We start from the raw sequence: 221,258 nt of genomic DNA, 5'->3' as shown, positions 1-221,258 counted from the left end.
CCCCCCCATTTCTACAAAATGCTTAGAAATTCAATCAGCCGATGAAATATTTAATTTTTTTTTAATTATTATTTTTATAAATTTTGTATACGCTTTAATATATTGTTTGAGCTACGAGCAGTTTGTCATTAACGAAAAACCTGACAGCAAAACTGATGACAATACAATTCCCATAATAAAGTAAACTTCGGGTGGACTAAATATGGACGTTCTCTGGACGTCCGAACTCGGACGTTTTCTGGACATTTACCAATTATGGGATCAAATAGCAAATATTTCAATGGAATAAAAAATTATTTACATTAATAAAATAATTAAAAGCAAAAAGGTTAAATCATGATTAATAAAAAATTGTATAATTGAAGTGTAAAAGTTACAATTGTTTTATTATTCTGGTTACCATGAAATGGCACCGTTTAATCAAGTTAATCAATAATATTATTAATGCATAAAAGAAATAAAAAAATTCTATTTAAGTAGTACACAGTGGAAAATGGTGTGTGTTTAAATTCAAATATGGTTGTGTGAACTAATCAAAACATTTGTCCTCCCTGTATTCCTACGGTCTCTTAATAGTACCGCTGAGGCTCGGAGATACATAAGACGTAACCCGGCAAGTGAACCCATGCACGCATATTGAATTGGTTTTTGTTATATGACTAGTCTATATAGTCTATAATAACTGCACTCAACAAGTAAGTGTTCTACTATAAGGCGTTGAGAATCACAATGTTCACAAGCAGGTGGGTTTTCGGAAGTCATCAGGTATCCGTGAGTGAAGCAAGTGTGTCCTATTCGGAGTCTTCAAATGATGAGTTTGTCCCTCCTAGTCATTGTAGGTATCTTAAATGAGCATACAGTGGGATTGATTATGTACAGTTTTTTGCTTTGTCCATTCCAATGATTTTGCCATGTTTTACGAGTGTTTTGTTTTATGGTTACCGCTAGATCTTGATGAAGTTGAATTTTTTCTAGGTTTAGGTCAGAACAACTTGCTTTTCTTGGTGCGATATCTGCAGACTCATTTCCAGTAATCCCCACATGAGATGGGATCCAAAGAATGGTTATTGATGGTCCTTTGCTGTGGTTTTGATGACAGATGTGTTGGATTTTTTTTTGGATCAATGGACTGAATTGAAGAAAGAGAATCAGTGCATAAAGCTAGAGATTTCGTATTAGGAGAAGTCATTTTAAGAGCTTGAAGGATACCACATAATTCTGCAGTGTGAATTTTCTTTTTAATTTCCTTAATGCTTCCTTTACTTCTTCCTCCTCAATATTTATTTCTTCGTTAGTTGTCACCTTTGGTGTTGGTGGTTCATTATCATTAACTTAAGCAAATATATATAGAAAGTAGTCTGTCAATATTTTCTTCTGAATGTGGTTCGATTTTATTAGTTGGTTTATTTCTTTTCTTTATCGTGTTCCATCTATTTTAAAAAGTTCTGTCAGTGTTCCCAGTGGCGGATCCAGAAATTTTAGTCAGAGGGGTCATGGGTCTTGAGGGTGATTTTGATACAGGATTTAACTTTTTGCATCTTTCGTTGGCTGATCCCCAGCTAGTATTAAAACCCAAATACCCTACGGATATTTGGGTGAAAAAAAGAAGGATACAAAATTAAGGGGTCTTAAACCTAAACCAGAAAAAAAATAATTAAACCCACATACTCTATGACAGTAAAATCAAGTGTACAAGACTATTAAACCAAAGGAAAGTTATTAAAATATAAATACTGAAAAGTCAAGGACTGTCAATTTAAACTAGTTATTTTAAAGACAATTAATTTAAACCCACCTATCCTATAGCTACAAAATCAAGAACAAACCAAGGATAAATAAGTGTAAACTAAAGTTAAGTAATTTAAATGCAATAACCCAATGTAAGTGTAAACATTAATGAATGTATTTAACATTCCTAATAAAATCTATCTTATCATTGGATATCCGATATCAATTTGTAAAAACATTCATTTATTCCTTATTGCTATACAGAGTGCATGGTATGTGTGTTTTTCGAAGAATGCTGAAGATTTCGTGGACAGAGCACGTGACTAATAACGAAGTGCTGAGAAGAATGAGGACTGAGAGAGAACTTCTAAATATTATAAACAACAGAAAAACGAGTTATCTAGTACATATTTACAGAGAAGAAAAATATAACTTTCTACAACTCATAATGGAAGGGAAAGTAGAAGGAAAAAGAGGTCCAGGAAGAAAAAAATGCTCCTGGCTGAAGAATATAAGAGACTGGACAGGCATTGACACACATTCGATACTAAGAACAGCTCAAGATAGAGAGAAATTTACTGTAATTATAGTCACCCTCCCGTAATGAATAAAAAACCTTAAGAATAAGTGTAAACAGCATTTTATTTAAATTGATTTATTTAACAAAAAACATAATATAATTAAGGAATAGTTATTTCTATAAGTAGGCTATAAGTGAGTGAAATATTTTTTACTCGGTATTAAAATTTTTCTCACGAATTGTCAGCAACAGCCGGCAACGAGTGGTAAATAAAAGTTCAGTCATTAAAAATACTATAAGAATAAGATAAGTAAATATTATATAATTTTATAAAAATGTATTCTTTTCGCCTATCCGATTTAGCAAATCGCTCTATGATTGCATCAACATCTATAGAAATTTCAGGATGCACATTGATGAGTGCTAAACCAGTTAACCTTACCGCAGAAGTTCTATTTCTAAGCCAAGTCTTTAGACGCTTACGCGTAGAACGCTCTGTTGTTGCAGCACTGACTGGCAGTGTAATTAATATTTGCAGAAATATTCTGGTATTTGGATACATATGAATATCGCAGTTTTCTAATACTTCTAAAATACAATCAGGAAGTTTTCCATTATTTTGCACGACTCTTTTCTACTTTTGAATCCACAGTGAAACCTCTTGTTCTACTGTAGAATATGCAGTAAGTAGTTGGTCCAATAATATCCTGGAAGGTGTCAACAATTTTTTTAATGCAACTTTATCTTCTGGTATGTTATCAGTTTTAGGTAAAACAACTCGAAGAATAAATAGATTCATAACTTTCGATGAAAGTCGTTCTTCTAAATCATTTAAGATATTGTCTAAAAGGGATAAATAAATAGATCTTCGGAAATATTCTTCGCAAGAGTTAGCAGATTGGTTTTGACGACAGGTTTGACGAGAAACTATACGAGGCATCTTCAATTTAATGTCTAGTTGTTCAGCTATTTGTTTACTTCTTAGTAAAGTTTGCTAAAAGCAGATTTAGCATTTGATCTTTTATTTTAAAGAATGCATTTTGTGGCCTCTGTAGTATCAGTAGCCTACTTAAACTCTAATTTTGGTGACTAAAGAAGACGACTAAGTGATACAGTTGTACCTAAAACATCACTAAGACAAACTACTGTTTTACAGTTTCACAAATACCTTGGACAGCAGCCCCCAGTTCCTTTATTTGTATTCACTAACGTATCAGATTATCATTAACAACAATATTCACTTTGATATTTATTATAGATGAATTATAAAATGTATCACATAGTCTCAACAATTATAATACATATTCAAATTACAAACAACCAATTCGTAGACAAAAGTTATTTATTATAGATGAATTATAAAATGTAGCACACAGTCTCAACAATTATAATACATATTCAAATTACAAAGAACCAATTCGTAGACAAAACTAAAGATAAGAAATACCTAATCGAAAATAAAAATGTGCGGATTTCGTGCGAAAAGTCATGTCATGTATATTGAATGAGCAATAATGTGTGGACGGTAATTCTATTTCACATCGATAATGGAACGATTCTTTGGTACTCAAATGACGAATTGACAAAATTTGAAAATTGCGCAACTCAGAATTCGTGGAAGTCTTAGTCGAGGTGTTACTGTATTTAGAATTATTGATTTTTTAAAGAGCAATTTAAAAAGGCTTCCGTATAATTCTACACTTACCCCTACAATAAATGAGTTTGAATCATTTCAACTCTGGACTTCCTGCTTATAGGGTTGATTGGTTTTACATTATTTTTTTTAGGATTATTTGATTGATATTTAATTTTGTTTTGGGGGTAGTCATGACCCCCGTGACCCCCCCCCTTGGATCCGCCACTGAGTGTTCCCCTTTTATTTGTCTAACTAAAGTATTCGTTGCATTTCTTATTCGTTGATAGTGGTTATATGCCTGTTGTGCTTTTTTGGCTTTTTTCTATTGTAAAAAGGCTTTATTCTTTTTGTCACATTTTGTCTTCATTTCCTCTTTAAACCATGGTGTTTTCTTTTTTGATATATTAGTGTTCGTTACTTTCCCCTCTCCAAGTGATTCTGTTGCTGCGTTATGTTTTTTTATTTTATTTTTCAGCGATTCCGTTATTAGTCCTTAGACTTTGGTTTTTATTTGTGTTGATGCCGCTCCCTTGAGTGTGAAGTATTTCAGGATGATTCTTATTTTACCGAATACAGAGGGTGAAAAGAGAAAATACCAATTGATTGACATTCTAATCGGGGTCTAGCCAAGTGGTTGCTGAAGACAACCAATCAGAGAAGTAGGTACGGTGCCGCAAATAGTACTCACAGAAAAAAATTTCTATTAGTCCAAAAACAATGAAAATCAGATACCACAAATCAAGCGATGCAAAAGCGGATGTGGTTGCACAAACCAAGCGCTGCAAACGAGAACATTGAAAGGAAGAAAGAAGACCAAAATATATTTTGACATTATATAATACTTCTTGACTTTAATGAAGTGTTTTTGTTGACTTGGTTAGGCTGCTTCGGTTAGGTGCAAGAGTATTTTGAGGTAGGTTTTGAGCCTAAACCCCTTTAGTTTTTTGATAAATATTTAAGTAAAAAGAAACATCATCAAAACTTAAAAGAAAATTTATTAATAAATAAAAATGGTACTAGGATAGACAAATATTATATGTCCTTAACTTCGTAGATGTTACTTTAATACATTTTTTCTTAATAGTCGGCCTAACGTTTGTAGTGTCATTTAACATATTCGGATTGCATAATTTTAAACACTCGGCTCTTGAATTAAACCTATTGGAATTGCCAAGACAACCACCGTACACATATTGTACACATGTATGTTTGGGGTGGTCGTAAAACCATTGCCGTAATCCTTTGTTACACGTGCCTAAAGAAATTGGGAGCTTACATCTCTCTAGAATTAAAACATATAAATAAAAAAAAACTTGGGTTAAAAATTATACAGTGTTTTACCTGAACCCGTTGGATTCACGCAAGTTTCGTCACATGCTTGCTTACTTTCAAATCTATTATCGGTTCCGCCACAACCCCCATATTGAAACTGTTCACATTGATGTTTAAGTGTACTATAAAACCAGTTAACGGTAAAACTGCCGCAATTTCTACTATCCTGAGGCAGCGAGCAAATTCCTGAAAATACGTATTTATATTTAAAAATGTATTTACAATTTTTTGTAATTTGTAATGTCCTGTCTATTTTATGGTGGAATAGGATTCATTATACATAGAACGTACACACAAAATATATTTGAAATTATCAGCATAAGCCCCAGGATTTTATACATCATCTTCAAACTAAATGCAAGATTAAGGTAATCCAGACATATGCTCCAACGACTACCCAGTCGGATGAAAAAATTAAAGAATTTTATGAAGACCTAGAAACAGCGTTACATGCCACACCAGTTATTACACAATAATTATGGACCACTTTAATGCGAAAATGTGGTTTAAACATGATGATGATTTATTTATCATTATTTTTCGATAAAAAGCAACAGCGTAAATAGACATGGATCAGCCCAGATGGCAGTGTTAAAAATGAAGTAGATTATATCATAACAAACAGAAAAGAAATAAACAAAGACATCAAAGAATTTCACAAATTTTCAATAGGAAGCGACCACAGATTATTCCAAGCTAAGATAATATTAAATGTCAGATTGTAAAGAACAAAGATGATCCTAAAAATAAGAAAAAAAAAAGTTGGATTCCCCAGAAAACAACGACCTGTATAAAGATACACTTACCAGACATATATAAGACTCGCAAGATGCAATAGAAGAGGTAGATCAAGCAAATACCTAAAAAATCTAAATCTAAAAATCTAAAAAAACGGAAAGGGAGCGTTGCCCGACCGTTCTGACCCATAAAGAAAAACTAAGTAGAAATTAAATAAAGATATCTACCGGTCAATCTGAAAAGACGTAAGAGAAAACAATACAAGAGAAATAACTAAAATAATTCAAGAAAACAAAAGTTTAAGTTTTGAGGTAAAATACGAACAACATAGGCAACTAAAATATGTGTACAAAATAAAAAAAACAAAGATGGAAACATTACTACTGATACAACCAAAATACTTGGGGTTGTCAAATCCTTTTATCGCGAAATGTATGAGAGCACCCACGAAAGGCAAGATCAGCCCCTGCCCAAAATCACAGATCAGAATCAATAACAGAAATAACTCCATACGAAATCAAAACGGCACTTTTAGAAATGAAAAATAACAAATCCTAGATACTAGATACTATGAAAAGGAAGAAGTGAAAATATCGCACATTCTGTTCAAAACAACTGTTCTGTAACAACTCAAATTGTTTTATCTTTATGCCTATTTCGACAACAAAATGATTTGTGTCGTGTCACCTTTTTTCCCAGGCGACTGCAATATCGCATTATTAAAAATAGTTCACTAGATGGAACCAAAAAATATCATCATCAGTGGCACCACAGCTCGCTATGAGCCAAAGCCTTCTTTAAAACAATCTTCCATTCACCCCTGTCTCTGCTAACTCTTCTCCATGCTCTTAACTCCAGTAGATTTTAAATCGTCTTCTAAATTATCTTAATAACTAATAACTAAGTCTCGTTCTTTCTCTGACTTGTTCTATCGGCCTTCTTCTGTCAAAATCTTTTCTGACTATTGCACCTTCCTCTGACTTGATTACATGCCCTATTCATCTAAGGACATAAATAAAAAAAAAATCAAAAAATTGTAATTTTTAGTTAGTTATGTTGGACCAATATTAAGTAATGAAATATTTAGTAAAAATTGTTAATACCTTAATGATCACTTTATTGGCTAAATACGTACTTGTTATATTTTTGCACATTGGTAATTCACTGGGTTTTTTTGGAAATATCCCACTATAAGCATCTTCAATATCCACGGTTTCATTAGGCGTACCTGATTTAACAACAACCAAAGAAGTAAAATCGGTTACCAAGGAATGGTTCATAGCTATTTCTAATCCAATTTTGGCAAGAGTGCTGTTTCTTGTTGTATAATATTGATCGGCCAATTGTTTTACTGTTAAATACGCCCAAATTCGTTCTAATCTTGCTAAAGGAACACCTACCTGTGGTTCAAAGTTCTTGAGGCCTTTTTTTGAGTTTGCTGAAACTGTTACTGACGAGGTTTTGTTGTTTTCAACCCCTAAAGAAAATAACACAATATTTATTTATACATTTTTTAAAAATGCAAAGATACGGTAGGTAAGGTACGCAAAGAATCATAGCGGGAAAAATGTCAAAGGTGAGAAAAGAAGTATAGCTTAAAGTGATATAAATGTAATGTTTTGCTCTAGTTCGGTAAGGTATCTTTTGAACTATAAATAAAAACAATAAGCCAATTGGCTGCACTATGGTTAGTCTTCCAAAACAAAAAAGGTAATAAATAGGTACCAATAATTTAATATATTTTTAAATAAAATGTCTTACCTTTTCCAGCAATCACTAACTCCGATCCGTTAAAAAAAATTGGAAAATTTATTTTAGTGATTTGAGCAGATGGTGGTAAATTATTGACAGCGACGTTGCTTAACAAAGGTACAGAAATAGTTTCGTAGAATTTTTGAATATATTGCGATGAATCCAAGTCAACAAATACCTTATGCTCCTCCCCAAAATTATGGCCACTTAGGCTTATCAGGAAGTTTCTGTATTGAATTGGTACATCACCGAAGGATAACGAATATATTGGAGTTTTATAACTAGCTTGGTTCAATTTTGTTATCTACAACAGTACACTTATACAATAAATGACCAAATGCTACCCGCAAATATTTTTTTAATTATAACAAATAATTTATTCTGTGTTGCCGCTTATGGAACTCTAATAATCTGGTAGATTTTATGAAAAATTCTGAAATAGGTTAATTTATTTGTTCAGTTTCTTATATTCTGGTCGAATTTATTTGATTTTTTATTAATTGCTCTCAGAAATATGACGTCATCGACAATTTTCTTCTTGTTTCAGTCTTCGGCACTCAGAGACTTAGCTGTTCAAAGTCTCCTGTTATTCACCAAGGAACCCAGAGTATAAACCCACCCAACTGCTCCATGCGTCTAATCTCTTAATAGACCTTTCTCTACTTCAGGTGGTTTGGCTGGATAAACGCTGAACCTACCTTTGATATGCCAGTGCTCGAATCTTACACAAGACAGAAGGGTTCGACGACATCTTAGGCTGTTTTTAGACCAAGTATATATAGGTGCCGTCTGAGCATGCTGACCTCCAATAAGCACTTCCCACGGTTAAGTAGGAGTTGAGAGACTTCTAGACGACCCCGCTACATAAAGTCTATCATCATCATTAACAAAAAAATCATGGAATCTTCTTGAAAGAAGTTCCTTGAGAGTACTTCGGCTAGTACTTAAATGCACTCCAATTACAGGTTCGGGTACCAGAGGCCATGCACAAATCCCATTTTGCAAGTATATCGGGGTGTTTTTACATTCTAAACAACCTTGGAAATAACTCTGGATGTTTCCATAGTCTTTAGGGCTATCTGATGGCCAGCGTAAATAAAAATAATCCTGCCAAAGTAAGCTCCATTAACTGTCTCCATTACTGGTTTTTGTTTTACTTACTCGTCACGATAAAAAAAAATAAACCTAGCAGGAGGTTCTTAAAATGTGACACTGATCAGTCCAACCGGTCTCTGTCAACCAATGCACGGATCAATTTAGCCGATATGCAGCCATTATAGCTTCCTATTCTACATATATGTAGCTTCTAATAAAATGTAGAGGTGGTAGTAGCTTAAAGACTTTATTGCTGCTGAGAATCTTAGACTGAGGTACCAGTGCATGTAAGCCGCTGGAGGTAAGCGAACTACGCTTGATCGAAATCACTCTAAGCAGGAATCACCAGACGACATTAAAATGTCCAGCAATATCATGGACAGAAGAATCCTATATGGGAAAAATCCTTTTTACATAAAGTTGCTGCGGCTCTGCATCGGTTTGATCGGTCAATTATTGGCAAATGAAAGACGTCAACTACTTCAATGGTTTACTAGAATACGTTTGGATTTTATTATTTTTTAAAAGCATCCTTACTTCTCTACAAAAAGTAATGATATTAAAGTATAAGTACAAAACAAATAGGATTCATACTTACAAAACAATTTGTAGGTTTTTATGATGTTAAGAAAACTCTACGATAACTTGTTAAAACTTAGCAAACTAAAGGAGGAAAAAAAAACACAAGAAAAACTGTATGCGAGTACTATTGTTCAATTATTTAATTTTTAGGTTTTTTTTTATTTTGACTCCTGACTTCATTTGGACGTTTTGTTAAAGCACTTTCAAAGGTCAAACCACATTAGTATACTTTCATGGTATAGTTGTTTGCTCCTTCTAGTCAATCTTTTCTACTTCGTAAGGATGTAGTGGCGTCATGTAATTTGTTTGACTATTTCTATCCAATTATCTCTCTCCTGTGCGTATTGTTTTGCTTCGGAGAATGATTAACCAGTCATTTCCTTTACCTGGTTCGACCATCATACTGGAGATCTTCATCTGGATCTTTTACCCGCTACGTTACGTTCAACTATCATTCGCTCCATGCTTTCTCTTTTTCCAGTTATATGTGCAAAATATCTCAGTATATTTTGGTTGATAGTTGTGATGAGTCTAGTTTTTATGTTAAGTTCTGCTAGAATTGAGTTATTTGTGTGAGCGGTCCATTCTACTGTAGACCCACATTTCAAATGCCATTATACGTTTTGAATCGGCTTTTTTTATTGTCCAAGTTTCTGAAGCTGAGGTGGCAATAGGAATTGTTAATGCTCGAACAAGGCGTAATTTTGTGTCTTACTGTGATGTCAGTGTTCTTCCAAATTTTTTGTGAGTTTGGCTGTTGCCGATCTGGCCATTGTGATGCACCGACGGATCTCGTCTTCGCCTGCTCCACTATTAGTAATAACGGAGCCTAAGAAATTAAATAGCCTGATCACTTCGTAACTTGCCATGATTCTTATCTCTGCCTGGTTGTTTCTGATTCTATCGATGATCATCACTTTGGTTTTCTGCATATTTATTTTCAAACCGTCTTCCGTACTCACCGTGCCTAGCCTATTCATAATTTGTTCAAGTTCTTCTGGTGATGACACCAATATACCAGTGTCATCAGCATAACGTAGGCTTTTGATTTTTCTTCCTCCTATCATTACCCCACCTTGCCATTCCTCAAAAACGTTACGCGTAATATGTTCACTATATATATATATATATATATATATATATATATATATATATATATATATATATATATATATATATATATATATGTATATATTGAATAGAATAGGGGATATTATGCATCCCTGTCGAACTTTTGATTTTAATTTGAAGATTTTCGAAACCACATTATTAACTCTTAGATTAGCAATATTATATACATATAGTTTTTGTAATAAATAGATTATATATTCTGGTGTATCCATTTTTCTAAGTTTATGCCACATTTTATTTGTTTTTACGACATCGAAGATCTTGGAGCTGTTGAAGTTGTTTGCTGTCCGTTGTTAAATGTCATAGTTCCACATGTAGCTTGCTTTCGTACATGTGTTTATTTGGAATGCAGTGAAGTACGATTATCGAGGGAATTGATAAAAGAAAAAATAACCCGGGTATCTGATAGAAATCATTAGTTTGTTCTAAAGGGGCCAATAAAGTTTTTGTCTTCGAAAATAACTTTCCTACGGTTCTGGTGTTTTTAAGGCTATTTTAACAATGAAGTTTTTAAAAAGTTTGGTAAGCTTGTTTATTATTTGTGGGAAGAACGGGAGAGAAGCATATTTTGTGGTTTGTTCAGGGGCGAATGGGGAATTATTCATCTGTATTTTATTAGAAATGGACGCTAATGTTAGTCCGTTGGGTGTTTCAGTAATGGACTGCCCGTAGCTTTTAAAATATAGAAATTTATTGATGATGTATGCGGGATAGAAGTTATCTATGAGAATGGACTTCAGTAGATTGAAAGATTCTTCTTTGTATAGCGGGTGTGTCAACGTGTGTACTCTAAGACTGAGGGCTTGTACAAGGTTAAGTTTATATTTGATTGGGTGTGTCGAATGGTAATTTAAGAAACGGTTACTAGATATCTCTTTTCCGTACCAGGTAGTGACTAATCTGTTAGCATGTGCACGAATAATTTGCATATCTAAAAACGGGATACTGTTATTAACCTCAAATTCACGCATACATTTCAGGTGAGGATCAAAGCTGCTAAGAGCTGATAAGGTGCGGTGTCCCAAGATACCGAACTGTGGGGTGCGATTTGATTCTAATGGTAGCGGAGAGAAGTTAATACACTGAAAAGTGGAAGATTTGTGAACGAGGAACTACGTCAAATCTTACTAATACAAAGCCTCTGGGTAATTGATAATTATTAATAAATTCACTGAACTGAAAAGAATCTGTTATGTTGAAGTCATTATTATAATTTGTGTGCTTGTGAAAGAATGTTCGTTAGAAATTGAGCTATATTCGTATTCGGAGCATTTATTGACGAGAATATGGGTCGCATACTCAGTTGTGGCTTGTGAATTTTGGGCAGGCAGTAAAATCTAGGAGCATAGCCATTGTAATTATGGAGGTGTTAAATGTTTAATGGACTGTTAAAATAGCCTTAAAAACACCAGAACCAGAACAAGCGACATTAGGATTTCTAACAAAAGCGACATTAGGATTTCTAAACCATCTTGTGCCCTGGCACAACATGCAATTTTAACTAAAGACAATATAAATTTCACGAATACCAAAATACCGTGCAAACAACAAAATTATCACAAGCAATCCATTCTTGAAATGTGCCAAATTCTAAAATATCCAGCATGCCTAAATAAAAACACCGACATTGATGAGCCAGATATATTTTACTTTCTCATCATGCAGAACAAATAAAACACCCCATACAGCACAAATAAGATCTTTATATCTCTTTCCTTCTTTTTTTTTTAACTAATAATCTAAATTGGTCCATCCTCCATGGGATATATTATAAAAAAAAATTTAAATCCTTTTCAAAAAAACTTCGGGTTTTTTTCTTTGAGCAAGCCACATTTGAAACTATGCCATTTAACAACGAATAGCAAACAACTGAACGATACTAGTGTGGTTTGACCCAATAGAGCTTTAACAAAATCCAAATGAAGCCATCGGTCAAACTAAAAATTAAAGAAATGAATAATAGTGCTCGCATACAGTTTTTCTTGTATTTTTTTTTTCTCGTTTAGTATATATATATATATATATATATATATATATATATATATATATATATATATATATGTATATATATATATATATGTGTATATATTTATATACATACATATATATCCTATTTTATTTTTTTTAATAAATTGTAATAAAATTATAGAAATATAATTACCACTTCGTCGATATAAGTTATATTATCTGCAACATTAGACCGGGTATCTGGCTTTCCGTCACTAAGACAGACGATAATGGGTAGATATTTATTCGGGAATTTTTTTTGGGCCGATGATACAGCCATTAATCCAACTTCTAACGCTGCTAAAACGTTCGTACCACCTACAGCATTTAAGTTGTCAATGACCGATTTCATTGTTTCAATATTTTCCTTGGAGGCTTCTATAATTGAGGGAGTATACGACTGTAACATAAAAGCGGTTAAGCATATCCATTTTTGCATTCTACATTTTGTTAAGCATATAAATTTGTTATTTAACCAGTTATCAAGAGAGATTACTGCCCAAGAAATAGAGAGATTGCTGGCACCAAACGAAAACGACTTAGACTAGTCTATTTATGAAAAAATCATTGATTTCACGTAAAAATCTTATACAGATATTAGAAGGTTCTAAATAGCTGATAAAAATTCGCGAAGACGTACAGCTAATTTTGCTTTGGGTTTTTAACAATCTTAAATGATGAAGAAAACATTTTTTGACTATAAAAAAAAGGGCTGACATTTTAGCTTATAGACATTTATATCTTTAATATTTTATATGCCATACGCTTGTACGTAGTCTTAATGAAAAGCTGGTCAAAACACACACTTTACGACAAAAACAGAACCTTCTGTAAATAATAGAAACCAAGATTTTTTTCTTAAAATCAAATTTTCACTGTTTATTAATGGTAATATTTTTAATCTCTTTTCTTCTTCTAATTAATGATAATAATTGAACGGATTCTAAACAAAGATGTAAATTTTATGATCCAACTTATAGATGGTGAAGGAGTAAAAAGTTATAAGCCGTTAAAGTGATAGTACTCGTAAAATACCGCCACATAATAGTCGAGGGGAGCACTGTCCTAGCTCCGTTTTTTTTTAGAATGGAACTTCAAAGTGTGTTGGTAAAATTTGAAATATCTCGTTGTCTATGGTACGTAAAACCTTAATTTTTTTAAACTGGGGTTAAATAATAAGAATTGTGCTATTTTCACATGCCGCAAAAATCGGAAAATCCCGGAAAAAAAAATTAATTAAATTTTTCCATAAACAAGTTATTGAATTTTCCTATTATTTCGTAAGATATGTTTACATTTTATTGATAAGTGTATATTATTTATATAAATGTATAACAACAAAAATTAATACAAAACATTTAAATCTTTTATTAATTTCTTTTTCAAAAAAATAGTTTATTCTTTTACAATAGCATTTAATGAAGCTATTAAAATTTCTAAGGGTAAGTAGCTAATAAAAAAGAAATAATAATATTTTTGTACTTTTTAACATTCCGTGTATAATTTTACTAAACTAAACTAAACTAAACTTTAAATTTGAGTTCTTACATCCAGTTAAAAAAAAATAAGGTCCTACGTGCCATAGAACCGGACAATTCATCCCCCCACTTTTCCGTAGCGGCATTTTACGGGTACCATCAATTTAACGGTTTATAAATTTTTACTTCTTTACTGTATTAGGGACAGATACACGAGGGGGGAGGAATAAGGAAATTCCCTCCCCCCAAGAAAGTCCAATATTAAAGAAAATGTATTATGTATATTTTTTGTGTAGTGTGGGTTTATCTTTTTTATGTCTTTTTTGGAAATAGAAGAACTACAACAAAGGCACGATTTTTTTAATTTACATAAAAAGGTAAAAGAGTTTACATCGACTACCAAGAGAACGAATTTTCACACCATGCTGAACACGGATGGCAAACTGCTAGAATCAACGGAAGATAAACTGAAAGAATGGGAAAACTATATTAAAATTCTTTTTCACAACATACGAGAAGAACCAAGATTGGAAAATAACAACAAAGGGCCAACAATTCTGAAATCTGAAATAATAAATGCAATTAATCATCTTAAAACAAATAAAAGCCCAGGTCCAGACGGAATATACCCAGAAACGTTAAAATTAATCAGCGAAGAAAATATCGAAATATTTGTCCTTTTATTCAATCGCATTTATGATACAGGTAAAATACCCCAAGATTGGCTGGAGTCAATATTCATCCCACTACCAAAAAAGCCAAACCCACAACACTGCAATGAGTTCCGTCTGATAAGCCTTATGAGTCATGCAGTAAAAGTCCTACTAAAAATCGTACATAATCGTATCTATAGAAGGTGCGAAACAATCATCGGAGACGATCAGTTTGGATTCAGAGCCGGCATGGGAACGAGAGAAGCCCTGTTCAGTTTACTAGTTCTCGCCCAAAAAGGCTACGACCAACAGAAAGATATATTTATATGCTTTATAGACTTCGAAAAAGCATTTGATAGAGTAAGACACGACCTACTATTAGAACGTTTGCAAGAAGTCGGTTTAGATGAAAAAGACATCAAATTCTTAAAAAAACTTGTACTGGAACCAAAACGCCAGAGTTAGGATCGAAGGTTCCACATCCGCAGAAGTAGAAATTAGGAGGGGAGTTAGACAAGGATGTGTTCTGTCGCCTCTGCTGTTTAATCTTTACTCCGAGTTTCTATTTAAAGAAGCATTGGAGGATTCCAAGGATGGAGTCAATGTGAATGGCGTAAATATCAACAGTATCAGATACGCCGATGATACAGTGTTAATTACGGATTCCGACTTAGGTCTACAACGTCTCATCGACAAGACCAACTCGACCTGTGAGCAATTTGGTATGAAAATAAACATTAAAAAAACCAAAGTGATGTCAATCCGAAAAAACCAAAACGTACCTCAACCTTGCACAATAAATGGGCACATTTTAGAACAGGTCAATAGATTTAAGTACCTGGGATGTTGGATCGATGGCAGCCTAAATCCTGATCTAGAAATAAGATCGAGAATAGAACAGGCCAGAAAATCTTTCGAAAAAATAAAAAAAACTGCTTTGTGATTCTCGAATAAAACTCGAAATTCGACTACGTTTATTATGCTACGTCTGGTCGACTCTTCTATATGCAGTTGAAACGTGGACCCTTAAAACATCAACCGTAAATAAATTGGAGGCCTTTGAAATGTGGATCTACCGGAGAATACTCAAAATTTCATGGACATCGCATACCTCAAACGAAGAAGTGCTGCATAGAATAGGCAAGGAAAGAGAACTGTTTAACACAGTAAAAGTTAGAAAAACATCATACCTAGGCCACATACTGAGAAATAATAAGTACCAAAATGCCCAACTTATAGTGAAAGGAAAAATCGAGGGAAAGAGAGGCCTAGGAAGGAAAAGACTATTGTGGCTCAGAAACATCCGACAATGGACAGGGCTAAATTTTGAACAGCTAATAAGAACAGCTGAAGATAGAGAAAAGTTTAAAATTGTAGTAGCCAACCTCCATTGAGGAGAGGGCACTTTAAGAAGAAGATGTCTTTTTGATGATGTTTCATTGGAAGTTCCCCCTCAAGTTGGAAGGTAAACTCCTAAGGCAAATGTCTAGATCCGCCACTATACTGTATATGCCATCTATAAGCTCTTCTTCTTCTTCCTTCTTGTATATAGTCTTTAAAGTTTGTTTTTAAATTATTGCACCATCTTTTTCTTGGTCTGCCAATACTTCTTTGTCCATTTGGTGACTTATCTCATGCTACTACTAACCTATCCTCTGCCATTCTACTAATGTGTTCGTTCCACTCCTGTTTTCGTTTTGTCACCCATCCATTTATGTCTTCTATATTGCATGCTCTTCTTATGTTTTAGCTTCTCTCCCTAAACAACAGACTTTTAACTGATATTCGTCGAAGTATTTTCATCTCTGTTGTTTCTATTAGTCGTCTCGTTTTAGATGTGCCAGATCTTGTCTTCGCTGTGTATGTTAATATAGGTCTAATTGCTGCGTCCTTGGTTCTTGTCTTAGGTGTTTGTTCTTCCAGATTGTGTCATTACGAGATCTTGCCGCTTTACTGACTTTTAAGATTTGTTGTCGTACTTCTTCTTCAATATCTCCGTAACTAGTTATATCTATTCCCATATATCTAAACCTTGCTTCCTGCTTTATTATTTTCCCATCAATTTCAATTTTACATCGTAGTGAGTATTTAGATGTTGTCATACATTTGGTTTTTTCTGCCGATATTATCATATTGTATTTCTTGGCTGTTGTATTAAAGATGTTTGTTAATCTTCGGAGCTCGTCTTCTGTCTCGGCGATTAATGCGGCGTCGTCTGCATAACATAATATTTGGATTTCTTTGTTCCCCATTCTATAACCAGTACCTTTACGTATTGCTTGTATTAGTTCGGCTATTATTGTATTAAAGAGAAGTGGATAAGTCACACTGTCTGATTCCGCGTTGTACTGGTATACACTGTGTTAGTTTTCAATTAATCTTTGCCTGTATTCGATTGTGGAAGTAGATGTTTTAGATGGTTTGTATAATATTGATTGGTATGATTCTTTTATATAGTAAGTGTTAGACGTCTTCAACTTAGATGCGATCGAAAGCCTTTGTCTGGTCTACAAAACATAGATATGCACATATGTACAAATACGGCGTCTACGCAGGATCTTTCGGATCTGTATCCTTGTTGTTCATCTGATAAAGTTGTTAGTTTATTGATTTTGTTTGTTAGGACTTTTGTGGTAAGCTAAAGTGCGGTGTTCAGTAGATTTATACCTGTATAATTGTTGGGGTCTTCTTTTACCTATAAGTTAATTCGTCTATAAATTGATTCATAAAATTTAGATCTTCATTTAGAATCCGTTTAATTTTCCGCTCTTAATGGTAATAAACAATGAAAATTTGATTTTCAGAAAAATACTGCCTTGTTTCCTATTGGTCATAAAAGGTTCTGTTTTTTTTTGTAAAGTACATAAACTGTATTTTTTTCACCAACTTTTCACTAAGCCTACATAAAAGCGTGTAGCATAAAAAATGTCAAAGTTATAAATGATTTTAATGATTTTTTTAATAAACCTTAAAAATTAAGCCTCAAAAAATCATTTGTGATTTAAAAAATATGCCTGGAGTTACTGTTTAAGCCAATACAACAATTGTTTAAATAATCGTTCTGAGGAATAAACAAATTTAATAACTTATAAACTGTCGAGTCGATCTGGTTAAAATTTAGCATACTCTAATATTTCCTTATCTGCCATAATTTTTAAGATGTATTAAATCGATACATTTTTGGCAAAGTAGCGTGACATTTTTGGCGAAAATCATGTTTTTCCATTAACCTAATGCTATTATTGTTAAGAAGGTACTGCCAAAGTGTAGTTGTACCGAAATATTTTGCCTACCACATGGGGTATAATTATAGGGGTTGGAAAATTGGGACAGAAGTTACTGGGGAGGAGATAGGGCAAGCAAAATAAACGATACTGCGCGAACGGCACTCAGGGCTTATTTGGAGACCTGTGCCGTGGATAAGTGAATGGCAATGGGGTTGGATAGGGGCAACTACAAACAAAATTAAACAAATTGATACTTACATAAATCTCCTGGACAAAAGGGCAAATAAAAACAACAAGAAAGACCTCTAGCTATTTGAAAAAGGACGCTACTTCGAAGAATCCTTATTTTGCTGGATAAAGGAAAAAAGGCTCTTCTTTCCTTAGTTTTCACAAAAAACAATGTACTAGCACTTCTGGGGTTAAACTCTCTGCCATACGAACCAAAGAACTGCTTCTATGGTCTAGAACGATGACCACGGACATATAAAGTAAGGTTGAAATGGACGGCACTGGATACAGACTTCAGACTGGGACAATGGAACATGTTGTTATCCTTCTATTTTGTTGTACTCGCCGTATTACAAATATCTCATATGAGAGACGACTTACAAACAAATAAAACAGTGATTAATATTACTATACTACTGACAGCGACCTACGCGAGAGTGATCTAATAATCTTTTAAATTCATTCGCTTAACTTAGCATAAACAAAACATAAACTGGAATATTTATTTGAAACGCAGAATATCCTAAAAGCGGTTTCGATCAAAGAAAATACCAAGGAAATATAAACAACTCTAAAAATGGTTTATTTTACTCGGCGACGTAAAAAGAAAGAAATACTATTTGGGTTTTAACTAGAGAGGTTTTCAATTTAATAGATATACGAGGGGATTTCAAAATATATATCAACGACAATGAAAATGCTACATAGTAAGCCTAGAATTACTTTAAACCTTACTTTTTTATCTATTTTAAAAACGTATGTTCAGAATAATTGTTTAGATCCTAACCGCAAAAGAAACGCAACTTTAGCACTATTTCTGTTAGAAAATGGGAATACATTTGAACTAACTGAAAAAAGTGACGAATTGAGAAAGCAAAATAAAATAAAGTAATAATTGGAAAAGGCATGGCAAATAAATTCAGTTCCGAAAATTCATTTTATAATGACCCCGATTACTATTCGTCATCCAATTGGGACACAGATACAAGCCACCATAATGAAGCTCTCTCTTTAGCTGGAAAATCAGGAATGAGGAAAAAGAAAAAGTCCAACAAAAAAAAAACTAAAAAATGCGAGTACAATTTTGGCAAAGTTAGATCAGTAAAAGAAAATTCCTGTAAAAAAACTCTGCTAAAATAACTTAGAGTACGTAGCATGACATCCACGATTTTTATTGGAGGCTTGGTAATTACGAAAAGCAGAGAAATTGGTCAATATCATGTGTCAAAAAGGTAGACATATTGCGAAGAAAAACAGAAGCAGAGTATTAGCAGATGACAAAATTCATATAAGTACTTTATCAGTTGGGACGATAAAATACTTGAAGTGTGCCAGCAGTTTTTATGACAGACCCAAGATATTTCGCAAACGGTTATGCGATATGCAATAAAACATGCTGTATAAAATACATTTAAAAGTGATCAGAGAGGCAAGCACGAACTTGTTAACATAACAAGTTCAGACATGATCAATAACATACACGATTTTATTAAGCAATTGCCAGCTGTACCATCCTACTATTGTCGAAATCGAAGTATCAGAAAATACTTACCATAAGAATTGCGAAATGTTTATTTCTTATACAGAATTTTTATTAAACATAAGGAGGTAAATGGGAGAAGCAAGAAAGATTGTGTTTAACTCAAGTTTTTAGGAACGTTTTTAACAAAGATTTCCACAGAAAACACTACGTCGAAACGGGCATACGACATACATTTAAAAGAAAAGGAAGAAAGTAAAGAACTTTTTTAGAAGATCAAAAGAAAGTTAAGTCTCAGATTCAGCATGTTCAAGTTTTGATTTACAGCAAGTATTGAATACTCCCAATGAGGATAACATGTTATTGTACTAGTCTAAAAAATATTCATTTTATAACGAAAACATATACGAAACACCATCGCAAGATGGATACTAGTTTTTGTAGTGTGAATCCGATGGCAATCATGGGTGCAACGAAATATGCACCATCTTTTACACTTTATAGAAGAGAGAGATATTAGACATATTATTATTTTGCACTACTTTCTTTAGTATATTTTTTTGTATTATTTTGGTGGTGGAAGCCGTTTTTGCAGTTTTTTGGAAGGATGTCCTGAAATAAAAATCTTAAAGTGTTGTGAATGTCTACGTTAATAGAGTTACAAAATTATGAGCTGATTTTACATATTCGCCAGTATCTCTTGTTTTGATGCGTATGTTAGTATAGGCAGTATAATGCTACTTATCAGTCTTATTTTTGTTTTTATTCGTAGTTTAATTTTTCTGTCTGTAAGTCCTCTTATTGACGCTTGGGCCATGTTTGCTTTTTGTAATGTTGTATCTACATGTTTTTTGAAGTTTAAGCCTTAATCCATTATGACTCCCAGGTATTTAGCATCACTTTTTCGATAGGATTGTTTTGCACCGTTAGTTGTTCCTCTGGGTTTTGCCTTCTCTAAAGTGTTGCTTGCATTTTTTGGAGTTTATGGCGATTTTCCATTGTATGCTTCATTCTTTTATGTTGTCTAACGCTGTTTGTAGGTAATTTACCGCAATGTCGATGTGTCTGTGCTTGGCGGCAATCGCTGTGTCGTTTGCATAAAGGCTGAGTAGTGTTTTAGGTATTCTTATAACGTCGGCGGTGTATATTATATACAGTAATGGTAACAGAACCGGTCCCTGAAGTACTACTGCCTATTTAGTTTTTATGGAGGTCTTGCCCTATTCGGGCTCTGAAGCTTCGATTTTCCAAGTATGAAGATATCAGTCATGTGATGGCCCCACTATATTTATTTCCTCTTATTTTATATATATCATTCCTTTATGCCAGACTCTATCGAAGGCTTTGCTTATATCCAGGAAGGCTGCTCCTGTGTATTGCATATCACTAAATCCGACTGCTATGTACTTTGTTAGTCTGAATACTTGTCGCTCACTTTAGTGGTCTGCTCTGAAGCCGAACTGTGCTTCTGGAATTAGTCTTAGCTGGTCTGTTTCCACTTGGAGTCTGCTGAGAATGACTATTTCCATAATCTTGCTGACTGCTGGAAGTAAGCTTATCGGCCTGTAGTTTTCCGTGAGTTTAAACAAACCTTTTGGGCCTTATAACTTTCTTTCTGGTTATTTTAAAATAAAATGACAATAAATCGACCTTAACCTCAGTTTTTTTGTTATACATTTTTTTATTTATTATTTTGTTAACGTTCCTATGGTCTCTCTCCCTCTCCCTCTCTTCAATTTCACCCCTCGGAGGAAGTGTAGTTCATCGTGATTCCTAGGTAGAGGAATTTTTTGAACAAATTTTCTTTTCAGCCTTATAACTTTTTTTTTTTGTCGTTTTGCAATAAAAGACATCAGAGCACTATTATAGGGTTTTTAACGAATAAGTTTTACTACAAATGTGTTTAATTCCATTAATTTCTTTCGGTTTTAAAGCACTCCGTTATATATTTTTTTATTCATATCTTTCTAAATCAATTTATCACTTTCTTAACATTTCTATGTTATTATTAACTGATTATCGACCCTTTTTGTCAACAGAAAACTTTCTCCGCCTCGTGCGTTTGTACCAAAAACCAAACAATTCTGTTTCTTACATGTAGGTTCTCTATTATTTTATGATATCCAGTGATATTACCTGTTGGACAGATGTGTATCGCATCCGATAGTCTCACTCTGCCAAAGGACTTTTCTAATCGTTTTCTTCAGATTATTTGATATTATTTTGTTTAATAATTTCAAAATAGTACTTAGCAAATCCTTTGTAAGTATTTGGGTCGCATTGTACACCTGTTGTAAAAAGAGAAATCATAACACTCGTTTTCCACTTCTCATGTATTCGTGATGACCCTTTATTAAATATTATGGTTAACTGTTATGGTTAACTGTATAAGCCATATTTTATTAGTTCCTTTTCTCTTTTTCAACTTTGTGATGACTTCTTTGATCTCATGTTTCTATCATTTGCGTTAATTCATTTGATGTTATTTCTGGAGTTTCAAGAGCATGTTCAGTTTCTGTTGTTCGGTTTATTTGTCTAATATTATGTTGTCTATTCTTTTTTATTGATGTGAATAACTTATATTAATTCCTTAATTTCTACTGTTTGTCCCTCTTATGAACTTTCACATGTTTTATTGTTTTCTTCGGCCTGATTAGCTTGTTACGAACTCTCTTATATTCATTCTTCAGATATATTTCTATACTTTGGGTAAGCATTATAGTGTACGTTTTCGAGTTTATTTTTATTCCTCCGAGAGCCTTGTTTGTTTTATGTTGTTTTAATTATTTTACCAACTAACTTAGTTATCTTGATCCCACGTTATGCTTTGTTGTTAAATTTTTTGATCTAGCCTACTTTGATATGCTTCTTCGTCAAATTAAGATAAATTTTTCCCAAAACTAAATTGTGGCCAGTCCCTACGTTAGCTGAGATCAGGCTCCGTACCTCTAATACTTGTTCGTATTGTTTATTTCTATTTGTAAGATTATGGTATATTATTGATTTGCGTCCAGTTGTGTTAAATATTTTTAAAAAAGTATTACATTGACCTAAATTAACCAAAATTATTATATGTCTTTCAATAGATATCAGGTTAAAATTTTTAGAAATTATAGTCATTTATAAGTGTCTGTTTAAAATATAGATTACATAAATATTATACTTTTGCCGTTTTTAAGATCATAAATATATTTTGAGGTATTCATTAATTGAGAAATAACTTAGTTGGCTTAAACAGGAAATGAAGAGGGGAAACCCCGAATTATTGAAATACGCAGTAAGCGAATTGACAACACTCTATAAGTCTATGTCGTGTATATGAGGTCGCAATACCACAATAAGGATAAAAATTGTACTGGTGAGGCTGTAAAATCGGAAATCGTAACGAGGTGGTAATGATAGGAGAACCGAAGGGGAAAGTATATAATGAATTTCATCTTATCCAAATAGAAACTTGGCAATTAAGAATGTTTTGTGACCTGTTTCGATATACACAATGACTTAAATGTTATATAAACCTGTAAATAGGAGAAGCTATAAGGTTGCGCTATGGTTTGAATCCATAATACTTCTACTTACCTTAAAGTTCTCAGCCAAATGCCCATACGGAATAGGCATATAATCGATATCCAAGTTATTAAACACGCCATTTTTATTCTTATTAATATTCCAATCATAAACATATAACTCAAATTGAATGATAGTAAAGATATCATTTTCGTTTAACTGAGGCAAAATCTGTGACATTGCATCTTTAAGCTGGGTAATTTTAAAACCTTTCATGCTTCCACTAGTGTCAAGTATAAAAACCATATGCTTAGGGATGGGATCTAAGGCTTGTGGTGCGAAGGAAATGAAGAAGAAATTATCTTGATAAAATACCTGAAAATGATGCAGCCAAAATAAATAGGTGAAATTAACTTAATACTATAAAAATATACAGGACTATTCATCTAAAACAGATGCTGTGACGTTATTGCTTAAAGGTAGTTGACTTTGTACATTTTTTCTAGTATTAGAAACGTTGAAATTAAAATTCAAAATCTACCTCTCCAAAGAACTTTTTCACAAATAGTCTATTTGCTTCTTCTTCTTCAAGTTCCATCTTCTATAGAAGGTTGAAAATCATCATTTTTATGCGAACCCTCTTGACCTCTACTCTAAATAATTCTGCACTACTATATTTAAACTATTCCCTAAGTTCTTTAAGCCAGGATATGCTTCGTCTTCTCAAATCTCGCTCTCCACGAATTTTGTCTTGCATAATAAGTTGTAATAAGTATTTTTGCCCTCTGATGCCATGTCGTAAGTTCTTAAGTTTATATCATTTGGTAATTAATATTATTTCCTCTTCATGTTATATCCTTCTATAGTGTATTTTTATGTATGAGAGAGTAATAAAACAATAAATTATGTATGCAAATCCCTAAACTGTTGATACGGGTGACCCAATGAAAAACAGATATTTGTCAACAAGTTTACAGAAGTATATAGGAAAACAATTTTAAATTGAGTATGACCACCAGGTATAAAGGTTGGAGCAGAATAGAATACAATAGTTGTGAGGATTACTAATCCCTAAATAAGGTTGCCAGTGTCGGAGTGATGGAGGTTAACAGGTACTAATGAATTTGCAAGAAATGTAAGATGTTTATTTTATTGGTTATATATAACCAATAAAAGTTTAATAAGTACCTACCTATTTGCAAAATAAAGTTTAATTCTTTAGATAAAATAAAACGTTTTATTTTATCTATTTGCAAAATAAAGTTTAATTCTTTGCCTATTTGCAAAATAAAGTTTAATTCTTTAGATAAAATAAAACGTTTTATTTTATCTGAAATGAGTGCATTCCACGAAGTAAGGGTTTCAACAATCAAACATTTAATTCTTTAATTCCAGGAATCTACGACAGTAATTGACTAGATAATTACCTTCTAAACTTATTCCACAGAAAATGTGATAGGGGTTAGTGATGTGGGTTTTTCCATTTTGTATATAGGAAGGTCCAAGTGGCGTATTCAAAATTCTTAACAGTTCACTAAAAGTAGGTACTTCAGTTGCAAGGTGCAGTTTATTGTGTATACTAGTGTTATGGAAAATTTGGAAGTGCCGTGTAAACGCCGAAAACTTGGTCCTCTAACAGTTAATGAAAAAACATTAATATTTAATTGTTTTAAATCATTTACAGACAAACGTTTATGTAAAAGTGTTGATGAGACCGTTGAGTTAGTTAGCAGTACACTTGGTGTTGGGAAATCTACAATTTACAGAGTTATTAAAGAAGAGAAATGTGGTAGTTTTCAAATGTTACGTAATGCTCCAGGGAAACCAAAATTTCAAATAGAATATCATTTTAAAGAAGGACTTCGACGGAAAGTGCATGAATTCTTCTTTAGACAAGAATTTCCAACATTGGATAAAGTTCTTGTCTCAGTTCGAGATGATAAGGATTACCCAGAAATGAGTCGAAGTACGTTATGGAAACTTTTAAAAGAAATAGGCTTCCGCTGGAAAAAGAATCCCAGAAAGTCTATTTTATTAGAAAGAAGCGATATTGTCATATGGAGAAGACATTTTCTAAGAACCATAAAGGAAATGAGAAACCAAAAAAGAAAAATATTTTATCTTGATGAAACATGGATCAACGAGGGTCATACACCAAATAAATTTTGGCAGGATGAAACTGTTACAAGTCAAAGGCACGCTTTTGTAAATAACTTATCTACTGGTTTAAACCCACCATCAGGAAAGGGACGCAGGCTAATAATAATACACATTGGCAGTTCAGACGGTTTTGTTGAAGGTGGTTTATTAACTTTTGAATCAACTTGTACCGGTGACTACCATGAAGACATGAACGCTGATGTCTTTCAAGAATGGTTCGAACAAATGATAGATCTTCTTCCTAAGAACTGTGTAATAGTAATGGATAATGCAAGTTATCACTCCAGACTTATAGAAGGACTGCCCACAACCAAGTGGTTAAAAAAAGACTTGCAGAATTGGCTGAGTTCAAAAAATATTACGTACCATCCCGGATCTATAAGAAAGGAACTTTATTCGTTGTGTGCCCTTCATAAAGAAAAATTTAAAAAATACGAAATTGATGAAATTGCCAAAAATCGTGGAATGACAGTACTTAGATCCCCACCATATCATTGTGAATTAAACCTGATTGAACTGGTATGGGCACAGATAAAGAGTGAAGTTTCAAGAAAAAATACCACTTTTAAAATTCATGATGTTAAACAGTTGTTTTTGGAGGCCGTAAATAATGTAAAACCTGAAAACTGGGAAAAGGCAGTAAATCACACTATTAAAGAAGAGGAAAAAATGTGGAAGCTGGACAATATTACTGATAAAATGATCGAGCCAGTTATTATAAATCTTGGTTCTGAAAGTTCATCTTCTGAATCTGATTTGGATTTGTAACAAGTAGCTGTAAGTTTTATATTAATATTTATGATCTTCCTTATTGTTGTTGGGTTTGATTTTGGACAGGAAAGATCTCAGTGTGTTGGTTGTTTTGAATATTGTGATGTGATATACTTCTTAATGTGACATTATGAAGATCGGAGGACACAACTGGAAGCAAGTGGCGCAAAATAGACAACACTGGATTGATTTGCGGGAGGCCTATGTCCAAAGTTGGATTACTTAAGGCTGAAGAAGAAGAAGAAGTGATATACTTATTTCCTATCCTTTTTAATTTTCCTGAAAAGCTCTTTACATAAGGTATTGTTATCATCTTTGTATCCATTCTTTAGTGTTTCTAGATTGCTTGTTGTGTTTTGTTGTTTCCTTTCTTCAATCTTGTAAAATTCCTTGGTTATAAATATGGATTAGTCGTTTTTTGTCAAAAACCTTTGCTTTTTTCTCCTGAAATGCATTTCTATTAGAGCAAATGCTTCAGGCTCTATTATATAATGATTTGATAATTACTTTTTTGATGTTTAATTTGGTTGGAGCGGTAATTTAATTAATCTGTTAGTGTGGATTGGTTTTCTGTAAACTTTGGTTGTATATCCTATGTATTGTGATAAGCACATCCAGGAATGACAGCGAATTGTTGTTTTTTTGTTTCATTATAAATTTAATTGATTCTTCTGTATTGTTAGTGTTTATCAGAAATTTATTCAGTGCTTCTGTTCCGTGAGGCCAAATGGAGAACACATCATCTATACTGTGGGTTATGTGTCTTGTTTGTGTACAATGTACCTGCATGAATATATTTGCGAATAATGGAGATAAGAATATACGCTAACCGCTGCAGTGGTAAAGTAAAGATTAAGGAGACATTTGTTAGACTTTCCGAGTTTGAATTTGTATCAGCCCGAGTGTCTGAGGAAGTAAGGATACTGAAATGACGTCATAATAATCTATTAAAACCGATCCAAGCACGGAAAATTTAACAAATTTGTCCTCCTAGGCCATATATGTGGCTATACAATTCAATAAAAATTTAATCTTTTGTCTATATATATATATATATATATATATGTATGTATTATATGTATCTTACGTCTCCCCCTTCATTTGTTCTATTAACATCATAATTAACAATAAACTGTCCAGCAAATCCATTATACTCTGTATTTCCAAGTCCGCTACATGCAAATTCCATTTGTCTTTCAACATTAGGTTCAAATATTATCACAGCTGAACTATTGTCTATACTGACACGTGCATTAGGATCTATTGTCATTTGTCCCAGATCCATCGATCCACTACCTGCCTGAAGGTAAGGTGTTTTCAAGTTTATCAAAGGTTGATTTTCTTTTATGGTTACCTGAAAAGATAAAATAATTTAATTAAATTCAAAGAAAACAAACCTTACAACTATCACTGAATGTCTCTGAGAAATTTTTGTGGCACCACTGATGTGTCTTAAATCAATAAAAAATCATTGCACCAGTAATTAATTTAGATACTTTAGAAATTATTTCTTTTTATGGGATATGTGTTCAGAATGACAGTGGAAGAAGCAAATTTGACTGTAGTCGAATCAATACGTTTAGGCGTCCCATGTTCGTCACCCGCGTCCTTGAAACTAAGGAAGTAATAACCAGGACATACCTAGGGAAAACCAAAACTAAACCTTTAAATGAAAGAGTGATTATGAAAAAAATCGGAAGAGAGGGGAGGAAGGACAAATCCTACTGTTCTGTCCCTCCACACTTATTTTTAACTAAATTGAGTGTATGTCTTTACGTTACTTAACTGATACGATCATGTAGACACCACCCCAATTTTCCCCATTTTTGTAAAAGATGCATATAAAGAATCTCTTCTGCTTGTGCACAGGCTCAGCCAATATTCGTTTAGTAATTGTGAGAGTGACACACAATATACCTATAATCATCCACCTCAGTATAATTCGGCGGGTTGAAACTCGAGATTGTACAGTCCAGAAAGCGCTGGATGGAGAAAATATACAGACATCATCAGATAGCTTAAAATCATAATTTTACATATATGAACTATTCAAATAATTATTAAATTTGTATTTTAACTTATTTGGTTATAAAATATAAAACCAGCACAGTAAAAAAAATATTTGACTTATGTAAATCTTATTGTTGATTAATTACATTTGTACAGCAAGTTTTTAAAATCAATGAGGTCTCCTACAATATATTGAGGACTGCTAATTTTAAAAAGTATTGCAGACTGCTGCCATTGAATAATTTATATTTTAGGGATTTAACAGCGGTAACGATGATTATCACAGAGAGGAAATGGCACAAGGGAGATAATCTTCTAATTAGTATACCTTCCATATGATGATCCCAAGTAATCCCAACCAAGGGAGACGGAACAGCTAGAGAGCGATTGAAGGATAAATGGATTGCAACTGATCATCTGTTGGTTATGATACGAAAGCGCATTATCCTACCCGACGCAGTACTAACACCATTGAAAGAGGTGAGTCACTACAGCTTGTTATTAAACATAAGACATACTAAATATAGAAAGCAAATCAACTTTTGTAACTAACTATACAACGCAAGGTGATATAGCTACGACTCACGTGGTTAGAACTATTCAATATGGTATGTGTCAAATAATGTGTTCTGTTCAGACCACTGACACATTTGTTTTGAAATAACAAGCAATAAATCTATCAAGAAAACTTACTGTAGTCCTTGTAAAATTGACTGGGAAACATGTCAAGCCGAATTATTATTTAGGCAGCATTAAATGGACGATAAGGCATACAATGAACGTAGGCTAGACTGCCGAATAGTTTCAGGTCGGTTTTCAAAGACTTTATTCGAAAATACCCTACTAAAGGAATAACAACATTGCAAATCCAAGGATAAAAGTCTGAAGAAAATTTAATTTTGCCAAAAGATCAGGTAAGCGGAATTATCCAAAGTTCTTACTGAATACAATACAGATCTGATAGATCTGATAAAGGCAAAAAAATCGTAAAGAAGGCATTGCGAGGAGAGAGATAAAATAACAGCAGAAATGTCAAAGCTCAATAAAGTTTTCTCTAAGGACTTTTAGATAAGTATACCCTCACTCTAAAAGGTGCCAGATGAAGAGAACCTGAAAAAACTTTTCAGGGAGTAATTTTATGATTCCGAAACAAAACTCATACCACTAGATACATACGGCATACTGCACTAGCGATCATAACTAATGGTTCTAGTGAAAATCACAGAGTTTATAGTGAAATTCATACTGAGAGTGCAATACGGCTAAGTTGGGGAAATGCTTTTCTTAAGGAAAATAAACGCGCGGGGTTGTCGGCCTTCGCCAGCTATTGATTGCTCACTTGAGAGCATCGCACAGGATCGACTTGGATAAAATACATCTTACGGCAATACGAGTATAATATTTTATATTATGTACACAGTAGAATAAAAAATTAGTGTAAAAGTTGTAATTATTAAATTTTCCACTCAATCGTATGCGATGCATCATCATCATAAACAGAGAGATTCCCCAACAACTCTCTGAATAAAGCTGCAATTAAGGAATTTTCTGTCTTACTGTATGGCTGTGAAAGTTGGACAATGGACTCTAAAATAGAAAAAAGAATAAATGCCTTTGAGATGTATATATACAGACGAATGTTGAGGATTCCATGGGTACAAAGAGTTACTAATGTTGAGGTACTTCGTCGCATGTGTAAACAAAAAGAATTACTAAGAATAATCAAAGAGAGGAAAATGCAATACTTGGGTCATGTGCTGAGAGGCGAAAGATATGAATTACTTCAAGTTATACTGGAAGGAAAAGTACAGGGCAAAAGATCAGTAGAAAGACGCCAGAACTCGTGGCTGAAATACCTGAGGAGATGGTTCGACCGCTCATCCGCAGAGATCTTTCGCGCAGCAGTTTCCAAAACTACAATTGCCATTTGGATCGCCAACCTTCGAAAGGAGACGGCGCAATGAGAAGAAGAAGGAATTGCTAGTGGAACGAGACATTGTTTTTTTGAGAAGTGCTATTTGAAATGTTTGCTATTAGAAGCAGCACATGCTTTTAAAAATCAATTACGTTCAAAACCCATAATACCACTGTTAAAAACGAAGAAAATGCTCCAGTTGATCGACGACGGTTTCGCATGCGTAACAAAACAAAATTGGCACAATTATATCACTCATGTCGATGAGAAAAACAAATTTGGACCGCAGAAAACCTGTAAGATGATGTAGAGCAGTTGATTATACACGCGAACATAGGAAAGAGTAGCGAAAACAATTTCGACATCTCAAAAGGGAGTGCGACATTAGTATAATTAAGTATCTACTTAATGATCTGATTAATGAGTATTCTTAATGATTTTATTAGCACTGAAATGCATTTATCAGTCCAATCAAAGTACGAGCTTTTCAGTTATTGGGCTGGGGGCACAGAAATCGGGTATTTTGTGTATTTTGCAGTTGAAAATATTTTGAGAGCTTATGAAAAGTTGGAATAGAAATGAGTAAACCATTTGGATGTCAAAACTGTCCAAAATGTTAAAATGGCCAGTTTTCAAATGTCAATGACTAAAAATAATTGAACTTAGATATAGATTATATTCCACGAAATCTAATCTATTGAAATTTTAGTAACCATAGTTTTTTAATAATTGATCCATATAGGGTCCCACCCTGTATAGCTATCAAAAAATTTAATTTAAAATATATTTGTTCGTTTATTAATGTATACAATATTTAAATAAAGTTCTCGCTAAAAACTAGTAATGTATTTAAAAAACTTTTTTTTATGTCTCTTATTTGACTACTTGAAAACAATTATTTGTAAATATGTATATACTAATTGCCTAAAAAAATGGAACACTTGGAAGCACAAATATTTTTTTATATATTTATTTATGGAAGTATACATTAAAATATTTTATTATTTGACAACATTATAACCAAATTTGCAACGTCGTTTTCGTCAAAAAATTAATAATAAGTGGCTTCTCCTTGATATTCTATATACTTAATTACACTATAGGGCATTGATGAAATTAAGAAGTGTACATCATATTGAGGAATACTCATCAAGATTTTTCTTATGGCACACCACGGGTCGATTAAGTTTGCTGAAATACGTGGCAAGGTTTTAGGATTCTACCTACCATATCTCTCACATGTTCGATGGATGATAAGTTAGCTGATCTTAAAGGCCACTCCAAAGTCTCTCTACCAGATTTTTGTATGAACTCCATAGTTGCTTGGATAACATGAGGTCTTGTGTTATCCTGTTGAAAGATCGCATTTGTAATGGTTTGTAGGTAGTGATGTAAAATCGGTTGCAGTATATAACGTTATAAACATCACATCTTTATTAATTTATATTTAAATCGTTATTTTATTTTAATTTCTTAATTAATTTATTAATTCCTTTGCCTTCAGTTTCTTCTCTATTTTTTCTTCAAAAAGTAGTTGGCGCCCTCTCTCTCTCTCTCTCTCTTTCTGTACCGTAGAATAAACATTCGCCCTCTCTATTTCTGTCCGGTAGACTAAATATTCTGTTCTATGTTGACAGAAGAGCTAATTCCATCATAGGCATACGTCCTATGGCATCTGTGCTTAACTTTATTGTCATTGCAGTCCATTCCTACTTTCTGTCAATCGCCTTTCGTGGTGGGATATCCTTTTTTATCTGTAATTGAAATTTATAAAAGAAGGTAGGAATTATTAGAAGCTTCACTTTATATAATATATTTATGAAATAATATGGAATAACTGCAGCTGTCAGTAGGGCCTACCCACATGCTCTGGATGACCTAACCACATGCTATGGAGGACCTAATCACATAATCTGAAGACCCCATACATTTAGAAGCAAGCAGCCCATCGACGCCGAAAGTATTAGTTACAAATTTATTTAATGTAAAGCATTAGGCAGGGTTGTTTTTGCTACTTAAATATTATTTTTTATGTTAAATAAATATGATTAGTTAAATCATTGTTTTATTTGTTACCAGCTAAATGTTCATTGTTTAATTCATAGTTTAAGACAATACGGATTCACACTTGAGGGACTGAGCTAGGCGAAGCATAGACGATAAGACAAGTTGATTGAGGTATTATTCTATAATAGTAGTTTAATTCTCTTTGGTAGTCTTGCGTGGTTGTCTTTCTGTATGACGTTTAACAGAAAAGTCTATATTTCTTCGCTCACCCCGAAAACGTCTTACCCTTATGCGCCCATAAGAGCCACGCAAACAAAACCGGGATTCATTACTAAAGGAGATCAAATTTCATTGGTCATTCCAGTTTTATCGAGCTCTGCACCATTCTAAGCGTCGAGCCTTATGCTGTGATCTCAAAGGTAGCACCAAAAGCGGACGGTAAGCTCTTAGCCCCATTCTAAGTAATCTTTGATAAACTATTCTTCTTAAGACTACCCTTGCTGTAGCAAGGGTAGTCTTAAGTACCTGCAACTAAATCATCTCTGACTTAATGTAAACCTTCCCATTTAGTTCTGAGAGCAAGAAGTCTAAGATGGCGTCAATCACATTCTTACCTTGCAATATTACAGGACGTTCAGACCCTCCTTGACGCCGATTAGTCTTATCATAGGACCACCTCCTTCAAACTCAACACAATACTTCTACTAAAGCTACTAAAACCTAAATTAGGACTGGTGTATATACCGAAAGGATAAGGGTAAATTTTATAGCTAAACCTAGAGACTCTAGAGACCTAGAGAAAAACTGCTCGATACGCACAATTTGGGTGTTATATTGCTTGAAAGTCCGATACATTAGGGACAATAGGCGTGTAGAGTAGGATTATCTACGAAAACGTCACTACATCTTATTGTACAGAGAGTGAAGCACGTTTGAAAAAACAAAGATGCTATTGACGTTAGGAGTACCTCATACGAATTAATCACAAAGCCGATTTTGCTGAAAGAAACAGACAAAACAAGCTAAAGGTAGATAGAACTGCATGCTGAGGAGCCGTGTGATGTACGAAACGTTACAGAAAGATACAGTATTGACAACATTATAAGAGTTAAATAAAACATGTACACAAATTAGTCAAAACTACAGAGGTGCGTATCTGCTCAATGTAGTATATCAGATACTCACAGGAAAGATAAGGAACTAGGTCAGAAAGAAAGTACAAAATAAAATCGGTAATTATGACTTTAGAAAAGAATGTACCACAATGTGCAGCAAGTATTTCTATTTTTATCAAGAAAGAAGATACCGAAAACTAAATGGAAAAAGGATTTGCATATAAACTGAAAATTAAAACTGGAAGAAATAAAATGACGCATAAAAAGAAAAACGACAAAATAGTGAAGCAAGCTAGCAGCTTGTTAGTCTCACAAATTTGAGTTATTATTGTTGTACTGAAAAAGAAGATGTAAACATGCCGGATGTTTTAAGTAAGTTTGAGGTAAACGTAAGTATATGGATTCTACGTGATTAAAAAACCGTAAGTCAAATTTTTTCCGGTTTCTTTCATAATGTTTTGTACAATCTTAAAATGTAATTACTGGAGACTATTAATTTTTCTCTTTGATTTAAAACTATCGAATTTTCTGCCACGCTATCCACTAACTCATTATCTTTGAGCAAACCTTATTTAGAATATGCGTGAATATGTAAATCTGAAATAGTTTTTTAAATATTCTCTTGCACGTCATCAATAAATAATCGTCTCATTATTCCATAAGTTATTAAAATGTAAACACTTACCGTGACCTTCAATTTTTTAACAATTTGACCAGGTTGAATGTTGGTGATAATTTTGTACTGTCCATTCTCTCTTTGTAATAGTTCTTCATATTCTAATTTAAAGAGTACCTTGCTTCGTGGTTCTATGTTGACCGTTATAGTGAATCTGTTAGAATTTTTCGTGCTCACAGCAACATGTCCAGCAGTTTGTCCTATTTCTGCAGCCTAAAAACAAATGAGTAGAAAATTTTTTGTAGAGTATTAAAAATAATGAAATAGTTAAAAAATCATACGTTACTCACCACCATCGGATACACCCATGGTGGTGATAGTGGTGTGTGAGTGTGGAAGAAGATGACTAGAAGTACACCCAGAGTAGGGGTACAAAGGGACAACCAAAGAAGCTTCAATATTGAGCTTAAATTTCAAAATAGTTTTAGAATATTAAAAAAATAACAATATTTGATTAAACGGAATTCAAAAAGTTTATTTTATTCCAAAAACCAAAAGACAAAACCACTGAAATTATTATCAAAGTATCGTTAAATATAATCCATTCTTTATTTCATTCCAAGCCTATCATATCATATGGTCACTATTATTCTAGCGTTAATCCGCATCCATGCATCTTGGGCTAAGAGCTAATAGATATCTTTTAAAAATTCTAAATCTCAACATGTCAAGTGATTGTAATTTGTGGGAATAATACAGAGAAAAAGAATTCTGCTGTTAGTACAGATAAGTGTGAAGAATCGTTGTCTAAAATCTACAGAACAGATGATTCTTTGTTGGGCCTAACATGCCTCATAAAATCCTGCATAAATATAAAAACTTGTCATTAGTAATCCAACCACAAGAATATCTAGCTTTAGCACAAATGCAATCAATAGGAGCATCCTGAATAAAATGATCTTTATGAAAGTTCTTACGACGGAAGCTGAAAATAGATGGAATCGTAACACGTAGCTGAAAGTGATACTAATAGGGTTATATTTGTTTCACTTTTATCTGATATTGTTATTGAACCAACATTTCTATTTGCTTTAGCAGCAAATATTGTTGATGATTTGGTGACAGTTGATACGCCAGTTTTCCATATGGTAGAAACTGTAAATCTAAATCGGTATATAGTAAAAACACAAAATATAGTATTTATGATTTAATTGTTTCATTTGTAAGTAAAATAATAAATAAAACGTAAACGGAACTGATAATTAAATAATAAACTGGAAACTAATATCATCCAGCATATCATACCTTATTAAAGATAGTTCTAGCTAAATCCTTTTCTTTCACAAATGCCTTATATTGTTTTCCATCGATTTCCATGTAAAAACCTGAAATAAAAGCTCTCTCTGGCAGAACTACGGAAAAGGTCGTTTGCTTAGCAAAATGATCTGGGTTTTCCACTACGTTTGTAACACTAGTTTCTGCAAAATGGTTAGATACATGTGTGTTTACAAGAAATTCTTTAATTTCCGGAAGATCCGATTTGGTGTCCTAGAAGTAAAATTATTACCACTATAAAAACAGTTAAAATAAAATATTTAAATTATGCATTTAATGATAGTTAAATAAGAATAAAAATATTTTAGGTCGATGTCTCTGTCCCAGCTCCCGAACTCCCTGACTCAGATTTTAGCATTAAAAATATCAATACTGTGGTGATGAAGGTTATTTATCTGTCGGTGGTTGTAGAATCAAAACTTGCTTTCTTCAAACTTTTTGTTTGTCATAAAAAGCTAAAAACATGTTAAATCCGTGTGATAACTGTTATGGTTTGTTTTTAAGTTTTATATTATAGAATTTGACTATAGAAATTAATGTTTTACAATGAGTGAAATTTAACTATCGTCCATAATTAAATAATTGGCTTTTTTGTTTGGATAAAGGGAGTTTTGAAGCCAACTTTTGGAGAAAAGAGGTTTTGAAACAAACTCGTTTGGAGAAAGCCAGTTTTGAAACAATTCCTTTTTTGGAGATGAAATTTTACAAATTTTGGTAGTGGTAGAACAGATCTTATAGGTTGCAATGTCGGTATAGTTCTTGAAAGATCATACCTATAATCCCGAATTAGAAATAGCATGGTACAGAACTTGCATAGAATATTTTTTTTACTTTAAGAGGTTAGTCTTTGTATGTGGGTATATTTTATTTTATAAAAACCCTTAAAAGGGCAACATTACAAGCACGAACGTTTTCGGAACAACTGTTCCATCATCAGGTTAAAATACAGGTTACCATGCCTGAGCCACCAAAATATTTGGGTAAAAACCCTTTAAAATGTAATGTGTTACCAAAGATTGTACATGTTGTTGATAATATTATATGATGTTTAATATTTTAATTAGATTTTACTTCAGGTAACATACAGCCATGCTTAAGTGAGTTCCAGTGTCCGGAGAGTAAACCTCTTCAAACGGACTACGGCTGGCAACCTACAGCTGGCGACCTACGGCTGGTTGCCGTACTTCAGAAAGAACCTGGTAACCAATATTTTTTTCCATGGTTACTTTAAATTTCAAAAAAAATTTCCTTTCCAATAGTACTTTTAACGTTTTGACACAATGACTCAAATTCTTTTATTAAAACTGTACTCTGTAACAATGATAATTTGGAGGATTCTAACCTTCTTAATGTCTTGAAATAGTCTTCCTGTTACTCCTATCTCCATGCTTGACATTGTTCGTTCAATAATCTTTTCTAAGAAAATTGAAAAATTGTCCAACACAGACTTTACTTCATCGTACAGGTAGGTCTTTGCCGGTTGTAGTCCGTTGCATTGACACAATTATTCAGTAATAATAAATTTGGTGTTAATATATATATATATATATATATATATATATATATATATATATATATATATATATATATATATATATATATATATTGTTATGATATGTGAATCCGATGCAAGAAAACTACAAGTTGCTCTTATTTACCGACTAGCTTTATGAAGACAAAAATAAATTTTTTTAAGTTGATTAATTTGTAATATTGTTAAATTTAGAAATGCTTTTAATAAAAATTATTGAACGCCTGAAAATAAAAAAAATTTGACAAACATTTATTCTACTCACCTTGTATTCTCTAAATCTGTATTTTGAATTTAAATTTTTTTTACTTATTTGTCTTAGAACATGCAGACTCTTAACTCAAGCGAGTTCTGTGACCTGTACTGCTTGATAAAGCTATATAAAATTATATAAAGCAAAAATCACCACACAAGAAGTTTTATTTTTAATGTACTGTGCAATTATTCACAAGTGATCAATTAAATATTACACAACGATATCTTGTATAATATATAAAAAAAATTATTTAAGATTCTTCCAATAAATAAGCCAATACTTAACCGTTTAATAATAATATGAATGGATTTAGATTTATGACGTAATACAATATTGAAGTAAGTATATGAAATTAGTGTTTTGTGAAGTTGCAACAAGAAATACTTGATCTAAGATCTAATACGTGTTTGTTTGTCAAAGTATTTATAACCTCACTTACTATCTTTTTAGAGCGAAAACAAAGGTTTATAATCCTTCAATTTTTTAGTTTAACTGTTTTGTTTAATGATTTTAGTAAGCAAAAGAAACGGTGAATTATATTTGGTTAATATTACAAAAGCGATAATAAAATTTTTGTGAACTTGACTTCAAATTATTTTGTTTTTTAACACAAAGATGATTTAGAATGATATAGGCTGTTAAAAAAAAAAGGTAAGATTATTTCTAAAGAAATTTCAAAACTTGCGTTTAACTTTATTAAAGTTCACTTTCGTCTTTCAGATAATCCCTTCTCTAAAAATTTTATGGAAATCTTCAATAACAAAGATTGCATCTTTCAGTGACGTCTTCTAATGGATTAGGGCCGCAAAACTATCAGAATTATCTCTCCAATGGTTGAGAAATATTTATAAGTACCCAAAATGAATTTTAAATGATCTTCAGTCAAAAATAAACACCAAACGGTCTCTTAATTCAGCGAGAATTCAAATGAGTGGAAAAACTCACCTTTCTGGTAGCTGTGGACCTCTTTATGATGACTGCTAACAATTCCCTTATCGGAAAATATACTGTTAATCTGCAGGCTTTGCTAACATTTAATCAGAAACGATGGTTTCTTATCGGCAAGGTAATTTGAATATACTTTGTTATAATTCAGGACTTTTTTAAGGTTTTTTAAAATACTTTTGAAAAATTGTGACTGCTGAAAAAAATCAAAAATTTTCTGCCCCCTTCGTAACTATTGATTTTCTATCTTTTATTTTTCATTGCTTACCAGATCTCCAAGCATTTTGACAATGTTTTTTAAGATCTGACAGGATTTTTGTATATTTTTGACATTTATGATTAAAATAAAAAATATTTTAAATTTTCATAAATTGTTAAATCTTGAGAACTATATTGACTTTTGAAATGAATTGAAACAAATACTAGAGAATTTAAGCATTCTTTTGACATATAATTTCTACAACAAATGATAATTTAAATATTAAAATTTTTACTAACAAATTTGACATACACCAATTTTAACATGAATTAGTTGCTTTTATTTTGCTTTTATTTAATTTTAAAGCTATCTGAAAGCATTTTTGATATTGAATCACTGAGAATTGTCTTCAGATTACCTGTCCATTAAAGATTATATCATTCTGAACTCTTATTTATGAGATATATCCTATTTCACCTCCTAACACGTTTTATTTTCCGAGCTCTATCCATGTTAACTGTATGTTTACTAACAAATTGAAACTTCTTACTTTGTGAATAAATGACTTAAATATTTTATCTGTTTTAGGACTGTTGAAGATTCTATTGACTTGTATATATTAGAATTTGGATTATAATAAAAATTGTAATTAATTAATAAATACAAACTTATGGTTTTTATTTCCACTCGATCCGAAGTGGTTTGATATTTGCTTTTTGTATCTTTATGTTGTGGCTATATTGGCTTATTCTGTAAGTATCTCTTACATAAATAATATAATATATATATAACGAACAATAACTTAAGTTTAAATCATAATCAATTTCATGATCAACAATTGTTTTTGGTTTAATTTTTTTTTATATATTTTTTTTTTATTGAAAAGTGTTTATCAACCAACTATAACTCAGTGGCTATAATAACTCACGTATTAAAAGAATCTTATTTCTATTATGCTAAATTTGTTTATAATAAACCAACTGGTTTTAATTATAATAATAATAAAATTATTTTGAAAACATTAATTAAATCTGGTGATACAATATAGTCCTTATTGGTTTGTTACATGTCTGTGAATTCTGCTTATTTTTGCTTTTAGTTTCTTTCTTATTGTTGAATCTAGTTTCAACTATTAAATTAACAACAATAATACAATTGTTTGAGTTAAATATATATGTGGTATATTCAATATTGTCATTTTGTTTTATGTTCATACTATTCATAAAAAAAAACTGTTTAGGAGCTTTAATTTCATAACAATATATATATATATATATATATATATATATATATATATATATATATATATATATATATATATATATACACTTGAGTGCAAAACAATCGACTCAAAAGCGATATTTGAGATTACACCTTCTGTTTTAATGTAAGAAGTATGAAAATAACAAGATGTAATGTGCAAACAGTAACTTTATTATTGAACTTACAAAAACCGCTATTTCATTATTTGGAAGACACATTATAAAAACAATATGCTATACGAACAGAGTTTCTCAAATATTCATCATTGGAACTATCCCAAGAAAGACGTAATGAACAGAGAAATCATCAATTACGTAATTAATTTTTTTATTTTTCAATATCTGATATTACCACCCCTATTCCTAATACCACTTTCCAGTCGATTTCGCATGGATCGGATGACTTTTCTAATAAATTCTTGAGACATTGCTTCCCATTCATCATTAAGCGCAGCCCTCAATTCCATTATGCTCCTTGGTGCATGATTTCTGTTTCGAACCCTTCGTTTAAGCTCATCCAAAACATACTCTATTGGATTTATGTCCGGGCTCAACGCAGGCCAATTTATTGTAGGTATACCGATCTCAGTCAGATAGGTGATGGTTACTCATGCGGTATGACATCGTGCATTATCATGCAATAAAATAAAGGCGTCACCAATAAATCCAACGTATGGAACCACATTTCCTCCAAAATATCTCTTATGTAACGATCCGCCGTTAAACCTCCACCACGTCCTCCACCAGGCATGAAAACCAACTCGGTTTTCCCATCCATGGAAATGCCTGCCCAAAATATACAAGAACCGCCTCCATATGACACAATTTCTCGTATACACCATTGAGCAAATCATTCTCCTGGCCTTCTATAGACTCCACTCCTCTTTTCGTTGCCATGTAGACAGATCCTACTTTCGTCGGAGAATAATACCTGACTCCATTGATAGTCGTCCCAACCCAGATGTTCGCGAGCAAATTCTAGTCGTCTTTACTTCTGGGCTGCAGTTAGCTTTGGACTCGTAGCTGCCCTTTTTGGTGTCAGATTGGCTGCTTTAAGTCTCCTTCTGACTGTCCAAACGCTAGTAACCACACCTCGGACCTCTCTAAGCTCTTCTTTGAGATTAGCACCAGTCAAATGTCGATTTCTCAGATATTTAGATACAAGAAATCAATCATCTCTCTTTGTTGTTTTCCATTTAGGGCTTCCTCCTTGTCGGCGGACATAATCACCAGTATCTTGGTACCGACGATATACTCGGGACACAGCAGATTGGCTTAAATTTAGTCGATTTGTCACGGCCCTCTGGCTCAGGTCTTCTCTCAATAATGCTACTGCTTGAGCTGCTTTGACAGATGTGGTATCCATTCGTTATGCAGTTGCGAACTTAATTGAATAATGTTTTAGTGCATCGCTATGGAAATTGATGCCTACGATGTTAACCGAACGCGTTAAGTCGGTGCGTGTCGATTTCAATGAATCAAATTCTGACCCCCTCTCTACGTGTTGCATTATTTATTTGTAATACGTCACCCGATTTACCAAAAACAAAACTTTTTTCAAACTCAATAATGAGGATAATAATTGTACAATAAATATTATTAAATTTACTCCTTTTAGTTTGAAACAGGAGATAGACTTTCGCAAAATAAGTTTGAGTCGATTTTTTTTATTTTAGGCGTGACGCCCTTCCGGTAGGGATCTATGGAGGAGTATCATCGAGCCGCAAGCCCTTATCTCTTGCCGTACTGCTCCACCATAGGCCGATCAGACACCAGCATATTTTAGTCTAATAATTTGGTGTTAATACCAAGTAAAAATATAGCCAGTTGGGATGTATCGCTAATATCGCGACTCTCATTAAGTGCCAAGGAACAGTATTCGAATTTTGCAATGCGTTTACGAAGCTTATGTGTCTTTATTTTATGTTCGGTTGTATTTGTATTTCTTAATAAATGACTATTTAAATGTGAATAAGCCACAATTAAAGGTGAAAATACGTTTATTGACGTTTCATATTTCATAATAATATATTGATCTGAAAAAGTCGATATAATAATTTCAATAATTTTGGAAATGCTTGGCAGTTTGCACAAACATGTTTGAAGGGCCGCGAGCGGCACTCGGGCAGCATGTTACTCATCGCTGTTCTAAGAAATGCTAAGGCATAAAAATGTTACATTTTAATGGACTAAATAAAGAGCTGGGTATTATAAAGGCAGTTGAAAACGTCCATCAAAATAATAATATGGAAGTCAGAATAGATGGACAAATTACGGAACCTATAGATACAGACTATATAGGGGGGATTTACTAAGCGCTATGCTATTTAATTTAATTAATGATGAAGTCATAAAGATACAAAGAAATTAAAATTCTGTGTTACGCAGACGATGCAATATTGATAGCAAAATGAAGATGGAACAATCAGATCAATAAGATGTAAACGGAATGTCTATGGAATTATTATTGAAACAAGTAACGGAAACATCCATTTTTTGGTAGATTTAGCCATATGGCATGGGGCTCTGTCCTGCTGAAATATAAAATCCCCGTATGGATATAACTTTTCCACACTTGGTAGAAACGAATGGTCAAGAATATCTTGATATTTGGCTGCGTTTACTATGCCTTTCTTCTTCTTAAAGTGCCTATCCGTTCCGGACGTTGGCGATCATCACGGCTATCTTCACTTTGCTTATTGCAGCGCGGAACAGTTCATTGGTAGTCGTGTTATACCACTTTCGCAAATTTTGAAGCCAGGAAATGCGTCTTCTTCCCGGTCCTCTCTTACCATTTACTTTCCCTTGACGAATCAGCTGGAGAAGGCCGTAACGTTCTTGATTTCTCATTACATGACCTAGATATTCCAACTTTTTAGTTTTGACGGTCATGAGAATTTCACATTCTTTCCCCATTCTACGCAGGACCTCCACATTAGTAACTCTGTCAACCCAGGATATACGTAAGATGCGCCTATAACACCACATTTCGAAAGCTTCGAACCGATTCATAGATGCAACAGTCAGTGTCCATGCTTCCATTCCGTAGAGCAGAACTGTGAATATGTAGCAGTTCAATAGACGGCATTTTGTTTTTAATGATATGTCTCGACTGTTGAAAATAGTTCTCATTCTAACGAATGCTGCTTTTGCTTTTATTATTCGCTGTTTAATTTCTGTTGAGTGGTCCCATTGGCTATTTAAATTGGTGCCTAGATATGTATATTGCTCGACTCTTTCGATATTCTGTTGGTTGATTGTAAGTTGAGCGTTTAGTATTGGTTTTTTACTAATTGTCATAAATTTGGTTTTCTTTATGTTAAGAGCTAGTCCGTATCTGTTGCTGACTTCTGTTATGCGATTTGTTAATATCTGTAAGTCATTCAGATTATCGGCAAAAACTATAGTGTCATCTGCATATCTAATGTTATTCAACCATTCACCGTTTATTTGTATTCCTTTCGCACAACCGTCTAAAGCTTCCTTAAATACCCATTCAGAATAAATATTGAACAACAATGGAGACAAAATACAGCCCTGTCGTACTCCACGTTCTATTGCAATTTTATCAGTTAACTGGTCTTCTATTTTGATTTTGGCCGTTTGATTGTAGTAAATGTTTCTGATAATTCTAAGATCTTTGTTGTCAATTCCAATTTCTTACATTAGAGTCATTAATTTGTCATGTTTTACTCTGTCAAATGCCTTCTGGTAATCTATAAAGCATACGTATATATCACAATTCACATCCCTGCATCTCTGAAATAGCACCTGTACAGCAAAAAGGGCCTCCCGTGTTCCCAGAGCATCACGAAATCCGAATTGTGTTCTTGTTAGTTGTTCCTCACATTTTGTATATATTCTTTTGTGGATGACCTTTAGAAATGTTTTAAGTAAATGGCTCATAAGGCTTATAATTCTATAGTCTTCGCACTTTCTCGCATTGGGTTTTTTTGGAAGATTTATAAAAGTTGACACTAACCACTCTTGGGGAACCACGCCCGTATCATATATACTGTTAAATATATTTGTCAACCATTTTATGCCATCATAGTCCATAAGTTTTAAGAATTCTGAGTGAAAATTATCAGGGCCTACTGCTTTACCATCTTTGGTGCTTTTGATGGCATATTTTACTTCTTCGACTGTAAATGGTGGTCCAGATTCGCAATTGGTGTTTGTTGTAATACCAGTGTTACTTCGTATATCTTCAAAAGTTTTTTCCACGTATTTGATCCAAATATCTCTTTTATGCTCTATTTCCAGTACTATGTTTCCCTGATTATCTGTCAGGAATCCAGTGTTCTTGTGTTTATATAAGCCTGCCGCTTCTTTAATCTTTTTATGGAGGTTAAATGAATCATGTTTTTGTTGTAATGACTCTATCTCTGTACACTTCGAGCTAAACCAATTTTCTTTTGCTATTTTAATAGCCCTTTTTATTTCGTTATTTATGTTGTTGTAGTAATTCTTATTATCTTTAGCGGTTCTTCTGTCTTCCATCATACATAGAATCTCCTCCGTCATCCATTCCTTTTTATTTGTTCTTTCAGGTTTTAAGTATTTTTCTGTTATTTCTTGACTTACTTTGTGCAAATTTTCTAGTTCTACATCTGTGTTATCTGTTTCTGTACGGGCCCATGGTTTTTCTGTACGAGCCCACGTTTTTTCTTTTAGGCGTTTTTGTACCTTTTCCTTTACTGTTTTATTTTTCAGTTGGTTAATATCGTACTTCATAATTTTTGGTCTTTGAACTTTCTTTAAACTAAGTTTCATTTTGGCGATAAGTGGATTGTGGTCCGAATTTATGTCGGATCCCGGGTACGCTTTAACAGATGTTATAGAGTTTCTAAATCGTTTGTTAATAAGAATATAGTCTATTTGATTTCGTACACAGATTTCGAACACAACTCCCATAAAAACAAACATTATTCAAGTATACGCTCCTACAGCGGACGCCCCAGAAGAAATCATAGAAGAATTTTACAATGACCTTACTAATATTGTCAAAAGGATTCGGAAAAACGAAATAATATTAATAATGGGAGACTTTAATGCCAAAGTTGGCAAAGGAAAAAGTGGAAATTTAGTGGGATCCTTTGGTCTAGGGGAACGTAATGAACGCGGAGACCGTTTGATTGAATTTGCAACTGAAGAACAGCTCGTAGTGACAAACACCTTTTATGATCTTCCTCCAAGACGACTATATACGTGGAAATCTCCCCAGGATACTCCAGATCACACAGTACGAAATCAAATAGACTATGCCTTTAATAAAATGTAAAGTTCTCACCCCTTTGGCCAGCCTACAACCCCACATCATGACACCCTATGGAAACTTTACAGTTCTTTTGACACGATCCTTATGGAATGCTTCTGTTTTTTCCCGAATCACATGCTTTCGGTAATCTCCCACACAGACATCAAATTTGTTTTCGTGGCTATAGATAACTTTTTCACAGTTATGTTTGGTCCACAAAAGTTTTGATTTAGCCCAAATGAACGATTCCTTTTTTGAGTTTCTGTCAACAATGGTTTTTCTTTGGCATACTCGAAAAAGAAACCAAAAAATAAAAAAAAATATATCGTAAAGAAGAACCTATGAAACATACATCATAAAAACTAACACCGCTTTTGTAGATATATTTACGACAGCATTCTCTGGAAACATCCCAGTTTCTCTTTTCGGCCTAGCACTTCTCGTAGTGTAACTTTCTTTTTTCCGACTTACATATTTTAATTAATACACTCATTTGAGAATCTGCTTTTGGGCAAGCTTAGCTTTTGCTGCGAACATCAATACTGGTAGTTCCACCATATTTCTTAATTATATTAAACACAGTAGTTGTTGCAACTACTTTTGCAACAGACCGACACTAGGACGACGTCAGATGATATCATTAATGAAACACGAAAATGAAATCACAACTAGAGAAAACATACTGACACGAATAGAAGAATTTTACACAGAACTTTACAGAACACATCAATAAGATGATGAGATCAGACCAGCACGGAAATTAATAAAAAATGTTGGATCAGAAATAATGCCAAAAGTAACAATTTCAGAGGTAACTACAGCATTAAAAAACATGAAGAGAAATAAAGCTGCAAGAGACTTTGTATTACCACAGATATGATATTAGAAGGAGGTAAGGAACTAATTGCAATTGTAACTAAGCTTGTGGACAGTTGTTTACATCAGGGCAAAGTCCCTAAGAGCTGGAACAACTCTAAAGTAATCTTATTACACAAGAAAGGTGATAGTCGAAAATTGGAAAACTACAGACCCATCAGCCTACTATCACACCTGTTTAAAATACTCACCAAAGTCATAACTACTCTACTAACAAGGAAATTAGACGAATACCAACCATATGAACAGGCAGGTTTTAGAAAAGGCTATTCAACTTCCGATCACCTGTTAACCACAAAAATATTAATAGAAAAATGTAACGAATACAAGTTTCCAGTTTTTCTAGCATTTGTAGACTACGAAAAAGCTTTCGATACCATAGAACACAAGGCCGTAATAAACGCAATGCAAAATTGTAGAATAGACAGCAGATATATTAACTTAATAAAAGAATCTATGAACCAAGCTACAGCTACATACTACCTAAATGAAAATGAACACACGAACCCTGTACCATTAAACAGGGGAGTTAAACATGGAGATACTTTATCACCCAAACTGTTCACCTTAGTTTTGGAGGACGTTTTTAACAACCTAAATTGGAAATATAAGGGAATAAACATCAATGGCCGCTACCTCAGTAATCTACGATTTGCAGATGACATAATCCTGATAGCTACTGACCTACAAGAAATGCAAACCATGCTTTTAGAACTACATACCGAATCTTTTAAAATAGGACTGAAAATGAATTTAAACAAAACAAAAGTCATGCACTCCGAAGACACCGTGACAATAATAAACGATAAAGTTATAGAAAAAGTTGAAGAATATATATACTTAGGACAAAAAATAATACTAAATAGGGAAATTCAAACTGAAGAAATAAAAAGAAGAAAAAAGTTAGCTTGGGCTGCATTCGGTAAACTGAACTATATACTCAGAAATCAACAAATTCAATTACATCTTAGATCTAAAGTTTTTGATGCATGCATTATTCCGATATTAACTTATGCAGCACAAACATGGACAATCACAAAAAAGAATATACTTAGAGTCACTCAACACGCGATGGAAAGAGCAATGCTAGGTATATCACTTAAGGACAAGAAAACAAACACATGGATAAGACAGAAAACCAAAGTCACCGATGTGGTGCAAAAATCATTAAAGTTGAAATGGGAATACGTTGGACATGTAGCTAGGAGAGATCTAAACAAATGGCACAGATTAATTTTAACCTGGAGACCATACCAACACAAAAGACCCAGAGGCAGACCTCCTATGAAATGGACAGATGATCTGAAAAGGACTGCCGGGAAAAATTGGCTACAAGTAGCGTACAATAAAAAACAATGGAAAGGAAGACTTGAAGAGGCTTATGTTCAGATGTGGACGTGAATGGCTAGACGAAGAAGAAGAAGTTCTTGCAACAGTCAATTCGCTGGAAATTTAACGTATTGTTTTCCTTTATGGTACTGATGAATAATAATTTCTCGAACTTTTGGTCCAGTAGATTTTCCACGTGCCATTATTATATTTTACTTACAATGAAACTGACGGTTGTTAATTATTCATATTCAAATGACGTGTGACAATTATTGTTGACAACGCATTACCTAGTCGTATATTTCAAAGCCTTCTTTAAATATAATGAATATAATTAAGGCGCAAAAATAATTCCATACATCATAAAAATGTTGTTAATTTCATATTTACAATTAAAAAAAAATTAAATAAAAGATTTCGACAAATTGGCATTATATTCGCAAAATAACGGCTTGTTCCAACATATCGTTTTTATGGCTCGTAAAAGAAGTAAAGGAACAAGTACAAAGAGTAGGATTAGCAGAATATATAGAATAACACTATATATTCGCAATATAGTGTTATTACTTCATAACACTATATTGCGAAACCGACACATAAATTGTGAGATGAAATCAAGAATCTTTAAGGTCAGTATAAGACCAATAAGGACATACGCATCAGAAACAAGACCCGAAACAGCTTAAACACAGATAATGCTGGAAACGGCAGAAATGAGAATGCTCAGAATAGAATGTAATGTAAAAGGTATAAATGAGTGGACGCTAAATAGAAAAAAAAGAATAAAACAATCACATCAGTAGAATGGTGGATACAAGAGTTGTTAAAATAGCAACGGATCAATCGTCAAGTTGTAGAAGAAGTATCGCCCGACTGCACAGGAAATGGAATGACAATAGAAAAAAGGCAAATACAAAATAGAAGCACTTTAACAGATGTAAGGATGATATACACATCAGGACAGGATTCGAGGAGAATCGATGTCAATTTGTCAAAGGCTGGTAAGGGACAGAAACATACTATGGAAGATCGAGGTGCAAGTAAAGCTGTAGTATCACTGATGATTATGGTAATGATGAAAAGAAATAACTTACCCTTTTAACAATTGAAGGTTTAAAAACTGGGGCAGTTTTAAATACAACATACTCAAAAGCATAAGCTTGTCCCGTAAATAATATTAAACACACTACAACACAAAAATTACTTTTCTGCAACATTGACATTATTGCTATATTGTTTTATCAAAACGCATCACTGAATTCATAACTATTACTATTTAAAGATTTAAGTTTGACTTTTAAAGATTCAATTATATCTATTTATGGAATATAAAGTCAAAGTGTATCAATTGATCTAAATAAAAGTTCCCGTGCATTATTTAATATTTATATTGTGGAATTTCCTATCTTTAAGTAATTTAGTGAATAATGTCCGAAAAAATCAAAAATGGAATATCCTAAGTTAATATTGCGTAAATGCAATCATTTTTAGATATATCCTGGACATTTGATAAAGTCTGGCATACTAGTCTCCTACATACAATTATAAAATTCTTTTTATTAACTGCATTAGAGTCGTATTATTAACCTACAAAATTGACATTTTTGTGACTAAGCACGAAGAATACTTAAGTGGAGCGGGTACCAAAATGTGGGTCGCAACATACCTTGGGATCGCATTAAAGAGCACGGGGAGGGTCGCGAAAAGACAAACTTTTTTTACAAGGATGTTTATAACACCCTAATTATCATCATATTAATAGGGGTTAGTTAGGAACATAAACTTGACTCATAAAACATAAATAAACATATATCCATACATATACATAAACATATATAAATAAATCATAAATAACAATTAAATACCTTACACTTTACATAAAATACATTATAAAGTAAAAAAATATATATTAATACCACATGTGTCCGTGTTTTTCGGAAACTAGTCAAACCTGGGCTCTGTATTCGTTATGCAAACAATGATCAAATTTAAAAGTATAAAAAATAGCAGAAAAGGGAGTTATTAAATTTAAGGAATAAATGTGAATAAAACCTTCCTGAAGTAGCCAACTTCAGTACATTTTAAGACTTTTAGTGATAAACATATGAAAATAAGTCCCTGTAAAACAACGGTACTCTAAAATATTGAAGAAAACATATCAATCACGTGTAATATTTGACGATTTTATTATAGCTAATATTTGGTTAAAATTAATTACTTGCTTATATCAGTAGTTGTACTGAATTTTCTGAAAAATGTTGCCTATATTTTAATATTGCTTTTTAGTGCAAAAATTGCAAATAAAGTTTACAATAAAGTCCTAGGGAGGTAAGACACTGATTCGGACTTCGGATTATCCTGGATGACAACACACTGTACTTTGCAAAATTCGGCCTCTCAAACGCTCCTGCTTAAAACCATGAGGTCCTTGTCAAATTGTTGTAACGCTGATTTACCAAACTCCTTACACAGCAAATAGGACACAGCACAACAAATCGCTGATTAACTCAACAAAGACTGCCATTTAGCATCTTGAGCTCAAATTCACCTCTCCACAAAAAAATTGCCGGCTTTGAGGAACTACACGTCGCATTTCTTTAGAATCAAAATCCTAACCTTCACTTAAACTCTACACTGTTACTATACTACTCATTTTCTCATAACAAAAACCAACAACGAACAGCGAACAAACAATAACGAATTTGAAGAAAATCCGGAGTAAACAATGAAACCAATCGCTTTTACGTCCAATCCTGGACGTAAATGGTACGAACTATTTTTAAAAAGACATCCCGAACTGTTTACAAGAATTTTCCAAAACCTAACTTGTGCTAGAAACACTATAACAGAAAATCGAATTCCTCAATGGTTCACTGAAGTAGGGACCTTCTTAGAAAGTACAAACAATCGCAACATAACTTTTGATCCTAGTCGTGTATTGAATTGTGATGAATCGTCTTTTTTCCTGACTCCTAAGGGAGATAAAGTGTTGGTTAGAAAGGGGGATAGAACAGTTTATTCGTTTGTTAGCAACGACGAGAAGGAATGTCTGACAACTTTGGTTACCTGTAGTGCCTCCGGTCAAATTTTACCACCCAAGATCGTTTTTAAATATGCAAGAATTTCCAAATCAGTTATCGAGAAAATACCGGCTCACTGGGGGATAGGAAAGTCTGAAAATGGGTGGATGACTGGCGAAAACTTTTTTGAGTACATCGCTAATATTTTCCACCCTTGGTTAGTTGCTCAAAAAGTGCAGTTTCCGGTCATACTGTTTTTGGACGGACACAGATCACACTTAACGATGGGAAGTGAATTTTGTTGTAATAATAATATTACTAATAGCTCTGTGTCCGAACGCAACACATATTTTACAGCCTCTAGATGTTGCAGTCTTTCGACTATTAAACGTGAATGGAAAAAGAGCGTGGATCGGTTGAGAATGGAAATCCAAGGTAAAAAGATAACCAGAGATTCATTTGCACCTATTTTGAAAAGAACTCTTCAAAAAATGGTAAATATTCCCGATATAGTTAAGAGTGGTTTCAAGGGTTGCGGACTTGTGCCCTTTAATGTTGAAAATATTAAATTTTTTAAATACTTTGAAGAAGACGTGGGAACACAAAACTGTCAAAAGATATAAGAACAACGACAACCTAGAGAATTTTAAGTCGCCCGAAGAGTTGTAGAAAAATGCATCTCAATTGATATGCTGCATTTGTTTGAGCTTTCTGGGTCAATTTGAGAAGGACCAGTAGAGCACACCAGCTTATTTTCATTATGGAAGGAAATGAAAGTCAAAGCCATGAACAAGCCTTCCAATGAACTTCCAGTCGACTTTGTTACCAATGACTCATTTACAGAAGTGGAAATTCATAATGAAATGGGGGATCAAGAAACAACTATAAATAACGAATTCAATGATAACTTAGAAAATGAGAACAATACATTTGCTAAGAAAGCAAATGACGATGAGGTTGATGTTACAGAATTGATTGACTGTACAAATTTATTTCTCCCGGTAGGCGTCGCTGAAAATATTCTTATCATGATTTCTAATCCATTCTCCTCCGGCCAATCCTCGTCACAGCAGCTTTCTGCACCTTTGGAACAAAACCTTCAACAAATAAAATTTCATAATCCATTCTCCTCCGGTCAATCCTCGTTACAGCAGCTTTCGCCACCTTTGGAACAAAACCTTCAACAAATGGAGTTTCATAATCAATTTTCCTCTGGTCAATCCTCGTCACAACAGCGTTCTCCACATTTGGAACAAAATCTTCAACAAATGGAATTTCATAATCCATTCTCCTCCGGTAAATCCTCGTCACAGCAGCTTTCTCCACCTTTGGAACAAAACCTTCAACAAATGGAAACTTCCCAAGTTACACCGCCATCCATGAATCATTCAGGTTCTAATACTGAGACAAGTTCGATTTTAGACAAAAATTTTATGGATAAATCTATTCCAACTCCGTCCAAAAAAAATTTATTTTGGCCTACACCTAAGGAAAATATTGCTAAGCATAAAGTGATAAAGCATAAGGTACCTGTCGTAGCAACTTCATCTCAGTGGCAATAATATTACAAGAAAAAAGAAGAAAAGAAAAAACAAGAAGAGCAGCTAAAAATGCAGAGGAAAGAAAAGGGCATCCAAAAGAAAGAATTGGAAAACGAAAAGAAAAAAAAAGTTGCTCTTTCACAAACTTTGAATAAAAGAATTTCTAATCGCAGGACAAAAACTAAATTGAAGAATGTCACGAAGGATCTATTTTCCTCACAAGAAATGCAAGAAAATAAAAGCATGTTAATTTGCGAACCTACAACATCTAAACCTTTACAGTAATCTTGGTATTGTTCATTGTGTGACACTTACGATCAGCTGGACATGCGCCTTTGTGGTTCTTGCTTGAAATACTATCATGAGGCTTGTCTTGGTCTAACTGAAGATGACAGAGAAGAACTGAAATGCCGCTTGTGTCAATGACTACTAAAATAATGTGTGTATTTTAATTCAATTTTCATAGATACATTAAAGATTTTATATTTATCTTTTGAAAAATACGTTATTTTATTTGAATTTTCAATTTAGTGTATTTAAATACCTAAAATAATTTATTTACTTATATATATTTAACTCAATATTTAGGTACCCTATATAATTATTCAAATCTTGGATATCTAACGCATGCCGAAAAAAGGATCTTTGATGTACCGAAAATTAGAGCATGCATTTAATTTAGAATGCCGATAATGGGGACTTGGGACACTTTTCATTTTATTAATATTTTAAATAATATAAGTTTGTTTTAGGATAAAATAAATATTTTATGTGTAATTGTAACAGATTTTATTAGCCCAAACCATATTCTAAATACACGTTGTTCAGGTAATTTGGATACAACGGTATCAAAATGAAGCTCGGTTGTGCTTAACGTGCTAAAGGTGCTGATAATAGGTACATTTACCTTAGTTAAAATTATGTTAAGTTAATAAAAAGTTAATAAATAGTTGTATTTGGTTAGTCTGTGCTTTATTAAATACACATGTTGCAGAGTCAGCATAGACAATTCACACTGCCATCAAGGTCCACCTTTAACCACCTTCAAAAAGCTTTTAATAAACTTCGTAGATGTTTTATGCAATACATATATTTTATTAAAACAATACGCCTTGTGTTTATAAAGCTATTTACCTTATTTCGTAATACAGTCGTAAAAAGACTTATCTATAATTTTCTGTATTTACAATGAAACAACAGCTACCATTTAACTCCTCCTCCAACTATCCACTTTCCACACAATGTTATAATTTATTCACAATCTTTTTTATAATATATGGAAACGAAATGACAAACTGTAGATACATCTTTATTATTTAAGCTTGAGAAATCACATCAACTCTATAGTCAAATCAATGATCTAAAGAACCGACAACGGTATCAAAAATAGTCTCTATGACATGAAAATGTAAAGTACAAATATGAATACCGCTTTATGTGAAAGGTTCATTTATTATTAACGCTTCCGTGAGACCCTTAACTTCACCGTATTATTAGTTCCATATTTCAAATCAGTAAAATTATAACAAAAGTCAGTCAACAATACACTTTTGAAATATGCGGTGGTTATTCGTAATGATTTTTATTGTCCACGCAAGAACTGAAAACGCTTCCAACGTCAAAATCAGTAAGTCAATTAATCATTGGACTAACACAAATTTTTCTATCACAAGACAAAATTACATTATTATTTATTGTCTAGTTGTTTACCGAACTAGCTACCGACATATTTTTAATCTGTAAAATAATTGCTTTATATACGATGTATATTTTATTAAACATTTTATTAGAATAATATCATTGTGAACATTAATTTTTTATTCGTAAAACAAACAAAGAAATTATGTAGACAATAATTAATGTCTGCTAGTAAGGCAATCATTATATGTTCAAAAAGAGAATTATCCTATTTAGTGAGATCCTAATTATTTAACAATTACATACTACATTTTATTGATATCGAGAGAGAGAGAGAGATAGAGAGAGAGAGATAGAGAGAGAGATAGAGAGAGAGAGAGAGAGAGAGAGAGAGAGAGAGAGGGAGTATATGTATGGACAATACATTAATACATTACATTATTAGTTTACATTAATAGTCTCTAAAGTTTCTAAGATCCTAAAATTCTTTAATATCTAGAATATGACTCTTCTCGCTTTCTTTAGTTTCCTTCCTTACCTTGTAAAAGGTCTGAATGCAATAGAAATAGTTTTCGATATTTATTTTTATTGGAAAACATAGTGATATGTGTCTTAAGTACGTATGAAATTATAAGATATCGATTACCAGCAAAAATACTTTGCAATTTATTTAGTTCTTTTTATTTTCCATTTTTTTTTATTTATTCAGAGTGAGTTTTAAGTATGAAACACCTGAATTATCCCAGAAACGGCTTGTATGATTTATATACGGAAGTTTGGATTTGTTCTTCTTCTTCTAGTGCTGTCTCCACTAATGAAGGTTGGCTATAACCATTGCAAATTGGACTGTATCTTCTGCTTTTCTTAAGAGCGTATATGTGTTTAACCCGGTCCAGTCGCGAATGTTTTTCAGCCAGGATATTTGTCGATAACCAGGACTCCTTTTTCCTTCGATTTTACCCTTCATAATCAGCTGCAACAACTCGTACTTATATTGTCTAAGTATGTGCCCCAAATATGCTGTCTTTCGCCTTTTAATGGTGGTCAAAAGTTCTCTGTCTTTTCCCATTCTGTGCAAGACCATTTCGTTCGTAATATGATCAGTCCATGGTATCTTCAAAATTCTCCTAAAAAGCCACATCTTTAAAGCTTCCAGTTTTCTCATAAAGTCAACATTAACAGTCCAGGCTTCGACACCATAAAGAAGAATAGAGTGGATATAACACTTTACTCATCATGTCATTTTTGTCGAGTCGTTTTCTCTTTAGACATTCCGTGAGAATATTATGTTTAACTTTAGCTTTCTGTTAGCTGTTTCATAGTCTATAAACGCAACGAAAATATCTTTTTGTTGGTGTCGACATTTTTGGGCAAGAGTTGTAAAACTATACAGAGCTTTCATTGTTCCGAAGCCGTTACGAAAGCCAAACTGTCTATTACTCATATCCGCTTCGCACTTTCTGAATATTTTTGCATGCATAATCTTTAAAAATGTTTTTAATAAGTGTGATATTAAACTGATTAACCTGATTAACAATCACAGGTGATCCGAAATCAATTCAATAAGGAAAACACTCGTACAAAACGGCTACCACAAAACCCAAATCAATAGAAGCATTCAAAAACATCTAAACCCCATTCCTTCAAAAACGAAACCTTGCCGCCGGATCAACCCAAAGTCTTTCTACCTTATATTAAAGGTGTCACTGACAAGATCAGTAGAACTCTTATCCCTCTAAACATCAAAACCATCTTCACTACTTACTCCAAGTTCTCCAATCTCGTCAGATCCGTAAAAGACCAAATCTCCAATGAAGACAATGGTGTCTACGAAATACCTTGTTCCATTTGCCCACGTTCATACATAGGACAGACAAACCAACGAATCCATAACCGTATTTAAGAACATTCTCTATCAGTCAAACATTCCGATACTACTTCAGCCCTAGCCCAACGTCATATTCAGACAGGCTACAAAACAGATTTCGAAAAAGCAAAAACAATCGCTCCCATTCGCTCCTTAAAATCGAGAATCATTCGTGAAGCTATCGAAATTGAAGAAAACGTCCTAACAGCTTAAATACGCGCGATGACGCTAAACTACTGCCGGACACATGGCGAACGTTACTTCAGCGACCCCCCCCACCCCAACCCACTGATACTATAAAAGCAGCCACACAGAGTAAGACCGGTCGTCACTCGACACTGAGGAGTAGGCAGATTAAGATCTCAGTGCCATTTGATGGTTCTTGTATTTATTCAGAACACGATACGTCACGAGTGAGGGGAGTAGGCAGATTGAGACTCGAACGGAACCGTATCCATCTTGAAAATGACTCCAAAATGGGTGCCGAAACGTTGAGCATTAAATTCTTAACGCGGTTCTTCCCGAGATCTTAGTGATTTTTCTGTATATATATATATATATATATATATATATATATATATATATATATATATATATATATATATATATATATATATATGTAAATACTTTTTTCTTTTTGGGTGTGGTAGTCAATAAAAAATAGAGCTTTGCTAAGGCGTACTATTTATTCTGAATCCAAGCTTTCGGTGGTTTTTTGCCACCTTTATCAAGGTCTACAAAGAAAATTACTATGTTGTAACAATTTGAATGGTGCAAAAAAAGCTATAAAAAACTATAAGAAACTTACCCGAATGTAAGATTCGTGACATAAACAACAACGTTAAATAACATGATAATACTGTAATTACAACTAAACTTAAAAATGTTACTGTTAAAAAGACACTTTAAAAATTAATAATACGTTAAAAATACGTTAAAAGTTAAAAACAAAATGAAGGACGACATGTTGAAACAGTTGTCGTTGCAAGCTTGATTTCAGTCACATTTCACGAGCAGAAAGAGAAAGTGGGTGGACAATTATTGTTTAAATAGTTTGAAGAAAATACAAAAAACAACTTTGAAACTAACGTCTCACAAAATACTATTTATGAATTTTGAGTACTACCAACTGTATTACCAACTTGAAAATAAGCGGAAAATTAAAAATGTTATTAATAACATAAGCAATCGAAAGAAAATAGTATTTAGTAAATAGGTTTAGAAAAAATAACTCAAACAAAACAAAACTGAATTAGTAACTGAAGTTTGATCAACAACATTCAATCAATAATGAAATTTTAAAAAAGAGAAAAGAAAAAAAGAAAACTCTGAGATGCAAAATAGCTCAGTCAAAAGTCAATATAAAATTGTAAATTTTGCTAAGATTCTGGATCTCAGATCTTTTATTCAGATTATTATTATCACTCTTGCTGATATCTCTAAGAAAGTTCTTTTAAACTTATTTTTCTCTCTGGCTAATATTTTTACATTGTTGAAATCTATCTTATGGTCTAGATCGATAGTATGCTCTGCCAAAGCACAAGTAGGTTTGTTTAATCTACAATCACTCTTATGAGAAATGATACGGCTAGACAGATTCCTTCCAGTTTCACCAATGTACGTGGATGGACATTCAGTACATTGAATGCAATAAACAACATCTGTAGTCTCTAGAGTGGTTAGGGATTGTTTTATTTTGCTATACAGCTGACGTATGGTTTTGATGTTCTTGTTAGCTATTTTGATATTCTTAAAATCTTTAAAAATCTTAGTGAGTTCAACGGTTAGTTTTGGAATATATGGAAGGGCATAAAAATACACACTTGTTGGAGCAGAATAACTTTGTGCTGAGGGCACTGATTGTGACATAGTAAGAATGTTATTTCTATTAACAAAAGGAACATTAAAAATTAATTTATTAATTAGTCATAGAGGATATGAATTTTCAACAAAAATATTACGTAAGAGGTTGAGATCATGTTGGAGATAATCCGGATGAGATAACCTTTTGACACGTTCTTTCATCGCTAGGACTAAATTAGTTTTCGTCCTAGGAGGATGGTAAGAATGGTAGCTTATGAATCTATTGCTACATATGGGTTTTCTATACCATTGTGTTTTCACAACATTATCCTCACATCTATGCAATCTGATGTCAAGGAAAGGCAAAAATCCCTCCCGCTCCTCCTCGCACGTGAATTGCACGTGTGGGTTTCGTTGGTTGAACACATTTAACGTAGAATGTATAGAGTCTGCAGGTAGTGCCAAGATTAAGTCATCCACGTATCTCTTTATGAACGGTATTTCAAAATTGATTTGTTGCAAACAGTCTTCAATCAAGTCGTCTAAGACACAATTGCACAGTATTGGTGAAATAGTGGAACCCATTGGAGTACCAAAGACTTGTTTGTAGTAACAATCATTAAAAATAAAAACATTAGACTCAAAAACAAAAGAAATGAGTTTTTTGATATTAGCTAAGTTAAGGGTTGTGTGCATTATTATGTCATCCCAGTGTTTCTCAATGCTAACCAATATTGTGTGTAATGGTAAATTAGTGAACAAAGACACTACTTAGAAGTGATTATTTTGACCAAAAAATAATTTATAAATACGTTCGAATTATCTATATATATATATATATATATATATATATATATATATATATATATATATATATATATATATATATATATATATATATATATATATATATTAGAAGTGATTATTTTGACCAAAAAATAATTTATAAATACGTTCGAATTATCGGGTAAAGTGGTCTGTAATGAAAATCTTTCTTTTTTCTGAGATACTCAATATTTCGCTATTTATTTAATAGCTTCCTCAGGAGTAAACTAAAATGTTGGCTATTTTGAATATTTATAAATTTTGTTCAATATATTACAATATATGTTACTTAATTGTCCAGTGTCCGTTTTATAATTTAATTTAATTTTATAATAAAAATACTTTAAATTATCTAAGTTTATTAAATTATTAACTATCTATAAGTCCATCTCAAGCCCATATGGACTTATGAGATTCAGCTATGGGGCACTGCTAGCGTCTCCAATACAAACATCTTACAGAGATTTCAAAACAAGGTGCTGCATGCCATAATCAATGCGCCATACTATGTATCCCACGAGGTGATTCAACATGACATCCCCCTAGAATCCGTGAAAGAAGCCATACAACGTTTTAGTGATTAATACTGTGAACGAGTGCTAGTGCATCCTAATGCGTTTGCTCGACAACTAAATGTGAGGAACTTCTTTGAAGTGCGTAGACTAAAACGGCAATTGCCGTCAGACTTGTCTAACTGAACATAATAAGTGTATTCAAACTAATACAATTTTAATTTTAGAATTGTAAAGAGGTTGCTCACTGGAGTAACTCTCTGCATGTCTGCATTTTTTACCATACTAAATACTTAATGCCCAATGAGCAGATTGTTGTACCCAATGGAGTTATGAGAAAAAAAAATGTTTTTGTTGTTTTCGCTTTAAACTACTGTAACCAATTATAACCATAGGCGCAACATTGGGGTACTCTTAAAACTTAAATTATTAGGTTACTGCAAGTCTTTTGTCGATAAGGTCTGATCAACTCTGTTGAATGCCTTTTCTAAATGCCTAATCACATGTAGGCTAATCTGTTAAATTCTATATAATTTTTAACTATTTGTACAAAGTCTTCCGTTTCTGAATCCTTATTGTTCACCTAATACATTAAGTATTTTTTGTGACTTACCCGTTAGCACTTTCGTTAATGAGTTTCAAAAAGACCTTAACCTTGTGATGTCAAGTTTACTTCAAGTGGTTGCACCTTTTTAAAAAAATCAAATTAGTCCTCTAGTGATTAGTTAAAAACAATTTGCAATTAACCATAACCATTGATTATAAACCACACATTATAAACGGGTATGGTTTATAATCAATGCCATAACATAAGTTTTATCAATTTAACGAGGTAATAAACTGATACCATGCGCCGTGGACTACAAATGGCACTAGGCGACTAATAATGTAGACTTAATTTATGGCAATAAATTGAAGGTTTTAAATTTTCCGCTTTCACATGTTGTCATGTTTAGAAAATAGATTTAATTTTATGACTTATTGATGTTGTGTGCAGTATGAAATTAGGCAGATAGCATTCATTCGGTTTGCGATTCGTTAGTTAAAACGGTTTCTACGAACAAAAATATTAGAAGTGTAGATTGTGAGCCAAAAGCAAGGCGCAGTCAACGAAATATAATTCCAATGACTTAACAGCAACCTATTTTAAATCGTGACTATGAATGTAATAGTAAACTAAGGTCTTATCTACTAGTAGTTGGTAAAAAAAATGAAGAAAAGGTGGTATATGTGTCCCATATTACAAAAAGTGTAGTAGGGTAATTTGCATAGTTTACTAAGAATACCAAAAAAACCTGTATTGAAATTGGTATGAAATGAATAAAAGACAGTATAAATCGACACCTGATATGAATAACATTGTAACTCAACTTACAATGATTTTCAACTAAAGCTTAAATTATATCTATAAAGGATAACCTTCATTTTGGTCTAACAACTTTTATCCTATCTTATGTAAATATAAAGTTATGTAACAAAATAACCTCATTGTAAGTGCTAGCTTTGAATCACGTGGCGAAAAAACGTTGTTACCATTATTACAGTATTGAAAATTGATGATTTTATTATTAATAAATATTTTTTATAAAAACATTGTAACATTGTATACAATGTTTTATCGAAAAATGTATTGAGTAAGTTTTTATAACTTCATTGTAAGTTGTGATATAAGAAAATAAGGTAGTGCAATATTATTATGAATAACATTGTAAGGTAATTTACAATGTTATTATGGCTAATTCCGTAGTGTTGATACAGTCGACAGGAACAGGCTTGCAAAATCCAAGATTGAAAATCTTGCGATTTTATCGAAATTGCTAGCTGGGTAATTACTGTTTAGGTCTCAGTTCCTGTATAGCTACTGGTCCGTGTATAAGTACCTATCTAAAAATTAATTTGTGCTGTTTTAAACTTCTTCTTCTTTTGGTGTCTGTTCTTTTCGAATATTGGTCATCATTTTCTCTATAATTATTTTATTAACTGATGCTTTAAACAGATTAGTTGTTGTTGTCGAGAACCTCAGGTTTTTAACCATAAATATTCTTAAAATTTTTTATTAAAATCCTTTATAAAAGGTATATAATTAAAAACCCAATCGGGCTATGTCATAAAGACAGAACGTTTTCGGAATCCATATTCCATCATCAGTGTCCTAAAAAGTATATAACAACTTTAGTTAAAAAGAACGTGAAATTTAAATTTTGACCAAGATTAATACAAAATGTGGTTAATACTTACTAGGTATACATGTTTAAAGCCACTAAATATCTGGGTAAAAACCTGTTAAAAGTTTTAGGTTAAAATTAAGTTTACATTATTCGATCTTATGTATTATATATATATATATATATATATATATATATATATATATATATATATATATATATATATATATAACGAGTTTATTACAGCTGCCGCCGTTTCTCGCAACCTAGCTTCCAACGCTTGCGATCATTCCAGTCATCTACTTGTAGACCCTTATCTTCCATTGCACCTTTTACTTCTTGTCTCCACAATCTTCTTGGTCTTCCCTTTTTCCTGCGGTTGGTGGGAATCCACTGTAACATTCTCTTTGGCCATCGTTGATCATTCATCCTTTCTACATGGCCATACCATTTCAGCCTTTTGCATTCTATAGTTTCCAGGACGTCAATGTCTATGCCCATACGCTCTCTGATTTTAGTATTCCTTACTCTATCTCTTCTAGTGAGTTGGCAACATCTTCTCCAATAATTCATTTCCATTGCTTTTATTTTGGATGCGTCATTTTTATTTATTACCCAAAGCTCTGAACCATATGTAGCAATGCTTTCTATGATACTTTTGTATATCCTAATTTTTGTGTTTCGGGTGATGTGGTTATTCCAAAGTATACTATTCAGTTGACGTATTGCTGAATTTCCTTGACCAATTCTAGTAGCTATTTCTTTTGTATTCCGACCATTGTTTGTAATGTTTACACCGAGATATTTATAGCTATCAGTATTTTGAATTTGTTAGCTTCCTAGTTCTAAGTGCTTTTCTTCACCTCCCACTACTACGTACTCCGTTTTAGATGGATTAATTGATAAGCCCCACTTAGTATATTCTTCATCTATTTTTCGTAACATGTAGTGGATATCATCTTGATCTTCTGCAAGTATTACTTGGTCATCAGCAAAATGCAAGCTGTACAGTGTATGGTCTCCAATTTTAACACCCATAGGTTCACATTTTGTTTTTCCAAATATCCAAAACCCCCTTTAAATAAATCTTAAAGAGTGTAGGTGCAATGCAGCAGCCTTGGCGAAGTCCTTTGGTCACTTTTATCTTTTTTGTCACTTTTTGTCCAATCTTTATTACACTCGTCATATCGTCGTACAACTCCCTTACAGCATTAATGTAAATCGGTGGAATATTCTTGTCTTCTAGCACCTGCCGTAGTTTGGCTAATGGGACACTGTCATACGCTTTTTGAAGATCAATAAATACCATGTGTGTCTCCAAACGCTTTTCTATTGTTTGTTTTGGGCGGAACACATTGTCTATACAAGAACGACCAGTACGAAAGCAATGAGTTAGTTACACTAAGCCCTAGGTAGTTCTTACAATCTTTTCTGTCGCCTTTATTTTTGTATAGATTGCTGATATAAGCAGTTTTCCATTCTGGGGGTAGCTCTTCTCCTCTCAAGCATAAATTAAAAGTATAAGCCAATAGCTGAAATAGTTTGTCAGGGCCATATTTAATCAGTTCAATGGGTACTCCACCCGGTCCTGGAGCCTTTCCATTTTTCATAGCGTTGGCGTGTTTTTTAATTTCTTCTGGTGTTATTTCAGTTTCTTCGCGGCAGGAAATATCATATATTTGGTAGCCAATATCTTGGAATTCTGTTCGATCTTCTGTCAGCATTTGTTCATAATATTCGACCCATAATTCTGGGGCTATTAGAGTTAACCTACTGTATTCTTTTCTATCTGTTCTACTACCTCTAGTTGTTTTCCAGGCTTCTTTACTTCTTGCTGTACCCATGAAATTTTCTACTTTATCGCAGGCTTTATTCCACATCTCATTTTTGGCTTTATTTACCTCTTTTTTTACTTCTTTGTTTAAGCTGTTGTACTGTTGTCGATAGTAAGGGTCCTTTGTTGCTAGCCATTTGTTATACATATTCTTCTTCTTCCCCACAAGATCTTCTATTTCTTTATTCCACCATTCATTTTTATTTTTTATGCTATCCACTTCTCCAATAGCTTCCATTGCAGCTTCGTCAAGAGCTTTCATAATTTCGTTGTACGTATTATTTGGCGAGGAGTAACAAACATCGTGCAATTTCAGATTCAACCTCATTCGATATAGAAACTGGGTAGACTCATTTTCAAAACCTTGTAGATTATATCTCTTTGTTGAAATGTCTTGCAGTATCATTGAACTTTCGTTTTCATTATGTCGTTGGCTTCCTTTAAATGTAAATAGTAGTGAGGCTTTAAGCAAATGGTGATCAGATCCACATTCTGCTCCTCGATGGACTCTAACGTTATTAACCTTTATTGTGGAGTTTTCTTTGCATGTACAGTAATCGATTATTGATTTCAAATTCGTCGTTGGCTGAATCCACGAGAATTTATGAATATCCTTGTGCTGATAATATCCATTCATTATCTTTAAATTCATATGATCGCAGAAACTTATTAATCTTATGTATTAACATGTTAAAGTTACCAGTGGATTTGATAACATGGCAACGTAAGACTCTACATGAAGTTGCTGGTCCTGAGACAAAGTATCTACGAGGACTTGATGATAGCAACTGATTGAAATGACAATATTGACATGTTAGGACGGAAGTCCGAACAAACGAGTCAGCGTCATCGAACCAGTGGTTTTTTCTAAATCTTTTTGTTATTGGTATGTACTTCGACGTAGCTTCCTTTATAGTGTTTGTCATTTTCAAGAACTTTTGTTGTATGTTACTCACGGTAGTACTATCTTGTTTGGCGTAGGTTTCTTGTATGTCCTTTTTGATAATCCTGCGCTACCTCAAATTTTCCCAAAATTTTTCAAAATTAAATTTACGTTGCACTTTCTTTTTCCGTTTATGCTTTTTAATTATTGCTTCTCTCATATTAATTCTAACCAAAAAATGATCTGAGTCTACTTCAGCCCCTCTGCACGTTTTCACATTTGTTATTAAATTGGCGAACTTCTCTTGTATTAAGATGTGTCTATTTGATTAGTTTCATTTGATCCCGGAATTTTCTGTTATTAATTTTCATATTTTCAAGAATTGTTTACTTTTAACCTAGCTTACAAATAGTTCAAATTTTTAATCTGGCTTATCTACAATTTTAAAGGAAGTAAAGAGTTGAGCGAAGAAAACAAAATTATTGATTTTAGTATTTATTTCAATGATTTTAACAGTTATGCATATATAGATTTTAATTGATTATGTTTTTACATTAAATACACATTTTGATTGTATAATAGATTGCTAGAGAAAAATACCAGGAAAATGTTCAGAAATTTACTAAATAACAAAAGTTTTAAAAAAATTAAATAATATGAATGTACAGTTAATTTACATAATTATTTTATACAGCTAGTTTAATAATAAGTAATAATATATTATCACAGAATAAACCATTACATATAAACATAAAAATAACTACAGTAATGGTTACCTTTTCGTGTATCGTCCAAAAACGATTATTACGTACATGAATTTTAGCTCTGAAATGATCTAATTAAATACCTATATTCGAAGAAGCTATTTTATCTAACTAGGTCATAGTAATATGTTTTAACGTTCTGTAAATTAATATAAACTTTTAGAATACTGACAAAATACCGTTATTAATAAGTAGATATAAACTTTCTAATTATAAGTCAGGACAGGAAATTCGTTCCGAAGGATTAGGAACAAAATTTGAACAAGATACGAAAGAAGAACAATTTGGCTTGCGACAATGACTCAAGAACTCAGGAAAAGCACTATTAGAACGATGTTATACATCCTTACACTAAACGCCATTCTTTGAAATTTATGGTAGTGAAATAAACCATAAGCCAAACCTGAAATATAACATGTTATATTTCGCATAACTAAACCAAGTCAAAAATCATTAGATAATATCGCATTATAAGTTTAATTTTGTTATCCAAAATAACAAGCACTAAATGTCAAAAAGAAGAATGGTTGCAGAGGAAGTGAAGAGGCAAATATTTATTGCCAATAAATGTTATAATGGCTTAATTAGGTAACTAAGATCTAACGTCACAAGAAAAACAAAGTGTCAAATATACATAAAGACCGCATACTCACATATGGTTCAAAACTCTGGACATTCTCTAAAAATGATTAAAGATTATTAGCCACCTTTAAAAGAAAAATCTTGCGACACATATATAAAGTCACAAAATAAAATTTAATTCAGCGAAAAAGATACAACATTAAACTATATAAAATATATCAGGATTCAGATATCTTAACATTGATTAAAATTGGACGGCTGCGTTGGATGAGATACGTGTAAAGAATGGAAGAAGGCGAAATACCAAACAAAATAAGCAAACTAGTGCCAGTAGGAAAAAGAACGAGAACAAAAGACTAGCTGAGATTTAGAACAAGTAGAAAATGAAAAACAACTTAAAAAATTAAAAAATGGAGAAAAAAAGCACGAAACAAATCAGAATGGAGAAAAATCCTGGAACAAGCCAAGACCCAAAAAGGATTGTGATTATGATAACCATATTACTATGACGCTGTTAAAAAATATGTCATCAGGAAGAGCGGATACAGTGTGAGTCCATAGAAAGACAGAAGAACGCGAAGATCTTTGCATGAGAATGTTAGAGATCATTTCCACACCACAAGGTTGATAGTAATTTAGTGGTTTACTGAACTCAAACCTCAAACTTTCTTTGAGGGACTTAGATCTCTTCTTTTCTCATACCTTCTTTGGTGGTGAAAAGATCTGATCTCACATTTTTATGTAAAATACTATCCATTTATAAAAGCTATATGTTTAGTGTAAGTTTATATCAGATTTTATATAAGTGTATAATCAATGGAAAAGAAAAGGGGTAGCGAATAAGTTAAGATAGAAAAAACACACATCGCGGCAATGCCAAAAGGGTATTATATCATATATCCGTTGTTATTGGTCCGATTGGAGCGTGTGATGTGTTAAATGAAAGGTAAGGAAATAACGAATATATTAAGATAGAAAAAACAAATAAGACAGCTACCAAAAGGGCAGTATATAGTATTTTCAATATTAATGAACTTATAGAGGCATAGGAGATATCACAGGACACTATGAATAAAAATGTATTTACTGTAAGACAAATTTTGATTTATTGTCTTAAAGAAAGCCTCTGGCTGAGTACAAAATGAACAACTGACCGAATCCTAACATGCGACATAGCAAATGAAGGGGGAGGATATAATTAATATATTAGGATAGAAAAAAAACAAACAAAGCGACTACCAAAAGGTGGTTACACATCATTTCGTTATTTATGAACGTATAGCGGTATACGAGATATCACATGACACTATGGATGATAATAGACACACTATAAGGTAAAATTTGCTTTATTGACCTGAAGAAGGCCTCTGGCTGAGTATAAAATAAACAACTAGCCGAATCCTAGCATATGACTCATCAAATACAACGACATGAGACAGGTAGTAGATATAATGTATAAAGCGTGTCATCAAAAAGTATATATATACAGGATATAGTAGAAAAATTATCAGAAGAGTCAGAAGAGTACCAGATCATACTTTATATTTACTTGGTTTAGATGAAAGAAGTTTATTGTTTTAAAATGTAACGAGTGATTGCAGATTGCCATTGATTGAACCTTCTGTCGCATGCAACGGATAGAATTACTAGTATTAGGTAAAGTCTTATCAACAAATTTCAAGTATGTGTATCTTTCGTTTCACCTGTGTTTTGTACTATGGTACAGTACACAGAACCGTCAGTCTTTTGGTATTGTTTCTTATTATGTAAATAATAAACAAAAAGAAAATTGTCACACTGATGTGGCTTCCCGCTCATCGAGGAATAGAAAGTATTGCGAAAGAGGATCATGCACAAAATACTTTGGCCCAGAACCAGCCGTAGCAGTGCTAAAAAGACCGTATACGATGGTAAAAAGCCTGTCTTTAACATACACCATATTGTCAATGGGAAAATATATCCATTAAAATACATCATCATCATTCTGTCTTTATAATCCTACGTGGGTCCTAGCCTCCTTAATAATTTGTCTCAAGCCATATCTATCCATTGTTTTCCTCCTTCAAGACGTATTCCCATATTTCTCATGTATTTATCCATACCTATTATTAGAGAACCTTACTCTGGATCTTTCATTTGTTCTGTGACCAATGAGTCTATCAAGGATTTGTACTGATTTGTTATATAATGAGCCAGTAGTTGTGATTTGTGGCATGACATATGGGGCCGAAAATTGGATCATAAACAAGAAAAACAGCAGTAAGATAATAGCAACAGAGATGGAATGCCTGCGAAGATGCTGCAGAGTAACAAGAATGGATAGGAGAAGTAATGACGAAATAAAGCAAAGAACATCAATAGAAACAGACATACTAACATATATAGAACAAAAAAGACTAAAGTGGTATGGACATGTAAGAAGAGCTAGCGACAGCAGATGGATAAAAAGAATAACCGAATGGAGCCCCATAGGAAGGAGGAAAAGAGGACGACCCCGAAAATCCTGGAGGAACGAAGTAGACGACGCCATGAGTAAGAGAGGACTAAACGATGGAGAATGGAACAACAGAGAGAGATGGAAACGGTTGAGCGAGGGAAGGCAGTGAATACTGTAGAATCCCTAAATATATATAGTATTACTTTTTTCAAAACCAGATTAAGCAGTATATAGGAAAGAGGGTCTCCCTAGCGCAGCTCGTTATTTGTTTAACCCGGTATTTTCCTACTATTCGTTCTGCATATGGTGCTGGACGGTGGCATAGTATTGTGGAAAATATTTTATATGCTCCATTTAAATGCATAGTCCGTCTCATCATCATCATCCAGCCTCAAGAGTCCACTGCTGAACATAGGCCTCTTCCTCATGTTTCCAACCCCGTCTATCTTGCGCCGCTCTCATCCAGTTTTTATTGAGTTTTCTTAAATCGTCAGTCCATCTTGTAGGTGGTCGACCGACGCTTCTATTGTCTTCCCTTGGCCTCCATTCCAATAACCTCTTTGTCCATCGCCCATCTGTCATTCTGGCTATGTGTCCTGCCCATCTCCATTTTAGTCTGGCTATCTTCTCGATGATGTCAGTCACTCCGGTTCTTCTCCTGATGTCTTCGTTGGTTATTCTGTCTCGCAGAGTTATTCCTAACATGGACCGCTCCATTCTTCTCTGCGTGACTCTCAGTTTGGTAGCTGCTGCTTTTGTTAAGGTAAGTGTTTCTGCTCCGTACGTCAAGACTGGGAGGACGCACTGATCAAATACCTTTCTCTTTAGGCATGTGGGCAGCTCACTTTTAAAAGTTTCTCTCAGTTTTCCAAATGCTGCCCACCCAAGGCCGATTCTTCTCTTCAGTTCATGAGTCTGGTTATCCCTGCCAATCATAATTTCATGTCCCAGGTATTTATATCTATCTACGAGTTCTATTTCTTTCCCACCAATACTGATGTTCTGGTTGGGTACCAAATTGGTCATGATTTTTGTTTTCGAGATATTTATATTTAAACCTACACTTTCTGTAGCCACAACGAGTTCCTGTACCATCTCTCTTGCCATACCTAGATCTTCAGCTATTATAAGTATATCATCGGCGAAACGTAAGTTGTTTAGATATTCTCTATGGTTATAAGCTGCTGTAGTGGTAATATAATATCGTCGCCACTTTCTTTATATAGTTCAGCTAAGAGGCTATCTATTCCGAGTTTTTGTTTCTGGTTAGTTTTTTACCAGCAACTTTAACTTCAAGAATCGTTGGTGGTTCCTTATTTCTTTCGTATGTTACGCTTACCTCGTCTCTTTCATCTTTCAGGTTCTCTCCTCCTCTCTTCCTCTATTAAGTGCCTGGTTAAAGTATTCCACCCATCTATTTAATACATATTTTCTTGTAGGTATTAGTTCATCATTCTGACTTGTGCATTGGCCTGTGGTTACCTTGAATTCTTTTCTGTTAACGTTTTCTATATATTTAAGTTCATTACTTAAGTGGTTTCGTTTTTTTCTTTTGTGTATCCTCTTTTTATGTCTTCTTATTTTCTGGTAATTCTCTACAGTTTTTCTAGTTCGTCGGTCAAGGATCTTTCTGTAGGCTTTATTTCCTTCTTTTCATCGCCAAATTAATGATTTAAACAGGCACAATTTTCTGTTCCTATTTCATTTTTTGCTATTCCTTCAATATCTTTCTTTATTTTGGTTTATTAGGTGTCTATATCTTTTTGCCTTCTTCATTTACATTTTTATCCCTAGCCTGTTGATAATTTATTCTGAGTACCGCTCTACAATTGTTTTATCTCTCAGCTTTTGTACATTCCATTTATTTTCTATAATAAGCTATGCTTTTCTATAGTAAGCATTAAAAACTCAAAATTCGCTTTCGTTCTTTTCTTGCATTCATATTACCTAACACAATCTTAGTGTCAATTCTGGGACATCTTTTGTTGGCTTGCTCTAGGTCTTTAGTAAAATACATGGCAAAATGGGCAAGCGCTAATAGGGCTAAAGTACTTAGCTCAAAAGCATAATAGCTTCCTTACTGTACATGTGCCAGTCAAAGGAAACCTTAACGCCATAAGGCTATTTGATGGAGACTTAAGTTACAGAATATTCAGTAGAGAATATGAAACAGTCAACGATATCCTGTAGGATTATGAGTCACTAGATTGCAAGCGACAAACACTTTTTAGAGACTACCAAGTAACTTTAAAAACATCTTGTATCTATCTACTAGACCTGTATAAGCCAGTACTTCTACCTATAGTGCACCTATAGTGCGTTGGTGAATTATCTTAAGGCCAGACGTGTGTCTTTTGCGGCATGCAAAAGCTCTCCACTGTTATTTATACCTGACCAGTTCTTTATATTCTGTAGTCACGACATATGTTTGCGACCTACTCCTCTCTTGATAGGCTAGTACAGGGTTCCAAAATTCTGGAATGGGTATCATAAATAAATTAATGATGTAAATTAAGCTAACTGGCTGCGGTACGACCGGTTAATAACAGACGGCATTCGAAGAAAAAACATGAGGAGAATGTAGGAGACCACAGTGATAAAATAACAAGAGATAAATTACAAAAATATAGAAGAAGTATAGAAAGAACGCAGAAAAGATAGACTGACAACCTTCCTTAGATGTATGAATCCATTAATGACTGAGTAGATTTCTTAGAGAAGAAGAGCAAGAAGTATTTCAAAAAGTTCTAGATAAAGAATTGATATTAGTGATTTATATCAGACAATTTATATGGAACAGATATTTAAACATACTGGGCGAATATGAATACAGAAGAAGTAAAAGGAGATGCCCAAGATAAACCTGACAACAAAGAATGGTTAAAACAATGAGTAAAAGATATGTGAGAGAGAAATTTTGACCAGATTTGCTACGAACCTGGATAACTCTTTGTTTTCACCTACTATTTTTTTACTTCCGTCAGTCCTCCACTAACTCAAACTCATCAGCCATATAGTTCCTTCGCTTCAAGTAAATATGAACTTTGAAAGCGACAATTCCCAAAACGACCACAAGAAGAATAATAACCAGGCCCAAAGAAATGTTAAACATTACGTGAGTTTCCTTTGGACGACTCAACGCACCAGCTTCTTCATCTCTACAGAATATTCCTCCAATATTCATCTTATCTGTTATCTCGTTCTTTTGTAGAGTGTACGACACATTTTTAAACTTCAAATAGTCCACTAATTTGGATAACAGAGCACAGGATAAGTCATTAAACTTGACATCTAACAAAATCAGTGACGGTAAACTGGTCATTAGTTTGTCGTACTCAATAGCATGTAACTTATTGTATGTTACATCAAGAGTGTTCAGATTCTTTAAGTTTTTAAAAACCGGGTAGTTCAGTTCCGTTAGAGAGTTACGTGAGAGATTTAAAATTTCTAAATTTTTCTGGTCAACAAAAATGTCATTATTATGGATAACACTTAGTTCGTTTTGGGAAATGTCTAAAATCTTCAGATTTTTTAAGGTTTTAAAAACATTTTTTGGAATAGTTGCAATACTGTTGTTTCTAATTTCTAGATGAGTTAAATTTGTCAGCCCGTGGAATGATAAATCCACTAGTTTAATATGGTTGTTATTCAGATCCAAGTGTTTTAAGTAAGCGTAATAAGTGAATGTGTTAGGCGGTATGTTTGTTATATTATTTTTATATAACTTTAACGTTTTTAATACGTTTGTGGTGTTAATGCTTAAAAGATACTTTATATCAAATTCGTTGTTTCCTAAATTTAAGGATTTAAGACTGTTAAAATACTGCAAATTGAGCTGACTGACTTTATTATTGGACAAATCAAGCTTTTCTAAATAACTCTTACCATTAAACAAATCATCCTCTATACTGTTTATAGCGTTATCGTTAATTTTCAGCTCCTCTAAATAATCCAAGAAAGAGAAATGCGAACTGTTTAATTTGGTTATTTTATTCCCTTGTAGCTTTATTACCTTTAAGGATTTCAAAAAAGCAAATGAATTGCTTAAGTATTCAATATTGTTGTGACTAAAATCGATTTCGTATAGATCTGTGAATGTGACACTCGGCCTCCAGTAAGTGAAGCTAGCTCCTACAGCTCGTTTAGCACTGTTGACCGAAAACACTGGTTCAGTTACTTGATCTTCGCAAAAGAATACTTCACCCATGTGCTCTATATTGTTATCAGAAAAATTTAACGATTTTAAATATTTGTTACCACATAAAAATAAACTGCTTATATCTACTAGGTTATTCTGTGTTATTTGTAAACGTTGTAGTTTTGCAAGCTCGTTGAAAGAGTTTTTTTCTAAACTATTTAAACTATTCTGTCTTAATATTAACTTAGTTAAATTTGGTAAATCTGCCATAAAAGTTGCACCAGGTTTGAACCTCGTATTTATCACCACCAGCTCCTCCAATTGGTTGACATGTTCGAAGATGCGTTCAGTTGGAGGAAACGAGAAAGTTGAGTTGGATATACTTAAGCGTTTGATGTTATCCACGTTTTTGAAGAGATCTGAACTGACTCCTGTCAAAGTACAGTTTTCCATTGTTAGACTTATTTCGTAATTGATGTGAATGTCACTTAGGAGCGTTGTGTAATTGTTGGTAAGTCCTTGGCAAATGATGTCATAGCCTTTCTCATATACTGAATCAATGAAATTAAACTCTTTGTCACAATGGAGAGCTTCTAATGTTGAGATAAGTGACATCACTAATAGCAGTCTCATTTTCCTGTAACAAAACAATAAGATTAATAAATTTTTAATGTCGGTACCAAGTTTTGAGAAAATATAACTATCAAACTTTATTTAATATTGGGGGAGACAAAGAATCAAATCACTCTTAAGTCGCTATTCCATATGCGCACCTGTTTATAGGGTTACAATTTATTATATTAATTATTATTTCTAATATTTTTATATTTGTATAAAATAGGAAATGAGCTGCACATACTGCACAAATGTTTAAAGAATATGAAAGAGTAATAAACTGGTTAGATTAGAACATGAAAATCATTAAATAAAACACGTAAGTAAATGACATGTGTGTCTCTGTAAATAACAAACATCTAATAAGTTCTTTCTGTAGTGTACAAACGGATGCATCTCTCCGAATGATGACCCATTACACCAGAATGTTCGAGATGTGGCGACCGTAGTACACAGATAAAAGAAGTTAATATATATAATCACCACCTGGCAACATTGTTATCGTTAAAACTCAATTATCATTTCTCAAAAATTAGTGCCTAAAATTTTGGTTTTGTACTAGAGTTACTTTAAGCAGCATTAAAGATGAACTTGGCGCCAAAACAATTTGAAATTATCTCCCCGGCACAAATGCCATACAATATTATTAATATTATCACTAGATGTGTATGGTCGTATTTTAATGAAGTTGTTTATTTGATGCCTTTGTATAAAATGTGTCATTATTGTTGGAACAAATAAAAAACACGCTATAAACTGTTCGAAAGTTAATTACAAACAGAAACTAAACAATTTAAAATAGCGGCAAATTCCATTGTTATTGAGGATTTTAATTTACACGAGTTAAGGTGACCATACACTAGATAATAAGGGAAGTCAAAATAAGAAATAGTAAACATACATTTGAAAAGTCATTGTTAAAATGTCAACACTAATAACAACTAATCTAGATGGTTTGGTAAATTATATTTTAAGGCTAAGCTTCTATACTGGTGTTGTATTACTTTTTCTCTAGAGTAAAACGCTGAGTCCATTTGCCGACGAGGAGAGTCCGTTATACGTTTATCAAGTAACTAAAAGGAGAGGATAAAAATTAGAACTTGTACGCCTCAATAAATATCAGGTAGGGGATTAGAAAAAGGGATAAATATTGTCCGCAGTAAAAAAACTATTGACAAGAATCCCAGTAATAACCTTGTCAAGGACAGATATAATGGTTAAAGACAAAAGCTGTTGAAAATATGAATCTTAAAACAAACAAGAATGCACAGGGAGAAACCGGACCTAATTTCGAACCACAAAGTGTGTTTAATTTCAGCTCCGATATATTCTCAATTTTATACTATTTCACCATAGTAAATGGACCGTGGAAATGATGACGTAGATTTTATTGACATCTGACAGTTTCACTTTCCAACCAAACCTTGTTTAGTGTGGATAATTTGTATTTTTCGCTATTTTTTAATTTTTTGTACAGAATCTTTCCGCTTTTTGCAATATCTAAGTATTCTAATAGTTACTACAACAATTTTACACAGTTGTGTAAATAATAAAGCATGTTGTTTTATAAAAAAAACAATAAAATGCATATATCAATAAAGTAAGGTTAGAATGTCTTTAATTTAAACTTTTAAACTACATTTCATAGAAATAGAACACTGAATTATAATGGTATTATCGTAAAAAACACTATACTTAAAAGAAAAAGCAGCAGAGGAAGCAAAATGTTAACTTTATAGAAATTAAAAAGTCTTGAGATTGGGCATTTCAACTTTTGTTTGGAAAGTAATTGACAGTTGTGACGTCACACTTCCACTGTCCATTATTAAAAATGATATACCTGTTTAATAAAGTTAGTGTTGTACGAAGACCTAAAAACGTGAGTAGAAGAACATTAATTAGATTGAAATAATATATTTATTTTGGAAATCGATCTAAATAAAATCATCATATCAACACAACACCGAACTGGTTTTTTATCAACAACAACTAAAATCAGAGTCGTACTTGAATATGATTATAATTAAAACAAAGTGTTCAAGTAAAATTAAATGATGAATAATAGTTTATTAACAATGGAAATTCCTATCACTTCTCAAAGTAATCCAATGTACTCTACTGTCATATCTCAACAAACTAGTCCAAAATTTCCGCTAAATGAACAAGCCATCATCTTCAGTTCAATTAATGGTGCAAAATTGCAAGATTATCTATTACAACTAGGACCACTCGTTCAACCAAAAAATATTATTTATTCGTCAAGAATCTCTAATAACCGAGTCTACATTTACCTTTCCAGTAAAGCTGTAGTTGATGATTTTCTCAATAAAACAGGATCCGTTAAAATAAACAATGAAGTACTTCTAGCACGCAGACTAATCACCCCTTCAGAACGTCTTCTCTTATCTGATGTTAATCCAACAATACCACATGAAATATTGAGCAATCTTCTCCAGAACCTAGGCCTGAAATTGATATCACCAATAACATATTTGAGAATTGGAGCTACAAATCCTGAATATAGCCACATACTTAGTTTTAGGCGTCAAGTATACATAGAACCCTTATGATAGATAATGTGATAATATAACCATACCTGATTTTATCGTGGTCAATCATAATAATGTTAGCTACAAAATATTTTTATCCAGCGACCAATCGCTTTGTTTCAAATGCAAACAAAATGGCCATCTTTCCTCAGAATGTTTATCAGAAACCTTTCCCCTAATCAATTCTAATATACCAAATACTACTCCAACTGCTAATCCACCTCAAAATATCACTTCGCAGGTTTCAACAATAGACAACCACGAAAATAATTCACTAACTTCTCCTATTCCAATAAATTTGATGGAGGTGTCAAATGTGACCCTTCCAACAACGGAAATATCAACAACCTCAACCAAAAGATATCTACCTCAAACCCCATTTCCAACAGAAGAACAATCAACCAATCTATTTCACAAGGGAGGTATTAAAAGTAGTTCTACATCCAAAAAGGATTATACACCAGATTTAACATCACTAATTAAAATGCTTGTAGACACTCATGCTTATTTTACTGACTCAAAATTAAAAACCCGAATTACATGACTGCTCAAAAAGCTAGAAAAACTATTAGAACATGAAACATCTAAACCCGATAGTGATTCATGTGTTTCAACTAAATAATAAATCGCCTTCAATAGTAATTAAAATGGAATTTAAATGGGTATTATACCCATTTAACCATGCTACAGCTTCTTCTCGCAAAGCATGCACCAGATCTTATTTCTTTACAAGAAACCCACTTTAAAAATAATACAATGCACAACATCAAAGGTTACACTTGATTTTGCACCAATGGATCCAATCAGAATTATGCTAGTGGAGGAGTAGCTCTATATATAAAGTCAAATATACATGTCCAAAAAATAAGCCTCATAACTAATATCGAAGCAGTAGCCATAATAGTACTGGCCCACTAAAGGTCAATATTTGTAGCATCTATATTTCACCAGTTCAAACTCTAACTAAATCTGAATTACTTAATCTTCTCCAACAAATTCCCTCACTTCGAATAATCACGGGAGATTTTAATGGCCATAACATTACATGGGGATCAAATAAAACAACATCGAGGGGAAATATTTTAGAAAACGTTTTTAACACTATGAACCTATACTTACTCAACGACGGCTTTCCAACAAGATTCAATATGGCTCCGGGAATATTTTCCGCCATTGATCTCACCATATATGAATCTTCGTTGTTCACCCAATTCCATTGGGCAGCACTAAAAGATTTATATAGTAGTGATTACTTCCCAATCTTAATAAAACATACCGTTAATTTAAACACAAACACAATACCAACTCAAAAATGGAAACTAAAAAAGGTAAATTGGATTGAATTTGAGAAAATGATATCAGATAGAATGAATCAGATTAAAATTTCAGACTCCATTGATGACACACTCACGTGCTTCAATCAGCTTATACTTGATACTGCTAATAAATCCATAGGAAAATCTCAACTTTAAAAAAAACACAAACCAGTTCCCTGGTGAAATACACAATGTGAAGTCGCTATTAAATTAAGTAAGACAATTTGGAACCGATACAAAAAGTACAAAAGTATTGATCTATTAACAGAGTACAAAAAACGTAGAACTGAAGCCAGAAGAATCATAAAAAAAGCAAACAAGAATCATGGCATATCAAAGCAAATAAAGATAGATTACACCCAGATTCATATCGGCCTATCTCATTAACATGTTTCTCATGTAAACTTATGGAAAAAATAGTTAACAAAAGATTAATGTGGACCTTGGAACATAATGATCAACTTCTCATCGAACAAGCTAGATTTAGACCAGGCAGATCTACAAACGTCAATATTATCGATCTGGAAAACGCTATTCACGAAGATTTTAAAGATAACCAAAAATGTATGGCAATTTACTTTGACGTAACTAAAGCATTTGACACAGTATGGAAACACCGTATATTGAACATTCTAAAAAACCTGGGATATCAAGGAAATATTTTGGCCTACATGATCAATTTTTTAACTCAAAGAACATTTCAAGTCCGAGCAAACGGTGCTGTATCTTATATTAGAGAACAACAAAATGGAATCCCATAAGGATCGATTATCAGTCCTAGTCTATTTTTAATACCAATAAACGATATAATAAAAATCATTGCGAAACCTATTCAGGCAAGACTATATGCTGATGACCTGATTCTTTACATCAAAGGCAAGAACGTTAATAATAAGGCGTCAATATTACAAGAACACTTAAATAAACTAGTAAATTTGTCCCTAAGGTCTGGTTTTAGTTTTTGTTCCAATAAAACAAAATGTATACTATTTTCAAAGAAACATGTCGAGGATAAACCAAACCTCACTCTTGAGAATCAAAATCTTTCCTATACAAACGAAATAAAATTCCTAGGAACGATATTTGATTAACAGTTAAATTGTAAAAGTCATATTCAGCAGTTAGTTCTTTTATGTCGAAATGGCATTAATTCTAAGATCCCTTCATACATGTAAATAAAAGAATTCCAATAAATAACATTTTAAACATATCTATGATGAATGACTCGTCAAATTTCAATCTTCCATATTCCCGCAGAATCCATCATGCAATCAAACTACTTAACTGGAAGCAATTTCCACCCTCATATCAATACAATAATATATCCTCATGTCCATATTGTATTGTAAAAATTCCAATATTCAACTTACAATTCCAAATTATTACAATTCCAAAAAAAATAGCATTAACTCCAATCTTATCATACAACACTTCATAGATCTAATTAACTCTCATTCCGACTACACAGTATATTACACAGACGCTTCTAAAACTGAAAATGGCGTCGGTGTGGCAATAATTAACAACACAGAGATTCGCAAACATAGAATTCCAGATACTGCAACCATATTCACAGGAGAACTTTATGCAATCTACCAAGCATTACTACAGGCAAATGCGAATAAGGTGAACAAAATGTTAATCGTGACAGATTCTATGTCATCACTACACCTAATCAAGAAAATATACACCCAGCATCCATTAGCTTTACTAATAAAGGAAGAACTAAAGAAATTACATACTAAAGATATAAGTATCAAGTTTCTCTGGGTCCCATCACACGTCGGAATAGCAGGTAATGAAGCAGCCGACCGAAATGCCAAAGAAGCCATAAATATTAACAGTACCCAAATGTCTCTCCAATCTGTTAGTATGGATCTAAAAAACTACTTTATGAAACATATTTTCGAGATCTGGGACAATAAATGAAAATCCACACCACCAAAGCTTCAGGAAATAAAAAATAAAATTGGACTATGGCAACCACCCGATGTATCTAGACGAAAGCAAATGATCATTTCCCGTTTACGACTTGGACATACCCAGTTTTCCCATGAACATGTGTTTAAAAAAGAACACCCAATTTGTGATCACATCGGTTCACCTCTTACAGTAAAGCATGTGCTAGTGGAAAAGTGCGAAAAGTTTAATATCCATAGAAATAAATACCATCTACCAAACAATCTTAAAGACATTTTAAACTCAAATAACAATATTGATAAACTGCTTCTGTTTTTAAAAGATTGTAATTTAATAACTAAAGTGTAATTAATTGTTACCGTTCCGCTAATAACCTTATTAGGTTAAAGCGGGTTTTTTGTAAATAAAAAAAAAGAATGCAAAGGAAAACTGGAATAAGCTATTATATACAGTCCATCCACTGGATGTATGCACAAGTATGACAACATTCGCGAATTATTTTTTATATTACGTCTCTTTCCTACTCACAAAGATAAAATCGATGAACTTAAGTCGTCTGTCCATACACAACAGCATACATCGAATAAAGACAACCACAGAACGATGGTCGGTGATTGATTCACCTATTGGCAATTAAGTAAGTTTGATTTTGAGAGCGTTTGTAGTGTGTGTATCAATTATCGTGCCATTTAAATATTCAATAATTTTTCGTACTTTGAACATACATATTTTTTAACAAAAAGTTGTTATAACGACTAACTGTTACCTTCGTGTTCGATTTATTAGGATACCAATTTATTTATTAGCTAATGGCGAATAATATAATATTTATTCTAACCTTCAAATTGATATTTAGGTATTTTAATACGGATAAAACCAGGTCAAGAAAGTGACATAAAGTATTTTTAAGGGTTTTTGTTTTTAGAGTATGCCTGGTAAACCATTGAATTCTCAAGCACAACAACTTGTGTTAAATGAGTTTTGAATGAGAATTTTGAATTAGAAAAAATGAATGGAAGGGCTTTGGAGCCATTTTGGTGTTCAACAAGTAACATATTGAAATGTATGTACGTTTATTAAAATACATATCTATCAACAATTCGTTATTCAAGAGAGTAGCTGCTACATTAAAAATATCACGACGATTATCTTATTTTAGAGAAGCATGTTACTCTGCAAAAGTGTAAGTAATAAATTAAAGGAGAAATAATTGTATTTATTGGTAAAACATCTGTTAGCATTTTGTGAAAATAATTGAGATTTAAATACAAAACGACAATAATCGAATAGCTTTAATTAAGCTCACCGGTATTGCTCTTTAATAAGAGCAATTACCAAGAGCAAACAATTTGTTGGCAAGGCAGCAGTGTTAAAAGTGTACATAAACCAGAAGGATGTGGTGGTAGACGTTTTTTAATTGTAAAAGCTGGTTCTTCGAAAGGATTTGTTACCAAAGCAGATTTACAATTTGACTCAAAATCTAAACTGACTGATTATCATAGGGAAATGAACAATAAAATTTTCACTAAATACACAAGTGAACAATTAACTCCAACTGTATAAGACCCATTATTAATTGTGATGGATAATGCTCCATAAAACAGTGTTCCTTTATAAAAGCAACCTTCCACTGTTTCAACTAAAATGGAAATTATTACCTGATTGACAACAAACAAGATCAACTATGACCCGAAACTCGCAAAACCTGTGCTATTACAAATTGCAAAAATTAACAGAAAAGAGAATGTGTATATTATTGATGAGCTACTAAGAGAATGCGGCCATAAAGTGTTGATTATTACTGCGAATTCAATGCTATTGAATACATTTGAGGAAACTGCAAGTCATATTACAATAAGTTATTGGTAGAGATGGACATTCTGACAGTGCTATTATAAATATTTGGAAAAAGGCACTAAACCAATGTAACATATTAAATTGGGGCAAAAAGTGTGAGACATACACATCAAATTATTAAAAAGTGGTATATCCGAGAAAAACATATCTGAAACTATATGTATAACCGTTATAATTCGGATGAATTCTATATCAGACGATAAAAAAAGCATAACAGTAAGCTTTTTCGAAAAACATATAAACAAAACGGATTTCTTGTTCATAATATCTTTTCCTGTTAGACCGAAACAGCAATTATGTTGTCTTAAGTCTGTGACTTCAACTAACTTTTGGCCTTTGAATCCAAAAACAACTGCAGATTTTTCCGTCAAATTTTTATGTTAGAGGATATCCCCAAGAATTTATACAAATTGTGCAATTAAAGGAAATTAAATTAAAAAATTACTGAAATAATGAAATGAGCGCCCGTGTGAGTCCATTTCAAACTAGATAGTAGAAATATATATGACAGACTTACTCACAATCTATTTATTTAGTAGGCGACGACCGGTTTCGACCACTACAGTTTTCTGAAAAAATTAGAAAAACAATTTTCTGAAAAATTAAATAAATAGACTGTTAGTAAATTTGTCATATATTTCTACTACCTAGTTTAAAAAATTACTGTTTACAAAAGCATTATTATAGTTAAATTATTGTGTTTAAACAAATAATTGTTTAAGTAGCGAACGGTAATTACATATTATTAAAAGAAAAATTTTTGCTTATAGTTTTTTCTGGAATGTTGAATCTGAGGACATTCTCACTTTATACTGCAACAATAGACAGCCACCATATGTATATCCCATCTACCTTGTTATTGTGGCTCCATGAACTCTAATTTTTTTTAAGGAATTGTCCACCCTGCTCATCGCTGACTGCACCAAAATTTATGGGGAAATCACAAAAGTCGGCTAGGTAAACAATGCAGTTTGATGCTGATTTTGCAACCTAGCAACTTGAAATACTTCAAGAGCTTCTAGGCAATTTCAGTGTTATTATGTGTTCGTGTATTCCCAAGTCTTTAACAATTAAAGCCAACTAAGCATTCTCTTCAATTTCTGGCATTGTTCAGGTGAAATATTTATCTTTAAGAAACTGCCGAACTTTTGGACTATCAAAAACATCGGACTCTATTTTTTCAAATGACAGGCTAGGAAATGCCGAAATGACATACTTGAAATAGACTTCTTTAATTGTAAAAGCTTGAACGAATGATTTCATGAGACTCAGTTTTATATGTGCAAGTTTAAATATAATGTTCTTTTTGTTAACAAGTGATAGATGTACATAAATATTACAAACCCCAAAGAATACCCAAGGAAAGAAAAACACTGGATGACTGATGAGACACTTAACCTAGTAGAAGAACGAAGAAAAATTAGAAACAATGCTTCAAATTCAACAGAAACTGAAAATAAAATAGCAAATGTAAACAGACGCATAAAATCATCAAGTCGAAGAATAAAAAATAATCATATTAAAGAAATATGCAAACAACTACAAGAACACGCCGACCGTCATGAATCTAGAGAACTGTTTGCCAAAGTAAAATACTTAACTAAAGATTTCAAACCACAAACGCAGATAATTAAAGATAACTTGGGAACGATCATCACCAATCCAGAGGGCATAGCAGCGACATGGAAACAATATTGTGAAATATTGTTTCAAAGTGACCATGAAGACGTAACTCCAGAAGAAATAAATGACGAAAAGGAACCACATATTTTAAAAACGGAAATAGAAACCGCAATAAAAAAATTAAAAAATGGAAAATCTCATGGAGGAGACGGAATCACGGCGGAAGAAATTAAAGAAATGGGAGACATAGGAATTGAAGTAATGTTCAAACTGTGTAATGAAATCTGGAACACAGGACAATGGCCAGATGATTTGTGTAAGCTCACTTTCATACACATTTATAAGAAAGGCTCACCAACTGACTGTAATAACTACCGCACTATAGCCTTGATTTCCCACGCAAGTAAAGTTCTGCTAACTATAATTAACGAGAGATTAAAATCAATACTAAGACCCTAATAAGAGCCCCACGAGAATAAAATCTCAATCTCACACAAATTATAGAAAAATCTAGAGAATTTAATCTAGAAACATATTTGTGCTTTGTCGACTACTGAAAAAAATATACTTCGATAATGTAAAGTGGCATAAAATGTGGGGAATACTAAGATAAATGGGTACCCACGAACATCTAATATACCTACTGAAACAACTGTATATCAACAACACAGCAAACGTAAGAGTCAACAAGATATACTCCGATAATTTTAAACTAAAAGCCGGTGTTCGCCAAGGATGTATTATCTCTCCCACGTTATTCAATATAGATAGCGTACACATCATGCGCATTGTATTCGACGGATGGCAATGAAGAATATTAGACGGAGGCCGAAAAATCAGCAATCTCCGCTATTCTGACGGCACTTTAGTACTAGCATAACGTCACCACATCCTTACGAAGGATAAAGGATAGAGGAGGAGGATAGATGTACAATGTTTGCATCACCATGTTTGAGGTCAGATCTTGACACACAATTCGACTGTAGCCAATGTTTTTCCCAAGGTCTGCTTTCCCACATACATAAAAAGATGGTACAGTAGGCGGCGCAGTAGACAAGCGCGAAGCTTCATACAATGTTTCGTCTGTTGTTAAAATTCAACTAAAATTTTTAAAATAAAATGAAGGAATGATTTATTTACTATTTATATTTTAAACAAATTATATTATATTAAAATAATTTAATAAATTATTATGTTTGCTCCTAACGCCACCTGCTAACGTATTAACAAAGCATACGTTGTTTACTTCTGACAAACCTGTCAAATTTAGACGAAATATTAAATTAATAATAAACGATAAATAAATATCATACGATAGTAAATTTAATTATTATATAAACTAAATAGGATAATTAAAAATAACAATTGTATCTATATGAAATGATTTTAAAACGTAAACTGTCATTAAATATTTAAACAGATGATTCAATATTGCTATTGATTGGATGACATTTATGACTTTAAAATTTTAGTAATCGTTACGATATTCAATCTTTTATTGATATATATTCTCAAATTTTTTACTTCTCATTTAACGTCTGTATAGCTACCTTTAGCTATACATTTTAGCTTTACCTGATTAGAATAAATATATGATGACTAAAAACGAATTGATCAAGAGTGACTCGGTGTAAAGAACCGCTTTTTTGTGATGCTACCCGCGACGCCTTCTCGTGGCGCTAGTTTCGTGATGCTCGCCTCAGTATTTTACTACACAGAAAAATGTAATACAAGCCAATACAGAGGCTTCACTTCAAAAATAGGGATACTTTGTATATGTACATTGCTGTCCAAGGAGGACGCTAATCATTTTAAGGTCGATACAAATTATCCATTGGTGCATGTGTTATTGTAACAGATCAGTAACTCTCTTATATTTCCATATGTTTCACTCAAAAGAACTGAATAGCTTATCGGGACTGAACTTAATAAATTTCCATTGTGGAGTAGAACACATTTATAAACTGACATTCCCAGAACTGTCATTAAACCACGTACATTATCATCATCATCACTGGCTCGACAACCCTTTTTGGATCTTGCCCGTTCCAGAATTCTTCTCCATTCTGATCTATTTCGTGCTTTTTTTCTTCAGTTTTTGGTTTCCACGTATAATATGGCAATACACAAATCCACCATCACTTCAAAAATATTGTAAAATCAAACCTTCTCTTGATCGAAAATAAGTTACCTTAGCTCCCTTTTTAAGCAAGTTTCTCTCACGCGGTTTTGATGCTAATACATCTGAAGGTTTTGGATAGCACTAAATTTCATACTAAATTATTCAACTCTTGCTGATCAAATCCCAGCTATCAGACAAAATTAGTGTTAGCTAATAGGGGAGAAATAGTAATTCCTATAATACATTCTAGACTGTGGGGTGGAAAAAATAATTGAAGTTTTGAAACCAGCATGCCTAAATACCAGATTTTTTTTCAAAGTGTTTCCCAGTGTTAGCATAAATTTAGTAACAATAAAACACTGAAAACTTTTAGAGTTTCAATCTTTCAGGCAAGATATTAACAAAAATAGCCAAACACTTAAAAATGAAAGGAATAGTACCAGCTTTCAGACCAAACAACAACTTAAGCAAATATATTAGTTGCTCATATACAGGGATGAGTGCCTTAAGAACCGGCAAAATAATACAAAAGATAGAAAACATAATACGTTGTGAAATAAAAAGAGATGCAAGTAGTAAAGGTGAGAAATTATCGATATAAACCTATAATTTACTTTACATTACATTAGATCTATCGAAAGTTTCCCACCTTTAGACGTTAGCTTATGAGCTGGTTGACTTCGGCCATATTAATAGTTATCACGTAATGTGAGTAAAAACAGTTTAAGTATGAGTAGGTTTTTATCCAAAATTAAAGTATTGATCAATAATAAACTGTGATTTAAGACATCGCATACACTCTTCTCAATACAGAATTATCATAGCTTGTTATTCTGTATTTGTCAATACAGAATTAATTATCAAATTACTACTAATTAAACTGTTTACTTAAGCTTTGCTTTATTGTCTTCAATCAGTTTTTACTTTATGCGAAATTTAAAAAATGTTAATGTTCGACGTCATACTTGTAATATTATGACGACAACTAACTCATAAGCTAACGTCTAAAGGTGGGAAACTATCGATAGTCCTAATGTAATGTAATGTAAATTAGAGGTTTCTATCGATAATTTCCCACCTCTACTACTTTCATCTCTTTTTATTTCACAACGTATTATGTTTTCTATCTTTTGCGTTATTTTGCCGGTTCTTAATGCACTCATCACTGTATAAGCAATATATGAGCAACAAGAGTCAAACAAAAAAGCACTTACACAGTGGTGTATACAAACTTAAATGTGGCGATTGCCCACAAACATACATCGGTCAAGCTGGTAGAACTTTTAACAAACGTATAGCAGAACACAAAAGTGATTTCAATAATAGATTCTACCAATGCACTTCACCTTGACCATAATAATTCGTTAATTGACCAATTTTTAATTCTTCACATTTAAAATCAAAGACCTTAATGAAATAATTTATGAAAATTTACAAATTAAAAAATTCAAATATAATTCTGAATTACCAATTTGAGACAAACAGCTCTCCCGTACTCAACTTATTCAGTTGAAGATTATAAAGTGTAAACTCATACCAAAAATAGATCACTTGAGAAAGGCAGTCTATCGAAACAGTTGCAGTGATAATAAATTGAAATAAGTTTTGTGGAAGTGTGAAGAAAAAACAAGTAACGGTCGAATCCATCAGTTATATAAATTTCGTATTTTGAGGTTCATTTTTAGACTGTGGACCTTACGCCACATCATTTAATCTTTGACGGAGTGTTTGTAGATCCATAAGATTCCTTTTTATCGGTGCTTCTTAGAAAATTGATAATTTGCTATATAAATTATCTCTGTTTCCCTGTTTTATCGACTATGAAAAAGCGTTTGTTTGAGTAAAACATACAGAACTCATAGTAAACGTAACACAACATGGTATAGACCAGCACTGTTGGTCTTATCAAAAACATGTATTGGGATTAAACGGCGTCGATCAAACTTGATGACTGCCTGACAACAGAAATGCCAATAAAAAGAGAAGTTCGCCAAACTGTGGATTTTCTCAACTATTATTTAATATGTATTTCGAAAAGATATTTCAAAATGCCCTCGAAAGAATAAAAATTAACAGAGAATAGGTAAAAAATTTAAGATAATTTAAGATGTCCAGACGACACCGTCAATATTGCGGACAGAGCTGAAGGCTTCTGAATATCATAACCCTAGAAGGAGATATTTAGGGCTAAAAATGAACACAAATAAAATAAAAGAAATGGCTGTTACATGTACACTAAATGCCGACATTAATATTCGTATTTTTAACAAGCAAATAGAGCCCGTACAAAGATTCTAGTATATTGGTTGCTGAATAACAAACGATTTTTATCACCAGGTCAAAATATGAGCTCTTATAGAATATACTGGGTACGTTTGATAAAAAATGAACAAAAACAATATAAACTGCACCTTATGATTGCATATTTATGATACCGATTTGTAAAGACATTAATGCATTCCATAATGTTATACGGAGTGGAAAGTTGGATTCTTGAAATTATAAGTATGAGGCGGATAGTGTGGGTTGGTGGGTTTTTGGAAGAATATTAAATATCTGAGCATATAACCAATTATGAATTGCTAAGATGGGTGAGAACTCCTAAACATTTTAAAATTTGGAAAAATGAATTATATGGCACATATTTACAGAGGATAAAAATATAACTTACTATGACTCACAATAGAAGGGAAAGTGGAAGAAAAAAGAGGTCCAGGATGAAGAAAATGATCGTGACTGAAGAATGTAAGAGACTGGATAAGCTTGGATACCCATTAATTATTAATAACAGCTCAATATAGGGAGCAATTTGCTGTAATTATCGCCAACCTTCAGTAATGAGAAGGCACATTAAGAAGAACATATAAATTAAATAAAAGGGGAGCCAGTATACAGTCTCAAAAGTAATTTCCTTTACCAATATTCTTTAGATAATACGCAAACAATGTATACTTCTACGAATCTACCATTAGACAATTTGACTCTTCTAAAAATCAAGTAGCAATTTCTAAAACTAACTACAATGACTGTATAACCAATTAATAAGAATTATCAGAAGCAACATTTAAAGGTAATTCTGCTGAATTAACACAATTACATTTAATTATATTTTTTCTCAAGGATAATTGAGAAAAATAATATTTAGTTGGTGTGCATTAAATACAGGTCATTAAGAAATACATGTACACTTTCAAGCGTAATTGCGTATTAAAATTTATAATCTGTATAATCCGGGATATTGTTATGATCAACAAGTTTTAATGCATGAGGAAATAGAGATTATTTAACAAATAAATGTTTTTAATATCTCGACTGATCATAACCCAGTGTGTGTGTAACGTATGGGATAAGGGAAAAAGTTTGCTTAAAATTTCTACATTATTTTGATAAACAATCTAACTCTAATAATGTAGATAAAAAATGTTTAAATGCGAATGACACCATGTCAAAAATAGAGAAAGCTGATCAAAATTTACCTAGAGCAAAAGACTGAAGTAACATAAATCCGTGTGACTTTAGCGAGTTTACCATTCCAAACGTCTAGCCACTGATTCGAAAACTCAATTCGTCGTTCAGATGTCAAAACCTTGTGTCTCAAAATTAGTCACCTAATCACCTAAAACTTCCCATAGTAGAAAATATAACTTTTAAAGTTGTTTTTTTTTTAATGTGGGTAGTTCCACGAAATGAATTATTTGTGACAGTGATCAAATTGAAAAAAAATTTTTCGAAAAAAAAACGCGAGATACGAGTTTTTGAAATTTAAATAGTATTTAATTCCAGGTCTTACGAGGTTTTGATAGCATATTTTCAGCTCTCTTACGCCTTTTTTACACACAAAGAACAATATTACAGAAGAAAAATAAAATATTTATTCTTCGAAGAAATAAAACAACCATGTAACATAAGCATTCTGATATAAAATAAAATAAACAACTATTTTCCATATTTTGAAAACAAAAAAAAATTAGTGCTTCAACGAATCATAAAAACCATGATAATCTAGGTGAATAACGGTCCTAAAAGACAGCAGGTGCTTAAATTTGTCTTCTGTAATGGGCAAATGGTCATTATACATTTTTCTTGCGATTCCTGCATTATTCGTATTTTTGCGAAGTGGTAAAATTTTTGGTTTGTCATTTTCTTGGTCATATAACTCTTCATTTAAAAAATCAAATATACAAGATGTAAAGGAGTTGGCATCCGTTTTGCCCTCTCCCTCATGCTATACATAACAAACTAGCTTATTATTTGTTAGCCCATTCACCCAATCCTAATGTGGAGAGAAACATTTTTTTGCAAACCGGAATTACGGTATTATCTATTTTCAAATGATAAAATAAACTTAAATTACGGCGTGATTTATTTTGTGTCCTTTTTTGCGTTGTTGGATGTTTATGAATTAGTGTACACATAAATATATTTCGTTGATGCCAATCCATCTCAGACCAAAACCCATCAAAAATCTTCCTTCGTTGCTCATCAGTTATCATGGAACGTTTCCTTTTTTCTGTTGCTGCTAAACACTTTGCTGAAATACATCTTGGTTTTATTTCCCGGGAGTTTCCCTTTATGGTAACTATAGATTCATCTTTCTCCTTCTTTTTTGTTCTATATTCTTTACCACGCATTCTTACACATTTTTGTTCATTTCTTTCCCAAGTAGAAGAATCTGCTTTGCCTTTTTTGCTACGCCTTTTCTTCTCATTTTTTTTCGTTTCGGACAGCGTTTACTTCTTTAGGCGTCGCTTTAAATTTTTTGCGTCTGGTAACATTTACAGCTTCATCTTCAGAATCCGACGAAGTATTTGGATGATAACTTGACTCTGATCATTCGAAAGGTTCTTCAAATTCAATGTCGGTATTATAGTGTCGATTTTCCGCAGCTTCACTGAGATTTTCTGTATTCAAAGTTAGATCCCTACTAACATTCTCCACCTGAGTAATTTCCTTCACATCAACATCCATACCATTATCTTCTATATTAATACTAGCCAGGCATCTGCCTTGAACGTCATTTTTTTAATGAGATCCTGTTTGACTAGCAGTACTCTTTGGGTTCAAAATAATACAGGAATGTACTTGAATGTTTTGTGAACAGCCTGATGAAGAAGCAATGTGCTGGAAACTGGAGGATTCCTCTTGAAGGGTCTCGTAAACTTGTTCAAAGCCTGTAGTTGCTTTTTCCAATCTTCTCCATTATTAATTATCCGTTAGTTTTCTATTAGGGATAGAGTTGTCTTTTTCCAATCTTCTCCATTATTAATTATTCGTTAGTTTTCTATTAGGGATAGAGTTGTGTATTTGTCTGATTGGAGAATCTATTGCAACTGGCTGTATGACTAATGTCTATGCCATTAAAAAAAAAAAAATCTTCTCCATGACGGCTCTTAAGTTCTGCGACTTCCTCTTTAGAATGTGAATTTCGATTGGTAGTCTGGTCAATATCAGAATTCGCTTTTAGACTTTCTAGTGCTGATTTGATTATTCTCGAAACCCGGCTTGCCTAAAAATACAACAAAAAAACACTTAAATTATTATTGTGAATACTTGATTATATTTTGGGAAGTAACAAAACCTAGTATCACAATTTTTTCACTTAAAAATTTACTAAAATATATTATTTTGGAAATTCTTGTACCAACTGACAAGTTTTTGCTTTTCCTTAATTGATTTATATAATTTTTTTCAGTTGATCAACTGAAATATAATAATTGAGTCATCATAACATCAAATTTTTAGGAATAATCATAGTTATGTTTCTGTTTAACGTAAAACAATGCGTCTACGTATTATTAAAATAAAGTATTATGATGTTTTCACTTACTTTACTTACTTACTTATTAATAATTCTTATAAACCTATGTAACTGCACAAAAATATTCAGTATTTAACAATTTTTCAGACACGTGTTGATAAGAGGTTTCTTAATCGATGCAGCTCGATTTCCTAATATAGGCCACCCAAAAAACGCAAAACCACCGAAAATGGGATACGGAGTTTTGACATCTTAGCGACGAATTGCACTTTGATCTTGCTGCAAAAATACTCACATGTTAATTGTCAATTGGAACGTCCTATTTTAATTTATTTTAATCATAATTTATACCTATATCAGCATATATATGAGCAGAGTAATAAGTAGATGTATGTATATTACGTATGATTATTATAACCGAACGATAAGAAGTTTTCACTTCAAAAAACAAAAAATTTTCAACTCGTCATTCGTGTGCATAGGAAATTAAAGTAAATAAGCTTAACGCTCCTTTCACCCACTATTTGAACGTGTGATGGTTTGAACACACGATGACATTCCAATAGTGACTCAAGCAATAGCATAGTACCTTTCACATTACACGGCGGTTGAGACGTTCGGTGAAATCGCCGTGTTTAGGCCGTCCACTGCCACTACAAACAGAAGGCGCCGTGTCATGCTTACGACAGAGAACAACCCAACACTTACGACCCTAGTAGCAAAGAATATAGACGCTTATCTATATTCTTTGCTAGTAGTATACGTGACTTAATGCACCCTTTTACATGATACGGTCATTGAGTAGCACGAAGGTACCTTCAAAGAATATAGACGCTTAGTACCTTGCTGGGTTGTTTGGTATATTTTTTATTTACACTTTGCGGCTGTTAAGTAGGTGATGAATATGATTTTGAATGAATGAATCTGAAATTGATAGTGAAATATTAATAACATTGGTTGAAGCGAGACCTGTTCTTTGGGACAAAACAATAGAAATATATAAATAATGAAACTTAACGAGAAATGCTTGGAATGATGTGTGTAGTGCACTTTACAGTGAATTTGAAAAACTAGGTGATAATGAAATAAACTCATTTGATAAGTACAGCAAAATTATTTATATTTCTGATAACAACAACAATTAAAATTCTATATTATAATACATTTTATTTTACATAGTTGCAATTAACGTTGAATATACAGGGTGTTCCATAATATGTGTAAATATTGTGCTTAGTGTTCGAAAGTCAAACGAATATACACAAAACATTGCCTATTTATTGAGTTACAGGTTCAATGTTAAAAAATAAATACAATTCTTTTTATTCAGTCCACAACCCTTTTTTAGATATAAACCTAAATATTAACAATTACGCACAAAAGCGAAACACCCTGTAAATGCTATAGTCTATAATATGGCCGACTAAAGGTAATATTGTAGTAATATGTAGGTTTTAGATAAATTATATTTTATCCATTTGCCAAGGAAGGCTGCCAACTCTTGACATAAAATACTGGCATAGAATGTGTCATACGTTGTTAGCTGCCAGACCTCCTCGTATTGTAGGATCGGTAGGAATGTCTTCAAGTCCAACGATCGATGTAGTATCTTCAACCAAGTAACCGATGGAACCAGGCGGCGCAAACAAGTGGATGAAGTAGAGTTAAAAATTTTAAAGGCGTTGGAACCGAAAGCCCCTGAAAAACCTTACCCGAACATGGCATTTTTTCAAAGTTTGCTACCCCATTTGAGCAAGTTTAGTGGGGAAGAAATACTTGAGTGCCAGATGGCGGTTCTTCAAACCATATCAAATATAAACAACAAAAAAAGGATCACTGGCCATCCTCTACAATCCAATGTAGACACTAACTACTGGCGTTCCCATCCCAGTTACTCTTCCTATTCACAACTATTCTTTCACAACCATTCCTTTTCATAACATCAAGCCCAACAATATTTTCAACCAACAAACACTACATCATTTCTTTTTTTTATTTTATGGTTCAATTTAATAAATAAATAATTAAACAATTTTAATAATTTTTGATATAACTGTTTCATTTTCACATTAAAACCATTGAAACACCACGAATTACAATCAACTTATTTTAAAACATCTAACAGCCAACATTTCCACGGGTTGAATACAGTTTCTCATTTTTGTATTTTGACGCTGAATGACTTCTTTCAGTCGACCATGTAGTTCGTCAAATGATGAAATTGGCATACGGAAATAATTGAAAAATTTTAATTCATCTTTCCTTAAATCTTCAAATAATGTGACAAACATCCCAACATCGTATCTTTTTGCGTTAATAGGATGGATCCAATGAATTCGGTCATTCTTATTTCTCTTTTTTCGACGATAGAGTAACCACAACGCTATAATTTGATTTCGCTCCATATCTACACTGCACCATTTATTTTACGAAATTATATTTAGTGTTATAAGGTAAACGACTCGGTTAAAACTGAAGTACGGCAGCAGTGACGCCTTGTGTGAAAGCACAATCAATTCTGAACGTGCGTCAAAACTACCAAACGTCAAAACCACCGAACGTTCATATTCTTAATGTGTGAAAGGAGCGTTAGGCTATGGCTCCACGCGCTGTAGATTGTCGCTTCGTTTCGAGACTGAGACGCGGCGTCAAGGTCGTATCGAGTTCGAATAGATCCGGACCTATTTTTTAGCAGTAATTTGCAGCGCGTTTGTGGCTCCACTAGCAGTACTTTGTCGCTTGTAGCGGTAATTGCCATTTAATCGGATATTTTTGTTCTTGTTTGTTTATTTCTTTGTGTTTGTTAAGCTGTTTCTTTGTTTTTATAAATTACTTTAAAGTTTTTTCATACAATTTTGTGTCTCAAATCATAACAAAAAATTATAAGTTCTAAGAAAGAAATAAATCCAATATTTTCTTTATTGGTATTCTAGATAACAAAAATCAATAGTTTTTTTTTCAATTCCAATTAACCGTATCAAACTGTACTTTATAATAGTTGCCATTATTAAACAAGAAAAAGTTGAATAGAGAGAATAAACAGTTTTTATTGATTTCCCGAAAATCTATTTTTTGGATTTCCTTCTTCGAACTGGTGATTCATTTCTATATAAGTGGTTGTCTAATCATGTCATATAAATAAAATTTTAATAATTATTGTTTATAGTAAAATTGTATTATCCTTCAGTACTAATGTTTCGTTTTCGATAGCTTGGCGTGATTCATAAATAAAAGAATACAACAAAGCAGATTATATGTCGCATCAGAATTTTTTTAATTATTTTAACATAAAAAAGCAAGTTAGATATTGGAAAAGGATAATTCATTACATCAACCCAATATGATAAATGAATATAAAAGACATGTGGGAGCCGTCGATCTACTTGATAATTCAGTAGCTCATTACAGAATACGCAGAGGTAAGAAGTGGTGGCGGCCCCTTTTTTGTTTTAATGAAAGTTAAATAGTTAAATATTTTGTTTTTTTTATTTTTAGGTAGATACATGTATAGGATTATAAAATATGTAATTTGAAATCTTACTTTAAGGTAGGTAATTGCTAATTTTTCTTCTGGGCTTAGGCTATCACGCATTGATGTATCCTGTTTTCGTATGACATCTTGTATTTCATACAATAAAAAATTAAAAGAAGACACTGACATCCTGTAATATTCAAAAAGCTTGTCAGGATATTCTTTTAATTTGTTGTGTAAAAGAAAAATTTTTCCCTCTGTCTGTCTAGGCACTAGAACAGGGTGAATCCACCATTTCCGTTGTTTTTTAACCCTACGTCGACGGCGCAATGCCAATATTAAAGCAATTTTTTGTTGAAATGATAGATTATCCATACTATATTATTGTATTATCGGTGTGAATTTATTTTACTTATTTATTTATTTATTTTATCTGCTATATACACGGACATTATATAAACGGACAAGATACCACTGATTGTAGCTGCGTAATTTTACTGCTACTGCTAGCTACAATCTGTCACTCGTGGAGCCATAGCCTAAAGGTAGCCACGGCTTTAGTGACTTAAATTCATAAAGTATAATGTAACTGTTTTTAAAGGGGAAATAAAACTAATGATTTTACTATTTATTTTCCTTCAAATAATATTTTCTTACGATTTAAAGCTGCTACAACTTCCACAAATATATCAAAATTTCAAAAAAATGAAATGTTTTGTTAAACTGAACTACTACTGTAGTACTGGATTCGTATAAACATTTTGTATAGGACTACAATGTAACTGTTTGTATGGGAAAATAAAACTGTTTCTTTTACTTTTTTCATTAAAACTCCAACAAATTGTCTCACCTTTTAAATATTCCTTTAACTTTAACACACGTTTGAAAATCAAAATTAGAGAAATTATTCCAGTCATTCTCGAGTTATTATAAAAAAAAGGTGATACAGTAGGTTTTACTTCAGATTAGCACTAAGTCTCATACTAAATTTTCGGTATTTGTAAAATTTAAGTAATTTTTTTATTTATTTGTTTTTATTTTAAACAAATTATATACGTTAAAATAATTCAATAAATTATTATCTTTGCTCCTAACGCCACCTGCTAACGTAAAAAAAACGGGTGTGGCAGTCCAGTGGGACTGCCGGTAAAAGTTATACCTCTATACACGCGTTCGCCGTTAAAAATTTATATATGAGTCAATCTGCACAATCATTACATATGTAATGCTATAGGTAAGAGAGAGCAGACAGAGAAAAAGAATTAGTTATATAGGTATATGGTGCATCGTTTGCTGTATATAAACATTTGACCTGTAATAGGAGTATAGTAAATGAAGGATTGTATCAATATTTTAATGAAAATATATATTTTTATTTTTATATTATGTATAAAAGGAGTTGAATGCAAAAAAAATTTACACATACTCTGCAGTAAAATTCATTGTTTATTTTGTTATTAATATAAAAATTACAATACAATAAATACACTGCAACATAATTTAATATAATAATACAATATAAATTAAAATGTAATATTCATAAGTATTTAAAACTGCCAATATACATAAAACTTACTTTACGAAGATAAAAATAAAAAACCAACAACTCGGATTATGTTGTAAATTTTCATTTTATTTTAAAATGTATGTTTTTTGCGTATATTACATATATTTAATAAAATTGACGTGAGGTTTTTAAATATTTCAAAAATAAAAAAGGAAATTCATAATTGGGATTCGAACTCACAACCACCAGCATATGAACCAAACACGTAAAGGATTTGCCAATTAGACATTACACTAACGGATTTCAAAATTGACAGTTTTCGGTAAAACAGTGATTATTTTGAAATACAAAAGCCTAAAATAATTATAAACGTTTAATTTTAAATAATACAAAACATATCACATAAATAATAATATTAATACATATTATATTATATATAATATTATATATATATATATATATATATATATATATATATATATATATATATATATATATATATAATATATATAATATTAAATATATATACAAAAAGGAACATTTTTATTCTCGAGAGAGGAAGAAAGAGAAAATATATCTTCTGTCTCTCTCTTACTCATTATGTTACATATGTAATGGTTTCACAGATTCACTCTCATGCAAATTTCCAACGCCGATCGTGTGTATAGAAGTATAACTTCAAAAACTTTTACTTCTGACAGTTTACTTCCGACTTTACTTCAATTTCGTTTGTTCTACATATGTCTCTGTTTTTCCTTATGGTATGTCTTTTTATTTTTTTTTGTTCTGTGTATTTCTCTTATCTTCAAGTTTTGGTATTGGTTTTCCTAGTTAATTTTCCTAGTGTTACAGATTATTTCATATTAGCGTTAATGGCAAAAGCTAGTAAATTCAAAAGTTAACAGAATGGCTTACTCCAAGGGTCGGTTCTATCGCTGTTCTTGTTCAACATTTGCACCTCAGTTTGTAAATATTACTAACACATATCTAAAAAAATTGGTTTTAACCAAATTCTACAAATACAGAAGTTACTGCTTTGTATGCTATGTATTCTCTGCGCTTTTATATGGAGTTGAAGCCTGGACAATTACGGAGGCAACTAAAAAAAGACTTGCTAGCTTTGAGATATGGTGTTATCGAAAAATGTAGAAAATATCATGGATACAACAAATACCAAATACGTAAACATAAAGAAAGATAACAAAAGAAAAAAAATACTTAACACTATAAAGAAAAAAAATGAAATACTTGGTTCAGATACTAAGAAATGAAAAATATGAATTGATGCGATTGGTTATACAACGGAAAGTGGAAGGAAAGAAAAGGACCGGGGAGAAGACGGACGTCATGGTTGAAACATTTAAAGCAGTGGAGTGGAAAAACAACAATACAACTTTTCAGAATAGCTGCAGACAGAATAAAATGAGTCGCGATGATCGCCAATGCCCTTAAAGGATAAGGCACATAAAGAAGAACTTTCAAGCAACACTTACATAAAACTGCAGCTAAAGTAAAAACTCGTAACATCATCCATAAGCTTGCAAACACTTCTTGGGGACCCAATTCAGACACAATCAGGACAAGCGCTCCTGCATTGATTTATTGACCAGCCGAATGGTGTGCTCCAGTCTATCTTAACAGTTACCACATTAATGTTTTAGATGCACAATGAAATCAAACCATGAGATATATTACAAGGACCATAAAGAGTGCGCCAATTCTATGGCTTCTGGTTTTAAGCAACAATCCACCAACCAAAATACGACGGTTAGCTACCCTTAAAGCTCAATACCAGAAATGTCAAAAGAATCTGTTACTGATAATAAATACCCACATCGATCAGCAAACCAGGGCCAACTGCAGCTGAGATCTTGAAACCCGCCAACTAGAACAGCTAACAATCTTCTAAACAATTTCATAATCGATGAACATTGGATAGACGAATGGAACGAACAAATAAACAACGCACTCCTAATAGGAAATCCCACAGTCAAACCCAACGGTTTCTTTCGCGCCGAGAATGGTGTGATCTAAACCGAATCAGAGTAGGTCGTGGAGTATGCAATACATTATTTAACCAGTTGGGCATTGCAGATAGCCCTCTATGTGACAAATGCAATGCTGAATGTCCGCCACACGATTTCAAGGTTAGTTTAAATGAAATCCACGAGCTAACTCCTGATGCAATGTAATGGTTCCACGATAGAAATACCCGGCTTTAATGTTTTCACTTATGTTATTATAATGTATTGTAATTTTTTTGTATACTGTTAAGCAATGTGTAAAAATCATACGAATATAAGTATTACACATTATATATTATGAATATATTGAGAAGATCTTTAGAAAATTACTTAGTAGCTCAGGTGGAGCACTGCTCAATAAGACGAAATAACTTGTTGCTTGTGCTAACTACATTGATATCTCAATAAACTCAACAAACTAGAATTCTTATTTATAAGGCGGAAAAATACCTTATATACCGAAAGTAATCTGTTGTTAACTAATTGTACTGATACCCATTTCAGAATTCTAGAATCATATTGTACACTAACTGGAGAGTATATAAAAAGTGTCCTCTAGTACAATCTAGTGCTTTTCAGTTATGCAAACAATAAATAACTTTTTCAGGTTCCCTGCCACAGAGTATAAAGCTTAAGTTTCCATGAAAAAGTCTCATGCAAAAGCCTTTTATGATTTTGAGCTAATTCCTTCTTGGTTTTCGCAGTAATTTGACCTATTACCCCATATGTATCCAGTATTCATTTTGTCGTGTGCTTAAAAATATTTGTATAGTGCTTTCTGGCATTTCTACGGTCAGATTTGGATCGAAGTGTTTTGTAGCTAGTCCTCCTCTAGAAGGTTCATCAGTTCTTTCATTGCTGTGTATTTCTCGATGACATGGCACCTAAATCAGTATGATACCTTTATCCTTCACGTTAATTGTTCTTACAGATCGCAACATTACATAAGTATCTGTTGGAATACAGAGATAATATTGTACTAGTGGGATCGTGGGATTTAATGTAGTGACTCCCGTTACTACAGTAAATCTCGGCACCCGACCCTTCTGTAGTCCTAGACCTGTCAGTATACTAGATCGAATTCAACAACCTGGATTATAAGAAAATGCATGATAATGAAAAGTAATATTCGTAGCTCAACTAAGAAACAAAGAAATAAATATCTTCATAAATTTATATTTAATACTGCAAACTCTTTTTTTTTCTTTAATTATTTTTCTAATCTATGGTATAATTTCGTTTAAAATATTAAATTTTCATGAAACTCCCTGTGTAAACATGTAAATTTATGCAAAGTTTTTTTTAAATATGCAAAATTAATTCTGCGAATGGCTACCACAATAAAATATACATAAATATCAGTCAAATTTATCTAACAAATTATATAATTATTTGGAAAAAATGTAATTTAAAAAAGCGCGTTATTTTACATATGCAATTAATCATATGTTGACATTTACCTACTTATTGCAAATAGCGCTATTATATATATATATATATATATATATATATATATATATATATATATATATATATATATAGTGGAACCTCGATTATCCGTCAGGGCACCGGACCAAGGTGATGGATAGACGGCGACGGATAATCGAAAAGACGGTTAACAAAACATTAAAAAAATAAAAATTCATAGTATTTAACACTCAAATTTTATTTGTATGTTTTATTTGACAATATAATAGAGATTTTTGTTAGTACAATCAATGAATCAATTTGATTTAAAATATTCCGAAATCTTTGTTTGTTTTACTGATACTTAACATTTTGCAACGGCTGAATTTCTTAATCGACATAAAATCATCAAATCTACTTTATTTGCTCCTTATTGCCGAGAATACCACTAGATAAATTGTTGTATGTGCCATGCAGTTTCTTTAGCTTCTTTACGCAAATCTTTGTGAGTTGTAATAGCATCATCAACATCAACACAGTCAAAGAATGTGTCAGCTCCTAAATCAGTTTCGTCCGCCTCTGTTGCCATTTCAACGATTTCATTATCTGTCAGTAATCGATAGTCGTTTGCGTCTTCATCACAAATTAACCATTCGTTTGTGTCATTTTTAGGCAACGAAAACAAAACAGTTGATCTAGCCATAACTTCATTTGTTACCGCATCACGCTCGGCTGTCATGGGGGTATTTTCATGTTGAGTTGATTCAGGCCATAATTTATTCCCCGCTCTTTTCAGCGGTACTTCCGAAACATCAGCCGGTCCGAAGCATCCACAGCATTGTCGACTGCATGTTTTAAACTGTATGCTTTCCAGTATTCTGGCAAAGAACATTCCTTTGAATGTTTCAATGACCGATTGATCCATTGGCTGTATCAATGATGTATTCACAGGCAGAAAGAGCACGTGATATTTCCATCGTCACTTCGCAGCATACCGGCTTGAGGATAGGCAGGTGCATTGTCCAAAATGAGAATCGCTTTTGGTGGCAAATTTTTTGCTTGCTAGTATTGTCGAACGCCCAGTATACAAACCTAAAAAATAAGACATTAGAAAAAAAGATAAACAAATTTTGGTTTGCATTACATACCTTCTTGAACCAGTCAGCGAATATTTCCTGGGAGATCCATGCATTATTTTCTCCGTAGTAGTTAACGGAAAGCACGTTTATATTTATGCCCTTCAAACAACGTGGTTTTTTACTTTACCAATCAATAACAAAGGAAGACAATGGTCACCACTTACATTTGAACACATCATTGCTGGGATTCGTTGCTTTTGTGTTTTAAATCCGAGTGCATATTTTTCAGACAGTGCAGCGAGTGTTTTCGTTCACAATGCTTTGTAGTTTAAACCAATTTCATCCGCATTAAACACTTGATCGCGTGTCAAACCATATTCGTCGATCATGCCTTGAAACTTTCTTTTATATTCGTCAACGACTTCAATACCTGCGGCGCTCAATTTTCACCGTCGATTTTTAGTTCCCGTATAGCGTGGCGATTTTTGAACTTTTCCAACTAACCGTTGCTTCCTTTGAATAAAGGATCGTAATTTCATGTTGAAAAACAGCGCTTTTTTTCAACAGACAAAGAAACGCCTTCACTTCTTTTTTAAACGAACCACAAATACCAGCCGTGCCAAGTGATTCATTTGTGGCTTTTTTAATTGTCTTACGATGTTTCATCCGGCCATCCAACGATTCCATTTGTGAAGCATACTTTTCAATTCCTTCAGCACTTTTCTTTAAATCATTGATTATTGTTCTCGAAACATCATACTTTTTGCTCAACTCGACAGCAGAAACACTTTTATTTAGTTCTGCAATAATTTCTTTTTTTTTTTTTCAATTGACACAGCACGTTTTCTTTTTGATGCTTAAGATCTGAAACGCTCCATTTTTCAAAACATAATTGATCAAACGACTAAGTAACACAATCAATGTTCGAATTTGAATCAAACTAAATTATGGTGACACACAGATATTGACTGTAATAATTATTGTGCTAAGCGTTTTTAATTTTAGTCTTGAGATTCTAAAAATAGAACTCTAAAAGCAAGGTATCGTTTATCATTACCTATTTAAATTGAAATTTAATCCATAGCCCTGAATAAGAACAACAATTATTTACATCACAAAATGCGGTGGTGGGATAACTGCATGTGTACATTTTAACGAATTTCGTTTAGCTTATCGCAATGCTCAAACAAAATTAATTGATGCCTAAATTTTTACTTATGTAGTCAATATAACTTATGTATAGACCCTGACGGTTAACAGAGGTGACGGTTAATAGAGAGACGGATAATCGAGGTTCCACTATATATATATATATATATATATATATATATATATATATATATATATATATATATATATATATATATATATATATATATATATATATATATATATATATAAACTCAAAAATCAAATCAAACAGAAAATGGACTTAAGTAGCATCAAATGGAATCACTAAGAACGAAATTGACTTTATTCTAACCAACAAGATTGCTACAATAAAAGATATCAGTGTAATAAATAAATTTCAAACATGCAGCGATCATAGACTAATCAAAGCAAAAATTGTTCTAGATTTGAAACTAAAAAGAATAAAATTAATCACAAAACCAAGAGTAACCGATATAAATATTAACAATCTAAAAGAAAACTCAGATCACCACCAAAGGACAATTGATGGAAGATTACATGACCAAATCGACAGCTCTCAATTAATGGAAATTATCCTTGATAGTGCCAAAGAAATCGGAGTCCCGCAACAACAAAATGAACATAGTAAACTGTCTAATAAAACTAAAATAATTCTAAAACAAAGAAGGGAAATGAAAGTAAGCAGCAACATACAGAAAATAGAATACACAGAACTTTGTAAGACAATAAGGAAAAGTATTAAGCAAGACATAAGAAAGTACAATGAAAGACTGGTAGAAAATGCAAGCGAAAACAGAAAAAACTATAAGAAAACAAGAAAAGCATTAATCATTGGGAAGAAGCAAATCGTTGCTCTAACAAACGAGAACACCAAAATTACAGACAGAAATGAAATAATACAACTCGTGACTAAATTCTACAGCGAACTATACAAAACCCCTGACACACTTAAAAAAGTAATCAGTAACCAAGAAGATGTACCAGAAGTCCTTCCGGAAGAAGTAGAATCAACAATTATAAAAATGAAAAGCGGTAAAGCAGCCCACATGATGCTGGTTTGCCTTAAACTTCACCAGACGATACTTAATATTATCCCCGTATATGCACCGGATAACAGCAAAAACAAGGAAGACAAAGATGCTTTTTTATGGACAGCTCCAAGATTTACTGGACACCACAATAGCCGGTAGTAAAACAATAATTCTCGAACGCCAAAGTAGGCAACATACCTGTGGCTGAAGTTACACAAAGATTTAACGAAGAAACGCTCAACGACAACGAAGAAAGACTTCTAGAACTCTGTTTAATGAATAATCTCCGAATTAACAACACATACTTTGACTACCCAATACAACATAAGATCACCTGGTCAGATACAAGAGGACGTAACTCTATGATTGACTACATTATAACAAACAGACAAATACACCCCAAGAATATAATAGATGTGCGCACTCTATCTTCCGCCAATGTAAGATCCGACCATGGCCTGGTAGTAGGAAAAATAAATATAGCAATCACCACACAAGGCAAGCGAAATTCAATAGTAGAAAAAGATAAACATAGAAAGCTTAGAAGAAGAATGGACACAAAACTTGTATAGAAACAGACTAATAGAAAAGCTAAACAGCCATAACCTAGAGACTAAAAAGAATATAGAAGAAACCTGGAAAATTATTAAAAAATGTATCCTACAAGTAGCAGAAGAAGCTTTAGGTAAAAAAATAGTTAACAGAAATAAACGGGAATACAAAACACCATCGTACAACGAAAGGGTAAAAGCACTAGCAAATGAAAAGAAACAAGCTTTCCTAACATACAAAGGAGTGATGACACCGGAGGCACAAGAAGACTAGGTGAGAATCAGGAATAGAAAGTTTGGTATTCTCTTAGTTACTTATTTACCATTAACGGTTGATCTTTCAACATTGAGAAACCATTGGAATGGCATTTAGGCTCATACCAACTTAACGTGGTACTTATAACTTCTCTGAGATGCTGAAAATGGTGTTTGATACTAATTATTTGGTCTTATGATGAATACTACCTTCAAATTTTTGGAACTCTAATGGGGTCATCTATATCTCCTATATTAATCAATTTAGTACTTGACGATTTTATCTCTAATAGATTTTAACTGTTGGATTTTTACATTCTTTCTGTTAAGAGGTATGTAAACGACCTGTGTTCGGCCTTATCACCGAACAAAGTCCAAACTAATGAGAAGTTTTTAATTCCTATGATCCCCACTTGCAGTTCACCTATGAACTTGAAATAAATAATACTGTTCTTTTCAAATAGGTAAAAAAAAGGTACTATTCTTTTCCTATACAGGGTATCCCAAATTGGTATGTTTTGCAGGGTATACCGAAATCTAGAGGAGATAGAAAAAAAGTAGTGGAGATATCATGACATTTTTTTTATTTAAAAAGCGATTGCTTAATCAAATCATTAATAGCTATTCACATTAGCGAGATACAGGGTGATTATTGAAAAATGTCGAAAACGAAAAGGCTGAATATCTTCTTTATTAAGATAAATTTTAAAAAACTTTATAAAAACTTTTGATAGATATATTATGAAAGAGTTCAGTGGCTTACGAGAAATTTTTTAAGGGAGTCTCATTAAGGAAATATAATATCAACTTGTTTTTTTATATGGGACACCCTATATATTTTGACATTTTTGGTTTACTTTTTTAATTCTCTTTCAGCTGATATAAAATATTATATATATATATATATATATATATATATATATATATATATATATATATATATATATATATATATATATATATATATTCGTCGTTGGAGCTAATCTGCAAATACATTATTTATTTGACATCACGTTATAGAGACTTAGAAACAAAACGTTCAGTAACATATTCTAACATTTTATTATGCGGGTAATAATCCTTCACAGTTTTATTTACCAGAAATAAGATCAATCAACTTAAAAAATGGAAATAACAAATTTACCCAGAACAAAAACTACTTAATAACCAGAATTAATTTTACAAAAATATTACCATTATAATAAACATAAAAACAACAACAATAAACAACGGAATAACTAGAACTCATTTTACAAAAATTTAAGAATTATAATAAATGTTTAAAATGCCCCTCGTTTTGTTATAATAATAATTGACACCTTTTTATTATATATCCTAAACTATTAAGTATATGCATTGGCTTTTTTAAACCACGATTAAAAATTTTTAAAGACACTAACGGTGAAATTCTACATGATAAAAACTCTGTTCTAACAGATGGGCACAACATTTCAGCGAACATCTAAATATAAACGATATTGAAGGAGGTTACAACATAGAAAATCAACAAAATCTACAACGTCAATTACACAGTGAAGACCCAACAAGAGAAGAAGTGTCAAATCCGATCCTAAAACTCAAGGACAATAAAGCCCCAGGAATCGATGAAATCTGAAATCTGTACGGAAATGTATAAAAAGGTTGGTGATCAACTTTTTGCAGCAATCCATAAACTAATAGTACTTATATGGCAGAATGAATGGGTACCAGAAGAATAAATAAAATAAAATAATAATAAAAAAATAAAATAAAGAGTAAATAAAAATAAAATAATAAAGGGAATAATATGTCCGTTGCATAAAAAGGGTGATCAACTGGAGTGTAAGAACTATAGAGGCATTACTTTGTTAGCATATGCATATAAAATCTTCGGCAATGTATTATTTAGAAGACTTAAACATTTTGCAAAGGATATTGTTGGTCAATATCACTGCGGATTTACTGCTAGAAAGTCAACTACACATCAAATTCAAGCACATAGACAGATTCTAAAAAAGTCACTAGAATATAATATAGAAACACACCATCTCTACGTTGACTTTAAAGCAGCCTATGACAGTGTGAAAAGAACTCCATTATATAATGCAATGTTAGACTTTGGGATCCCACCTAAGTTAGTTAAGTTTACTCAACTAACAATGCAAAACGTAAGCTCATGTGTTAGAATTGAAGGAGAAAACTCTACGTTCTTTGACATTAATAATGGTCTAAGAAGGGGGACGCGCTGACGTGTCTCCTCTGTAATGTTGCCTTATAAAAGGCAATCAGAGAATTAAATAGTAGAATTAATGAAACTATTTTTAATAGATCGACGCAAATTCTCGCACTCGCTGACGATTTAGTTATAGTAGGCAGAAGTATAAGAGACATGATGCAGTGTTTTACAAGGCTTGCGGACGCAGCAAGTGAATTAGGACTTGTGGTAAACGAGGAAAAAACCAAACATATGTTGGTTTCTAAAAACCCTCGAAATACCCAACAAAGAATTCAAATTAACAACCATAACTTTGAGCGACTCAAAGAATATACGTATCTTGGATCGCTAGTAAAAGCAACGAAATAAAAGACGCATAGCAATAACAGAAAGAACTGTTCACGGTCTCCAGAAACATTTAAAAAATAAAAATATGAAAATGCAGTAAAGCTTAATATATACAAGACCTTAATAAGACCGGTTTTGATATATGGAGCTGAAACGTGGACCTTATCTCTAAATGATGAAAGGCTTCTTGGTATTTTTGGGAGAAAAATTCTTAGAAAGATTTTTAGGGCCGTAAATGAAAATGGGCTATGGCGTCGAAGATACAACTTTGAACTATATCAGTTATACACCGATCCAGATATTGTGAAATTCGTTAAAGTGCAGAGACTTAGATGGACTGGACACATTGCTAGGATGTCAGATCACAAATACACAAAGAGATTAACATTTTAAAAATCAGAGGGCACAAGAAGCAGAGGACGACCACGAACGGTTCTAAGGTTCTAAGGATCAGAAGATGGAGAGAAGATGCCAGGAATCGACAGGAGCGGCGACTTCTTTATGAGCAAGCCAAGATCCACAACGGATTGACGAGCCACTTATAATGATAATTGGCTTTATTTTTCTAAATGTTTGATGAATACTTTGTAATAATTCTTCCTTAATATTAAAGTCGGTTGTATATATATATATATATATATATATATATATATATATATATATATATATATATATATATATATATATATATATATATATATATATAAATATATATATATATATATATATATATATATATATATATATATATATATATATATAGGATTTAGTTCTGGTTAACAAGGAATATAAGTTCCAATCCACTGGTTTTAAAATTTTTCATTTCAATAATTTCCAACTATTTCGGCATTAAGCGTAGGTGCTCCATCTTGTTGAAATAAAAATGTACTCCCCTCGGCCAGACATTGCCCATCAAAAATTTTCAAATCGTTTATCATCAAATATATGATAAACTAATTTATTGTGTCTGATAAAACACTAACGTTAAAACCGAATCTCTCTTACCTCCAGATCCTCTGAACTAAGTGAGAATTTAAGTCATTCCAGTATAGTTCATATATCGCTAAAATATTACTTTTACTATTACTTATTGCCTTCTAATATAACCTACTCTACGAAATAAGATGTAACAATATGTTATTTTAGATAAAAAAACATAATGCATTTACTTATCGTACTATGATCAAATGACGAAAGACTCATGAACGCCACATTCTGGGAAAGGCGCGATGGCAGAAGGTTAGTTGGTTGCCCAAGAAAGAGATGGAAGGACGCAGTAGCCAGTGATCTACACAAAATGGGAATACAGCAATGGAAAATAGCTGCTCAGTTCCGACAACAATGGAGGGAAATAGTAAACGCGGCCAAGACTCACATAGAGTTGTAAAGCCAAATGATGATGATGATGATGATTTACGGAAATCAAAACATCAAAATAAACTTATTTTAAAATAAAATTGTGGCTTATTCCAAATAAAAAATGGTAAATTGGATTGTCACAAAACTTGCTTCAGAACAATAATAGAAAAAAGAAGACAATAATATATTATTTCCAATAAAAAATTATAAATGGAAACGAAAAAGGTAATAAAATACAGTGTGTTCTATTTCGTGACAATTTTATTTATAATATGGAATTAATACTTTAAAAATATTAATTTACTTTGAACCAACAATAAGGAGTTAAGTATTTACTTTACTCTAAAGTTAGATAGGTACTGATTTTATTTTTGCTAAATAAAGCTGTGAAGGGATTAGTATCCTCATAATAAAATGTTAAAATGTGTTACGTGTGACGTCAGGTGCTTATAACATGGCGTCTACTACAAACATTTTATTTGCATAGTAGCTTCAAAAACTAAAAATAGATATATAACATGTCATACCACGTGAAAGAGAATTAAAAATGTAAACGAAAGATGTCAAAATATATAGGGTGTCCTATATAAAAAACATAAGTTCGTATTATATTTCGTTAGTGAGACACCCTAAAAAAATTTCTCGTACGCCACTGAACTCTTTCATATTGTATCTATCAAAAATCGCAATAAATTAAAAAAAAATTTCTGAATAATCGCCCTGTATCTCGCTAATATGGTGAGCTATTGATGACTTGGTGGGACAATCGTTACTTTAATAAAAAAAAGAAGTCATGACATCTTAACTACTTTTTTCTATCCTCTCTAGTTTTCGGTATACCCTGCAAAACATACCAATTTGGGAGACCCTGTACATGCGTGTCCGGTATCTAATGTATTTCCTGTACAAAGACCTCATGGTATAGAAAATATATGGCTAGTAATCTTTTTTTGAATTGCTACTCATACACCACGAGATTCAAACACACCCTACTCCAAAGTCTTAGTTGTAGTAGTTTTAGAGTTTCCTAGGTTGGCACATGCTCTTTACAGAATGGATTTCCTCTTAATGTTAAAGGATATTCTGTTACAGAACTCATACCCTCTACATCTCATTAATAAATATTTATTACTGTGTCATACCAGAGACATTTACCAACTTTGGCTGATGCTGAAGAATCAGATGTTTTATCATTACATTCAAATGATCCACCAGGAGCTATCTCTCAGAGTTCTCTTACAACTTCTAACATTTATTGCTCTTTACCTTTTTTTTCCACAACTTACTTACAACATTTTGAGGCTTCTTCAGATTGTGCTTGTCAAGTTTAGGATAAAGAATGTTAGATCGATAGGAAAATTATTCTCCATTATCTAAACAAGAAAAAACCAATGTAGTCTATAGGGTCCCTTGTCGGGACTGTGAATTATTGTCCTATATTGGACAAAATTTAAGAGGACGCCTCAGTTCTCATCGAAGTGATATCAATTGTTTTAAACACACGTGTGCTTTATCCATACACTTTTGTCAACAAACCACCAGGCTTATTTTGAGAATACAGAAATTTTAGCCACTGAAAATAATTATTTCAAAAGAACTTTCCTTAAAATGTGTCACATCCTCAAACAGCCTTTAACTATGAACAGGCGTAATGATATTAACCATCTCAGTGAAATTTATTATTCTCTTATTTTACACAACAAGTAACTGTTAGGTTCTGCGTTTTCTGGGAATTTGTTTTGTGAGTTGGTGTTGCTTTTTCCGTTCCATTTCCTTTTCTTAAACAATTGATATGATCATCCTGTCTTTATCGGCCAGGTTGGTTTTATCATCTCAACTGTCATTTCTTTTGGGATAGTTACCATAATTTTCGCTAGCATCACATACATGTTAAGTCAAATTAAACTTAAAATAAAGTTTTACTTTACAGAGCATGTAATACCTTCTTATTATTTGGTTGAGTTTAATATCTAAATTAATGAATTGTTGCACATCTACATAATCCTAAGAACAATACTTCAGAGCAAAGATCATTCAGGCCTTTGTCGATGACGTATATGCTGTAGCAGAATCAAGATTAGAAGTTAAGGATACTTTCTCGAGCTTTCTTCAATCATCTTTCGAAGCTGATCTTTCTTTGCAATACAACATTTAATGAGGTCAAAATCTCCCACGAATTGTAAAAATCCAAATAGATGCGTTTCGAAAAAAAACCAGACCAATGTAAAAACGGGAAATAAAATAAAAAAGTGAACAAAAAATAGGGAAGACGATTGCAGAAATGACAGTAATGAATGCAAATCATAAAAACTGTAAGAAATAGATAACCAGAAAATATTTGAATAAACAATTCGATGTTGATAGGTAGAAAGATTCACGCGAAGAAAAAAAAGAGATAAAAACACTTACACCGAACTGCCTTAGAGACGCAATGATGATAAGATCGTCAACACAAAACGTAAAAACTCAAAGATTGTGAGCTCGAATTTCGGCCGAAATGGGAGGTTTATAGTAAAAAAAATAATCACTCAGCACACACATTACAACATACACAGTGTATAATAAGGCGATTGACTGCAAAGAAATCTCCAAAACTGAACGGAAAAACATGGCATTAGAGAATATCGTACATATAGCAAACATTCGATCAAAATAAAATCTCGATGAAAATACTCAGACAAAAACTTTTGCTAAAGCAGAGACAGCGATGAAGAGGAAATTATAAAACTGAAACGCAAAACAGAAGAAACAACAATCCAGTAAAAATTCCTACAAGGCTCACACCAATTCTATATATTTGTAACTTTTTTATTCCAAAAATATTATTAATATTCCTGTATTATTTAAAAAAAATCAAAGCTTCGTAATACAACTTACTATAAATTTAATCTACTTACAGTTTTCACACTTCATTTCACCTCAATATTCCAAATTTTTAACACTTTACCATCGCCCGACTACATAGCGAACTTTCCTGTTTCATAACTCAAACAATTCGGTCACACTTTCCGAATAAAACTAAAACATTAATCTACTGTACGATACTATTTGTTTAATAAAGAAAAACTATTTTAAGTAAAAGCGATTACAAAAAATTAGCACGTTTTATAATACTTTCATTTCCAATTCTCGGTAATTGAAAGAGATTTAACTGGATAGATAGAACAGTTTCTGTTTCAGTCGAGGGAAAGGCTAATCTAAATGTGCAATAATTTTGTTTTTTAGCATTAATATTAAAATAGTCCGGTCTTGAAACATTGTACATACACATCTAATACATTCAAATTCAGAGCGGGTTAGGAGAGCTACTATAATATATATTATTATTTTGTCTAATCGCTGATGTTCCGAAAAAAAAACGTATTTATTATACATTAACTGGCACTAAGGTTTGTCCCACGATAATATAAATACGTAGGTGAAATTAAAAACGAACTTATTTAGTAAGCCATAAGCATTTATTTAAACATAAGAAATCATATATATAAAACATAAGAATTATTTAGAAATAAGAATTAAGTTTTATTACTCACAGGACATTACTAGCGAAAACTTACGTGATTTCTTCAATCAAATTTGGTCGTTTCAATCCGTAAGCGAACGTCTAGTCTGCTCTACGGGCACCTAATCGCGGGAAGGCGACATGCAGTTGTCCACGTCCAAAACCGAAATTGGTAAGTAAATTCCAACGCGGCAATGCTTAAGCTTAAATGGGAGCTGTGTTTCTCGTGAAAAGAAATGTTCTAGGAATAAAGATAGCTTCCCAAATAGACCTCCCATTTAAAAATATGGCTTAAATCGTATGAGTTTCTAATGTCATAACAATTAATCGAATACTGTCACTTAGTACTATTCACGTGTTAAGTTTGTCACGTGTTTTCCAACCTTGAGCTAAATGAGCTTGAGCTAATGTAGTGTAAGGACATTCCAGATGAATTTATACTTTAAAGATTCCTATATAGAATAAGTGTAAAATATTAATTCTTTCCTCTCTATATATCTTGGTTGTTTTATTTCTTCAATATACGTTATAATCAAAAACACTGGTACACTGAATATCTGTAACTGCACATAATTGATACGTACTTTGCGTTTTCTCTCTTCTTCTTCTTTAGGTGCCATCTCTACATCGTCGTAGGGCTTTTAACTACTTCAATTAGTTTGTCAATTTTACAAGTAAGTTTATATTTGCATATAATATAAACTATCTAATATAGCATTATTAGAAACGTTTATATTTACTGAATTGCTTTCATGCATTTTATTTTCTATAATTGTTATGTTTTTTGTGAATTTGGCATAAAATAGAAAATATGGACGTTTGGGGTACAATGAAATATAACTCGACGGGGCACTTTGAAACGTTTCAAGGTGCCCCATTAATATTTAATCAAAATAATATTTTTATTTTAGTTCCAGTATGGTTCGAAATCGTCAGAGAACAACCAATAAAGGTTTGTGTCTCGAGACTAACAATGAAAGATGCAGTAAAGCTCGTTTGCCAAGGCACTCCATCGGGCGGGCAGCAGAATTAAAAAATGCAAACTACGTAACATTATCTAGGTATATGAAAAAGAAAAAAGATAATGTGTTGTCACTACGCTAAAATGTCCGACAAATGTTTAATGTAGAACAAGAAAATAAACTGAAAGAGTATTTGCTAATGTGTTCCAAAATGTTTTATGGTCTTTCAGTGGCAGAATGCAAGAAAGTTGCCTATGACATGGCAGCAATAAATAAAATGAAATATCCAATTTCATGGGACGCTAACAAATCGGCAGGACCAGAATGGTTCTATGGGTTTTTGAAAAGAAATCCATCGCTCAATCAAAGAACGCCTGAGGGATGTAGTTTGTCCCGAGCTACTTCTTTCATAAGGGCAAATGTAGAAGTGTTTTTTGACAATTTGCAACGAAACAGGCACATTCATAGTTCAGAAGCCTTAAAAAATAATTGCCGAAAAAGGAGCTAAGCAGGTCAGCAAGTGCACTAGTGCTGAGAAGGGTACTAATGTGACAACCTGTTGTTTCATCTTAGCAAGCAGCAACTCTATCCCCCCGTCATGATATTTCCACGTGTATACTTTAAGCCTCACATGGTGCAGGAAGCTCCCACTGGTACTCTTGGTTTGGCAAATCCACCAGGCTGGATGACTTCTGTATTATTTGTTAAAGTTATTAAACATTTCATCCACCACTCAAAAAGCAGCATGCAATCGCCCACTCTGATATTATTCGACAATCACGAAAGTCATTTATCATTGGAGGTACTTAATTTGTGCAAAGAAAATGGAGTGACTATGTTAACTTTTCCACCATATTCCACCAATAAGTTGCAATCCTTAGACGTTGTAGTGTTTAAGCCATTCAAAACGTATTACAATGCTGCAATAGTGACTTGGATAATGAAGCATCCTGGACAAACAGCAAATATTTACAATGTTGCTGGTTACAACAGGGATTTACCCATATGGCAGACATGTTTTCACCGATGCCAATTATTTATGTAATTACCTTACCGATCGACCAAATTTAACATAAAATTAGTATTTCTTGGGTTTAAGTTCAATGGGTAATATTGAATTTGAAACCAGATTTTATTGTCATTAAAATCATCGTTTCGGCAGGAAACCTTTGCCTTTGTCAACATTCTAAAATGAACAAGATTAGGAACAAAAGGTTGTTGTAAAATATATAAAAAACTTACCAGAACGTAAACAGGGACACTGACATTAATGAACTGACAGAAGTAAAAAATTTATATCTGATATCTTATGGTTTACTATGATTAGTATATAATTATTTTTATATGGGCTTATCGTTGGTATTTTCGAAAAAGGTAAAGTGGAGATATGTATTGACTTTGTTCGGTTTTTAAAATGTTGATGTTTTCGAAGTCAAATTCATGCTTCTTCTCATTTTCATATTTTGTGGGCGCAGTAATGTTGTTCTAGTCATATTTTTGAGAACAAATTCTGGATTGAAGCAGTTGACTGGTTTGCCCGATATAGAAACCTTCACAGTTAATAGATGGTATCTCGTAAACAACATGTGATTTTTGGAATTTTGGAGTTTGCGTTTTAGTTTAGTGAAATATTTATTTAAAAGGTTGTTGCCTTTGTGAGCCACTATTATGTTTGGCCTAAAAGATTTGTTGTTCGGATAAACCTTTTATATATGGAAGAGTTTTATACGTAGTCTTGATACAGTTGGGTTTATTGTTGTAAAATTTATTAAATCTTGATTTGAAATACAAACTTTTCATGCATTATGCAGGAGGCCTATGTTCAGCAGTGGACTTATAACGGCTGATGATGATGATTGCCAAGAGGTGTCCCATTTGACACATGAACATATAATGCCTTATTGCTTCTCCAATTCAACAATTTATAGGAACAATTCATACCGCCCACTTTAACGGCGTTCAACGATTATTAACGAATTTTCATAGTGGATTATTTTTTGACAGAATTTCAGCAGTTAACCATTTTTATGTCATATATTTACGAAAAAAATGCAAATATAAAACAATAAAACAAAAAGATTTATTACTTTTTAAATAATAATTCCGAAAAAATAAATCTTAATGACACAGTTCCAGGTAGACATTATGCCTGACTTTAAGGAAAAGTAAAGTGGTTCAAATACGAAAAATAACAACTTTACGAGTAGCTGTCTAGTTGGAAGTAGCAAACATTTTAGACTGGTTTTGTTTGGGAAAAGATATATTGAAAACAAACAGAATATGTTTTCATATTTTAATTATAAATTGTAACAGAGTGTCAAGACCTTAACAATTCAATAGGGATCATTGTATGCTTTATATAAAACCCAAATATATATATATATATATATATATATATATATATATATATATATATATATATATATATATATATATACATATATATATATATACATATATATATATATATATATATATATATATATATATATATAATCTGGTACTAAACGACCTAAATAGACAACCATTCTTTTAACAATATTTCACAATTATATAACATTGATAGGCAGATGTTCGTATTTCCTGTATTCTTGGCCAACTGGAGATCTGGCAAGATTTCTTTGACTAAATCGTTTAAGAACAATGTAACTTATCTGCAACAAATACAACAACATTCATATCTTTCATAACTTTCATATCATGCTAACAAGTTTTGACTTGTTAGCATGATATGAAATTCCAATGTTCTGTGAATTATTTCGTAAAGCATGTATATTATACGAGATTGACACATTTTACATCAGATAGAGCAAAACATACATATGGTGTCGATAATATATTGGTCTTTGTTACATAATAGATCCAAAACACAGAAAAAATACATGGTTTGGCCATATAAATACACTGTATATAGAAAAACGATAAATGGCATCAAAACCAAACAGAAATTACCGCAACCGATGAACTTCAGACAAGCAATCAAACCGAAAGTGCAAAAAATACTTGATATACTATATATTGGAAAAGGCACAGGTAAATATGGAGGAGCTAATGAAATCTTAAACAAATCTATATTAGACAGATATTTACTCTGGTCTGCTTTATGGAATTCTTTTATTTATTTAATATTATTATTTTGTGTAAAACTTAGAAGTCGCTGCGAAGTAGAGTTCTATTTGTTCGTCGCGGTGCCATCCGAGGCACAAAAAAAGGGACGTCCCGATAAACTCAAGATGATTACTTTACGCTGTCTTAATAGGAAGTGTTGTCTCGAGATGGTCAGAAACCCTCTGACCGTTAGGTGGTCCATGGGACAAGTGCATACCAATAAATCACTCTATTGTATTGCGATTTTGAATGGCAATAATTTTCACTAAATGGTCACAGAAATATGATACTTTACAGCAGTTTCTGTGTTTCGTAATTTCCAAAATAACAAAGAGAAATCAGATTCTTTGCACTTTAAAAGAGACACATGTGCTAGCCAGTTTCACAATAAGATTTTACTGAATAGCAGAAAATAATATCTTTTAAAGCAAATAAGTAGTTTGAATATACCATTAAATAATATCATATTGTAGTGAAGTAAAAAATATATTAAATATAAAGTATGAAAATAAGTACTAAATACTTTCCCAAACAATTATTATATAAACTTGGCCACAGTGCTTTTTAACAAGATGTATAGTTTTAAAATCTTTCTAAATCTTTAACGCACTTTTTTTGACATTTTAAATGCAATGTTAAATATTGCATTTGTGTTATCAAAAGAAGGTCATGCAAAAAATACCAAACCATTACTTTATCATTTGTCACGCTATTTTTTGTCCGATACTAGTTCCACATTTCTTTAACCTACTTAAAATTGGATATTGCTGTATAAATTTTGGAACGATACATGTAAAGAACAGAAAAAAATCCTATCTGAAATAAATGTTAAACAAGAATAAGACAATTAGAAGACAATAGGAAACATTTCTCAAATGAAATAGGTCATGATTAATATGTTCTAGTAAAGGAAATAAACTAGACTCATTAAACAAAATTTTACCACATGTAAATCATAATAAAGTTCAGGTTGAGACGTTTTGAAATCAAAGTTTAGTTAAATACAAATGGTATTGTTAAAAAAGTATAAGTCGTCGTAAGTACAGTCCGGTTTTTTTAGCTGTAGATTTCGTAACAACGCTTTTTTTATAAAATAGAATTGTTACCTCTAAACGTAACACCAAACCTGGAGTGCCAAGAACTCCTCTGTTATAGTTACCATAGCTTAGCTGCGGTGTTCCTGGTTTAAGGCGCATCACATCGAGTATATTCATTAGTTATATAATAAGATAAAATTAAATATAGATATTCAATATAATATATATATTGAATACTTGACCTTCCTAATGAGTTTCAAATATTCTGCAAATGTCTATCTTTTTCTAAATACTCCATTGAACCTCTAAAAATCATACGAACAAGCTAAATTTTGCACAGAATATTAACTTTAAGACCCCAAAAGAGATGTAAAAAAGTTTACCACTTTTACCCCCGGGATTCCCCCTAAAACCCCTCTCGAAAGAGGGAGAAAACGCAAAAAAATCGATTTACCAAGAATCTGAACGCCGTAGAAAAAAATATTTCAAATAAAAAATGTAGCTGAGATAATTTTAAACCAAAAAGCTTAATTAGCACTTTTGTGTAGAATGAACCGTTTTCTCACAAATAACGCTTGAAGCGACTGTCGATTTTGAATGTCAGTTACGCGCGCGAAATCAATGTTCAATAAAATTTGTATCAGCTCGACGGTAAAATTCGTTATATATTTTGTTATTTTGTCGCAAATAAACTATAAAGTTTAGATTACTAGAGGCTAACCTTTAAAACCTATAACATGAAATTTTAGTTTTGAGTTTTTGCAACAAATGTGAGGCATTTGAAATATGCTTAAAGAACGCTGGATTTAAACTTTCACATAACAAATGATCTAAAACATTTAAAACTTTTTTTTCAATTATACTGGTACGTTTTTCACAAGAACCAAACTTCTACAATAAACCACACAAAAAACCGTCTACTTAAATGCATTTCCCGTGACGTGTGATTGTTTGTAATGTAAAACATTAAATTCTGCGTTTTTTATTCATATTTCAAATGTCTAATGTTTGTTGCCATAACTCAAAATTGAAATTTCATGTCATCAGTTTTAAAGATTAATCTTTAATAATGGAAATTTTATTACTGCTATTCAATAAAAATGACCAATTTTATTAATCTCACAAAAATCGTAAAAAATGTCAAAAATCGATATTGAACATAGATTTCGCGTGCATAACTGACTATGCTTTAAGCGTTGTTTCTAAGAGAATGGTTCATTGTACACAAAAAATGCTCATTAACATTTTTGTTTAAAATTATCTCAGCTACATTTTTTATTTGAAATATTTTTTTTCTATGGTGTACAAACTCTTGGTAAATAAATTTTTTAGCGTTTTTACCCCCTACGAGGGTGGAAGCCCAGGGGCAAAAGTGGTAAACTTTTTTGCATCTTTTTTGGGGTCCCAAAATTAATCTTCTCAGTAAAATTCAGCTTATTCGTATGATTTTTAGGGGTCAACTCTGTGACAACTGGACTAAAATTAGTTCATTTTTTGTTATATAAAATTTGGCTATTCCAGTGGGTGAATTTTTGATTAGCATTGTTTTTAGATAAAACTATCCACCTTAAATAACTTTTGAACTTCTATTTTTTAGGGAAATCTCAAAAACGCGTCAATTAATAGTTGAAGGGGGAGATAATATGTCATATTTAAAAACGCTGGGAAAGTAGATCCAAGTAGTGTAGTATTGTAAAATTAAAATGGCGTCGGTGTCGTCGAAAAATCGAAAACGAGAAATAAACGCAAAAAGAAAATGGTCTGAAAGGGAGAGTGTTTGGTAGATGTATGAAGTTATACGAAGCTGAGGAAGCAACACTTTCCACAATCCCTTTCGCCATCTTTACAATGCTTATTTGACATCCAAGTCATTTAACCGTGGCAACCAACTTGGTACAAGTTGGAATCCAAGCATTCTTGGATCGTGTCAACCCGCCTTAATGAAACACACCAAACTAGACGTGCAACTCATAAGTATGTGATTGAACTGATGCAGAAATTTAGAGCAAGTGAGCAGGTTTGCAATAAAAAACATGACCGACAGGGACGCGTAATTAACGAAGCAATCCAAGTAGCCATTTTAGGGCAAGTTAACTTGAAGGCTAAATTTAAGCTACATCCATTCAAAACTAAACTGGTCCATTGATATATCGTATCTTGAGTTACTTAGGCAAGTGGCTGATGATATAGAAAAAATAGTAGAAAATAATTCCCTACATCCCTAGACTGCTTCTTATGGGGGTATTTAAAAACAAAAATTTATGCTACTCAACCAGAATCTCTTGATGATTTACGACAACGCATAAAGGAGGAATATCGACAATTAAGTGCAGACGTGGTAAGCAATGTCAAAGAAAAATTTTAAAATAGATTTTACTATTGTATGAAAGTGAATGGAGGTCATTTTAAATAATTATTGTAACCATTTTTGGTAGCGAAATGTTCATTATAAATGTTTGTAATAAAATTGTTAAAAAAATATTTTTTTTTCAATCCAGTTTTCTTGATTTTGTATTTATTTTTGTTATAAACTAATCACTTTAAGCATCATGTGTCATACATTTTTAAAATTAGTACAAAGAGGAGAATCCAACTATCAAATAAAAAAGGTGGAAGTAATTTAAAAAATTAAGTGATGATGTGGGAGGCGAGAGGGTGCCTTTCCCAGCAAGCTTAAATATGACACAATTAGCTTCAAATAGTAATTGACGTGTTTTTGCGCTTTTTCCAAAAATTTTAATTTTAAAAGTTATTTAATGTGGATAGTTTTATCTGAGACGTATATCTGTTATATTATATCTTTGTTTTTATTAATTTTTGAAAATTTTCTCTCGAGAATCCATATACACTGACCGACTTCGAATTGACGTGTTCAAGAAGGAGAAAATAGCCACATCGACTTATTATGAATTTAGATTTTTTATCACAGAGTAACTATTTTTAAACATTATTAGTTATAATTAGTATTCATAAAACTACTCCATACCAATTACTTCCCTACCGTTACTAATGACTTATTATTAGAATCAGTGACTCAAAGTTTCTTAATTATATATCTATAGTTCATAATATTACCGAGAAAATATACATGAAAGTAATAAACCAAAAAAAAAAGGTAGTATAGTACTTAAAATTGCTTTCAACAAAAACATTCCAAATAATACATTTAAGTTTCGAGTTATTTGTTTTTGTGTAATAAACCTTAAGAGTAATACCAATAAGAACTATTTTTTTTTTATTAGAAAAAGATGTCGCATCCACCAAAAGGTTATTAGCGACGGAACAAAATATAAATATCAAAGTTAAACACCTACAGATTATACAAAATGTTTATGGATCTAAGATAATTCACTATATTGTCACAGGAACAGTTTTGACCTAAAGCCTGTGGTAGAGCGAGTAGATCTTGTAGCGCTGTCTTTCTTGGTCATATTTACTACAAATTGTTAAAAAGTGTTCGACTGTTAATCGGACGTTACACTGATCACATATAGGTGGATTTTTCTTTGTGAAAAGGTAGGAGTGCGTTAATCTGGTATGTCCTAGACGTAAACGCGCAACCGCAATTTGTTCTCGTCTATTGCGCGACGATGGAAACCACTGAGACACATTATTTTTGATTTTATTTAAATTGGAATTAGTTTCTCATTTCGCCACAAACACAAAACTTTTTAAAATAAGCTTTTAAGTCACTGGAAACATACTTGTCTATCGGCTCCGACAAATCACTTAAAATTGCCTCTCGTGCAATCCTGTCAGCTTCTTCATTTCCTGTTATTCCGACGTAAGAGGGAACCTTACACCTGAGAGTTAGATGATACTGAACGATTGTCTACAGAAGAGTCACTATCTAAGTCAGAAATCTCTTTCCCTAAGTGGTTGTGTAGTTTCTTTTGAAGTTTTGTAAACTTGCTTTTTGTAGATCTATCATTTGCATATTGATAGCTGCTTTGTAAAAGATGGAGTAAACCAGCCATATCAGTTGTAAATTATTTTACGACGCTAATAGTGTCGGGGGAGCCTTGGACATTATCAATCAGTAAGGACAATTGGTGGAAATTTAAAACGAATGGTGGGGTATGATTATCAATGAAATTTTCAAGAGTTTCCCGTGTAGATTGGACTTTAGATGAGCGTGGTTTTTTTGGTTTAGAGAGTTTAGGTTTTGCAAACAGATTTTCTGATGAAATTGCTGAATCTGAAGGAGGCGTGTCGATCTCACCAATACTGCGTTTTATGGAAGAACTTGCGTTTTCGCAATTGCTATTAGAGTTTTCACTTAGATGATGTGGCTTTATTACATTTGGAAGTACTGGAGCAAACTCATTGGTAGTGACAGAAGTCGAGCTTGTAGTTTTATTTAAAAGATTGGTTGAAATGGTTGTTTCAAAAAATTGTGGTGATGTATCAGTTTTATTAGAATTTTCTGCAGTTGTATCTAATGGAAAAGGAGCTGATAGATTGGAAAATATTGCTTCCGAAGTTTGTGAAAACGGTATTGCCGCTGAGGGAGGTTGATTAAAAGTGTTGCTATGAGTAGGAGTATTAGTAGTTTCTTTGTCGTGGAGATTTGTAGATGTAGGTGATATGCTCGGATTTGATAATGGATAACTTGATGACTGCTGGGTGTTTGGTACCTTGTGTAGTATACTTGTTGAAGCTGTTTGATTTGGTACTTCATTCTTTGACTCAATATGAGTTGATTCCGTTACTGAACTGTTTTTGCATTGAGATGATATGTGTCCTGCATTTTTGCAAATAAAGCAGGTGAGTGTACCTTGTGACAAAAATAATATGCGGTAAGGTGTTTGGTCGAAATTTATTAGAATAGAATCTGGAATTGGTGATGTTATAGGGCTTATATAAACTTGCCTCCGAACGCTTAATATGTGACTATATTCGGGAAGAGTCGAGCTAATTTTCAGAAATGTTATTGGGGAAATAAGTTTTAAACCGATATTCTGTAATTCTTCAACTAATACTTGATGAGGAATTGACGGGCAGACTCCAGACAAGACTAGTCTTTCTGCTGGAGAGACAAGTCTCCGTGCTGTTACAACTTCGCCGAGTACTTCTATAGAGCCATGTTGTGTCATGAAGTTATCCAAATATCCGTGCCAAATACATGCAGATTCTATTATGAGATAATCTAGATGAAAAAATAATATTTTTTGAGTTGATGATTGTACCCAAAGGAATGAGATAATCCTGCAGTTTAGCCTTATCGATACAACTAAATACAATTGCTTGGTTCTTACTCGGAAAAGAATGTGAAGCGGCTGAAGCATAACTGTTTGTGATATTCGAACGTTGATTTACTGGACTGGTTAGATCGGAAGGTGTGTTTACATTGTGTGAAGTCATTTTAAGCTGCGGTCGCGAAGGCCTTACTCCGACTCTGGTAAATGAAAAACCAATCGCATGCTACTTATAGCAGATAACCTCACAAAATGATTGTACGGTAGTGTATATTTATTATTTGATGTTTTCTTTTCACAATAATAAAATAATAATTACGTATAGATGACTTACGTAGTAGTATCTAGTAGATAAACACTTTAATTTTATAAAACTATTTAATAAAACCACTTGTTTTTATTAAAAACTAGGAGTACGATATCAGTACAACTTAACCGTACCTTGCCAGGGCCGGTCTCCCAATAAGAACTATTGTTTCAGTTAGATTTGTTAATTTTCACACGGTAAAACGGTACACATAAAACGAAAATATTTTAATTGTCTACTTAAATACTAAACAAAGAGAACATACTAATACTTACTACTGCAACACAGCACCCAGTGTTCGTTGTCCCTGGTGCTCACCTTACCGCTGCGTGCAATAAGTCAATAAACATTCAGCTATGCAGCAGAGAAATGAGAGCCTTTTATGGCAAATCCATCTCATTCCTTTTATTTTCTTCTGGATAATTATGTGAAGAATATGGTATTTAAATCCTCTCATTACATATCCAAAGAAATTCACGTTTTGACAATATTTAAAAGCACCCGACCTTTATAGGAGTTCGACTTTCGCCATAGCTGGTGTGTGTAGTCAGGAAATTTACAGCGTTATTTGGTAAGACCACATCTCAAACGCCTCTATTTTATTCATTGTGTTGAACTTTAGCGTCCATGTTTCGCAATCATGAAAGAAAATAGATAACACATAGCATTTGAGTGCTCTTAATCTCGTTTGAGTAGTAATATTTCTGTGGTTAACTGTGGATTTCCATTTACTAAATGCCTTACGTGCCAATATAGTTCTAGCCTTTCCTTCTTTGTCGCATCTTTACTTTCACTGTTTACTTTCTAAATATTTAAAGTGTGATACTAGTTCGATAGTATGTCTATCAATTATTATCGGTATTAGCGTTGATTAAAATATTGGATTTATATTATTTGAATCAACGGTATTAGTGTCACATGAATTTTACCTAAGACCATCTATGTTGCTTTTTTGATGTTTATATCTATGTCTCACCTTCGACTGACTGCATGTACTCTATCCAGTAGTCATTGTATTACAGATTGTCCTGGACATTCAAAAAATTGATGTTTGTCTTATTTCTGAAACACACTTTACAAATGAAACTACATTGGTTTTAAAGGATATAAAGTTTACCATACGTACTTTACCATAATACGACCAGAAGTTGTAGAGCATCATAATAAAAGAAACTATCAGACATCATTAAGAAATAAACTACAAAACAAAAATGTTTTAAGCAACTTAAATAAGTGTTAAAACAAAATCTTTGGATCTTAGCATTACTGCTGTTTATCCTCCACCAAAACATAATTTCAAAAAAGATCATTATTTAGAGTTTTTGAAAAGGCATGACTTTGTGACAATTTTAACGCCAAGCATACCCATTGAGGTTCTAGGTTAATTACAACCAAAGCAAAGGAACTATTGTAAGCAGTTAAGCAATTAAAACTGACATATTGGCGTGTGATCCCAAGAAAATTGCAGACCTGATTTATTTCTTTTTAACTAGAAATATTTATGTTAATTATTTACACATTGAAGAAGCATAAGACATGAATTCTGATCATTTTTCCATCATTCTCACAGTGAGTGATAATATTATTCAAAATCAGCCACCTTCTAAACTAACTAAAATACTAACAAATTTTGCGGAGTCTTCAGCTTCATTTATAAGAAACAATAAATCTGAAAATTTCATTAAAAACAAGACATGAATTTGATGAAGAAACGGAATCTTTTGTTAAACAAATTCAGCAAGCTGCGTGGGAAAGCTTACCTGAACTGATCTATACAGTTTATGGCAGTAATTACCCTAAATACATTAGAAAACTTATTCTGGATAATAATAATGCTCCTCAACGGCTTAAAACAGAAATTAGAAAAATTGGAAATTAGAATTAAAAGATTTTATTAAGAAATACAGATGAAAGCTGGGCGAAAATCAATTTAGAGAGAGCTTATAAATTTGCTCAATATCTCAAGGACAGATTTCAGCCAAATGGAGGTGATAACACACTTAAGTGGGGAAATGACACACAGGAAAAAGGTGGAATTAAACTATTCACTCAAAAATTAAAGACAACATAAATGCCAGGAAAGTACCTGGTTTTAATTTAATTACTGGAGAAATCTTAAAACAACTCACTAGAAAAGCCATAATAAAGATATATAATACTATGTAAAGTATATAATAGTAAAGCTATAACATATCTTATAAATGCTTCTTTTAGATTAAGATACATTCCCGAGATATGGAAAGTAATTGGGTCATCTTCTTCTTCTAGTTCTAGATACCGATCGATCGTTGGATATCATGTTGGCTACGATACTCGATATCGTTACTTTATCGACAGCAACTCTAAATAATGATGTAGTGGATTTCCCGTACAATTGTCTTAGATTTTTCAGCCATGATGTTTTTCTTCTACCAGGACCACGTTTGCCTTGGATCTTTCCCTGAATGATCAGATGTAAAAGTTTATATTTTTTAGGGTAACTCATAATGTGACCGAGGTATTCCATATGTGTCATAATGATCCTTAAATCCAAAAAGCAACCATAAACAGTATCATCGTATAGGTCGATTTCCTTATTACCTGTAATTTTGAAGCTATACGAGAAGCTATTGTTGAATTGATTAAACTGCTTATAGAGGCTAAGGTTCTAATTCTATCACACCAATTTGGGTTTTCAAAAGGTCATTCAACTATTGACCAAGTCCACAGAATAATGGATATAATATAGAAGTCACTAAAAGAAAATAAAGTTTGCTCCGTTAAGTTTCTGATAAAGTAAGGCACTAAGGACTTAAATATAAATTAAGAATGATTTTGTCAAGTAAATACACAAAATTATTGGAATCATACATTTCACATATAGGTTTTATGGTTAAGCCAAAAAAAGCCTACTCGGCAGAAAGCAATCCAGGTGTAGCACAAAGTAGTATGATATGACTAGTCCTATACCTATAATAAATATATACTAATGATATACCTGAATTAGATCATAACATAATAGCTACCTTTACTGATGAGACTGTCATGTTAGTGTTGTAGGTGAAGATCATGAAGAAAGAGCAAGAAAACTAAAAACCTCTGTTAGCAGACTTAACAACTGGACTAAATGCTGGAGAATTTAATTAAACGAAATAAAGTCAGTGAACAGTAATTTTACAAACAAGAAAGAACAACACACTTCTGTTAATGTAAATAATACTCAGATACCATAAATGCCGATACCGCAAAAATATTTGGGTATTATATTAGACGCTAGGCTAGGCTGGAGGGTCCATGCTAAAAAGAAAAGGGCTCAAAATCAAGTATAAAACAATGTATTGGCTATTAGAATGATAATCCAGCCTGTCAATCTACAACAAAATACTTTTTTATAAACAGGTTCTAGAATCTATATGGACATATTTTAACATTCAGCTGTGTGGTTGTGCTAGTAATAGTGATTTAGATTTCATCCATCGATTTCAAAATAAGGTGCTAAGAATCTCGTTGGTACTATAGAAACAGTGATCTCCATAGGGATCTAGAAATTATTAGTGTTACCAAGACTATTAAAAAACTTGCCAAGAGTCACGAACAACGACTTCTTTGACACGTCAATATTGAGGCTATCCGGCTCCTTGACAACACGGATCTGGCAAGAAGACTCAGGATGAATAACTTTTCGAGTTAGATAAGTGAAAAGCAGAGTATAGTGCAAGTGATGGTGCAATGAACCTAAGGGACACTAGTGAGTTTGACCTTTGACTCAAGTTTTTAATAATAATTTAGGCTAGACAAAAGTTGCTCATTAATCACATTGTACAGATTGTAATGTTGTTAAGCATCTTATTGATGTTTAATTAAAAAAACTGAAACACTTTGGATATATAAGTAGAATAAGATCAGGTAAGAAAGGAATTATAGATGAAACCGATGTAGGTACCAAAACATCTATAGGGAGTTCTCCAGTGTTATATTTCCGTCGCTTCATGTCACCCTAGCAACAAAAACTTTGGATTTACGTATTTTACCGAAACTTGGATCTCATCCTGTAAGAAAGACTAGTAATTAATCCTTCATTCCACCAGACTCAATGCCAAATCCATGAACTAACAAATAATCCACCACCAGGCTCAATTCCAAACCAATAGTATAATACAGTCACTAGGCTTCACCACCTCATAAAGACCTAGGAGACCTGATCTCTCTCTCTCTCTCACACACTCTCTCTAATGGGGCTACAGCTCAAAGCGAGCCTTGGCGTCTTTCAAACTATACCTCCAACCTTGCGGGTCACGCGCCGATCTTCCCTTTGCTGCATTTTATTATCTATGGCTCTTTTTGGCAATATTTCGATCTTCATTTTAACTATATGACCAGAACATCAAAGTCTTTAAAGTTTAACAAATTCTGAGATCGGTGCCTCTTTGAACAGTTGGTAAAGTTTATAGTTGTACCTGGATTTCCATACTCCCTTTTCTTTAATAGGTCCAAATCTCTTCCTCGGGACTTTTCATTCGAAGACTTTCAGCTTTCGTTTTGTGTCTTCTGTCATCACCCATGTCTTACATCCATAACATACTATTGGTCTGGTAATAGTTTTGTAGACCCTGATTTTCGATTTCCAGTGTGTGTTTTTGGAGCGGAACGCATGGGCGAGTGAAAAAGTAAGCTTTGTTTCCCTTTACTATTATTCTTTGAATTTCTGGTTTTTTGTTTTATTCTGTGAAACTTTCTACAGTTTCAATATCGTTCTCTAATTCAACTGTGCATCTGTTGCCCTAGGTCTTGGCTGTGTCAGCGTTTTTATCTTTTAAACATTTATTTTTATTCCTGTCTATTTTGCTCCTGTTTTTAATTGTGAATATGTTTCTGCCGTCTTTTCAGTTCTGTGAGACTTAATGCTAATGTCGTCGGCATAGGCGGCAATCTGTACTGATTTATTTGTTAAGATACATATACGACAGACAGGTTGGAAAGTGTTGGCACCATTCCGTCTGTTAGCTTTAATCCTTTGACTATTAAAAAGTTCGCCGTGTGCTCATTTTGTACTTTGACAGTTACTGTTCATCAGTCCATTATTGCTTTTACTAGCCGGATGTATATTTGGGAGATGTTAAAGCAATACAATATTTGATATAACTTTTGTCTATTAATTGAGTCGTAGGTCTGTTTAAAATCTATGAATATTTTGTGGACGTACATGTCATATTCCCACAATGTGTTTATAATTAGTTTAAAACTGTAAATATCTGATCTGAACTTTGTACGCTGTGCACAAGAGAATTATGGCGTAATATTTTTCGCACTTCAGTTTATCACCTTTTTCATAGATTGTGCATATAATCCTGGTTTTCCAGACGCTAGGGATCTTTGCATCATTCCAAATCTTGTTCATAAGCATATGCATTTGTCCTACTATGTGAAAGGACATTTTTCTTTAATATTAAGGCCTTAAGCACCTTTTTAGCCTTGGTCCTTCAGTCATTAAATATTGTCTGGACATTCAGTTGGTTTTTAAATCATCAGCCACCTTGTACAGAACTTGCTGTAAAATAGAGGCAAGTGCACTTGCTATCATTATTTTTCTTCGAGATCAGCCGAACTAGCTCTGAGAAGAATCTCCATGCAGAAAGGGTAGGAATATCCATGCTTGTCTGTGTGGTGGTGAAGAGGAGATACTTTAGCTAAGGTTAACCTCGTCACGATCCTAAGTATTTAATCGTGGATTTCAAAATGGTACAACCCACGTGGTTAGCCGTTACAATTGATCGTACCAAATAAAGACCGAATAGATATTCCCGAAAGTAAAACAACTTTTAACATCCTTACAAACCGTAAAGGAAAGAAGATTAAGAAACTGGTAAATTATTGAGAATTTCGAACCAAAAAAAAATGTTGAAGTACTAAAATAATAACTTTACTTCCACCGACTGGCCTATTAACGTGCAAATTGAAAATCGTTTTAATTATGAAATAGAATTTATTGTGTTAAACTTCAGTTTTGTAAATGTACTACTGGTTTCACACAACCTTGTTTTGTTTACATTTTGCAGTTTCTACATACAAGGTTAGTCATGCAAATATTATGCGGTGATACAATAATTTGGTTCAAAAAAGAAAATGATATTGCATGCGATAAATGCATTCTTCTCAAGAAAACGGTTTGCGGTATGCGGACAGAAAAATTAAAAAAAAATCAGTTATGAATTCGATTATTAAGTTTTTTTATTATTTGTAACGTTTATATAATAATATTATACACAAATTTATAAAAATACTGAAATTCGATATAAAATGACAGAAAATAGTGACAATGCGGATGTGTTTTTGGAAAACATTTAATAAAATATAGTATATATTGGAAATCATCATGGCTATATGGACCATGCTGACTGTAAATAGTTCTGCATTACTGCATTTAATTCCCTTAACTTCTTAAGCAAGGATATTATTAGTCTTCCCACATAACATGTTCCTAAATTTTTGCGTTGCATAATATAATAAGTTGTAATAATGAGTATTTTTGCTATCTCATAACATGGCCTAAGTAACCAAGTTTTCATCTTTTGATAGTTAATATTATTTCCGCTTTATTTCCTATCCTTATAGTAATATATTTGCTTTTTAATATATCTACAAGCTTTTTATGTTGAACCTTATTAACTGCCTTTTCAAAGTCAACAAAACATAAGTACATGTCCTATTTCATGACCATGCATCTCTTGGCCAGCACATTTAACCCGAACAAAGCATCATTTGTGGCCATACGATTTTTAAAGCTAAATTGTTGGTTAATAATTTCATATTCAAGATTTTTAAAAATGTTGTAGTGTATTATTTTCAAAAATGTTTTAAGTGTGTGATGATTAATTAAAGCTATTTTTCTGTGATCTGCACAAGTTGTTGTACTTGACATTTTGGGAATTGCTATAAAGGTCTATTACAACGATTGTCTGGGGAGTATGGCAGTGTAATATATTAAATTAAAAAGTTTAACTATTACACCAATCGTCACAATTATACCATTCATCAATGAGTTTTAATAATTCGATGGGCACATCATCTGGTCCAGTTAATTTGGCATCTGTTGTGTTTTTGATGGAAGAGATGACTTCTTCTCATAATATTGTTTGTCCGGAATCCTCTGTGGTTCTTTATGACAATTCTTCTCTTCCATCATTAAATAGTTGTTAGATGTAGATTTCGTTGATTTTTTTTTGTGTAAATTAAAGCTATCATACCTTTTTTCCAGATTTTCAATTTTCTTACATCTGTTGGAGAACCACCTCTCTTTTGCCTCTCAAGTTTTCTTTTTGGTGTATCTCTGAATTTATTTTGTATTTATTAAGGTCTGTCCTTTGTATTTTCTTCGTTTTTCCATAAGTTTAAACATTTCTATTGTCATCCAAAGTTTTCTTTGTTCCCCAAGTGGTTTGTGGGTTTATTTTCCAACTGACACAATGCCTTGTTAAATTTTTCTCTATTTATAATCAATAGTTAAAGTTTCCGCATTATCTAAGTATCATTGCTGATTATACTGTGCTTTTAATATTTTACAACTTATGGTTATGGTTATGGTAGATCGGGATAGGGCCTATTTGTGAACCATTCAGACATTTAGATCTTCTAAGACGGATCCATTGTGCCACACATTTTACAACTTACAAGTAGATAAAGGATTTGCAGATAAAATCACTCAGACATATATTTGGAAAACATCAATTACGAAATATATTATCATTCAATACAGAACAAAACTAGAGTCAATAATTCTAAAGTTACAAGAGAAGCTCACTTAGTATATCTTCAACAAAAGACTCCAAACGTGTTGAGGATAGCCTCAACATCCTTTATGTTTAATAATGATAATACAAAAGAGCTAGTTTACTATAATTTATTGTGTTTCAAGCTCATTTGGACTATATATATATATATATATATATATATATATATATATATATATATATATATATATATATATATATATATATATATATATATATATATAATTTTAAAAATTATCACATTGTATTTACAGACTCATCTAAAAAAGATGATAAAATGTCTTTTGCACTTTGGGATCTTATACAAAACTATTTCGGCCCTAAAATGGTTCCGAGTGAATTTTAAAGTTATTCAGCTGAACAACTCACTAGATATATTAGTGACGAAAAAATATATTAACCCACAATTAAGGTAAAAGGCAACAAAGACCAGAAGAAGTCGTGTGAAGAATGCAGGGGTTTTTACCTTGTAGCGAGAACAGGGATAGAAGTCTGTCATAAAAATGTTATTGTACTTTAGTCATTATATGTATTTTAGTTATTCTACACATACTCGACACGCTGTTTGTTAGACTTTCAAATCTGATGAGTACGCAGAAAATGTTTGTATAACAATGACCTGCATATTGGATTATATAATTGGAATGTGCATAACTAACAAGGTCAATAATTATAACTACGTTTTATATACCGTCCTATCGTATCTATTGTATAATTAGCATATAGCTAAAATGTTATTAATAAACGTATTCTGTATAAAGTATATTTGTCTGCAACTGGCAGCTCATTACAAATTTAAATCTTCAAATAAAGGTTAAGCGTTACCATTAAGGCCATAATCCATTGCCGTGCGGATGTAGTTGAAACCAATAAGTTTTTTTTTGAAAATTTAGATGTAGGTATATACTTCTACTGTATCTTATTGGTACTTCCAAAAATGTTTTGTTTATTAATAAAAATGTTTCGAAACTCTACTTTCTGTTTTTATTTACTTTTCCTTGCTTAAACCATATGAAAAAATGTTTTGGTGCAAAAATGGTATAAGTGCATCAAATTCTATTTTTTAACTGAAATAAACCCTTTATCATATATATTATTTTATTAATACAAACATATTTTCGGTTTAAAATTTTAAATCTTTCTTTATTAAACTAACGGGTTTTATAGAATTTTAAAAATGCAAATTACTTTGGAAGCTATTTTCTCAAAACTAACTTAGACGTACTTATGCCCTTTCTGCTCCAACCCCTTCAAATGTCAGATATAAATAAGATGTTTCCGCTTTAACAGTAATTTTATTTAACACAGGTAGGTATATAATCCATGAGTTTATATTGTTATTTTTATGGGAGCAGGTTGAACTATTTGAGAAATAATATCTAAACTACATTTCAACAGGAGAGGATATTATTATTAGTGATTTCAATTTGACCACTTTACCTGCTGTTTGCAGATTGGTGAAGATTTGCATTTATAATAAGCTGCCAGTGGCAAAAAAATCATACAGCGATTCATGTGGGGGCCAAAATAAAAATAAGAATATTTGAAAGTTATTAATTTATTTAGTGAAAGCCACCCACATTAAAGATGCATCACAAATTCCTTGAACCAGGTCACACTTATATGGAATGTGAGAGGAATTTTGCCTTGATCGAAAAAGCCAAAAAAAGAAATCCTTAAGTCTTTATTCCCGACCACTGGAAAAAAGTAACGCAAGTTCTTGCAAAAAATTTATAGTTCGCAACATGACAAAGGAAATGTTTTTTTCATTTAAAGGATTTAATAAGCTTATAAAAGATCCAAAAATAGATATATAAGGAAGACCTCTTAAATTTAGAGTTATTGCACACTGTAGATATGCAAAAGACTTTGACTCATTTTTGTTTGAATTTAAGCCAGTTTTGAATGATACCTATACATTCCTAAAATGTTTATATGGGTTGGACGAGCCATTATCTGGACGGTTATCGCTTTCTATTAATAAAACTTTTACCCTACTCCACATAAGTTCAGTGCCAATTAAGCTTAAAAAATGAAACAATCTGCAAACTCTTTTGGATTACATACCTCTATACGAATATAAAACACGTGGGTGCAACGACAATAGATAAAAAAAAGGTCACACATCAGAAGAAGCAATAGAGCCGGGACCGAGTGCAGTTATTCCAGTTACAGAAGAAAATGAAAACAAAGACGATGTGATTAGTTCTGACTACGAATAATTTTTTGTTTTTGAAAATCTAGTTGTAGGTATATACTTCTACTGTATCTTAATGATACTTCCAAAAATGTTCTGTTTATTAATAAAAATGTTTTGAAACTTTACTTTTTGTTTTTATTTACTTTTCCTTACTTAAACCATATGAAAAAATGTTTTGCTGCAAAAACGGTATAAGTGCATCAAATTTTTGAAGTGAACTAAACCCTTTATCAAATATATTATTTTATTAATAAAAACATATTTTCGGTTTAGAATTGTTAAATTTTCTTTATTAAACTAGCGGGTTTTACAGAATTTTAAAAATGCAAATTACTTTGGAAGCTATATTCTCAAAACCAACTTAAACGTACTTATACCCTTTCTGCTCCAACTCCTTCAAATGTTAGATATCAATAAGATGTATCCGTTTTAACATTAATTTTATTTAACATATAAATCTGGCTCTTTTTGATTCTGTAACACTGACCCATAATGTTTATACCTATTAGGTATATAATCCATGGATTTATATTGTTATATCTATGGGAACAGGGTGGACTATTTGAGAAATAATATCTAAACTACATTTCAACAAGAGAGGATATTATTTTGAGTGATTTCAGTTTGACCCCTTTACCTCCTGTTTGCAGATTAGTGAAGATTTGCATTTATAATAAGCAGCCAGTGGCAAAAAAAGAAAGTATAAGTTTGTCAACAAGGAAAATAAGAAGATCTCTTGGCCTAACTGCTGCCCTATGGCCATATCATCATAGCACAAACATCACAGTCGAATAAGCACCATACGAGGAATATTTTTTTACTATTTGTTATTTTTATAGATATATGAGTTCTAAGGTAATGTTTGAAATCATCATCAACCTGTCTGCGTCCACTGCTGGACATAAGTCTTCCGCATTTCTTTCCATATGTCTCTCTGTCTTGTGCGGCTTGCATGTTTCAAATAATTGTTATATATTTCTTTACAATCTATCTCTACAAGCTCTACACCTCTAAAGTTTTTGTTTTCGTTGAAAATTGTTATTTTCTTGTTTTTCAACCGGAATAGTTGCAAACAATTAGTAAGTTCCCATTATGTATTATCATTTTTCTAAAAAATTGATTATTAATTCTTCTATTTAGAAAATATTGTATATTTTATTATTAAAAAAACAGTATTTATGAACCTATATCTAAAAAGTAAAACAGGAAAACACCTGCCAAACCATAAATCGATAGAAGAAATACTGACCGATAGAGAAAAAATATTTTAGAATCCTAAAAAAAAAATATTTTAGAATCCTAAACATAAAGTGCATTCATATAATATTCAGAAAATAATTTTTCAGTTTTTCTTAACGAATGAATTATTTTTTCAAAAAGAAACTTATTTTAAACTAAAAATGACACAAATAATTCGTTCCAAACACTATTCGATAGTTTCTTATATCTTTAAGGTAAAATAAACTAGTACATTAACCTTTGATTAATAGCGTACTTAGTGGCAAGTTAGGCTCGAATGCTCATTCAGGAGAGAATAAAAAGCATTAATCGTCCCATTCCGCAATGGTCAAGCAATTTTTTAATTGATTGTCGAGAAGTTTGGTTCAATGGCAGCTATTTTGTAAATTAATTAATTTCTTTTACAAGCTTTTTACTGGATTTAAAAGATTAACACTATAATAGTGACTGTTGTACAGTACAGTAATTTTAGTTGTTGAACAGTTTTCTTTTAAAAGTTCAGAAACATTTCAGAAAAAATGTGTCTTTGCTCTATGGATTGTTCCATGGACTGAAATAAGAAAGGAGAATAATGTAATAATACAATATTTCTAATATATATTTATTCAATTTAGTCAGTGGGTTCAAAATTATTTTTTTATGACAATTGTATCTATTACTTAAATGGGAATAAGCCACAATTAAAGGTTAAAGTAAGTTGATTGACGTTTTAATTTCTACTTCGGAAATCGTTCTCAAAATACAAACATTAGTAAATTAAACAAATTTTGTTTTTTTGTTACTTGATGAAAAATTCTTCTAATAATTTAATTTTATCTGACTCATTTATATTGACAATTCAAACATACATTATACATTTTAAAGTAGACGACTTTAAAATGATATTGCCAATATTGTTGAGGTGCGTTCCTGGGACGACTTTACTTGTAAGATAGTTCATTCGATTACATGAAATCAACTTTAACTTGAGAATATCCGTCAGAAAAAATCATAGCATGTAATTCGACTTTAAAAAGAGAAGCACATGCCATGATGACAGTAAAAATCTCCTGTTAGTGATTCCATAGTAAATTATGAGGGAAAATCAGGAAAAAACCAAATTCTGATTTTATATGTTTGTTATTTAAAAAACATAAATAATGTATCCTCTATATGTTACCGACTTACTAATACTGGTATTTTCCTTTTAATAACTTCCTCTTTTAATATGGGTAACCAGATCCTACTACATTCTGCCGAGGAATTTGCGACACAATTGGTCTCATTTAGCATAATTAGAGCCGCTTCTTTGATTTTTCTCTTTTTACCATCTGTTTCTTTTTGGACTATATTTGAATCATTCCATATAACCCTATGTTCATTATCCCATGCGTGTTTACATATTTGAAATCCATCAAATTCTCTATTTTTAATATAAGATTGATGTTCACTTATTCTAACATTTAATGGCCTTGATGTTTCACCTAAATAAAACTGATCGCATTCACAAGGGATTTTATAAATGCAATTCATTGTCCTTTCTTGTTCATTGTTAGGTTTGGTTTTAGACAAAATAGATCTCAATGTGTTTGTTGTTTTGAATGTTGTTGAAATGTTGAATTTATTTCCTATCCTTTTTTTTTCTGATAATCCTTTTATCTATGGTATTGTTATTTTCCTCGTATTATTCCTTGTGTATGCTGTAGAATCTCGTTCTAAATTGTTCTGATCTATTCGGTCGATTGTTGAAAATTCCTTATTTATAAACGATAAAGGATAATCATTTTTTAATAAAACAGATGTTAATAAACGTTTTTCCTCCAAGAACGAATTTTCGTTAGAACAAGTAACTTTAACTCTATCGTATAAGGATTTAATGATTCCTTTTTAATATTAATATTGTGATTTGATTTGAAATTGAAATATCTGTTGGTGTATGTTGGTTTTCCATACACCTAAGTCTCACACATGATCACCAACGTTTGATAATCGGACAGGGTACTGACAGAGGAAGAAGAAATTGTTTCATTCACAGAGTATTTTATAGATGCAGTTCTTTGATCTTTTTTGTGTGTTGTTGAGTTTGGATTTGGCCAGGATAGGTCTCAGTGGGTATGTTGATTGTTTTTAATGTTTTTGTGATGTACTTATTTCCTATCTTTTTCAATTTTTCTGATAAGGTCTTTACATAAAATAAAGTATTGTTGTCATTCTTGAATACCTTTGTGAGTGTTTCTACATTCATTGTGGTGTTTTCTTGTGTCCTTCCTTCAATCTTGTGAAATACCTTTTTTATAAATGACAATGGTTAGTCATCTTTTGTCAAAACCTTGGTTAGCTCGTTTTGTTTTTCTTCGTCAAATGTATTGTCATTGGAGCAAGTGTTTCCAACTCTATCACTTAATATTTTAATGATTCCTTGTTTCATGTTTACGTTGTGGTTTGAGTGGTAATTTAAATATCTGTTGGTGTGGGTTGGTTTTCTGTAAACTTTGGTTGCATGCCATGTGCCGTTTTGTATTATTAATTCATCCAGAAAAGGAAATGAACTGATGCTTTCTTGTTCCTTGGTGAATTTTATTGATTTTTCTTTGTTGTTAACGTTCATCGGAAAATTATCCGAGGATTCTGATCCATGAGGCCCAATGGAGAACACATCATCTACATATCTCCACCATATTGTAAGGTCTTTTTTGTATAAAGTGTTGTTCAAGATCCTCCATGGATATATCTGTTAATAAAGAAGATAAGGACGTGTACGATTGTTTAAGAAAACTAGTTAAAAAGTGAGTGCAAAGTATCAGTAGCTTTATAATAGCTAATACACACATTTTTGATTTTGTTGTCAATGTATCACCCCTTTCTAATTTGCCTCTTATGATTTTTAAAGTTTTCTCCAGTGGTGAATTGGTAAAAAGACTGATGATATCAAAACTGGCTAGCATATTGTTAAAATTATAATCTATTTCTGCTGGTTTTTGCAGAAATTGCTGTGTGTTTTTGATAAAAGATGTTGTGTTGTGTGCTAAGAGTTTTATTATGTCTAGGAGGGACTTTGACACTCTGCTGAAAGGAGAGCACATGATGCTGCAAATTAGTCTGCGGTACATTATCCACAACGTTCTCAAAAAATTTGACAGTGTGTAAATTTTTTTAATTTAATTTCAGCTGAGTACTTCCTGCATGTAACCTGCCATCTTCATATATTTGACTACCTTACAAATACCTCATTGAAGAGTGATTGTCAACACAAAACACAATTAAAATTATTAGAAGACCAACGCCTCTGTTATAAGAGTAAAAACTCTTTTAAAGTTGTAAAAAATCATATTTAAAAGGTGCTTTTTATACCAATGGCTGCCTCTTTACTGAAATTTGCTCTTGATATGCTTTTCTCCAGTTCCTTTTTACCCAGTACTCTATATTCTTTTCGTGTGCTGGTAGTACTTGACAGACTTTTTCAACTGCACTGATGTTGAGTTTAGGAACTGTCGGGCGTGTTACAGGATAATATCAGAGATAAACTAATAGGTACTAGATAATATAGAAATTGAGCAAATATTTGCTGAAAGCAAGCTAGTAACAGGAATCTAAGGAGTATTTCCAATATCTGATAGAACGGGAACTTGAAGAAGAAGAAGAATTAACAAAATTGTAGATTTTACACCTAAATGCCCGTGTTTGAAAGTTTAGCGATTTTGCAATTCTCAAATGTCAGTTCATGACATTTATATTATTATCGTTGTAAATATAAACGTTTTTTATAAACAAATTTTATTCAAAATTTATATGAAAATGGCAAAGAAATCAAACTTTTAGAACTCGTACTTTTCAATTTTTTTAAAGACTTTGCTGCCATTTGCATTAGGGATAATAGGGGAAGGTAAATTGTTTATATTTTAGCATGCTATTTATTTATTATTGTCAAAATGACTAATATAAAAATTTACCCGAATCTGTAATTTAACATGACCAGGGAGTAATGTGGGTATGTTGTTAATGAACAAGTTGTTGATTGTTGACTACAAAATTGTGACCATTTTACATAATATACAGAAATTTACAGAAATAATGGTTAAAACTATAAATACAACCTAAACTATATTTATATAATAAAGAAGCTGATGTTAAACTGTATCACCGAAACATGCTTATTCATTAAATAAATAAATATTTGACGTATTTTTCAATGTCATCTTGATTTTTTTCTTGTTTTTGTAAAATTGTTTTAGTTTATTCCAAATCGATTTTCATACTATTACCATAAATTAAATATCGCTGAATATGTATAGCTACATATATAAAAAAAATATTAACTAATTTATTCATTATGTGTCTAGTTATCGAAAGTTGTCATAACAAGAACGAGGCAACGAAATTATATTACGGTTATCAATGTAAATAACTTGTTGTATAATAACAACCTGGTTTTATATTAATAGTTTAATCAATATTTATAGTATAAATCATATTCAAAATAATAAAAAGTTGATTTTTAAGTAATATATTCTGAAAATAAATATGATTAAAATATATTGGCACCCAAGAAAGCAATTAATTTATTTCACGCTTCGGAAATCGTTTTCAACGTTTTTCAAAGTATTGTGAAATTTCGAACTTTATTGACTTGGAGAAAAAAAGAAGAATTGCTGATTCTTCTTCTTGATGTGGCTTACTTCTTACGAATGTTGGCGATCATCATGGCAATCTTTATCTTATCGCGGAAAAGCTGCACAGATGTTATATTGAACCAGATTCTGAGGTTCTTTAACCAAGGTGTTCTTCTTCTTCCTGGACCTTGTTTTCCAAATATTTTTCCTTGCAGGATAGCTTGAAGGAGAGTATATCTGGATTCATTTCGCATAAATATGTCCGAAGAATTGTAACTTTCGAGATTTGATGGTGGTCAGTACCTCTCGGTTCTTATTTATTCTGCTGTCGAGGTAGTTGTAGTGAGTCACTCTTTCTACCGGGGATTGGTTGACGTAGAGTTAACCTTCTGTTATCCTTTTTTTTTTGCTTATTATCATAAGCTTTGTCTTTTTAACGTTTATTTTTATTCAAGTAGACGGGACCAGTTTTCAAGCTACTCTCCGTCTTTTTTACAAACAGTTCCGTAAACTAGCCCAGTGAACTTATGCTATGTTATCATATTCTGTAGTTATATAGTCATCTACTGGTGTTATATATATATATATATATATATATATATATATATATATATATATATATAATCATAATTCTCAGGGTATTCTACCGATTATGGTGCAGCCTCTCTTACATAGCTAATATTCGCCATGTTGTACCGGCTTGTTTCCTATGTCATAGTCCCATCTTAAACTTTTACGTCTTGATCCCCTCTTGGGTACCACAGTGTAATTCTAGTGGCCATTGCCATTATTCTGTAGATTACATCAGTAGTCTTGGTTTTCTGTCTGATTAATTATATTCTGTTTCGATCTCTCTTTGTTATACCCAGCATGCATCGCTCCATTAGCCTTTGAGTGACTTTGAGTTTCACTATTATCTCTTGATATGATCCAGGGTACTGAATACACTTCTGAAGACAGCTTGCTCTCTTGGCTGCGCAGCATTTGTTAATCTGTTGTTGATGATCTTTGTGAATATATTATATATCATTTTTTCTACCTTTTTTAAGAATGAAAATTACATTTTCTTTATTCTAGTGATCTGGTATACATCTTAATCTTAGGTAGTTTGTAAATATGCCTGTCAAGACTTTCTAGATTTTTTGCCAGCGTATTTAAGCAGTACCACTAATATGCCGTCTATTCCAGCTGTTTTACTGCTTTTCATTTTTGTCGATTTTGGAGGATTTCTGGTACATTTTCCTGGTTACTGAGTCTTTTTTAAAGTGTTTTATGGGTTTTGTATTATTTCATTTCTGTCTGTAATTCTGGTGTTTTTTGTTTGTTAGAGTAAAGATTTGCTTCTTCCTAATTATTAATGCTTTTCTTGTTTTCTTTTATTTTTTTTTTGTTTTATAGTGCATTTTCCACCAGTCTTTCATTGTATTTTCTTTTCTTTTTAATACTTTTCCTTATTGTCTTATAAAGTTCTGTCTAATGGATTCTCTGTATGATGCTACTTACTTTCATTTCCCTTCTTTGTTTTAGCATTATTTTTTTTATCAGACAGTTTACTATGTTAATTTTGTTGTTGCGGGCCTTCAATTTGGTCATGTAATCTTTTATTAATTGTCTTTTGGTAGTGATCTGTGAATTTATTTATTATACTGACATCTTTTATTGCAACAATCTTGTTGGTTAGAAATCAATTTCGTTCTTAGTGGTTTCATTTGGTGCTATTCAAGTCCATTTTCTGTTTGATTTTTTCTTAAAGAATGTATTTGCAATAGACATGTTTTGGTAGTGTGCAAACTGAACCAGTATTTCTCCTCCTTTCATTTCTCTCACCGACTTTAAACTTAAAGTCGACAATAAATGACATTAAAGTCATGCAATAAAATTATTATTTCATGCTTCAGTTATATTACTGTAAAGTTCCTCTATTTCTTCGTCAGTGTGAGTAATCGTTGTGGCGTATATTTGTATAATTTGTATATTATATCTCTTTGATAGCTGTAAGGTTAAGGAAGCTACTCTATCCGCGGTACTAGTTATTTTTACTGCTCTTTGTTTCCAATTCTTGTTGATTAGGAATCCAATACCGCCTGTTTTCCCCGTTAATGTTCCTCGGTAGTAGAATGTATTTTCTACTGCTAATTCCAATAACTTTTCGTATTTCCGTCTTACTTCTGATTCCTATGACGTCGCATTTTATATTTTCAGTTTCTCTTTACAGTTCTACAAGTCTTGATTAATTTGATAGTGAACAGCAGTTATACGTCGCTATATAAAGCATTGTTGTTTTATTTGGGCAGCAGTTTAGGCTCTGCAGATTCTTAGCACCCTCTGCCCTCCTGGCTTGATCTCGAAAGGTTCCCAGTTCAGGGTCATTTAAGCCTACGGAGAATGGAGAAAGGACATAGACAAAGCACGGAACCAGCACTTGCACAGTGAATAGTGCTTTTCTTGGGCAAAACGTATTTTAGATATAAATCAAGCATTTAATTTTTACGTTTATTTTACTGCTGAAAAAGCCAATGGAGGCTCTTTGCGACCAGTTTAATCCGTACCTAAACGTGTATGTGATGCCTTGCGTATTAGTGAGGCAAAACTCAAGTCAGTTTTCAGAAACAAAAAAAATATCTATTTTCTGCGACTATCAAAGAATGTAGGCTCTCGCGACTTTTCTGGAATAATAATTTTATTCGGTATTAGACTTCTGTTTTTAAGTTTAAATATAGATTAATTTTTTGCATGACGTTTACATATTTTAAATTTCCTATGTTAACATCAAATAACTAACTTTTTTTTTATTTGCAGTTTTAATAAAGGACAAAGGCCAAGAGCAATTTGTGGAGAGATACAAAGAAGTGATAGCCTCGAATCCTCTACCAGTAAAAGTAGAGACGATCTTTCTTAACGTTGATGAATTGCAAAATGGTTCTATAAGTAAGTTCAAAAAAAGAAACAATAAGATTAATAGAAGGATCGGTGAAACAAAATTAATATAAAAAAACTTACAAAGAAGTAAAGACTTCTGATATGTATGGTATATTTTTATTATTGAAATTTCTAAAAATTTATTCAAAAGGATTAAAATTATCTTTATCAAAATGTTTTTGATTCAGTCAGACCATCATCAGTGAAACATCTTGAGAGTAGTTAAAATTAGCTACCAATCCAGGTATAAAATCCTTTAGATACATGAAAACCTTACTTTATTATATAATTGCGATAACACGAGGTCAATTTTGTAGGATATCGCTTTAAAGGAACATACATTTTCCCCACTCGAAAGAAGGTCAACTTCGTCCAACCAACGATTAGAACCAGTCAGGTTGGAATCCAGGAAAAATGTATGTTTTCTTAAAGTGATATTCTATAACATCGACTTCGAGTCATCACAATATTATAATATAATATCTTCTTCTTTGAGTACGGTGCGCAAATTACTATTTGCCGATATTGTTCTCGATCTTGCGTAGCATGTAACAATTCATCTGTTAATAAGCCAGTCGATTGATGAAAGTTCCGGAGCCGTGAACATTTCTTTCTACTATTTCCTCTTTTTCCTTGATCTTTCCGTTGAAACTGTAGTATCCAGTATCTGGTCCATCTCATTAGATGCCCCAGATATTCAGTTTTATTATCTTCGTCGAGTCACCTTTGCCTTAACCTATTCTATGTTTGAGATACGTTGATCCCATAATATTTTAAGCATTCTACGATATGACCACAATATCTCGAAGGCTTCTAATTTGTTTATCATATTAACCTTCATGATCCAGGATTTACATCCATACAGTAATACAGAATACGCATAACATTTTACAAACTTGATTCTTAGTTGTAAGTTCAGCTGAGAATTACTCGGAATAGATCTAAGTTTCATAAATGCTTCTCTTGCAATTTCTATACGAATTTTAATTTCTTTATCCGGATTTAGTGTCTCGTTTATCCAAAATCCTAGCCATTTAAAATGGTTAATATATTTGTAATCGGCTCATTGACAATTAGTTGCATAGGGCCAACATCTTATTTACTAACCACAAGTAACTTTGTCTTTGATGTATTTATGCCAAGTCCGTTATTGGAGCATTCTCTAGTGACTTGATCAATAAGGAATTGAAGATCTTCGATACTTTCAGCCATTATTGCTGTTTCATCTACATATCTAATGTTGTTAATACTTTCTTATCCAATTCGAACTCCACATTGTGATTCCAAGGCTTCGTTGAATATTATTTCCGAGTACACGTTAAACAAGGTTGGAGATAATACACAATCTTGCCTGACACCTCTTTGAATGGAAATTTTGTCTGTTTATTTGTCGTCTACCAGAATAGAAGCTTGTTGATTCCAATATAGATGTTATAAAAATCTCAGATCTCTATCGTATATCCCAATCATTTCTATATATTCAAACAGCCTATCATCTTGGACCCTCTCAAACGCCTTTTCCAAATCTATAGAACAGATGTAAATTAATTTCTGTACTTCCCATAATCTTTAAAGTAATGTTAGCATTAAGAACAAAGCTTCCCTTGTTTCCAAGACCTTTCTGAAGTTTTTTTATTATTGTTTCTTTACATTTCTGCTTATTTCCCTTAAGAATTATCTTGAAAGGCAGTTTGAGAGAGTCACTTATAAGACTAATTAGTATTTACATGATGATGTAATAAGTTTTTTTGACAGTGGAATAAATTTAGGCTCCAACCATATTTGTGGCATCATTTCAGTTTTGTATATGTAGTTATAAATGTTTTTTAGTTCTAAGACATACTTCCGCTTTTAAAATAGCAGCCTTCGTCTACTTTACAGTATTAAGTGATGGTCTCGTATCTAGGAAGAGATACGTATCTATTTATGTAATTAGTCCATTCTTCCTTTTTTTTGTTTAAGTTGAGAATTATTTTACCTTTCTCATGAAGTGAGGAGTTCGTTTTCTCTGAGTGTAGGTAATTTCTTTAAGTTTTTTGTGTATCTTAAACTCGTCATGTTTTCTTTGTATTTCTTCCATTTCACGACATGTTTGTTTCATCCAGGCCTCTTTTGCTCGCTTAATTTCGTATCTTATTTGTCAATATATTTCTCTATATCGAGTCTCGTCTTTAGTTTTCCACTTGCTTCTTTGTTGAATAAGGTGTAGTACAATCCTTTTTCTTTACTCGGTCTTTTTCTGGTTTAAAAACCGCGTTTGCTATGTTGACCATGGCGGAAATTTATTATATCTAGATTTTGGCCGAAATTTTTTTGGTCCAGATGTTTCTAGCTGTTTTTTAATCTCTTGATGTATCTTATTTCCGAACTCATCTGCTATTGCGGCATTTCTTAGGAATCGATAATATGGTTTTTTCTGAGTTGTCGGAGCTTTTATTTTTTTTTAGTTTTCGTTTGAATCCAGTACAGAGCAGATTATGGTTAGTTTCTGCGTCTGTTGGATATATTTTTGCAGATGTAATACTGTTTCTAAACCTTCTATTAATGAAAATGTAGTTAATTTAATTTTTGTCTACCTTTCCTTCTTGATCAGCTGGAGATCTCCAGGTAAATTGTCGTTTTTTAGGTTGCTGAAACAAAGTATTTGCTATAATGAATTTATCTTCTTGGCAGAACTGTATTAGTTTGTGTCCATTTTTATTCCTTTCTCCAAGTTCATACTTTCCGGTGATTATATCTTGTGTAATTTCGGGACCAACTTTTGACTTGAAGTCTTCCATAATAATAGTGGTTCATGTTTATTGTTCTCCGGAGAATTTTTGGCTGTAGAATTGCTCAATTTTTTTATCTGGTTTGTTGCTTCATCTGTAGCTGTTGGTGCATAGACTTGTATTATATTAATATTCAGTAATTTATTTTGCAGCTGTATCATCATAATGCGATCATTGAAAGGAACGAAATTTCGAATACAGTTATGAAAATCTTTTTTGACAATGATTGCGACTTCATTACATCTGGTTCTTTCTGCCTTTTCTATTTGGTATACAATGTAACCATTACTCACAAATATTTTTGACCCTGGCCATTTCGTTTCGCAGATACCTTTTGGGACAATGGCATCTGGCCATTTCTAGCTAAAAATTTTGTAATTTCCCATATTCAAGATTTTTGTTACGTATCACGTAGCTATCTAGTGGACTTGTAGGACACAGGGTTTTCGTGGGTTGACGACGTGGAATGCCACGTAATCTGGTTAAGATCTTTCCCCCTACTGGATCTTGAATTTCGAAGTAAATTATCAATAAAAGTATGCATATATGTATGTCCTTTTCTGTCATGGAAACGTACTAGAGATATTCACACGGATCTTTAATGTAGTGGTTGCTCCTGGCTTTCTTAATATTGATGCCGTGAACCATTTTTTGTTTTAATTAAAGCCTTTTACAACAATCCGTTGGTCAGTAAGTGGGTGATTGCTTATACCGGCAATCATTCGGTAAAAGGTACTTTATCCCTCTATAGTTCTTATAATCCTGAATGTCCCCTATATCTTTGTATATTGCTATCGTCACACTCTCTCCATGAATTGGGCATCCTTTATTCCTTATATGTCCTACTCTTCATTAGCCACAAAATATCAACCTTTTCTTTCCGAGAGCGTTCCAAACCTCCACAGCTATTCCATCACGTCCTACTGCCTTACCATTCTTCATCCTCGATAACTTCATCTCTCGCTACCTCTGGTATTATATTTTCATTTAGGATCCCACATTCTTTGTTTTTCTTCTGGTTTACTTCGTTTAGCAACTTTCTAAAGTACGCATACCATCTTTGCTTTATTTTAACATCAGTTCTTAATACTCTTCCATCAGCACTCTTAATCTACCGTAAGTGGGTAAGTCCTTTGATGACTTGTCCCTTGCTTTGGCAATGCTATATAACCTTTTCATTCCCTCGGGTGTTTCCAACTCTTTATACCGCTATGTAGACGATCTTTCCTTAGCAGTAGCTACAGAGCGCTTTGCTTTCCTCTTTGCTATCTTGTATATATCCTTATCTTCCTCTCTTTTAGACCTGTCTTTCTAGTCTCTTACGTCTCTCTAACCTTCTGGTGTACTTTATCGTTCCACCACCAAGTTTCTTTGTCTCTAGGAGACCTTTTACCAGATATTTTTCCTAGTACTTTCTCTCCCAACTTTACTGTTGGCTTCACACCAGTTATTTACCGTATCTCTTTTCTCAAGCTCTTTCAGCACTCTACTCTTAAAGTCAAATGCTTATCCTTCCACCACTTTACTTTCTGGTGTTCTATATGCTTTCCTTTCCACCTTACCTTTATCTCTGTATCCACTATACGCGGTCGGCGTTGACTTGCTACACACTTACGCTTTGTCACTTAACAGTTGGTAACCTCTTTTAGCTGACTTCTTCTACACAGCACAAAATCTATCTGACTTTCCTTCCCTCGCTACTATAGGTAATATATTGGTCTTCAGTCTACATAAACGTATTATTGACAACCAAATCCCATGCCACTGCAAAGTCAATCACACTATTTCCTTCATCATTTCTTATTCCCATCCCCAAACCTCTATGAACTCTTTCTACTCCCAGTCTTTCTTTATCAATATGTCCATTTAAATCACTTGCAATAAAATACTTTTCGTCTACAGGAATCTCGAATATCTCGCAATCAAGGGCCCTCCAAAATTCTTCCTTTTCCTGTTTTTCACACCTTGTATATGGGGCATAGGCACATATATGATGTTCAGGTTGGTATTGCCTGTATTCAGTTGAACACTCAGTATTCTATCACTAACATATGAAATCCTACTAACACTTAAAAAATATTAAGAATGAATAAATTAGAAGAAGACTACACAAAATTTTGTATTAATGCTTTCTTTCAACGATAGGTTCAGTAGTATGCAAGTAATAATTAAACGAAAGATCATTAGAGTAAAATTTGATGCAACATTATTCAATGTTTCAGTATGTAATGTCCTTTCACGAGGAGGAAATTTGGTCGTAGATATCAGTTGGTCCGAAAATGAACAAGCCAAAAAGACATTTGCTGATTCTGGAGTTCCGTATACAAAAATAGATGTCTCGATCAAACCATTTTTAGACCTGCTGGACCAATATCTTACCCTAAGAAATTCTTCAGACGTAACTATTATTTTTGAGGATTCATCATGTAAGTAACTCAACCATATTGTATTTAAAATGGTTAAGTATTATTCATTATTAAGTTTAAGTTTAAAGTAATCGTCTGACACATCTTCTTCTTCAAGTTCCGCTCCTATCGCAGATTGGAAATCATTCTGGCAATTATAATTTTGTTGGTTACGCTCCTGAATAGTTCAATTGAACGGCATCCAAACCATTCATGGAGATTGCGTAGCCACGAGATTTTACATCTTCCTAAGCTTCTTCTGCCTTTGATTTTACCCTGCATTATATTCCTTAGTAGTTTGTATTTTTCACCTATCATGATGTGCCCCAAGTATTCCAATTTCCTGAATTTTATGGAATTTAAAACTTCGCATTGTTTTCCTAGTTGTTCGAGAACTTGTTCGTTTGTTTTGCGATCCAACCATGATATTTTCAAAATACGTCGGTAACACCACATTTCGAATGCTTCTAGGTTTTTAATGTTGGATTTTTTAAGTGTCCAAGCTTCAACCCCATACAAAAAGGTAGAGAAAATATAACGATTAATAATATCGAAGCATTCTTATTAGGAGCGATATATTGATACCGCGATTACAAAAAAGTTGTCTCATTCTATTAAAAGTTGACCGTCCAATTTCAAAGCGGCATCTAACTTCTTTTGTCTGATCAGTATTTACTGTGATCCACGCTCCAAGGTATTTGTACAAAGATATTTGTTCAATTTCTGTCCAATCTATACATCTAATTGTACAGTAAACGTGAGTTTATTTCAAAAAACGAAAAGAAAAAACGAAAAGAATAAAGACTAAAACTTACAATTTGTTGTAGTGTAACTTTCGGGCTCAACAAAATTCAGTCCATAATATTTACCACTGAATTTGTTAAAGTGTTATTCGACGTAGTTAATGTAATTTTAATAATTAAAAAATGTCGTTTACCTCAATTCTAGTATCATATTTCTTGTTTATATATAAAAATTTATCGTAGCATATGGCTCGAAGAGGCATTGACTCTTTGATTGCCATAAAATGTGCAATATTCAATAATAATTAGTGTAAAATTAAGTTCCTTCTGTAGTAATTAGATATAATAACGAAAATTCCAGTATACACTTAAAAAAATATTTTATAGGGAGTAACAATTACTGTTTATTTGTTTTTAGTTTTCAAATACAAATCTTCACAAATAAAGCAGGAAAGAGTGGTGAAAATTTAATCACTCATAATAATATAATTTCCTGTCGAAATCTACTTAAGGCATTTAAGACGGCATTTAAGATCTAAGATCCCAAAACTATGGTGGTATTTGTAGCAGTATTAAAACCAAAAAAGGATCCAGAGGACCCAAAAAGCTATTCTATTTGTCCCATCTCTCTTCTGTATCAACAGTCAAGATGAACGAAAGATTGATATTTAATAGAATCAATCTACACATAGAAGAAAACCTTATAGGAAAACAGACAGGCTTTGAACCAGGAGGGTCATATACTAGCCAAATTCTTAATCTTACCCAGTACATCGAAGACGGATATTAAAAGGGATTAAGACTGGAGTCGTATTCATTGATCTAACGGCTGCATATGATACTGTTAATCATCGAATACTTCTAAATAAAATGTAGAAAATAACAAAAAGCTTCAAAATAGTTGAAGTCCTCCGATTAATTCAGACTAACCGAAATTTTCATGTTGAGTTCCACGGGAAAACAAGTAGATGGTTTGCCCAAAACAACGAAGTACCACAAAGATGATTACTCTTCAATAAAAACACTTATGACTAAAGCTCGGATTATAGTCAAAATATTTTTAATTTAAATGGTTTGATTATATAGATTTCTAGGAAAATGTACCTGATCAAGATTTAAGGCTTAACTATTGAAAAATCCTTAAACTTTTTCCCTTGTTTATAAACAGTTATTAGTTATACAGTAGGTTACTGTTTTAGTTTAGTTTTGTTCCTTATGTTGAAAAGCAAAGAACACACATTTTAAAAATATTTAGAATTTGTTTAGAAATAACTTCTAAGTAAAATGTATAGATCGGACCATAATTATTAATTAATTTTTTCTGAAACGAGATGGAGCATTTTGTAAATCGTGCGGCAAATCGGCAAATCAAAGTTTTATTTTTCCCTCTCTTTCTCATCTCATAACTAAATTTCAAAGTGAGGTTAAAATCTAATCATTGTTATTTTTTAAATTCTTAATTTTCAAGTAGTAAAAACTACTTTATTAACCAGCCATATGAAACCCCACCTAATGAATGTAATTTGGAAAAATTAAATTAAAAGTTAGACTAAATATCTCTGCGGGATAGTTTAAGCAGTTCAGAAAATGAAGAAACACACATTAAAATTTGATTAATTCCAGATAATGATTACATCCAAGATTCCTCGGTATAAAGTTAATCACCCTAGTTTTAAGTTCTTTTTGGAAAAAGATTTAATAAATTCTTACCAAAAGAGAGTACACTGAGAAAACAAACTAGGGAAAAATGCTTTGTGAAATGTATGTCAAAAATTAAGCGAAATAAAACGACGGATGTATGTGGTATATATCTAATTTAGTGATTGGTAATTTTAAGTGTATTTAAAGAATTTGATAAACAAAACAATTTAACTATAAGTAGATTTACACAAGATAGTTTAACAAAACTGTCTTTACCCAACCCTATACCAGTTTTAATGTTTTCAGATGCTGCTGCATATAATATGTTAAAAGCTGCTGTTAATTTAAAAATTAACTTCATATTTTGCGCTTTTGTAGCCCACGCATATAGAATTGCAGAAGAAATAAGAAATCTGTTTCTGTTGATGAATGATTTTATAAATTTTATAAAAAAAATTTCTGTAAAAGCTTCGTTGAATGCGCAGATTTATAAAACAAGATTTTTGAGAGCAAAGCAAAGACAAAGCATTTGTTTTAATTTGAACACTGCAGTGAAATATAATTTGTAATTTTAGAATTTGATGATGTTATTTCCGAAGCCAAAAAAATATTAAACAATCCGAAATTGCACCGCGTTATGCATAACTCGACTATAGTTCATCCCAAACCCTTCTTTCAGTGCGTCATAGTTGATCGAATTCTCTCTAACACATTAAGCTAGAAGTGACAGAAAAAAACGTGAGTCTGTGATTATTATACATAGAACTCAGAAAATTATTTATCGTAAAGCTAAATTCTGCTTACGGATGTATAATTGGTTGGAGTTTAGAATACGCTAAATAAATATCCAATCAATGATGCGCATAAATATAATTTGACGCAGATTGTCTCGATCGTGACAGTACTTTCACAATGTCAACTGATAAAATGATAACTGTCATTCCAGGTTAGTATTATCAGACATTTTACAGTGAAAATTTAATTTTGTATTTATTGTTATAAAAATATTTTAAATATGCCGAGATATATCGAGAAAGAACAAAGACTAATATTAAAATTAATAAATTATTTTCAATTAGAAAAAGACAGATTACGATCCTGCAACTGTCAAATTTAACTAAAATGTCAAGCAATAATTCTCGACATTCTTAAAATCCTATATGACGTCAAAATTAGTGACGCACTGAAAGAAGGGTTTGGGACAGACTGTAAGCGCCAAATCAAGTTTATTGAAATAATCCTGCCATCTATCACGTAATGACGTTACCTATTTGGGAAAAAATCACCAAAGCCTAGAAAATTTTAGAAAATATTGTACTTTGTACAATATTGTACATTGTACAATATTGTATTGTATACAAAGTATTGTACTTAGCTAAAAGCCAAATCGACTAAACATTTTTGTGTGTAAACATTTGACAATACCCGACCATAGATAAATAATATAATATTAGATACCCGACTAAGCGACTTATATTTAGCACAATAAGATTGCCTTATGCAAAAACGGAAATCGGCGGCATTTTGACGGCATTGTTGACGTTTTGTTAACTTTTTTAATTCAGTTCAGTCTATTGAGCAATATTAAAAGTGTAAATATGTTGCAAAGGACTGCTCTAATTTTAAATCGAGCTCGAGAAATAACTAATAAGGAGAAGGTAAGTTATTTTGTATTGTTAAAATTACCAGACATTATTTTTAAGGTATAAATTAGAAACTTAAATTTTTACAGTAGTTTTGTTTATCTTTATTTACTTTATTTATAGGAAGAAGGTATTTGTCAAGAAACAACTTCGTTTAAGACTTATACCAACTTAGAACCGTTACAAGAAGTAGATTTTAACTCAGCAACAAATATTAGTGAGGTATATTATTACAAGTTTTAATTTTTAAATATGTTTTGCTAATTTTTACTTATTGTTATTTATAGGAAGAAAGAACTCATAAAGCAGCTGTTTTCCCAAAGATTTACAGCGATTTACAACCGGTTCGGGAAGTGGAATTTAATCTAAAATTACCAGACATAATTTTTAAGGCATAAAAAACTTAAATAAACAGCAGATTTCTAAGTTTTCATTTACTTTATTTGTATGAAGAAAATAATTCGGGTGGATATTTAAACAATGAAAATCAAATAGGTGACATAAGAGTAATGGATGATAATTAAAATATCAAGAAGAAGACAGACAGTTGGGTCGGCAAGAATATCATCATGATTTAAATTTGATCAACAGAGATATTAATGAAGATAACAATATAGTAGAGATAGGGCAATCTGATAAAGAAGAAAATGATGGGGAAAAGAATGCCGTAAAATCTAAAGAAAAAAATATCAAGGCCGTCCAAACAACGGAAGAAAAAGAAATTTCCCTAGTCAGAACAGAGAAATCCGCAAAAAACAATGCATTCAAAATAAATCATACTTCACACAAAAATCAAACAACAACAAAAAATGATATTTTCGAATGATTTTAATAGAAAATTCAACATTTCAGGTAAGACACCATAGACGGACATGTGTTCGACATGTCTTTCACTCATTGAAAAAATCTCAAAGAAAACGACACCATAGGTGAAGCAATTCCTTATGGCTGCTAAAAGAATTCACAAGCTTAGATCAAAAGGCTTTTTTGCATTATTGAAGGAATCTAAGCCTGAATTATTGACTTTATCCTTCGACTTGCAAAAAAACTTCCGCTGCCTAAATTCCCGGATCAAGCAGCGTACAACAGCAGACGTCACAGGATGAGTGTGGCAAGGGCTCTAATCAAGTGGCTTCGGCAATATATCATAGGCTGTCTAATACTGATTTAAAAGATATTATTGTCGTAAGATTAATGTATAACGGATGTGGAGGCCAGAATAAGAACCAAATAATTTTATCCGATCGATTTCAAGTCTTACGATTGGAACACCGAAGCATTGTCTACATTCAAAGCATTGCAGAGTTGGCACTTTCAGATATCGAAAATAAAAAGGATTTTTTTTTTGACAAGATCAAGAACAAAATAACGTTGTATTTGTTAAGGGGACGAAAGCTGCAACTCAAGCATCGGTGTATTTTAAAAAAGGAAGATCGACCATTAACATAAATCCAAATGGAATAGGAGTCGGGAACTTTGCCAACATTAGCAAAGAGAAATTGAAGGACGTAAGGAAGCTACTGGAAACTGGCTTATTTCAAATAAGTATTTTAATGTTTTAAGTTTTAAGTTTAACAACCTCCGATGCAATTGACAAGAAACAACCGAAAAATAGAAGAAGTGGAGACATACACATACCTTGGAACCACAGTCAACACAAAATGGGACCAGTCAACAGAAATAAGATCACGAATTGAAAAAGCGCGAAACGCGTTCAACAATATGAAAAAGTGGTTCACAAGCAAAATCTCAATGGAACTAAAATTAAGACTGATCAAGTGTTATGTCTTCCCGGTCTTGTTCTATGGAGCAGAGGCATGGACCACACCACAACGGAAGCCACCCTGAAGAAACTAGAATCCTTTGAGCTGTGGATATATCGCCGTATTCTTCGGATATCCTGGACAGACCACATCACTAACGTGGAAGTAATGCAGAGAATAGGCAAAAGCAAAGAAATAATCTTCACCGTAAAGAAACGGAAGCTTGAGTACTTCGGACATGTCATGAGGCATACTAAGTACCGTCTGCTACAGTTAATAGTCCAAGGAAGAATCGACAGTAGGAGGGGACCGGGAAGAAGACGACACTCATGGATGCATAACCTGCGACAATGGTTCGGACTAACATCGACCGAACTGTTCAGAGGTGCCGTAAACAAAGTCAAAATAGCCTTGTTAATAGCCAACGTCCTAAACGGATAGGGCAAAGGAAGAAGAATGTTTTAAGTACTGGTATTAAACATTTGTATCTTTACTACAAAATAATAAATCTCCTGTTCTGTTCATTTCAAAATAGCCAATCTTCACTTATCAGTTGCAAAGTAGCCAATCTCCAAATATGTTTCTATAATTATTATAAGAGAACTTTAATAACAACTAAGAAACTAGCAACGAAAAACGAATTTTAAGCGATTAAAGTTTATGGATAACGAATTTTGTGGCTCCAGGTTTTACAAATATATTCACGGTGAAAAATTATAATTCACGGCAATTTTGACAGGGTGAAGATTGGTTGTTTTGCAAATAGAGGTCTCAAATAAACTACCATTGCATTCCCCTATTAGATTATATTTCTGTTCATAAACGACTTCAATCTAGAAGAGCATTCATTGACATAATCGAGCCATGAACCGACAATGCAAAAGCTGTGAGATTAGTGGCGGTTTCCCCATTGGTTCACTTGTGCAGTGAACATCCAATAAAATTTCATTCAAATAGTTTTTTTTATCTCATAAATATCATAGTATCATTAAAATATAACTTTATTTATTAGTGAAATTTATTTGTACCTGTTAGATAAAGACAGTTTATTTTATTAAAAACAAAAAATATTACTATCTTTTTAAATAAATGATCAAAAGTTACATACCTGTATTATATCTACTAGTTCTTCTTTATCGCGACGGTACTCCCTACTTTAATAAACAATTTCCCATATCATTTAAATAACAAACTTACAAACTATTGTATATAACTTTAGGCAGTCAACTTCTAAATAACAGACAATAATATTAGTAAATAAATTTAAATGCTTAAAAAATAATTTTATTTATCTTATCGAGTCATATTCATTGGAAGTAGAGGTGGGGATAAATAACTATAACTTGTAACAATAAAACGACACCTCAATTGGGTAACTGTTAAAACGATACTGAGATGCCAATTTTATTATAAGACTTCGACTAGCTTCTTCTCAGGTGTACAAATTGTACAATGAGAAATTTGGAACGGACAAACAAAAGATTACATTAAACAATCATGTTTATTAAAAATTAAAAAAACAACAAAACGAATGCACTGATTGAGCAACGATGCAGAATTAATCACCACTATACAAACAAGGAAACTGGAATACCTACGCCACCTAATGAGAGGACCATAATATGCAATTTTGAAACTCATAATACAGGGAAAAATTCAAGAAAGAAAATGTGTTGGCCGGAGGCAGAATGCTTGGTTGAAGAATCTACGTGATTGGTGTTAATGCACATCTATTGATTTGTTTAGAGCAACAAGTTTAAAAATAAAAATAGCTATTATGATTGCCACCCTCTGTAGGGAGACGGCACTCTAAGAAGAGGAAGGTTGCGGATTAGGTTCAATGGCATTTTGGTTATCAATGTTGCTTTCATTCGAAAAATGGGCATCCGTAATAGCACTGTCAAAATGATTGCACTGCCAAGTGTTAAAATGTGCTTTAAGTTGCACTTCGAGTTTGCTCTTTGAGCTTTAAGTGTTAATATTTATGTAATATGCTTACTAGACAGGGATGATGATACTATGCCCCGTTTTGGTTTATTACTAAATAGGGCTTCCTACGGAGTGTTTGGCTAAGGCAAGGGTTTCCGTGTACTATCTTAAAATATTTCCACATGAAGCATAGTCAAGTATGACTCTAGTACTCCGAACTTCGTACCTATATCTATACTAAGCGGTTCCTATAAACTTTTGGAGAAACTTATTTTGATTTAGAGAGATTTATAACAGAATCGTTGGCAGTATCTTGCAGAGACGACCTGTAGAGCAAGCTGGTTTTAGCCCCAATGGATCTGTTGCTATTAGGTATTAGCACAAACAACTTAGAATCACCTCAAACATCTTTGTTGTTTGTTGACCTAACAGCAGCTTATTACAGTGGGGAGAAAAGGTCTCAGAGTACTCACGTTAACTTCCATTTAGCTTTATTTTATAATATTTATGTCTACTCGTCAGAGATTTAACATCTAAAAGGCATACTAACGAGCTTAATTTTGCTTAGAATGTCATTTTTGGGGAAAAAAGCAAAAAATCGATTTACGAAGAATCGGTACACCGTAAAAAAATGTTTCAAATAAAAAATGTGGCTGAGATAATTTTGAACAAAAATGTTCTGTTGTGTATTTGTATAAAAGGAACCGATCTCCCAGAAACAACGCTTGAAGCGACCGGCGATTTTGAATGTCGTTACTCGCCCGAAATCAATTTTTAATAAAATTTGTATTAACTCGACGGTAAAAATTAGATGTCTTTTAATCAGATTGATGTGATTGAAACTCAAAATGAGTTTTAAAAGCGAAGAGGGCAACTTTCTTATGCAATTTTTGTATTTGGTCGTCAATAAAGTCGGTTTTTATAAAGGTGGAAAATATAATATTTTATTTATTTATAAATTTATATTTCTCTTGAGATCAATACAATTGATCACTATCATTAAATGGTCACTATGGAAATTCCATTGTTGATGCCTGCTCTTCAAAACTTATAGCACGAAATTTCGATTTTGAGTTATGGCAACAAATTTGAAATATGCCTAAAAAACACAGAATTTAAACTTTTACTTAACAAACGATCGCACGTCACGGAAATGCCTCTGCGAATATGGTATTAGATGGAGTTTGTAGCTGATATTATAGTTGAGTTTCGCAAAACGTACTTGTCTAAGTGAAAGTTTAAATTTAGCGTTTTTATGACATATTTTAAATGCCTCACATTTTTTACCAAAATTCAAAACCATAATTATATGCTATAAGTTTTAAATACTAGGCTCCAACAATAGAATTTTTATCGTAACCGGTCAATGAAAGTGATGAATTTTATTGATCCCATAAGAATTATAAAAAATGTATAAATCGTGCAACGTTTACTTATTTAATACCTTTATAAAAACTGACTTCATTTGCAGCAAAATTCAAAAATGGCATATAAAATCTACACTCTTCTCCTTTAAAACGCATTTTAATGTTTGTCTATAGACTATTATCAAAAGATATCAAATTTTTACCGTGGAGTTGATACAAATTTTAATTAAAATTGATTTTGCCCTCGTACCTGTCATTCAAAATCGCTGGTAACTTCAGGCATTGTTTCTGAGAGAACCGTTTATTCTACACAAAAAGTGCTAATGAACATTTAAATTTAAAACTATCTTAGCTACATTTTTTATTTGAAACATTTTTTTCTACGGCGTTCAGATTCTTAATAAATCGATGTTTTCCATTTCCTCCCCCTACGGGGAGGGTTTTAGGGGAAAGCTAGGGAGTAGGAGTGGAAAACTTTTTTGAATAATTTTTTTTGATCCCAAAATTAACATTTTCAGTAAAATTGAGTTTGTTCGTATTATTTTTAGAGGTTCAGTGTCATTTTCGCCTCTGATGACTGGAGTATGTGTATTTTCTATATTGTTTTGATGTTTATTAAAACTTCCTACACATATCGTTTTTGTTATCGCTTTATATTATAAAGTACTTTTTTAAAGTGAATACATATTAAGTTACTATATAATTAATTTGGAGGTTGCCCCGTGTACTTTCAACACTTTTCAATATGTATGTTGCAATTATTTGCGATATTATTAAAATTCTCTAGTTAAAAAAACATTTTTAAAGAAAATTATAACAAAGAACACATAAATGCTTTTATGACATACTAGTTTATTATTGCGTTTTTATTACTTAGTTACCAACTACGTAATAGTGTACTTTATACCCTCGCGGGCATAAAGTGTACTTTATGGCCCGCACGGGCGTAAAGATACAAACAAAAAGATAACTTATTAGAAACATCTTTATTTAACAACATTTCAAAACATTTAGAATTCACATAAAACTGGCAATTCTGAAAGGATCCGGTGATATTTAGATTACATTAGGATCTCAAAAATATCTTGCATTTTCAAGGTTTCAGTTTGACAACATTTCCGTAGCGTAACAACACGGACGATAGAATGTCTACTAGTAAATATATTGTCAAAATGAAATCGAATTTTCGGATTTTTTAGAAAATATTTAGTTGTAGATGCAATATAGTTTGTATTTACCGCGGATATTAATAGATGTATATGCTCTCGGGCGACTTACAAACCCTCGGGCCAAAGGCCCTCGGATTTGTAACATCGTCGCCCTCTGGGCATAAACATCTATTTAATATCCTTGGTACATAAATAACTATTAAGGCTGTATAGTATCTTGTTAAATTATATACAATCACATCTCTTTTTTATTTAGTTTATTATATTCATTGTTTTCGACTAATATGAAATATTACTTCAGGGCTAAATAAAGTTTATTCATTTTGCAAATTCCCATCTGTAAACATAAGCACGTGTATAGTGCATATTCGCCCTCTCGTTCTTTAAGAGGCTATTAAATATAATTTATTGCCTTAAGCCAGACGGATTCTCATGTTACAGATCTAAACTTACTGGTCTGTTTAAATTCAAATTGTAGCGTGTTGCTTTTTTATTCAAAATGTTTACTTTGTTATATATCTCTCAGTAATATTTTATTTTAGCACATTTTCCTTCAATGGAACATTAAATTTTGCTCACAATGATTAAATTTCAAGAAATTCTTACACTAATAGTTTCAAAAGTAAATATTTTTAAAAATCATATAATATACCTCAGTACGACCCTGTTTGGCTTTCACGTGCGTTTGTTGACAGATGGGAATTTGTAAAACGAATGTATTTTAATACAATGACCATTTTAGAATGACCGCGACGTAATGAAATATTTTCTACTTAAACACGGTCAGCAAATCGGAGTGACCTACAAATTCATCCATTCATTCTATGGCTCGAAAGTTCAATTCGAGTCATTACCTCACTCACAAACCTCTCCATTCGTTATTATCTGACCAAGTAGACTTCCTCTCCCTCTATTCCCCTGCATTATTGCATGCAACAGTTTTTTTGAGCCTTTTTTCTTCCTTCCCAAATACATAGCCTGTCAATTGAAAACGTTGCATTTACGGCTCTGTACTGGTTCGTATTTGCGAAAACGGCTCATTTATAGGACCTACCTAGTATTTGTCTCAGTATCCACAATAAAATTTTTCACTCTAATAACAATACAAACAGCGTAGGTCAAGCGTCTTCCATAACCGCCTCTATCAAGTGCATTCAGAACGCTAACCGTGGTAGTGTGTATCTCATCCCAATGAATTTTATAACGTGAGTAACAAAAAAATTTTACTTTATATAACTGTTCCTTTTTGATAACTATATTATATAATCGTGCTATTAGCACATATTTTTGAATATTATTCTATTTGGGACATTATTCAATAGAGTATAACTGATTAACAAAAATAAATAGGTTTCATTTCTAACCTTAAATAATTATGTGTCTAATGTCCAACAATGAACCAAAGTCAAGTAGTACACAGTGAACCATGGTTCACTGTGTAAATAGCAAGGAATTTATACCACCAGCAGAATTCCGCCCACATTTAAAAGCTCGACCAAGGAAAACTGTAGGCAAAATAGAAAAAAGGATAAAAGTATTATAGCAACAGACACTCCAGAAAAATAAGAGATTAAAAGAGAAAAAATGAAAAAATAGAAACAAAGAAATGTAACAAAAAAGGAAAAAAAGTAGTGAGAAAAGTGTTATAAGACGCTTCCGAGTCCGAATCTGATGGCTCTATGATCTTGGAAAGTGATGATGTTATGTCAGACGAAATTTCAGATGAGGACAATATGCAAAGCACTATAGAAGGGTTGGGACGTCTTATGAGGGATCCTGTTGAGGGAGAGTTTGTTTTGGTACAATTTCAGGGAAAAAAGGATATAATTTACTACATTGCAAAAATGTTTACAATCTATGATACAGATTGCCACGTTAGTTTCTTGAGAAAGGAGAGTTCATCACAATATTGTTTCATTTTGCCTGATATTCCTGATATTATATCTACCGTTTTGAAATGTGACTTGAAAATGATATTACCAAAACCTTTGGATCATCCTAGCACCTCAAGCAGCAAGACTACTTTTTATTCTTTTAAAATAGACTTTACAGATCTCAATATTCGGTAATGGGTAACTACGCTTTTTTTTTTAATGATAACTAAAATATTTCTTATTTTGTTCATATTAGATCCAAAATGTAGTAGTAGTTAGGTTAAATAATTTTATTTGGTTTTGTTAATAATATGTTTAACATCGAAATATATTCCAAATTGTTTGTAAATTTACGAGAAATATCTTTTTGTTTACATATTTGTTTTATTTAGGTATACGATTCACTGTGTACTGGCGAGTGGTTCACTGTGTCCACAACATAGTGCACAGTGAACCATTCCTATTACGTAAATAGTATCTTATATACATAAAAATAATTGTCAAGTAGTAAAATCATAATACAGATAAAGGATTAATATGTTATCTTTCTGTTAAATAAGTTTTCTGAAATTTTAAAATTAACATAAACTAGCACTAAACATCTATACAAAAAGTGGTTCACTGTAGGACAGTTTACCCTACCTTATTTTTTCAGATGTAGTTTACAAATTTTGGGTCAATATTCCCTTTATTCGGCAAAATAGTAATAGGGAGTTTAACTTCCTGAAAATTTTGGTTTCGGGGTAATTTTTGGACGTAAAACACGAATGGAAAGTTAATTTTTCGATATCGTTATTGAGTCAGCCACAAATGGAAATGGAGAATGCCGGCCATACTTCCGGTATATCGTTCTAGAGGGAAAAATAAACTAGTGCTTTTTTGTTGCTTATTTAAACATTTAAATTTTTATTAATATAAACTTGATTAAAAAAATTAACAGGTAAATACTAATAAACAAAATACATTAACGACGGACGTGGTTGAAATGGATGAAATCCATTCAGGAACATAATCTACTCCATCGTAACGTACCTCTTCAACAGGTACTTTATACCAACTTTATTACTATTAGTAGTGAGCGGTGAATATAAAGGTCGACCAATGTGTCCTTTCCTAAAAGAAGAGCACAGACCTTAAGCAATTTTCACACGAAATTGGAATAGTCTCATGTTTTTTTCTTGTGAAGCTCCTTCTTCTTTGAAATCTGTTTTCGCAGCATCTTTATTTTATGATCTGCGATACAAAATGAACGCATTTGTGACAGCTATCCATAAAATGGTAAAAGATGGGTGTCATTGCATCCATTGTTTTAATGAGCAGTCCACTTCGTCCCATATGAGAGTCCATGAGGTCAACTTCTCCCATATGCGAATTGTACTCACAAATTATTTGAGGGTAGTCGACATTATTGTATTCTTTCTTTTTTTTGTCGTAAGAAGTCGTTTTTGCTATCTGTTTGACAAGCATTTAACTTTCTGAAATGCTTGGACCCCAACGTAAGTTGAACAAACTTTTACGTTCTTGGTATCTTTCCAGAGAACAGTGGTAAGGTCCACACCATATGCACAACCCATATACTCCACTGCATAACTCGGTTCTGCGTCTTTGATTTCTCTATCTATATTCAGCGGAAGTTTAAAATTGGGTAATCGATTTACACGTGTTGTCCCCAGCCCAAAAATTCCACGAGCTCGTAAATAAACTAGAAGAGAAAACGATGTGAAAAATTGTCACAATATACGATATGGTTTTTGAAATTTAAAATTTTTTGTGACAACCGAATAAGAACGTTGCTGGTAGCTCCTAGGTCTGGTGTTCATAGCACGATAATGTTATATCCAGCACTATTATATATCTCAAGTTGATACGAATATGTGTCGCACAATGCAAACAACTTTATTCTCCAATTATGGGACTTGTTCGGCGTTTACTGGCGTAAATGGTGCACTATTTTTGTGCACCAAACCATATTTGCTCGTCAACACATAAGCACACATACTTTGGAACGGAATTAAAGCGTTTATTTAAAATATTGTCAAATCTTCTGATTCTAAAAAGCGAATCATGTCCAGGTTGTCCTTTTTAAATACGCTCCGCTTCATTAGCAAAACAAAAATATTTATTTATCCATTTATATTTCTTCAATGGCATTCACTGAGGAATTTGTCTTAATCCGAATTCTCCCCAGTGTGACTCCATGTTGGGATAACGAAAAATGGACATGTATAATAGAATTTCGACGTATCGTCGAATCTGCATCGCATCAACGTTTATGTTTTTCAAACATGCGTTCTGATTGGTTTCACAAGCAATCAGGTCAATGAGTTCATCTGTAAAAAAATAACAAAAATACTGTTCATTGGTGTCTTCAGATTTTTTACAGTAATTTTTGCCGATTGCATTCAAGCCTTAAAGTAAAAAGAGAAAATCTAGTCTTGTATTATCCGTGTTTTATTAGCATACCTGTGCCAGTGAAGCCACCCGCTGATGGTACTATTTGTAGTCCCGTAGCTTCTACAATTGGTAACGGGGATCTGGGTCTTTTCTTAGGTTTGAATTTAGTGGTTGTTGCTAGTTGTATGGAAGATAGTGAAATCGGTTCTTTTGATGCTAACGATACGGGTGATACCGAAACGTCCATTTGAGTATCCGGATCAGTTGTTGAAACTTCTGGTCAATGATATTTTTACGTGAACAAACACAAATCATCTTATCGTTCACGGCTGTGAGCATATCCACCTTGTAGTCATAATCTGGATCGGCTATGCTATCATCATCATCTTCGTAGGCCGACTCGTCATTTGAATCAAGAGTAGATTTCACGATCTCGTCGATATGTCCATCGGTTATTGTGGAAACATCGTATTTTGTCCGTTTTTCCGCGTCTGTCAGCTTGTGATCACTTTTCGCATAATACTTTCTTCGTTTTTACGATCTACTCTTTTCCATGTTTTACGATAGAAAAAAAAAATGTATAAATAATAAAAGTATAAATAATATAAATATGTACTTTTATTCGAATACGCGACTTATTTTACCATACACTGAGAAGCTGGCCAAAAGGCGGGTATCACTCAACATTCAAAAACAGCATTTATTTTGTACTTTTCATCAAATACGCTAGCAAGCTATCAAACAAATACTTTAAGTACTTACCAAAAAATATGAAATCAATTGGGCAACTAGAACTATTTTATTTTACGGTTCCATTATACGTGTTCCAGAGCAATAATTTCTACGTACAATTCACTTGCATGCTTCTACGTAACTGACCATATTGCCCTTTTAAACTTTATAAATATTATTAATATTTTATATAATTTACAGATATTGATCAAACGATGTACTACTGGTTAAATACAGCAGAAATGAGGCTGATAATGAGTGAGACGTTGAACTCAGCAACCATAAAGAAACTGAGAGATATTAGGCCTGTGCCAAACAACTTTGCGCTCTTTGCATCAACACAAAACATGAACAAGCTTGTTAAGACGGTAAAAGTGTTTTTAAACTTTACAATTTTCAACACAAAAGTATTAAGTAAACAAATTACTATTTGTTTTTTAATTTTTATGGTGGTTTATTTAAAATGTGATTTTCTATAAACGATATGTTCTTTACCCCTGAATAACAATATTTCTTTGATAAAACAAACCAACTTATTCTCATAACAACCAGTAGTGTAGTAAAAACCTTAGATTTTTGTAGAAATATCTCCGGAAGTTTGTTTATAACTAGAAGTTGGATATGTGTATTTAAATATCGGCTTAAACCATTCTACGTCTTCTGAATTCGGATCTCCAATCACTTCAATCATGCCAGTCATCTTCTTCTATGCCGCGAACTTTCAAATCTTCATCTGCTTCGTTTCTCCAACTTCGTCGTTGACTTTCGCATTTTCTTCTTCCACCCGATTTTTGTTCTATAAATTGTTTGGAAAGACCTATATCGGGCACTATTTGTATATGTCCAAACCAGATAAATTCATGTCACATAGGATTGTCACCTCTGAGACGTGGTGTCGTAGTTTAATCGTGGACTATGCTTCACCATATGCATACCAACATAGCGTAAATGGATATTTTGGTAAGCTAGTACAGTATACCGAAGATTATAGACAACCAATAATTCTCTCTAAATTTCAGTCTGACGGATACTCTAATCCTACGACACAGTAATTTACGATTTATCTGAGTGTTTACTTCTAAATCTAAATCATTCTTTTAGTAGTAATATTTCAGCAACTTATTTAATTTTAGTTTACTGAATATTTTAACTCACTGAGTCATTTCCTTTAATTTCTTAAGAGATATCTCTAAAATCCTTTATATATTATTGTGTTAATAATAATAATATTATTGCCCTAAATGCAGTATACCAGCTAAAGAAAGTCCAGGGGTATGAATGTACATCTGCACCAATTGGTCCCATGACAAAAACTTTTTCAAAAAGAACGATTTAACTGATAGGCATAATGCCGTAAAGCCCCACGTTGGGCGCCAATGTGTAGCAAGAGAACATGGAGCTCCAATTGTGTAGCAGTAGATAGTTGAGCTCTCTTGTTTAGTGGTTTCGACTAGGCATAGGTACTTTCTTGTCTTAATATTAAATGGTAACGAGGAAATCTGCTGAATGAGGACAAACATAAAAGACAATTCATTTACCATTTTTGTTACTATCCAAAAAGTAAGTTTTATGCCTATGCTTTACAATAATAAAATAAAAGATCAATTCTACTCAAATAGTTATTTAAATAAATTAATAGTGGATTTTGTGATACTTATGTTTAGAAAATTAGGAATGTTGGGAAAAACAATACAAGAAAGAAGGGCAAATAAAGAATGAGACTTAAACGGAAATGCAAGAAAGGCCACTTCAGAAACCCTGGTTCAGTGAAGTGAGATACTATTGAAAAATTAACTACAAAATAAGAAGTCAGCTATGTTGAACTACAAAGCACTTATTAAAACAACTAACAAGTTTTCTAACTGTAAAACTAAAAACAGATTACATTAGAAAATAATACAAAAATTTGGAAAATCAAAGTAAAATCAATAACCTAATAAAAATTATAACTACCATGATTACAGAAACAAAGCGATTTAGCAGGGTAAATATAATATTAACTGAATTACATGTATATCGGTACCCTATAATCTTCTTCTTCTTCCTTCTTGTCTGTAGGCTTTAAAGCCTGTTTCTTCTTCAATATTAGCCTCCTACATTGGTTAAATTATTGCACCATCTTTTTCTTGGTCTGCCAATACTTTTTCGTCCATTTGGTGACTTATCTCATACCATTCGTACTAACCTATCCTCTGTCATTCTACTAATGTGTCCGTTCCACTTATGTTTCCGTTTTGTCACCCATCCATTATGTCTTCTATATTGCATACTCTTCTTATGTTTTCGCGTCTCTCCCTATCCAACAGACTTTTCCCTGATATTCGTCGGAGTATTTTCATCTCAGTTGTTTCTAGTAGTCGTCTCGTTTTAGATGTATCAGGTCTTGTCTCCGCCGTGTATGTTAATATAGGTCTAATTGCTGCTTTATAGATTCTTGTTTTGTGACTTGTCTTAGGTGTTTGTTCTTCCAGATTGTATCATTAAGAGATACCGTCGCCTTACTTGCTTTTAAGATTTGTTGTCGTACTTCTTCTTTAACATCTCCGTAACTAGTTATATCTATTCCCAGATATCTAAACCTTGCTTTCTGCTTTATTATTTTCCCACCAATTTCGATTTTACATCGTAGTGGGTATTTAGATGTCATACATTTGTTTTTTTTTCTGCTGATATTATCATATTGTATTTCTTGGCTGTTATATTGAAGACATGTGTTAATCTTTGGAGCTCTTCTTTTATCTAAGCGATTAATGCGGCGTCGTCTGCATAACATATTATTTGAATTTCTTTGTTCCATATTCTGTAACCATGACCTTTACGTACTGCTTGTATTATTTTATTTATTATTATATTAAAGAGAAGTGGGCTTATCGAGTCACCCCGTCTGACTCCGCTTTGTACTGGTATACACTGTGTTAGTTTTCCATTTATCTTTGCCTATAATATTCAATTATGTAAGTAGATGTTTTCAATGTTTTGTATAATATTGATTGATATGTTTCTTTTATACAGTAGGTGTAAGACGTCTTCGACTTGGATGCGATCGAAAGCCTTTGTCAGCTCTATAAAACCTGCTGGTTTATTGTACTCGATGCCCATTTCTGTGACTTGTCTTAGTACAAATACGGTGTCTACGCAGAATCTTCGGGATCTGAATTCTTGTTGTTCATCTGATACAGTTGTTAGTTTATTGATTTTGTTGGTTAGGACTTTTGTGGTAAGCTCTATAATTTTTGGGATCTTCTTTATCTCCTTTCTTGAACATTGGTATCATTATGCTGTTTCTCCATGCGTCTGGTATCTTGCAGTGCAATATTAGTTGTTGTATAAGTTTTGTCATGCCTGCCTTTTTATTCGGGCTTAGGACATGAACGCGGCTTCTGAACTACTCAATCCGCCCAGTCCTCTCGCTCATAACCCCCAGGCAGAGTTACCCTATAATCGATACTGCAAATTATGTATATATCCTCTATATACATTCAATTAAATTTAGTTATTACTCAGAATAGCACCAGAAAAATTGTGTAAAGAAAATCCAGACGCATTTACGTTTGCTTGGAATATATGTTTAAAAGAAGAATCGTATTGGCTGGCAGATAAATCGAACGTATCAATGTAAAAAGAGGAAAAAGATAGAGGCAGAGAGAGACAATTTGTTTGGGAAATTTCTATAAAATTTGGTTTATTAGTTTTTACACATTATATAAGTATAACGTAAAGTATACCCAACCCCTACAATGCGAAACTTGCTTTATACTGTATAAAGATAACATAAATTAACATAAAAATAAAATATTGATTTACAATTAGTACCTGTATTTACTTAACTTTGTAATGATAGATAACATTAAAGAAAAGCATTCTTTTAAAAAGTCTTTAGATTATGTGTAAATTTATGTTATACTAATTTATGCATTTACAATATAGTGCAACCAATTACACAACGGGTTCTATACCTATAGTATTTAATTATTTTTAGGCAGTACAAGAAAATATAGTCAAACTTCCCGAACGATGGAACTTGGTTTTCCTGGACTTCGAATTCCAAAAATTTGACCAGTCTTTAATTGCAAACAAACCTATCAACATTCTAAATGTCGCACTGGAGATATGTTGCATACTTACCGAGCAAAGCAGCCTATGCGATTGTCCGAATGATTTCAACCTTAGACAGCAATTTTTCCGACGAGTTTTGTACTTGATTTTGAGTTCCGTTGAGGAGATGATGGCTGAAGGAATCGAGTTTCACGTTTTTAATTGTGACGAACCGCAGTCCGGGGAACAGATCCAGAAAGTGTTTGAAGATTTGATGACCAATAATATTGAGAACGATAACTTACTTGTCTACAATAGTTCAAGAGTATCAATGAAAACTTACGGTTACTTTAAAGTTGTTAGAAATAATAGTATGGATATACTTGCTAAATATGATGATGGAGTTGTACATATGTTGGACAACAATACCATAAAGCCTTTAAGAGCATTCTATGGCATTGGAGTAACGCACGTGAGTATATTATTCTCAGGACATATAAATTGGCATGTTTAACACGGTTCAAAAGTATATAGGATATTAGGTAATTAGATATTAGTTATACATAAATATATTCATATATATATATATATATATATATATATATATATATATATATATATATATATTATATATAAACCTAGAGTTAAGATTAATACTATTACAAGAATTAATATTAAACAGTCTTCCGGGTTGAACCGCGTCGATTGTTATTGAGCCGAGCTTTCGACATCCTCTTCGATTTCTTCTTCAGGGCTTCCGAGGTCTCAGTCTCTTGGGCCTCCAGACACTGCTACACTGGTCACTATCCAATGCATTATTGGTGAGAAGGCATGGAGAGACCACCTCTCCTAAACCATTAACCGCTTTATTGCAGAGCGCTATGAGAAACATTAATTGGTAAAATATTGGATTTTAGATAAATAGAAAGTTTCTTGAGGTTTGCAAACGACATAGTCCTTCTCAGGACCTTTAGAGCTTTTATACCTGACTCAGTCTTAAAATTAACTTTACCAAAGTACAATACATGACCAACCTTGTACTAACCAAAAACATTTCAACTAATGACACGCAAATTAAACAAAATACCTATAAGCCCCTAAGCCGCGAGATTAAATAAGAAAGACACCATCAAACAACAAAGTTTAACAGGAGAATAGGACTTACATGGGCAGCTTACGAAAAACTGAGACTTTCAGAGAATCTTTAGATCAGATATTCGAAAGTGGTTGAAAAAGAAGGTCTTTGATCAGTGTACACTTTCAGTTCTAACGTATGAAGCAGAAACATTGACTCTTGCCATAAAAGTAATCAATAAGATACAAGAGGCACAGAGCAATGGAGAGGTAAATGTTGAATATATCCCTCAAAGGCAGAGTTTCAAATCAAATAATAAGAACAAAAACTGGTGATACGGACGCAAATAAAAGAATTACAACGCTTAGATGGAACTGGGTAAGACATGTTGCCAGAGTCGGAGATGAAAGATAGACCAAGAAAATTTTAGAATGGAGACCTAGACACGATGCTTATCGTAATAGAGGACATCCTCCAGCAAGGTCAGACAATATCAAGCATATCTAGCACAACTGGATTCAAGGTGCTTAAGATCGGATGAACTAAAATTATTTACGGGAGGCCTATGTTCAGCAGTAGACTCAAAACATCTAATAATGATGCTGTGGAAAATATGTTACAGAAGAGATAGAACTGGATCATATACAACGAGTAAAACATATGACGAGTGAAATATAGAGATGAGGTAGACCATCTCGCAGTGGACGAAAGTAATAAAAAGCGTTAATAAATGGATGTATACGGCACAATCTCGAAACTGAGACAACTAAAGAAAGCTTGTATTCAGAAGGGGGTACTACAGACTGTGTCATAATGATGACAAAAATATCCGCAAATCTGCGAAAAACAAAAAAAAAACAAATAAATAATCTAATTTGTTTAAGACAGCGACGTTAGAGATAAATACATTTAAATATACCAATATTCGTCGATAAATCCTGCAAATTTAACATGCATTAGTGGTTTAATGTAAATTTGTTTACTAATAATAACCCAATTAGTATCTAATTAAGATTCACGTAAAAAGTTTGGGGAATTTTGACACTCCTTTAAAAGTCGAATACTTAGAATTGTATTATAATTATTTTCATTAGTATATCTTAGTTAAAATGTTATGCAAATAATTGTAAATTACTTTTATTTAGTCATATCATAAATCTTATTAGTTAGAGTGCCCGTCTGCAAAAAACTCTCTCCAAACTTTGATTATCGCTTAGTTAGGCCGAGTCTGATACAAAAACAGAAAAAAATAAGGTGCCAATGAAGAAATAAATAAGGGTAAAATTGTTAAAATTAAATAAAATACAAGAATAATAGATGGGAAAACACAGAAATGGAATAAATACAGTAACCAGCTAGAAGAAACTCAGGGAAACTCAAAAAACTAACAGAAGATAAAAATACAAAAATAAAAGCACAATTGATGACAGACATAGTAAAGAAAAAGGAACCGAACAAGGTTAAAAATAGACACAAGACAGGACATATTCATAGAAGCATGCGTTGTAAGAATCCTTTATGAAACTAGTAAATTGGAGCAAGTAAGCCAAGAGATTAATAAGTTAGATATTGTTGAAGTAAGTGAAATACGATGGAATGGTAGTGGATCAAACCGAGTAGGATCAAACAATTAAAGAAATACTCTGGGAACACAAACGTGCATGATAAACACGAAAAGGTAGTGGCAATACTGCTAGCTCAAAAAGGAAGAAATGCTCTAATAGAGTGGGAACCAGTATCAGAAAGAATTATTTGGACGATACTGAAGGCAAGATGTTATAATAATATAGTAGTAAATGTATATGCTCCTACAAATAAAAACGAAGAAGATAGGAAGGAAGATTTTATGAACAACTACAAATAACGTATAATAAGATTAACAATAAATATAGAAGAGATATGAAAATAATAATCGGAGACTAAAATAGGCAATGATAATGCAGAACATGAACAAGTAATGGAAAAGGAGAGAATAGGGGATAGGAACGACAATGGAAATCGTCTAATCGAATTTTGCAAACAAATAGATGGAAGCATCTTTAAATATAAGCGGATACATAAGGAAATATGAAAATCATCAGGAGGATAGCCGAAGAACCAAATAGACTGTATAACAATTAAATATAGATAATGAACATAATTGCAAGACGTAAGCTTAAGAGGTGCTGATGTGGAGTCATACCACATGCTAGTCAGAGCGAAACTAAAAATGATATTAACCAGAGATAAAAACCAACAGAAGGAACAAATACAACGTTGATGCTCTAAGAAAAGAAAGTATAAGAAATACATTCGCTGAGAAACTGGAAATTAACCGAACTGTATCACAACAAACTGGAAAGTCAGTCGAAGAAACATGGCAGCATTTTAAAGAAATAATGATAAATACAGTGACACGTTCAGTCAGCAACTGACTTTTGTGCTTGGTCGCAATCGCTGTGTCGCCTGAAAAGGCTGAGTAGTGTTCCTGGTGTTCTTGCAACATCTGCGGTGTATATTGTGTACAGTAGGACTGGTCCCTGTAGCACTCCAGCCTACGGAGCTCCGTCTTCGGAGTGAAGAGATCAGTCTCGTCATGGTCTCACTGTATCCGTAGCCTCTCGTTTAGAATATTAGGCCTGTGTCTAGAATCTCATGTGTACTGTTTGTCGTTAAACCCAACTGTTATGTATTCTGTCAGTCTAAGTACGTGTAATTCGCTGGAGTGTTCTGCTCTAAATCCGAACTGATGTTCCTATTTCGTTTTTTTCAGCTTGTAGTCTGCTTAGTATTATTCTTTCTACAATCTTCCTAACTGCTACTAGTTAGCTTATCGGCCTGTAGTTTTGCGGAAACATGGTATTCTTTCCTGGCTTTGAAATCATGATAACGTGGACTTCCTTCCACCGATTTACGAAGAGTCTGTATCTAAGGATTGCGTTCGTTATGTTGGTTAAAAATACTATTGCTTTTGCTGGTAGATACTTCAGAGCTCTATTTGAAATTTCATATATACCAGGTGCTCTTCTCGGTGAGCTATTTTTAAATAGTTCATTTATTTCTTGAGGAGATGTAGGTGCTTTTTGGCATTTTTTGTTGTTCTTCGACTTCTTGGATGAAGTCTACATCTTCGTCTTGGTGATAAATCAATGTACACTATCTATCGAAAGTCCTCCTCATCACCTCGGCTTTTTCATCTATGGAGTAAACAATTCCATTTTCACCGTGTAGTGGAGGTATGAGTTTTCTATCATGATAAATACCTAATACCTACTCTCTCCAACTGCACCAAATTAGATATTTTTTTTGTTTTATTTTTTACTACCAGGAGGAGAATGGTAGATTACGTAGTATTGATCTTGATCTCTATAAAATATCTGTATATAACAAGGTTATGAACCTATACACTTATTTACTATTTTTAATGAAAATTATCCACAATCTCAGTGAAAAATACGATTTATTTTATTCCACATCGAACTGGAAATGGAAACATCAAAATAAACGTATTTTCAACTGAAATTGTAGTTAATTCCCCAGATAGTTTATTATAATAATTTAAATGACTAAAATAAAAATTTTATATTCCAGGCAATACCGTGGTCTTATAAAGAACAAGATCCTGTTACAGGAGAATGGAAGTGGACCGGATACTGTGTAGATTTTGCTAAAGAAATAGCAAAATATCTTAACTTTGATTATGAGTTTATTGAACCACTAGAAGGGACGTTTGGAGTTAAACAAAATGGCGTTTGGAATGGTGTTGTTGGCGACTTGGTAGCTGGGGTAAAATATGTTTTTCTTATTATATATATATTGTTATGAAATTAAAGCTCCTAAACAGTTTTTTTTATGAATAGTATGAACATAAAACAAAATGACAATATTGAATATACCACATATATATTTAACTCAAACAATTGTATTATTGTTGTTAATTTAATAGTTGAAACTAGATTCAACAATAAGAAAGAAACTAAAAGCAAAAATAAGCAGAATTCACAGACATGTAACAAACCAATAAGGACTATATTGTATCACCAGATTTAATTAATGTTTTCAAAATAATTTTATTATTATTATAATTAAAACCAGTTGGTTTATTATAAACAAATTCAGCATAATAGAAATAAGATTCTTTTAATATGTGAGTTATTATAGCCACTGAGTTATAGTTGGTTGATAAACACTTTTCAATAAAAAAAAAATATATAAAAAAAAAAAAAAATTATTTTTATCTTCATAAAGCTAGCCGGTAAATAAGAGCAACTTGTAGTTTTCTTGCATCGAATTCACATATCATAACAATTTGGCGAGCCCAACGTGTGGCTGTGTATTTGGACGGTGACAGGTAGTGCATTATAACAAAGTATTAACCAGTGGTGTACCTTAAACATTTAATAACATAATATACAGGGTGTTAAGAGTATAATTTGTGTAGATAATAAGTTTATTGAGTGAATTGAAATTAAATAAAAATAAACATGGACAAAAGAAAGACTAGATCACATAAGAACGTAGAAGAAGAACAGGAAGTGACAGACAGAACCGAAGAACAAATTAAAGAGACTGAAGAAGTACAGGAGACAATGGAGGAGAAAAGACAGCCAGATATTGTTATTCAATTCCAAAGGTTAATCTAGTGGGTGCAAACAACAAAAAACTATATGAAGCAAAGAAGGGAATAGTGGGAAAAGTATTATTTGATACAACCGAATATAGTATGCAATTCATAATAGTAGAAAACATGAGACATGATATTTTGATTGGGACAGACGAAATGGACAGAAATGGAATGGTCATCGATTATGTAAACAAAACTTTACAAATTCAAGAAGAAGTACTGAAATTTGGAAATACAGAAGACGAGGAATCAAAACAAGAGGAATTAAAGATAAAGGAAATTAACAATATTCAAAATCATACAAACTACAATTTTATAAATAATGAACCAGAAGAAAGTAAAATGGAATTGGAAGAAAATTTAGTATGTGCAGAAGAATGGAAAGAAGATGTAGGAAGATTGTTGCAAAAATATGATGGTTTGATAAAATCCGAAAACCGAGTGGCTGAAAAGTACATGCATAAAATTGAGGTAAAAGGAATAGAAAATTTTAAATCGAAGACATATCCAATTCCTTATAAATACCGGAAAGAAGTTTCAAAGGAGATAGAGAAGATGTTACAAAACGGAATAATTGAAAACAGCAATTCAAAGTACATAAACCCTATAGTGGTAGTGAAGAAGAGCAATGGTGAGTTAAGATTATGCCTCGATGCCAGGAACATTAACAAATATTCAACACCACAATATGAAGCACCACAAAGTGTAGATGCAATCTTTGGAAAAATAACTAAATCAAATTATTTTACAAAAATTGACCTGAAGCATAGCTTTTGGTTGATACCATTGCATAAAGATAGTAGGGATTTTACAGCCTTTTCGATAGATGGGGTAATATATAGATTTAAAGTAGTTCCATACGGTTTGCAAAGTGCATGTTCAGCTCTTGTACGTGCTTTACATCAAATTTTGGATCAATACGAAGACTTTATTATACACTACATTGACGATATTCTCATTTATTCTCACACATCACACGAACATTTAACACACATAAATATTTTGTTGAATGCATTGAATGAAGCAGGATTAAAAATTAACTTAAACAAATGCCAGTTTTATCAACAAGAGGTCACGTATTTAGGATATAAATTAGACAGAAGTGGTATTTCTATGGACGAAGAAAGAATTGAGAAAATAATGAACTATCCAGCACCGAAAAATTTGAAAAATTTACGAGGATTTATAGGCCTAATCAACTACTTTAAACGATTAATTCCAGACTTGAGTGAGAAAGAATTACCATTAATTCAACTATTGAAGAAGGATCAAAAATGGAAATGGAAAGAAGAACAAAACCAGGCCTTTCAAAATTTAAAGGACATATTTCGGACTAATCTAAGAATTTATCACCCCAGGTACGATTTGCCATTCATTCTACAGACAGATGCTTCCATGCACAAATTTGCAGGAGTGTTGTTACAAGTCCAGGACAATGAAGAAGTTCCTATTTCATTTGTGTCACGTGTAACCAGAAATTACGAGAAGAGGTATAGTGTCACCGAATTGGAATTTGCTAGCATACTATTTTGTGTAACAAAATTTCGGTATTATTTATTAGGATCAAAATTTTATATTGAAACTGACCATTTATCGTTAATAAATATCATGAATAACAAATTGCTTAATAATAGAATACATCGTGGGACTTTACTACTTCAAGAATATAACTTCGAAATTAGACATATAAAAGGAAGAGATAATGTCATTGCAGATGCCTTGACAAGGAACGAAGAGGAAGGAACAAGAGAAGAGAGAAAAATTCAAATCGGATTAAATATATTAAAAGAACAGGAGGGAATGTACTCAAAACAAGCCATTAGAGAAGATCAGCAAAATTTAACACAGAAAGAAAAGGAAAGATGTATACTGAAAGATCAAATTTACATTAAAAGAATTGGAGAGCAAGAGTTATATTACATCAGCAAAAATTTAGCCGAAGAAATACTGAAGGATTTACATGAAAAGAATGGACACGCGGGTAGTAAGAAAATATGGTTAATGTTTCGAGAAAACTATATCACCAAGAAGGATACAAGCATAATCAAAAACTTGACTAGAAAATGTCATACTTGTCAAAGACAAAAATCGAAGAATTTTTCAAATTGGAATACTCCCAAAAATATAATAGCACAAGAGCCCTTAGATATAATAGCTATAGATTTTTTGAGTGACTTGATACAAACGGAAGGAAATGGACATAAACATATCATGGTAATCGTAGATTTATTTTCAAAATTCATCAAACTTTATTCCAGTAAAAATACAAAAGTCAACACTATCATAAATAATTTAAACAATTATTTTGAAGAAATAGGAAAACCTAAACAATGCATACTGGATAATGCCACATATTTCCAAAACGACCGATTCAAAAATTTTATGACAAGAAATGGAACCAAATTAAGTTTTACAAGCATCAGACATCCTCAATCAAATCCTTCGGAAAGATATATTCAAGAAGTGATAAAATTTTTAAGAATATCAATAGAAAACAAACACACTGTATGGGATCAACATTTATTAAGGATAGAACAATACATAAATCAGTTACCAAACACTGTGACTAATGAGATACCACTATTTCTAATGAAAAGGATAAGACCAGAAAGACCTTGGATTATAGAAATAGAACCTGAATATGACCAAATTTGTCAAGATGTAAAACTAAGAATCATCAAGAATGGAGAGAAATATTTGAAAAGACAAAACAAAAGGAAGATGAGAACAAACCAAAAATTTCAAAAAGGAGAACTAGTATTAATTAGAGCACATAGGGTAAGCAATTATAGAGATAACATTTGTAACAAACTTTTACCACCATTGGAGGGACCTTATGAAGTTGAAACAGAAGATGGAGAAAATAGTTATTAATTGAAATATCCTGAGAGTGGGTATCTTAGAGGAGTTTTTAACATAAAAGACATTTACAAATATGAACAATAAGTGAAGAAATAAGAAGACATTATTAATTTTAAGTTATATTTATAAAATGAAACAATTTTTTTTAAGTAAAGGACATGAATGGGATACAGAAGATGGAATAATAATAATAATAATGCGGCTATTTATGAAATATGAAATATGATGAAATATGAATTATTGCGGATATTATGATTATGAATATGATATATAATATAATATGAATTATGATGAATTATGAAAGATTATAATGATATAATTATGCAGTATAATAATAAAACTTGGAATGGAATTACAGAAGAAGGATTGGAGAGGAAAAATTTGAAACGAAGATGGCAGAACTCTAAGAAACCAAGGAAGAAAAACAACTATAAAATGGATTCAAAAGTAGAATATAAACTCAACCCTCAACGAAAACTTATTAAAAATAACCGAATGATAATAAAGTCACATTCAAACTAGCTTACACTCTAACCACAAAATGCAGTTCACACGGGCCTAAATAAAACTTAAACTCTATATTTTTTTTATATATTCAAAATAAAACATGCATTAATAAAACAAACTAAAGCAACTTAAGCTTACACATGCAAAATTAAAAGAACAAAACTAATTATTATTTTTTTTCAAAGAGAGCATTCAAATAAAGTCACATTCAAACTAGCTTACACTCTAACCACAAAATGCAGCTCACACGTGCTTAAATAAAACTTAAACTCTATATTTTTTGTATATATTCAAAATAAAACATGCATTAATAAAACAAACTAAAGCGACCTAAGCTTACACATGCAAAATTAAAAGAACAAAACTAATTATTATTTTTTTTCAAAGAGAGCATTCAAACTATCTGCAGCATAATTGTATACCATATATATGCAACTGAATCAAAAATTTAATTGTTTTTAACCATCACACATTCATAAAATCACTGAAACATACACTTGTGTCGACGTTCAGAGAAACAATCACACAACTTGCAAAAAAACCAGTCAAAGAAAAATGAATATTTGATATTTGCCAAAAAAATTGTCAAATATGAAATATTAATTTTTTGGAGAATTGTTATGAAATTAAAGCTCCTAAACAGTTTTTTTTATGAATAGTATGAACATAAAACAAAATGACAATATTGAATATACCACATATATATTTAACTCAAACAATTGTATTATTGTTGTTAATTTAATAGTTGAAACTAGATTCAACAATAAGAAAGAAACTAAAAGCAAAAATAAGCAGAATTCACAGACATGTAACAAACCAATAAGGACTATATTGTATCACCAGATTTAATTAATGTTTTCAAAATAATTTTATTATTATTATAATTAAAACCAGTTGGTTTATTATAAACAAATTCAGCATAATAGAAATAAGATTCTTTTAATATGTGAGTTATTATAGCCACTGAGTTATAGTTGGTTGATAAACACTTTTCAATAAAAAAAAAATATATAAAAAAAAAAAAAAAATTATTTTTATCTTCATAAAGCTAGCCGGTAAATAAGAGCAACTTGTAGTTTTCTTGCATCGAATTCACATATCATAACAATATATATATATATATATATATATATATATATATATATATATATATATATATATATATATATATATATATATATATATATTTATGTAAAAACAATATGCTTTAATATGACGATTGTTCCTGAGACCTTTTTCTTTTAACTTTTCTTCTATTGGTCCAGGATATGTAAGTAAAAATAATAGAAAAACTCTTTATTTTCATAATATGAAGATATGCATCGATTTACATGAAAATTTGTGGGTATGCTCAATATACCATCCACTTTAAAAGCTACCCTATGCCAATATGTCGAATTATTTTTAAGAGTGAAAACTACCCTTTATTGTCCAAATTTATAAAAGCTAAACGTAAAGCTTATAACAGATAGGAATAACGGTAAATATGTCGAACAAAGATTGTTTGATACTGTGAAATATTATTCACTAATTTGATTAATGTGCCAACCGTTCGAAAGCACCTTTTATAAAGTAAAAAAATATTATTTTACTTATATTTTTAAATAATTTGATATTACAATGTAATATAATTAATATAATTAGTATTATTGAAACGTAATCAATTTTCTATTTTAAGTATTCAACCCTTAGTTTTAATATTTTAACTCTTAGAATATTCTAGTGTTTTCTAGAGATTTTCTAATGTTTAAATATTGAATTTCTTGTTAAACTTCGTTTTTGGTTAGTGGTCTGATTACTGGTATGTTCGCTGGAATGCTATATTCCAGTTTTGTTTTTTTGTTTTCTTTTGTTTTGGTTTTAGTTTTTTTTAGTATATTCGTTTTTATTTGTGTGTGTTAGTTTTAGGTTCTTCTTTTTTCCTCCATAAATTATTAAAACACTTTTTATCACATTAAATATAAAATATTTTCATTTTTGTGGAAAATAATGCCAACAGTAATAATCTACAAGAGCATCAGGGTTTAAATATTCTTAAAAGTTAATCTTCTATTTGCGTATTAATTATACCAATTATGCCAATGTACCGTTCTTTTTTTTTGTAATTGTTCTTTTAACTGTAGATATTTTTTTAGAAAACCGACATTGTAGTTACAGCTCTCATTATGACTGCTGACAAAGAAGAAGTAATCGATTTTGTTGCTCCTTACTTTGAGCAGACGGGGATAACAATAGGTAAAGTGTAACTTTGTACTTAATATGGAATATCGTAACGAATATGTTTGGAGTGTTTGAGAATCTGTTTAAATAAATAAATAAATACTTTATTTTCTTTTTGCTATACATAGTAGGTGTAGAATTGGTCAGATAAGTACAAAAATAAACAAATAAATAAACATACTAAACAACTTACAACAAAAAGAGTAGCATTTTAAATTGGAGAAATTCCTCAACTGCATAAAAATTGGAGCAGTCAAAAATTCCTTTAACCCTCATAATACCACGGAGTCACTGGAGACCCCATGCTCAATATAAAATTGTTTTTTTACTAAAATTATTTTACAATTCTAAAAGAAATTGGCTTTTACTAATATTTAATTTTCTTTGTTTAGCTGAAGCACATTTTTTGAAAGATGCATAACTTTGCTAAAAAATTAAAAAGTCACATGTAATACCATAGGGATTACCAGTGACCCCAATTATTATATACCATTTTGGTATGTCTTTCCCATTTCTGTTGTTTATTTTGATATTTTCTTAATGCTTAAACATTTCTTGAGGGTAAAGTGTTCTGTAACGTATTATCTGCTATTTATGCACATTCTTTGGGAAATAAACATTATTAAAATCATCAAAATTATGAAAGCTCAGTTCTACTTCATTTTCGCAAGCAGATGAAAATACCTACATTACGGAGCCGTTGCTAGTATCTGTCGTGAATTTTAAACAGAGTATGACCCTTAGGTGCTAGTAAAACGTGTGGTGTTATTGTATTGAACTATCATCTGAACTTAAAAAATGGTGACAGCTTGACTATTAATGTGGAAAAGTTTCGAAAATGTGCGGTGTGAGTGTTCACAAAATTTATGACATCCGCGAAGAGGCCCAGCAAGATGACCTGAAACCGGTACAAAAAGGAAGAAAAACAGTTTCCGGTCCAATTCACGTAAGAGTACTTACGATGAGAGAGTGAAATACCACCAACCATCGACAGCATAATGAACAGAGTGTAGGACGATGAAAACCTACCAGCTTTTTCAAAAACCACATTTCGTAGGCTACTAAATGACATGGGTTTTGAATAGGGTAAAAGAGGTCTATATTCGATAATGTTGGAAAGAAAAGATATATTTGATGGATTCGACCGTTACTTGAAAAAGGCAATCAGCCGAAACAGCTGTAGTGATAAGAATTAAAAATAAATTTTGTGGAAGTTCTGAAAACAAAGTTTTCAGTGTTTTATACGCAAATACCTCAGACAAATAAAATCACTGAGGAAGAAGGATAATGTAAACCATGTTTATAACGATGAGTCTTGGGTTTAAGTAGGTGCTTCAGTCAAAAAGGAATGAAGGGACATACGATCAAGAATCTACGAGATACCTTCATAAAAGGGCTCTCTACTGGACTAAAAGCTCCAACCCAAAGGGGTCCTCGATTTGTTCTCCTTCATACTGGAAGCGAAACTAGTTTTGTGGCATGGACCGAATTAACTTTCTTTGCCAAGAAGGGAACCACCGATTACTACGACGAAATGGACGGTGATCTATATAAAGAAAGTTTGAGAAGACATTAATTCCAAACTTGCCTAAAGACAAAGAAAACGTTGTCGTTTTGGATAACGCGTCATACCACTCCCGCAAATATGATTTCTCGAAAAATTGTGCAACAAAACGCAAATCAAGGATTGGCTAATCGAAAATAACATTTTCTTCGAGGAAGATTACCTAAAAAGTGAATTACTGGATACTGCGGCCGCAGTTAGAGACGAGTACGACAAGTACAAAATTAAAACAGTTGCGGAAAAATATGGCGTTAAGATTTTAAAACTGTCGCCTTACCATTGCAAGCAGGACCCGATTGAAACGGTGTGGAGTCAAGTGAAAAGGTATGTGGCTTCAAACAACGTTGATTTTAAAGAAAAAACGGTAGAACGGTTCATAAAAGAAGCTTACCAACGCGTATCTAAAGAGCAGTGGCATAACTATGAGAACCAAGTCAAGAAAATAAAAGAAAAAATGTTTGCGGTGCACAATTTGCAGGAATATATTGAACCGGTTAAATTAATATAGGAGATAATTCAAAGGATGACGACGATTTAGATATATATTGCGATTACTATTAATTACCGAAAAATATTTCAGATTTAATGGTCATTTCTTTTTCTAGTACTGTACGTATTATAGTACATTTTAGTTATGATCTTCTTATATATTTTATGTATATATATATATATATATATATATATATATATATATATATATATTTATCGTGTCGTATAGGGTCATCTTTTTTTTGTATATATGTATATAAGTATTTATGAGGTATCAGATATTTTATGTATACAGGCATTTTTTATGGAATTAATTTGGTTTTTTGTTTATTCTCTTATTTAAATTAACGAGTAAAGATTTTTGAAACAAAGCGCGTACGGTTCTGATTTCTCACTCAATCGCCAAACTACTACACACCTACCAATATCCAGACATGACCGTAAGACCAACACTGCATTTTAACTGTGGCTTCTACTATAGTAAGGTACTTCCCCGATTTCCGTGTGGGTCATAGAAAAATAGTTGTTTTTTTATTGGGAATCATCACTTTCCTACTTCTTCCTGCCTGTTCGATGGTTCTAGTTATTTTAAGTTTTAAAAGTTCTGCGGTTAAACAATTCGTTTGCTCACTCGTTAACACCTTGGCTGCCATACGGTATAAAAAAAAATCTATCTTTATGGCCACAATCTTTTTTGTGTTAGTTATTCTTCATATGAATAAAATAATTGATTCTCGCTTTTATCAATTTGAATTCACATTGAAACATATATATATAACGGCGTGACACAGCAATGGGTACACTCGGCCTCAATGTAAAACTTTTGTCCTAATAGCCACGAGACACAACAGTGGAGTCACGCCCCGATAAAAATAGTTTACCTCCACTAATGGTAAAAGAGGGGATTTTGCTGGCTATTGACTGTTCACTCAGTGTCTAGGTCTAGGTAGGTGTTTAGTGTGTTTCTATAATATTGGTTGCAGACAGAGAGTTGCTTTTATTGTTTAGTATCGGGATTCAAAATTAGGTCAAAGCGATATCTTACGAATCAGAACAAAACAGGCTACTTCGTATTTGGCAGGTTAGTGTTTTTTATGCTTATTGTGTGTTTTATGTAAATAAGAATCTTTTATTCTAGGAAGTTTTATCAGATGAAGATGATCAACAAAGTTTGTTTGACGAGTCATATGATGAATATGCTCCAAATAGCGATGATTCATCTGAAAGTTCCGATGACGATTTAGACTATCCAAAATATGCTATGAAACGACGTAAAATCAGCGGTAGTTTATTGAGACAGCAAAACAAAAGTATTAATGGTTCTGATATTGCCACTAGTTCTCAGAGTGCCAAGGTTCATGAAAAATTCAACGACGTAGCTGCAAGTACATCATCAGATAAAAGTTTTTTTGAAAAATCCAAAGATCCAGAGGAAGAAACAGTCGAATATGTTTTAAGTGATGAAAGTGATGTAGATGAGCGTGACAGTCAAGATCCAACTTGGAAAAATGTAACCGGTAAATATTTGAAAAACTTCCCTTTCACAGTCGTTGATGCTGGTTTTTGTTCTCGTTTATATGAGACTCATAAAGACAAAGATCCAATAGATTTCTATGAACTATTTTTAGACGAGGAAATTATTAGTATGATGGTTTTAGAAACCAATCGATATGCAAATCAATGCAAAGAAAAAGAAAGCGCACCTAGAGCTAGAATTCATCAGTGGTACGATACCGATGCTAATGAAATAAAAAAATTCATCGGCATTTTGTTGTGGATGGGAATATGTCAATATCCGTCGATAGAGTGTTATTGGTCACTTAATCCGCTGTACTTCAATAGAGTCAAGAGCGTTATGTCGCGAAATCGTTTTCAATTGATTCTAAAGATGTGGCATTTTCATAACAATGAAGAAATAAGCAACGAGAGGTTGCAGAAGATATCACCACTTCTACTGAAACTCAATAAAACATTTCAAGAAATGGTCATACCAAAAGAGTCACTATGTATAGATGAAACTATTGTACCATTTAGGGGACGATTAAGCTTTAAACAATTTATTAAAAACAAACGTCACAAATTTGGAATGAAACTTTATAAGCTATGTCTAGAAAAGGGATACACTTATCACTTTTTAGTATACTGCGGTCAGGACAAAGTCGAGGGCAAGTCGTCGTCTGCAAATGTTGTCTTCAATCTTGCAGATAAGTTATTGAATGCAGGACGGACTATATATACAGACAACTATTACACAAGTGTAAACTTAGCTCAACAATTATTAGAAAAGAAGACACACGTGGTAGGTACACTTCGATCTAACCGTAAGCACAATCCCCAAAAAGTCATTAAAAAAAAGTTGAAACGAGGAGAAACTTTAGCCGCAGAACACACATCTGGTATTGTGGTACAGAAGTGGAAGGATAAACGGGACGTCCTTACTCTCAGTACAAAACATACTAGTGAACTCGAGAAAATCAAGTACGGTAACAAAGAAACTGAAAAACCGATAGCAGTTATTGATTATAATAAACACAAAGCCTACATTGATCTCTCAGATCAAATGAAGGCCTACAATACTTGTCTTAGACGAGGGGTAAAGTGGTATCGAAAGCTTGCCATAGAACTTTTGACTGGAACTGCTCTGGTAAATGCCCATATTGTGTACCTTGAAGTAACTAACAGCAAAATAAATATCACCCGGTTTAGAGAAATAGTTATATCAAAGCTTCTAAATTTAGAAACCGCAACGTCAGAAACTCAAATTGAACCTGTGCAACATGTGCTTACAGATGCTGGTCGAAACCATCGAGGAAGATGTTCTGCGTGTTATGAAAAACTTCAAAGAGAATTTGGGCGTATTTATGCTCAAGTTAAAACACCCAAAACCAAAATGAGATGTATTCAGTGTAGCAAAAACTATTGCATGTCATGTTTTTTTGACTTACATCAATGTAAAAAATGATTGTTTTCTTTCGAAATATTTCAACTTTTTTTATAGAAAATTATTACTTTTGTGAATTTGTCAGAATAAAGTTTTATTTACGTCTATGTATTACTTCCATATCAAAATACAAATAACTATTATCTCCTATCATATTAATATGTACAAATTTTCAGAGTCCGCATGTACCAGCCGCGTGTAGCCATAATAAAATCTCAGAAGTGCAGGCCAAATAGATTTTCAGCTCCTAACAGCCACTATTTATTGTTTCCATATGAAAACTACACAGATGTGACTTGTTTCGGGCACACGCGGCTGATAAATGTATACTGGACCGAGACTCATATGTGGGTACACGCGGCCACTCCAATAAATTGTCTGAGACCCAAGGTTGGGTACTCATGGCAGCCAATGTGTTAAGTAATTATCGCTGAAAGAAGTTCGGTTCACTTAGGTATGAAGATGCGCAAAATATTTTGTGCAGTAGTTGAAAGAATGTAATAGTGATATTGAAGTTGACGAGGATGCTTCTGTTTATTTAGACGATAGCAATAAAAAGGATTTTACTAAAGTACATGCAGAATATGACTTCAAAGATCCATCTGACGCAGAATCCACATCTAGTGATAATGACGACCAAAAAAAATTTTTTTTTATAAGTAATTTTTATAATTTTTATATGTAAGTTTCTATTCATATTTTCTATGGTAAGATATGAAATATTTATGTTATACTGCAGATCGATAAATAAACTTGAAAATTGGCACTTTGAGCCACAAACACAAAGAACGGGCCGCCAAGCGCAACGAAATATTTTGCATCAAAAAGGACGACTCACAAGACATGCTAAACAAAAGTTGATTTAATTTCGAGTAGTTTTCGCCTATTTTTTTAAGATAATATTGTAAACCATGTAGTTCAAGGGACTTTAGCAGAAGGTTAACTAAAGCATGGAGATTGATAAAAAATATGGATGCTAAGGAGTTTCTACGTTTTGTTGGCTTGTTGATATTAGCAGAAGTTTACAAATTTCATATCGAAGGTATTACCAATTTGTCGAGTTAGAAGATGGACGCTTAATATTTAATAAAACTATGAGCAGAAACATTATTTGATAAAAATAAAACGAGGAAATACTACAAATCCTTAAATAATAGCCGTCGCGAATTTAAACCACGATTAAAAATTTGTGACACTAACGGTGAAATTCTACATGATAAAAACTCAGTTCTTAACAGATGGCTACAACATCTCAGCGAACATCTAAATATAAACGATATTGAAGGAGGTTACAACATAGAAAATCAACAAAATCTACAACGTCAACTACACAACCAAAAAGAGAAGAAGTGTCAAAGAAATACAGGCCCAAGAATCGATGAAATCTGTTCGGAAATGTATAAAAAAGGTGGTGATCAACTTTTTGCAGCAATCCATAAACTAATAGTACTATAGCAGTACTATGGTAATATGGCAGAATTAATTGGTACCAGAAGAGAGGCTGAAGGGAACAATATGTGCGTTAGTGCGTTGCATAAAAAAGGTGATCAACTGGAGTGTAGGAACTATGGAGGCATTACTCTGTTAGCATCTGCTTATAAAATCTACGGCAATGTATTGTTTGAAAGACTTAAACATTTTACAAAGGATATTTTTGGTCAATATCAATGCGGATTTACTGCTGGAAGGTCAACTACACGTCAAATTCAAGCACATAGGCAAATTCTAAAAAAGTCACTAGAATATAACATAGATACACACCATCTCTTCGTCGACTTCAAAGCAGCTCATGACAGTGTAAAAAGAACTGCATTATATAATGCAATGATAAACTTTGGGATCCCACCTAAGTTAGTTAAGTTGACGTGCAAAAAGTAAGCTTTTGCGTTAGAATTGAAAGAAAAAACTCTACGTTCTTTGACATTAATAATGGTCTAAGATAGGAGGGCACGCTGGCGTGTCTCCTCTTTAATATTACCTTGGAAAAGGCAATCAGACAATTAAATATTAGAATGACTGGAACTATTTTTAATGAATCGATGCAAATTCTCGCATTCACTGACGATATAGTTATAGTGGGCAGAAGTATGAGAAACATGATGCAGTGTTTTACAAGACTTGCGGACGCGGCAAGTGAATTAGGATTTTTGGTAAACGAGGAAAAAACCCAATATATGTTGGTTTCTTAAAACCCCCAAAATATCCAACAGAGAATTCAAATTAACAACTATACCTTTGAGCAAGTCAAAGGATTCACATATCTTGGATCGCTAGTAAACGCAACAAACACGACAAGCGACGAAATAAAAAGACGCATAGCAATAGCAAACAGAACTGTTCACGGTCTACAGAAACATTTAAAAAATAAAAATATAAAAGGTGCAGTAAAACTCAATATATACAAGACCTTAATAAGACCGGTTTTAATATTTGGGGTTGAAACGTGGACCTTATCTTAAAATGATGAAAGACTTCTTGGTATTTTTGAGAGAAAAATTCTTAGAAAGATTTTTGGGGCCGTAAGTGAAAATGGGCTATGGCGTATACAACTTTGAATTATATCAGTTATACACCAATCCAGATATTGTGAAATTAGTTAAAGTGCAGAGACTTAGATGGGCTGGAGACATTGCTAGGATGTCAGATCACGAAAACACGAATGCATAAAAAGCAGAGAACGACCACGAAGGAGAGGGATTGATGATGTGGAAGAAGACCTACAGATTCTAAGGGTCAGAAGATGGAGGGAAGTTGCCAGGAATCGACAGGAATGGCCACTTCTTTGTGAATAGGCCAAAATCTACAACGGATTGTCGAGCCACTTATGATGATGATGAGCAAAAACAGATTTACCACAATTTCCCAATATCTGCGGTTTAATAATGCTAAAGCCACAAAAAGGAATCCAGATTAAGATAAATTATCACCGATTAGAATTTTTTTAATTATGGTTATCCACACTACAAAATTCATACCTACCCTATGAAATTTGACCATCGATAAGCAGCTGCTTACTATCCATGGTAGGTGCCCATTAAAGCAATTTATCGTAATATAAGCGTGTTATCTTAGAGATGGCAAATAGACTGAAAAAGATCAGGAAGAAATGTAACTACTGACAATTTTTTTACAAGCTTTGGAACCATTGCTTGGAACAATTTAAAAAAATAAACCAAAACTTCTTCATAAATTAGTAAATGTACGTAGTAGGGATGTATATTCAACAAAATTTGGTTACCAACATAAAGCTATGTTAGCCTCCTACTGCCAAAAAAAGAGAAAATTGTTACTTTGCTATCAACTATGCATAATAGTGGTGAAATTTCTGAAGATGGAAAACAAAAGCTTCAAATAATTCTTGATTTCAATAAAACAAAGTCGGGTGTAGACATCATGGACAAGCTTGTCCGAACGTAGTACATAGTCAAAACGCAAACGCAAAGATGGTTTCTTACAAGATGATTGACATAAGTCCATTGAACTTTTATATTATATGGTTTCATCTAAACTAAACGTGGAAAACAAAACGAAGTGAATTTCTCAAGCAGTTAGGAAAAGAGTTAGCTGCTACAGAAGCAAGTGCAGATGAAACTCCTACATCACAAGGTTATTTGCAAAAACCTGGAGAATTAAAGTGGGGTAGATGTTGGAAATGCCCCAGTAATTTTTGCAGAAAATATTCCCAGAGATGTCAGAAGTGCAATCGATTAGTTTGTAAGGATCACCACAGATCATATAACAAATAATTTGTAAAACTATTAATGCTTTATAATAATTTACTAAAAATGTTAATTGAGTATTTAATCTTTTAAATTTATTTAATAAATTTTGTATTTATTTCATATAAACCACTATGTTTTTACAAAAAATATTGCACTGTTTGATGGAAAGCTTTAGGGTCACTATTGATCCAATTGCTATTACGTGTAACAAAAAAAATCTGGTATTATGAGGACTTTTAGTGTAAAACTTGTCATGGTGTTGCACAATTTTATATGCATTGGTAACCTATTAAAAAGTCTTTCTCCCATTATATTAGGAGACTTGAATTCTGGCTAAAAATAAAAATTTGAAAAGGAAATTTTATTAATGAATATAAACTAAAATTTATGAAACATTTGTAATGAAAAACTGTTAAAAAAGTTTAGTGTATTGAAGAATGACTTATTTATTTATACAAACGTCTTTTCTGAAAGCAGATTCTAAAAAAACCTTTACAATATTAACCGTTTGTTTTTTATTTTCAGTAATGCGCAAACCAGTACGAAAAACATCGTTATTTAAATTTATGACAGTCCTTAAATTAGAAGTGTGGTTCAGTATTGTGGCTGCACTGATTGTTACTGGATTCATGGTTTGGTTTTTGGACAAATATTCTCCTTACAGCGCAAGAAACAACAAAAAAGCATATCCATATCCTTGCAGGTAATATTTGCTTTTATGTGTAAACTTAATCTCAAAGTATTTAATTTATAGTCCGTCCGATGAATATTTGCGCATGTATGACATTCACGAATTATTTGTTATATTACTTCTTTATTGTACACACGTAATCTGAAACCATGAAGTCAAACCGCTTGTTATTGTTAAGCACTACTAACTCTTAGTGAGGAGATGTGGAAATGCAGCTGACTAAAATTGTAAAATTGTCCTGGGCCTAAATATTTCTGGGCAATAAGAAAGGTTTAACTTTCTTCGAGTTTTATTGGGTTGAACTGATATTGAGGTAATGTAATACTAAAAATTACCACTAAATGTTGGTGACGATTAGACATCATCCGATAAAGACAAAGAGGAAGAAGAATTTATTAAAAAAACCAAAGGGTCTCAGAAAATAAAAATAAAAATTTTACCAGATAGAATCATCATTATGGCATTTACACTCCTAGAGTGATTACTGCCCTTTTTAGGCTCTTCCGATTCATGCGTCGCGGGGAATCAGTCCGCATTATTATTTTGGTTTTACAATTGGTTGTGTGACTTGGCGTCCTATACGATATTTTTCCATTCTTTTCTGTTTTTGCTTATGGTTTTCCAATCTCTAACTCATACATTTTTAAGGTCCGCAACTATTTGGTTTTTCCATCTCGTCTTCGGTCTTCCTTATGGTCTGCCTGATACTGGTCTCTATTTGGTGATTTTCTTAATAACTGCTTCTGGATTTCTCCTTGCTAGATGCCAAAACATTAATAAATTAAACAAATTTTGTTTTTTGTTACTTGGTGAAAAATTGTTTTAAAGTAGACGACTAAAATGATATTGCCAATATTGTTAAGTTGAGTTCCTGGGACGACTTTACTTGTAAGATAATTCGTTCGATTACCTGAAATCAACTTTAACTTGAGCATATCTGTCAGAAAAAAATCATAGCATGTGATTAGTCTTTAAAAAGACAACATGTAATGATGACAGTAAAATTCTGCTGTTAGTAATTCCATAGTAAATCATGAGGACCAAGACCATTAAATATTAGAATAAGTGAACATCAATCTTATATTAAAAAGAGAAAATTTGATAGATATCAAATATGTAAATACGCATGGCAAAATGAATATAGGGCAAAATGGAATTCTTCAAGTATAGTCCTAATAGTAACAGATGGTAAAAAGACAAAAATCAAAGAAGTGGCTCTAATCATGCTAAATGATGCTAAATATTCCGACGCACCAACTGCATCGCAAATTCCTCGGCAGAATGCAGTAGTATCTGGTTACACATACTAAAAGACGAAATCATTAAAAAGAAAATACCACTATCAGTAAGTCAATAACATATCGAGGATACATCATTTATGTTTTTAAATAACATGCAAATAAAATCAGAGTTTGGTGTTTATTGAGAGTAAACTAAATGTAAGACCAAATACTTACCATGTCGGGATAGTATTATGAGGTTTTTTTCCTGTGTTTTTCCTTATACTATGGAATCACTAACAGGAGAATATTACTGTCACCATTGGATGTGGTTGTCTTTTTAGAGGCGAATCACATGCTATGCTTTTGTCTGATGAGTATTCTCAAGTTAATGTTGATGTCATGTAATCAGATGAACTACCTTCACAATAAAGTCGTCCCAGGAACGCAGCTTAACAAGTCTGAATTGTCAATATGAATGAGTCAGATAAAATTAAATTATTGAATATTTTTTCATCAAGTAACAAAATACAAAATCTGTTTAATATATTAATGTTTTGAATTTTGAGAACAATTTCTAAAGTGGAAATTAAAGCGTTAAGAATAAGCTTATTTTAAACTTACATGCCGATAAAAATAGTAATTAATTAGACTAACTCTCTACGGTTGCAATGTCTCTATATATTTTTTGTCCCGTTACTCTACAAATTCATCGAAGCCTCTGGACAGAACGTTGATTCATTCGACAGTCTTTTAGGTCCCCTCGCTATCTCAGAGCGCCGTTACTTGGTAATCTCGAACCCTTAATGGACACCTGCTTTTTCGAAAATATCCTAGACAATCCCAGGTCGTGAAACGCCGTTCTGATGTTCGATCATTGGCAAAGGGCTGACGTAACAATACTTTCAAGCATATATGTGGTAAAAACAAGTTATGCTTACCTTATTCTACGCGTAAATTTTTTTATGCAGAATGTATGGTGTCTTTTGTATTAAAAATATCAATTCCTACACATTTCAAAACTAGATATTTACTACAAGTATAAAAATCATTTTTACACGTTTTCTGTCCTTTCCTACTGTTTCGTTTTTGTTTTTAAACAACAATTTCAAATTTCTTTCAATTAAACTACAATTTTAGAAATACAAATTTTTCTATTTTAGAGAATTTACCTTGAAAGAAAGTTTTTGGTTCGCATTAACATCTTTTACACCACAAGGAGGAGGAGAAGCGCCAAAAGCATTGTCTGGACGAACTCTAGTTGCGGCATATTGGTTGTTCGTGGTGCTAATGTTGGCAACGTTTACCGCTAATTTAGCGGCTTTCTTGACAGTTGAAAGAATGCAGGTATTATAACTTTTTTTCTCTACAAATATTAGTAAATGTAACAATTGTTAAATCATTTATGATAGTAGCTACTATGCAGTAGAATTATAGAATTATATATTTTTACTTTGTTTGATTTCCTTTTAAAGATAGAAAGATCTAAATTAAAGACCCATTATAAAAGCCAATTTTTCATGGACAGCAAATTAAGATATCTGAATAATTTTAATTATAGACGCAAAATTATTAATTCGATTTTTATTATATCTCGGGGTCTTATCTGAGTTTAGAAATTAAGTGCCTTTGTCTTTGTCTAGTATTCAATAACAAACAGGGGTAGAAAGAAATAAATAAAATTTAAATTTTTTCAATAAAATTAAATATAATTAGAAAATACCTTGGAAAATTATTACATATTAAAACAAATCACTTAAATATATCAACGTCTTCCTATCCTGACAAATTAAAGCCCAAGTTAAATTAGCTCTTAATAAGAGACACTACTTTAAACAAAAATTGAAAAAACTTATATAATACAAAATAATTTTATTTTATTGTTTCGTTTCAAATCTTTATGACTTTGCAATATTAATTACTATTTAAATGGGAATAAGCCACAATTAAAGGTTAAAATACGTTTATTGACGTTTCAATTTCCACTTCGGAAATCGTTCTCAAAATACAAACCAATATTGTTCTCGAAAACCAGTTAAATTTCAATTTTTTCAACTCTAAAATGTCCTTGTTTTATTTACATTTAAATTTTTAAATTAATCTTTGTTTGTAGAAATGTTCTTTTATCTCAACTCTCTAGCTACTCCTTCCTCTCCTTTGTTTGTTCTGCTTACACAGAATTTAGGTCAAATGTCCCAAAAATCCTTCCTATCTCTTTTGGCTGCCAAATTATCATTATATGTGGTTCTCCCGATGAATAATAACTTATTTGTACGTACAAATACTGCAAAAGACATATACTGCAAACTTCTCCAAATCAGAACTTCCAGTCCAGAAATGTTCCAGAAACTTTTTTAACCTCTTACTCACAAAAATTACTTTTACACCGTTCACAACTGCCAGCACTAGTTCAGTTCTCAGCATTCGATATTCTTCTTTCTAAAATGAGCAACAGGTTACCCCATTCTCGTCTTCAAAATCTTAATTAAATCAAAAATCTTCTTTCACCGCTCTTTTTTTAACCAATCATCTGAAATTCTTTCAAAAACCGTACAAAATACCTAATTCTCAAGAAATGACTTTTAAATTTCTGATTTATGTTTTCAATTAACAAATTTAAAAATGGTACTGCGTATTTAACTTTCTAAAAAAATTCCCAGAGTTTTGAAACGGATACGAAACACAAAAGAGATCGTTAATCCCTTAAATTTTGTTTATCAGGACCGTTGAGAACAGGTAGACGGTTTTTCCATAATAATTACTAAGAAACTAATTTTTTTTTAACATTCCTTAAAACTACTATTATCCTAAATTTCACATGTTTTCCATGAATGTCCATAATGACTCCATATCACTTTTAACACATACAAAAAACATAATATGTGAATATAATGAAACACTCCTCTATTTACAATCTACATGTAGAAATAACAACAATAAAAATAATTATTTAACAGAATTAAGTAAATATCATGAAATCCGTAATGACATCCCGTTATATCCAGAGAATTTAAAAATTCTTGTGTCGACTGATTTAAAAAATATCAGATCACCTGGTAACTACGATTGAAGCTAGAAGTTAATTTCGTTAACATCAACATTTTTCGTCGCCTAACAAAACGTGCAGAAATTATTTAAAAGTTTGATGCATTGTATATTTGGATGCAGATTTATTTTAACGGTTCCAATATTTAGCAAATATTTGGAAAATATTTGCGCCGGTAGATCATTTTGCACTTGTACTTTTATCTTAATGGTCAATCGAACTGTTTTAACATTTCGCCATAAAAACGATTGTGTTAAACATGCATTAACCTAATCCTCATATGTAAAGAGATTAATAACCGGTAATGTTTATCGGAAGGCACCAGACAGTAGTAATACAGCATCACCGAATAGTTTGTCGTTTCCGTTTAAATCTTGCCTACATCTATGTAATATGTCGAGTGAATCTTTATGAGCCATAGTATATTTATCCCAGATAATAACAGAAGTCGTTTACATCACTGCAAATATTACACTTCTTGTTTCAATGTTACATAATATTGCATTTGGTTTGCTAAGAACGTCTATTGCAGCGTGAGTACTGAATGTGCTGTTTGTCCAACATCTAACAATTTTCTGAACCAACAACTGTAAGTTGCCTACATTTGGCGCAACTCAACGACTGTAACTTATCATTACGATTAAAATATATTACAATTACGATAAAAATTAATATGGAAAATCTTATGAATCTAGCATACTCAGCTGGATTTTAACATTTTTTAACATTCTCGGTAGATTTTAAAATTTAAGTTTATTTATTTCTTTCATTAAATTCTTTCATTAAATTTATAATTATTAAAATGTATTGAATTTATTCACAAACTTGTATTTTTAACTTATTGCAGAGAAAATGTTGAAAAATCGTTTTTTATGTTGAACATTTTAAAATTATTTTTAATTATAACACAGAATACACCACCCAACAAGAAGCGAAAGCTTTGTCGGTATCTTTGATGTTCGTAGGACAGAAATTTCGGAGGGAGAATGACAGTCACACTACTTAGTACACTAAGAAAAGTAATGAGGAACTCTTTCAAAACAGTATTAAAGTTATAGTTACACTGAGAAACACAGTAATTATTAAAACTAATGTTTTTTAAGTAGATCTGTTTTGTATGAGTTGTATTTTTTTCTGTAAAATTTAATATAACCCATATATCAATGCTATACTGATAAGTAAAAAGGTCTGAAGTCAAAAATATCGATTTGTTTTTTTTTAACGAAACAAATTAACGTACTAAAATTATTCTAGTACGTTAAAAAACCGATAAAGAGAGAGAGAAGAGAGAGTTAATTTCAAAATAGAGATAAAAATCAGTCGATTTCAATTACTTTTTATCGATTTTTTAAGGTATTAAAATATGTAGGTAGGTATATGTATATACAAAAAATATATAACAATATTATTCTTTTTTTAATATTATATTATAAAAAAAAATTTATTTATTTAAAATCCTTTATAAAAGATTTCGGAATCTGCATTCCATCAGCAGTGTTTCTAGGTGTACATGTTTTGAGCCAATAAATATTTGGTTAAAAACCCATTAAATGTCATTAGTTTAAATTTAGATTACATTATTCGATCTTTAATGTTATTTAAGGTATTAAAATATGTATATGTATAAACAAAAGTAAGATGTATAATAGAATTATTCTTTTTTTACTATTAAACAATATATACGAAACAACACTTCTCAATACGTAAACAAAATCCAGTTTTTATAGGTTGGCAGATAAACTATTTAGAACATGGCGGATTCTCACAGAAAGTTGGATTGCGAAAAATCCCTTCGTTTCACTTCTTGTTGGGTGGTGTACTCTGTGATTATAATCATACACAGTTCTGTCAAAAATAAAAATATTTTACGCTCGAGTAAAAATCACACTTTTTAAATCACTTTACAACTCATAACAGTTGTTGATATCTGATGGTATATGGTATAAATAAGTATTTTATAACTGTGTGTATGGGAAAATCAAACTGCTTTTATTATTTTCCTTAAAATTTCATTATATTTTCTCGAGTTCATGCGAAACGAAAAAAGTAAATAGAGATAACATTTATTAAACGTCATTTTATGTTTAAATGAACTACCATTGTTGTAGAGGTAGAGTCTTAATAAAACATTTTGTATAAGGGTATAATGTAATTGTAAGGAAAATAAAACCGTGGTTTTTACTATTATCTTTATAATTCCATCATTTTCTCACCTATTAGACCTTCCTAGGACTTCAAATAATTATTTTAAAACCAAAATAAGCCAAATCGATTCAGTCGTTCTCGATTTATTATAAAAATAATTATTAAAAATCAAATGACATTTGTTAAACATAATTTTATGATATTCTTTATGTAGTTATAATATGTAAATCTAAATCATATTTATTATATCGTCCCTACCATTTCCAACTATCGAATATGAAAAATCGGGTTTTTCAGATTCGATACCTTGTCCTTGCATTAGACGCGATACACCTTGTAGCAAAATATCGAAATTATAGCTTGATAAATAACGCGGGAAATATCTTCATTAAACTATCGAATATGAACATTTTGTCATTTTGTTTTGGTCAAAATATCGAATATACTGCAAACTGACGAAAATGGAATATTCGATACTTTTGTTTTGTATAAATATAACTAAAGGCATATTTATTGTGCAACGCAAAATGACGAATGTGTCACATTTATGAAATTTCACAAGCAGAAAAAAGGCCTTTGCAAAGTTTGGGTCACTTATGATGGTAGTCCAGATGACGAAAAGGTTTTAAACCTCGAAGCCCATCACAAACACCTCGAAAGAAAAGATGCAGCGAGAAAAAAAAAGAAATGAAGATAAACAGTCGGCTTTGGAGAATAGGAAAATATTAGCATTTAATTTCGATCTGCAATCTGTTTTGTTAACGCCTAAAGAAGCTGCAGGACCTTTTTTTATGTGAAAAAACTTTCCATGTATAATTTGACCATTTATAATTTAGGAGACGGGAGCGTCCAATGTTTCATATGGGAATGGGATGAAACCGAGGAAAAACGCGGTAGTACTGAAATTGCTACATTTATATTTAAATACAACATGTCTTACCCTGATATTGAACATGTCAAAATGATGTCCGACAATTGCGGTGGACAACAGAAAAACTTTGCTTTTTCTGCCATGTGTCAATATGTTGTTAATTGTTACCCAAATTCAAAAACAATTGACCATGTGTTTTTGGTATTGGGTCACTCAGAAATGGAATTCGATTCTGTCCATTCAAAAATTGAATTCAAGTCAAAAAATTCTCCTGTATACACCCTCGAAAGATGAACACAAATTATAAGACTTGCACGCACTAACCCATGTCCGTTTGAAGTGACATACCTACTTCATGACGACTTCTTAGATTTTAACTAAAGAACAGTGACATTTGCACTAGAAAATAAAATAACACCAAAGAACAAGCAAAAACAGTATGAAAGAGAAATTGAAGTAAAAGATGAAGGGCAAACAAGTAATGAAAATACTAATTTAAATATAGTGATGGTATATAGTACCAGTATCGGAAAAATGAAAATAACAATTTTTTCATGAAGACTAGCATTGACGGAAACTTTTTATCTCTTGAAACCAAACAAAAAAGAGACAAACAAAATAGTATAAACCCCGTTAAAGCTTACGAAGAAAGGCTTCCAATCCCGGATACGAAGAAAAAACCTCTTGTCACTATGTGAACAAAACTTAATACTTAGATCATACCACCAATATTACCAGTCTTTACCAGCATCTAGTACTGCCAGAGATTGTCTTCCAGAACCTGAGGCATATGAAGACAATGATAACGTTTAAATCAAAATTTATAACTTTTAATTTACCATTATTTTACAACAATTGAGGGTCATGACTGAGTATTTGAGGTATATACAGGACGTGAAGTTTCATAATTAATGTATTGTGATTATTTTTAACTTTTGTGTTCTTTACCTTGCCGTCGATCAAGTAGTCATCGCACAAGATGAAGAAGATCTCAGCTTTATGCTCAGAAAACTAGAAGAAGAATATAAAAACAACGGAATGGAAATAAACTTAGAGAAAACCGAATACCTAACAACAGAAAACAAGGATATGAGAAACCTAGAGATAGACGAGGGAAGACAAATAAATGGAACAGATAAATTCAAGTATTTAGGAACCATAATATCGAACCAGGGAACAACAGAAGAAGATATAACCAACAGACTGAGACAAACAAGAAACTGTATAAGACAACTAAACTCAGTGTTGTGGGATAAGAACATTACGATAAAGACAAAAAAGAGAATATATAACACCCTGACAAGAAGTATCCTGACATATGGGTCCGAAAACTGGACAATAAACAAGAGAAATAGAGGTAGAATAAGAGCAGTAGAAATGGAGTTCCTGAGGAGAAGCTGTAGACTTACAAAAAGAGACAGAATTGAAAACGCAGAGATTAAGCGGAGAATGGGAGTGCAATCAGACATAATCGACTATATAGAGGAGAAGAGACTATCCTGGTACGGCCACGTCAGAAGAGCGGACAGAGGACGCTGGATAAACAAAATCACAGAATGGAGCCCGATTGGAAGAAGAAAGAGAGGAAGACCCCGAAGGTCATTCAGAGATGAAATCGACGAGGCTATGGAGAAAAGAACCCTGCGAGATGGAGACTGGAATGACAGGGAAAATTGGAGAAAACGGTTGAGTGAAGGAAGACAGTGAAAACTGTGGAAATCCTTAGTAGTAGTAGTTCTTTATCTTTCTAATTACATTAATTTTCGAGTAATACATACTTTCATAAAAATACTTTTAATAATTTCTTTAAACATAATTTTCCCATTTTATCCTACAACTTTTATTAATCAATTTATCAATTTTTAATTAAATGATTTGTAATAAACCACCACATAATATACACAGATGCATCAAAAACTGAAAATGGCCATGCCGCAGCCTTCACAAATAAAAATTACAAATATGCCATTAGAATTCCACGGCACTGCAGCATTTACACCGGGGAAACCACAGCGATATTAGAAGCTATCAAAAACTTCTCTTCGACGACTGAAAATAATATTTTAATCATCACAGATTCACTCAGCGCAATTCATGGAATTAATCAACTTTTCCCTAGCCATCCTATTGCACAAAATATAAGAAATGAACTTAATGCACTACACCATATAAATAAAAAGGTTACATTTATTTGGATACCTTCACACATTGGCATTAAAGGCAACGAGGATTTTCATCAGAAATAAAAATGTTCCAGAAATTACTAAATACCCCCACACCGACCATAAACGACAGTCCATGAATCGTATAATAAATTTATGGGAAGCAACCTGGGACGCAACAGACTCTAAATTGAAAACAATAAAGCCTCGAGTAGACGCCAGCCTACCACAACAAGTAAAAAGAAGAGATCAAGTAATCGTAAATCGTCTTCGAATCGGCCACACAATACTAACACACCAACACCTTCTAAATAAAGAACCAGCTCCGATTTGTGCCTACTGCTCTACTCAACTCACCGTGAAGCATCTGATAATCGACTGCCCGCAGTTCCAACCTCAGAGAACATGCCGAGGAATTAGTGGAAACCTGAGAAGTGCGCTTACAAGAAGACAAATATCTCGGATTTATTGCAGTTTCTAAAAGACATAAACATTTATAATAAACTTTAATTTATCAAACTGTACTACTGTGTATATCCCCCACTAATAACCCTTGATGGTTGATGTGGGTTCTCTATGTTTAAATAAAAAAAAAACGGTAAGCAGTTTAATTTTTTTATCAATCTAACAAGGATTAAACATTAAATATAAAAAACATAAAAAATTTTCCATTCGTCAAGGCGCTGATTTAGGATTCTCTAAAAAAGAGTTATCTTCCTCTCCTGAAAAGTTCTACTTTTCACATTCGATAGTTGGAAATGGTAGGGACGATATATTAAACCAAATTTGTTATTGGATTTATATAAAATTTGTTTGCTTTTTCATTTTTAAGGCGCCTGTTCAGTCCTTAGAACAATTAGCGAGACAGTCAAGAATTAACTACACAGTCGTAAAAAACTCCCAAACCCATAAATACTTTATTAACATGAAATATGCTGAAGACATTCTTTATAAGTAAGTATTAATTGTGCGTATTCTATCAATTAATAAATATAATGCAAAAGAGATATGTTTTAGTTTTTATTTGTGAAATGTTTAATAAAGTATATATCAGATTTGGTCTTTCGTGGAGATATGTAGATGATGTGTTCTCTATAGGGTCTAAGGGATCGAAGTTATTTGACACAATTCTAACTAATATCAACCATAAAAAAGAATCAATCAAAGTTACTACAGAAAATAAATATAATAGGTTATTACCCTCACTAGATTTTTATTGTCAAAGGAGGATATTATGTCATTTGTCACCATTAATAAAGCTTAAGCTGCTAAAATTTTGAGCAAAGTAGGAAACTTATTTTGAAAATAAAATGAGTACCAATTTGTTCGAATTGTTTGCTTTACAATATCTTCCTTTTGCTGGAGTATTTTTTTTGTTTTTCGATTTCGGTGCTTCTATAACTTCCTTGTTCCTTACTTTCGTTATTTCAAAAGACTGATTTGTTGCTTCTCGAACTTCGTTCATAGTGGAAAATTTAGAAGCTACATTCCAAACAGTATTATAGTGATCGAAATTGTTCACACTAAATTCTAAGATATGAACATGAAATTTTAACGACTTATACCAGTTTGTGATTATAGATAATTTGTCAACTTTTATATTAATCATTTACATACACTAAAATAGTTACAGAATAAGCGACCTGTTAAAACATCTAATAAAACATAACTACGCTGACGCTGACCAGGAAGAAAGAATACTATTATAGATAATCGAAGCCGCAGGCTAGAGAGAGATCTATCAATCAGTGTGTGGTGTGTGTTCACTTGACACTCAGTAGCGTATCGTTTACGTTGTTAAGTAAATTTTTAAAATTATATGTGCTAAAAAAGCCCATTTTTTTTATTTTATATTTTTGCCAAATTTATGTTTTTGTATGAATTTAAAACATAATTACGTAAAGCTTATTTAGCCTTTAAAAATTAGTAAGGTATGTAGAAGTTATAAAAGGCGTAATTATTTTAATTTGGCAATTTATGTAAACAAATTTACTTACCTATTACCTATACCTATGTGTATTGCAATCACGATTAGTCACATTGATAATTAATGGTTCAATGGAAATATTCACTTTAATGTCTAGATCCCATATTCTGCTTTCTAGTATATGTAATGTAATTTTCCCAATAAGTCTGGCGTGACGTTTTCTGTAGCAGTAGACTTTTCACATCATCTATTTTAAAAGTTTAGCTTTCCTTCGCTACTTGATTTTTTATTTGAGTCCATATAAGTTCGATAGGTCTCAGCTCACAATGATAACGAGCGAGGTGCAAAACAATTATGTTCTTTTGACGAGCCATTTCGTGGACACTATATTTTTTGTATTCGGCTATTTGCCTCCTTCAATAAAGGCTTGGCGATGGTTTCTAACTTCAAAATCTTGTTAAAACGTTGAGACAGTCCGGTCTTACCTAAGTTTCGTCTAAAAAATAGATTTTTCTTCCTTCACAAGGATGGTCTTGGATTTTTTTCAGGTAATGTCTCCTTCACAAAAGAATATCTTCTCTTCCTTTAAGAATACTGTTCCTACTTCTTTTCATATATTTAATGTTCATTTGCCTTAATGTTTGCAATAATACACGTCCTGATATTTTGGGTACCAAATCGTCGGAATCTATTTCGGCTGCGACTTTCTGTAATGTTGAAATTTCGATTGGAAAATAGAAAGCACGTTTTTTTAATAGCATATTTAATATCCTCTTCAAACTGAATAAGTTTTCTCCCTTTGGTTTCAATTTTTTCAACAGTCGCATCCGACTTACCTTCACGTTGTTTAAATGTTTTAGAATTCTGTTGACACTTCTAGACACTTGTCAAATCGGTACATATAGTTACAATGTCAGTGACCAGCATATAGTTACTCCTTTCATGGAATCCACAATACTCATTGTATAAAATAGTTTTTTCACATTCCGAAAAATTTTTTCAACGATTTTTCCTTTACGACAACTATTTTTGCCTTCCATATTTGTCAGAACTCTAAAAAAAACGTGTTAACCGCTTCATTTCACCTATAGTACTGATGTATTTCAGTAAAAGCATCAATAAAGTCGTTTTCAATAAACCAGTTGTTAATAAATAGTATAATGGGAATTCCCAAACAATTTGAAAAAAGTAAAATTGTGTTTGGGAGCAAACTAAAGTATCTATGTTTTATGTTTAAATGTAAACTTTTAGTGTTTATAAAATAAATGATTTATTAAACGACATTGAAGTTTTTAATTCTATAAATTTTCTTTTTTTGTCCGAAATAAGTAACCTTTCAGCGTCTATTATTCCTAACATTTATTATAAAACTATACATATAAAACAAATTTTACCTACAATAAACTTGTAGACAGATGTCTACTGTTATCTGTTTAGTGATAATATTTTTTGGCCAACTAGAGTAGAAAATACCTCAATTTCATTTATCGATCATATTTGTTCATCATATTTCCTTTGTAAGGACTACATGTGTAGTTGATAACGGTATTAACGATAACTCAACAACAAAAATGGTGTCATATCCATTTACCCAGGACGAGTTATATGAATTGTTAATTAAAAAACTGAAAAATACCAGATCTCATCGATCGGGTATATCGACATTCCAAATTTTCACAAAGTTTATCATCAATACAGAGTTTTGTAACTGATGCAATCGTTTCACCTCTTACACATCTTAACGTAAATTTAATTTTAATAAATTTAAATATTTTATTTAATTTGAGCATACTGTATGCATATTTTAACTTTCTGTTAGTGTTTATAATCCGATGTCTAAATTGTTCAGTTCTCTTCAACATATTTTCGGCAAGTATACACGACATTTTTGTTGATTCCATAAAATGTATACAGTACGCCGATGATATATGTATTTACTCCGTCCGTGATTCATATGACGATTGTGTGGAGGTCCTGGAACACATCATGAAACTAGTAGATAATTGGACTAAAGACCACGAACTTACTATATCCCCAGAAAAATCTGCCATTATGATATTTACAAGACATAGGTTACGTACGCCTGATAGTCTACACCTGTCAGGATATGATATACCCGTTGTCACTGAATATAAATATCTTGGTATAATCCTAGACCCCAAATTACTATGGTCTAAACATGTCCAATATGTAAAAAAAAGATGTGAGAAAGGCATTAATCTTCTTAAATGTGTCACTTGCAGAAAATGGGGTGCTGATCCCAAAGTTGCATTGATGTTTTACAGGACCTACGTGCGATCAATTTTGGATTACGGATGTGTGTTATACGGATCAGCAAGCAAAACACATTTACTAAAAATAGATCGTATTCAGTTTAAAAGTTTGAGATTAACTTTGGGTGCTATGAAATCAACACCATGCCCCCTGTTACTTGCTGAAAGTAATGAAATGCCATTAGAATATCGTAGAAATTTATTAGCAACAAAATATGTATTAAAATTAAGGGCTAGAACAAGTGGCCTACTAAGTATGCTGTATGAGTTATCCATTCAAAATCTAGTAAACAATTATTGGAGAATAAAAAATTCACCACCATTAGCAGATGCCTTTCTGGAAACCAATGATTTACCGGTTACACTTTCAACAAATTATATTAAACCATCTTATAAATTAGAATTTAATACAATCTTAAAAAAATTAAATATTATATTTCCGAAATATTCAGATTCACATCAAATAAATAACAAGCTGTTGAACTCCATATTGAGTGAATTTACTAATGAAACTATAATTTACACAGATGGTTCTAAACTGAAGGATGGGAAAGTAGGGTCTGCAGTGTATATTCCTTCCAAAAACAAATCACTTAAAATAAAGCTTCCTCCACATTGCTCTATTTACACTGCAGAAGCGGTAGCTATTAGGAAAGCTCTGGATTGGCTAGAGCACGCAAATTTGCAAGATGCTGTGATCATCTCAGACTCTAAGTCAATTCTTAGTGGACTTAATAATACTGAGTTAAACCATAAAACATCTGAGCTGATATGTGACATTAAACAAAAAATGAGAAACAAAGATATAACATTTATTTGGGCAAAAAGTCACTCCGGGATAAAAGGTAATGAAATAGTAGACGAGCTCGCTAAGGATTCTACTCATTCAGGTATACAAGAACATATTTACACAGTATCAGACCTAATCAATTTTTATACTAAAAAAATAAATTTTAACTGGCAAGACAGATGGAAAATATTGGCGAATACTTCAAATAATCATTATTACAAGATCCATCCTACGTTACCATCCCTAACAGAATTACCACACATATTCCATTATAATATATCTAAACGATCAGCAGCAACTATCACAAGATTAAAAACTGGTCACGGTGCTGTTCCTGCTCACCTGGCTAGATTAAACATTATAGAATCAGGAAAGTGTTTATGCGATAATATTTCCCAGTGTGATGTTAATCACATCCTGTTTGGATGTATTAAAAATAAAGCACTCTCATCTACGTTTTATGAAAACCTAGTTAAAAGTAATGTGCAACTTCCAGTAAACATAACCCACCTACTGTCATTGAATCAGAAATCTATATACGAACTCATATGTAATCACTTATATGCATCCGGATATATAATATAAATTTAGTACAATCAAGTTTTTAATTGATAAACATAACATAAATCATTTAAAAATTTGTGGCAAAAGGACTGGTTTTCATGCCAAACACACTATCATCATCATCATCATCATCAAATTGTTCAGTTGCATTATGACCGATCCCACATATTTGTTGAGAAATTTCTTAATGCTAAGAAGAGATTATTAGTACATATAATTTGTAAAAATACTTTAATACAAGTAACGCTACCTCGTACTCTTACAAAAAAACTTTTCTACGCCACTGGAAGACTACGAATAACTCCGATTGGTAATCACCATTTCTTGGAATTTAGTGTCTACAATTTCGAAACTAGACTATAGTGGGGTGTTTATGTACTTCAGCGTAATGTACGTTTAATATTACAGTCTTCAAATACATTTAATTTCAAAGTAGTAAATTTGGATGTTTGTTCCATTTTAATACACGAGCTCACTTTATATTGCTTTTTTGTCCCTATTGGTATAAAACTAAGATTCTGCACGTAATGTGTAAAGGTCTAAACCAGTGGTTCTCAACCTGGGGGGCGTGAGAGAATTTCAGGAAAGGCGTGAGGGTACAAAGAAAAAATAAATAAAAATTAAAAAATATATATTTTGTTAAAAAACAAAATATTTTGTATTTCGTATTTTTATTTTGTTTAGAAATATTTCTTTATTTAAACGTGATTAAAATCGTTTTACTCAAACACACAACCTGAGTTAAACACGATAGTCTTGTGTATGGCAACATCGTAGGAGCGCAAAGTATATTTACCAACACTGTATTGCAAGCACTCCTGGCTCCAGTTCAGTGACTCCGTCTCATGCGTCAGTCTCAGTAGACAGCGTATGTGTGCTGTTTGTAGCAATCAGTGTAATCGTTATTTAATAACAGAGTGATTGTTTGTGAATTATTTAATAGTGTTGTGTAACAGCTTTGAAAATGGCTAAGTCACTTCCAAAGAAAAGATTGTATTCAGACGATTATATCAAGTATGGTTTTACCTTTATGGAAAAAAACGGCAGTCATTTATCTCAGTGTGTCAACTGCCATGCTGTTCTTAGTAATGATGCAGTGCACCCCGGACGTTTGGAACGGCATCTAATTACAAACCATTCTTCTTTGAAAGATGAAGGCCCAGAATTTTTTATTGCCAAAAAAAGCAGCCTAAAACGTATGAAACTTGACTCTACTGTAAATTTTCGTGTTAAAAATGAGAAAGCTGTGGAAGCATCATACAAAATAGCACTTTCGATAGTTAAAGACAAAAAACTACATACTATTGGTGAGTCACTAATTAAACATTGTTTACTTACTGCCTGTAGTACCGTACTTGGTGAAGACAGTTGTAAGAAAGTAGAAAAAATTTCTCTTTCAAACGACACAGTAAAACGTAGAATTGATGACATGGCTCTGGATTTGAAAAATCAACTATTGTAAAAATTAAAAGGTTCACCGTTTTTTTCTTTGCAGTGTGACGAAACAACTGATATTTCAAAGCATGCACAGTTATTGTTTTACTGTCGATTTATTGACAGAAAACGGTTCCTGGAGGAAATATTGTTTTTAACATCTCTTGAAACAACAACTAAAGTCATTGACATATTTTCTGCTCTTGAAGATTTTTTAGTAATCAATGAACTTCCATGGGAGAAAGTAATTGGCATATGTACTGATGGGGTCCAATCCATGACAGGATGTCGATCTGGATTTATGGAATTGGCAAAAAAGAAGAACCCTAGGATAATTGGTTCTCACTGCATTAATCACAGACAAGCTTTAGCTAGTCAGACTTCACCTGAACCTCTCAACGTCACATTATATTTAGTAATTAAAATAATTAACCACATCAAATCCAGCGCATTAAACACTAGGCTCTTTCAGGCACTATGTCAAGAACTGAATAGTAATCAGGAAACCATCCTGTTTCACACAGAAGTCCGGTGGTTATCCAAAGGAAATATGCTTGCAAGATTATTCAATTAAAGTCAGAAGTTGAAATTTTCTTAATGACTTCAAAACAATAAGATCTTCATAGAAGATTTACAGATTATAAAAATATCTTTTACTTGGCTTATTTGTCTGACTTTTATGAAACACTTAATGTCCTGAATCTGAAGTTTCAAGGCCGTAAAAACCTCATAAACACTTATGATGCAATTAAGGGGTATATAGAAAAAATATCGCTTTGGCAACGCCGCCTTCACATTCACAGTTTCAAGCCAAACTTTTCCTCTTTTCCTAAACTAAGCGATCTCCTCGATGATATTCAAACCCTGCCACTACATCTAGTTTCGGATTTGATAAACGTCATATCACGGCATTTGGAAGAACTGAAAAATCAAATTCGAAAGTACTTTCCAGATGTTAGCTCGGAAAACTGGGAATTTAAGTTGACAAGAGATCCTTTTCATATCGAAGTTGACATTCTTCTAGTTAACCTTTAAGAGCAGGCAATTGACCTAAAATGTGATTCACAAGCAACAGCAGCTTTGCAAACATGGACCTGGAAGAATTTTGGTTAACCTACTTTCCTGTTAACCCAGAAGTGGCTTTAGTATCTGCGAAGTTATTAGTCCAGTTTTCATCCACATATCTTTGCAAATCTGGTTTTTCTGCATTGACGTATATAAAATCAAAATACCGTTAAAGTCTTTACGTCGAAAGTGGCTTGAGGTGTGCTTTAACACAGTTTCAACCGAATATCCAAAAACTTGTCAAGAACAGACAATGCCAACCCTCGCATTGAAAGTGCAAAAACACTCATATAAGACTTTTAACTTTAATATGCTTAATTGATTTTTAGATTATTCTTTTTCTCAAATAAATCAACAATGTTAAGTTTAATGAGACATCAAATAAATTTTCGTATTTAAATATATCTGGATTTTTATTTTGCATTCCAGCTTTTGCTAACGTAGAGTTAGTCGTCAGTTTCACAATTTCACTGTTCTAACTTAAACCAACCCATTATTGATTGGAGGGGAGGCGTGAGCTATCTTCAGTGTTAAAAGGGGGCGCCTGTGCTAAACGGTTGAGAACCGCTGGTCTAAACAGTCAAAAATAAAAATCTTAACTGAAACAAAAGGTTCTTAATAATAATTACGTTCTTATCCACGTTATTGGTTTACTAAAATTACTGGAACATTTTAAACATTTAAAGAAAATTTCAAATAGTTTTGAAATTATTCGTAAGTGGTTTATTACATTACGTTGAGAATTATTATGAGCTGTGTCATAAAAACTGTATGAATCGTCATTATAAGTGAGTCAGATAAAATTAAAATATAATTTACTTATAGTTTAATGTTTACTTATAATTTATGTACGAGTACATCTGTATTGTTTTAGGATGTGGAAAGAACTGACTTTGAACGCATCAATAGACGACGGTAGATACAGAGTATGGGACTACCCAATCAAAGAACAATACGGACACATTCTTCTAGCAATAAATGACTCAAATCCCGTAGAAAATGCAGCAGAAGGATTTAGCAACGTAAATGAGCATTTGGATGCTGATTACGCTTTTATACATGATTCTAGTGAAATTAAATATGAGATTAGCAAAAATTGTAATCTTACAGAAGTTGGTGAAGTGTTCGCTGAAAAACCTTACGCTGTTGCTGTACAGCAAGGAAGTCATCTTCAGGATGATATTAGTAAAGTGTAAGTATTTTATTTGGTTAAACTATAATTAAATAATAAAAATTATTTTTAATTAGAGTTATTAAATAATACGTTTGGTCTATTCTTATAAACGAAGTTGAAGCCTGCACGCTAAAATTAAATACCATGGAACGCTTACAAGGCTTTTGAAATGCTCAGAAATCGTAGACACATACAAAACGAATCAAGCCGTACGAAACAACATAATGAAATAAATTATTTGCAAAACAACTGGTTCCTACTAATCAATCAGATGCTGTCTGACAGAAGATTCCAAGTTATTATGGGCGACAAAATAAGTAAAGAAAGAAAAGTGAACAGTGGGCTCCCGTGGCTAAGTCCTTGAATCACTTCTTTTTAATATGTACATCCCGGATCTTTCACATATCAGTTTTCAGCAATTTTGCTATTCTCACGACATAACACTTGTATTTTTGTACAACATATTGAAATTGCTGGCTAATTAATTAAGATAATAAAATAATTGATATAATAGATATATGTAAATAAGAGAAATATCTGGCATAACTCATTCAATGTTATCAATTCTTGAAAAAATATTCACTTATCTTTTGTTGGAATGTGTTGATTGGCAGGGTAGAAAATTAGTGTCTCGACTCTCGGCGACATCGGAAAAAAAGATACGACAGCATCACCAGGGAGATTGACATCTTCGGCGCTAACTCGTGCTTGCCCGCTGATGGATCTCGTTGGCCACTGCCTGTTTCTAAACTTAGGGATGAAGCAACCCTATTACGTACATCATCATCCAGCCTCAAGAGTCCACTGCTGAACATAGGCCTCTTCCTCATGTTTCCAACCCCGTCTATCTTGCGCCGCTCTCATCCAGTTTTTATCGAGTCTTCTTAAATCGTCAGTCCATCTTGTAGGTGGTCGACCGACGCTTCTCTTGTCTTCCCTTGGCCTCCATTCCAATAACCTCTTTGTCCATCGCCCATCTGTCATTCTGGCTATGTGTCCTGCCCATCTCCATTTTAGTCTGGCTATCTTCTCGATGATGTCAGTCACTCCGGTTCTTCTCCTGATGTCTTCGTTGGTTATTCTGTCTCGCAGAGTTATTCCTAACATGGACCGCTCCATTCTTCTCTGCGTGACTCTCAGTTTGGTAGCTGCTGCTTTTGTTAAGGTAAGTGTTTCTGCTCCGTACGTCAAGACTGGGAGGGCGCACTGATCAAATACCTTTCTCTTTAGGCATGTGGGCAGCTCACTTTTAAAAGTTTCTCTCAGTTTTCCAAATGCTGCCCACCCAAGGCCGATTCTTCTCTTCAGTTCATGAGTCTGGTTATCCCTGCCAATCATAATTTCATGTTCCAGGTATTTATGTCTATCTACGAGTTCTATTTCTTTTCCACCAATACTGATGTTCTGGTTGGGTACCAAATTGGTCATGATTTTTGTTCTCGAGATATTTATATTTAAACCTACACTTTCTGTAGCCACAACGAGTTCCTGTACCATCTCTCTTGCCATACCTAGATCTTCAGCTATTATAAGTATATCATCGGCGAAACGTAAGTTGTTTAGATATTCTCCATCTATTTTTATTCCCTTTGTCATCCAATCCAAATTCTTAAAAGCATGTTCTAGCACCGTATTAAAAAGTTTAGGTGACATTGGGTCTCCTTGTCTAACCCCCCGTTCTATTTTTATGCGATTACTGTTAGTATGTAATCTGACAGTGGTTGTTGCCTGCAGGTATATTTTGTATAATAATTTAGTATATCTATAATCTAGCCTGCATTCTTTAAGCGCCTGTAATATTTTGCTTAGCTCAACTGTGTCAAAGGCTTTGTGAAAATCGATAAATATTAGAACTAGAGGTTTATTGTATTCCACTGCTTTCTCTATTAGGGTTTTTATACTTTGTAGATGGTCATTTGTTCCGTAACTTTTTCGGAATCCTGCCTGTTCCCTTGGTTGATAAGTCTCTAATTTTCTTTCCATTCTCTTAACTAGTATTCGCGTAAACAACTTATATATATGGCTGAGGAGGCTAATCGGTCTGTAATTCTCTAAATTTGCTTTGTCTCCTGCTTTGTGTAATAGAATCATAGTAGCGTTGTTCCAGTCTGTTGGAATATTGGCGCTGTGAAGGCAGATATTGAAAAGTTGTTTCAAGTAATACATCCCCTCCAATTTTTAGTGCTTCTGATACTATTCCATCTTCACCCGGGGTTCGATTATTTTTCATTTTCTTCAGGGCTTCTTTGATTTCTGATTTTGTTATATCGGGCATTAAATCTGACCCTTGGTTTAATACCCCAGTTTTTAGTGTAATTGGAGGTTCCGTATTGTTATCTTTTTTTCTTGATCTATATAACTCTGTGTAGAACTCTTCGACTATTCTTAATATTTCATCTCTGTTCGTTGTTTCTTCTCCAGTGCTGTTTCTCAGTTTGTTAATTTCTATTTTCCCCTTTTGTACGCTCCTCTTCAAAACTTTCATGTTCTTATTTTTCTCTATTGCCTGTTTTGTTTTTTCTACATTGTAGTTTCTTATGTCTTTTCTTATTGCCTTTGTGATCGTCTTATTTATTTGATTTATCGCTTCTTTGCTTGTAGTGTTATCTCCTTTCATTTGTCGCCTTAGTTCTATAAGGGTTTTCGTGGGTTGACTCAGTTTTTCATCTTTTTTGCTTGTCGGACAATATTTAGTTTGAGCCTGTTGCATTGTGTTGACTATTTGTTTGTTCAATATATTGATATCTGCTGTTGTTGTATCTTTCAATGAATTAAAAATATATTTTTCGAACTCCTGAATGTTAGTTGGTTTTGTCCATTTCTTTGGTTGTTTCTTGTTTATCATTTTGAGTCTTTCTTTTTCGGTTGATATCGTTATTTTAGCTCTTACTAACCTATGATCACTGCTTGTACTGAACTGGTTTAGCACATTTACGTCTTTAAATAATTCTTTTTTGTTTGTTAAGAAATAGTCGATTTCGTTCCTTGTTTTTCCATCAGGACTGTCCCATGTCCATCTTCTGTGTTTTTTCTTTTTAAAGAAGCTGTTCATTTGATAGAGATTGTTTTCCAAAAGGAAAGTCAGTAGTTGTTTGCCTCTATCATTTCTGCCTTCGCTTCCAAAATTTCCCAATATTATTTCAGAGGGGTCTTCCTTAGTGCCTATTTTGGCGTTGAAATCACCACCTATTATTAAGAAGTGGCCAGGATTTTCCTTGATTGCACAGGATATTTGGTCGTAGAATCGATTGCACAGGATATTACGTACATAGCCGAGGGATATTTTCGGACGGAAGATGGTAATAAAGTAGATTTTAACGCTGCAAGCAATTTCAAGTATTCGGGAATAAAATAAATGATTTCTCGAACACGTGTGGTGATTAAGGCGAGTGCCATTATCAGGACAAACAATATACGCTGGCCAGTTTTACCATCGAAATTTAAAGAAGATAAATTAAGCATATAATGAAATAATTAAAAGATATCGTTAATGAAATAATAAACGGCATTAAAATCAAAATATGTTAATATATACTAAATACTTTCCCAAACATTTTTCCCCTCTAAAAATAAATATTTTTAAGGGCAGCTGAAAGTATAAGTGTAAAGGATGGGCACAAAAAGATAGATATAATAATGAAGAACGAGGTAAAAATAAAATACGGATTGGCAAATAAGCCGTGGTATATTTTGACCACCGGACATTGTTGGATGCCATCTGAAACTGTCCTCAGATTAAAAACGCTTACAATGCCGTCAGTGAAGAAAAATAGCGTCGATCAGTAATGAATTTTTTGACCTACACAACTAGAAAGACTATGTCAAAGAGAAAAAAATACGACTGATTTCCGAACGAGTAGCCCGCTTTGTGCAAGGTTTATCAAAGGGATGAGAGAAGAATAAGAAAAGACGTCAGTCGTAGAATCACATTTTACTAACTACTACTACTACTACTACTACTACTACTACTACTACTACTACTTTTACGTTACTAATGGAAGGTTCCTCTTTGTCAAACGAAAAACATGTCAAAATAACTTAGCCAAAGGCTTGAAATAGAATGGCATGGTTGCTGGTACATGTACCTAGCGGAAAACCATCGAGCTTTAAAAGTTAAATGAGCTCTAACTGAAGAGAGCAAGTAGATAAAAGAGAATCACTTCATAACACACCGTTGTCAATATAGAAAATGTCACTTAGCGTTTGTGAGGCAGTAGGAAAGCGTGATTTTGTCGAATTGGCAAACTTTTGTAGAGTTTTTAAACCAAAATAAGACGAAGAAGAAGTGTCGTAAGTAACGATACGTGAAAAGGATTCTTGAAGAAGTTTAGAAAAATCAAATCTCCAGAGAACTTTTTTATAGTTCCAAAATTCTTTGTTTACGTTAATTTGTCGATACGTATGCTTTATGTCGCAAGTGAAAGGACAACGAAAGTATCGAAAATTAAGTCATAAAAACGAGATGCTCTTTTAGGACCAGTGTAAAAAGTGTCGATTAGCGACACACCTCGAACGTCATATATAGACTGGCGTCGAAGTTAGTACGAATTTTAGAGAATGCATGAGAATAAGTGTCGAAATGAAAAGACAAAAATAATTATTGATCGTGTTGGTATAAAACTAACAGGTTTAGATATGTTTTCGACTTCCCAAAATGTTTATACTAGCAGATTATTGTTATTGAAAAAATAGATGGAGACAAAACATAGTTCTAGATGCTAGTCAACTGCTATCATAATTTGATTTAAATAGTAATATACCGAATGGGGTAGATGTGCTGACCTCCTCACAAATTGGGTTAAGATTCAGACTCACAATTATTGTAACAGACAAACATAACGGACAAACCATACAACACATTACGTCTGAATACTTTCTCCGAGAACATCCAGCATGGAGTGATTTTCTTTAAGCAACACCTGAAGTTGCTTGGAATATATCCATTGATTCAAAATTATTGTCATCATAGTGGGCTTCGAAGGACAGAGATAGCTATACAGCGCATATCTATCATTAATTCAGATATACTTGTTCAGTTCAGTTTACGTCAACTTTGTCTATGTTCAGATATACTTCTCAGTTTACGTTAACTTTTTAAGTTTTGGTAAACAAAATTATTATTAAAAATGGTTTTCACGGATGAGCAAAAGCAATCTATGCTCGAAATGTATTTTAGAAATGGCCAAAGAATTGGCGGAGAATGGGTTTACTCCAGTCGAGTTGCTTTTGAAGATTTTATTTAAGAACTTCTCAATGTTGCGGTTCATTATAACTATTTTGCAGAACATCGTAACTCGAAGAAAACATCGAACGGGACAGAACGGTCATTGTAGGTCAACCACATATGTACATCAATTCGACATTTATATCAACAGGTAGATCTTTCATATGGACCTTACCAGTGTATTCTTAAGCAAGACTTACATTTTCATCCGTATCGTTTACAAACCTTCCATGAAATCACCCTAAACGACGATGGTTTCTGAACAATCTCAATAATAATGATGTATTATGCAAAACCTTTTTTACTGACGAATGTTGGTTTCATCTTTCTAGGTACACAATTCTCAGAATGAGGATGTCGCGTGCAGATAACCCGATTATTTTGGGCTGCTATAAGCAAGTGACGTAATGTGGGACCCATATTTTTCGAGGAGATTCAAAATGCTGAAAGATATTGTCAAGAAATTTTAACTCCATTTATAAATCAATTGATGGATGATGAATTGATATAAGGATATTACTATTTAAATGGGAATAAGCCACAATTAAAGGTTAAAGTAAGTTTATTGACGTTTCAATTTCCATTTCGGAATCGTGCTCAAATACAAACATTAGTAAATTATAAAATGCCACAAGAAAATAGCTTCTGAACAATACTAAGGATTTTTTTAGTAAGACAGGACTCGAATTCATCCAACGGTGCAAAATTTGAATTTGATTTTGGACTTTTTCGACAATAAGGTCGTAAGTTTAAATACGACGATAATATTCCCTCCTCAATCTTGTGCTTTGGCTCCCTACGATTTCTGTCTATGGTAACATTTAAAAAATTCCATTTTTAAAATAAGATCTTTTGTAAAGAATCATATTGTAGTATTAAAGAATACTCCGTGGGTCCTAAACAATATTATAAACTCAATGAGAAGAAGAGTTTCGTTATATGGAGATGTTAGTGGTGAACATTTGATTGTATTTATTATTGTTACTTATAATTTTGTTCATTTTTTTAATTTTTGATTAAAATTCTGTGTTAAAGGTTGTGGCTGATGTTTTTGGCAAAATTAATTTAAACCAATGATAAAAATTCAGATTAAAAAAAGATATACGTAATTTTTTGCTCGAATAGCTTTGATGAAAATAATTGTGGATGACTTGTTATTTTGAGGTTATTTCTATTATTTTCAGTCATTTTCTTTTTTGTCATACACTAAGTAAATAATCTTTTTAGAATTTTACTCCTTCAAAAAAGACGCTACTTTGAATCATTGCAAGAAAAGTACTGGAATCATTCAGCGAAAGGGGACTGTCCAAGTACTGATGATAACGAAGGAATTACTCTAGAGAGTTTAGGTACATACTTTTATATTATTGGTAATAAATAGCAAATTTTAAATACTAACTACTTTTAAAGTTTAAAATATTAAATAGGGAAATTCAAACTGAAGAAATAAAAAGAAGAAGAAAGTTAGCTTGGGCAACATTCGGTAAACTGAACTATATACTCAGAAATCAACAAATTCAATTACATCTTAGATCTAAAGTTTTTGATGCATGCATTATTCCGATATTAACTTATGCGGCACAAACATACACAATCACAAAAAAGAATATGAATATACTTAGAGTCACTCAACACGCGATGAAAAGAGCAATGCTAGGTATATCACTTAAGGACAAGAAAACAAACACATGGATAAGACAGAAAACCAAAGTCACCGATGTGGTGCAAAAATCATTAAAGTTGAAATGGGAATACGCTGGACATGTAGCTAGGAGCGATCTAAACAAATGGCACAGATCAATTTTAACCTAGAGACCATACCAACACAAAAGACCCAGAGGCAGACCTCCTATGAGATGGACAGATGATCTGAAAAGGACTGCCGGGAAAAATTGGCTACAAGTAGCGTACAATAAAAAACAATGGAAAGGAAGACTTGAAGAGGCTTATGTTCAGATGTGGACGTGAATGGCTAGACGAAGAAGAAGAAGAAGAAATAGCAAATTAGAATATAAACATTTCAGGCAAAACTTAAACAAAAAAAGGTCAGCGGGATATGCCGGACTACAGCTTTTAGATTATAAGTTCCAGTAGTTAAACTGTGTATATGTACTCATAAATTTTAAACGTTTAACAATGTAGCATTTAGTAATTGTTACGTTTGATTAAAAATAATTAAAATTTAAAGTAATTTTCTAAAGAAATTACAATGTTACTTTTTTTACCTTTAGGTGGAGTATTCATAGCAACATTGTTCGGCCTCGCCCTAGCGATGATCACCTTGGCAGGAGAAGTATTTTATTATAGACGAAAGCATAAAGAAATGGAAAAACAAAAATCGTTCACGCCGCAACAATCCAACAAGATCGTACCAACTATATCATCGTTTTATCCGTCTGAAATAAAACCCATGAAGGTCGCCATCAATCCGACCAATTTCTCCTCCAAGATCAAACCAGACGAGGCATGGAATACTTCTAATCTTATTTTGTTTCCCAAAGGAAGGAATAGGGTTACAAAACTAAACTAGGACTTCGAGTTTTGGATGATATTGATATATAGTCAAGCTAATAGTTATTATATATTTGTATGATTAAGTTATCTGACAAAATAAGCAGTACCGAAATCTAGATCATTTCTAATATCGCCTTTTAGGGAATCTGTTCAATACTTGGGTAACACCGTTTACCTAGTTAAAAGTCAGTGATAGACAATGTATCTTTCTCTTTATAGATTGTAAATATAGGATTCGTTTGGCTTTGTAGAACTTTTAACACTGTGACCTGAAAGATCTGTTATGTACCCTACTCCTATTTTGGTGACTTTAAATGAATTTTCGCGCCTGTTGTCGACTTTCTTTTGAGTTCAATCATTACTTTAACAAATATTCAAACTTCTTCCTCGTTGAGCCACTTAAAGCAGCTTTTTCGATCGTTTAAACGTCATTCTTTCTTGTTTTACCATGAGTCTTCTTCTATATACCTTCTACTCACAGCTACGCTAATTTCATTATACCATTTCCTTGGTATTTCTTTTTCTCTTCGTCTCTTGGGGATCTAATTTTAATTTTTTATTGGTAATCTATCATTCGCCATTCGTCTCATATGGCCGTACCAAGATAGAAGTTTTATCTCTATGGTATCTATATCAAGCGATGTCTCTACATTTATTAGTTCTTTGATTCTGTCTATTATTATATGGTCGTGTAATGTATAGATATCCAGAAATCTTCTCCAAAAACTGTTTTCTATTACATTGTCACAACTTCGAAGCCGTAAGTTACTATCATCATCATCATCATCAACAGCTATATATAATATAGCTAATAATTACAAATATATAATATCGTCAATTCCTTCAGCTAGTAGTAATAGTAGAGTAGTAATAAATTGCTTCCCAATTTGAACTACCATTTTGTAACATTTCTTGTAAAAATGTATCAGGTCTGAATTAAGATAAATCTTAGAGTGTGGGAGATAGACGGCATTCTTGCTTCAGACCTCCGTCAACTTGAAAGTATTCTGAACATCCTTGTCCTGTCTTGATGCAACTCATGTTGCCTTTATAGAAATTTTTTACAGCATTGATATATTGTGAATGAATGTACCATAAATGTCTTATTGGTACTTTGTTAGGTTACACCTTCCTTAGGTCTATAAAAACCAGATATTGTTGGCTCGTGTATGCTCCGCTCTGCTCCTCCTATTCTTCAAACTGATTTTGAATCTTATCTCTTAAAACTATGCCACACACTTTACCTATGGAAGTTATTACGGAGATCTCTATAATTCTTATTTGCTTTTTTATATATATAGTACTTTTTCGAGCTCTCTCTCTTTCTCTCTCTCTCTCTCTCTCTCTCTCTCTCGCTTAGCTTTCTTGTTAGGGCTGTTGCTGGACTATAAAAACACAAAGATAAAGGTTTTTTCAAGAACTTCAAGAAAGATTCCATAAAGGACCAAGGCACTTTTCTTATGTAAAAGTGGTTTCAGTTAAATAGGTTGAAACTTTGCAGAGAGGCAATTTTGGTCATGCTGATCAAAAGTTATCGTAAAATATACAGAGTTTTAATAAATATGAGCAACTATCATCTGGGAGTGATTCTTAATGAAAAATAATGACAGTTTGCTATATAAAAGTATACCCGCATATGCTTTTTTTTTCTGAGGTATGAGGTGTTGAAATTTTTCTTACAGACTAACGATTTATTTATTCCCTAAAACTGGTATAAGACATGCAAATCAAATTCGATAAGTTTTAAGAGTTGGTTATTGCAGATTTTTTACATACAATTAGGAATTTTATATTCATCATTGGCGCGCGCACGGGTAATGACCTCGATTTTTTTAAAGAAAAAAATGGTACGCCACTTTTTTTCTTTAAGAGATTTTTCCAATTAATAATCATTTTTGATTCTTTGTTTAAATTGTGACAAAAAATCTTTTTTTTATATGAGGCTCCGTTTTTATGCAAAAAAAAAAAAATAAAACGTCTTATCGCGTTCTTTCCATTCCATTAATACAGTCTCAAGAACTACTAGGGCGGTCCGATAAGTACTTAGCCTACAAAAGAAACATGAACATATTGAAAAAGTGGCGATTTATTTCTCAACATAGTTTACTTTTAGCTCAATGCACTTGACCCAGCGATGCTCCAACTTCTTTAAACCGTCTAAAAAATACGCTTTCTCGAGGTCTTCACAGTAGGCTTCCGTGACGGCGGTAACCTCCTGTTTCGACTTAAAATGTTTCTACCCAACGAGTGCCTTTTTCTGTCCTTTAAGTTTAGAAACAAAAAGAAGTCACAACGGGGTCAAATCTAAAGAACTTGGTGGATGGAGCAACAGTTCGTAGCCATGGCGACGACGGAGGCATGAGACGGTCCGTTTTCATGATCCTTTTTTCTTCGCTAAATAGGGTCGTCTTATCTGGAATTCGGCGTCGAATCGGCCCAATAATGCGGTGTAGTAGAGACTTGTGACCGTTTTGCCATTCTCCAGGTAGTTGACGTAGATCACCACTTATGAATCCCAGAAAATGGTTTCTGGTCGACAGGACAGTCCTCGCCTCCTTCGAAGCATGTTCGCTGGGTTTTACTGTTTCGACTATTTCTTGGTCTCTGGTATGTACCAATGAATTCATGTTTTGTCAATGGTTACGAAACGATGTAGAAACTCCTTCGGATCACGCTTAAATAGCGTCAAACACTGCTCTGAAGAGGTCTCACGGTTAAGCTTGTTGTCCTGAGTGAGCAAACGCGGCAATCATCGCGACGACAGCTTTCATGCCCCAAATTTCACGCAAGATATGGCTTACTCAGTTTTTTGAAATGCCTACTGTCTCGGATATCTCGCGTACCTTCAGTTGGCGGTCTGCCAATATGAGCTCGTGGATTTTGTCACGTTATTCTCTGTAGTAGCCGATTTCGGGGTACCTATGCGTGGCTCATGAAAAACTGACGTGCGACCAGGATGAAACTCGTTAAATCAATTTCTGAGGATTGCCATCGAAGGACAAGAGTCACCGTACACAGAATCCAAGCGCTTCTTTGATTTCTCTACGCGATTTCGCTTGCAAAAACAAGAATCGAATTACCGACAGATATTTCTCTTTTCATTTTTCTAAAATTCGCGGATACACCCGCTTTCACACGCGGTAGAAACAAAACTACGAGTCCGATTCAGCTGAAATTTTGACATTAGCCCTCTATGAGAATGTATTAGGCGATAGAGATAGTAGCGCCATCGGGCGGTGAGGCTAAGTACTTATTAGACCGCCTACGTATCTAATACAAAAACATTAAACCGGAACAATAACAGAAAGTACTACTAATATAATTTTAAATAGGGACACAGCTACAAAAAATGTTCAACATTACTTCCCTGTAATGTGACACAAGTTGCAACTTTAGGTTCGTTGATTGTCGTATTCCTGCAAATATTCCTGGTGTTTCCTTATTTACTTATGTAAAAGTGTGTCAGCTAAATTGGCTGAAACTTTGTGGACAGGTAGCTCCGGTCATGCTGATCATAAATTCTCATTGGCAAAATGTGTTTTTAGTCCATTTTTCAAAATAATGAATTTGAAAATGTGGAAATGTAGATACCTACCTAGATATTGAAAAATAGTGAAAAATTGACTAAAAACCGATATTCTGATGCTCTATAATTCAGAAACAGTGGATTTCTGAGTCTTGGGGAACTGATAACTTTTTATCAGCGTAAAGAAACAACATTTTCATAAGTCAATAAGAAAATAACGGAAATATTTACACGAATACAACAACCAACGAGGCTAAGAGTTGAAATTTGTAACATGTTACAGGGAGGTAATTTTGAACATTTTTCTGTAGCTGTGCCCCTATTTAAAATTATATTAGTAGTACTTTCTGTTATTGTTCTGGTTTAATATTATTGTATTCAGACCCGATTCTATGGCAAAAGGTGCTCGCCTGCAAAACTAGCATAGGCGCCCTTCCGTTTTTTTTAATTTAATTGTATTTATTAATCGTTTACCAATCGTTTTATGTTAATTAAATGCAACACTAGATAATGTTCCTTCAACTGCACAGTAAGCAGACACTATTCTGTATTACTAAACACATATAATACAAAATTGACAAAGCTCCTGATGAACTAAATTTTATATAAAATATTTATTTTACTTCAAATCATTTATTTACTTACCCTCCTAATAACACAATAATAACTTATTATTGTGTAATAACTTATTAATATAACAATAATAACTTATTAATATAACACAATAATACTTATCTTAATAACTTCTTAAGCTAACACAAAACTTCAAAGAAATTGGAAGAAAATAAACAAAGCATTTCGAATAAGTACAAAAGTGTTTGTTTGTTGAAACATAATATATTTACCAATAAATTCTATTACTACATGGTAGAAATTGTATGCGTTGTACATTTTTGTAAATTTTACGTGTGTAGGATGCAAAAATAGCAAACACAGATTAGCGTATTATGACTAGAATTGAAATTTAAAAAATTATGTTAAATTATTTAAATTAAAAGTACGCGTTATGAAGTTTTTTTGCATAAAAACGGTGTATCATATAAAAAAAAAAGAAGAAATATTAAAAAGAAATTAAATGAAGAATTTAAAAATAATTTTTAATTTGAAAAACCTCAGTGTAGTAATATTTTTTTCTTTAAAAAAATTAAGACAATTACCAATATACGCGCCAATGATGAATGTAAAATTCCTAGTTGTATGTTAAAAAATGCACAAAACCAGCTCTTAAAATCCACCAAATTTCATTTGCATATCTCAACCAGTTTAAGGGCAATAAATAAATCTTCGATTTAATGACTATTTAAATGGGAATAAGCCACAATTAAAGGTTAAAGTACGTTTATTGACGTTTCAATTTCCACTTCGGAAATCGTTCAGCAGCAGCCATAGGAGCTATACAAAAGAAAAATAATAGATACACTTTGGGAAGTTTAATAAGAAATCGTGGAAAAGCAACGACTATTGCCTGTAGCGGAAGAAGAAGGGGACGAGGAAGAAGGAGAGAGCGAGGAAGAGGTCGCAGAGGTAGAGGAAAACGCAGCCGAAGCAGACGAAGAAGCCGCTCTAGGAAAAGAAGCCCATCTTGAAGAAGGGGATAGTCAAATTTGTATTGTAAAATGGTGATTTGGTAGTAAAGTAAGAGTTTCGGTAAAAAAATCTTCGATTTATAAGAAAAATTTCAAACTGTCATTATTTTTTATGCAGAATTACTCCCTGAAGTAAGTTGCATGTATTTACTAAAAAAAATGTATATGTTACGAATATGTATTATTCAAAAGGAATAAAAACCAATACTTTGAATCCCTTTAACTCAGACACAATTGCTTTCTGAGTATTGGCGCAATGATAACTTTTGATCAGCAAAACCAAAGCTACCTCTCTGCAAAGTTTCAGCCAATTTAACTGAAACCACATTTACATAAGAAAAGTGTCGGGGTCCTTTTTCCCGAAAAAATGCATTGATTTTTGCGTATTAGAATTAGTCTATCCATTCCTGGGCATGTTTTAAATAAAAAATTTCTCCCCTGACAAGTGGCAGCATCTACCTCCGTACAGTGGCGCACCGTGGGGGGGGTTTTGGGGGTTAAAACCCCCAAAACCCCCCCAGGACCCTATTCCGACACTTTTACTCATACATTTTAAGGACTCAAAATGGAGGTAACATCATAAAAAAAATTTCGGTAACCAACCAAAACCCCCCCCAGAGGTCAATTCTAGGTGCGCTGCTGCCTCCGTACAGAGTCAACTTTTAAGTAGAGGGTAAGTAGAACCTATATCCAAATTTTTGTGCAAATCAGTTTTGTTTGGCAAAATTATACAGTGTCGCCGTATTTTGCCTTCAATGAATGGGTTATAGAATGTATCGCTACTGATGTATTTCTCGGAGAAAACCATACATTACTAGAGTTCACAGTTCCTGCTTACTCTCCGTTTGGCTCGCGGAGATAAGAATACGGCCGAGGTCAGAAGGCCCTGCCTGTCGTAAGAGGCGACTAATGGGTAGGAATTGAGAGGTGAAGAGCCGTCGCTTGAGGTGTCGGGTTTGTAGAAACGCACACGTTCGCTTAGGCGACACGGTCACCGGTCTACACTCCTAGTATCCGAGACGAGACTCTCGTGGGACCACTCTACTCTCATTCCAAGAGAACCTGGCGAGGTTGAACGAGCTGGGCCCGTACATACCTCTCCTGGCCTTGTGTCAGGCGTGGTGTGCCGTGTGGGTGTCCCGGCACGTACTCGTCAGGAGATTCAAGAGTGGTAGAGGAGAGATCCTCGGCGGCGATCTGTCTACGTGCGAGGTGGAAATTCCTCTGACTGCTTCGCCTATCCGCCCGTGGGTGGGATAACGGGTAGGTGCGGTAATCGCAACACAGGTACTACGGGGAAGGTGAAGCCCCACGAAACGTTTCTGGTATACGTGGCGTGGCACCTTCATTTTGGTGTCGGACTCGTAGGGGCAGTGGATTCGTTAATGGTCGTATAGCCGAAAGGCCAGGTAGACCAGGGTCCTGCCAGTTTTTTTTAATTGGAGGGCACAAACGCTTAGCAAAGTTCCTGCTTACTGATAAGCAGCTATTTATTGTTAAATACATATAATTTTCTTATTCGGTGCTGCTTAAGTTGGCGCATGCGGTAACTAATTAGAGAAACTGCTTATATCACTTATCATTTATTATTTTTGCTACTTTTAGTAATTATTTAAGAATACAATTATAACATAATTAAAATATTATATAAGTAACTAAAGCACACGATATTAAGTCTAATTTCCCGAATTAGAATTAGAGTTAGAATTTCCGATTCCCGAAACTCGAAATCCGAAGATTTCTATTTGTCGAAACCAAATTCAGATTTTTGCTTTAATCTGTGCCTTCTAAGAAGTACAAGGCAAAACAAACGTTGATAAAGATGTAACTAGAGACATGGGGAATCTAAAATTGCATTCCACAACATTATCTCCTCAACTAAGCAAAAATCCTTGGCGAATTGGTTTCTAGTCTTCATAAAGAGTATATCAAAATAAAAGGAAAGACAGTTAAGATTTGATTTCACGTATAGTGCATCTGTATATCCTTTTATATGTATTTCATCCTAAAAGAAAACTTCGGAGCGGCTATTTACAGATGCTCTGAACGTGAAAACAATCTTTGCTGTTACGTTCAGCGGATCTGTAAATAGCCGCTCCGAAGATTCCTCTTAGGATGAAATACGTATAAGAGGATATACAGAGGCACTATATGTGAAATCAAATCTTAACTGACTTTCCTTTTATTTCGATATACTCTTTATGAGTACTAGAAACCAATTCGCCAAATGTTTTTGCTTAGTTGAGGAGATATGTTGTGGAATGCAATTTTAGATTCCCCATGTCTCTAATTACATCTTTATCAACGTCTGTTTTGCCTTGAAATTCTTAGAAGGCACAGATTAAAGCAAAAATCTGAATTTGTTTTCGACAATTAGAAATCTTTGGATTTCGAGTTTCGGGATTTATTATCAGATGTCGCTATTGCGTCCATATGGAAGCCATTTTAGTGTTGCTTCTATTACGATAGAAAAGATTGTTTTCTCGTTCAGAGCATCTGTAAATAGCCGCTCCGAAGATTCATTTTAGAATAAAATACGTATAAGCGGATATACAGAGGCAATATACGTGAAATCAAATATTAACTGTCTTTCCCGTTAATTGATTCATCCGTAACTATTTTGTTGGCTTGTTGTTTAACAAGGATTAAAAATAAACTTCTGTAATGACAGCCTACAGTCAACCAGCTGAAAAAATGCACATGAGTCAAGAATCAGCAAATGTATTGCCCAAATTCTGCCTTTGTATAATTTGTGCTACTTTTACCATCTAAATGAGATTTATACTTTTAAAATTGTCTACCAGGTTTTTGCGATGTTACTTTATCTAGTAAATATCTTGTGAATTGAAATCATAAATATTTCAATCAAGCAAAACAATGACATATATGTTTTAAAAACCCACTTAAAAGTCATAAAATATTTGTTAGTACGTTTAATATCTGTTGTTGTATCATACTAAATTTGTGGAACGAACACTGTTATTGCCTTCTCACAGTATTTCCCAAAGATAGATTTCTCATTTTGGTTCCGTTCGTATTACTTTGTAACAAGAGAACGCTGAAAAGAAGATGACAAGTATTATTAGTTCTTTCAATTTTTAAAAAGAAATTACGTATACGAGAGACACAACACCAGGAGAAATGCTTCAGTCACTAGGTGACAAAAAATTACATATCGGGAAAGTGGACATCTAATTGGTGTACTTTAATTTATATTCCACTACACAAAAAACGAGCCACTACCAGATGTGAAAACTACCGTACATTTTTACTAATAACACATGCCGGTAAAATCTTGTATATTTTGTAAAGGAAAAAGGTACGCAAATCCTCAACCTGAAATAACTCATTGAAAAGTCGAGAGAATTTCAAGTACCTGTGATAATATGTTTTGTTGTCTACCAGAGAGCACTTCTTTGTGTAAGCTGGATAAATATTTGGTCTATTTTAACACAAATGGGTGTTCCGATATACCTCGTGACACCTGTTAATAATCTGTACAAGTCCAATATGGCAACAGTAGATCAGAAATTCTCTAGCCAGTTCAGAGCGGAGAGGGGGGTCAAACAAAGAGGAGTTTTGTTACTTTTGTTGCTTTTTTTATTGTTTTCAGCATTTCTTCTAAATCGTTGTAGAATTGTTCTATATCATTGTCATCTTTATCTGCTGTTGGTGCATAGACTGGAATAAGATTTATTAAGTTATGTCTTTCTTTAATTTGTATTAATATTAAGCGCTCTGAATAAAGAGTACAGGTAATCAGAGAGTTTTTCCATTTCTTTGAAATGATGATTCCAACTCCGTAACGATGGGTGTTGTTGTCGATTCCGGAGTAATAAAATACGGCATCATTTCGTGTTGAACATTTCCCAGATCCTGGCCATTGTGTATCGCTGATTCCTCAAACATCGATGTCTAGTCTATTCATTTCTTGTTCAACATTATCCAGTTTTTCTGCAGAGAACAAACTTTTAACATTCCACGTTGCAACTCTTAAAGTTGTTGGTTTTTGTGCTCTTGTACAAGGATTTCGCATGTTTACGACCAAGTGAGCCTTGTGTTTCTCTCACTCTGCCGGATCTTGGTATCATATTCCCATGATCAGTAGGGTTTCCAGTATTTTTGGTGTACACCATAATGACTTAACTAGAGGTACTCTATGAGTCCTTAATGCAGTGGTTCCCCGTTGCCTTCTGCATCCTTCCGCCGTTGACCATCCTTGGTTCATCCGCCTTCGAGACCGATTTCTCGATCTCAGGACAAAAGAGTGCCCTTCCACAAACTAGCTCATCCGCACGAAGCCGTTGGCCAGTAAATGGTGGGATCGCTTATACCGGCAATCATTCGGTGAATTACCTGTTGGTTCACGGGAGGGTATTTTATTTCGCTCATACCCACCGGTAAACCGGGTTGGGCATTCCCCTATCCGCCACCTGGGGACGAGCTCTCTAGAGGTTACAGGTTCCCCCGAGAGCGAAACCCTAAGACCAGCTAAAAATATGAAAACAATACAGTAAATTAGTTAGAAGTATTGAAAGAAATCACGATCCTCAGTAATGGAGAAACGACAAGGGAGAGAGATACGAGGGAGACTAGAAGGGTTATACTAAAAGTAAAGGTGCATTTAAATTGAATTAGTAAAAAATGTAAAGACTGAATTAAAAGATTCAGTAAAAGAGGAAAACAAAAAAGAATTGGTAGAAAGAAATATTCGTGGCTCCAAATTTTTTTTCAATGGACAGATCAATATATTATATGTCGCATAATCGTCCAGTGGTCAGAGAGGAAAATACCATTGAACCTTTAAAATTCATACGAACAAACTAAATTTTAACGAGAATGTCAATTTTGGGACCCCAAACAAGATGTAAAGTAGGGGGTAAAACCCAAAAATCACTGATTTACCAAGAATCTGTACGCCGTAGAAAACATTCAAAAATTCAGACCAGAAATGTGGCTGAAATCATTTTGAACAAAAATGTTTATTAGTACTTTTTGTGTAGAATGAACCGTTCTCTCAGATACAACGCTTGAAGCGACCGGCACTTTAGAATATCATTTACAAACACGAAATCAATTTTTTGAAGTGAATACTTCTTATTGCTTGGTATGATGTTTTGGACGGGCTCGAAATTCTATTTACCGCTACGCGAAAAATCGAGACGGGTGTAGTAATCTTGTGGTACATCATAATATACATAATACAAATGTACAATTTTATATAATATATTTTTTTATAACAACTCGAGAACGACTGGATCGATTTGCATCATTTTTATTTTAAAATATATTTATAAAATAAAATAAAATAATATAAAATTAAAAATAAAATGTGATTAAATAAATTAAATAAAGTTAAATAAAATAAAAAAGTAAATCAATTATAAAAAAATGTAAAAAATTATAAAAAATTTATAAAAAATTATATAATAAATAATTAAAAAAAATATAACAAATTATAAAATATTATAAAATATAAATAAAATTAAATAAAATTAAATAAAATTAAATAAAATTAAATAAAATTAAATAAAATTAAATAAAATTAAATAAAATTAAATAAAATTAAATAAAATTAAATAAAATTAAATAAAATTCAATAAAATTAAATAAAATTAAATAAAATTAAATAAAATTAAATAAAATTAAATAAAATTAAATAAAATTAAATAAAATTAAATAAAATTAATTAAAATTAAATAAAATTAAATTATATTATATTTCAAATATGTACCTCATACTTGTTACCAAAATCCAAAATCGAAATTTCATGTTATAAATTTTCAAGATTGGGCTTTATCAATGGAAATTCTACAGCGACCGGCTAATGAAAGTGATAAATTTCAGTGATCTCATGAGAATCGTAAAAAATTACAAACATCGCGCAAAGTTTATTTATTTAATAGCTTTATAGAAACTAACTTGATTTGTAGCAAAATACAGAATTGCATACGAAAGCTGCACTCTTCACCCTTAAAACGCATTTCGATTTTTATCGATAGGACAATCTGATCAAAAAATGTCGATTTTTTACCGGCGAATTGATACAAATTTTATTGAAAAAATTGAGTTCGCGCGCGTAAATTGAGTTCGATTCAAGCGTTGTTTCTAAGAGAACGGTTTATTCTACATAAAAAGTAATAATAAACATTTTTGTTTAAAATTAACTCAGCTATATTTTCTTTTTTGAAACATTTTTTTCTATGGCTTACAGATTCTTAGTAAATGGATGTTTTCCATTTTCCCCGTACGTGGGTGAGTCTTCCTCTGTTCTAGAATTCTCTCGTCCACATCTTCTACGATGTGTTTAAAAATTTGTTTAAAGTATATAATAAAGAAAAGAGGAAACAGTATGCATTCCTATCGTTCTCCACGTTGCAATAACAGATCTGTTAACGTCACCTCTTTTTCGAACTTATGTTATTGTTTTGATTACAAAAATGTTAATTTAGTAATGGTAAGTTACGTTTTCAATAAATTAAACGCACAAATAAATTCATTGTTCATTAATTGCAAGTTTTGATTTTCCACCACCGCCTAATAATTTCCTATGATCCAACACCGCAAAAAAACTTAAATCTAACATCTGAAAAAATTCTAAGTCGCCAATAATAAAATTATTTAAAATTTCAAGAAAAACAAAACCATTTTAAAACATTTTCTTGTGACATGTATAACACAGGTATTTTGTAGATGGGATTAAACCACAACTAATTGTAATAAAGATTGTTTTTGTCGTTTCGATTTCCAATTAAATCGTTTGCAAAAAAATTATCAAATAAAAATTATGAACATTATTTTTAACCTATAAATTATAATCATTGGCGGTAGATGTTAAATAAATCCATTTGAACATAAAACTATTCAAAAGTATTTTTGTCTGGGAATAAACATTTAATTCCATTTTTATAAATAATTTACCAATTTTGCAAAACATGTAA

The 221,258-nt window shown here is 32.5% G+C and overlaps 4 protein-coding genes across 10 annotated transcripts; 2 read left to right on the top strand and 2 right to left on the bottom strand.

Annotated features, from left to right (window-relative positions):
• Positions 1-4,861: 4,861 nt before the first annotated feature.
• LOC140445259 (inter-alpha-trypsin inhibitor heavy chain H4-like) lies at positions 4,862-47,967 on the bottom strand. Its single transcript, XM_072537177.1, has 10 exons — positions 47,776-47,967; positions 34,994-35,236; positions 33,758-33,961; positions 27,113-27,379; positions 23,167-23,469; positions 12,676-12,921; positions 7,716-8,010; positions 7,090-7,431; positions 5,226-5,402; positions 4,862-5,166 (listed from the first exon to the last, which is right to left on the bottom strand). Exons 1-10 carry the CDS (start codon positions 47,902-47,904, stop codon positions 4,901-4,903), a joined length of 2,472 nt encoding a protein of 823 aa, XP_072393278.1. The 5' UTR covers positions 47,905-47,967; the 3' UTR covers positions 4,862-4,900.
• A 19,953-nt stretch (positions 47,968-67,920) lies between these two features.
• LOC140445258 (uncharacterized) lies at positions 67,921-149,914 on the bottom strand. 7 transcript variants are annotated; one of them, XM_072537171.1, is made up of 4 exons: positions 149,731-149,865; positions 107,727-107,847; positions 74,974-75,080; positions 67,921-71,327 (listed from the first exon to the last, which is right to left on the bottom strand). In XM_072537171.1, the coding sequence occupies exons 3-4, from the start codon at positions 75,069-75,071 to the stop codon at positions 69,533-69,535; spliced, it is 1,893 nt and encodes a 630-aa protein (XP_072393272.1). In that variant the 5' UTR covers positions 75,072-75,080; positions 107,727-107,847; positions 149,731-149,865; the 3' UTR covers positions 67,921-69,532. The 7 variants fall into 7 exon arrangements, 6 of the variants coding, with proteins under 6 accessions (XP_072393272.1, XP_072393277.1, XP_072393276.1 ...); XM_072537176.1 differs by lacking the exons at positions 74,974-75,080; positions 107,727-107,847 and adding an exon at positions 79,465-79,516 and having other exon boundaries at positions 149,731-149,868; XM_072537175.1 differs by lacking the exons at positions 74,974-75,080; positions 107,727-107,847 and adding an exon at positions 79,469-79,516 and having other exon boundaries at positions 149,731-149,868.
• On the top strand, positions 76,500-77,099 carry LOC140446343 (ribonuclease H1-like). Its single transcript, XM_072538886.1, has one exon. It carries the CDS (start codon positions 76,500-76,502, stop codon positions 77,097-77,099), a length of 600 nt encoding a protein of 199 aa, XP_072394987.1.
• Positions 142,719-214,780, top strand: Ir8a (Ionotropic receptor 8a). The gene is made up of 11 exons (XM_072537169.1): positions 142,719-142,853; positions 158,289-158,455; positions 162,067-162,594; positions 166,768-166,962; positions 173,305-173,404; positions 182,631-182,808; positions 185,180-185,363; positions 193,073-193,194; positions 201,168-201,485; positions 207,919-208,040; positions 208,923-214,780. The coding sequence occupies exons 2-11, from the start codon at positions 158,303-158,305 to the stop codon at positions 209,219-209,221; spliced, it is 2,199 nt and encodes a 732-aa protein (XP_072393270.1). The 5' UTR covers positions 142,719-142,853; positions 158,289-158,302; the 3' UTR covers positions 209,222-214,780.
• Positions 214,781-221,258: the final 6,478 nt, after the last annotated feature.

Source organism: Diabrotica undecimpunctata, chromosome 7 (assembly GCF_040954645.1).
Source record: "Diabrotica undecimpunctata isolate CICGRU chromosome 7, icDiaUnde3, whole genome shotgun sequence".
NCBI lineage: Eukaryota > Metazoa > Arthropoda > Insecta > Coleoptera > Chrysomelidae > Diabrotica > Diabrotica undecimpunctata.
This window is presented reverse-complemented; position numbering and strand designations above follow the sequence as displayed.

Excerpts from the sequence above, each read along its gene's own strand:
- LOC140445258 (XM_072537171.1), bottom strand. The coding sequence starts at position 75,071 with ATGGAATTGGGTGAACAACGAAGATTCATATATGGTGAGATCAATGGC. Across the intron at positions 71,328-74,973 it reads TGTTGGAAAGCCGTCGTTGA|GAAAATGAGACTGCTATTAG; the intron begins GTAAGTATAGGT and ends GTTTTGTTACAG.
- LOC140445259 (XM_072537177.1), bottom strand. The coding sequence starts at position 47,904 with ATGTCAATGTTGCAGAAAAGTAATTTTTGTGTTGTAGTGTGTTTAATA. Across the intron at positions 12,922-23,166 it reads ATTTGGCTGAGAACTTTAAG|TCGTATACTCCCTCAATTAT; the intron begins GTAAGTAGAAGT and ends TTTATGTTACAG. Across the intron at positions 5,167-5,225 it reads CGTGAATCCAACGGGTTCAG|AGAGATGTAAGCTCCCAATT; the intron begins GTAAAACACTGT and ends TTTTAATTCTAG.
- Ir8a (XM_072537169.1), top strand. The coding sequence starts at position 158,303 with ATGTACTACTGGTTAAATACAGCAGAAATGAGGCTGATAATGAGTGAG. Across the intron at positions 166,963-173,304 it reads TTGGCGACTTGGTAGCTGGG|AAAACCGACATTGTAGTTAC; the intron begins GTAAAATATGTT and ends ATATTTTTTTAG. Across the intron at positions 193,195-201,167 it reads GCTGAAGACATTCTTTATAA|GATGTGGAAAGAACTGACTT; the intron begins GTAAGTATTAAT and ends GTATTGTTTTAG.
- LOC140446343 (XM_072538886.1), top strand. The coding sequence starts at position 76,500 with ATGTCCATATTGTATTGTAAAAATTCCAATATTCAACTTACAATTCCA.